The 209,360-nt window shown below is 41.7% G+C and overlaps 7 protein-coding genes and 1 long non-coding RNA gene across 15 annotated transcripts in view; 2 read left to right on the top strand and 6 right to left on the bottom strand.

Moving 5' to 3' along the window:
* Positions 1-28,155: 28,155 nt before the first annotated feature.
* sdc2 (syndecan 2) lies at positions 28,156-72,284 on the bottom strand. The gene is made up of 5 exons (XM_086193715.1): positions 71,810-72,284; positions 37,778-37,892; positions 36,737-36,906; positions 34,199-34,328; positions 28,156-30,547 (listed from the first exon to the last, which is right to left on the bottom strand). Exons 1-5 carry the CDS (start codon positions 71,867-71,869, stop codon positions 30,384-30,386), a joined length of 639 nt encoding a protein of 212 aa, XP_086049841.1. The 5' UTR covers positions 71,870-72,284; the 3' UTR covers positions 28,156-30,383.
* Positions 72,285-76,667: 4,383 nt separating this feature from the next.
* Positions 76,668-84,601, bottom strand: ppp1r36 (protein phosphatase 1 regulatory subunit 36). Of its 6 annotated transcripts, none has more exons than XM_086193664.1 (12): positions 84,483-84,601; positions 84,266-84,395; positions 84,105-84,174; positions 83,823-83,959; positions 83,209-83,278; positions 83,032-83,130; positions 82,703-82,852; positions 81,819-81,861; positions 79,969-80,171; positions 78,899-78,982; positions 78,414-78,614; positions 76,668-77,161 (listed from the first exon to the last, which is right to left on the bottom strand). In XM_086193664.1, exons 2-12 carry the CDS (start codon positions 84,294-84,296, stop codon positions 77,050-77,052), a joined length of 1,200 nt encoding a protein of 399 aa, XP_086049790.1. In that variant the 5' UTR covers positions 84,297-84,395; positions 84,483-84,601; the 3' UTR covers positions 76,668-77,049. The 6 variants fall into 6 exon arrangements, with proteins under 6 accessions (XP_086049790.1, XP_086049786.1, XP_086049788.1 ...); XM_086193660.1 differs by having other exon boundaries at positions 84,105-84,188; XM_086193662.1 differs by having other exon boundaries at positions 84,105-84,210.
* Positions 83,888-87,674, top strand: LOC147240774 (uncharacterized). Its single transcript, XR_015111272.1, has 3 exons — positions 83,888-84,203; positions 85,936-86,322; positions 87,356-87,674. It is a non-coding gene; the product is annotated as an uncharacterized LOC147240774 (long non-coding RNA).
* On the bottom strand, positions 84,864-88,927 carry LOC147240775 (putative thiopurine S-methyltransferase). Its single transcript, XM_086193666.1, has 9 exons — positions 88,905-88,927; positions 87,365-87,494; positions 86,919-87,011; positions 86,278-86,410; positions 86,077-86,129; positions 85,920-85,994; positions 85,757-85,842; positions 85,512-85,556; positions 84,864-85,403 (listed from the first exon to the last, which is right to left on the bottom strand). The coding sequence occupies exons 2-9, from the start codon at positions 87,460-87,462 to the stop codon at positions 85,285-85,287; spliced, it is 702 nt and encodes a 233-aa protein (XP_086049792.1). The 5' UTR covers positions 87,463-87,494; positions 88,905-88,927; the 3' UTR covers positions 84,864-85,284.
* Positions 88,928-90,904: 1,977 nt separating this feature from the next.
* On the top strand, positions 90,905-166,984 carry ext1c (exostoses (multiple) 1c). Of its 2 annotated transcripts, none has more exons than XM_086192856.1 (12): positions 90,905-91,190; positions 101,141-102,572; positions 153,679-153,772; positions 156,549-156,656; positions 159,339-159,458; positions 162,023-162,155; positions 162,986-163,104; positions 163,243-163,338; positions 163,782-163,868; positions 164,009-164,169; positions 166,034-166,205; positions 166,280-166,984. In XM_086192856.1, the coding sequence occupies exons 2-12, from the start codon at positions 101,626-101,628 to the stop codon at positions 166,463-166,465; spliced, it is 2,223 nt and encodes a 740-aa protein (XP_086048982.1). In that variant the 5' UTR covers positions 90,905-91,190; positions 101,141-101,625; the 3' UTR covers positions 166,466-166,984. The 2 variants fall into 2 exon arrangements, with proteins under 2 accessions (XP_086048982.1, XP_086048983.1); XM_086192857.1 differs by lacking the exon at positions 90,905-91,190 and adding an exon at positions 91,873-92,126.
* An 832-nt stretch (positions 166,985-167,816) lies between these two features.
* Positions 167,817-174,575, bottom strand: LOC147240777 (mediator of RNA polymerase II transcription subunit 30). Its single transcript, XM_086194031.1, has 5 exons — positions 171,902-174,575; positions 171,296-171,522; positions 169,985-170,143; positions 169,680-169,769; positions 167,817-168,816 (listed from the first exon to the last, which is right to left on the bottom strand). Exons 2-5 carry the CDS (start codon positions 171,518-171,520, stop codon positions 168,721-168,723), a joined length of 570 nt encoding a protein of 189 aa, XP_086050157.1. The 5' UTR covers positions 171,521-171,522; positions 171,902-174,575; the 3' UTR covers positions 167,817-168,720.
* A 10,659-nt stretch (positions 174,576-185,234) lies between these two features.
* Positions 185,235-190,526, bottom strand: anxa14 (annexin A14). The gene is made up of 13 exons (XM_086194030.1): positions 190,416-190,526; positions 190,200-190,239; positions 189,676-189,772; positions 189,409-189,497; positions 188,632-188,745; positions 188,395-188,485; positions 188,217-188,296; positions 187,984-188,022; positions 187,536-187,626; positions 187,359-187,454; positions 187,226-187,281; positions 186,138-186,245; positions 185,235-186,020 (listed from the first exon to the last, which is right to left on the bottom strand). Exons 2-13 carry the CDS (start codon positions 190,224-190,226, stop codon positions 185,961-185,963), a joined length of 948 nt encoding a protein of 315 aa, XP_086050156.1. The 5' UTR covers positions 190,227-190,239; positions 190,416-190,526; the 3' UTR covers positions 185,235-185,960.
* A 123-nt stretch (positions 190,527-190,649) lies between these two features.
* crybg2 (crystallin beta-gamma domain containing 2) overlaps positions 190,650-209,360 on the bottom strand; it is a 47,674-nt gene continuing 28,963 nt past the window's right edge. For both annotated transcript variants that reach the window (XM_086194024.1, XM_086194025.1), the window contains exons 6-25: positions 209,092-209,360; positions 208,144-208,842; positions 202,140-202,187; positions 200,062-200,180; positions 198,541-198,805; positions 197,193-197,332; positions 196,968-197,094; positions 196,847-196,882; positions 196,626-196,765; positions 196,301-196,427; positions 195,677-195,834; positions 195,464-195,590; positions 195,346-195,378; positions 195,024-195,136; positions 194,728-194,857; positions 194,499-194,638; positions 193,937-194,060; positions 193,659-193,817; positions 193,415-193,574; positions 190,650-192,867 (exon numbers count right to left, since the gene is read on the bottom strand). The exon at positions 209,092-209,360 is cut by the window's right edge and continues 815 nt beyond it. In XM_086194024.1, coding sequence (XP_086050150.1) covers positions 192,779-192,867; positions 193,415-193,574; positions 193,659-193,817; positions 193,937-194,060; positions 194,499-194,638; positions 194,728-194,857; positions 195,024-195,136; positions 195,346-195,378; positions 195,464-195,590; positions 195,677-195,834; positions 196,301-196,427; positions 196,626-196,765; positions 196,847-196,882; positions 196,968-197,094; positions 197,193-197,332; positions 198,541-198,805; positions 200,062-200,180; positions 202,140-202,187; positions 208,144-208,842; positions 209,092-209,360 — 3,203 coding nt within the window. In that variant the 3' untranslated portion in view covers positions 190,650-192,778. The remainder of the gene's footprint in view (positions 192,868-193,414; positions 193,575-193,658; positions 193,818-193,936; positions 194,061-194,498; positions 194,639-194,727; positions 194,858-195,023; positions 195,137-195,345; positions 195,379-195,463; positions 195,591-195,676; positions 195,835-196,300; positions 196,428-196,625; positions 196,766-196,846; positions 196,883-196,967; positions 197,095-197,192; positions 197,333-198,540; positions 198,806-200,061; positions 200,181-202,139; positions 202,188-208,143; positions 208,843-209,091) is intronic.

Consider the following 209,360-nt stretch of genomic DNA (forward strand, 5'->3'; position numbering starts at 1 on the left):
GAATCACCTGATAGATGATGGATACGTGATAGATGGATCCATGAATCCATGAATGAACCGATAGATGATGGATACATGGATGGATGGATACATGAATTCATGAATGAACCGATAGATGATGGATACGTGATAGATGGATACATGAATTCATGAATGAACTGATAGATGATGGATACATGGATGGATGGATACATGAATTCATGAATGAACTGATAGATGATGGATACGTGATAGATGGATACATGAATTCATGAATGAACTGATAGATGATGGATACATGGATGGATGGATACATGAATTCATGAATGAACTGATAGATGATGGATATGTGATAGATGGATCCATGAATTCATGAATGAACTGATAGATGATGGATACGTGATAGATGGATCCATGAATTCATGAATGAACTGATAGATGATGGATACGTGATAGATGGATCCATGAATTGATGAATGAACTGATAGATGATGGATACATGGATGGATGGATACATGAATTCATGAATCAACTGATAGATGATGGATACATGGATGGATGGATACATGAATCCATGAATGAACTGATAGATGATGGATACATGGATGGATGGATACATGAATCCATGAATGAACTGATAGATGATGGATACATGGATGGATGGATACATGAATTCATGAATCACCTGATAGATGATGGATACGTGATAGATGGATCCATGAATCCATGAATGAACCGATAGATGATGGATACATGGATGGATGGATCCATGAATTCATGAATGAACCGATAGATGATGGATACGTGATAGATGGATACATGAATTCATGAATGAACTGATAGATGATGGATACATGGATGGATGGATACATGAATTCATGAATGAACTGATAGATGATGGATACGTGATAGATGGATACATGAATTCATGAATGAACTGATAGATGATGGATACATGGATGGATGGATACATGAATTCATGAATGAACTGATAGATGATGGATATGTGATAGATGGATCCATGAATTCATGAATGAACTGATAGATGATGGATACGTGATAGATGGATCCATGAATTCATGAATGAACTGATAGATGATGGATACGTGATAGATGGATCCATGAATTCATGAATGAACTGATAGATGATGGATACATGGATGGATACATGAATTGATGAATGAACTGATAGATGACGGATACATGGATGGATGGATCCATGAATTGATGAATGAACTGATAGATGATGGATACATGGATGATGGGTGGAAGATTAGTAAAGAATGGATTCTTCTGCCTTTCCATTTGTGTTAAATAGCTTCAGTGTTTTGGGGCCCATAGTTTGTTTTCTCCCATTTTCCAAGCTTCACATCCACACCATCAGGTCAAATGTCAGGATTTCAACTTTTCCGAAGCAATAAATCTGGAACAACATATCATCCATTGTAGCGTCCAGCTGAAGAACAGAATTTAAAACATCATCATGTAATTCATAGTGAAGTTGATTAATATTCCTTTTAGCTCAATTCTTTATTCTTTATCCAGCTTTTTAACTGCGAAATGGCTTCTTCCGACAGGCAGATGCTGCCGCTGGCAAACAACTCGGATGAAGCCAAAAGAGAGGGAACTAAAAATAATTCTGTTGTGGGCCAGAAAAGCTAAACAACCAGCCGATATAGACAATAAAAGCTCTGCAGAGTATTAAATCAGCTCTTGGCTCATCACTGCAAGCAACACCTTTCACATCCAGGTATTCATGTGATCCATCATTAATATGAGAATATCAGTGCTGCTCCAAGGACAATATTCTTCATCTGATTAAAAGAACAGTGAACAGGGAGTCAGGTCAACTAGCAAAAATGGACCATCTTTACTGATTCCCGCAGTTTGAACAAACAAAAGTGAAATATTAAAGCCCAGACCTCCATTTGCAACTAACACATGAAATTATGTTCTTTGTCTATTGTCACGCCCCAGTGGGTCGTGCTGCTGTTGCCCTCTTGAGTGTGGCCTTCCACCCGGGCACTAGGTGTCCCTATCTGTTTTTTTTGTCCTTAGGTGCAGGATTGAGGCTGTCGTCTGTCTCTCTTTTTCTGCGTGCTGGTTCCGTTGTGGGCAGCGTGATCGACAGACCAGATGCCGGCAGAGGCATCCTTTTGATGATTTTGAAACATTATCTTTGCTTTGTATATTTATTATATTTTTGACAATAAATTAGTATATTTTTCTACCGGAATCCTCTCGTGTGTTTCCCAACCAGGTCATAGTATTGAGCCAAACTGTGACACGATCAAGAAAATCCCACAAAGAAACTCTGATGACCTCTGTTCTGTTCTGCTTACCGTGTTTTACATGCAGCGCCTCACTTCGCATGTCTAGTTATTCTAAAACCGCACTAGGAGGAATTTAGCATCCATATGTAAAGTCCCTGTTAGATTCAAAAGTATTGGTATTCTTGACCTCTTTATTAATGCTTCAAGTGCTATGAAAGACTCACCGAAGACTCCATCTTCAACATCTCTGAGCCCCCCCTCAATTTACCTGCTGCCAAATTCCTCTTCTGGGAAGATGAATATTTTAGTCTATATATTCACTTCATTTTGGTGGATAGTACTTCCACAGGTCCCCTCAAATTGCTGATCGAGCCCAAGTGTCTTCCGTTAAGCTACAGAATTGAGAAGTTTGTGATTGACAAACCTCAGATGGTGTAGATTAAAAACCTGCTGGAACCCGGAACCTTCTTGCCGTGAGGTGACAGTTCTAACCTCTGCACCACCGTGCCACTCAAAGGACCGATCCAATCCGATAAATGCATCACCGGGCAGCACTGCCCTACCGCCAGTATATCCACCCCAGGAGGGGCAGGTCCATGGAAGATCAGATCCCCAAACCATCCCCAATCACACCGTGTTTCAGAAGCTATTTAGTTTTTTTTATTTTCAGCACATCATCTATTTGAGTTCATGAGCATCTGCATACTTGATTACCAAATACAGAAAATACATTCAAATGTGAAAAAATACTGTTTTATTTAAGCTTGCAAATAAAACTTCAAACTAAATGTACACATACCCAGATACCCCCCCCCCCCCCCCCAGAGAACCACAGCATCTACTTGATCGTGTCCCTGCTTTTATGTGGTACATCAAAAACGATTAAAAACTGGCACTAATTTTCAAGCCAGGCCTCTGTAGAACTCTGTATGACTTCCTGTTTATGCTATGACCTCACACTCACCGGATTTTGTATGGCTCCTAAGATCACACATCATGTAAACATCTTTCTTATCCCTATTTAACATTTAAAATCTTTTTTTAATTTTACATATACAGTAGGATTATAATCGCCTTTCTTCTAGCTTATAGCAAATGAATTAAAAATACATTGTTGATCTATTACTGCTTCCTGCAGTTGTCACAGTTGTTGGCATCTCATTTCACTGCTGTGGTATAATGATGCATCTGACAAATAAATCTCTTGAATGCGATGCCCTGGAGGCAGAGGTTAACAGCAGGGTGATAACAGGGTGGTGGTTTATCAAGAGTTGAGGGAGAACAGAAGTGGTGAGGGTGAGGAGGAAACGCATAAGATAGCGGAGGCGTGAGGAGGAGGTGAGGGAGCGTGTGGTGATAACAGCGGTGGTGGTAATGTGGGAGTGGGCCCATCCTGCTGGCCCCCACACTGATACTGATAGAAAAGAAAGAAAACAAAAACGCATGGCAGAGAGAAATTTGACAATTGCTGTTCTTGAGTCAGCTTAATTAAATTCTCTCCCTCCACTGTGGTGGAGTCTGTTAAGTCATTTGCAGCATCGCGATCATAAAAGTAGCTCCGCAGGTGCTCAGAAAGTTTACCATTTGCATTTAATGAAGTCCTACGAGGCGGCACGGTGTTGCAGTGGTCGGCACTGTGGCCTCACAACAAGAAGGTTCTGGGTTCGAGCCCCGGCTCCAGCACAGGATCTCTCTGTGTGAGTCTCCATGTTCTCCCTGTTCCTGCGTGGGTTCTCTCTGGTACTCCAGCTTCCTCCCACAGTCCAAAGACATCAAGAGGGGACGAGGCTGATTGATACTCTAAATTGACTGTAGGTGTGACTGTGAGTGTGAACGGTTGTCTGTCTCTATGTGTTGGTCCTGGGATGGACTGGTGACCCGTCCAGGGTGAACCTCGCCCGACATGATTTTAAATGTTTTTGGATGGAATTCCTACAAGCTGTAATATTAAAGTCCAACTGAAATCTTTTAACTTTTAATTTCTTAAATACTTTATTAAGAAACAGTCAGGGTTTGGTACCAGCAGCTGGACTTCTGTTTGGCAGTGAACAAACACACAACATGATTAGCTGGATCTGTTTGTGCAGTCATGATGTATAAAACACGTTTTAAGATACAAAGCTAAGGATAAAAACACAAATTTATAGACCATATCTTAAAGCAAACTTAAAGTATGGAATTAAGATAACAAGACCATTTTTTCCCTCCTCTAAGAAGTACAAATATATCTTTGTGAAGATGTGTAACGTGAAGATTGTCTTGCTTTTATTTCATTGAACTCAGAAGATGAACAGAATGACTTCTCCACTCTTAAGTAGCGCCATCTGGTGGTGAAGATATTAGCAATGTGACAACTTGTCCATGTGACAAGACATCCCGGTGTCCCCTTCTGTACACTCATAGCTATCTATCGATAGACCAGATATGCTGGCACCTGCAGCACATAGATCTGTAACGGTTCTGATGATCTGGAAAAGGTGCACTGCCATTGGCTGCGCCGACGCTGCGACTTCTACTCTGATGTCTGGTATGAATGTACTGTAGAGTTAAGAGCTCAGCAGGCTGCTAGACATACAAAAACCATGTTGTGGTACTTTGGGTTCTGATGAGAAGGGACAGTTGTGTGTCACGATACGGTCCATTATAAATGATGCTGAGTGGCTCCTCCTGTTGTTGCTCTTTACTTTCCAGTTAAGGTGGAGAGTGCTCATCCCTCTGAGTCATGATATGGAGGGTTAGTGTGGCTCTGAAGCACTACTGCAAGACTCGCGGATGAACCTCCATTGCTCTCATCATCAGTCCGCAGGTTCACTCTGACATGAGTGGCGCTAAATCATCGATGCGGTTCCAAAGATTTAACTGTCATTTTTGGAAATGGCTAAGGAGCTTGGAAAGACAGATTCAATTCACTGTGACATAACTGACATAACACCCTTCAGCACTGGGAATTAAGAAGCGACGTCATGGTGAATAAGAGCTAAAAACTCTCTGAAACTCACAGCTTCAACCTCTGATATCCTACAATTTGTGGTCAGTCGACCTTTTTGGAAGAGGATATGACAAATCTCAGTGTAAACCACCAAGCAGCTGAGCCTCCATCCTATAATAAGTAACTTATTTTGTCCAGTTGCTATGGACACAGATGACACTGAAGTAGATGGGGGTAATGGTAGCGGACAGAAAGAGCTGGATGTGAGTCTGTACTTGTGGATAAAGAGCAGCTTCTGTCTGATGAAACCTGGCTAGCCTGGACGTAACCCACTCTGACTGTGTCAGTGAAACATGGTGACAGGCTGATAATTAGATAAACATCTACAACAAAGTGCAGGACGGATGATTTTGGGGTAGTCATAATATTAGTTCATGCTCCTGGTTTTGAGAATTCTTCGCATCGGTTCAATGTTCGGATTATAGCTAAAGTCTGTTACAAGTGGGAGGTGAAACACACAATCTCTCAATCTCTCTCTTGCCGTGCTTAAATCCAGTGTTCATTTTCACAGTATCAATTTAATCGATTCTTTATCATTTAAAACTATTTTTAATCGGTATGTGTCATTTGGAAGGCCAATTTGCAGGGCACAGATCGGTGCAGATGAATCCCAGGAATAGAAATCGATTCATCGATCTATAGATGAATCATTACGCTCCTATAGTTGACACATTTCAACATGAGGTCAATGCACAAGGTTTGTTGGGAACTAAGAGTCTGATTACGATCTATAAAAAAAGAATGACACTTAATTTGGTTTGGTAATGAACACATCTGCTTTTTAGCCCCCTCCTGTGCATGCAGCACATGAACTATGAACTCATCAAAAACCGGTGGAAGCTGAGGTGATGGGAGTGAGTTTACATTAAGTTTCCTATGGTGTATTGGGGTTTTTTGTCAATTGTTGTTTGTTTTACGACGTTTGTGAACATGTGAAGTGACGTTGATGCAGCGAAACCACAATGAGAGTCTTTGTGCTCGACTCCATTGTGCTGAAATCTGGACTAATGTGAACGTAAACCGGGATGCTGGTGTTTCCGCGGCCCTGTGAGTGTGTCACATGGTGAGCACAGTTGTTCCATTTACACACTGCGGCCTCAACGGAGGATTAGCTGTACAATAACAGACCCTGTGTTACACACACAAACACAGGAACCTATACAGACATACGCACGTCCTGTACTCCAACATCAAGTGTTACCACCTGTTAAAGATCATTCCCAGTCACCCTCCTGTTATACATTTTCTCCTATTTTTCTTCTGCTCTTCTTTCTCTCCACATGACAGAAAACGAACAGTCACCTTGAGCGCTGACTCGTTCCTCGACTGCTCCCACTATGACTGCGATGTCAACTCTGACCTCCAGACTGCACAGCTACCGTTAGCCTAACCGCAGCAGCTTGCACGCTGCAGCATACGAGGCATACGCCGACAATTGGATAACATCCCCCAGCTGTCATGTTGCTTTCACCTTTGCAGCTGCCAAGCCACATCGTGTACATTACGTGTTGTGTACAGAGCCGCGTGAAGTATTGTGTTTGTGCATGTTTAAAAATATTCATCTGTGTGTGTGTGTGTGTGTGTGTGTGTGTGTGCATGTGTGTGTTCTGTGTCATCTTTTCAGCCTTTATGCCACAGCTATCCAAAGCAGTTGCCTTTGACTCCTGTGGTCAAGGAAGGCATGTGCTTGCAGATCATTTACAGCTCACACACACATAAATACATGCTGACCACACACACACACACACACACACACACACACACACACACACACACACACACTGACGATTAGAAAGAGAAGAAATAGAAAAGAGAGGAGCAGATTGGGTGCAAGAGAGGGGAACAGGGGACGCTAAGCCATGCCGCTCTGCTCTTTAAGGCATGTGGAAATGAATATGAGTCTGCCACGTAATCAGCTTATCCCAGGACCCTGCTCGGTGCCTCGCTTACGCAACGCTCACACCATCTGAGAGACTTTCATTTAGTTTTCATTTAGCTGGCTGAGAGACTGATATACCACATTCACTGCCGGCTCACCACAGCTGGGCTCAGCCACATACATCCTGCTTTAATCACGCCTGCTGCTCTATAACCCTGTGTGTGTGTGTGTGTGTGTGTGTGTGTGGCTGGGTGGGTGGGTGGGTGGAATTGAGGCAGACAAGGGGTTATGAGAGGTTGAGTGTGTGTGTGTGCATGTGTGCGTAAATATTTTGCTTGTTTATTTAAGTGTGTGCTTGCATTGAGCGAGTTTAGAAAGGTGCATGCGTCAAATCCCGCTCAGCCCATCTGTCCGTCATCTGTTACAGACGACACGTTTAAGAAGTCAAAGAATCAGTCGTGTCCTTGCTCCTGCTGCTTCTGCAATCACAATCACAGCCTCTTCAAGTAAGAGGTATCAGTGGGCCCCCTTTTCCCCCATTGTTCCATGTCTTTCACACACCATCTTGATTTTTTAGCGCCTGTAATCTAAATTTAGAATATCTTAAAAGGAGGTGGTAACATGGTCGCACTCAAAAAAAAAACAGAGTCAGTGTGAGATCCCTCGTGGCCTTAATGCTAAACTCATAGACTTTCACATAGCAGCTTTTGAAAAAAGCCCCCCCCCCAAAAAAACATGAAACGCAGAGACATCTCAAGACCCCCCAAGTCAACATTCAGACTGAAAAAAAGCAGTTTCATCAAGATCCCAAAAAACAATCCAGCAAAAAACCCTCAGCAAATTTAAAACCTGGCTGACTGTGTTTGAGGAGTAAATCAAGGCGCTGCCAGGTTTTATGGGCATGTTGGCGTGGTTGATCCTGTCAGGAAGTAGGTGTGAGTGATGCTCAATACATAGTGTTCTTTGTGACTTTGCTGCGCTCGTGTGCATTCGACATAGAACACACAGCTGTCACTGATGTTCTGTTGGCTTTGATCCCTGTTTGTCACAGAACCAAAATTTAAATTTGAAACAGATTTTCGACTAAAATCGAATGTTTCTGACCTTAAATTGATTTCTGTTGTCCACTCGGAGCGCGTTTCATCTACCCTACGTCTCCTTTCAGTGACACTGAGCTACACTTCTTCAGAAATGATGAGCACAAATCCTACATAATTTCTTACATTGAAATGACCTTTATTCTGATGCTGATGTCAAACTTCAGTAATGTGGTGAGACAAAGCTCAAAAGTTGACGGCATGAAAGTAAAAAAGACATTTTCGACGTTTTTCCTGGACGAAAAATCCTCATTTTTTTCCCTTTTCTTTTGGTTAAGCCAATTGGCTGAAGGAGCTCGACTGTCAGGGCAAAGGGTTCCGCCCTCTCATAGTCGTTGTAGAAAGGAGGGACGATCCAGGTGCAACTTTCTCTCTCACGGCTAAGACTTCATGAGTGTTGTGCATCTTCACATCACTCCTCACATCTGTCCTCATTGCAAAGTGTCCCCCATGTGACACAATGTGAGTGTGTGTGTGTGTGTGTGTGTGTGTGTGTGTGTGTTTCCATTATTGTATCCCATCCTTCCAAACAGTCATAAATACCAGCAATTCTCAATTACACACTTGATTTCTTCTCGATAACCAGATATGAAAGCAGAACTGATCTTATACAGATAAATCACATTAACTGGTGCACATCCTCCAGCACAAACCATTATCACACTTCCTTCCTGTGATTGCAGCTCTAGCATTCACTGTAAGTGACGTATTGCAGAGTTTATAAAGCTTTCCCTGGGAGAGTAATTACGCTGCGTATGCACATCACATCTACTGATGTGAAACGCAAATGAAAAGAGGAATCAATCTGAGTGGAATCTCCCTTGTAAAACTCCAAACTCATCTCTGCTCCACATGGAATGGTATGTTGATTGGGTGTAATACAAAACCTGAGAGCTTTATTAGGGTCTGTCGGGTGTGCAGACTAGACGAGGAGTGTTTTCAAGTGATGGTGCACCCACGTCTCTTGTCTGGAGGAGAGACAAAGGAGGCTTTCTGCTCCCTGGACAGTTTATCCACTCTGGTAACAATAGAAGCACACACTCCTTGTCTGTGTATATGTTGAGGCCTGTCTCTCAGCAGTGGGTTTCACCACAGCTGGTTGAAATGCACAAGGTGGGGTAGATGCTAGAATTTCTTTTTTTCTGTTTTTTTCTGTTTTTTTTTTTTAAGAAAAAGGAAAATGCATAACAGGTATGTCTACCGAGGAAGGAAGAAGAGAGAGAAGTTAAATTATGCACTCCATCGTTTACAGAGGCCTTTGTCTCATGCTAACGTGCAGCGAGTGCGACGGTTTGTTGCCAGATTGGGGGTCAAAGTTCAGGAGGATCTTTGAAAGCAAACAGGCTGGTGGTTGGTGTTTGCTTGAAGAGATCAAAGTATTTCTTCCATATTTGTTCCAAAATCAGGAGAAAGTCATGGGAGGAAATGTGCATAAATCTTCTGATTGTTAATCCCCCTCAAAAATGTGTCGCCAAAAAAAAGGGGCTATACAGCCGTTAATTATTAAGTTACATAATTACATTTATTTAAAAATCAGTCCCAGATTTTAAAAATTCAAACATGAATAGGATCACTCACTAAATATCCTGGAGGTATTTACGATGTACAAGCAAGCGCTCTGGCTCCAGCTCCGTGCTCGTCCCCGTGTGTTCTCCAGCTTCGTTGTTGCATGTTTTTTGCAGTTTCTTGGCGTTGTCTCCCTCGTCCAAAAGCACGCCTTCAAAATAAAATCAGTACCAACTCATTAACGCCAAACACATTAAGACACACTAAAATCATGCAAATAAAATATTCATGATAAGTAGAATGGTACAAGATAGGGCAAAATGCCGAATACACAGTTTTCCAACGGCATTTTTTCTTTTGTTTTTAAAAAAATGTGAATCTCCAAGCCGAGACACTTTGTGGTTTTGTTTTTTGTTTTGTTTTTTGATGGCACATCAGGTTTTACTGCCTTGGGGATGAGGAACCGTTATTAGCAGCAGGTGGCAGATGCCGCCCCTCCTTATCAACAAGGTTTATGGAGCGCCGCTGTAGTGCAGAAACCACCTGCGTTATGTGCAGTGTGAGATGAGATAAGTGTTGCTCACTGAATATTAATTATTAACTGAAAAATTATTTTGCGAGCTTATCTGTACCGTATTTAAACACCAAATTTCACCCCCAGATTCCTGAGAGTTGTCAAAAATAAGTCTGAAACAAGTATTTTCCACTGGAAGCTGCTCGGTTATCACTGATTCATTCTCACTTGTTTTGAGAGTGTAGGATTTTAGGATAATCGATGACCAAAATAAAGGATTTTTATCCTTTTTTTCATTGTGGTGTCGTGAAACCATCAAAACCTGTCAATGATGCAGAAAATGCAAAAAAAAAAAAAGGAAATGAATAAAATGAGAGTTGAGGGTGAAGAAGAACAAAAAGAAACGAGCGTGTAAACATCACAAAGTTTTACGACCGCCATTTACCTGCCACACGGAAACTAAATGGTCGTGTGGCCATTTCATACAACGGTGTAAAAGGCTAATTTGGTGCTAATAGACCACTGTCTGGTTTTATAAGCATTTACATGCAACCGCTAGAACTTAACAAGGGAGTGCTTTTTTTTTTTTTCCTCTAAGTGGCACTACATGAAATGTTATTTTCTCGAAGAAGGATGTAGTTAGATGGGTGTGAGGGCGGTGGGGAGAGGAGATGGGATTTTATGCAACATCTCAGGCTGGAGATCCATACATCCATGCATTTTCTACAGCTTATCCTGTTAAGGGTCATGGGGGGAGGGGGGGGGGGGCTGGAGCCTATCCCAGCAGTCTTCAGGCAAGAGGCGGGTTTCACCCTAGATGGGTCACCTGTCCATCACAGGGCCAACACAACTTCAAGAAATTACTTCAGATTTGGCTCAAATGTCCACTGGGACGCTTGGATGAACTGAATGGGTTTTGATGCTCAAAGGTCAAAGTCCTGCTCGCTGTCGTATTCACAGCGACGTTACGTTTCAGAAACGTCTTGACAGAACTCCATAAACTTTAGCTGGGACTGGAGGATGAACTGAAAGGACTGTGTTGGTCAGAGGTAAAAGTCACTGTCACCTTATAAATGCAACATCTCAGGAACGCCTTGAGGAAATTTCTCCATCTGCCACAAACGTCCCCCGGGACTCTCGGATGCACTGGAAAGATTTTGAAGGTTCAAGGTCACTGTGCCTACGACAACAACAACGATGCAGGTAGAGGCACTTTTCAGTAGAAAGCAATGACATAAATCAGTTGAACAGCGTTGCAGTGTTATTGCACTCCCCGATGTTTTAAAACTGCTGGCGATAAAACAACTTTGCAGATCTCCAAATTATGAATCATACTGGGATTATCTCGCCCTGAAAACTGCTGCTGCTGGGGGGATTGTGGGGAACCAGTCTGGCACCTTTCTATATTAATAACCAACATGCTATCATAACGAGAGATTTTTTTAATTTACTGGGGAGCAATTAAATAAATAATATTATGATGCGCTGCATTACAGAATTCCGTGTGTCTATTATGTGTTCTAGGCTGCAGATTAATTAAGAGGCCAACGTTAGCACTTCAACACCCTTGTAGTGGCGATCGACTTGTCATCATTGTACAGATTCATGTCATGAGTGTCAGACACTGAGGCAGGCAGGGGGGAAGAGACAAAGAGGCAGGCAGAGCATTAGAGGATTATCTGATGTTCCTGCAAAATGAAAGAAAAAAATATCGTCATATTTTCACGGAAGTGGAGGAATAAAAGATTATTCACATTCCACCACCCACACTACAAATGTGATTTGCGGTTACTGCTAGCTTTGGGTAATAAGAGAACTGGGGAAGCAGCGAAACTCATTATCATAAATAGAGAAGAACCTGAGAACACCGAAACGTACCACTTAAGTATGTGATCGCGAACATATCTGAATAAGTAGCAATAGAGATGCCGCAAGCACGTTGGTGGTCTTTATGAAATGTGTCAGGGCTCACGAAAGCCGCTGCTCGTCAAAGTAATCGTTGCACTAAAGTACCAATATTCTCCAATAAGAAATCCTAAGATCATCAACCACCTCAGTCTTGCACCAAGTGTGTGTATTTATTTTTCATGATGTTTTGGTGGTGAAAAGTGCGTGACAAAGCAACAAGTCAAAGCAGCAACCGCTGTGAGTGCATGTGTGCGTGCGCGCCTCCTCATGAAGTCCCTTCATTTGCTTGCACGTCATCTCCTTTTCTTTCTCGATTTGTCTCTCAACTGGAACCCATTTCCTCAAAGAATCCTCCTGAGATTAAAATTATCATAAAATCCATCTCTACAAATCGTCTTAAGTGCATTGATGGAAGGATGTTCTTGGAGGGAGCTCAGCTTTTGAAGCAGGAGAGTCACAAATGACACGTTTCACTGAAATTGTTCTTGGTCAAGTCTGTACTTCATTTACAGTTGTTGTTTTTTTCTGTCGCCGGGATTTATGCTCACGTCCATCTCCAGATGCTTGTCTAGATTTGGTAAAATACTGAAAAAAAAAAAAAAAAACTTAAGTTCTTAAATATAATTTAAATATAATTGTTTCTATGAAAAATTGCAAATCACAATTTGCCTTAAGGGGCTTTACAATATTTGCGAAGGTACAACAGCTTCTGTCCTCGGACCCTTGATGCAGCCGGTATATTTATATCATTATATTTAGATATGTTTACGTCGAGCAGCTTCAGACGTGTGCGCCTGGCCCTGGCCGCCTCGCTGTCACAGCTACGGGAACATATTAGACTCTTTAACTCCCCTGTTTTCATCCAACAGCTGGTCACTGGACAGATTAAGATTTTACACACAACAAAACCACATGATCCAGTTATATAAGATATAATATATCGTGCCATGTATTAGATTAAACCATGTGACAGTATATACAGTAGACAAAATTAGCTCCATCTTAAAGCTACAGTGCGGACCATGACATCGTAGGCTCTCCTTTAGGCTACTCTGCAGTACCGATTTCACCGGGTTACAGTTTGACACTGTTCAAATTTGATCCACTTATGAATATAATTTTTGGGAAGTGATGTGCCGCTGGCCTGAGCCGACTCAACGGTTATCGTTTTTGCCTGTAAAATTGTGTTTCAATTCGTGTGGACTTCACGCAACGCTCTCGCAACGTTACTGGCTGGCCTTTCAGGAAAGGATGCCTTAGCTTAGACGATATGTCAGGAAGTCTTTGAGAGCCACAAGATTCAATTATTTATCCATATTTAAGTTAGCGGGTGGTATGGCTTGGAACCGAAGGGTCGCGGGTTTGATCCTCACTTCCCCCTGTGACCGTGTCAAAATGTCCTTGAGCAAGATACGGAACCCCTAATTGCTCCTGATGGCCCTGTGACAGACTGGTGACCCATCCAGGGTGAACCCCCGCCTCTCACCCAATGACAGCTGGGATAGGCTCCACCCCCCTGCAACCTTTAACAGATAAGCGATATAAAAAATGGATGGATGGGTTTAAGTTAGCAGACGGCGAATTGGAGGTTATCATCTCTGCTCATGTAGCATGCAGGAATGTTGCCTGGTACATTGATGACCTGGCTGTCATGGCAGCTACTTGAATGTAAAGAGATGTTCATTTATATGAAAATAAAATGGGCTACAGCTTTGAAATTGCGTTAAAATAAAACAAAATCAAAGACTTGAATAGTTGTGTTATGCCTGTTTTTCTGAGAGATTTTGAATGCAGGATTTTTAGCTTTGTGATATTTGCTGAGCACAGGAACCATCGCTGCTCCAACATGATAGCAACTTGGATTAGGAAGGAAACGGAAAACTGTCAACCCCTGAAAGCATGTCAGTACCGAAAAGGACTAATTATTGACAAAATATACATAATTTATACTTAATGGTAACATCCAGTGAGTGGTTCATTGACCTCACCTCCGAAGAAGTCGTCAGTCTTTTATTTCATCATAAAACCTTGTGACATGCAGATCACCGCTGCTCCAAACAGAAGACAGCATCTCTGCTTGACGGACAAATCTAACACCTTACCGGACTTCATGTGAGGCCGTACAAGAAAAAGAAAAAAACACTTCTCCATTGTGAATTCTTTTTTCTCACCCAGTAACTCCTGCACATTGGCTTTACCGTGCGCCCTGCAGGTCCGGGCATGTCAGGAGTGCATGTGTGAGGCAGGTAAGTATGTTGTGTGGTTCTCTCTTTCATGTGTGCCATCAGTGTGGGCCATAGTTCCTCTGACAGCTACGTCAGTACCCTCATCCTGGCTGCCGGGTGAGAAAATAAACAAAAAGTGGTTCAATCACTCACCCTTTTGTGTGAAGCGTTGGAGAAATGGTGTTTTTTTTTTTTTCTTTGTACGTTTGTCCAATCGCTTACGTACATTTCCCCGAATGGCTGATCAAAGCAGCTGTTGCACTGGAAATTTGAAAAATACCAAAAAGAACTCTCTTCAATTCACCAACTTTGGTTTCTTTCTTTTTTTTCCAATAGCCTCCATTTTATATATGATCTTAAGACTCCAGATCGGTTCCAGACACGAGCACGAATTTAGACGGGGAATAATATGAATATCTTTCACCCGTATGTAGTTTGCTATATTTAAGAAACGCATAAAGTTGTCCTTCACTTTCTTGTATAGGGAAACCTTTTGCTCCCAATGTTATTTGAGCACACATCCAGCTGATCTGGAGTCAGACACTCTCCCCTTGCACAACAAAATGTGTGTTGTAATTGCGTTTTCTTGTTCAAAAGTCTCTTTTTCATGTGAACCAAGGATTCCAAATCAGTACCAGACATTTGTTCTCGACGGTAAATCTGTAACACATTTCTTTTTTATCACTTTTGCTATTTTGTATGAATATTTACTCAAACAAATATTGGTTTTCATGATCGTTAAACTGCATGTTTCCCTCCCCTAATTCAATTTTATTTCGAGATATAGACGAAGAACTATTTACCCTGATGGGGTTTTGAACACGCAACCTTCTGATCTGGAGTCAGATGCATTACCGAATATTTTAATAGTTTCCATTGCAAAAGACCTTGGGACTAAAAAATCAGTACCAGATGTTCGTACGAGACGGAAAACCTAGGAAGCACCATTTTTAATGCATTTGATCTTCTCCTACAGAATATTTTGTATGAATATTTCAGGTGTCCCTTGATTACATAAAAGGACTCCGTGGTGCAATGGCAGCACGTCTGACTCCAGATCAGAAGGTTGTGTGTTAAATCACATCAGGGTCAACAGGTTTAATTCCTTTTTTATTTAACCTGTTGATTGAAGAGAACCTATTCAGATCTTGTCTATTTGATATTAACTGTGGGGTGGAGGGATTATCGACTGTCAAAACTCACAGTGACTAAATATCTGTGATGGGACAAAGCAATGAATTAGTACTTTTCCCATCCAGCTGATTATCTAAGTATGTTACCATCCATTCGCAGGCACAGGGAGACTCCACACCGAGGGACCCGTGCTGGAGCTCGAACCCGGAACCTTCTCGCTGTGAGGCGACAGTGCTAACCACTGAACCACCGTGCCCCCCCCCCCCCAACAATGTTACATATTATTTCAATGAGATTACATAGAAAAACATGTATTTATTAAAATCACTATTTCTTATTCATACAAATCTATATATCTGTAGAAGGCTGATCAATATTTAATAAAGACTATTAGTTTTCTCTTATTTCATATTTAAACCCCTCTTCTTCTTTAAGTCTCCAAAGGGACTGAACCCTGCCAAACCATGGAGGTAGAATAAATATTTCAAAGCACACAAAGTTAAAACCTCACCGGAAGACGTATTCACACCAACTTGAATATGGACACATGCTGAACAGCTCACTTGATAGATACATCATTCAAGATGCTCCAGCCCTAAAAATATGACCCAGTGAATCATTTATGGGTTAACAATCAAAGTAGTTCTTGCAGGCAGGCAAGAGGCAGCGCGGTGAAGAAGACTCAGCTGAGAAAAAGAAACGATTTTCTTTTTACTTCAGCCGACCTGAAACTGTTACAGCATGTTTTTGCAGCGCGTGCAGTGTTTTAGGTATCTATTGACCTGATGTTTCATGCTGAGACATTTGAAGGTAGCGTTTATATGCTTCCAAATAAAACCTCAAGATGGTGTCGGAGCTTTCATGAATTGCTCTTTTTTTCTTTTTCTTTTTTCTTGAGCTATGAGAAACCTGTCAATAGTTTGATCTGACAATATATCCAGCTGCTTTCTTTAGCCGTATCTGACTTCAGAAGAAATCTATCTTCTTTACTGAATTTACCAGCAAGATACGGATTCTTTTTGATTAAGATGTCCTCCAAAACAGTGAAAGAAAAGGGCACGTAGTGGTTTGTGACTCAGTGTGCAGGGAGATGAAGATAGAGCGAGAGACATAGAGAGAGAGAGAGAGAGAAGAGAAAAGGGTGAGCGCAGCATGCTCAAACAGGCAGAAGCAGTGAGGTGAGCACGAACCATAGCGCTGTACTAATGTTTTCTTTCAAGCCATTAATCTCTCGCTGGCCGCACGGCAAAAACAGGGCCTGGATGAGAAGGCGGCTGTAATCACACAGACTAAGCTTGCCAGTAGCTGACTGACCATCCCGGGCCTCCTGTCGAAATCCAGGGCTGAATTCACGCATGCCATCCTCGGCCTCAGTGAACACAGCCGCACATGACTGCATGGAGAAAGCATGAAAACGAGACAATATAGTCAGATGAAGAACAAAACTATCTCCTCCAAAGATTGATTGCGAGTGTAACTGTAGTTACATTAGCGCTTCAAATGTGAATTAGACATCAGCATATATCTCAACAACACATGTAATGCGTTCACGGCCAAAAACATTGAATAAACTGATCTCTTAAAGCTATAATGGGTCATTTCTGTCGCCATCCTGTGGTAGGGAGAGTTATTACAGAGGCGGTGATGTCTGACTGCTGTAGCTTACTCCAGCATTACTGCTGCACTGTAAAACATTGGCTAAATGGATTTTAGCGCTACACGGCACCCACGAAATGAGTGGTTTCACTGTCAGAATGTGATCAGTTGGTCTGATAACAAGTGGAATGTCTTGCAGAATCACACCACTAAATACTTTATCAACATTCAAGTTAGCAGAGCGCTAACTGGAAGTAGCTGTCTCGGCCAAGATGAGTCCAGCCATGATGTGTAATGTGAACATAGTGATGGACGAAGGAATCTTTGAAAATTTGGAGCAGCTCCACGACCACATTCGCTTTGTTTTCTTCTATTTTTTGACTGTAGATTTATTTTTCTTTTCTCCTTAAATGTTCCTCAGTATCTGAAATGACCAACTCGCCACAGAACCGTCTCAGTTTGTGCTCCCTCTCCATCCCGCTCATGTTATAATGGACCCGATGTATTTCAGACCAACACCAGGGCGTTCTTAGCCCATAGAGCACGTGCAGCATGTATCAGTCTGGTAATGTGACAAAAGCCAATGCAAGTGATGAATTGTGATGAATTACTAAATGACTGAATATGCAGAGATGGATGGAAGCCAGTTGCCTTGAAGCCAATGTACCAAATCTCTTTTAAATAGTGATAAAGTGCGTGTTTACCTTACACTCAGAACAGAACTACTACTATCTGTAACTTCACTCCCCATCACTTCAAATGCAGAGTGTACTTCTGATAAAACACGGCTTTAAAAGATCGCCACAAGCAGGAGCCACAGACGAGTTACGGCAAGAGAGCGCAACAGCATAGAATAGATCAATTAGCTGGGGGAGGGGTAAATGGCACCGCAAAAAAGAAAGCAAGAGAAGAGGATGACCTGCAGGAATATGGGGAGGAAGAGGAAGAGCGTAGGAGGTTTGGACTGATGGGTGGACGGCGGTGAAATCGCCCACGGAGCCTCTTTGTTGAGATAACTGAGTAGTATCAGTGCCGGGGGGTGACGGGAGGGAATCACTATCTCTTCCTGAATGCTGGGGGCATGCTCACATGTTTGTGAACGTCTGTCTTTGATACTCATATATGCCACTCAGCAACTACACACACACACACACACACACACACACACACACACACATATTTCTTCCTCCCATGCTGCCTTGTCGTCATGGACTTCAAAGTCCTAAAGCTAACTGGGAATGGGACCACCACGGTTAGTTAAGTAGAGACATGATCCATGTCCTGATCATAGTGGCGGTGGGGGGGCTGAGGAGGAGAGAGAGAGAGACAGAGGGAGAGGAGGTGAAGATCTCACATGGGACTGACAGACAAAGGAGAGGAAATCAAGAGGGAGATATGAAAACGTGGAGGGGAGAGGATCGACAGCATGCCGTTGGAGGGACGTTGTTCCCTTTTGAAGAGGACACTGCAAACTTCAAAGGCTCTTCTTTAAAGCCTTGCCTGGAGACCGGAGCCCTCCATCCTCATCCTCCTCATCCTTCTTTTCTTCTGTCTCCCACACTCTCTCTTTCTCCCTCTTACTTTCTCAACCCCCATTCATCCATTAGAACAGCAGGTAGAGGAACGAGACAAAAGGAACGAAAAGCCAGTCAAATTGGCTGTGTCTTTTCTTAGAATCCCTCTTCTTTTGTTGTTGCTCGAGCTCAATTAGAAGCTCGCGGCTCCAACGGTTTCAGAGTCAGAGATGTTAGAAAAGGTGTACACAGGCCTGAGTGAAGAATCAGAACAGAAACAGAGGAGAATGTGTCTCTGTGTTTGAAGCCTGCCGTGGCAGGGAGACATCGCTCACATTATTTATCTGCTGTCACATGGAAAGGAAGTGTTCCCAAAAAGTCAATCTCAGGATTTAGGAAATGTGAAATTTATGAATTTGTTTGATGTAAAATGTCATCCAAAATATGTCCCCGTTACATTCTTTAAAGGGGACATATTAGGAAAACCTTACTTCTCAGCGCTGCAGTACTTTGTGTGGGGATCTGGGGCATCTAGAAATCCCTCTAATAACAGTTTGTTTTTGGCCGCTTCCCTCAGAAAGCAGGAGATTCAGCGAGCCATTCTTTCGGCGGCCTTTGCTACTTCACAATTTGTGCTTTTGTGAACAATAGAAGTCTGAGCGCGCTGGCAGGGCTGGCGGTTAATTTGTTCCTTAAAGAGGAATCATCTGTTAAAAGCTGCAAATGAGGGAAATTTACATATAAAAAAAGCGGCCTCTAATGAAGGAAATTACTTTACCAGTCAAGGAGACCTAAAGTTTGTGGTCTTTATCTACCTTCACGCAAAGAAAAAAGAGGTTGAATTTCTCCAAATTTTGTGGCGCGATCTAGCATGAGCCAATGAAGAACCATTACATTTAGGAGAAGATCTGTTAATGCAGTGAAAAAAGTTGTTCTGGGTTGTTGTGTGTGTGTGTTTTGTTTTTATTGGGTTTGCCTAAGTATTTGTCTTCAGCCATTTAGCATGAGCTAACGCTAGCGACTGGTTTTCTCCAGTGTTATTGGTGTGCTTGGTGCATCATCCATAATATCAAAGTTTGTACTTTGTTGCATGCATGCAACATAAAATTTCTCTTAGCATCACTGTTGAATAACAAGTGAGTTCAAATGAGAGAGCAGATGTAGGGGCTAGCAGTGTTAGCATGTTGTGCAAAAGAGCTTAATATCTCTCCAGCAGTGCAAGCGTGTATTTAATTCTAGAGGCAAGGGGGAAAAGAAGAGAAAATTACAGGTAGTTTGTGAAAAATAGTACAATTTGAGTGTAAGAGTTGCTTTTACTCCACTACTCCAGCTGAGCGGGACGCCGGAGGTGGAGAGAGTTTGGCATCTTTCACAACCTGGTGTGAATCAGCCCACTCTTGTTGGCTCACACAGAACCAGAGAGCCGCAGCCAGGGTTCTGGCATCGAGCTTACAGTTTTACTTCCAGGGTTCAGTTTTCTTTTTTTTTCCTGCTCTCTTGACGTTGAACAACTCGAGAGTACCGCATCCTTCAGGCCCGGTAGCTCCATAGGTTTGGTACAGCTTTTAAACCGTGGGGAGGACTGGACATCGTTAATGGCCATGAGGGAGCCTGGGGTGTTAATGATCCCTTCACTCTGTCCACATTAAAAACTTCCTTGCTGCTAAGAGCTGGTTTGCAGTGTGCAGATGCATGGCTGCATCCATCAGCGGCAGATTAATATGACAGGAGTCCTCTGGAGCCCAGCTGCTACCAGCTAACACACCTGATAGAACTAACATGGTATCTGATGTAGCTTTTCAATCCAGACTGGACTTCAAAGACGCTTCCTCTTCCTTGCTTCTGGTTTTAACATCCAGCAACGATGATTTATTTTGAGATCTCAAGCTTTCATCAGACTACAGTGCAATGATTATGAGAACAAAGACAGCAGGGCGATGTCAGGTATTCTAAGAGGCCTGCCAGGGTTCAGCGGCTGAAAAGCCTCTCTGATGAATATATAATCATACTGTATAAAAAAATGAAAAGACTTTGTGACTTTACTGAGTCTTTTTATTGAGTGGAGTTGACAAATGTATGTGTTTTATTGCAAAAAATGATCCAGGCTCAACTTTCCTCCCCAGCCTTGATGTGTTTTTTTGGGATAGTACATCTGTATCTGGAATCAATTCCTAATCTCTACCCTGCATGTGTTCTTCCACACAGCAGAATTCTCAATATAGTGAAAAGTTCATACACATGGATGCAGCTGGTCCTATAGAGCCTTAACTCTACTAAAACCATAATTCAAACCAGCATCGAATAAGTATTCCAGTCCCAGAGTAGTGAGCGTTCCTGAGAGGCCTGAGCACAAATCCATATGACTTTTCCTCCCCGTGGTTTCAGATCTAATTAATACAGAATGGTTCTAAACGTTCCCATTACACGTAGCCCAATCAAAAACTAAACTTCCATTTTCCCTCAATGGACCTCCAATGAGCAGGCGGCATTTAAATGAAATGGTGGTAATATCATGTTGCAGGCAATAGCGAGAGAAGATGAGAAGTCTGACAAGGAGAAGTGTGAGTGTGTGTTGGCGTGTGTTCATGGGAGGGCGCTAAGGGAATGAAATTATTTTCCAATCCTATCAAGGGAAAGCAAGGTGGCACATTGGCATTCATTATCAGTCCACGTTTAATCAAGAAACTCTGTGATTAAGTGGAGAACCAAGCAGCTTGTCTTTTCTCTAAATTGAGTTTGTCCTGTGTGTGTGTGTGTGTGTGTGTGTGTGTGGGGGGGGGGGGGGTCCTGAATTGTACCAATCAAAGTTTTGCAACATGCAATTTAACCCCCCTCTAGCATGTTTTTTTTTTTTCCATCTTTGGTGTCTGAGAACACATTCTCCACAATACCTGCTGGGATGTCAGTCAGTTGAGGAACTTCTGTACTCCAGGCTGAAAAGATGAGATTTCTGAACGAACTGGTCGGAAAATATTGCTCAAATCTCTCTGACTGATGAATCCGACGGAACTTTGGGAAAACCCCTGACTTTCACATGGAGTGAAGTTTACAAAATGGTTCGGAAGAGTTTGCCGTCTTTCTTAGACGAAGCATCGCAATACTTTCAACAAGATTTCCGTCTGGCGCCCCCATGAGGGTTTTAGTTTTTAGAAGTTCTGACCACGGGATGGGTTGCCATCACATTTTGCACCAACTTCCTTGCCAGTATAATCTACATTATTGCTTTGATGTCTCAAAGATGGTCTGCACATTGGACATGATATTGCGTTCAATTTTCAATTTTATTGTTTTCGTCTCAATAATTTTCTTATACCAGTACATAAATGTACAATTATATATGTGCAAATATGTGTGTATATATATGTGTGTGTGTACACATATATAGAAATACATATACATATATCTACAAATACATATATAGATACATACCTGTAGCTACATAGATACAGTGTTTTTTCTTCGTTGTCTTCTTTTACTCAAGTATCTGTTCTTCTACTCTTCTTCTACTCTAGCGTGTTGAGGCATCGATGTTTTCGTCAGCATCATGGCTCCAGGTCCCAGCAGTTAGCAGCTCTAAGAGTTGTGGCATTCCTCGCACATGCAGGCGTGAAGAACTGGGATAACATGCAGCAAATCTCAACCGGGAGGCAGAGATGGAGGGTGATGGAACCGCCGGACCTTTGCCCGCTACCATGGACATCTGCCATTTGACCAACCCAATGTCTGCCCACTCAGTCCAGTCCCCGGTACCTTGACCCCCCCGCAGGCCAGCTGAGCCTGCAGCACAATGTGATTAGTTAGTATCAGTAGAGATGACCGTCACTGAAGTGTTCTGGGACCTCCTGGTAAAACAGGTGGAGTGTTTTTGCAGTAAGTGACACAGACAGATAGATAGACAGACAGACACACACACACACACACACACACACAGTGTATGTGTGTGTACGTACAGCATTATTCATGATGTAACATGAAACTTTATCACTGTGTAGCACTTTATACTTTAAGGAAGCCTTTTTTTTTACTCTGTTTTACCCGATGCAATCAGCAACTTTTATTCCTTTTATTGTATTTTTTATACTGTTTCTTTATTTACTGTTTTTCTTGGGAGACATTGCAACGTAATTTCGTTCTGTGTGCACTTTGCGTATCCGAAGACAATCTGAATCTGGGATTTTCTATTGCATCTCAGATTCAGGCCAGTCCTCAGACAACAGGAACAAAAAGTCGGATTTGCTCATCATACTAAGAACATTTTTTGGTTTAAATACGAATGTTTTGTTTATTTCTAGGGAGAGGTCATCCCCTTTATGGGGGGGGGGGGCGCACTTGTTCACAACTGTGGACAACAATGAAGTTTGCCTTGATAGATTAATCATGACAGTCTCATTATTATAGGGGGGATTTCAGGTTGTAGGTTAATCAAATAGTCAAAAAAAATTATCACACTTTTGCGATTCAATTGGTAGGGAATGATGCAATGAATAAGCTCAGACAGATCTAGAAACCAGGGGTGGCGTGGCTCAGAGGTAGAGTGGCCGTCTAGCAAGCAAAGGGTCGCTGGTTCAATCCTCACTTCCCCTGGTGACCGTGTCCTTGAGCAAGATACTGAACCCCTAACGACTCCTGAAGGCCCTGCGACGGACTGGTGACCCTTCCAGGGTGAGCCCCGCCTCTCTCCTAATGTCAGCTGGGATAGGCTCCACCCCCCCTTGTGACCCTTAAAATGGATGTTGTTGTTAATTTTGTTGTAGATTTTTGAAGATGTTTTTCAGAAATTTGGGAAAAATTGTAGAAATTATTGCAAACGCGCATATTAGGGCATATTTGTACAATTGAAAAAACATGATGCATTTAGAGTGGCGCAAAAAAGAAAGACAAACTATGGTCCTAGTGACAAAACGTAGCATTTTACTATGACTTACAAGTACTTTTTCTTTTACCATTTGCTTATTACCTCCTTAAGGTAAATTAAAAATTATATTTATTGTCAGGTTTCATGTATGGAGCAGTGTAAAAAACAGGTCCAAAATGTTTCAGAGTTCATCACCATGTATCCAGTATTGGAATGAAACATAGAAACCCTTTGTAGAGAGAGACTGGAGCAGATGGTTCTTAGTGATGTCTGCTGCCATAACGTTTCTCCTCCCCAGAATACCACGATCAACGATTATGTTCTTCCTCCATCTCGATCGGTTTCTCTTTACACAGCTAATGACTCCAAAATCCCCAGCCAACGTACGGCCTGGCCCTGCTGGTTGTTCATGCTCGGAGGAACTGTCCAGAATCCCCCAGAGTATCATCCAAGATAAGCAACATTTTGCATAATTAGCTCACGCTTCCCTGCCAAATGTAAAAAGCATCATTAAGCTTTAGAACCTCGTGAACTAAATTACTGATATTATACCTGACTCATGAAAAGGCTTTTAGAAAAGTGGAACGATAATAAAGGAGACAGAAAGGCCACATAAGACAAGACAATACAATACTGGGAACAAATTCAATTTCAGTTGGACATGATTTACTTCTTTCTAACCTCTGATCCCAAGTCAGCTGAGCTCACCTCCTCCACAGGAATGAATTACACCGGTTTCAAGGCTTTTTAAGCTCATGAAAAACTATGAAATATGGCTTTTCTCCTCTGTCCTCCTTCACCTTGAAAGAACACGCTAACATTTTGAGAAATAAAGCTTATTTATCATTTTTATTGCCAGAAAAAAAGCAGATAGACACCCTCCTTTCTCCTGACCCCCACTGCATGGCTGACCGCTAGTTAGCATAGCTACAATGAACACTAGCAGCATTGCAGCTGTTTAAAGTCATCAAATATACTTTAATTTTTGCTTCCTTGTTGCTAAGCTAACTGCAGGGACTACATATGATAGAAGTTTCTGTGTTCCTTTAAACTTTAGACACCAACTTGACACCGGCTAAAGATAGTTAGTTTGATTCACACTGAGCAACACTGAGAGCTGTGACGTGCGTTTCTTTGCTGAGGACAGAAAAGCACATACGTCATTGAGCATGTTTACATGGCTCCTTATTGATTTCATCTTCTCCAATCCCACTTCACTTTTATTTGCTGTCCCATCTATTCTGGGTAGGATTTTCCACATTGAGATGACCTATAAGGCTTTTATCCATATAGCATTCATGCTATCACCTCATGCTAACCTCCCTCCATGACATGCATGATCTCTTTTAGGATCTGAAGTTCCATGTGGCTGCTAGTTGGCGCTGAAGCCGGAGAAAATGACAAATATAAAGCTGAGGTCGGATCTTGGACAACGTCTTCAGCTTCATCATACCATAATTGGGGTTTGGACCGGTGCGTTGTCCTGACGCACCTTTGTGTCTGCTCTCTCTGCTTGAACACTTTGTTTGGGTCAGTGCGGCGCTATGTGTCCACCCTAGTCTGGCCCGAGCTTAAGCTCCAGTCGTGAGCTCTTATGAGGCCTGACAGCTTGTTTACCTTGGATGCCATTTCCTTGACGTTTCTGCATGGTTTGGCGTTGACTACCAGATGATGGCCAGCAGCTTTACTGAATTAACTCAGCTGCTACAAAGAGAGAGGAGGAAAAGACGAGGCCGAGGAGGAAAAGAAACAGGGGACAGGGAATATTACAAAGTAATATACATGTACACATGTTGACTTTTAATTCCCCCCCTCCTGACACATGGCGTTTCCTTTTGGTAACCTTGACAAAGAGGATAAAATTCTGGTTGCACTTTGGCAGAAACTGCAGGCTCAGAGTGCAAACATGCAGCACAGAGGGGAGCAGACAGATTGGGAAATGTTAGGTGCTACAGCAGCTCCAGTATAAATGATGTTTCCTATTGGCTCCCTGCTCCACCACCCCCCTATATGGAACCCACCCCGGTGTACAGACTGCCGCTGGGCAAATATCACATACCATATTTGAACATAGTGACCCGATTCCTTAGAAAAGACTAGAAAGGGGAGTATTCACTTAAAACAACAAATCAGGACCCCTCCAGGTTAGATACGGGAGAAGACTAAACGCATGTGAGCTTAGTCATCTTGACATATGCGCGCGCGCGCACACACACAAACACACACACACACACACACACACACACACACACACACACACACACTCTTGAGTAGGTGAATGCATGTTCAAGTCCTTGTCAAAGAGGGTGTTTGCAGATTTTTCAGAGCTGCGGTGTAAACAGATTTGTTACATCAGGATCAATCAGTGCGCCGAATGTTTATTCTTTCACAATGTGTGCTCACCTTTGTACCAGGACCTGACCTTAACTTTCCTCTGCAGTTTTTTTTTTTTAATTACCCAACTGTGAAGAGCAGATCACAAAACACAAAACAGGCTTGTTCTCATTTATTCTTCAAATGTTTACCCAAGTATTGCACTTCAATTCATATACAACCCTACGTGAGCGTGAAGCCAGGGGCACTTGAGGCATCGGGATGTTGGCAGCCATTTTACCACTGATTAAATTTGATGTTTTTAGTAAAATGACAGGACTTTTTTACATATTTGTGTAATTTAAATGATCTTGCTCAAGTGTGCTTAAACCCAACCAGACATTAAAGCTACTGAATAGTAAGAAGTTCACATAACACGTATTAGGCTAAATCTGTCTGCATTCTGTTTGAGGTTGTCACTGCAGGCGGGGGAAGGGTGGTGGTGGTGGTGGTGGGGGGGGGGGCTGCACATGCTCCTGTTTCTGGGCATTTGTTGAATATGAATTTAAAACTGGTTGTTTAAGTTTTAATGAGATATGGCGCAAATATTTCATGAGAATCCATTGCATAAAATCATCAGCCAGTATGAGGCAATTATCCCCCCCAAAAAAATCTGGATCAGAAGAAGAAAGTTTGACATTATTGGAAATCTGCTTATACGAATTCTTGCCAGGTCTCAGAGAAGAGAGGCCCCTCCATCTCAAGCGTGTGACCGCAGGCGTTCAACCAGCCCATGTAACCTGCTGCTGGCTCCCGCCTCCTTTTTACCTCACTGACAGGAAGCTAAGAAAATGAATATTCCCCGGAATATTTTGTACTGTTCCTTAACTGAACCAGGATAATGCGCCTCCCCGCCTCGCTCTCTTTATTCATCGTTAAATGTATTTGTGTAATGATTAAAAAGTGAAAAGGGGACATGTTACACTTTTTCCTTAATGAGCAGCGCAGCAACCTGAGAGAGGGATAACTGCCTATGTGTTTTATGTGATAAATAAACACACCACTTAATGAGAATAAACCTGCTGCCCCCCCCCCCTCCACACACACACACACACACACACACACACCCTTGAGGGTTTAGTCAGAGTTTATGGCAGCCTCCCTCGTTTCTCATTCCATTAACAGCACAGCTCAAGATGTTCAACCCAGTGCGAGATTAATCCCCACCGTTACTTTAATCTCCTTCAGTAACAGGGTGAGATGAGGGCACTAAAATGATACGCAGGAGCACATAACCACTTAAAGAGTACTCATAATCCCCTTTGACTTTAAGTAATGGGCAGAGAGGGGAGTATTAATGCTATGTTTTACTTCTCTACTTTATACTGAGAGACAAAGTTCACTTTTGTTCCCCTGAGGATAGTTCTGTGGGAATATGTTGGTTTAGGATGATTCTTCATAAAATTAGCACATTGTCGGAAACTTAAAAAAAAAAAAAAGATTTATTTTTGCCAACGTTAACGAGGCATAAAGCGAGGCGCTTATGAATCACAGGGGGAAAAACATGTGTTTTTTGAAATGTAAAATTCAAGTAGCTTTAATTCCAGCGGGACAGGCACAGTTGCTGACAGTACACTGTGGTGCTCATTTTCTTTTTGAACAGAGTCGAAGAAGAAGAATAGCACTGCAAGTATTTGTGCTAAGCTAAAGTATGCTAAACGTAGATATTGTTGTGTTGCTTATCTATTCCATTTCTGAAAAACAACCATAAATATTCTTCTGTTGGCTCAATATTTAATTCGGAGTATTGATGGCCTCATATACTGGGCATTATTGGATATCTGATTTGCAATTAGAGAAACCCAGATTATTAGGGAGTCAACTGTGGCAGATTTGTCAGCCAAACATTATTCTGCAAACTCTCCACCATATTAATGAATGATACGCTACAGGGAACAGAAATGCAATCTTGCAACCCATCTGCGATCATCTGATGACAATTTTGCTCTTTTCTGTTGATATGCATTCCTATTTTAGTTGCGAAACCGTCATATTTCAACTCCTACTTTAGGTTTTAGGTTGCTAAGCGGACCATAAACAACAAATGGCAAGTGGGAGAGGAAATTTTTGCACTGGAAAGAACTGCAACCTTGACAGATTACCTCCACATATCATGCATAAATTACCGGCTCCCAAAAATCACCTTTTGAAAAACGTCCAACTATCTGTTTGGCTAACTTCCAGTCTTTATGCTAAGCTAAGCTAATCACACTCTGACTCCTGCTCAGGAATGAATGCTTCAGAGAAGAATTTCAACAAGAAACCTAAGATGAACACTAAGTGTTTTGTGGTACAACAAAATGCCAGGCGCAGTTGGATATTAGGCCACAATGTTTATTCAGTAGTGTTGTTTCAACTTATAGGTACAATACTGTCAGCTTTTGTAAGACTAAAAAGTTACCATTACAGTCATCCATGCACACAGAATGCCAGTCAAGTCGTTTACGCCCCTGCTTCGTGTACACACCTGCCACATGCTTGCTTTAAGCACGTTCAATTCCAAATGGTAGGCACTTTGAAGGTTTAAAACATTTGTGAATATACATTTATATATATTTATATATCTTTTCATATACTAATAAGCAATTGGACTCAAAAGGTCAGGTCTCTAATAAAGAGAGAGAGAGAGAGACACAATAACTAAAAAAAAGAGTGAAAGGAGAAAGAGGAAACAACATGATGTGGCCTTGGTGGTGGTGGTGGTGGTGGTGGTGGGGGGGGGGGGGGGTTCGAAAGGATAGAAATACTGTGAGTCTTTGGGTTTTTCCATGTAGTTCAGTACCTTAGGTCCTAGGACAAGAGAGAACAGCAGAGATGGGGAGAGGAGGTGGACGACTAAAGGATCGGATTGAAAGAAGAGGAATGGAGGCAGAGGGATGGACAGCCACATGAGGGTGGTGGTGGATGATGTGACCGCATCTATTGAATCTACTTCACATTACTGTACAGCTGGAAAAAAAAAGGCAACTTCAAAACCTGCCAAGACAGAACATGTCTCTTTAGAGCAAGTTAATGGAGACATAAAAATAAGAAGGTGGGGACTTCTTGTTTTCATGTGACAGTAACTTCTGTTTTCAATTGACGTGGCCGCCTCGTGGCCCTTCACTCACTTCGATTTGGGTGTACAGAAGGACCCGCGCGGGTTTTAACGACCACATTTCTCAACAGGCAGCAAGCTAAACTTTTGAAATGGCTCTGACCACTTATATTTTTGTATTTTATGAACTTTTTTTTTCTGTGCAGACTTCTTTATCAGCAGACGATCATGCTAGGTTTACAGGGAGGTTCTGGAGTTGTTCACTGCGGAGCTGCGCTGCTCGGTGTGTGGCCTCGCGCGTTCGTGTCCGAGCAGTAGCAGGCCTTCACTGAGCAGATCTTTGGGCCTAAAGCATCAACACCAGGACAATAACAGCAGGCTTCATACCGCAGTGGAAGAGCAGGCCATTGACAGCTGAACTGGCCGCGCTCCAATCTGACTAAAAAGAAGGTGGGAGTGGAGGCCAGGGGAAGGAGTTTCGAGGGTGGCGAGGGTGCTAGCTTAGTGTGGGTGCAGTCAGTAAGCTTGAGGGAGGTGGCTATGAAGAAAAGACGTCACCCCAAATCTATAAACACTCCACACAGGCTGCACGACAGCAGTGCGAAGCACAAGCAGTGGATGTGAAGGAGAAATACTGGAGCAGAAAGATTTATGATTCTTTTCAAGCCCTGACACTTTTTTTTTCTCTTTTCTTTTTTTTCAAACTCCTTTAAAAACCAATTCCTGGGTATGAAATTAAAATGCTGTCAAAGAAAAAAAAGGCTACACAGAGAATAAAACAAATAAACAAGACATAATGAAATGCTCACATTTGACTTAAAAAAAAAAAACTCATGTGAGAGCAAAAAAAAATAAAAAAAATAAAATAAACATTGTAACCTGAAGGGAGAACATTTACATTGACCGTTAACAGCGTTAATATGAAGATCAAAGAGCTTCATCAAAAACTACAAAGGCAATTTTTTTAACATCAGAGAAAAGATAAATTAATGTAATACACCTTTAGAGATCAACATCAGACATGCTAAGACGAAATAAAAAGAAAAAAAATGAAAGAAGGATTGATACAGAATAATTATATTCAATTATTTCCACTTTTAAATTTTTTTCTTTACAAATAAAGGTACTGCTACAATTAAAAGTAGTCAGCGACTAAAAACAAGCTCCTTTGACAGAAGACGGACGCGACCTCGCCTTTACAGATCCTGTTTTTGATGTTAATTTTTTTCAGCCTTTTCAAATAATACACAAAATGTTTAAATACACTGAGATTTGCCATAAAATGAGAAATGCTTGGTTTTCATTTTTTTTAAAAAAGAAAGAAAGAAAAGGACTTAATTACAATGCTCTATGCAAAAGCTTTCTTTTTATGCTATTTTTCCTTAAATCAACCTTGTAACATTTTGTTGTTTCTTGTCGTGTTTGAACAGGTTTGCTGTTGCCGTGGACTGCCTTTCTCACAGTCCTTCGCTATTTGTCAATCTTGTTACAAGAGGGCGGAGCTTTATGCATAAAACTCCTTGGTTGGGGCCTTCTGATAGGCCGCTCCGGAAGGTTTCCTCTCACCCAGGTCGTAGCTTCCCTCATCCTTCTTCCTCATGCGGTAAACCAAGAGGAGGATGAGGAAGATGGCAAACAGGAAGCCGATGACCCCGCCTGCAATAACAGCTGGGACAGACAGACAAAGTTAGCCTTCAATGCTAGAAAGAGAAATCAATGTACTTTCTGTGTCCTCAATGGACCTGCCTCCCCCAGAACTCAGCAGCCTCTCTCGCTCTCAACACTTTGCCTAGAACAATTACAGCATATGCAGTATTTGTTCTGCAACTGCCACTGTTATTAATTCCACAGAAACTAGAGACAACCATCGCTGCAGTGACTTAATGACAGCAGGAGGATCATAGTCCGTCTCAACAGAACCAATCCGGTGTGTCCTGATTTGAAATGCTAGTGTTCCATTAAGGGAATATTAAAGCTCCGATCCTTTGATTGGAGAACAGAGCCTCAGCTGTCCCAAGTGAGGATGAATCAACACGGTCTGTATTCCAATCAGACATCACCGCTGCTGACTGGAGCCTTCGGAGGAGGAAAGCTGCCGGCACTGGCTCCGAGCTCAACAGTTGAGACAAACAAGAGACAAAGATAAGCCATTAACACCGTCCACCCCCAGCATGGCGGGAACTCAATCCTGCTCCTGAACGGCCGCCACAGACCGACATGGAGCTAAAAAAACCATCAAAAACTCCTTCATGTCGGAGGCTTTTTCAGGTTAGATGAGGGTGAACAGCCTGAGTTGTGTGTCAGGATAGTTTTGGTAAGAAGTCGTGTTTTTGTTCAGGGTCTGATGGTGATATCACATATCGATCGTTAATAGTAGGATCAGGTATCTGAGGCCAATCTCTCTCGACTCTTGCTGGTATGAATTTTTGAGGCTAAATCTTTCTAGATAAATATTGATATTGTATTTGATGTAGTTTCATACTGGAATGTAATTTAACCAGCAACAACAGAGAGTAGAGTTAGCTCCTCCCTATTATAATGCCAGCAGTTACAGTTCACATCCATAGTCCGTCCGACTATATTCTTGCTATCCAGTACTTGTGTTATGGAATACAACTTCAAATGTTGGGACTTGTGAATATAAAACCATGTGACATGTAATTATTAGCCAGTGAATCCTTGTTCTCTGGAGCCTCTGTGACCTTCAGTGTTGCACTGGACCTGAAACACTTGGATTACTGCACCTCCTTTGTTTCAATCTGACAATGTTTTACTGGAGAAACTGTAACTAATCAACAAGCATTGAGAAAATGGTACAAATGTACCACTACACTAAGAAATAGGACAAAGTAGTTCCACTAGATTTGTGTTGACTTGTTGTTCTCTGGGGCACTTTAGAAAAGCACCTCTCTGTATTTGGGGGAGTCATGAGGGAGATTGTTCACAGGGTCCTGTTTTCGTGGGCTGAGTCGTACCACCTATGACTGGTAAGCGGATCTTTGTGCGTATAATCGGTGGAATGCCTCTTTATACATAATCCTGTTACTTGGACAAGATTGCTTTCAGGCAACACTCCAGACCACAGCTTAGTTTAACGTGAGGCTGGATGTATCATGGAGGACCATAATACACAAGACTTCACACTCAGATTGACCTGATAAACCCAGAAACAGGTTCAACTGTCTTTAAAAGGCCATGTTGCAAACCAACAGTGATGCAATATCAAGGGAAGTCTGAATTAAATCCACAAAGACTCTATTAAGACATTCACCCCCCCCCCCCCCCCCCTCCAGCTTTGACCCTCACTCTCTGCTCTAATTCTCACCACATGGGCTTATTTCACTCTCCTCCCAATTACGCCTGCATGAGGTTCTTTATAGCTTCCTAATCGGTTTCGTGTCCGTTTTGGTGCTACAAGCTGCCCTCTGTTCCAGATGTTGACTGGCCACACCGCCCCGTGGGTAAAGAACTTGGCACATGCCCAGCTGTTGAGCTCCAAGAAGCAACAGAACGGCTCACGAACGCATGGAAACGAGATAGTGGGGTGGTATTTTTATAGATGTCACGCTAGAGATGAGGAGTTTATAATCTGGAAGAAGGGTGGAAAGGATGAGGAGCAGAGGAAGAAGGGAGATCTTTGAAGACTGAGTCTAGATTTACAAGGACAACACTCCTTTGCTCATATAAACAATTCTAAAGATGAAACGTGTCTATCAATAGGAGCGAGATGAGAGGGCGAGTTGTCGACGGGAGGCTGTCCTCATTTGTCCTTGTTGAAGTTGCTTTTGCAAACTGCCAACGCCAGGTGGATATCACAACAAAGTGAAAGTGAGACGCCAATCAATGTTCTCCTCAAACATGCAGGGGGAGAGAGGCACTGCATCAGAGAACAGCGTTATTCATGTATTCAAAGAGAGCAACAGACACTCGAAACCCCCACAACGGCGTGAACTCCACAAGGTCCCACAGAGGAAAACAGACCGGGTTTATTGAAAGCAATTATTTTGAGAAATGGATCAGGTGGGAGACATGAGGGAAAATATTACCGAGATGCCCACAACCTAATAGTCTACAAGAAATATGTTGGCATGTGACTTTGACAACAACCAAAAACAAATATCAACTTTAATCGATTTTGATCTGCGTGAATGATTTAAGATGCACTTCAAACTGAGGGATGAAGTTCAATACGAAAAGTTATCATCGAAGAAACTTTCTGTGTAATTAGACCTCTAAAAACGAAAAAGAAAAAAATCAATCATTAAGCAGACAAAAAGTCAAAAACCATTAAAATTTCATTTATAAAGTGATTAAAGCCTTTATCACTGCAGCTTCTGTGAATGTTGTGGCGTTGCCATGCATGACGTGCTCTCAGCAGACGCCTAGTCGTCGTCCACTTTTGCATTCGCTGCTCTTAATAAAGCAGTCTCTAGTGTGTGATTTGGTGCATTACATCACTGGAACAGCGTCTATTCATAATGGGTGATGTGGTGTTCTGTGGTATTAAAACTGGCCAGCAAACCATTCATATTTGGGGATATTCCCAGTGTGAGAACAACCCTAAAGTGTGATTTCTTTTTATGAATGGATTGTTACAGTACGAGGCAGCATTAGCGCTGAACTGCTCCTCACTGTCCGGTATCATGGATGAATAGAGCTGTGTTTCTGTGGGGAGAAATAAACTTGTCAACAAAGGTTTGGCTCGTATTTTCTAACCCTACCACCAGATTAATTCATTGGCAGAGTGGAAAATTGCTTTCTAAATAACACATCACCATGTAGTCTAAATTAAAAAAATTTAATTTGAAGTCTGTCACATATTTATGGCTGGAGCGCACCCAGTCACAGCCCCCTCTTCCAATCTCCCGGTCTCTTGAATTCAAGTTCATAAGAGGTGCCATTAAGAGTTGTTTAGATTATTATCAAGAGTTAGCACATGCACAATCCAAGCCAAGCTCCGCTGATTAACCAAGTCTGTAAAATATCCAAACTGATGAATTGGTTGACCTGAATTTTGAAGGATTAATTTAATCATATTCACATTCTTGACAAGAGTTTGACGGAAAGACTGATATCACTCTCAAGTGTGTGCAGTATCTGAAGCTCCAGCCAATAGTTGGTTAGCTTAGCACAAAGACTCCTCTGTCTCAGGATAAGCAAATCTGAAGGACCTGAAAAGCTCACTAATTTTCTTACAGCTCTGTTTCACAGATCTGAGACCTGCCGCTTCTGAGGCAAGTGCATACTGTATATTTTTACACATGGAAATTCTTTTTTTTTTAACAAAACACATCTGTTGCTGTTCATGAAGATCCATACCTGCCAACACCTCTGTCCTCTGAAAGAGGTTTTCAGTGTGGACCTCGACGGCCTCCCCGGGAGAACCGGGGGCACTGGTCGTGCTCGTCATCTGGTTCCTCTGCATGTCCTCTGTAACTGGCACTGATGCCTGGATTGGAAAAGACAGAGGGAAGACGAGGCAAAAGGGGGAGAAAAAGAGTTTGAGGTTTCTTTATTGACAGAAAGAAGCTGTATTTTAAATTCAATCTTCTCTTTCTGTGTGTTTGGCTGAGTTTGGCTACAATCATTTCCAGCACGACCCCCAAATTCCTCCTGGATATGATCATGACTGAATACTGAGGGGAAAGGGAAGATTTCACTGATTCACTTCCCAGTGGCTTAATTATAGACTAGGAGTCTAGTCAAAAGGGACCAAAATGGAACTTGTCCAGTGAAACCTATGGCCAGAGAAATAAAATGGAATGAATCCAGATTGCCAAACGAGATTAGCGCAAACATCGAGTGAAGAGAGCGATGGAAACCGAGGCAGAGACCCCAATCGTTTGTTGGGACACTAAAGAAAAGAAGCATCTGTAAGGACTCCAGACCCGCAGGTCCCGTGTTTTTCCAGTAACACTAGAGGAGGGCGCGGTAGAGCCAGTGCAATGGGCTAAAGGAGGAAGGCAAGAGAAAAATAAATGGAACAGGAGCAGCAGGTAGGCCAGGCTTAGAGGGTTGAGACCTTAACGACTAATCCAAAACAGATGTAGTACCCAGTACAGTGCAGTAACAGTGCCGCACTGCGAGATCTAGGATGGTTCCAGAATATGTGATTATGTGCCAGAGAGATGTAATCCTCCATAATTTGCAATTGAGCAAAAAATATTGAGAACTGACGTGAGCATGCGATTTTTATCCTGAGAGCAGCCTCAGTGCTCCCAGTATTACAGAGGATTTAATGACATACTGGGTCAGCTAAAGATATGCTGGGGTAATGTGTCGCTCCCTGTTGAGTCAGGATGCTTCCAGATGACTTTAGGTTGCACGGTGTCTTGATGCACTTTGATTAAGCCATGTGACGAGGTTCTACTTTCAACCTAAAAGTTCATTTAAAAGCAGTTCCCTTGCTTTATTTTTACTAATTGCTTAAAACGGAGCAAATACATCAGCATAAATCAGCGTCAGGGCTCAGACATACAGCAACTTTTCATCTGATTCATTTGTTTTATCAGTCTGACTGTATATTACAACATTCCTTCAGGTTATATTTCAGTAGATCAGAACCCAGAAAAATATCAAAACACAGCATCCACTTACAAATACACAAGAATCTTCAATCGTGCCTGTCTAAATCCATATAAATCCCTCCATATGACAGGAGCTTATCTTACATTCTTCAATTAAAACCTGTTATTTGTATCTATTGGCTTCACATCTTTTGCAATTACGAAGCGCAACAACGTGTGCGGGCGGGGGAATAATGATGCTGTGTTGCTACTCGGCCTAGATGATTGGTCTTATTGTGTTGACGATGCGTTTGTCTTCTGATGTTTCTAGAGATATGATTTTAACCTTTGTTCACAGTATACGACGCCACACTTGTTACTTGTCCTGGTGCCACCTTTCTACACAACATCTCTTTGTGACTCGGCTGAGTTAAGGTGGGAAGGGTTATACAAGGTAGTTCAAGTTTATGGTAGAGTCGTAAAATGAAAAAAGAATGAAGCTAATTGTTGACAGATAGGTCTTAGAAAACAAAGACTCTCTTGTTTGAGTGTTTAATTGTTCTGTGATAAAACACAAGCTGGAAATGAATATTGAATTATATGGCAGCAGAGAGCTCGAGGGTTTGTTCTCCAGAGTATCTAAGCTTATGGAGAGACTCCCTGTTATTGGCCATATTCTAAATAAGACAATTTGACAATTGAGATTTCATGAGGTGCTTTTGGAATATTCTGTTTATTACCACTTAGATGCAACAGGGCAAAGTCGGTCGAATAACTGTAGAAATGCGCATGTTACATCTCTACATTCTACATCGGAGCCGCTGTCATTTTGAGAGTTTCTTTTCAAATAATGGTGAATAGTGAGCTTCAAGCTGCGTTTGGTACACTCACTGAGAGCTGGAACAAGTGTTGTTCAACAGTCTGACTGCCAAATATGTCACAAATGCTGTGAAAACTCCAGCATGACATCACAGTCGCTTCAACGCTACTGAGATCGGAGTACTGCATCTCTTTATGTGATTATTGATAACTGCAACTATGATCTCACTCAGTTTAAAGTGGTGAAAAAAAGGTGTTTACATGGCAGCATCTTATTGAGAATATCATTTTAATAAGGTTAATATCTGAATGTAATTGTACCAAAGAATCAGCCTGAAATGTGTTATTGCTTCATTCTTAATAGGGTGTGTTTTCCCAAGATTTATGTGGGTGGAATTTTATGTCAAGGTAGGTAAACCTCCATAAAACAACATATATAAAAAAAAAAAGACCCTAAATTGGAGTCCCATATCATATTTAAATCATTGCACTATTTTTGTTGTTGTTGTTGCTTTACTTTGGTTATTCTTACCTCTGTTCTGAATGATTTCCTTGATGTACTGTCACTGGCCTTTTCTCTGACCGTGGCTGTCTCCACCCTGGGAGTGAAATCTTTGGTGGAGTCCTGGGTTGGTTCTGCTTTTGGCGCGAAATAAACCGTACTGACAGTTACCGTTTCCTCCACCACCTCTTCACCTCCACCTGGGAGAAAGAGAAGGATGGGAAAACATCTTTTCATTAAAGAACGGTGAGTTAAAATGTCTGAAAATATTTTCCTCCTACAGCCAAGCAGTCGGTTTTATTCAATTCCATACGCTATTGATTTGAAATTAAACGGATTAAAAGTCTGAATCTCCTTGATACTACAGAGCAGCAAAGTAAGTTACTGGAAGTGCTTTTGATCACAGTCCTGTCTCCTTTAACTTACATGAACTTTCACTGCAGTTATACAACTCTCTCAGTTACCTTTCACCAACAAATGAACATTGTGAAAGTGCTTTGAGCAAGTAGAGCAGAGGAGCTGATGTGAAATTTGCACACTTGCTAACAGCAGTCTGAGTAACCAGGCAATCTCAGTTCATATCGAGAGAGAGAGAGAGAGAGAGAGAGAGAGAGAGAGAGAGAGAGAGAGAGAGAGAGAGAGAGAGAGAGAAAACAAGCAATGTCTCAACTTTAGTCTGCTGATGGAAAAGGAAAACTTTGCCAACTTTGAACTAGTTTAAAATATGAGTAACAAATGAACAATGTTTAACTTCCCTTCCCATGATGCCTGCAATCAGGCTACCCACTCACTGAATAGCAAATGTGGACAGCAAATCTGCACTGTTGAGCTGACCTGGGAGCAGTCCTCAGAAAGTAACACGTCCTGTGCATTGACTTTATTGCAGGTTTTCCACTTCTTGAGCAAAAGCACCTTTGCTGGCTTTTCTCTGGTCATGTAGCGTCTATTTTGAATATATTTTTCTCTCTATTGCATCAGCAGACCAGTGAAACATTTCTTTAAGTCTGGCTAGAACTTCAGATAACCACTTGATGATCTTGCCTGTGCATCTTCAGGCGCGCTGTTTCTTACCTGAGCCGGACCCTGAGTTAAAGTCGTCGTCATCCTCAGGGTAGTAACCTCCTGAGCCTGTGTCATCCAGGTACAAGTCATCAGCCTGAGAGGGAGCCTTGGCTGCTTCTGCTATCTGCAAAATGAAACAATAATCAGCCACTGAAGAGTCATTTTTGCTTTGATTACAAATCTGTTTATGTAAAGACTTTGTTTCTGCAACTCAACTCATCAACAAAGTTGAAACCTTGACTATTTCCTGAGAGCCCACACTCACTAAATCAGAAAATCTGTAAGTTTTTATTGAGGCTTTTAAATCATCAATCGTTTTTTGCTTTGAGAGCAACGATTGAGTGAGAAGCTATTTATTGAAGTGCCAAACATTAAATCCTCTTGGGTAGTGATTCAATATCATGAGTTGATTCTTAATTGTACAAATCTCAGCTTATTTACCATTCTGATATCTCAGAGAGCACAAAGTGCAATCTTAATAAGTCTAAATAACAATCCATCTGTTGTGTAAGCGAGGGTGAAGACCAAGAGTACAACGCACATACAAATGTTTGTAATTTGCTGAGCTTTTCAAGAATACTAGTGAAGCCAAAAAGCGTTTTACCTTCCAACTGTCATATTGCCATTTATATTCAATAAATTAAAAAAAAAAATCCCATAACATATTTTGCTGCAGTTTTACATCTTTATCTAGTCAGGGAACTATTTAAGTCATTAAGATACCATGTCAGTGAACCATGAATGACTGCACAAATCCATCTGGGAATTGTTGAGAAAGTTCACTGAATAATTGAAAGCTTTGACCTGCCAGAGGTGCTACATGAAAAGTCGTGGGTTGAGTCATTAGAACTGCTCCTCAGGCTACAGCGATTTTACCCCTCGAATCATGGCAGTCGTGCTAGCTGATAACACTTGTCCCTGTTGTAGGACTCAAATGTCCCATGTCCCACAGCATCATTGTCTGGACAACTGGCCTGAGCGGTGGGAATGTTTGTGTTCCAGCTTAATGGAGTGATTGGCTGAAAAGAGCTCCTTTAACAGAGCCGGTTTGTTTAAGCTCCTTCTCACATTGTGTTTAAATTGAGATTTCAACAAAAAAATAAGATAAGAAAATGGAGTTTTAACTCTTGATGATTTGCTGGACATTTAAATATGACTACTGTTCCAAGTGTGCAGATCATGCATGTAAATATTTATGTGTGCTGTTGAGTGTGTGTGACCGGAATAGCTATAAACGCATCCATGGCAACATCTATTCAACTCTAATTCACCAATCTGTGGTCGGCTGTGCTGCCCCTTCCCTGTACCGATAGTTCTGCTTTAGAAAAAGAGAGTACAAAAGAAAGACCCCACAATATATCATCCCAGTGTGTGTGTGTGTGTGTGTGTGTGTGTATGTGTGTGTGTGTGTGTGTGTGTGTGTGGCAACCATTAAGCTGCTTGCTACAGTTCCAGGTCTGCTTCGAGGATGTTGCACTGATAAACCTCAGGCTGAATGAAGTTGGATTAGAGGAAACAATCAATTGGCCTGACAGGAAGACCAATAAGGAGTTCTTTTGTTAAAAGCAGAGAACAGTCATGCTGTGAGACCGAAGATGAGAGATGAGAAATTGTCCCGCATTAACTCTCATTTGACACATCCTGAGAGCAAAGATAGGTACATCTCAGGATTAGTGTCCTTAAAGATTATTCTGTCAATTGTGGCTATGACTAAGAATGATAGAAAGCAATTTCTGACTCCTAAAATAATCTTCAAATCGCTTGTTTTGCTCCACCAACAGTTCATAACACAAAGACAGACTTTTCATCTCCTTAAAGACTCTGGAACTAAGATATATTTTGTATTTTTGCTTGATAAATGTTAATGATGCACTAATTATCCAAATTCTTTCAGATTTATTGTCTCGGGAGTGACAACAGATGCAGTAAAACAGTAAGATCAGGGCGAGAAGATAGAGAAATGTCTTTCTGGGACACCACTGCTGCATTTTAGCTTCCCAATTACAATCAGTGTAGTGTGATTTTGCTCAGTAGTGCTTTCAAGCCATTGTGTGTGCATATGTGTTATTTGTGTAGAGGCATGAAAGAGAGGCTTGGCACTCTCCATAACAATGAAACAGGGAGTACACACAGCTAACAGCAGTGTGAAAAGAGAAGAAAAAAAAGAGATGAAACAGAACAATGCACATCTCCATTTCTCCTCTCTCAACCGGCTCTGACTTCTGGAAGAAAGGCCTTTCACCACTGAGCCGGTTGATCAAAGGGAGAATTTGTTCAAAGCAACTTTATCTTAACCTTTTCGTGCCTTCTTCTCCTCCAAACACACACACGCACACACACACACACACACACACTGCAACAGCCTGGTAAACCAAGTCAGCCATCCATGTGGTCCACAGGTATTAATTCATTAGCAATATGAGCACAATAGACCAAAAAGAAGGAAGGCTACAGTTCAAATGGTGACAAAGAGCACTAATGAGATCAAGGCCACACACACACACACACACACACACACACACACACACACACACACACACACACACACACACACGAACCTCACTGATTCACTAGTCATACATCGACGTACACACAAAGTGAGCAATTTAGCATTAACCTGACACCACACACATACATGTTAACATCTGAGCAAACACCATATATTTAGATTCTAATTATATAATCGCATCCAATTACAATGCAAACGCTTCCCCTGACTTGATGAATAAATTGATGCCCAAGAGAGAGGCGGATTTTAGTTGGATCTCTATATTTTATTTTTTCAACTAAGTGAGTGATGCGGGGATTGGCCACGGGTCATGTGATGTCACATGAAGCAAATCTTTTTGAAATCTCAAGATTGTCCGACTAAAGGAAGCTGAAGCAGGTTTGAAACACCGAGGCCATCCAAATGTGATGTCATTACTACTACATGCCACGCCTCTTTATCTAACTGACAGACAGTCACAGGTCTAACAGTGGCATGTAAATTTAGCTTATAAATATTAAGTGTGTTTCGTGATCAGGTGTCTCCTCAGGTCAGATGTCTTTCCATGGCCAACTTTGCATTTTGTGTGCCAAATATTGCGGAGTGTGTAGCCTGCAGCTTTTGAAAAGTGAACTCACACTAAGTTCACATTGGGTACTAGGTCACATGGTCTTGCCCTCTCGCTTGGTCTCTAATGTTTACTGAACTCTCTCACCTAGATATGCTGTCAGGTAGAGAAATCTGGCCCATGATTTGGTCATGAATCAGGTGTAGGATAGTACCAGTACTTAGACTAAGCTTCAGCCATAATCTTTTGAGGCATGATATACAATAGTTTTCTGCTCATAGTAGAATTTAAAACATTTAAAATGTGAAAAACACATTCAAGTCCAGCTTTAGTGGTCACAAATGAGTCATATTTTGACTTTTAAAAACTAGAACAACCAACATTACTCATATTACTATCGGATTTAATCAGTCAAAATCAAACTCCTCTGATAAGCACATGTTTTTCCAGTATTGAAGGCGAATCTTGACAAGAAAAACCTTGTATAACACAGGAGGCCATCACTTCCATGCTGGCATGTAAATTTATCCTGAGCTCACCAAGCCTACAAGCAGTCATGGACATTAAAGATGAAAATATGTGTGGTAGTGATAACAAAGAATGCTAAATCCAACCAAGAGGTAAACTGCACAGGTACACAAGTGCAGGGAGGCTGTTTATTTCAGGCTTGCAGGTAAAGTAAAGTCCTGTTATCATGTTTGCACAGTTTGGACATTTTGAATACAGAGACTGGACTCAACAAATTGAGACGAAAAAGTTGTGTTCGACTTTGATAAACTTTGCTGACTTTATCTTACATACAGGGAACATGTGAGCTTGCAACTTTACTCAATATAAACTGGATAAAGTCGACATTCTCTATCTTACACTCTCTCTCACATGCACACGCACGCACGCACGCACGCACACACACACACACACACACACACACACACACACACACACACACACACACACACACACACACACACGTGTACCAAGTCACAGCAGCATCCCAGATAAACTTTGCTTTCTTTATCAATCAAATGACATTTACAGGTAGTCTCCTCCTTTCAGGTCTTATCACAGACTGTGAGCTGGACCAGCCATCAGTCTCCAGACAAGTACAGCAGACTTGACACAAAAATGCAGTCAGCTGATGGATGTAGCCTGAAATGGAACACCGTCTCAAGCCGTCAGAGCAGTTACATGGAGAAACTTGTAGTGTTGGTGTAGTCAGTAAAGTCATGGCATGGATCTTGTAGTTTGATGTACAATTTAACAACTTTGTTCTAATTTTTTTTTGTCTATGAGTGTCAGAAAAAGATCCGTACAGTAATTGGGAACTTGAGAGCTATTATTATAGTACATTTTGTACAAGGATGACAATAATGGATGATTTCTCCACTGAGGGACAAATAAAGGTTTATCTTCTCTTTTCTAAAAATCTTAATGATCAGTATTGAAATCTTTAGATGAAGGCCATTTTTACATTAACTACCAGTTTAAACATTGGCAAGCTTTCCATGTTGATGACAACTGTATTGCATGGTTGAAACATCAATATGTACACTCATTAAGGTAATATACAGTGTATTATAATGATGATTATTGCTTTAGTTTTGTGGTTTACAAAAAGAAATCATGGTGGATCTCCTCTATGCCTGTAGACAAATGAGGGAAACAAGTATAAAAGCAGAAAGCTGCCAATATGTTTTCTAAATATTGCATCCAGCCTATTTAATTGAATCATTAGTGAAACATGCTGGAGCAAGTAGAAAAGTCTACTGTAAAAATAATTTGCTCAGGAAAACAGTATCCTCCGCATTGATTCTATGAACTGCACACATCAAAGACACGCTGGGTCTCTCTCAGTCACTCTCCACTCATCCGGCTTTGACGAGTGTCACTCAGAGCTGGAGCCACACACCCTGTTGTGGGCTAAAAAAAAAAAAAAAGAGAGAGAGAACCTCTTTCAGAGAGAAGAGGCCTGGGAGCGCTGTAGCAGAGGGAGGAGGAGGAGACCGGCATCAATGCTACTGAGGAACAGTTACCGTGCACTACAACATACAAAGAGGCACATTCTCAAAGCAGCATGATGCTTTTGTGTGCAGGAAAATACAAAGGCAGCCAAGGCTCACACATTTAATGACAGATACAGAAGTGTAACTTGCTCATACACAAATACTCATGTCTCTCTGTTGCAACACACCTGAACACAAAGGCAGCCCAACACAACAGAGGATTAAATGACTTTCCCTACAAGGTAATTTTCCACAATTACATTCATGAATCCATTACTGAGTAAAATGCTTACTATGGACGTTTTGACAGAAGAAATTGATGATCCTCCTATCAAATGCAAATTTGCATTGATAGGAGATAGAACTCCTCTGAACTGTTGCTGCTATGACCAGTACGCTCTGTACTAGTGGCTAATTTGAGCCTGGTTCTGAAAAATTTAAACACTATTGCTATTTCACCGATATTCCGGGTTACGTTCTTGTGACATGTACTCTTGAATTATTGTTTTAGTTTTCACTGCCACACTGTAAGTACATATACTTGCTCTTCGCATCAAAACTAGCACTGTGCATTTAACTGAATGGCAGCAGTGAAGTCTGTGAAATTACTGAATGAATTCCTGCAACTATATAAGAAGAAAATGGATGGATGGGTGGATGGGGTTGAGAAATGCACATTATCTTCTTGATAACCACAAAAGTATGGTACCATTTATGATACGAGTTGGTGGTTATGTTGCAATACTGATTTTTTCAACAAATCGTGCAACACTGCTCAAAAACACTTCAAGAGTACAACGCACGGGGGGTGGTGGTGGGGGGGCGTAACTGGTTGGGCCTTGTGACTTCCCACACTCAAGCACACACAAGGACGCATATTTGGACACCGTAACAAGCAGAGACCACATAGTCTGACCGACCTTTCAGACAGTTAAGAGAGAGAAGGTTCAACATGGCGACAGCAAGCTGCTATAACGAGCTGGTAGCTACTGATGTGTATTAGATATGTAAAAGCTGCTGTTACTAGCATCTGACAAGCCAGCACCCACACTGCCTCTCTGTGTTGCCTCTGTGTTTTTGACCTGTAAAACCAGGCAAAGATCAGTCAAAACAAAGATGACGGATTGACAGATAAGAGGCAGCAAAGGAGGGATAGAGAGGGGAGAGATAAAAGAGAGTGGGGGTGGACAAATGGGGAAGAGGATGAGAAAAGAGTGGAGGAGGGGAGGGGAAGTCACCCATTGCTGCAGACAATCCTGTAGCCTGGAGGTTGCTATGTTAAAAGCCTTGAAAAATCACCATGTCCATGCCTAGTGGTGCTTGAACACAGGCTGTGTATGTGCTTACAGTGTGTGAGTGTGTTGTATTGCTCCCTTCTTTCTATAAAAGAGAGAGAGAGAGAGTGTGTGTGTGTGTGTGTGTGTGTGTGTGTGTGTGTGTGTGTGTGTGTGTGTGTGTGTGTGTGTGTATGTGTGTGTGAGGGGATACATCGAGGGGAGGAATGGAGTCATCTGAGCTCCTGACTTTCTGTTGACGCACTGCTCTCACTTCTAACACAACAAATATTAGCTCAACTCCAAGTTTGGCCAGGGGAAATAGCGTTCCTCAAAGGAGTGCACATACACACACACACACACACACACACACACACACACACACACACACACACACACACACACACACACACACACACACACACACACACATCTGCGTGTCTGTGACGGCACCCAAGGGACACATATGTGCCAACACAGACACACACACACCCTTATCCAGTTCTCACATCTCTAAGGCCTGAGATGAATACACAGACACATCAAAATACTGACTTAAGAGGGAAGAAAAAATGGAAAACAAGAGCAAGGGGGCAGGCAGACAGATCGTAATTCTGATCCTCCTTTATCAGTCTGCTGCTCTTTGTGAGTTTCAACTATTTCTTAAAGTCTACTTTAGAACTGCAGGACACTCGCCTGGACAGAAAACAAAAGAGAGCAACAACATCCCTCTCTGCTTTCCAAACATAAGCCGTGTTTCCATGAACTGCACATTTTGAAGTATTGCATTAGGAAAAGGTTCATGGAAATGATGGAATCTGGAAAAAAAATACTCTCCCTCAGTTGAAATAAAACATTGTATCTGGCCCAAGCTAGAGTTTTCTTTTGCCAACTTTCAGAAAATGTGGTTAAAATCTGTACACACATTTGACTGAAAGCATGACAATGACACTTGAACAAAATTGTGGTAATTTCGGGTAAATTCACTTACATTAGCAGTTTTACTCACAAACACGCCTCCTACTTTTATACTTAATCAAAAATACTCACCTACATCACATCAGTGGTTGAGACTGAGTGCATTATCACACCACGGAATGTGAGGACATTCAGTACGTGTCCATAGTTTTAGAAATTGAAGGGTTGCTGGGTGAAGAGGAGATACACTTTACACTTTATTAACTTGAAAAAGTGTCTGTTTTTCTTAAATAGCCTTTGAATTTATGACACCGGTCACCACGTGGCACTGGTTAACATGTTTTGGTATGTGATGAGAAAGATAAACTGGGATTAAGTCTGCCATGGGGGGGGGGGGCCAGTTCAAAAAATTTGAAACCCACTTTTAACTGAAGGTAGTCACAAACCTGAACTTGTGCCAAAAGGAGAGTCAGCATGGTGGGACAGAGTCACACTGGATGCTGACTGTTGGGTTACTCACCAGGCACACCCAACATTACACCAGCTTCATTTGATTCAGTGTAAACAAGCAAAGCAGCATAATGACGGGTCCTCTTAACACCAGCATTGCAGAATCTCCGTGTCAAATGGAACAGAAGTCAATAGTAGCTGTGAGAAGGGGAGGGAAGGTGTGTCTGCATGCAAGGGAGAGGGAGAGGCCGAAAAAATGTGCTAATCCCTAATTAACAAAGTAAAGGTGGCAGATTGGCCTGCTGGCTTTCATTGTATTTGTTCTACTTGGCCGGTTGCAGATCCGTACGAGGGACAATACATCACCACAGTCTGGCAGCCAGCAACTGAGGTCTAGCCTGCTCCGCTATGCTGTCAACAAAACAAACCCCTCCAAACTAGACTTTATCACTGGGCAACAGAGTAGATGAGAAGCTCAGAAACCGCTGAAAAGAATCTTGAGGGGACGGGGGGGGACGGGACAGAAACGTCAACTGCTGGACGCCTGTTTGATTGTTTGAAGTTCAAAAGGGAAGTTGCCTCATCAATACAATTTAGAGGAAACCAATCAACAACACAATTGGACTTTTGATTTTAATGTTAATCTAAAAAAAGAGGGAGAAAAGGGTGAAGGAGGGAAAAAGGAAACACGATTTCCTAGTTAACAAAACAAAAGTGCTCCAATCGATCTTCCTTTTGCTGCTCACGGCTGTTTAGTGTCTTTACAATGATGACCACATTTGGAGGTGGAAAAAATAAGTACCAGAAACTGTTGATGATATCAGCGGTAACAGCCTCGATGCTCATTCTCATGTCCAAATCGTGAAAGCCTCGTTAGTAATTTGATTGTGGTCACGTTTTTCACACAATGTAATATATATGCTAAATAATTTTTTACCGTGATCGAAGCATTCTTGGAAAGTGTAAACAGTTAAAGTAATGTTTGTATGACTTGGGAATTATCCAACATGTGATACAGCAATTTCTTTTTAATGTTACTCCAGGAATAATTCAACATTCACATTCACATTCGTCTACTTCTTCTTGCAGATGTAAATATGAACGATACAAACATCAACTAAGTCTCTTCCATCTTGGTTTAAACCTTCTGCCAGGATCAACAACTCAACAGTTGCATGTTTATGTTTCAAGCCACCAAATGTTGCCAGAAATAATTCACATAAGTTTATTTTATGCTAGTTTTCTGATGTTTTCACAGTTTCAAATAGCCTTTGGTAAGAACTTCAAACCTTTACTGGAAGTGTGTTTTTAGCTGCAGAGCTGTGAAGTGACATGTATGTTTAGAGCATGCATGCTAATGACGGCCTGCGGACAAACCCTACACTACGTAGACTCAAGTGATTATTTTGTTCCAGCTCTGATCTGTACTTCTCAGAAACAAGTATGGCTGACATTTCAGATTGAAAGTCATCAGGACAAAAAAAATGTTTATTGTGTGGGTGAAGAGAGAGCAGGAAGTCAAGAAAAGAGCCTCCTGGATGTCTGGAGAAGTGGTCAGTCGGGTGACAGAAGAGTCGGTGGCTGTAAAAGCAACACGCTGGCTTCCCCATCGAGACAGCTGCTGCATTCATGGAAGAACAGCTGGACCTGTGATGGTGTTTGTTAATAAGGACTGAAAACACGTGACAGAGGAAGTTTGCCACATACAAACATTTAATTAATTGGTCCCTCAAACACCTGTTGGTGAGAAAGATAGAATAAAGGTCTTGGTGAGTCATGTCTGGGGGTGGTGAGCATTGTCTAGAAATGTACATAGACAGGAGGAGGCAGTACCATCCACCTACAGGGCTGCAGCAGAGGATACTGTAACTCTGACAGGGCACAAAAGGTTAGTGTGTGTTTGAGTGTGTGTCTGTTGGCCTTTGTGCTCTTTGAACCCACTCTAACTTTTATTGGCCTCCAGGGGATCATAATAAGGAACTAATTGATAGTCTTTGAGCTGCGAGCCGGGGAAAGGAGGAGTTCCTGCAGGAAGTCAACACAAATCAAACTCTCTCCGAGCCCTTAAGGTCTGGAGCTACTCCAGCTGAATTGTGGTGAGTAGGAGAGCTGAGAGTGTGTGTATGTAGATGTGTGTGTGTGTGTGTGTGTGTGTGTGTGTGTGTTGGGGGGGGCAAAAGAGAGTGAGAGTGAGGTAAAGAGAGCAATGTGTCTGGAGTCAGATGGAGCTCAACTCAAGATATGAGGAATGATAGAACTTTTACATGTAAACCTTTAAGAAACTTCAAGATCAGAACTATAGGTTTAAAAACACACACACACACACACACACACAAACACACACACACACACACCATGAAAGACTCACATACCTGATATTTTAGATATATTCATTTCAAAGACTATACTGTAAAGATGCCCTGGAGGCAGCTCCACCCCCCCTTTTCTTTTTTCTCCTAAAGGATTAGATCATATTGCCTCTGTATTTGAAAGCCCCCCCACAAAACAATCTGAACACAAGTTGAGCATGTGGGTGCGTTCAGCTCAGATTCATATCGTCTCCTATTCCAAAACAAACTGCCGTCTGACACAGAGAGGCATACGCCACATTCCACAGTGCTTAAGCCCCTTCATAAGGGGGTTGTTGGGATCAGGAGGGGTTTCCAAACCAAACTTTCAGGGGTTTTCTCAGCACCTATAGCTAAAGGTGGGCCGCAGTAAGGGAGGTGAACGTTCTAGGGAGGGATATTCTTTGGTTTTCTTGGTGTCTCATTAAAAGACCCCAAACAACAATTGCTTGAGCCTACTTAAATTTATTCCTGAAGACTCTTTATTCCACTGTGCTCGAACCATTGTTGTCCAGAGGGATTAAAAACACACCAGTGAGCCTCGCCGTTTGTGCTGGTTGACATGTTTTTTCAATAAACACAAGTACTGCAGTGTATTTTGAGTTAATCCCAAATGAACCGTCCTGCTGCCATTAATACTCAGACAGTAGGCAGCATGTAGAGGTTTTAGTATATTTCAAAATAAAATTTTCAATATATATCAATATAGTTCGATTTGGTAAAATAATGTTAGATAACTTGTTTCTCCTCCACAACCCTGCCAGTGTTCCTCCAATCTCTGCCCAACCCTGCTCCCGCTTTCCCTCTGCAAACAAACCAGCTCCCAAGTTCCTTTACATATCAACTGGGGATTTACATATAAAGCAGGATGAAATGGGCCTGAAGCAGGAAATGGGATGTCACAGAGCAACAGAATGACACACTGTTGTTTTGGACTGCCATAAATCACAAGCTCTCTGCAATATTTTAACTTAATTGTTAATATGTTCCCAAACATCCATCAGATACACTGACTGCACGACTGGCATCTCTTTGGAATCTTCTTTCATTTCCTGTTAAAGTCCAGTCAAATAATAACTTGTGTTTTAAGCCGAATTTGCCGACTCCTTTGGAAAATATTTATGTCTACTTGTTTGAATGTCCTTGGTTTCACACTGAACAGGCAGCATTCAATCAGTAGGTGTGAGCTTCACTGGGACCTGAATAATTACATTCTTTTTGATGAATTTAAGCTATAAAAAGTTCATGAAATGAGTTGCAAACTTCTGTGATTATTGCCTAACACAAAAGGAGAGAGGAATGTTAAATTCTGATGTGAGAATGCAAGTGAAGAAAAACAACAACAAAAACAAAACCCCAAACAACCCAGCACAGTATTTTTAACAGAATGAAACCAGCCTATATACAGAGCATTAGCACGACTTGATATTCCCATAAAGAGTAAGTAAACGATCTAAGACTGCAGGACCTGTCTGCTGAATGGACACGTCAGCCTACTAGCTCAACCCTGCTGGGTACATCCACTATTTTGACTTTCTGATTTATGTGACAGATGAGCTACATCCAACATGCACAACTGAGGACGGTCTGTTAACGTAGTGCCACCTTGATAGACATTTTTCTATTATTTTTTTAGAAATGTCTATAACTTTGGGATCATGAAATTTGTTTTAAACATTGCCCTTTTAGGCTAAAACTGTAAATAACTTTGTGAACTCTAACTTTAATCGGCCACCTATTTCTGTGAACAAATGAATTTGGTCAATTTATAACAAAATATCTACGAGTATTAAGCCAAACTAAGCCGGTCAACAGGGTAACAGTACTTGCTAAACATTATCATGTTGTTTTTTTGTAGGCCTCCGGGAGAGCAGCAAGTCAAAGTCCAGCTTGACAACTCAGACTAAATCCATATAGGATGTGAATGGGCCGTCAGAGATAACAGGGGATTTATTTGTTATTTTCTAACAAATGTGAGTGAAAACAGAGCTGGTGTAGGGCTGACTGAGCCATTTAAGATGTATATGGTTCTAATGTGTACCGTGTAAACAGCACACGTGGGTAGAATTATAACTCTGCCAACCGTAACGTGGTGCTTTTGAAGGCGGTACCACACGTTCCACTGTTTTTCCTCCCTTTAGACCCACAGACACAACATGGAGTGGCTATGATTTCCTCCCTCACTATATTGCTTCCCAACAGGAAGGGAGTCAATTTCACGGTTTCCAAGTAAAGCAGACGTGCTGAGAGACGACTGAGGGGAGGAACAATGGTGCTCGCCTTGCTCTCACCTCCACCTGTCCAGCTGGTTGTGTTTTTATTCTAGAAGCTAACACGGAAAATTCAAGGCGTCACAGACAAATCCAAAAACGAGGGGAATATTCTGATCTCACATCCTGCGACACACTATTTATTTTATCTAAAATCCTGAAACATTTCAACACACTAATTAAACACTGCCTGATGCTGTCAAACGGCCCTCTGGAGGGTGCAATCAGATTTAATGTAAACTTAATATAAGCCTCCACCCTGTGAAATCTCTGCCTCAGCCACTGCCAGGACTCATAAAGAAGGGAACAATGAGGAGCTCATGTGGCTCAACCATGGCCCTATTAAGAGAATACCTCAGTGCTGTGGTATCCAGCCTCATGGACCATGACTGGCTTTCTTTCTGTATTCTGCACATGAAGGAGCTCTGCGAATTCCCAGGCCCAGCAAGCTGCTCCCTTTGCAGAGTCCTCACCCGCTTCTCCTCCCTCCTGTACGCCTCCCTGCTTTCCTGCTCACCGATTGGGAATTGGGGAAATTCCTCAGCTCCGTTAAACGGCTTCTGATACACACGGGAAAGCCTAGATTCTTTGTCAGCTGCGAAACTCTAGACACTGGGAAATGGGCTTCACCTTCCAGTCATTTCTAGTTCTGGGGAGGGGGTGGGGGGGCAGAAAGATTTGCTGCAGTGAAGCGTCTTTCTTCCCTCCAGACAGGGAAGAAATATGAAGCTTAGGAGAAAAGCTGGAGCTGAGCAATGTAGTGATGAGCAAACAGAGGAAGAGAGATTTAAGTGTGTTATAGAAAACAGGTTTCAAATATTCTGTATCTCAAAAGAGTCCAATAATCCAAAGGTGCAGAATGAGAAAAACCTGGGGTCTCTCCATATAGCTGGAAGTGATAGCACAGCCCTTATCATGAATAGCACATAGCGCAGGATCAAACCACTCACAGGAACTCAAAATGGAGTCATGTAGACACAGATGTGAGCAGCTGTATGACTAAGAGAGAGGGCTTGTTTAACAAGCGTTGATAAATGGAGAGGAGGTTCAAAACACAGTTCAACCCTCTGCTGCACCGACTCAGCTGACCACTTGTAGGTGGTCAAAGATGTGTTTTAATCTGAAAGTCACTCTAATTTAAACAGTTTGCTTCCTCTTAATAAAGACAGTCTGGGTCTTATTTTCTTATATTACATATTTACAAGATTTTCAGGCTTTTATCTGGTATTTTCCACATCACATTGGTGAGACTAAAGACCTTAATAGTACATATTTAATCTCCTATTTTTTTTTAAGTCCATTATGAATTGATAACCTTTGCTGAAAACACCACAATTTCCTAAAGGCCAAGTTTTGCCCCGTTCAACAAGCTCAACATAGGATAAAATCCATTGAAATTATAAATAACTGGGTAATGAGTGTCATTCGTGCTTTTAAAAAAAATGGCAATTAACATCAGTTATTATTATGACTGGGCATTTATTCATAGAAATGTAGCTCAAACAAGATTAATAGTAATCAAGATAATGCTGCTGGGGCTGGGCAGTTCACTGAAAAACGTATCAGCACCATCATTTAGAAACTCTCACTTCCTCATTATGGTTAATTTGGTTCCTATTTTCCCTTAATAGTTTTATATAGTAGACCTTATCAGAGAACAATGCAATCCTTAAATTGATTAATAAATTACTGCCATTGAAATTGACCCACTCATGATATAACTAATTGTTTTAGCTCCAGTGTTCCAGGAAAATAACTTTTTTAATTGGACATTGAAGGCCTTGAAGGTAACCTATGAATGTGTGACCGTCCTTCAAAGTATTTTACAAAACTGAGATGTTAGGGGAAAAAAGAAGAAAAATGCACTCTAACAAAAAAAAGAGGACATTTGAAAGCCCTAGGTAAAAGTAATTACAGCTGACAAAAAAAAAAAAAGGCACACACACAAACACACTCGGTGCCAGAATTCGATATTCATCATCAGTTCTTTCCTTAAACTAATAGCCACTGCTGGCTGTCATGGCACCTTTTAGCTGGACTAAACAGCCCTCCTCCTCCCTCTCTCTCTCTCTCTCTCTCTCTCTCTCTCTCTCGTATCCAACCCAATCATGGCTCCAAATGAGTAAGCCTGCAGTACCCACTTAACCTAGGGAGAACATTAGCATTATGACAAAAGCTTCCTCTCACAAAAGATCTGGGTGACCCTCCTCCATCCCCTCTCTTGATATAACATGAAACTAATCAGCCATGTGGCCCTTTATCACTGGAACATTCTCATCTGTCCTTTGCTCTCAAAACAGCCCATTTTCACACCTTCACCTGCAGCATCACATTAACACTCACTTAGCCTAATTTTTAGCCCAAGGGTGCATTTCATGTGAGGCTTTCGTCTATGCAAGAAAAGGAAATTAATAACCGAGCTGCTAGAACGGACCTAGCAGGTTCTCTTGCAAAAATAACTGCAGCATACAGATGATCAGATCCCTGCTGGACAGCACACAAGATGACACCCAGACCACATCTGTAGGTGGTATGGGCCCCTTATGGCCACATTCTTTTAACAATGAAAGCGTGAATGCATCAAACTAGCCAGAGGTTTTAGTATACGTCATGCAAACAGGCCAAAAAACCAAGCCGTTATAATGCTCTTTAACACCACGACCGGAACTGTTGGAATTCAGTTGACTTTAGCTCAGCCAAAGCATAGTTTTGTTGGTGTAAATGTCAGGTCTTGGTTAGCTTCAAGTGGCATTCTCAGAATTAACAATACGCAAGATGATCATGTTAATATTATTTCATGATGTTTCAAAAATCCTGCCTGTATTATTTTTGTTTCATCATCACTGCCTCCCTCCAAAGCTTTTGGTCTTCACGAAAGAAACAACGCAAGGTGTGAACCAACGTACTTAGATCATACAGGGTCCGAATGATCCTCCGTCGCTGCCAGCACAAGTTCTCATCTTTCAGGCCTGCTATGTAATACTTGGCTCATTGGACAGGAATGTGTGCGTATATATCCGCCTCTATTTAAATGCATATGCGACTGTGTTATCTATCTTTCAGCGCCAACAGGCTTCCTGCTCCCCTGATGAAGGCATATGGGGTTTACTTGACTAGCATGTGGCCCAGAACTGAAGCTCTGCTGTGTTCAGCTGCTGTCAGCAGCCGACAAGACAGACAGACTCTCCTGGTTTAAAAGCTGAGAAGGAGGAATATTTACAGAGGGTGCCAAGACCATCTGTAGGGGAGTGCAAGAGAGGAACAGGTCTCTCTTTATCTCCCATCCACGGAGAGAGCGGCTAAAAGGACAGAGTTGAATGAATGGAAAATCTTTTGGCAATTATTTACGAAAAATGGACACTCATGGTCTTAATTGTAGTGTACTGCTGAAACATCAAGCCATGTTCTTATATTGATCACGTTCAACAAGGTTTACAGATTCATCTTGCAAAAATGTCCAATACCATTCTGCTTTTTTGTCAGCAAACACTTTTAAGAAAGGCTCTGGGATGTCAATACCCTTTATTGAATAAACAATAAAGTTGTCAAAAGATAATCAAGATTGCTTATTAAGTAAAAGGCAAAACCATACAATAAGATTTCAGGATAACATAAAGAGGATAAGATCTCCAGGGATCCTGACACATAAAAACACAGTAAATGCTCACTCATCAGATTTGACAGGCTTCCAGTCTTATACTAGGATGTTGTTTTTCACTGAACAGAATGATAAGTATCCACTGAAGTAGGTGTGAAGGAAGTAAATAGCATGGCGTTCTTTGTAACTAGATTTATGTTTCCTACCGACGAGGAAGTCTCTTATTAGACCCACCAGATGCTCGTCCAACAGGACTGAGCTCCGGTGTCCTCTGACCCTTTTTGGTGACACTTAGTTGGTGTCAAGTGCTACATTTCTTGGCATTTGACTCTGAAACTCAACCACTTCCTCTTAACTTCAGGAAATGTTCAGATCATATAGCTGGAACTGTTCACTACTACAACTGGAACCTTCTACCAAAATAGAAATTTAATGGTCATGCCAGTTCTATGAACACCAAATAATTTAATGTGGCCTCAGCCACTAAAAAAAAAAAAAGGAAAAAAAAAATCTGTAATTTCACACATTGTAGTTTCCTTTCTTGTAACATCTGATTTTCTCACCCACACAAAGCTGAATTACGCTGTTATCCTTATATATAGAGATGTACGAAAAAGACCTGCAGTTTTACTCACCAATTCTAATAAACTGTAGGACATAAAGGGACTGGACTTCTGTAGGTCTGCAACTAAAGTTCAGTGTGATTTATGGAAGGAAAGCTGCACAAAGGTGAGCCTGCGTAAGTTTTTATAAATAAGAATATCACATGGAGTGACAGATTAGATTTTATTTGCATTACAAAACACATTCCTAAATAAATATAGCCACGATTATTCAAAGACACAACAGAGTTCAAAAGCTTGGGATGGCTTCCAGCTGAGATCTACCGTGCTGTTTGTTATATAAATCTCTGCCGTGCATACACACACCTGTGCTACAGGCAACACATATATCGTGCTTTACATACATAAACTCACACAGACACACACACACACACACACACACACATAAACACACGGACTGTATCATGTATATGTGCACAGCTATAGTGAAGTGTGGGCAAATGATCATGAACACATATGCCATTAGACTTTGTTGTTCTAGCCTGTGCGATGACCTGTCTTCATACAGTAAATTGCCGTCTCTCAAGTATCTACACATGAACACACACACACACACACAGGAGGTCTTCCATCAGGTAGCTGTTGTGTTCGTCACTGCTCTGGAAAAAGATGAATGCAGTCTTTCAAGCTTGCTATATCACCCATTTTTGTACTAACACAGGTGCTGCTGCTGGACGGGTCAATTGAAATTCATATTTGTGTTCACACATGCAACTATACCAGAAGAATATGTGTGTGTGCAGTCATCACTGCATACTAAAGATTATATACGGTGTTTAAAAGTGTTACAATCACCTGAGAGCTGCATGGAGGTAGAGGCAGAGCCCTCCGATCAAACAAAGCACATACTGGAATGCGCTTTGTTTGAACTCCATCTCTATAATAAGGCTTTATGCACATGTGTGCTTTTGTTCCAGGAAGCCTTTGAACTCTATGGTCTTGCACTGTTCCAAGTATTGCCAAATGCTCCTCAAGTAAATTACCTGCTTAAAACCTCACCATTCGCAGCTCTCGTTGTATTTCTTTGTTCAATTAAACAGTAAAAATGAACGTCACACATTTTGTCCCCAGTTTCTTATTGGTGCCCTGGCATGCACATAATGTCTAACATAAAAAGAGAGAGTGTGCTGAGTGCTTTGGCCTCAGTGCCCTTAATCTTTGAAACAAAGGCATGCACATAGTTTCTGGCTCTAGAATGTCATTAATCACTGAACATGCGCACCAGACCTGGATTTAGCTTATCGACTTGATTAATAGGGTCAATTGACTTTAAACACAATCAAACAACAGAGCACATAAAAAAAACATACCTTCAAAATTAGAGGGGCTGAAGATGGAATTTTACAATTTACACCTGTGATGAACATTTTTTAATTATAAGACTGTCAGGGGATTTTGCTATAAGTGGCTTCTACAATTCTCCAGCGTGCTCAGCGTCACAAAACACTTCTGTCACACCTCCCACAGTCTGGTTCTCTCTGTCACTTTGTCAGTGGAAGGGCATGGTTTCCATCAACCATGCCTTTTAAAAGCGTGTGTGTTTTGCTGGTGTTATAAAAATCCCCAGGGCAAAGCGTGTGCGATCGCATGTCTGCATCATTTGTGCACACATACTGTATGTGTATGTATTTGCCTGTGTGCGTTTGCTTGACGAATGAACTTGCTGACCAGTTAAATATAGTCCAGCCCCCCCTTCCAATCTCAGCAACAAGGAGGTTTCTCCAACTGTTGTGTTTTCAAAATAAGGAGCGAAATAAAACCCTGAGCTTTTCGTTGCCACGTCATTAACACCATGACATGAAAGCTCTCTTGAGAATTGCGGGGGGTCAAAGTTTGCACTATGTCTTCCTCACTACATAAAACACCACAAATAGAGAAGATGGATGCCGGGGGGATGAAATGTGGGAGACTCACTGGGATCTCGAGCTAAGATCAAATTCCTCTGGTTTTTCTTAGTAAACCCCAAAATATCTTGGCTTATCTGTTTATCACACAAGTTTATACTCACTATTCTCATGTCCGTAAATGCACATGTCCATTAATGTGCTTATCAAACTGAAGAAAAACTGATGAAGAGCCATATTTTCCCATCAAGGACACCTTACTCTCACTGCTGCCAGCTCTGACAAATAGGCCTTTATCACCTGAGATGAAAGCCAAGGGGGTAGAGCGAAAGAGAAGCAGATGGGGCAATGGCATGCGAGGAGAGGGAGGAGGGAGGAGAATGATTTTACCGCTTTGTTGGCTGATCTGGTTCAATCCTTGTGGTGCAGCAATTGAATTCCCATCCAAGCCTTTGCTTAAGAGGATTTGGACTCAGGGGAGTAGCAAGGCCACGAGACTACAGTGTGAGCGAAGCTAACCCGTGATAGGGGAGATGGATGAGAAAGGCATGGGTGCAAAAAGAAAATGACAAGGAGGATTGGGAAATTGCAGAAAATGGACTGTTGCAACAACAACAAAAAAAGCAAAGGTCAGCTCTCATTCTGGGTAAACATGTTTTTGCCGTGCAGAAGCATAATGTGTTGGCTATCTAAAGACAGGAAGGAGGCAAAATTGGAGAGAAAGATAAATGAAAGAAGCCACACTCACACACACACACACACACACACACACACACACACACACACACACACACACACATCATAACTGTCAGAAAAGAGTGGGTTCATGAAAGAGAGGGAACAGTGACAATTTAGGGAAGAGATAACGAGAGGGAATGAGTCATAGAAAGGGTGAGATGACAGGAGAGGAGCGGCAGGTGGTGATCTCTGATCCCATTACCCAGAGCTAATCCTGACCACCAGTGAGCATGTTTGTACGTGTGTGTGTGTGTCTGCGTGTCTGTGTGTACTGTTGGCACGACAGAAACTGAAGCATCAGGTCAGTCAGTCACTCTGTTGGAGGAAACACGAAGGACGAATAAAGTGAGATGTGTCAAATTGTCACTTTACTACTGGGCTTGCGGTTAATTCTACATATTCCCTTTTTAAAATAAATCAAAAAGAGGTAATCTATTATTACTACATTTATCTTTGCATATGTGTTAAAAATTGTAGCTCTGCATACAAGTGCTTTTTAATGTCTTGATTAAATGTCTGAGACATGCTTGAAGCACTAACACCCTCTAGCTGGTGCGGAATTCAGAGGCCGTCCTGAAATAACAGCCATGCAGATTTCATCAGGCAGACTCTTTGGAGAGTTTTGAAGTCAGAACTGGAGCACTAAAAACCTTCATGTATTTTGAAAATAGGTAGAGGTGAAGAGTTCCCACATTATAAGCATCTCTTATGGGTGAGATGGAAACCACTGCAGAGGAACGTGGCTCTCCAGCGTGACAGGAACCAATGTGGGCTAAGCATTACTCATGTAATTGCACATTAATGACGCTGTCTAATTATGGGTGCATGAGCAGAGCAGGATCCAGCCTCAGTGTGGGGTCCACTACCACCACACGGGTCTCTGGACTGCGTTAATATCAACATTCAAAACACCGATTAAGTGTTTCTTTTGAAGCTTTCATATATAATTTTCATAGAAAATACGGCAAATTCTTATAGGATTAGCTCAGTAAAGCTGTTACTTCATAACTGACTGAGTTTTCCTCTTAAATCCTGCTTGTCGTGATAGAACTCAGCATGAAGATGCACCTTCTGATGTGTTCTTTTGAAGAAGGCCTTCAGAGAGGCCAGCAAACAGCCACTGACCACATGTCCAATGTCCCGCAGTACCTGTGTGGATTATCAGAGTTGGCGAGTCGCCTGAGGTTCAGATGGCACACACTAGATATTAACCTGCTGCGGATAAAGCGCACATCAGGCCCTATCATCTTAACAGTTGAAACTAAATTGAATGTGGCGTTCTTACTGCAGCTAAAGGTCTGTTGGTTTAATGGTGTCAGAGTAAACAGCTTTGAGTTACGAAAGACCCACAAATTGTATCTATTGCGAGGACACTAAAGCAATACAACTCCAACAATTGACCTTGCAGTAGTTATTGTTGTGTTTGTAATTGTAGTTTCCTTTTGTGCAAAAACATTTTACATCTTAATGTGAACTAAAATTATGTTTTGGATGGAGAATACAGACGGATCAAGGGATCAAGCACCAAACAAAGAGGAAACTGTTGTAATTGTCTCACTTTATGAGTGGTCCTTGACAGAACGCTGCGGCGCCATACGCTCTGTTCTGCTGCTTGTTGAATCAACCAGCTCCACAACAAAGAGAAAAATGCTTCCATGTTCTACATATGCGAGCCAGCTGCTTTATGTGAGATGCATTTGCCTCTTATCAACCAAACAACAGAGAGCCCACAAGTAAGCTCACAAATATGAGTAAACAACTCACATCATTCTGGATGATATCCTCCAGGGAAGGTTACATCTTTCTATCCAGCTCTGATTAACACCCAAAAACTCTTCTGTGGATTGTCTGCTTTTAATATAAGCTCACACATCCTTCATAATACTGTAGGATGAGTTTCACATCCTTTATTCTGTAACAAAGCCATATTGTCTGGTGTGTTTTGGAAATGAGGTTAATTCTTATTCGCGTTCTATTCCATGAAGTGAATTCAGCTCAGCAACATTGTCAATCTTTAATGACACTGCAGAGAAATAAGCTGGAATTGAAGAGAGAGCCAATTTAGCCAAACAGAAAATATACAAATCAACAAACACATATTAGCGAGAGCCCAATCTTGAGTTGGATGCAGGGACTGAGATCCCTAACAAAACTCCTGTAGCTAAAAATGGCTTTTAATATGTCTGCCAAACCTCTGCTCCCAAGTTTGCTACATGGCCTTTTCCAATTCTTTCCCTCTGCTGTAATTCTGCAAGAATGTGCGGTTTAAGAAGAAGGCAGACTGGCTTTCCTGAAAGGTCCTGAAACAACACAACATACTCGCCGACTGGCGCTCCACCCAGTGCTCCAGGTTTTACTTTACCACCGCTTTGTAGAGGCGATGTAAGGAACAAAAGATATGTTAAAAGACAGAATTTACATGAGGCCTGGGCAATTTATCCAATTTTCAATTACAATTTTGGCTTCTTATGATAATCAAAAGAAGATGATCAGGATGAAATGATTGTTCTGGAAGGAACAACATGCCAAAAGTCAATGACTAATCATGACCTCAGCAAAATCATCTTGATATTATTTTGCTCTCACGGAAGCCAAAGATGAGGCTCTGGATGATGTACAGAGTGTGAATATAGAAACTTTGAAGACTGAGCTCTCAAGCAAAAACAGACAGGGATACACTGTGAACACTGATGGGGGTGCAGAAGTTGTGGTGGTACATCCCACACTAAAGAGTAGCCACGACCAAAACCCACCCTGCAACAGATGTCTGCAGCGTTTGCACTGTAGGTCCTACAAAACCTGTCATAAAAGCATCTTGTGGTCACATAGCGGAGTGTAACCACTCTAAATAAAAGCAGATGATAGCAGAGAACAATCATTTTCAAAAGGGCATCTGCAATAGAGCTGTGAATGTGTAGTGCAGGGTTGAGCCTGTGGCCATCTTCCCTGGATGGTTTCGAATTGATCTGGTTACAGGAGCATGCTCAGTCTTGCGTTATTCAATGGTGTAATGCACACATTATCAAGAACACAGCAATTGATTAGCAGCCAGGGTCAACAAAACACCTTCCAGCAAACAAAGAAGATGATTTAAAAGATTCAGCGTGAGATTTACGGGCAAGAAAGTAGGAAAGATTTGCTTTAAACAGCTAAACTACGGGAATATTTTGCCCTTTTCACTCTGTAAAAGCGGCATGCTGCTATGTAATCCAACACCAACTAGAAAAAAGAACCTGAAAAGTAGAAGTCAATTAAAAAAGCAAGTAGCAGCTCTTGCCACATGACCAAATTAAGCACTATGACTTAATAACCTTCAGTCAGAAGATGTAGGACAGGCCTCTATTCACACTGACGTGATGATCAACACTTTAAATACTGCACAAAAGAGACTTCCAGCAACTTATTATTCAACATTCACAATGTTGCGGAAAAGACAGAATGAAGTAGAAGCTCTAACTAGCGCAGCAGAGGCTGAGAGGTTGATTGCAACAGCTACACTAATGTTACACATCACGGACGGGCCTGATGTATTTCAGCCATTTTGGAGAAGAGCCTGTTTAATGTTTTGTCCACTGTCTTGTTCAGTTTATTTTATTGTAAAATGACAGTGTGCACTTATACATTAATTATTTGCAAAAAATAAAACGATGGGTGCACCAGATTTAGAATATAGCTGATTTCCCTCTGTAGTCCATATAAAATAAACAGAAATACAAAATGACACAATACAAAGTACACAATACAAATGTCACATCTTGAATTGATGACTGAAATTTAATCAAAGTTTCTCAAATCTCCAAGCTGAGATATTCTCCTGTCAAACTTATTTTAAATCTGTTGAGTAGTTCTCTACATGATTAACACACTGATTTTAACGCATTAAATCAGTAGTTTCTCTTATAAATGTGGGTGTAAATTGAGACAGCAAACACCCCCACGTATTCTACTGTCACATAATTCCTCGTTTACAGCAAATCTAATGCTGACAATAAGAAAACGAAAGAACCAAAATAGAGCGACTAGCCGACTACAACTTCAGAAGCCTTTCAAATCCTGCGAGTGTGAGGCTGATTGGACCAAAAGGCTCCTTGATGATCTAATTCATGAATCAGAAGGGCTCCATTTAAAAGCCAGGACAGCCTCATCCAACAGAGTCTGGAGGATAATGGTCATGTAGCCACTCTGCTCAGCCACCCTATCACTTGATTAAACAAATGATTATTATCAAAGTAATCAAGCTTTGCACACTGCCAGCTTGCCTCCAATATATCATGAAAACCGGTTTTACCATCCCATGGAAATGATACAGATTATGATGGAGGGAGTGACCTTGGCTGGTGTCACTGTGAATAGTGCTTATTTTAAGGGGAGTGTAAGTAAGACACACAGAGAGCCAGTGAAAAATGGTGAATGAGTCATTGAAGATGAGGGAAAAGGATGTGTGTCCTTAAGGTTTAACTTTTAATTAAGGTATTAAACTCTGAATTTACATTCTTGAAAACTTTGCAAGGGAAATCCTGTGACCTTGAACTCAGTCAAATGTAAAAGCAAATATCCAGTCACTGAATCAGAGGGTCAAGCATGTGGTGTATCTGAATGCGGACATGAGACATTCAGACTAGCAGCAGCCTCTATTTGTTTAGAGACCATTCCCTGAAATTTTCCACTCATCAAGAGGGCCGTGTGGTCCAACCCAAAAGAGCACTTGCAATGAGCGTGTTAGCAGTATTTGCATTTAGCATCAAAATGGATCCCATCTGACACGGTTTCTCCGGTCTAAAGCCTCTCTGGGCTGAATAATAAACCCAATCCTTCGCTGTAATGGAGGACTGGAGTTACTCTGCTGAAAGGGTTTACAGTCAGCACACAGATGGCTGTTAACAGAATGCATTAGTAAAGATTAACTCTGCTGGTAAAATCACCACATTAGTGCCTCTGATCATGTTAACAACCATGGCAGAGAGACAGTGGGTGGTATGATAGGGCTTCCGATCTGACCTGAAGCTGCAAGCTTAATTGCGTATGTCAAGTTTACTTGCAATAATGACCATTTGAGAAAATCTGCAGTCTAAAAATGTCGTGTCATGTAAAATAGTCAGTGGCGTTAAAAAGAAAATAAGGATACCAACTGTGCAACAAAGTATTAATATTTGTTTAACTTATGAAGAGTTCTATTCTGCTGGTAATCATAGACCTTAATATAGAGTATGTTATATAGCATACATATACCTGTACAATATACATATATCTTATAACAACTAAACTGCCAAGAATCGGATCTGCGTTATTATATTCACAATACTGACTGGCATACTTCCTTTACAAGTGAACACAATCATCATGGTTTCCCTTTGATCGCTCTATCACATTAATCTGGTCTGGAACCCTGGACAAAAAATATTCTCAGATTTAAATCCGAGAGACTAAATCACATCAAATGAGGGTCCATGACAAATACACACGCAAACATGCATGGTTTTACTTAACTGTCCTTTCTGCAGAAGAGGAGTTTAAAACATCTGTAGAAAAAAAAAATGTCTCCACAATTAATTTATCTGTAAAAAGATGCTAAATCCAAAACCACTATGAGTGATTGTTGAAATAATGATTGATGCACTCAGAAATCTCACCTCTCAAGTATTTATTTTTTTTTTTTTCTATTTTGGTGCTCACCACTGTGAGCTCATTCAGTGTTTGGAGTCAAGGTCTGGATTGCTTTGCTTATGCTGTCCCAGTTTAGACTTTCTCACAGATGTCGGTTTCAACAGGAACATCTGGGTACAGATCTGGTATCATACTTCCTTCAAATCAAAACAAAGAAATGAAACAAAGTCAGCAGTGAAAAATGAAGCGTTTGTTTTTTGCCAAAAATATGCAATATTGTAAACAGATGCATATTTTTTCACTGACGTACAGGTTAGGTGATCATAAGGAAGTTATTAAAACCTGAAGCATTCAACCCACATGGAGGAGATCCTATTAGCTGGGGTTTGCTTTTTTTGTGAGGGGGATCAATTACAACAGAAGAAAAGACACTCCAATAATGAATATTCATGAGCATTCAGAGCATTTAAACTCACTGCCTTTCACTAAAATGAGATGAGTTTACACATCAGCATGCACTCAGAAGAAAACGTGTTATGTGCTTTGTGGGGAGTTCAATGAATTCCCCCTCCAGCTCATCAGCTTGGCCAAATACTCGGGAACCTCAGATTTCTCATGAAAACAGCTCCAAATTAAGAGACTGCATGGAGTATAATTTGCAGTTGGTGATACACCCCGCATAAAACCCCTGATTTACATGCTCGAGCTCATTCTGTGCTGTTTTGATGCAAGACGGGGAGGAATAATGGAAACACCAGACATTTGAAGTACGGTTTTCGTCTTGGAGGGACGCCAGTGCAGATATCAATTTGGCGCCTTTTAGAGACGATAAAACATGCCCATAAATATGAGTGAGCACAGATGTGTTAAATGTGCCGTGCCATTTTCCACTGCAATCATGGGAGTTAGGTGGAAAAAAAAAAAATCCCCGCTGATGTCATAGCTGCAAATATCCACCATTTTTTGGTCAGTCTACAGATGGAAGACATTTGGTCCTCAGATCATTGTCTATTCAGAAGGACGAAGGCGACAGAGACAGTTTCACAAGCAGCATTTGATTTCACTTCATTCTTTTGAAAAAGCAGATCTAGAAAACCTGACCTGACCACAACTTGAGCTCATGACATTATTAAAGTCCAACTGTTTACCACAGTTGGAGCTGATCTGTCTGTCAAGAGTTTCTGTTTTACAGTTCAATGCAGCGACCCAAATTTTACGTGCTTTGACATTTCTGAACACTAAAGCACTGCAATAAGGCTTTTATCTGTGTGTGTTCTGGAAACACTGAATTGGCCTTCTAATAGTAAAGAGAACCCTGTTTCCTATGGGTTTGAAGTTCTCAGCACTTGATCTGTTCAGAAGTAAAAGAGTCCAGCAAAAGTTTAGGGATGCAAATTGAGAACGGGCACCAGTTATGAGCCTGTTACAAATTGTACAATTCATCAAAAAAAAAAAAAAAAAAAAAAAACAATCCTTCGAACTGATGCTTTAAAATCATCATCGGCAGCGTCTTCCGCTGATCCAGTTGGTCCGGGTCACGCAGGGCAGCAGCCTCAGCAAGGAAGCCCAGACTGTCCTCTCCCCAGCCTCTTCCATCAGCTCTTCCGGGGGAATCCCGAGGTGTTCCCAGGCCAGCCGAGAGATATAATGCCTCCAGCATGTCCTGGGTCAGCCCCAAGGCCTCCTCCTGGTTGGAAATGCCTGGAAGACCTCCTGAGGGAGGCGTCCAGGAGGCAGCCTCACCAGATGCTCAAACCACCTCAACTGACTCCTCTCAACATGGAGGAGCAGCAGCTCTACTCTGAGCCCCTCCCAAATGACCGAGCTTGTCACCCTATCTCTAAGGGAGAGCCCAGCCACCCCGCGGAGGAAACTCATTTCGGCCACTTGTATTCGCGATCTTCTGTTCTTTCGGTCATTACCCAGAGCTCATGACCATAGTTGAGGGTTGGAACATAGATTGACCGGTAAATCAAGAGCTTCTCCTTTTGGCTAAGCTCCCTCTTTACCACAACAGACCGGTTTAGCACCCGCATCACTGCAGATGCCACCCCAATCAGCCTGTCAATCTCCCGCTCCATTCTGCCCTCAATCGTGAATAAGATCCCAAGATACTAAGCTCCTCCACCTGAGGCAGGAGCTCTGCCACCGCGGACTTGTTTCACTGCATTGGCGACTTCTGTCCCGGAGATTGGACGGCCCGTGCTTTAAAATGTCATATTCAATGGATGGCAACACCGGCCTTATGTTCAAAATTCTCAAATCATGGGCTTAAATTTCAGAAGTGTGATATAATAACATCAACAGGCACTGAGGCAACAGCCAACTAGACTCAGGTCTAGATAGAGACCATCAGGTCTATATCCTAACAAGAAAAAAGGTGTATGTATTGTGATTCATTTCAACATGCTCACATTTATTACTAAAAAAACTGACTGAACTTAAGTAAAAAGGGTTATTTCCATGATTGGCCTTTTTCTTGGATGTATTTTTATTCATTCTAAAATACAAACCGCAAGCTCTCAATTCATTGATTTTGATCCGATTAATCTGACAGCGGCTAAATAAACCTAATGAGAGAAGTTTGATGCATGTCCTATACGCTTGATTGAATTAGGAAAAATGTAGCTGCATAAAAATGTTTCCCAGTGAAACAGACTATTACCAAAGCCAATAATGGCACTCAGGTTTACCACATGGTTCTGCCCCTGTACCCCCCGCAAAGTTAGACACTTTTCTCACCTCACACAGCAAAGCCCCAGACTGGTGCTAGCTTGAGAAAACCTGAACACCAAAAGGGAGACAGGGTTCACACTACCCCCCAACCCCTTCTCTTCCACCATGCAAGCCTCCCTACCCCAACTTCAGGCAGGCAGCCGGCAGTAAAATAAGAAAGAAAGGAAGAAAACACACATCCTGACAGAGGGGTTTCCCCGTTTCTCTTTGTCACCACCACAAACCCCTTCGCCACCATCCTGCCAAGGAAGTTTCCATTTGAGCTAATTAAATAGAAGGAGAAAAAAAACAGAGGAAGAAAAAGGGTGGGAAAGGAGGAGAGGACTGATGAGTAATGTTCCAGGTCTACTGTGTTTAAATAGGATCTTCCTAAATGCAATATGCACAAGCAGTCTGATAGGCGGCATGGTGGCTGTGGCCCAACATGCTGCTGCTGCCACATCTCCCTAATGTGTTCTCCTTGTGTCTGTGATGACGGCGTAGATTAAACACATGGCTATTAAAATGCACGTAGCCTCAGAGGCATAAAAAAAGCACCCATGTAGCAGTAAATTCCCACAAACACACGCAAAGTCAACACAGTTTGCCTGTTTGTGAGTCTTCACTAGTATGCAGGAGTCACTGCCAAAGTAAGAGCCTCTTCCAACTTGTAAACAAGGCAGAGAGGAGGGGAGGAGAGTGGGCGAAGGAAACAGCTCCTTTCAAGCAAGCACACATACGTCCTGCAGATGTTAGTGAATTCAATGCAAGCACTCATATCTTAAGTGCAGGGAAAGGACAAAATGGGGTACATCCTGTGTATAACAAAAATACTTTCCCTTCATTTCTTCCAGCTGCGTGCGACGGAGTATAATGCCACTGTGCTCAGCCTAAAGCTGGTGCTGCACTCTTCAACATAAATGTGTAAGTGAGCACTGATGCCTTGCACACGTGCAGAGTAGATCAGCATATGACAGGAAGTACTGTGCTGTGCACAGACACTATAGATCTAATCATAATGGCGACACACTGTCCATGCAAGAACAACAGGGGCAGCTTTGTCATGTTAGCTTCTCATCAAAGTCGCTGTTCATTTTCATTTATGAGCACATGCACCATTGCTGTTAGCACTGTGTTGTGCCGACAAACACGTGCAGGCACAAGAAATCAGGATACATGGATGTTTACACAGACCCTCTGATGCCCAAATTTATGTCATGGAGACCCATATGGGTATAGAAAGCATAACAGAGGCTTAAATCTGGGCTGTTTACAAAGGAATATTGGATGTCTGTTAAATGCACAGAGATGGAATGGTGGGACAAAGCAATCAGCTGGGCAGCCTGAGTGTCAAAAAGGACGGTCAGACTTGGGCTTGGGTGGTATGACGGTATCATGGCATATCAAGGTATTGAAGAATCCTGATGGAATTATTTACAATATGTCACTTACACAGATCCGCCTTTTCTATAAAACTGATATACACTGGTGTGTAGCAGGCACCACTACAGGGCGGGCACGTGCTATGTGAGCTACTGGTGTGACTGGGACGAAGGCAGCTCAGCGGTGCTAGCTAGCGGCTCTGGGACCGCAACAACAGGAGGACTTAAAAAAAAAGAAGAAAAAAAAAGAAATTTGACTGCCCCTTTCTGGGACAATGTGGGATTTAATCCGGACGATAAAGGTGAGCCAGCCAACACAGAGGACGCCGTGTGCACTATTTGCGTTTTGTTGTGGCTTAAGAAGTACGAGATGGCTCTGCCATAATATGCCTATGACGCTGTTTACCTCCATCCTCCGTCTGTTCAGCGGAAATTTCAACTAGCAGCAAATCAGACGCGTCATGTTTCGCCCGCCTGGTTTATAAACCTGCTCAAATTCTGTAGATATGACAGCTGTAGCTCTGATTCTGTGTTTAGCATTTGTGGCTGCGTTCTTGCCTTGTCTGTCTGTTTTGGCGATAAAGAGTGCGCATGGTGTTTCTTTTTGAAAATTGACCTGATCAACCATGCTGTTCATTTACTGTTTACCGCTGTAAAATGTTAGGGGGGTAGCATGGTAAGGAAAAATGATCTTAACAGCCAAACAGCTTCCTCTAGTCACTGATGCTGGTGTGTTTGCACATTTACACTGCGCACCATTGCATCATAATGGTGGGCAGATGGATGAAAGGCACTTCTCTCTCCTCTCTCCTCCTATTTCAGACATTGAGCAGAAGGACTGTCACAACTGAGATGAACACGTTAACAAACAACACTATTCAACTCCGAGCTATATCAATTAGTGCATCCAACAAACAAAGTTGGTTATATCAATATAGCCAGTAGATGACAAAAAATAAACATTCATTCCATTGACAATGTAAAATGCTGCTGAAGTTCTGCACCTCCAATACATCAATACATACAATACATATATGCTGTAATATGGCACAGCCCTGACAGTGGTTTCATTTTCTAATGGTGGTACTGTGAAATATCTGTGCAAAAGTGGCTTAAGATACTGTGTTCATGGCCCAAAGCATCTACCTCCAGCTGGGAAAGAGATGCTCAGGGCCAGAAGAGGTCATCACAAGTAAAGGGACCATGTGTACAAAACTGTGTTTATCTAGTTGTGTGTGCACATGCAGAGAGACAAAACCGGAGTTCATGCGTGGACACAGAAGGAAAAGGGGAGGGGAGGGGAGTGGTTGCTGGGTCCAGCAGGCCCTACCTCTTGCCTTTTGTAGAGTTCATTAGCGATTGCATAAGGCTTGGCAGACAGGGCCCGACTGAATACACCCCCTAAGGGATCGGACACTAGCAAGGAGGCAGGTTGCTCTGCAGAGTCTGAGACGCAGTGTTCCCACATGTGTCATTGGCAGATTTATGAGAAGAAGAGGGGAGGAAAAAAAAAAGCAGAAAGACAGCAGCAGCAGCAGCTTTTTCACAGTCAGACAAAACACAAGCAGATGCACGGAGGGGGGGCAGCTGAGTTTCCAGTTTGAGGAGTTCTAGGTTAATGCAAAATAAAAGAGCATCATTAAATATACAGCAGAAGAAGCTGCTCTCACAGCAGCATATGAATTCTGCTGCTATGCATGTCCTTTAATTTCTATTCTCCGATACCTTTATTTAACTCAACTTTTATTATCGATTTGGTCATTTTGAATCCTTGCACTATATCCCTTCCTGTCTTCTCCGTTTCTGTTTCTCCCTCCTGATCAAAAGATGATGGCGATGAAGGGTCTAAGGATTTTGTCTACCCACTACTGAGAGGCATTTTATTTATTCATCATGAAGTACATTGGAAATGAAGTGCTTAAGACGAACCATATTGCTTTTAGTGCCAGAGAACAAAGAGAAAATGTCAATGTACACACCTACCCAGGCTGTGAAAGACAAGTTCGTTGCAGGAAATGAGTGAAGCATTTTATTCAGATTATTGCAGGGATGACAGAAAGATGAAAGGAATATTTGAAACAGCTGCGGAAAATAACATCTTATTAATCGACGCAAATGTAAAGTGGTTTTTTTTTTTTAGTGCGTGTAAGAGTGGCTGTGTGTAGGTGCTGTTGTGTTTTTGAGAGAGAATTGCCCAGTAAATGCAGTAGTCAGCTTGAGTTGAGCTGAAGGTCAGCATGTGCCTCTCTCCCGTTCATTTCACTGCCACCAAATCAGCCGATACAAAACCAGCACTGAAGCCAGAGAGAAAATGAAACCTGAATTCAGCTGCGAGCGCCTCTAATACACCCATCACAAAGAAGCCCCCCCACCTCCCACACACACTTTGAGAAGTCATCAAAGGCATCAAGTTGAAGTTCCGTATTGGATGTCTTGGCCTTTTTACCCTTGAAATAACATCAAGCAAGGATTTGCTGAGGCTTAGCACATCTTTTCTTTATGGCAATTTGAAGGTATTTTAGTAGTTTATCATAGCGATGTGACCTCACTTGCCCTTTTGAGAAAAGGCTGAGGTCAATCTAATGAAAAAGAGAGCGAGATATGAAATGTTCCTTGAGCAGACTCTTAAACCCCTTGAACTTTTGAATCCTTTGGCCCCCCCCCCCCCATTTTGCCTTCACTTCCCCGCCCACTCCTGCTGCATTCCGGTTTTCCTCAAACTTCCTTGTCATGCCAGGTCCTCATAGGGCTGATTCATGTCCAGCATCAAGAGTGTGAGACCCCCCCACCCCCCCACACACACACCCACACAAGCACTAAATTGCAGACGTAAAGCGAGGTGAATAGCGCCCGTGCTTCCAACCAAAACATGACTAAAAATTACAGAGGACATCTGATTAGTGGCTTGCACCAAAAACATAGCTGGGCAGACTGGCTGGCTAGCTTCAATCAGCCAAAATCATCCTTCACTCCTTCGAAAAAGGTCTTAGAAACATACGTGGAAAACCTCAGAAAACAACTGGAGAGAATAGACCATTAGAGTTCCACATGTTGACCTCATCTGATGAACACTCTGTAAACAGCACGTTCTTTCAGCCTTGTGCAGGAACTTCACGTGCCGTTATTACCACTGACGATTTACTTGCTAAGTAAGCTGGTAAGTCGCCAAACACAAAAATAGGCTACATTATGCTGCCAGAAGCCATTGGCATTGATGCGCATGCCTGTGAAGAAGAAGAGGAGTCGACTATTGGCTAAAAAAAGAGACAGGTTCTTAATGATTACCTTCAGATAGAGAAAGTTATAACTGTTGTTAAGTACCAGCAAGTACTGGGTGTGTTGTATGAGGTCTGAAGACAAAGTTTGGGAATATCCAAGAAGACGCTGGCAGCCGAAACGGATGGGCAGTCACATGACTTAAACATTAGCTACATCAAAGCAAAATCACGACAGAGTTTTGATACGTTGTGCGGATTCAATCTTTTTCTAACTACGTCTAGCAAGCATATAAACTTTCAAGAGTTTTTTTTTTTTTTTTTGCCCTCTTGCGATACATGGAAATTTGCTGACGGAAAAAAACGACGACTGAAAAGCAAAAGCGGGAGAAGGAAATGCGTCTCATTTTATATCTTCTTATTGGGTTGTGGGTGAAAAAGAAAATGTCTGGCTTGGTGATGAATAATTAGTTTCCAAAGCCATAAGCTGTGAGGAGAATTGAGTTTTATCTAAAAGCTTTCAAAAGTGTCTCTGCGATGTGACGTGAAGGGGGTAATTAAAACACAGACGGATGCGCCTACAGCAGGTTATCAACCACTTGTCGACACCAGCGCCAATATTGGTAATCAATGTCATGCAGCCTTCTGGGGACAAAGATAAAGGGAGGCAGATATTGATCAGGTTCAAGTGTGTGTTTGTGTGTGCGTGAGATTTCTCTGTTAAATCATTCAGATAGCCGAGCAATCCTGCTGTGTTCATCTCATGGATTAGCTCTAAAACATAAGGTCGATTCTGTGAATTTGAGAGAACATTAGGACAATTATATCATCCAATACAGGCCTGTAGCAAATCTGAGAGACTTGTGGACGTCGGTGGAAAATTGTTAAGGCTGGTGTTAACATATTCACGAAAGCTGCATGTGCTCAAGTAAGAGTACACCCACATTAATATCCAGTTAAATTAAGAATTAAACAGCAGCGTACGGATCTGCAGTCTGGTGTAAGAACACAAAACTCCGGGGTGACCTCCTCTGATGCGAAGAGCCATTAAAACAACAGTGTGTGAATCAGCTAATTGGAGCAAAGACTGTAACAGAGGAGGAGGCACTGCGCCAAGAGACAAGTCACAACCCACTGAGACAAAAACAGGAGGGGACAGCACTGACAGGGCCTGCACATGAAAGTGCCAAAATCTGTCATCACAACAAGCCGGCTAATTTGCAGGGTGAGGAGGAATTGTCACTAACTTCAACCTGAAAATCTGGAGGATCAGAAACAACAGGGATGACATGCAAAATAGATGAAATAAAGGCTTTAATGTTTATGTACATGTGTGAGAGAGGGAGAGGGAGAAATTTTAAGTGAAGTTGGGACATTGATCCTCTGAACTAAAATGTCAGTGTTCGATAGTCTGCACGAGCTGGGGAAAACATTTTTTTTTTTCTGTTAAGAAAACCAGAAAGCTCCAAAAAAAAATGTCATTTTATTGATAATCCCAGTTTGTATGAACCTTTAAAACAACATTTTGAGGGGAACTGCACCATAGAGCTGCGGTGGAGAGGCTCTCATTCCTGCCATGTACTTCATAAGATACCTTTAAACTGCTCTGATATTCTCAATAAACTGGACGGATCTGAGCATCAAATGACAGCAAGAATAAGCATGAGCCACACTGCCATTGGAGTTAATGCTCCTAGGACTGCACTGGAAACACTTTCCAGCCTGTATTTGGATTTAAAAGAGAATAATTCAAGCGTAAGAAGCAACAATGGGCCTCTCTGCTTAGCTGGAGATTCAATACACAAACTTCAAATCAGTTTATTCCGTCAGATTGTGTTTTTTTTTAGCATGGAAATGAGGAGAAAACCCTCATCAATTAACATCTAATCAGGTTTTTTTCTCTCTCTCAAACAAACACAAGATAAAGCCGTGGACCCAAGTTCTCCCCCACAGCCACAGCCAGCAGCCCCCCCTCGTTTCAAGTTGCTGCTCAGAGAACTCACCCTCTCCCCGGATAGGTAGACGGTCAGCCAGAGCGTCAAAATGACCCAAACGTTCCTCATTATTCCGCTTTGTGAGTGAAATGTGGCGAAGGAAATGTCAAAGCTTCGTCCCTCGTCTTCTTCTTCTTCTCTCCCTCACGCTTTCCTTACACGCTGCGCTCCAACTCCTGCCGCTTCTGTCTCTCGTGGGATCCCACCGGATACGTGTTGCGTTTTTTGGTTATTCCTCCCCCCGGTCTCACCACGCACTTCTTGCTTTTCTTTCTCTTCTTTTCTTTCTCTCTGTCTTTCTTTCCTTTTAATTAAATTTGATCAACGACAAAACAAAACAAGAAAATGATTGCGCGTACGAGCGAGGATTAATTGCAACGTCTCCCTCTCTCTCTCTCTCTCTCACTCGCGCGCGCCTCGTTGAGTTAAATCCGCACGAGACACCTATAGCTCGACCGCTCACTCACAACCACACACGCTCGCTCGCGCGCTCCCGTCTCTCTCTCTCTCTCTCTCTCTCTCTCTCTCTCTCTCTCTCTCTCGGACAAAAAAAAAAAAAAAATACTGACGCTCCGGTGAGTGCTTGCGCTGTTTTCGGGCCATGTCACCGCGAGACGTGGATGAGAAAACTGGCGTCAAAGAGGTGAAACCGTTAATAACCGCCGCGACCTCAACAACCCCGCCATAACGGCGCGATATGGATAATAAAATCGATTATTGATAAAAAGATTAGCGTTCACGCCTATCAGTTGATGGAGGCATCTATCTCCACATCTGGATAATAAACATTGCATTTATCACCGCATTTAAGGACGATAAACTCTTTAATAATTTCATAAACACATTTTATGACGAATATTTAAGTTATTCGGGTGCTGCTGCAAACACACAACAATGCGAGAGGGGTAGGTTCTTGATAGGACCCCTCAGCTCCGTCCCATGGAGCATTCATGGGCAAAGTCTCCCCCTGCTGGTACATATCGAACGCCCACCCATCATAATACGGCGTATACATGAAAATGATGTGCTTTAAAACGTCTCTCTGCCTGTAATCTTGTAGAGTTAAGGTCGTGCCCACCACCTGAAGTGTAGGTATGTCCCAGCACCTTTCAATTATGAAGTCAGAACATTTCATCCCGACTGTAATCTCTAATTTGAAAGTCTGTTTTTTTTGTGTGTGTGGAAGATTCCAACTCTGTTGTTTAATTTACGTTAAGCCACTTGACCTCTTTCTGTAAAGGTTTTCTTGCATGAAGGTCCAGCGCAGACACGCTGCAAATAGAAAATTATATCGCAAATTAGACGGAGTGCAGGAATCCTTACTGTTACTTTTTCATCCCTCTGCTACGCACCTCTCTCATCTAATAGATGGTTGAAGAATTCCTTTGTTCTACATCTTCTTCTTCAACCATCACAGTTGGCTAGAAGTCGATTCACCAGATGCTGAAAGTTCTTGAGTCTACAATGAACTAAAATTAAAAACTAAAATTGTAAGGTCACATTTCTGATGTTAAAGAAAACACCACTGGCTTGAGACTTGATATTCGTGCTCTCGTGCGTCCACACACTCCGGTCCCTGCAAAAACCTGGTTTAATGAAGCTTTTAGACTCACATTTCTAAAAAAAAAAATAAAAAAAAATCCATAAACTTTTTGTTTATTTCTAAAATGAAGTCTGGAAACTTCTGAAAATTTAATCAAAGCTTTTTAAAGTATAAACTTTTATGAATTCCGAATGCAAATGTCTGTTTTAAAGTGCATTTTTTAGTAACCCCACGGAAAAGACCATCATGAAACAACAATGTACGTTAAAATATGCATAACTCCTGTACTTTCTGTCAGGTAATTTTACAATTGTTCTAATAATAACTGTGATTTTTTTTTTTTTTAAATGGCTCACTGACAGAAAGCTCGGCACAAACGCAGTCAAATCTCACAATAGTGGAAGAGAGCCTTTTGAAAAGCACCAATTATACCCAATAATAGTCTGTCCTTTTTGCACAGTAAGCCCTGCAATTCTCCTGATGACAGGCATTGCCAAACTAACATTTTGGGCACCATCACGGCCACATACGTAGAGAGGAATGTGAAGTATCTTCAAAAAAAGATACAGTCAGTACAGATCAAGGACTTAACATATCTAGCACAGAGGTTGATTGTCATCCCGCCATGCAACACCAGTGATAATTATATTCATAATAATTTGGCTGGAACACGAGTACAATTCCCTGGTACAGGTGTCGGTAAAATAGAACCGTACATCAGGTTCTTGTTAAAAGTTTCCCTGACACGTTGACAAACTTTTAACAAAGCGAGCCAAATTCTTTTTACTCTTTTGCTAAGTCGCTGCTGGATGAAAATGTGTCATTTGGACAAAGAGAAACTTCTGCAGGGAAACGTTAATCTATCTGGGGACTGATTAACACACTTATTTGCATGTCTGAAGTCTAAAAAAAAACAAACACCAAAATAATTGCAGCCTTTTTTTTTTTTTTACATACAAATGTAACAACTTCAGCTTGACTTGTCCTTCATTTAACTGTGATTTTCAGAGCAAAGACGGGGTATTATCAATTGAAATTAATGCTGAGTGACTGGTTACATTCCTCCCAGCTCACAAACCCACCATACAGTTATTGGGATGAAATCGACTAGTGACATGAATGAAAGCCCAATTAATTTAAACTCAAAGTCAATACAAGATGAAGTTTCCACCCCTAAAGGAGAAAATCCAAACCCCCAGTTAAACCATAACTTCATGATTCTGTTTATTAAAGTTCTGCTGATTAGTGAGCTTTACAGATGCTACCTGCTGTTTTACAATGATTCAGGTCGAGCTAAGCTAACCAACTGCTAGCTTTAGCGCCATATTTTCCATATAAATCTTATTTTTTTCAACTCTTAATTCCATCCATCCATCGTCGTCTTCCGCTTATTCCTACACATTAAGGGTCGTGGGGGGGCTGGAGCCTATCCCAGCATCTACAGGCGAGAGGCAGGGTTCACCCTGGACAGGTCGCCAGTCCATTGCAGGGCCGACATAGAGAGACGAACAACCATTCACACTCACATTCATACCTACGGTCAATTTAGAGAATCAATCAGCCTCGTCCCCTCTTGATGTCTTTGGACTGTGGGAGGAAGCTGGAGTACCAGAGAGAACCCACGCAGACACGGGGAGAACATGCAAACTCCACACAGAAAGATCCCACGCCCGAGTCGGGACTCAAACCCGGAACCCTCTTGCTGTGAGGCCACAGTGCTGACCACTGCACCACCGTGCAGCCCCTCTTAATTCAAAGCATAAGTAAAAAACGGGGATGTTCTCATCTAACGATCAGGGAGAGCAAATAGACAGACTTCCCAACACACGGAGGTGTCTCTTTAAGGCCATATTACAATAAAAAGGAGGGTCCAACCTTCACAATGTTTTCCATCGCTCTTTTATTCACTGTTAGTTCTTTCTTTTCTTTCTTCTTTTTTTGGGGGGGGGCCTTTAGCCATAACAAGTTGATAACCAGAACCTCCAGCTGGGTTGTTTGGTCGGGGGGGGGGGGGGGGGGCTCCTTTATGGGACATGTTCCCAAAATGAATACAAATACTAAGGTACTACAATTGTTTAAATATTCATAAAAAAGTATTTCATTTGGCAAAGAGTATGTTGAAACACATGGGGGAGTAGCAAAGTAAGATTCTGGGGCTTTCTGCCATTCTATTTTAAAGTATCACCCACAACATTCTCAAACTAGAAATACCGCACTGCAGTTATACAACTCCATGATGCTTGTTTGTACGTGTGGCAGCGATCTTGAACTTTGACCACCCAAAATCTTACTTGGCTCCTCCAAATTTGTTAAAATTCCCGATGTTGCGATATAGAGAATGAGAGAGAATCAGGTGACAGTGACCTCTGACCACCAAAAATCTCTTCGGTTCATCCTCAAGTCCCAGTGGAAGTTGGTGCAGAATTTCAGGAAACTGAAGAACACATTATCAATTTGTGATGACCTCAAGTAGAAGCTCATAGGAAAGACTAGAGTGAGAAAAAGAGCTGGACCATGCTCCCGGCCTATTCCGTGCTATTAATATCACAAATGCACTTTTCTGACTGTTTGGTCACACCAGGCGTACAGAGCCGTCAACTGATACGGCAGGCTTCACTCATGGCTGTGGAGCAACGGAGGGGCAAGATGAGGGGACAGAGGGAAACTGAACGTATCCATTCAAGGACGAAACAGAGTAACAGGTGCCATTTGACCAGTCCAGTTCTTTGTGTCCCCATCGAACTGGTCTTTTTCAATGGAGATGTCAGCCCTGTGCCACCCAGGATCACACTCAACGGACTGATAAGAGTGTCAAAGAGTGTTCATTTAAACCAAGAGCATGCAAACTTTTTGAATTTAAAATCTTTGGCCCCCAACCCCCCACCTAATACTTCCCAGCCTTCATCCTTCTCTTCCTCGGAGGGCTTAACTCTACTCCTGGTGTCCCAGATTACACAGCCAATTAGGGCGAAGGCAAAGCCCCTTCTGCTACCAAGGCTGGCAAGAGAGTGGTGTGTGTGTGTGTGTGTGTGTGTGTGTGTGTGTGTGTGTGTGTGTGTGTGTGTTTGGCAACGGTTCATCTCTTTGTCAGCTTGGTGTGAGGCGGCACAAGGACACTGAATCACTCAGGGGTCCCGAGGGCCTTCAATGACCAAAATAAAAAATGGTGACCATTGATCGGGATGACAAACAAACTCTGTGTGTGTGAGAGTGTGTGTGTGTGTGTGTGTGTGTCTATAATTTGATTTCCAGAATACATACTCGAGAGTGTGAATTATGCATGCTGCTTTATAGAGAGTGGAGACCTTCAAAGTTGTTGTGGATTTGAGTATATTTTATTCAACAGCACCACCAGGTGGCAAATAAAAGACTGATTTAAATTCAGGAGCAAATTCCGACAAATATGATGTCAGTCCAGAGGTGCTCCTCTGAAAAGGAGGCAGGTGCACGCGCGCGCACGCGCACACACACACACAGAATGAAGACTCAGCTGCTACAGCTGAGGAATTCATTGATAAATCTATTAACATGCAATGTCAATGTTCTGCCAACTTCAAAGAAAATTCAAGACTTTCTGACACTTTCCCACACACCCACATCCAACCATTGCAGCATCTGAGGTCACAGATGAAATAGTGACCGCAGGGCTGTGGAGGACGAATCGCCACCTTTAACACAGATACCAGAATGATCCTGGCTGTTATTATTAGCAATCATTCTCTGGTTCATCGTCCTCGTCTCGGTTGGTTTTCTGCTCTCCGCGGGGTCTCAGGGTACTGAAGCTGAACTGCTTCAATGGTTTGCCCAGAATCCCAAAGCTGATTAAACAGAAACAAAAAAGTAAAAAAAACAAAAAAGCAAGAATTTTTGTTTTGTTTTTCCACAGCCCCAGTGTTTTGTTTCAGTGTTACCTTAATACAAGTGCACTCAGAGAACACATACCTCCACCAGGGGCTACATGGATATGAACGTACTATCATCTAAATCCAATCATAAATGTTCCCCCCAACCAGTTTAAATAGATCTTCAAACCATCAGATCAGCAAACCAAAATACTATCAAGATGATTTCAGGACACAAACAAGAGGGAAGGTATAAGCTTGTAGGTTTGCAAATAGAAGTTACATTTTGTTGTGGTGAAAAGTATAGTAAAGCTCTTCTTTCAATCATTTGACATGGACTCACTACCACGAACAGCTACATCCTGATGATGGCCAACAACAGTCATCAGGACCCAGATTGCCACCTAAGATACAGATAACTTGTTTCTCATACAACTGCACATCTTTGTACCACTTTGATTTTTTTATCAGGATATCTCCATTAGTTTTTAAGATATCATGCTAACGTCATACACACATACACAGAGAGGTGACCGTTATGCCTGCCTTCACACTGAAAATGATAAAGATACAACAAAACAACTAAAAACACGATGTACTAGTATATGAAAATTTGATTGATTGATCAGCTGGTTAGATGGTCATTAATATTCCCATCACATATAAAATGACAGGTTACACTATATACTAAAGCTCGGTAAGATTACAGAGGAATGAACAGGAAAAAGCCTGCAAGGTACCCCAGACCATCATGGCTGACAAATGGAAATGTGAAAAAGGTCTGAATCACATGACTTGCTGTCGAGAGATGGGGGTCGCTGGAATATCGGACCCCCTGAGAAGGAATACCTCTACAGTATGTGCATGTTTATTCTTTTGTTTTTCAAGCTACTGTAGATTTTTCAGGCTTTCATTATCTCAAACCAATAAAACCATAGGGAGCCAGTTGTGGCAATCAATCACTGCCACACTGAGGACATGCTATGTGGCCAGCAGAATAAAAACTCAGGAGTTGGTGGGAGCAGCTGGTAAAAAGGTCATAGAAATAGTAATACATCCAGTCATACATTTTTCTCAAGATTTAGATGGCACAACTAAAAAAATGTTTGTGTATTGGTTTTGAATTCTTGCAATGTATCTCTAACATCATTGTACATGAGGAAATTTAGCGAATGACAGTAACGCCAAGATAAATCACATCCTCCTTGTGTGTAGTGTTTGACTCCACCTGATTGTGGCCAGCTGCTGTTTCAGCTCCTCTGTCAAGGCCTCGCTGTCACAGCGGTCGGGCTGCACCAGGCTCAACCTCCTGGCCGGGCTGCTGAGGAACAGATGGGGGGACTGATGTTTGGGCGAGGGCAGCAGAGACAGCAACAGTGGGGAACACTGATTAACTATACTGCTCAGGGCTGGATGCCTCTGGAACACTCTGGGCAAAGAGTCGAATAAAAGAGAAGGGGGGTGAATTTATTGCACATAAAAACATAGAAGGATTCTTACTATTCTCCTAATCTAAGCAAATATTGTGACGCTAAGGACCAGTCTATATTGTAGCTCATCCACTAGCAGACAACAGCTGTGTAAGCACTTTGAAAAAGAGACATTCCTCTCAGTCTGCATGTACTTGTGGTGAAAATGTAAACAAGCATCCTGAACTAATTAATCAGGAATCAACTCTCATGATGCATTTGCTATTTCAGTGCAAATACAAAAATTAGATCTACTCTTTTCCTACTGTCCGTATGACAGCTGGAAGTGGTGCTGAAGCTCGTCCAGATCGTCTTGTGTACATTCACCCTGAGGAGGAGAGCAAGCTTTATGCCCAGCTTTTGATTGTTCGGTCTCAACCTGACAGCGGGAAGGAGCTCTGGGCCCCTGACAGCTTACACAGCTGTCAATCTGGTGTCAGACACAGCAGAGCAACATAAAACAGGCTGTCAGACATTCCCCACTATCACACCAAAATAGGATTCTAGTCTACATCAGTCATATTTCACAAAGAAGTCTCATATGACAGCCATCAAATTTTACGGCCATGGCTATTAAGTTGTTTACTGCATAATATACCAAACCAGGGTCAGACTGGTTAAACATACAGATAGTTAGAGAAAATAAAATATTAATTTTTAAAAAAAAAACTTCATTAATAATTCTGAATTAAGTGCCACTGAATGAGATGTTAAGGGTTTTAGTCCGTCCCATCAGAATTCTTCATGAGCAGAAATTCTGACAGGTGAGCCAACACACAGTAATAGTACAGAGCAAAATCAGAACTCAGACAAATATACTTGTTGTGCATGATATTATCATATTGTGAACATTTTAATCAACTTCCAAAAAAAGTAAAAACCCTGTTGAATAAGATGTAGAGTGAATTCCTATGGTTGAATTCCTGGTGTTTCTACAGTGCATTAAAGTCTCTGTGTAAGGTAGTATTGTAGCAGGATCCTGAGGAACAGGGTCTTCATCAACTGAGTGCTTGTTTACAAATTTTGATTATGCATAATTCTGCCAACACACATACAAACACGCACAGACACCATCAACTTAAGTGAATTCTTGAATGCTGCTTTTGACCCCCGTCCCCTCTGAATAGCTAATTATAGGATGAAACATGCTAAAAATCAGAATTTCACAGAGGACAGAACACACAAATTGTAGTGTAGCTGAAGAGCCAATTCATATCCTGACATGAACATTTCAAAATACCATGATGTAATTATGAATTACTGTCTATTTTATACATCTGAGTGAAAGTACAGCATACATCTAGCGCAGCCTACCGTTGCTTTAACATGCCATTACAGTGTGTCTTCTCTGGGTCAACCGCTTCTGTCTTCACTGAATCGTGATCATCACTCCTCTTCCTCACCGCCATGTTGAAGGTGTCAGAGTACAAAAGTCGTCCCACTTCTTCCTGGATGTCCATCATGTCATTCCTGCCAAATGTCACCCAGGCTACGTAGCAGAGGAAGCTGTACAAGCACTGGAGAAACGGGGGTGAGGGTTATTCAGACATGAGAGAAAATGGTGAGTGCAAAGAGTAGAAGGATAGTTTTGGGATATATATGCTCTATCCCGTCAGCCCCAGAACCAGACAAGAAGATGCTGGCCCAAGTTTGGAGGTGCTGTGTCAAATCACTGTGCCCAGTCAGGCAAGCAGTTCCTACTATGTGTCTGACTATAAAATTATAATTCTAAATTGTTATTCATAATGAGCGGTACCCAGAACCCAAGTTATATTAATGCAAGCAAAGACTGTTTTGGAGAAAAATGTCAGACTTTCAATGGTGCTATGCTTATCCTTCCCACCCGCTACCATTCACTGTGCTAAACTAACTAGCAGCCAACTGGTCTCTATGGGTCTCCGCTTCCTAATGCACGCACAGAGGAGAGAACGGATAATCCATCACCATGTTTGGCTCTTGGGAGGATATAAAATAACTGTTCCAAAGAGTTGCCGTGTTCCTTGGCGGAGAAGTGTGAGAGGTCAACTTTCTTTAAATTCTTTGATAGCCAGACATTCATACATTTTCACGTTTTAACTCAATCAACATTTAACAGAAATTCTACTTCATGACAAAAGGTGCAGGCAGATGTTTACTCCTCTGTGTTTTTAAAAGGTCACAACAGCTATTTTTGTCCGACAAAAGGTCACATACAGACCAAGCAATGCACTGCTGCCGCCCCCCCACCTGCCTAAATACTGGCGAGAGCCTGTCAAAGCAAAGCACCTATGCTAAGTCAACATCTCGCACCAACTAATTCATTAAGGCCTCCAGGCCAAAGCAGCTCTCACTATCCTTCTGTTCTGCTCATGTTTGTATTCACAGATGGTGAATTGGCCTGAACTCAGACCAACTGAAGGCTCCATTTTGTGTGCAGCTTTTGCAAAAAGAAGAAAATGCATTTCAGGTCAGTTTAGAGTGAGGTAGCTAAAGGATTTTTATTATTATTTTCAACGTACCCATTACTTTTCAAGCTGCTAAGAGCAGGAGGGTATAATTTCCTCACCTTCTGAATTCCTCAAGTACATATTGCAGACTATTTTCGTGTAACGACAAGTACAAACAGCACTCTGACAGTTGTTATATTTCTGACCTTAAATTATTAATCCTCACAGGCTCCCTCGCAATTAAAAGCAATATTTCAGTGATTCATGTTTAGTCTTAAATTGCATCCCAAGAAAACTCTGAATTATGAATGAAACCACATCGCATTGATGTGTGATCATAAAATCAGCTTCACCAAACCATTTTTAAATTATTCATATCCATCATCAGTGCACTAATTAACCGTTCATACCTCACACCATTCGCCTCTGGGTCCTAATCTGTGCCAACATAACACAAACTTAGTGACTGCAATTGATTGCCCAGAGATTCTTCATTTGTTGGGTTACTGTTGTCATGCTTCACACTGATTGGCACAGCCGTTTTAGAAACCCAGTGATGGTGAGAATGTAGTTATCAATCATCTCTGATCAATTTTTTTGAACTTTCCACTACTGCACGTAAACCTGCATACGTAGCAGAGTTCATGCATCCGTGGCATATTATTTTGTGCTGGTGACTGCACATTTAAATTAAAGCTCCACTTACATTCAGGGAAATTGGCTCTGATATAAACCTACCGCATGGAGCAGCCATTCAGTCATATTCTTTGACTTCTTGCCCCTGCAAAAATACAGAAGAGCTGTGAATGTGGAAAACTGCAATTGGTTGACATCCACTTGAGGATGACACTATCATTTAGAGAAGTTATTTCGGTTTTTGGTGCAGGACCATTGAGTTGCATGATTATATTTTGAGCAGATACATGTTCTTCAACAGTATCTCATAGGAATGCACCATAATATATTGGGCTGTAATAGATAAAGGCAGATTTAAATCAGCCCAGTTTTGTTCAAGTTTCTTCTTCTTTGCTCATCATCTGTTGTTTATGAAGAGGAAACAGTGTCGTAAATACATCATTTATGGGCTTTTCCAATTTTACAACACCCAAAATTCATCATAAAAAACTTGTTTTTAAACAGATGATATTGACATCGGTAAACAAAGGCCCAATCTGCTGTAAAAATATCAGCATAACAACAAAGATCCAATGTGCACGGACCTTATCTTGCCATTTAGAAATAAGAACGTCTGCAAATTAAAGCCTCAAATTGGTTGGTCTTTCAATCCGTTCATGAATTAATTGTTGTAAGCTACCTGTCAGGTGTCAAGATCATTTAACCATGAAGAATACCTAAGGTGGTAGCTGCTGAGATCAAATTTGGGGAAGTGATTCCAAAATGTCCAAAATTATGTATCCAAATATCATCTCTAATTATGATTCCTCACAGAATAATCAGTCAGCTAAATCGTTTTCTGTTATTTCCGATGAGCCTTGTGGGATTAGTGTTTATCAGACTATCAGAGTTATCCAAACAGTGTTTGAGCGGCTATGACAAGCCTGGAGAATAATGTGTGAAAATGCCCACCGCCTGTTTGATAAACTTCATGAACAAATCCTCACTTGTGATGCGCTGTGTGATGAAGTTGTGTACGCTGCGCTGCATCCAGGTCCATAATCAGACCAAAGTAGCAAACAGCCAGCTGCTTCTGGGCCATCTCCTTCTTGGCAAGAGTCTTTGCCATCAACTGGTGCTCTGTGTTGATCTCTAGACTGGCAGATTGGTGAAGGAAGAAAGGATGGAGGAGGAGGAAGAAAAAGAGATGAGGAGAGACAGACATAGAATCCTTAGACACCATTTGATAACAAAAGGGGAATGAATTACTGCAATGATTAGGAGAACAAAATAGCTGTATGATGGTAAAATACTCTCTTACTCTTTGTATACTTACACCATTAAAGGTTTAGGTTTGTTCTCCAAGGACTTGTGTTCAAAGTAACAAGACAAATAAAGAAGATGGGCAGTCAAGACGTGATCCAGCTCTTTACTCCTGGATAGAGACAGCGAAGTAGTGCTGGGATCTTTTTATGCATGTGTATTCAAAAAATGTGTGTAATTTATTCCTTACTTCAGTAGAGCCATGAAGCAGAGAGGAATGGGAAGTGAATAATTCTCCTGTAGTAAGCTGACAGCCACTCCTGGAACATGGAGTGACTTGTGAGAATCGGATTGAAGGTCATTTAGAACGCAAAGGTTTAAGGGAGAAATAAATTGTTTAGCTAAATGCTATTAATGCTGCCCAAAGAGTAGTGTATTGATTAATGTCATATTTGGGTTAAACAACATTAATATTTGCACGTCATCTACAGTATACATGCAGATACTGGTCTTTTTTATGAATCTATTTTTACTTTGATAATATTGACATTGGTAAATATCAGCTATCAGCAAAAATCTGTTGTAAAATCTGCAAAAAAAAAAATAAAAATCCAAAATTATACATCCTCATTCATTTTTTTAAACTCAGAACAAAAATACAACCATTTTTAAATTTGGTAACAAAATTAGAATAGAAGCCCATAAGTCAAATCACGAGATTGGAGTCCAGTGTAGTCCCTGCAGCAATGGAGTAATCATCCTGAACAATCACACATCAAACATCGCTGCTGTATTTTAGGGGAGAAGAAAGCTTAAGTTCTGCATTATTATTGTTGTAAATTACAAAAACGTATTAACGCCTACGTTTGACGTCATCAAGGGTGACGTGGTCCCCCTGCCTCTTCATCAACGAGGACCTGTAGTCACGCAGCTGAGCAGCGGTCAGGCTCTTTCTGATGTTCTGGTGCCCTCTATGGTTCAATGTGCAGACCTCAGCCAGCCTGGGGGCACAACAATTAACACGAATACTAGTATCATATATGGCTAAACGCCTTAGTATCACTTTTGTTTTGTCACAAATGTAATAATAATAATAAGTTATTGGTTAATAATGACACTTATTTAGGTTTGTTGAGCAAGGCCTACCATTCTGATCTCTGTTGAAGATCATTTAACTGGCCGTCTGTTTGCCTTCTTTTCTTCAGAACACCTTCGTCTGCTGGAGTGCAACTGTTAAGAAGACAGGTGCGGGCTTTCATGTCGTTTAATTATATTATATCAAATAGGAAGTTAAGACTGTTACTCACCTGACAAAATCCACCGTTTGGGATTCATCATTCCACACCCAGCGGCCTGCAGGGGGAACGCACATCTGCGAGTCCATCGACGTCGTCTGTTAGGCCTCAAAATGTTCGGTGACCTTTAACTGTTTAAACGCTAGAGAGTTAAAAACGCCGGTGAATGTGTGACGGTTTGAAACATTTGCTGTTATGTCAAGCTTCAAAACCTTCTTAAAAAACTTACTTTTCTTGTTTTTTTCCGCGATACTTTGATACTTCTGTTAAATTTTCTGACATTTAGCCCCTTCTTCTCCCTCTTTGCTAATGTTAGCCGTAGCTAGGCAACACCCAATGGAAAAGAGGCTGCTCCCCCACCCTCTGATGACGCTCTATAGCTTGACGTGCATGAAATGTTTTTATCCATCTGTTTTTCAGTGATAAAAACTTCTTTCCAGTTCCAATAACATGTATTTGACAGACATTTTTTTGAGTATATGTAAAGATTTTAAACAGATATTACACTGCTTGGAGAAGGGGAATGATACTAATAATATCAGACCGTGATAAAATAAATGATAGGTATACGCTGTTAAACATAATCCCACACAAAAACAACCTTCTCACAGAAGTTTATTTGGGAAAGAAAATGCTTCTCTCAGTCAAAACTGCAAAATTCAGTTTAAATTGTCTTGAATGTCTGCATTTAATAGCCTCAGTATTCCACATAGTAGAAATACTTCTCCCTGTTGTCTGTACTTACAAAAAAAAATGTATAAATAAAATGTACCCAGTAGTTGCTTGGAATACGAACAATAGTTTGCACAACCAAGCCAACATTTCAGCTGTAGTCAAACATTTTGTGAAACATTTATTTCATCACATTCAAAACTTCGCATGACAGAATTCTTGGAGAGTCAATTTATTTCTATGTGCTTTCATTTTTCTTCAAACATATCCGTGTCAAACATATTTAAATTGGTTCCATTCTTTTAATTAAATGTAAACAACCAGCTGCTCTAAGTTTGTATAAATGTACACGCTGGTATTTATCTGCTCTTTAGAGTGATGAGGTGTACAGTTTCAATCAGGGAGTCGATGCCCCAGGCTCGGTGCCTATCAGTTATGACCTCCTTCGACTGCAGCAGCTCGATATCGCAGCTTTGCCCTGACGAAGGAAAACACAAAGTGAACAACTGAAAACTAATCACAGATCCGCAAAGAATATAGTTCATGAGTGTGCAAACACAGAAACACATTTATATTTAACACTCACCAAACAACCCATGTACTTGCTCATTGGGAACAAAAAATGGAGGACCTGTGGGGAACATACAGTCACCAATATTTCAATAATTTCACAATAACACCAAAGACATCCTGGTCGTCATTTCTGACTTTCAAGTGTAACTTTATTTTACTGAGATTAAGATTAAATTCAACAGTCGCGTATGTTATTTGTGAAGTGAGACTACCAACGCAGTGTTTTGAGTGTTTATCAAACACAATGTGGATTTTTACCTTTATAATGTTCAGGATTGTACAGCAAGGTGTCCAAAAGATACCTGCAGTCGTTGGCCATGAGAGAAATCATGAGAGCAGCGTACCTGTATTTAGGAGAGAGAACAGCCATTAAATCTTTTCTGATATACAAAATCTACCAAAAGGTTAAAACTCATCTTACTTTTCTCTGTCTTTAGGGTTGATGGCCACTAGAGATCCCCGGTCCCAAATCGCCTCAAACTTGCCCTCGACTGAACTGTAAAATGGGAAAATATCATTTAATGTTGACTGGTTTGAAGAACTTCTATACATCAGTATATGAACGCAAGTGAACCCACCTGGAAACGCTGTACAGGTCACAGTTATACAGAGAGATACTTTTCTCAGTGCTCTGTGGAAGAAAGAGAGCATGAGTGAAGGACTTTACTACTTCAATGTTGTAAAAGCTTCGCTTTGTTTTTTTGTTTTTGCATGATTTTAATAGTTTGACTTTTTAAACAAATATAAGGAAGTCACAATGATGCCTGCTGTACACCCACCTTGTAAACCTTCGCTCCAGGTACAGCCGGGACCGCCTCCGCACGGTAGGCCATGTTGTTCTCCTCAAAGAACTGTCGAATGGCCTTTTCAGCGATCTCCACTCCAACGACTGAGTGACCCATGTCTGCAAGCCTGAGACACACGTGCATGGCAGGAAGAATGACCCAGAACGTGTTTTAAAATATGGGGTTTTGATCGGAATCAACGCTTTCACTGCGGGAATGTTGGAATTAGGTGATGATACTGATGTCAGCTGATTTGATGCATCGAGCAGATATCGGAATGATGTTGCCGATCCACTGACAGATACCGGTTCTGTTCCACCGCTTAGCATGAAAACTGTCACACACACACACTAAATCAAATTCTCCAGAATAACTTTAAATTGAAAGCATTTGATTTGTGCTATTTTTGTTGTTTTTACACCGGTGAAATGATGTAACCTTTAACAGGTGCCAACAAAACAATGTTTATGATATCTAGGAAAAAAAGACATGCTCATCAGTGTTGGCGGATGCGTATTAGACATAAAGAAATGTACCAGAATCTGCTCGGAAATGAAAGAAAAATACACGTAGGGCATCTTGTTACTCCTCCAAACTGTCTGCCCAACAGTTTTTGACAGGTGAGGTTTTCATACCATTTCATATCGACAGCTTTCCCACAGAGAGGGAAGAAGAAGCGAACTTTTGTCCGTCCAGCCACAACTTTGTCGATGTATTCATCCAGCATCCTGTAAAAAAAACAAAAACACTATTTACAACATATATCACCTAATACTCATGCTTATTTATTTGAACAGACATAAATCCCTTTAATTATGTACTCTTTTAGCTTTTTTTGTTGTTAATCTTCAGTAAATTCTTTAGTTTTCTCTCTGCACGGCCATCTCCTCTCAACTGGCTATCAAACTTCCCACAATGAAACTTTGCCGGTTTGCCGATTCTTGTTTCTCTACTTTTAAGAGGAATCCGACCGAGAGACACAGATTTACAACAAGCACGCAGAAATCGTAATCATCGCGTAGCCTGATGTGGATTAAACCTCATCGCCGTGGTTGTCTGTGTTTACTGGCAGGTTGTTTACTGGTGTACGTGGGGATGATGGAAGCCGATCCGGTCCTCTTGCCAGCGTTGCTCCCATTCATCCAGAGCCATGATCCGATCGGCCTGCGCCTCCAACATGCTGCTTCTCTTCTCCTCCCCCTGGCCTGAAACTACAAGAAAATCCCAAAGAATTAGAAAGAATATACTAATTTATACTCATGATACACATTATTGCCAATGACACATGAGGAACAGCTGCACAGTGAATGCGTGTGGGAAAACAACAATGTAAAGCACTTGGCAATAAAAAAAGAACAGTAAATATTGGTCCTTTGTGAGATATCTGACAGCTGTGTGGACCCATGGAACAACAACAGGCTTCTTTGGTTGTTAAAACGTGGCCTTCTCCGTTTGACTCTACAGCTAACAATTAGCTACAGCCAGAAAAACCTGAGTTGAGGTTAAAAGTCATCAAGTCCCAAGTATAATGAGTAATCTAAGACACAGTATAAAACTGGACAGTCCAGACTCCTCAGCTTGTTCTCATCAATGAATAACTGGTTTGGTACTTTTACAGGCGGCATCGAGTTTCTTTGCAACTACAAATGACCATATTTGACAAAGAGGGTGGAGCTAGAAATGATTGAGGGATGGGCAACCCGGCTTCCCTGCAAGCTTGCAGGTAACAAGGTTAGCCTCCATAAATCACTATTCATTTTAACAGTGCTCGTCTAAGCTAATGGCATACATGTCCACAAAAGGCAAATAAACTGGTATTTTTGCAGATGTAATGAGTGTTTAAGCTGCCATCAAAATGCTGTCACTGTAGTTGTGTGTGACAGGAAGCTTTACCCTAAAGCACTTATTTCAGGTTTCTATCGTCACCCAGCAGCGGTAGAGGTATTTCTGCTCAACTACTGTACCTAAGTGCAATGTTGAGATGTCTGTTCTTTACTTGATATACAACTTTATATATATTAGGGAACTCTGTACCGCTTACTACACTACATTACGAAGGTTATATCGTACTTTTACTCGACTACGTTTATCTAAACCCATCAGTTACTAGTTACAGGGGACAGAAAGACTTTCCATAGAACTTTTCAAATGTCTCGGAAATTTAAATAAAGTGTCGCGATATTTTGTTTTGTCAACTGTGTACAAAATAAGTATTGTGGAAACTTTTAATGCATATAGACAACGGTAAATACTATTACCTATTTACAAAATACCGGCAAGTCGGATATCTGGATCTTGATCGATCACAAAATACAAATTAAATCGTCATGTCAAGTTTTTGGATTTCCTGGTGAAGCTTTGAAGACACCATCAGTCTTCCATTCGGACTTGGTAGTTCAGCCTCAAAGTCTTCGTGAGTCTATGTGGGAAACACAGCCTGAACTCACGCAGATGTGTTCGATTTTAATGTCAGGTTTTAATAAGAAATCATACAAGATGCCGTATCATGACGGGAGCCATGGGAAAGGGCAATGGAGCGCGCGGACAAACCGAGCTAAATCCGCGTTTAAGTGACAGGAACCTGGACCACAAACATGCAGAATCTCTCTTTATCATCTTACCTGGGTTGAGAGTTACACAACTGCTCTCAGTGACCGCAGATGTGTTCAACTGACTGTTTTAAAAACAGCAGCGTGCACGGAGAAACGCGTGAGCGACATGAGGGATAAAATGCCCCGAGTTGAGTCTGTCAGGGAGTTTGCGCTTTCAGTTGGATCTCCAGGACGAACAGAAGCGAAAGTGGCATTACATTACGGGAAGCTTGGCCTGACCAGCTAAATTCCGAGATTAAAACAAAATCAGTGAAGGGTTTACTTCTGGTTTGGGAGGAGCCTGGTGATGCGTTCAGGAACGTGGGAATATACGGGATCAACACAAGTCACCTTTGAGGGCGCTAATAAATGAGATGCCACACACACACACACACACACACACACACACACACACACACACACACACACACACACACACGCACACACAAACGCTAAAACAGCAAGAGCTTAAAATTTTGTTTCCCTAAATGGTTCAGGAATAAAACTGAGCTGTGACTAAGAAGCTACAGCTGCTAGACATTTGGTGAAAATTCCCCTTGAACATGAAAATGTAGTTAAAGCAAAGTGTTGTTATGAGGCTTTTTAAGAAAAAAAAAGATGAGAATTTATTCTTAAAGACGTTAAGAGGTCAATTTTTTTGGTTTCACACCGAGTCAAAATAAAAATGTTGCTATCTGCAGTAGCTTTATAGACTCAAGTTTGGATGTAAAAAAATAGAAGGCAGGTATGTCACGTCCCTTGGATTTCATATTTAAGCAGATTATTTAGGTTTAGTGGGCCATTTTGTACACTCACACAACAAAACTAAGACAAAACTTTGGGCAGAATCATTCAAGTTTAGCAAACTAGAATTTAATTAAACTCAAAGTAGATCTTGTCTACCTCTGCCAAACACACACAAGTCCTGGTAGAGGTTTCAATGATAGCCCATCTGATAGTGTGGATGAGAGCGGTCTGACCCAGCACCCTGCACCCTGCACCCTGCTCTCTGCACCCAGCACCCTTCAAGCTAGTTGCTAGTGACAGACAGCATTAGCAAACAACTGTCCAGATAACGCAGGACATCATCATTCCTCTACAACTGTGTCTCTGCTCATCTGTCAAACCCAGCAAAGTGCATCATCATCTTCATCATCTTCATCATCATCATCATCATCATCATCATCATCATCAGTACTGGATCTTTCAACCACATTTATCCCTCAGCAGGATTTTCTAACTCTGCATTATTGTTTGGTGAAAGCAGCCAGTGAGTGGAGCCTGCAGTGCTGAGTCTGAACATTGTTTCTAACGAGCCTAATTTGCCTTTGATTGCTTCTTAATGGACTCTGTTTTTTTCTTCCTGCAGCATCATGTTGCAACCACATTCAGACTGTGACAGCTGTCACTAATCCTCAGAAGAAAAGCTCCTACTCAGTGATTAGTCTCGCCTGCCCAGCCTGCCTCAGGAGGCTCAGATGAGATCGGATAGTCCGGAACCAGGCAACATGAAGGCAGAGAGAAACTGTGGGTAATCAATTTAAACACGAGGGGGCGCAAGAGTCTCAGAAACACAGTGGATATCCAGTTGGCTCCCTGTCAGCTCTGTTCACGTTTCCCATCATAAATAAAGACACGGGCAAGGCTATATCATTGAAATACTACTTCTGCAGTGGGCTTTTTCACTACATTTTCTCCAGTTCAGCACAATTTTTTAAATCTTTATAATAAGTAATTTTCCCTCCCTTTTAATTCCAATGACGTGAGGATGTTTCTAAAAAAAGAGCATAAAAATATAGTCTTATAATTCAAATTAGAGTAGGCTGGCCATGCATTAAACTACATATTTTCACACTTTTATTGGCCTGTAACACGGAACATTTCTCATTCAAAATGAACGAATCAAATCGCGTATGTAAAATATCTCCATAATCTGCAGATTTATGAGTATGAACATCATTTCAGCAGACTGCATGAACAGCCACTTTAGCAGATGTCGCCCTCCGCCACGACGGTTACCTTCCCTAATGCGTAATTCGGTGTTTCCAAAGCGCTCCAGTTGCGCATCCAGATGTGTGTTTTTCTTTACGCTACGACGAAGACGTCGAGGACTCCCTGAGCCAATCACCACCGCCCGGGGGCGGGTCGTGCGTGGACTGTTGTGGATATGGAAAAATGGACAATTTAACACGCATATTCATCATTCATATCCAGACGGGGAGATCTACGCTTGTACACTGAATTGATTCGCAAATGCCCGGCCGTGGCGTGAAGAGGAAAATTACCAGAGAGGGGACGAGCCTGGTTCGCCACCCGGTAAGGGCAAGCTCTCTGTCGGGGAGAAGTCGGAGCGCAGGAGGAGGTGGTGGTGGTGGTGGTGGTGGGGGGTGCATCGTACTGGCTGATTTCTGTTGCCTATGTTTAGAGGCTGTGTTCGTTCTAGCTGCATCTCAGCAATAATATATAAGTCTGGTTCTTGCGTCTGCTGAGACTGAGATTACATCCTCTCCTGTCATACAGGAAGCCCACATATGGGTCGCCTTCTCCTCTCTAAAGGCTCATTTTCATACTCCATATTCATTGTTCGCTGCTTCATGGCAGTGCGCTGCACGGCTGCTATGATAACACCAGGATTAGATCTTTGTAAAGTACCTCTTCCCCTCCTACCACCATGTCCCGTGTGTATTGTTCGCGTGGCTCTCAACTGCGCACCTTTGTCACTCACGCCGCTCAGATGTTGCCAGGTGTTGGAAGCCCTCACCGTGAGACGTTTCAGCCATAACGCGCGTGTGAACGTGAAACCTAGCGATATTTAGTTTACACGAACTCAGCTGGTCACCGGGTTATCATCAGACTAGCGGGTGTTTCTTTTTGTTTGTTTTAAGGACAGTAAAGCTGGTGGAGCAGCGGAGTGATGATGATGTGTGGTCCAGAGATGTTGGAGGACACACACCAGAGAGAGGGAGAGAGAGAGAGAGAGAGAGAGAGAGAGAGAGAGAGAGAGAGAGAGAGACGGCACGCTCCGCCTGGAGATTATGATTAGAGACGTGACCGGACGATTCCGGCCAGGTAACTTAATCATATTATAGGAAGTGTAAAGAGGGAACAGTGAGGAAGACAACTTTAGAGCCTCGGACGAGGTGTAGCATCGCTGCTGGTGTCGCTCCGGTGCGTCCTAATCTGAAGCCTCCAGCAGCAGAGCTGAACCTGCAGCAGCCACCTGCACCGGAACTCTGATTTATTCTCTCACAGGTAGGCTGAGTAAGTGGCGCTTTTTTGTGTGTGTGTGTTTGGATGAGTTTATGTAACACAATAATGAACTATTGTGAATTTACTGTTGATCTAAGATTTCTTGACTCTTGACATTTTTTATTCTATTTTATTTTTTTGGACGATGATCTGCTTCTCCCACTGGACAGATGGGCTGTGGGCTGCACATCACTTTGCCACCATCCAAGAATGTTAACTAGATGTCACGTTGCCACTTCTGTCATGCTGACAAAAGAACATGAGCATTTTGAAATGAGTGTTGTCTCATTACAGTCTGCTTTTCAGAGTGAGAGCTGAAAATATTGCAGACAGGTACTAGCAAGGCACTGTATGGAGCCCTGGAGTGGCCCCAGAGAGAATCTATTCATTTATTTATTTTGCTGTTGACATAATTAAAAACAAAAACACGAGGCCATGAGATATTACTTGTTCAAACATTGAGGAACAAGTTATATCTCATGGTCTTGGAGTATTTTTTTCTTTATGCTCTCAAAGCAGATTTCTCTATGACCGCTCAAAAACACCTGACACAATGACCTCGCCTCAAAATACACGCCGGCATTGAGTTTACCCTGAATAAATTAAGTTAAAAAGTAATAATAATAATAACGAGTGTGCCGAGCAAACATATCAGGGTCTTTGCCCCGGAGGGACTCCGGGCTCAGGCCCTAATAATGACAACACCGTAAATAGAAATATCACTCTTCCTGAAGGCTTCCTCCAGAGCCGTCTCTAGTTTCACTGTAAAAACAACAAGTTTGTTTGACAGAGTGGAGATTTAACCCGTAAAAAGCCGTGTTGGGTCACTGCACTGAGGGTCGCAGGGATGGCAGCATAACTAGCATCTTGTATGTATCGTGATGGTAGAAATTGACTAATCTGAAGCAGGGGGGAAAAAAGGTTTTAATTGTCTTGTAATGTCCTTAATCTGTGCAGGATATATAGCTCTTCACCTGATATAACACACACACACATACACACACACACACATTTGGAGCACACCCCTTCCTCTTTATCTCAGGGTCAGATCATATTTCTTCTCTGTGCTGTCAAGGTCAAATTGTTTATAGGCCCATCTAATCTGAGACAGGAATGCTTCCGGGGGGTCGAAACTGCTGAGATAAAATGAGTTGCAGGTAAGATGCAGTGCGAGTGGAACCAGTTAATAAGGGAGATGGATTTCACAACACGCTCCTTGTGCTGTGTGTTGTCAGGTGCACAGCCAGGCACCTGAGCTGCCTCACTGGCGCTTTACCGCTCTGCACGCTGCTCAGAACTGTGTGTCAGTGCGAAGCTATTATCTTTGTCTTTGTGCGACTGAGCCCCAGCTCCAGGTTTTCTGGTCCTATTTTCTTAGGACTGTAAACAACATTGCCAAATTCAGAGATTGAACCTCCTCGTAATTGTTCCAACCCATCTTGTTCATTCTGTTAATTAGCCCTTGTGGCGTTTGAGCTGAAACATATTGCTGGGACATAATTAATCAACCCGGCTTGTAATTATGCTGGTTTGGGATTGTGTGAGCGGTTGGGGGGGGGGGGGGGGGTCGCGGGGCGTGCAGCTCGAGGTAAACATCTTATTAACTGTGTCAGGGACCCCACGTGGAAGTATGGTTTTATTAAGGTGGAGTCCAATCTGTTGCCTCATAAAAGAATCAGCGCTGGTTCGAGTTTATGGTTTGGATGGTAAATTTAATGGAAATATACTCCAGTAGCTGTGTGTGCTGGTTATTATTATTCTCTGTATAATAACAGGTAATTCATTCTACGGACAAGCCAAAATGCATCTGCTCGCTTATATTTGCATTTGGCGTGTGGGTGGGTGAAGAGCACCTCAGTCTAAAAGGGCAACCCGTAGGTGAGGACAGAAAATAGAACACACATGCCTTTATGTTGTAAGCCTTTAATGCAGGTCTGCCAGGGCAGACAGGCTATTTCTTCATTGCAGAAGGCTTTTCTTTGTTCTATCGATCGACGCGACCACAGACACGCAGACAAACCTGCAAGGCAACACTTAAGTTTCTTATCTTTCGTGCAATCAGAATCACTGACATTACACAAGCATTCATAAATGTAGAGGAAGTGAGGGTGTGCAATATGCAGATTCCTGGCTGCTTTATCAATTCAAGACAGTAAAACATCCAGATGAAAACCAACAATTAAAAGAGACTGTGTGACTGTGCTTTGAGCTGCAAGCTGCCCCTGCAGTTACCACTGCGTGCTTACACTCCAGTGGCAAATTTGAAGAACGCAGCGCCACCTACAGGAGAAACTGTAACAACTGCACTCTCATCCGTGCGACTTTGCTGACTTGGGATATTGTATTTAAGGAGCATGTACGGAAGTTAAAACCGGTAATCCCTCCAAACCGAAGCCATGCCTCAATGTACGGTGGACATTGTCATACTCTCAGAACATGTTAAATGTGAACACGAGAATTGTAGAAAGGTATTATAATACAGTACAGTACTGGAAGGGACAACAGCGCCCCCTGTGAGTAGAATTGCACCAGATGCTGGCACGTGTTTTGTGTGACTTTATGTGCATTACCTGATTTGATTTCAATCCATTAAAAAAGTAAAGAGTTATGCCTTATGAGGTGTTTTAGGCCAGGCCTTCAAAACTTCGGTAACCACTTACCAACAAATGGTGACTGACACCATAAAACCAACACAAACTTTTGCTTGGACTATTCCAAATATGGTTTGCACTAAGTTTAGTGAATATTAGATGAAATATGCACTAACAGCAACAAAAATGCGTTCACGAAGAAATCCAAATCGCCCTGAAAAAGTACATCAGTCTGTTGGGCATCAATCAAGTAACACACTGACTAAATATTGTCATGATAAAGCTCAAGGTTCATGAGTTATTAGCTAAAATGTAACATGGTGGTGCTGTTGTTACAACTGTCCATGAAATTTGAACCTAAAACGCTTGGAATGTTGTAAGATATGAATGTTTAAATAGTCCTCCCCCAAAGAATTTCCTTTCTACAGTTTAATCACTTAAAAATTCATGTAAAATGACTGAAAATCAGCACCAAAGGACTCCTCTCTGAACCCAGTGTCTAGATGTACATACAGTATTGCTGTGTTGCTTTGAAAGGTGCGAAAATAATTACCTGCGGAAATTTCCTGGAAGCTATGGTCACGTCATGTGACGAAGAATAACGTGTGCAGCTTCTCGCAGTTACACAACAATATGAGAACACGGCGGATTCCAAAAAAAAACAGAAAAGAGAAAAAAAAGTCACAAGATCAAACCAAGGGATCATGAGATGTTCAAAACAGTAAGAAAGAAAAAAAAAATTTGTAATGAAATTGAGTGAGAAAAATAATGGCCGCTATTCAATGACAACCTTTACAGCGGGGTCAGAAGTGTACAAATTTTGGAACCACTGCAATTACTCAAAGGGCACAGTATAGCTCTCCTCTGGTCCCCGGTCACGCTGTCACATCCCCAAGGCCAGTAATGACAGAGTCCAACATTTAATTTTAGCTCAGTGCAGCCACTCACCTCGCCACAAAATTTGTGTTTTCCACAGAATACTTCATTTCACTGAACTAATATGTCGCCAGCTTTCAGCCAGTAAAAACACAATGCCAGATGTGTGTTTTAGTGTACTTTAGACACATATTCTGCCACACACACACAAAAAAAAAAAAAAAAAAAAAAGCTAGTGAAAAGCCTGCTGCCACTTAACATGGGCATGAATCATGGTATTTATACAGTGCAACCACCCAGGATTTGTGTTCGTGTATTAGGTAGGCTTTCATCACACAGCCAGAGTGTATTTTTACCTGCAAACCATATTGTTTGTAAGAGAATGGATGTCAAATAATAGCAGGCTTTGGGGCCATCCAGTATCACATTTCCACCTGCTCTGTGTCGCCTGCTTCTCTTATGACTTCAACATCCAGAGAGTGACTGTAATGGAGTGTTAACAATGCATCGGAAAAGCAAATCTGCCCCTCAAAGGCCTTTAAAGAAATATCCTATTTGGTGGAAGAAAAAGACAAACGGACAAAACACTGAATTCACCTCACCATGGCTGAGTTCCGTTTCAAAGCAGTCCTTGTCTAATAAAGTCTGTACCGCTGTTGAATATGCTTCTATGTAAACACAAATCAAGGAGGACAGATGGGACCCCGTATCCCTGAATAGTGTATTTTTGTGGGAAACCACAGCAGGTAGACAGTCGAGGGAAGCCCTCCACGTCCTCAGAGAGAAAGCGATAGAAGGTGATAAGTACAGGGATCGGATCCAGCTGCCACCTTCGAAATATCGATCATGGAGTCCTTGTTGTTTTCTCTTTCATGCTACTTTAATTTCCTTTAAGCAACACCTTTTATCCTGGTTTCCCTTTGAATATTGACTTCTATGTGCCCTCCAGATCTGACTTTACCCAGCAGGGTTCTAAATTCAATTATGGCAAGTATTTTCAATAAGAGATCTAGCAAATGAGATGGGTGAACAAGCAGGATACTACATTCTCTGCTTCTTTGTCCAAGTCACTATTAGCCTGTCCCTCCTTTATGATAGTAGTTTTCAATGTATCGTTGTTTTTTGCATCCTAGCATAGCATAACATTATAACAACTTGAATTGCTTGATCAGTGCACCCGAAATGAACTCACTAGAAGTTCCATTGCATTCAAGGAGAGCAATGATCAAAGAACAGTTGGCCTTGATGCATCTCTTCCTCCTCATGTTGGGGATTCAATATTTTTGCCCTGCCTTTCTCCTCACCCCTCCTCCCCCGCCTACTTTTGAAGATGAAACAGGAATAATTGAAAAATGGAAACCACACAGTATTGTATTGTTTCTGAATGAAGGAATGTCCCAACAGGAAATGCAAGTGCCCAAAAACACGGCACAGATTTATGCTCAAGAGACAGACACCATCTTGTGGCCATGGCAATTATGATATTTTGGCTGGTAATTTCCTGCTGTGACCGTCCCCTGACCTTAACCATGTGGGTGTTATTGTAACCATGTAGAATATCTCCAACGTACTCAAAATACAAACTAACAGTAATAGTTGTGGTCCGCCAACCGCTATCCTGTCTTGTCACTGCTGCTGCATTGCATTGTGGGATACCAGTGTCCAGTTGTTGCAGACTCTAACGTTAGCCCAGAAGCAGTATATACAATAGTTGCATTCTAAGATTTAGGAAGTACTAGAGGGAAAAAAAGAAAAAATAGTACATTATTTTAGCATATTAATTAGCATCCATTTTGGATGCTGCTACTGACTGTCATGAAAGTACTTTAACCCAAAATCATGATTATTGGGAGTGGTTTTTTTTTTTTCTCACATCATCAAAAGTGTATTTTTTAACAGTGATTTCTGAGTGTTCTGGAAAATTCAGATAATTAATGGCGTCACGCTATCCTGTACTGTTAGCAGCATCAAATGTGTCCCTCTGAAGTGCACTGGCAAATGCGTTCCTTTAATTTGGAGAACTTGTTTGAAGACATAAACGAGCAAGTGTTCAGTTTCAGGGGTCTGCATCCTGCCCTCACCTTTCCTTGAACCCTCTCCTTCCACCTTCAGGCCTCGCTTTCACCCAACCATAATGATCCATCATCCACCCGTGACAGATGGACTTCTCTCACCACTTACTGTAAAGCCATACTGTATACTGTGTGTGTGTGTGTGTGTGTGTGTGTGTGTGTGTGTGTGTGTGTGTGTGTGTGTGTGTGAGTGCATCTATATAATACAAGGATGTTGTCCCAGTCCAGGCATGCCTGTGACTAGCTTACACTTGGTAATGACCAAGAGTATGGATTTTGATGTTGCTGGTAACGCTGTAGTTCTCTTCATATTATTCTTCATTGCCTCAGAATGTTACCCTCATTTTGTAGATGTAAAAAGATTTAAAATTAAAGCTCTGAGCTGCTATTGATGGGTTAAATTGAGTAAATGATCCTAAGTGGGGGGGATTTAAAACTCCAATTGTGAAAAGCAAAGAAATCAATGTATATGTCTTTAGAGAACTGCAAGACAAGAGGGACTGAAGGGATGTGAAGTGGAATTATATCAGATAAGACAATGGAATACATTTCTTTGTCCATCATCATTTCTATCATCGTAATTGTACCCTCCATCACTTTTCTATTACACCTTCCGGCAATCACTATCAATTATTCCCACAACCACAAATCGTGAGGGCAGAGCTCGCACACATCCCTCACTGGAGTGTATCGTGAAGGAGATTGAGGTCTAATAGTGTGCGTTGGTGGCAGAGGATATAAAGCATGAAAAAAATAGAGAAAGGAAAATCAATGCCTTAACTAAAGGAGCAAGTGAATTATTGATGAGGAGAATGTAATGGGATCCCAAGTGTCTATTTCTGCCCAACTTGGACTGCAGCTACGCTTGTAGCAATGGAAGTAGTGACAAGGAAGACCCCCCCCCCCCTTAAAAAAAAAACAACACACACAAGAAAAAACACTTCCAGTTCTGTGCAATGTGGTGAGCTGACACACCTGCAGTCAGAATGCATTTCCACAAAGACTCGTGAGCTCAGATGATGCATCATGCTGGAGCCACATTCAATATTACCTTTAATGGAAGCAAAGGAACTAAAGACTTTTTCTATCGGGGTTAAATGGGTCCAATTGATGCAACAACTTCTCTACCTTAGCAAGCGCAGGCTGCCATGCACGTTACCCACTGGAACAATTCAGGGTTTAATGTCTTGCTCAAGGACACTTCATCTGGAAAGAAAGGGAACTGAACTACCAACTGCCTGATTACCTGTAAGCCAGTCCTACAGGAGGCCATGCTGTTTGACTTGTTAGTTAGCTGTTACATCAACTAAGGAAGGTTGTACAGGTTGAGTGTATGTCTGTATGATGTGGTGGGGGCACTGGGCGTGGTCCCACCTCTTCCAAAGTGAACCGAAACCATTAATGTGACTAATGACTGTAATGCAAACATCACTACCTGTTTCCAATACACTAAGAAACATGATGTACTAATATTTTTTGTTGCTGTACATTATGTGAAGACACCACAGTGACATTTTTGTAAATCAGCAGGTGTACTTCCTGAAACCAGCTTGGACATGTCTTGATGACTCTCATCAAATGTGAAGTTCTGAAAAGATCTGATCATGTGGCGTCCAATTACTGTAGTTTCCTTCTCGATTGCAAAATAACCAAATTTGCCGTCTCACTATGGTAATATGGATCGATTAAAAAGTCACAGCCTCCTCAGTAACTCAACACCAGTGTCCTAAAATGGTTCTAACCAAATGTACCAGGAGTAAATCAAAGTGTTAAGCTAATGTACCCCAAACTTTAATAGGTTCTCCCTTGGTTCCACCGTGTTTGGTGGATCACAGGCTCATAGTTTTTGCACAATCAAGCTGAAAGAGGAACATCTGCGAAATTATGCTGTGTTTTGACAACCGATCAATGGATAAATCTTGAGCAAGTCTTAACTTTCACATCTTAAGTGAGTTCAAAGTTAACGTGGTTAGTATTGTCCCTGCTGATAAAGCTAGTCAGGTAGTGGTAAGGCTCAGGTCAAGCATGTCACATATCAAGTCGTACAAAACTCGCAGGAGATTTGCTTGCACTGGAACAGGAATCACCCAGTAAAACATGGCTAACACAGCTAACATTAAAAAAAAAAGTCAAGTCTTCGCTTGTAAGTCTCAGGTGAATGCCAAAGTCAAGTCTTTAATCTGTGTCAGTCTTAAATCTCTGCCTTTGCCATACAATTAATTTCTAGAGCTGCTGCTCCTTCACAGACAGGCTAACGATAATGTAAAGCAGATGGATTTTTACAAAGTCAACACACAATCTTCCATTTATCCTTGTTTTCTCTTGTAAGAAATGTCTCGGATTTTTAAAAAGTACACAAAGTACATATTTTATGCATACAAACAACCTGCCTCTTATCCCAGATGTAATAGCAGTGGAATTGATGGGTTAAAATATCATAACTTCGTATTCTAATACCAGCAGCGTACAAGCAAGCTGTGGCCGTTGAGAGAATTCAGACGGTGCATTGTTTACCCACATCGCCGGTGTGTTGTTTGTATTATTGCAAGCGGAGACGACCGGCATCACTTCTGCTTGGCTGGAGAAGAGGCAGAAATGAGGAATGTGAATGAAAGGTAGAGAGCGCAGGCAGGTGAGACCTGAAAGCTTCCTTTGTGTGGCTGCTGGCAGTAAGAACACTGCCCTTCACTGTGAAGTGTTCTCACACACACACACACACACACACACACACACACACACACACACACACACACACACACATATACTGTACTAGTTGTGGAGTTACGGGGGGATGTTTGGCAAAAATATGAGGCTGAAATCTGTTGCCAGTTTGTGAATGTAACAGAAAAATCCTTCTCTCAATCTCTCCAAGGTGAACGGACGTTTCAGAGCAATAAAGTGCCTCTGTTTTCCTTTTTCTCCCCCCCAAAAAATCTCCATTTCAGCCACTAAACCCTCTCATTTTCCTCTGCACGCCACCTCAACCAGCTCAGGAGCTTTAAGATCTGATAATATCTAGTCTCATCTGTTATTCCCAAAACACTATTCTAGAAGTCAGTACACATCACAGCACAAATGAGAGTGCGGATATCCAGCCACATGATTCTTTTTTTGTTTTTCCCGTAGGAAAACGTAGAAGCCAGGGTGGGAAAGATATAGAAAGACTTCATGAAGAGATGGTTTTGATTTGAGGCTAATCAGGGCTGGATGCCTTTTTGAGAGCTGTACTTTTCTGAATCTCCTCTTCGTGGGCTGGAGATGAGGAGGAATCTTGACAGTTTATAATCCTCAAACTGCCTTTGAAACATTGCCCAGTTATGCTTCTGTATTGCAGTGTGTTTTCTGTGTATTGGGTCTGATGTTGCTTTCAGATTAGACGTGTCAGACCAAAATGAAGAGTTAGGTTAAGGCTTCTGTTGGGTTGTGAGGAGTGGCGACTCTCGCTGATCTGTATTCTTGTTTGTTTACTTCTATCTAGGAGGAGCCTTGCAGACAGCAGTTGCGCCAGGCACCATGAGGCAGTTGCGCCAGGCATCATGAGCTTGGCCAGAGAGAGCGAAGAAATCACCCCTCATCACTCTCAACCCGGCTGGCCAGTGGAAGAAATGCACACAGCAACAGCAGAAGCAGTGCATGCCACAGCAGAGACCGGCTAGCATCTGAGCGAACCGCGGAGAGCAAATGGAGAAGGCAGAAAGAGGCTGAGAGAGGAGAGACAGAAAAACTCAGATTGCATCATTCTAAATGGCAAAGTGGACCGGGCCACACTCAGAGGCAGTGATGTCCTTGTTAGCGCATTGTCCTCCGTTAGAAGCTCCTTGTTAGAAGTTATAAGTCAGACCTCCACCCCCGGTGAGGCCACAGAGCTGAGGGGCAGAGGAGAAGGAAAGCAGAGGACTAAAGAAAGAGAGAGAGAGAGACAGACAGACAGAACAGGAAAAAAGGAGACTGTGACGGGCCCCCATGCAGGCGCGTAAGAAGTATGTTCTGCTGGGCTTGTGTGCGTGCTGCTGGCTGGTCCTCTTTTACTGGGGTGGAGGAGTCCAGCTACGTCTGGTCCGGCTGCTGACGCGCCAGCGGGGCGAGGTGGTACGTACCTGGCCCAACTGGACTGATCGGGCCTTCCTACCCCGCTATGCCCATTTGGACGAGCTCCAGACAGACCCGGGGATGCCTGAGTCACCCCGCCAGCGCCGACAAGCATGGTCGGCTATTTATAAGGACAGCCATTGCCGCATGGATACTTGTTTTGACTTCTCTCGGTGCAGACGGAGAGGAAGGGATGGGTTCAGGGTGTATATATATCCGTCTGAGAAAAATGATCGCGTGTCAGAAAGCTACAGGAAGATCCTGACATCTATAGGTGAATCACGCTACTACACATCAGACCCCCGCGAAGCATGTCTCTTTGTGCTAGGGATAGACACCTTGGATCGGGACCAGCTATCAGGACAGTTTGTACCCAACGTGGACGAACGTATACGGGGTTACCCGTTGTGGAACGATGGGCGTAATCACCTGATCTTCAACCTGTATTCAGGCACATGGCCCAACTACACAGAGGACCTGGGTTTCAATATCGGCCAGGCCATTTTAGCAAAAGCCAGCCTCAATACAGAACATTTCAGACCTGGCTTTGACATCTCCATCCCACTGTTCTCGAAGGATCACCCCCAGAAGGGTGGAGACAGAGGTTGGCTCGTGAGGAACACAATCCCGCCACGAAGGAAGTACCTGCTGATGTTCAAAGGGAAGCGTTATCTGACAGGCATCGGCTCAGACACCAGAAACGCACTCCATCACATCCATAATGGGAAGGACATTGTATCGTTGACGACATGCCGCCATGGGAAGGACTGGGAGAAACACAAAGACGCCAGATGTGACCATGACAACCTGGAATACGAGAGGTAAGACGAGGGTCCAAATATTCCATTAGCAAGTTGTTTGACTATATATCTGAACTTGTCGTGCTATTTTGTTGTTTTTTTTTATGCCTCTGTTCTTTTACAAGCTAAGTCAACTTGAGCTTTATGTGTCCCAGCGGTTATTTTTGTCTCCAACAATTTTATTGTCTGGATTTATGGTATTTGACAGTTGCTTTTCAGATCAAACATTTTAAAAACTCTTGAAATGTAGATTCAGATCCCCTTTTTACAGCTTTATCCTTTTATGATCACTATTAAAAGTACAGTTTAACCATGGTTGCAATGTGATCAGCTTGCACTAATTATCCTTGATGTTATCTTAGTAAGAAATCTGACTTGAATCTCTGCCCTTAAAAAAATTAGACTGAAGACATTTACAAAGGTTTTCCTGTTGTTAGATATGTTGGGGATTACTTGTTGGAGGGTGTGTGTGTGGGTGGAATTGAGAGAAGACAAATGAGATTCCAGCAACATCTGCAATAGCGAGAGTAATGATTTATTATTAAACCACTTAATTTCAGTTACGTGACCAGGCTTAGAGCACAATTTGTAAAAAGATATAATCTGTATATCCTGTCTTTTTCAGCCCCTTTGCCGCACAGACATTTTCAGTATGAGAGTGGTTTTCAGGAGAGTGAAAGCCATTGTTGAGTTAATAATGAAAAGCTTTAGGAAACACACCCATCTGGCTAATACATGTTGCAGCAGAAGCTTAAAAACGTCTCAGGCTCTGAGTGCTTTTCTCCTACTGCTCTATTACAGCTCAAATGCATGTACTCAAAATACACAATAGAACATTTATGGGAATTCTGGGAATTCACTTTAACTGTTGAGTCTCAAGACTATTGGCCTTGTTTGTCTGGTGTTTCATTTTTACTCGTGATATAATTCTGCGCATCACTGTCTGAGCTGATGAACTTAACTCAAAAGACAACAAATATCAGTACTTTTTTTTTATTTGTCCAGGTTGATGTGATCATTTTTCGGTAGAAAGTTGGTGGGGAAGTACACTAAATTTCTTCCAATATAAGAAATGATTTATTTGCTGTGATTCCAGTCGTACATTTCTGTATTTACAGTGTTAATAGAGAGCCGCACCAACGTGAAAAGCTTAAATCTTTCTTGTTTGTTTAATCAACAGCCACTCGAAATGTACAGCTATCGTGTAATTTACACATTCTTCATTTTCCATTTGTTTTGTGGTTCTGTCTTGAACTGACGTCCCACAATATATGTATATATATATATAACAACTCCAGACTATGTTCATGGATTTTTGTGGCTATTATGCAACCCTGGATCTGATTATAGCCTACTGGTGTTGTGTAAACATCATTAGCTTCTATTATTATAAACAATTGTAATTATATAGATAGACGAACAGTACCACCCTATAACACAGCCCCTCTGTGTCTCTGCTAACTTGGACTATGCAGTAAAACCCTGTGAAGCTGAAGTGCTGACAGAGCTCCTCATTATAGCGTCTGGGCCTGTTCGTTCATAGACAGATAACGAGAGAGCCGCCTAGTCTGATGGTGCAGAACATTTATGGATGGGAGAAGATGGATTTCAGTGAAAGACAGAATGATGATAATTAGTACGAGGAGTTAAAAGCATATACCCGTATTCCCTGTTCAAGTTTTAAAGGAGTTTATGGCTATTAGGGTAATAGTGCATTCATGCAGCAGGCAGCATGGTCGCCACCAGGACATCTAATCTTTGTTTGCTGTCTGAATACAGAAAAGTTGCAAACAACCTCACCGCCCACATGAATGAAATGAACTGAAGCAATAAAATAATACAGTATGGTAACGTTATTTAACTAGCCAGAAAGCTAACATGACATGAGCAGCACTCATCTTCTAACGTCATTGTTGCCCTATCATCAGTCTTGCTTCTAAAAGCTCTAAAAAAAAAAACTTCTATTTTCCTGGGATTTTCCAACCTAGACAACACTTGTTTGGCCCAAATGTGGCCCACATCAGAGCCAGAAGTGCCAAAAGTGGCCCAGATGAGGCCTAAATGCGACCGCTATCTGAAAAGTTTTCAATGAACGTTCATAGTATTATCATAAGATTGGGATTTGGGTCGTGCATGAGCTCCGTTTCTCGCGGGTGACTACACGTTACAGAACAAGTCAGAGTACCATCGAAATGATTCCGAAGCTACGTAAATGTAAGGTACTTGCATAATCTTATGTGAAATTTCCTTCAAAATCATTAAGAAATTCTAACTACACTGCCAAGCTTTATATTTATGGGCTTGTTTTGACATATGGGCCCGAGTGATTTGTGTCTACTGCTGCATGTCGTTTTCATGTAATAAACAAATAAACGCTCGTTAGAAACTATACAATATGACTTTTGAAATATCATTTACCCCGCGATCAGTCTTTCAGGGCAGTGGTTACGGTCCAAGCACACTCCCATCTTCGGCTTGTTTACATTGGGGCTGGGCTGCAAACGGATTCAACCGCTCAACGTCGTATGAATGAGCTCATTTATTCCACACAGCCCCACTACTCCTACTACGACACCCGGGTGGGCAGGGTGTGTGTGTGTGTGTGTTTGTGTGTGGGATGGGGCTGAAGGGGGATGATATTTTTTTGGTATACTCAGAGGGTGTGGATGGGAGAGGCAGCTGTCGTTTGAGTGAAGGAAAAAAAGAAAAACTAAAAAATGCTGGATGATTTTCCTTTTCTCCCTTTTGTTTGAAGTGTGTTTCTGTGGAAATTGAGGGAGAAAGAGTGTGAGAGAGAGAGAGGTGTGAAGGAGGGATGTGGGTAAAGAGTAAGGGAGGGGGAGTTGGTGGATCCGTTTTTTTGCATCCTTTGAATTTCCCTTTGAGGAGAGAAGATGGGGATTTCTGAAGAGCTGACAACTGCGGAGACGGCAGAATCAAAAATCAATGAAAAACAGGAAAAAAGAGAGAAAATAAATAAACTACAAGGTTTCTGTTTGGACTGAGCAGTGACACACCCTTACACCACCTGTCTGTTCTTTCTGCTTTTCACTCTTATCTACACTTAACACTAGTGTCTTAGTGTGAGTGAGACTGTCCGTTATACATGCATGAGCTTGTATATGCGTGTGTGTGTGTGTGTGTGTGTGTGTGTGACAATGAGGCTCTTAGAAGGTGGCACCAGGTTAATGAGCGCATGCATCTGGTACACCAGCAGATTAACCCTGAGGGACCGGGACAAGATAACAAACGGACAAAGAGGAGGAGGAGGGGTAGGAAGGGGAAGTAGAGGACAGGGGGATGGGGAACTCAGTCGGATAGATCAATAGACGTCATGACATCATTTTCCTACACAAATAAGAACCTTTGTAGATGAAAGAGAAGATAAAAAAGGCTGTAAAGTGAGTACCTCAAAGGGTGACAGAATAATTTTTTTTAATGTTTTTCCAATGACAGTTTTTAAAACTTAATATTAAATCGCCTTTTTTTTAAAAATAAAATGTCGACAAAAAACGGATGTTGTTTTATTGAGTTAGGTGAAATTCATTAGGGCCGGCTTCAGCTAGACAACACAAGTGTGGGAAAAAATGCAGCCCGCTTATTCGTCTCAATGAGGCTACTGTGTCAACGCAGCAGGGATTCTGACACAGAGGGCAGTGAGAAACAAAAAACAAGGTTTCCTGGCAAAATAGTTTAACCTGGTAGATGATAAGTCCATGTAATCCAGTAAAGCATTGTGTTGGTAAATCGATGAAATGCAAGCACACATTCCTGATATATTCAGGTGTTTTTGCTCCTACTATCAGCTCTGTCACTCAAACTGAACTCCTGGGGTTGTATTTTATTGCCTCACTGGTGCCTGAAGCGTCATACTGGTATAGGTTGGCATCACTCACACCTCAGTCCCACATATTTAGTGTGTACCTATCTTAAAATATATGAAGAAAACCCCTGCAAGTGGAGAGAAATGCCCACTGATCACTGCAGAGGTAGCAAAAGCTTATTTGTTAGCTCACTCGTAGCGTTTCAGCTTGTTTCTTGCTAGCACATTATCAGTCTGTCAGGAATCTGTAGCAATGTTCTTTTTAAATGTATTTGATGTAAATACCGTCCAAAAATTAACAAAGGGGACCAGAGTGACTTCACAGCCTCTAAACGTATCTGAGGAGACGTGAATGCCAAATACAGCGTTAAAGGTGTAAGATCTATCAGATCTGAATTGAGTGCTTCGTATTTCACACTCCACATCAACAGGGGGCAGCACATACCTGAAAGCTGGGGTGTCCAGCAAAGAAATGCTAGGTTTATCATGAGCTGAGGGTGAAACTCAACACTGAACAATTTGTAGGTCTGTCATTTCTACTGGTTTTGTGCATTTAATTCTTGCCAAAAGAACTTAAATGCATGATTCCATGCATTGTAATGCTACTCTTGAGTAACATAATGGCATTGTGTGACACGTAGCTATGGACCATACCAAACGTGCTATGTGTAGCACTTACAAGTCTTTAAGTTTAGTGTTAAATGTAAAAAGCTTCATTATTACTGAAGTTTTGTGGATTATATTGAGTTTTAAACCAGCAGAAATGGTGTAAGGATTGGTCTAACAGCACTGCTCGAACAAGTGTTCAATCTGACACCCCCCTATTCTCCATGTGGACACACTCCTCGTGTAATGAAAAGATAACGACATCTACATGTTTTTTTGAAATTTCATTTAAAAAAAGAAAAAAAAGATTAATTTCAAACACCTTTGTCCCCTGCTTTCTATTAACATATTTTTTTCTCCTTTAAGTACAGAATGATTGGTAAATGGTACCCAGAAATCCCATTAATTTCTGCCACGGGGAAAAAGAAATCTCAATAAAAAGAGAGAGGGCCTGGAAATGTGTGTGTGTGCCTGGATTATAGATGATTGGAGAGAAAACAGTAAAAAAGAGACAAGTTAGAGGTAGGACACTGTGGTACCCAAGGCAATAAGAGCAAGACAGAAAAGGAAGAAAAGGAGAATGTCATGTGAAAAAGATATAACGAAAAATGGGAAATAGACTGAGGGTTACCTCAAGCAACTTGAGGGAAAAGGCGAGAACGAGACAGGGCAGGGAGGAGGGTGACAAAGTGGTAGAGAAAGACATGGAGAGAGGGAATTGGAAGAGAGGGGGAAGGAGAAGCTGTGCTGCAGCCTAATGGCCTAGTTTTCCTCACTTTAGAGATTCCTCTAAGACAGGGAGGAGGAACGTGCATGGTACAGTGAATATAAATGAGCAGGAGTGTGAAAAACAGAAGGGGGGAAGGAAGAAAGGCTGTTAAGGAGTTACAAAAAGTACCACAGAAAAGTTTGGACCATCGAAGGGGCATCTAAAAGTGTGAAGGGCAGAGACAAACAGATAGGAGAGAGAAGTTAAAGTGTCATGGAGGATGTGTAAGAACTCAACTGTTGCGTTGAAGTAGCGGTTTTACAACCAATGACCCTCTTTGAAGGACGTCAAGGATAAAGGGAGAAGGACCGAACAATCAGATTTAAGAACCTGACTTAGGGTGCACCCATATTTTGCCCAGTTGCACAGTACTGTTTGGAAGCATGATTGTACTATACACAAGCGGTCCTAAAGGTACCAAGTTAGCGCCCGTTAGCAAAGGCTCACATTACGCAATGGGGCCTCTGCTCCTCAATGACCGTCCAGAATTGGACCAAAAAAACGGTTAAACTACACGGGTTCAAGGTTTATTTCATTGGCAGCATCATACCACTGTCTGTCATGCAACTGCACTGCACCTTTTCCAACTGTGCCAGCGCCAAGAAAGCGTACCATGCCTGGGTGTGGAACGACGCAATCACACTTCGGGGCAAAACGGTGCTTGGACGTGGTATGGATCGACCAGTCGGAGTAGCGCCATAGCTCAGGAAGGATAAACCATACTAATCAGACAAAACCGAAGTGAAAGCAAGAGGAATGTTTTAATAGTATATCATCTATGCTAAAAGAAAGAAGAGCAGACTTTAGAAATGCTCTCATGCGTGTAATGTCAACAGGATATGTGCAAAGGTTTTTGTGCTGAATTCAGTTGTATGAGTGTGTCTGGATCTGTAAATGTTATATGAGAATGTGTGCAATTTGAGATTTTGGCAAACCAAATAAGAAACGCAGCGGCCCACTGTAATTAAGGTCTGTGAAATTGTACCTCGGATGGATGATGTGGTCTCAGTGTGTGTATGTGTGTGTGGTTTGCGCGGCCCGTCTCTGCTGTCTCTGTTTAGAATACTTGGAAATGAGAGGCAGCCTTGTGATTCTCCGGCGTTTGAACGCTCCATCCTCTCATCCTCTTTTTTTTGTACTCTCCAGCTCATGTCTTCCTATCCCCCTCATCAGGCTTCCTCGAGTGAAGTCTGGTCATAAGTGTACAACAGTGCCGAAAAAGATTATTATCGGAGCTCAAAAATGTAATGTGTCACATTAGCACGGTATCAGACGACACTGCTTAATTTGACACGCGTCACTCCAACGCACATCCAATTGCTGCTCTCCGGTTTTCTTTGACTCTACGAAACCTTCCAGCTTTTAGCAGATCGTACCGATTTCACAACTTGCGACTTCATTGTCTGGTTCTGTCTCACGACTTTCAGTTGTGATGTTTGCCGCCGTATCGGGCAGCTGTTCTCAACCGCAATAACTGCATCTCTGTCAACTGTAATCTGTAGTCTGTAATCTCTTTTGCCAAAGTTTATTGTTTTATTACATTTTGGACCACGTTTGGTTATTTTTGTGTGTTTGTTCTCTTTTTCATTTAAAAAAAAAAACCCGAACAAAACAGAAATGGTCTTTTTTGGTTTTCCCTGAAGAAGAGAAATGGACAAAAGCTGTTTTTCACTGTTTGTTGACATTTTGAAAAACAAAAAAGGAAAATTCAACAAATTATAAAAAAAAATGATCAATTTTTGTCTTTTTTTTTTGGCGAATTTGCAACTTGTGGTTCGTCCATGTATTTTATCAAATTAAAAATATTGAGTCACATTAATTTCAGGTCACATTTTGGAGCATAAAAAAACAACAAAAACAGCCAATCCAAAAATAAATAATCTTTTTTTTTTCTCTCTATTCTTTCTTTTATGATGTAGACCACCTGGAGTTACACCTGATGCGTAACTTGTGGTATACGAACTGGATGCAAAATTGGTAATCATAACATTTGGCCACGAACATTGGCGAAAGATGAGACCTGACACGCAGACTCGCACAGGGACGGATGAATACACACACACTTAAAAACATCCTTAGCTTGTTTTATGTGAGTGAACAAGAAAATTAGAAGAAGAAAATAGTGTTGGCTAAAATTTGTTGTATATATTTCATCAGAACATTGGTTTGAACCACAAAATCACTGGGGATGGTTATCTACACTAAAGTGAACACACAAGCCGGGGACGCTTCGGGGCTGATTTGCTCCACACATTCCAGTTTTTCAATCTTGATCTCAAATATGAAATCAACACGGACACTTTACCTCTCGTCCAAAAGCCGTGTTTACAAGGTCGCATTTGACTTCGCTGGCATATCAACTGGCTCAGTGTTGGCCGAGGTTCATGACCCCCCCCCCCCCCCTTCTACTGCGCCTCCCCAAAATGCTAAATCTGAAAGGCGGGAGGAAAAAAAAAAAGAAGCTTTCATTCCGTATTGAAAAACAGGAGATGTCTTATTCTTGGTTAGAGACAAGCCAGTCACAAACTGCTTGTCATTTCTCATTAAATGCTCGAGGTTCGTTCTACATCCCCGCAGTGTTCTCTAACGCTGTTGAGAACTCCCACTTCCTAAATGCTGCTATTTCAGTTAGAGTTTCATGTCAGTCTGGCTCCTCCACTCTCAAAATAGGTTGTAATACATCTTTCAAGTCTTAGGGCATTAAATATGACAAATGCTTGTTGTTTACAAATTACTGGCAAAAGCAGTGATATCGGAGCCAAAACCGCGACATGTGACAATCTCTATGGCTTTGTGTTACGCCACATCTTGAAAAAGTAGTTTTTTTTTCATGGAGAGAGGAGAGAACGTTTGAAAATGTAAAATAATGTGTCTGGCAGACATGTCTGCTACATCCAGGCTGGGAAGTCTTAAAAGTAATCCCTGCATTAAAAACAAATGCATGTACGACAGAGAAAATATAATTGCCGTGATAGACATAATGCTGTGTGGGCGCGTGCATACATGCATAAGTAGGGATTGTGAGGCTTACAACCCCTCTCACATAACTTTACTCCCAGCGCCTTGTCCTCCACGCTCACCTTGTTTCTTACAGTAACAGTCGACAGCAAGTCTCCGACCGTCTCTCTGAGTTCCACTATGTATATTTTATGAGCAGTCCCTGCTTCTCCATGAGAGTGAACTTTTTTCTTTCTTTTTGACAGTGCAGCTGTGTCTGTAGTGTAACACACAGTTATCTCGCACGCCATTGTGTTGGCTGTATGCACATGAACGCACATAAGCGCACCCACAACACTGACAAATTGTTCACTCTTTTCCAATCTATGCATTCCTTCTCCCCATCCCCCAACTGCTCACGCATGCTCTGATGATCCGGACAGCTTAAGGGAGGTACACTCGAGTCCCCAGTGTCATCGACCTTCCATCTACTCCGACCATGACAGTCAGTGAATTAGGAGTCTTTTCAGCGTCAAATTTATCTCAGTAAATGTAACTGTTGTTCGATTTTTTTTTTTTTATTCCTCAAATTCTGAAACATTGTTCTCCGTTTGAGTTGACGTTATTAAAAACGCATGAAGGAACTCAACACAGCGTCACAGTATGTGACAGTGTAATTGCGGGGTGGCACAACCCACAACCAGGCTACTGCGTAAGAATACATTTTGTCTACGGTGCAGGTCATATGATTGAGCGACAGCGACCACCTACAGCTTCGGGATTAAAGTGGCCAATATCCAACATGCTCCGTAAACTGCTGTCCCTCAACTGAAGAACTAACCATCTTGATGTGCAGTCCCAGCCCGAGGTCGCCTGGTTTCCCTTTCATATTGACGGATAGACTACTGCCACCTGCTGGTATGGAGAATGACTTCCTCTTAAACAGGCACAGAACGAACACACGCACCAGTGTAGACAGTGGCTGCTCATGAATCTATTTGTGTGCTGTGTGGACATAAGCTAAAAGATACGACACACCTTTATTTGCCAGAATCAAACTCAGCATCTTTATGAATGAAATTCACTTCAGTTCAGTTGCTCTTCCATCTCTGAGCTCTGAAAGTGATGGTGAAGCTGCACAGGAAATAATCCCCCCACCGATTATCATTGATGCTGCCACTAATTGTGACTAACAAAACGTGTGCAGCTGTTGCTTTATCAGCTTTGTTGTCTCTTGAAACCTGTACAGGATTTGGCAGGAGTGGGCGGTTCCAGTCCATCAGGTGCCTATCGTGTTTCTACAGGAAGGCCGTTGGGCCCTGGGGCTTCTTACTCGTGTAGATGTCCTCTAAGTGGGTGCCCATTCAGGGCCCTAATCGGGCCCTTTATCAAACCAGGCTAACGCCACGGCGATCATAGCAGGAAAAGCCTCCAGCAACCTTGCTTGTTTTTGTCTGGGCCAACTGGAGCGGGAAGGCTTTGACAATGACAATACAGTTGGGAGAGACAGAGAAAAGAGAGGGATGAAGAGTGACAGTTCTCATTCCTTATGCAGTTAAGGAACTTGAACTCAGAGGCCTGCTTTACACTTGTTTACCAGATTTGATAGCATCCATTTGACCTCTAATCCCACAACCACATGCACTCAAGAGATTGATGACATCTCTGCCTCTCTCTCTTTTTCTGGTTTTCCATGGAATGTCACATATCTTTAATTTACTTTTAAAAACAAGCTTGTAAGATATCCTAAACGAGCCAGATTTTGTCGCAATAGGCTGTCCCAAACACATCCTACAGCTTTTGTTTTTTTCCCCTCCCCTCAGCATGTCCTCACAGGACTCCTAAATTGCCTAAGATACGGGCTGTAAGTTGAAGCCAGAAAATATCGTGTAGCGTAAGTTTGCAATAAGATGAAACAGCTTTTAAATGACAGCTTTTTCTCCCTTCTTTTTCTCCCTCCTTCACTCTTTGATGTCGAATGAAGCCCTCCGATTGTCTCGTCTTGAGATAAATGACTGATACGTGCCGTCGCGATAATCCCGACCACTGGAGGGTTCAAAGGACTCACTAATATGTGCTGCGCTATCAGCATTAAAATGATCTATGTATCCTGGTTTTAATAACACACTAGGGTATTGGGGTTAAACTGGGATTTAGATGAGGGTGCATCTTAGCTATCTCTGTATTTTTTAGTACAAACTATTTCATAACCCTCTGTTTGTACCTCTTAATTGTTTCGCTCGAGTTATTTGGGTTATTTGTAACACAAATTGCATGAATTTGAGAGCCAGTGAGACAAATAGCTCACGTTTCTGTATCACAGCAGAAACTTTTTATAGTTCCGACAATACAAAGGTTTGTTTTTTTTTCCCACGTACAATAGGAAGAAGTGAAAGCAGTACTATTTTCTTTGTGCAAAATTGTGCTCCCTAACTATCTTGATGAAAGTGAGTATGATGTCTATCCTCTTCAGAAAACCTCGCTCCTAACACTCCAGATACCCACCGGATTTCTCTCCATGAATTGACACATCTGTGTGTCTTCTCAGCTCGTAGTGTGCTCCTTGAAAAGCTGTGAAACGACAGCTCACAAACGCACACGGCTGCTTCCTCACTCACGCCTCACCGAATACTTCAGGACCTCTTCATTGTCGCTGTTTGAAATGAAATAAGCAGCCTATAACAGTTTTTTTTTTTTTTTTTTTTTCCCCCATCTGAGACTTTCTTAGAACTTGACCTGACTTTCATGCTATTATCTGAGCGGTACCATTTGAACTTCTTATGGGAGTATTAAAGGAGTACATGGGGTACTTGTTCAGTGAATTAATGCAGCAGGGAAAGGGCATCTGTTCTAGCAGTCTGTGCATAAGTGGAACACCGACTTCCCTCAACCTCTTGACTTGTGCGGTGTCAGGGAGCATCTGTAACAGGACGTGCTGCTGTGTAGCCAACACCGCCTTGTTCGGCACAGTTTGATGAAAGAGCGGAAACCCCGGCCTGAAGTAAGCATTACTTTTGATCATATCGGAATTATGCACACTGCTCTCTTGAACTTAAACTTTAGTTTACGACAGATGAAAAAAAATAGTCACGCTTTCTGTGAATTCTGTCAGATTTTGGAGCGATGTGATCTCCTCTGTCAAGCTGTTACAATTTAGTCTTCTACCCATAGGGCTGGTTGATATGGACGACTGTGAGGTCTTCCACAAAATATGAACATAACGACATTTTTGGAGTAATACTCAAGCAGTTTACATTCATCTATTTTTTTATTTTATTTGAACCCAAATGAGTTACTGCCTAAACCTTACATGACCTCAACTGCAACATTATCAGAACGATCTCACTATTTATTTTTTTTCATTTTCAGCTGGAATAAAAAGAAATCTCCACGATTCGTTTCGAAATCTCACTCGCTCGTGTTGCCAGACGTCCACGTCAGATCATGAACCAAAATTTTGCAGAAGTTTACAGAAGAAATTGTATTTCATGAAAGTATCGTGACTCTTCGCACATTTCAAAGTTAAACAGTTAGGCAATCCTTGATGAAGTGGATAATATAAAAAAAAAAGAGGAACTTTCTTCTGCTACAGGAAATAAAGAACGTGCAAAGATCATGAATAACTCATGAGTTCTTGTGTTGAACTCTTGTTTTAATGATAGCCGCACTGGGACCGCTCTGTACCTCTCGTGTCTCTTTCTTCATCACCTTTGATGAATGAGAAGCAACTTGTGAAAGAGGAAAGTAAAACTTCCCCCTAGTTGCTCTCTGAATCTCTCCTCTCAGAAACTGCACCATAGACATAAAGCGCTACAAGCCTGAGCTGATGGTGCTTGATGCATGGACGTGCGCGCATCCTTGTCGGATGGCCTACTGAACATTCACCTACAGCAAACTACTAAGCAACCGTCCTCCAAAATGTGCCGACTTTGCTCGATCTGATATGACAAATGGACTTTGTGTTGTTGCTCAAACTAAAGGTTTCCCGTCTAGATTAAAAACCCCGAGCTCCTTCACACTACAGCGACTCATTTCAGTCCTCATTTCCTTTATATTATACACGCCATTTAACATATTAAGTCCAAAGCCAGCAAATGTGCTGTCCCAAGCTCTATAGCTATCATGTATGTTGAGATATTTTGTAGTAGACAATCTGGAAAGTGAGGTATCCTCTGGGACCATGAAAGTCTTTACAAACTTTCATTTCATCCATTTGGAATCAAATAATATTGCCATCCCCGGAAGCATGCTGCTAGCGCGCCTTAAAAAATTCATCTAAATTGAAAGTGTGTTTCTACCGTGCCTCACACTCCACAACCTTACTTGGAGTCATTCATTTTTAGCCTCATGCCGCAACTTGTTTATAGCATCACTACTATTAGCTCGGTGTTGGCATCTACTCTCGCGACCTCCAACAGTCCGCTAGTGGCATTCAGTGTCTGCTTCCAACCTTTCACCCAATACCGAGTACCACATTACACACATACCCTCACTTGTCCTCACACACACTCTCTGTCCATGTCTTTTCTGCCACAGCGCTTTCATTCACTTGATCGCCCTCTAAACATAAGATGCATGCACACGCCCATGCTCATGTTTCTGTGCCCAGCCGGTAGCGCCCTGCACACCCAACCCTGTCTCCAGCTGTCCCCTCGGTTATCACTCACCAGAGCGCTACGTCTTCCCTCCCCTCTCTTAGCATGAAATTAGCTTTCCTTCTTTTCTTTTTTTCTCCTTCTCTTTGTTGTCTTTATTTTTACACTCATTTCTGTTTTATATGGCTTCAGAAAAGTTATTTTTTTCCGTTTTCTTATGCATGCCCATTCCCTCCATCCGCCACCCTGCCCGTAAGGATGTTATGTGATCATAGTGTGTGAACCATCCCGGCTATATCTGCCTCAAAAAGTAGATTATACAATACGTGCCCTATCCACTTTTCTTTCCTCTTCATTTCCTCCCTTTTATTTCCTGTCCTCAAATCCTGGCATTGCTGGAGGAATAACAGGGACCCAGTAGCAGAGGCAAACCACCATTCCGAAAATACAATCCATCACAAAAAGAACAGTTTTGGAACTGAACGAGACAATGTGCAGAAGTTATTGTGAAAATATTCTTCAAGGAAACTGTGCCCAGTAACTGGATGATATGGTATTATTACCATCACATAGAGACAGACAACCATTCACACTCACAGCCACGCCTACAGTCAATTTAGAGTATCAATCAGCCTCGTCCTCTCGATGTCTTTGGACTGAGGGAGGAAGCTGGAGTACCACAGAGAACCCACACAGGAAAAGGGAGAACATGGAGACTCCACACAGAAAGATCCCGTGCTGGAGCCGGGACTCGAACCCTGAACCCTCTTGCTGTGAGGCCACAGTGCTGACCACTGCACCACCATGCCACCCTCAACAACCATTCATCCATGTTAAAATTGGCGTGTGCTTTGCTGGTGCCTCGAGGGAGCGCAAAGCCAAATTCTGGTCTAAGGGAGTCTGACATGACAGTGAGAAGGTCTGGGATGACAGTGAGAATGTCTGAGATGACATGTTGATGTTGTCTGTTCGTTTGGTATATTCTCTGAAATGTTGTGGAGTAGAAGTACAAAGCAGAAGCTACACAGATGCAGCAGCAGGAAGGACTTATCTTCTAATATGTTAAGTCCATTACACTCCCTTTGCCTGAACCGGCCTCTGCTCTCTTTCTGTACACATGCACGCACTTATACACTCTCTGTCACACTCCATCATGGCCGCCTAATAGGGTGTAGGTTGATGAAGCAGCCGGGCCTGCTCAGCAGACAGTGGTGGAGTGAATCTATATTCAGTTCCTGCACTTCTACCTCCTCCTCTGGAGCCTGATGAACTCAAGGGAATCCATGGAGCCAATAAATGTCTTGTGATCTATTGAAGCTCCCTCCCTGGAATGCAATCCATACTCCACAGGGCACTGACTCTGTCTGTGCAGGCTGAGCGTCTGCATGTGGTAGTTTTTTATTTGAGCGCCTTTGTGCGCCTGATGGTGAACATGAATATGAAGTTTAGTGAAGGTTTAGTGTGCACACATTAAGAGTTTTGAGTGTGTGTGTGTGTGTGTACAAGATACACTGGCGTGCATGAAAGCGAGAGAGCCACTAAGTGAAAGTGACAGAGAGAGAGATAAAAAAAGAGAGTGGGCCAGGTAATGAGTGTGTTCTTTCTCAGTGTTGCAGCTATCGGTTTACAAGAGGGGGAGTAACAACGTTAATGTCCCATAAAATCTGAAGTTTCTATGAGTGCCCTCAGTGCCATAGAGCTTTTTATGGTTAATGCAATGATGGTTAAACATGTGGTGCCTTATTGATCCCTGTAGAGGAATTGTCTTCATTCAGGGGTCAAGAACCAGTTAGCTAGAAAGCTTTTCCAGTTCATTCATGGAGAAGAATTTCAGGATAAAAGATTTGAAGTCAAAATAATAGATTAGTGCAGAAACTTCTCCTAAAACCTCAAAGTACTTTTCAGTTACTGTAGTTCAGTTGAACGTTTCAAACTCAGTGGTAGATCTGTGATTAACGCATGCACAAGATGTGTTACTGCCTTGTTCTACAGCGTCAGAGACTCTGATGAATCTCAAAGTTTGTTTGCTTGTTTTACAGTAATAAAGAGGTTGTCGTGAGCGTTAAATTTCAATGTGCTGGAACAGAACAGAAAAGGCCAAAGTTGTAGTAACGTGGGAACCGTGCGTCGTGGTGTTGTTTGTTACGTAACGTTAGCTTTGTACATTAACTATTTGAATTACCGTTAACAGAAGTGGTGTGAAGATTACGCTATGAAACAAAATCTGAGAAAGTTCCTTTGTCACAGAGATTTTTTTAAAAGAATAATCCAAAATAATAGGGTCTTCGCCTGAAGTACCTTCAGGCTCAGGCTCACTGATCCCATTTGCATCTGTGAGACTCTTAAGCCCTAATAAAACGTAAAAATCCTATTGGTTTTTGGTCAAGAAAAGTCACCGATGCTAAATTCTTGGTTGGCCTTGAGAAATTCCTTATCCCTGCCTCTCTCTTAAAGACCGAACCATTTTTGCAGTATAAAAAAAAAATTAAGTTTAATCAAAACAAATAATGTGACACACAGGCTTGACCTGATAAGACACACCAGCGCACCTTTTAAGGAATAGTTTGATCTTTTTTGTTGCATTGTGTCCTTTCAAAACTGCCTCAGTGTTCCTTCAAGTACCTGAAGTGGAAGAATTAGCATAATTTTTTTTTTTTTCGAGAATGCCATCCAACATGTCAGCCCTCAATGTCAAAGGTTTCCACTGGGGTTAGAATTTAGTGACAGCAAAACTCATGCCATGCGATTTACATTATTTTCATGTCAGTTAGTGACCCCTGATACCTTCTGGACCGAGGAATGTTTTTTTTTAACCTCTCAAGTAGCCATGCAGTGCAACATTATGGAAGGGACTTTATTCTATGTATTACCACGTCTTGGAGGCATTTCTTCATAGTGGAGTTTCCTGTGCTTGTGAGGTGAGTGACAGTGAGCACTGTTTTTATATTGTACAAGAATAAATGCATTGACAGGCCTCTTAATCTGTGAATATTAGAGGACAGGCTTTGACCACAATATGGTGTCTGAATGCAAGGTGCCAAGAGGACTGGAAAGGAGATCAGGGGAAGGAGATGAGTGGCACAAACCAGAGGGGAAAAAAATTAATCTGTGGTCCCCAGTGTGGTCCAAACCACTGTAGCCATATACTCAATTTAAAATGTCCCAGTAGAGTGTTATTAATCAGTTAACCGGTACAGAGCTGTCCAGAATACCTAGCCAAGCGACAGCATCTTGAGAGGTTGTTAGCCAGTTTGACTATTATCTGGAATCATCCTGCTGTGATCCGTCTGTTTGATTAGAGATATCATGAGCAGCGTTTGGTAGCAAGCAAAAGCGAGAACGACAGAGAGAAAGCAAGCTCGGGGCTCACACAAATTATTAGTTTACTGCCTCTCTCTCTCTCTTTTGATTCCCCCCCCCCCCCCTCGCTTTCTTACAGTAATGCTCCATTGATCTATGCTGGGAAAAGATATTGCTAATACACTAAACCCTGCTCAGCCTTTGCTCTGCCTTGGGCTGATTGCACTAGTTCATCCCTAATGTTCCTTTACTCTCTGAGCTTTTCTTCTCAGCCTCCTACGGCTCTAACCAGCATCCCAACCGGACATCTTTAACCCCTTCGGCCTGCTGCCGCTGCTGCTGAGGGGCGGCGTCTGGCTAATGGTGAGGCAGACTTGTCTCTGCAGCAAGTGGCGCTAATGATGACAAGTGAACTGAATTGGTAAAAGCCATGATTTGAAGCTTCCTGCTGTTCCTGAGTGCAACTGAAAAAAAAACTTCTATACCGGTAAAACTTCCAGAGGTGATAAAATTCAGACAAATCAAATTTAACGAAGACTCTAAAATTCAGCCTTTTTTTTTTTTTGCCTCCTCGCCTTATTCTCAGGTGCTTGATCCACTGAACCATATGAGTAATAAATATCAAATGATGTCTCGCTTCAAACCATAACACTGCTCATTAAATCATAGGATTGGAATCTTTTCAGCTGCAACAAAAAATCAGCAAATCATGAAAATGTACAGATGGAGGTTATTATTTCCAGGCTGACACCACCATCTCACAAGGAAATGGGGAAAAAAATCAAAAACGAAAGGTACAGGTACAATTAAAAAAAAAAAATGACATGGATGAAAGTATTATAATCAATGCCCACAAAATAATACCTTTTTTAACTTTTGCAGTTATTATGAAAGTATTTCCGCCTCTCGCACATAAAAATACTTCCTCACCCTCTCAGATATCTCCAGTCCCCTGCTCCCTCGCCGCAACAGAAGGATGCTCATTTCTCCTCTCATTCATCATCTGACTGTCAGGTGGAGCAACCTTTGAATCACAGTAGCCACAATTAAACCGAACCCAGCCGCGTGTGATAACACCAGGAGTTAAGGAACATGTTCCAGAGTGCATGTTTCATTACTTTTTTTTTTCTAATTAAACATAAAAGAAGCTCATCTTTAGAGCTTAAAATGGCTATAATGCACTTTTTTTGGGGGGGGGGGGGTAAACCTACAGAGTACTATCACCTGACTCTGCAGCTACCCTGAGTTTTACAGATGTGATTGTTCAGCCGTAAACTTCTGTTTTATTGGTTCTCACAGTGATATTTTTCACTACATGCAGCTGTTGCTTACAGAAACAAGAAGCACAGCTTTGCATCTGTTTGCCAATATAAAATGTGTCTGTCCAACTGATCTTTGACCCACCAAAAACCTTTTCTGTTGGTCTTTGAGTTCCAGTGGATGTTTGTGCCAAATTTGAAGAGACTCAGGCGAGGTGATATTTCGATCATGTGACCTGACCTCTGACTAATTCAGGGGTTTTAATCTTCTCATGAACCCGTATATTTAAGCTTGAAACTCATTTAATCCCTGACTGGAAAAAAAATGTAAATTCTTGTTTAAATTAAACGGGGCATAAATAGCTCAGAGCTTTTATTTTGAAATTCAACCTCAAATGCTTTGCAGAGCTCTGTAGCTTAATGGTAGGGTGGTCAATCGAACAGTGGTATTTGTTATTGATTTGACAATTTTTTTGACACGATCAGACAATTAGTGTAAAATGGGACAATTATTTTAGCCTTCGTTTTTATTATCCTGAAACACTATTTGCATATCTTGCTTATTCCTACATTAAGGGTCGCGGGGGGGCTGGAGCCTATCCCAGCATCTACAGGTGAGAGGCGGGGTTCACCCTGGACAGGTCACCAGTCCATCACAGGGCCAACACATAGAGACAGACAACCATTCACACTCACAGTCACACCTACAGTCAATTTAGAGTATCAATCAGCCTCGTCCCCTCTTGATGTCTTTGGACTGTGGGAGGAAGCTGGAGTACCAGAGAGAACCCACACAGGAACAGGGAGAACATGGAGACTCCACACAGAAAGATCCCGTGCTGGAGCCGGGGCTCGAACCTGGAACCTTCTTGCTGTGAGGCCACAGTGGTGACCACTGCACCACCGTGCTGCCTATTCAGCATCCTGATTTAATGTTTTTTTTCTTGGCCTTTATCCCCATTTTTCTCCTTGTACATTTATTATAGCCAACTGACCCCCAACAAGGTGTCCTGGTCCAGTCAGAGAATCGGGATTTTCAAATTAATCTAGAAGAATCCCATCCCTTGTTCAGCTGACTAATAACCTTTAATTGGACAGAATTTAGACCAGATGGAACAAGTTTCAAAACAAATTTATGGTCACGACCTTGCAGGTGAACCTTTGACTCACCTGTGCTTTTGATGTGATTTCCATGAGCTGTTTCATGTTATTTAAAGAGCTATTTACATGTCATTCAAAAGAAGAAAGTTCTCTTTGATGGAGCTATCAAAAGGAAAAGCTGCTGTGTTTATAGCCGGACTGTTTCTTTCCTCTTTGCCGTGTGTGGCTGAATGTCGAGGTCACCGAAAAAAGAAAGGGAAAAAAAAGATAAAACCAGTGTTTACGTCCTCACTGAGGTATTAAAAATGTCCCATGCAAATCTCTTTTCTCCGTCATGTTTTGTCCTCTTCCCTTTCATTCGACCTTCTCATCTCTCTTCCTTCTTTCTTGGCTTTTCCTCTCATTCTCTTTTTAATTTTTTTTGTGCATCCTCCTGCACCTGAAAATGTAAATGAACACGACTTCTAATATGCTCATAACGAGCTAGGTGTCAATCACCATTTTGTTTTCATTACATGTTCCTTATCTAGTCTCTCCAGATGTGCATGAGGGATGAAACTAGGGAGTCAGGATGTATTTGTTCTGCTTTTGGCTACAGTCGACTTTCTTCCAGTGAGCTCTCCCCAGGGGCTGCAGTAGTTTCGGCTCTTGTTTTCCAACCAAACAAAACTCTGATTGGGCTGCTCCCCGCATGCCACTCAACTCGTCTGCCTTAATTAACCACTAATCTCTCAGCTGTCAGCTTCTGAGGCGGGAGCTGGAGCGACTTCAATCTTCCGTTCTTCTCTGTACTTTTATCCCCCCTCCCACCCCTACCCCAACCCCCACCCATGAGAGCTGCAGGGTCCCTTTAGAGAATCACCAAGCAAGCCCACACTGTTCAAACCAGACAACGCCGCACGGCCCCGACATCAAATACCCAGCGTCATTCCGCTTCGACAGCCAGCAGACGTCAGCCACCCACAGGAAATTGAAAGCTGGGCTGGAGAGAGTGACAAGGCACTGTAATTTCTCCGCTAACATGTTTAAAAAAAAAAATAGGGGGGGGGGGGCAGGACAAGCCAGCCCTGCCAGGAAGGAGTGGCTGATGGACAGCTGGGAGGAATGTAATGAATTTCTCACAGATGGAAGGAGGAAGAAGAAGGGGTAGGGGGTGGGGTGGGGCAATACTGATGGCGGCGATTGTGTCGCTAATAGAGTCGTCAGAGCGAGTCTTTCTTTACCGTCTCCCTCAGGTGAAGGGTGTTTAGTCTACGGGTCACCTGAAATCTGTGTGTACGAAAGGTGCGACTCTATCAATCAGAAGCTTTATTTGACCCAGAGGGTGAAAGAGTGTGTTGCATCGAGGTAAAAAACACACAAAGCTATTGTTTTAATGTAGCTCACCCAGCGATGCCACATTGACCATAATAATAGAAGAGCATGGGTGCAGCTTAACCAAATTCAAATCTGTTTTCCTTGGGATGGCTTATCTATAACGCTCGAAGGCTCTGTCTCTAGGGACCCTCCATTCTTCTTCGCACAACTGAGTGCATATGAGGGCCTCCTTGGAGAACATGGTTGGGAAATGTCTTCCGTTATATCCCCATATTCAAACAATTATTGTTTCTCGACCTTCTCTCTGATGAGTGTCCACGCCTCAAGGCTCGCTTCAGTGTTGCGCTTCAAAGCTACACACAAAATAATAATGTCTTTGCCAATCTCAACTTAACCCCATTCAGAGTTCTGCATTTAAAATTGTCAAGTTTCAGTTACGGTCATAACCCAGGCTTTAAAAAAAAAAAAAAACAAACAGGGAGAAATGTACAGTCTGTTCCAGATGTTAGTCCTGCACTTAAACCAAATATTTGCTCACATGGAGGGTTTCAAACTGATTGTGGTGTTCTTGGAACAGGCAGCTTACAAATCAAACCACAGACTAGCGGTCATCAGCAGTGGGACCGATTTAGGAGGTCAAACCAGGACTAAAACATTCCTGTAACTTTTATTTACTGTATACACCAGTATTTGTGGCTTTATACTTTGTTTCCAACACAAACTTTTATCTTCAGCAGGAGTTCACTCCATACTGCCTTTTTAAAAAAAAAAAATTGGTAGGCTTTTTCTATGTCCATTTCGTCACCGACTGTAGCATGCGTAACACGTCTTTAGCTCTGGGGCTTTGCACTAGCAATGTGCTGAAATGTTGTTTTTTTTGTTTTTTTTTTGCATATGTGTTTGATATGCCCTTTTATCTATTCTTATACATTACTTCTGAACCTCTATGAGCCCACTAGGCATGTTCACAGTGTTAACTCCAATATGTTGCTCTAATTAGATGCAATATTTTTGCTTTGAATCTCCTCAGTGGGGAGCAGTACTGGGAGTTTTGTGATGCATCATGTGAGGGAACTCTTGCTGCACATCTTGTTGTTTAATTACTGGATATGAGACCCCTGAGCAGTGATTACCCCCCCCCCCCCCCAAAAAAAAGAAAAAAAAACACAATTGTAGCCAACAACAGAAAAACTAAATTAACTCAACAGGAATTAAAGCAAAGCTATACTTAAAATCTAAGACCAAACACATAGAGACTAGATAGATAGATGATAGATAGATAGATGATAGATAGATAGATAGATAGATAGATAGATAGATAGATAGATAGATAGATAGATAGATAGATAGATAGATAGATAGACAGATAGATAGATAGATAGAGAGATGATAGATAGACAGATAGATAGATAGATAGATGATAGATAGTTGCTAGATAGACAGATAGATAGATAGATAGATAGTCAGATAGATAGATAGCTAGATAGACAGATAGATAGTCAGATAGATAGATAGACAGATAGATAGATAGATAGATAGATAGATAGATAGATAGATAGATAGATAGATAGATAGATAGTCAGATAGATAGATAGATAGACAGATAGATAGTCAGATAGATAGACAGATAGATAGATAGATAGATAGATAGATAGACAGATAGATAGATAGATAGTCAGATAGATAGATAGATAGATAGATAGATAGATAGATGATAGCTAGATAGACAGATAGATAGATAGTCAGATAGATAGATAGATAGATAGTCAGATAGATAGATAGATAGTCAGATAGATAGATAGATAGATGATAGATAGATAGATAGTCAGATAGATAGATAGATAGACAGATAGATAGATAGTCAGATAGATAGATAGATCGATAGATAGTCAGATAGATGATAGATAGATAGATAGTCAGATAGATAGATAGATAGATAGTCAGATAGATAGATAGATAGTCAGATAGATAGATAGATAGATAGACTGATAGATAGATAGATAGATAGTCAGATAGATAGATAGATAGTCAGATAGATAGATAGATAGATAGATAGATAGATAGATAGATAGATAGATAGATAGATAGATAGTCAGATAGATAGATAGAAGACTTCATATAATAACTGGACAGTAGCCATCTTGTGGCCACAGTAATTATAACCAAAATTCCAGGTGGAGGGAGCAATGGATGGATAGCTAGAATATTAAAAAAGGAGCTGCAGCACATGAGCCTCATGCTCAGAGAGACTGAGCAGAGAAAGTTGTTTTGACGGAGGCTGCTGTTTAATGCCATTTCAGGGTCGATGAAAATTTGACAACTGTCTGTTGCAGCATACAGAACAGTGTGCTCAGATGCACACAGCAATAATATTTGAAATATCATTTATAAAAGATATAAAGCATCTAACGGCAACAAGTAATGGCATCATGGAGTTTCCATTAACACCTCCACTTACTTCCTCCTTCCTTGCTTCCTTCATTTCTCAACTGCAGCGTCTCCATTTCCCACCTCCTCCCTTCATACGCCTCTCCTCCTCCGTCTGGATAGACTATTATCTGAGATGGCTGCTGGCTCATCTGTGGCTCAATTAGGCATAAACAAACATTTGGACATGTCCCTCCTGAGCCCCTCCTCTGTTGCTCCTTCCTTTTCTTCCATTTTTCTTCGAAAAACAAGCACACACACACACACACACACACACACACACACACACACACACACACAAGTGCTTGTCTGAGCTCAAGATAAATAGAGCTGTATAGAAATATAGGAGGAGTAATAGAGAGATGTTATCAGAAGAAAAAGCATTTTTGACCATCAGGAGCGCATTTCTACATTTTGCTTTCTGTAGACAAAACAATGCCTTGTGTCTCTAGAAGCTGCATACTTAGGATAAATGCAGACAACAGAGCTAAATTGTTAAATTGATAGCTCTGCGTAGTGTTCAGTATTAACACGATGTAACGGAAAATGAAGGTCCACCATTAAACACAAAAAAAGAAGAAAATGGAGAACATGCTTATTGTTGCAGCGTCACGCGTAGCTGACGTTAAGAACTAAAAATGAACTTGAAATACATTCGAAACAAATTCTGTCTCATGTTTGACCACTGCACGTCTTACGTGGGGTGCTGTTGCTACACTAACTCATGCTAACAAGGCACCTCACTGGTCCCCCAGCTGTCTATGAGCGCCACTGACAATCCCCTCTAACGAATAACGGCTTATGTTGTCGAATCATGTTGAGGTTTTAGCGAGCTACGATGTTTCTGCATTGAAACACAAGATGTTGTGGGATATGTGAGGCTCTGCTAGCGGGGACAGCTAGCATACACAGAGAGCTGACATATTTATTGCAGACAACAGTCCTATATTTCCAAATCAACTGGAATTTCACTGTGGCTTTCATTGTACTCTTACTTGTTTTATTTAAGGTTTTTCGAAAATTGTAAGAGCCAATTCCCCTGTATTTGTACTTAGTTGATGGCTGCACCTTTCTTTTTTTTGTTTACCACTGTTCCTGAAGCAGCACTTCTGTCGAGTTGCTCTGAATTTATTCCTTTTTCTTTCATAAAGAGATTCCAGGGAAATAAATCATCCAGGGAAATACCTGTCAGGCAATGAAAAGTACATTTTTGGCTAACTCTGGCCTTTTTTGCTTACTAGACAAGTGACTGAAAAGAAGATGGATACCTCTTCCTTGTATCCGGATATGTAAAATGTCAAGTTTTCTTTTCTGTGAATAAAATTCAACCACATTAATGATTTTGTTACATTTAGACAGGCGAGCTGTTTCAAGCTCTTTGTGTCAAGCACTTCACCAGCTGTTGCTTTATATTTACCACGTTGGACTTTGAACAGGATTTCACCGAGGGAAGGGACGCTGACCTGCTGCAACTCCGTATCCGCTTTGAGATAAAACTTTGTCCTACTTCCCTCGACAAACCACGCCTGACTTTATTACTTTGAAAGTATTTATGAGTCTTTGCAGATAAAACTCTATCAAGTCTCTTCTTTATCCTCCCATCTCCGTATTCTTCAATATTATATACAGATTCTCATGGCTAACCTCCTCTGTTCCAAGTGAAGATGTAAATCTTCACAAAGACATTCTTTAAGAAGATATCTGTTAGGATCGAAGTTTTTAAACAGCTCGGTTCTTTGGGTTACAAGACACTTCCTTCAACAGAATTAAACTATGAGTTTGTTGGATCATTGTACATTCTGTGTGAGCAGAATTAAAAGGATGTGGTAGGAAGAAAAATGTTATAATACAACTTTTTTCCCCCAAAATCCACTTGCATTCCTAAATACTACTGAAGGAAAATATGTCTTTTTGGTAACTTAGGGTGAACCATTTTTTTTTTTATATATATATCCAGCAAGCGTGGAGGACACACATAGAAAGCTCCCTAGAAAAAACACTTTGGAGAAGGTGTGTGTGTGTGTGTGTGTGTGTGTGTGTGTGTGTGTGCGTGCGTGTGTGTGTGTGCGTGCATGTATGTTCAGATACAACCTGCAGGATGTTCCCTTTGATCCAGAAAAGACGTGACAAGTTGGAGTGAGACCGATGAGGTCAGGGGAGTTAGACGGTGGACTAAACTGCTTTGTTTAAGTTTCATCGGAGACAGTTTATGCAGAACCGTTGTATGTTGCCGCTATTTCAATTCTTTCACAGCAGTGAAATGGGCCTGAGACCCTGAGTCACTAGGTTTGTTTCTAAGTGTGTGTGTGTGTGTGTGTGTGTGTGTGTGTGTTTGTGTTTGTCAGAGCTTATGCTGATTTACATGCTGTTTCTGTATTTATTTATGTGTGTTTTGATCAATATAAGCGTGTGTGGGGGTGGGGGAGGGTTTATGTATGTGAATGCACAAAAACATACTCCCAAGACTTCTCTCCCTTAGAGGTACATTAGGTGATTGTGTCACAGCAGGAAGAATCTCTCTCTCTCTCTCTCTCTCACTCTCTCACACTCGCCCTCTCTCACTCTCAGCTCCATGTCTAATTAACTTCACGCCTCATTTTGTGTGTGTTGGTGTAATGCATGTGTGTGGGCTTCGCTTTGCACTGTGACTTTTGCTAAAAATGTGAGTGAAATATTTATAAATGAATGTGAAATATTTAAGGAAAGGCTAAAATATTGGCCAGGTATTGCTACAGAAGGTGAGAGGAACAGGAGTCACAGGAACAGGAGCGAGCGAGTGTGATGGGTGACAAGAGCATTGGAGAGCGAGAGAGAGAGAGAGAGAGAATAGAGAGCGAGAGAGGGGAGAAAAAATGGGGGAGGTCGTGATTTTGGTGTGATGTTGTTGTGAATATCAAAGTGAGTGTGCCAAGAATAGCTGATGAAAGCTTTGTCACTGCGTGTGAGAGAGTGAGAGAGAGAGTGAGAGGAGTGTGGGAGTGTGTGACAGAGAGAAAGTGGGTGAGAGAGAATTCATATCTTTATGAAGTTAGTTAAAAATAAGTCCCACCCATTACCAGGCGACTGTAGAGAAACTAATGAGATTTAAGACTATTTCAGAACAATTTCAATTACGTCTAAAAAGGCAGAAAGGTTCGAAGCTCAAGCTCTGTTGCTAGTCATACTATTGCTCGCGAGGTGTTCTCCCATAAGTTCCCCAGGGGAACATTGGTCCTGTGGTGAATAATATATATATATATATATATATACACACACAGTATATCAGTGACAGTGTGTGTGTGTGTGTATGAGTGTGTGTGGAGGATTGTTTGAGAGTGTGAGACAGGTCATGTCACCTGAGGAGCAGATAAACAGGCAAAAAAATACAATAAGAGGGTGTTAATTTGCTAATTGTTGTGTGTTCAGTAGTGGGAGGTCTTTCAATAGAGGGATCACACTGAGCAGGATTACGTCCCCTGTATTACGTACTGTATTGACAACCACACACGTGCGTGCGCACACACAACCACACACAAGGGTTGCATATCACCAACAGCAAACTCATAGTGGTTCAATGGTTGAGCGTCACGCTGTCAGTTGTGTACTCACTCATTAATCACACGCCTGTTATAAATTCACAGAGTATCTACAACCTTGTTCCTGCAACACAACACCACAGTGGGGAATACACACTGTCTGTTCTTCCAGATAAGACACAAGCATGGACACACACAGAGCAAAGGCAGACAGCTACATGGAGCACACACACACACACACACTCATAGACAAAAGCGGACAAATGTATGATTAATACGATTGCATACACAAGTAGCTACAAAGATGTATTCTCTCATGTACATTCATGTAGAAGAACAAAGACTTACAGACACAGATGCTGGATGTTATGTAATATGACGTGCACTAATAGAGTGGAGAAGACACACAAGAGACACATTAAAGCGTGACATAAAAAAACAGTAACGGATGCACACTGATGCACACAGTTTAACTTATTCTCCTTTTTGGTGACATATAAACAGAAAATGTTTATTCCCCTGAACCACATCTCTCTTGCGATTCAGTCACTTTTAACTTGATATCATAATGGTGCCATTGCAGCTGTAAAGCCACTCACAATTCTAGATGGATGTCATTTAGCGTTTCTCCATTAAAATAACTGTAAAATAATGTCAGTAAACCTACTTTTTTCCTGCGTTCATGTCCACCCACAGCGCTTCGATAGCATGTTTTTATAAAGATATCAAAAGGAGGTTTCATCATAATTAGCAAGGCAGCAATACAACAAAATATTTTTACATAAAGCAACATTAACATTATCTGCAACAGCCAGCCAGTCAGCTAACACACACACACACACACACACACACACACACACACACACACACCTCAGATTAGATTTCCCTCTTATCTAACACACAAAAATGATCACACACCTGGTCTTATACAAATTAGCTTACTGGAAAAGCAAACAAACATTAGCCAGAAAAAAATGCACTGCCAACGTCAGCTTGCACGCTAGCCGGCTAATTAGCTTCTGAGATGCAGAACATTAAACAGCATAAACACACCTGCAAATGTCAGTTTGATCAGTTAAAATGTCACAAGTGGTACTTGTTTATCAAGTAATTGCCTTTCGAGATTGTGAGCAATTTTTCTCCCTCTGTACGACTGCTTGTTGAAACCAAAATTAAAAAAACAAACAAAAAAAACGCTAGCTACACACATGTCACAGAAAGCTAATGGAGACCACAAATGTTAAGTCTTTGCCACTGAATGAGCTGAGAGGGAAAAACAAGATGTGTTTTAGTTTGGTAGCTTTTAGCTCTAAACAAAGTTTAGTTGGGCATTGAGTAATCAGCTGGATAAAGATAAACGTTACAGCTGTTGCGTTCAGTATCGCCATGACATGAAGTTCCTGTCAGAAAGCATGTGGCTATGTGTATGTCTATGTATATTCATACAACACAACATGTATTCAACGCAGATGTATAAATCAGGATTTCCCTTCTGTACCATTGCTGACAATACTGTCTGTCCATGACTTGTAAACTATTGCACAAACTTTCTCAGAACAGGCTGGGTTCTAGCCTGGCTGCTGCCGTCAATCATACTGTCTCCAACCTCGGAGTATCACTGATATTCCCTGATATTCCTTCAAAGACCCGTTCCCTTCCTTTTTATGTCAATATATCAGTGTTAGAAAGCACCCGTGACATTGGGTAAGAACCTGCCTCCAACCAGCTTCATCATATCACAATTTTTTTTCCAAGTTGAAGTGACTGTGAGCACTCACCATCCGCTCTGCGCCATTTTAGTGCAAAATGACATGATTGATGCCTGAGGAGTGGCGGTAGTTGTCAGGGAGTTCCATTCAATCACCTGCTGTCAATGATGTAGGGTCAGCTAATCTCAAAATAAAAAGGCAAGCTTTAGAATATCTGATTTACTGATTAAATGAATGAAATCTGCTGACTTCACGGTAATAACAGGCTATCAGTTCTTCTTTCTGGGTCAAAAGAATCAATGGCCGTGGTTAAAAGCTAAATGAACACACAATTGTTCGTCAGAGCCCCCTCTTACAACACATTCTTATTCCCACTTTGTCAAACACATCAGACTTGTCAGTGGCCCAATGCTTGAAACTCTCTGACACCAGAACTGCGTCACCTTCCGGAACAAAAGAAATCCATCTTCAATTTTTCAACATGTCAATGACAATTCTAGTAGTGTTCAAAATGGACCCTGTTTTTTCACGTCAACATGATCTACATGGGGGTCAACATTCGGTTGTAGTTTCATATCGGACAGTTGTCTGTGCTAATTGGCCCTGATCATGACTGGCATCCCTCCTTGACAAAAAACAAGCATTTAGAGGAAGGACTTTGACATGGAAATTCACTCTATGTCCCTACATTGTGAAGTCGCTTAGCTTATAGCATCTCGCTCAGCATTGGGACGACTTAGCTAATTTTGGGCCCTTTCTATTGTTTCAAGGGAAACATATATAAAAGAGTAGGATCAGTTCAAATCTTTAAAGATTTACGCACTACAAACACGTGGTTAAGAAAACATTGCTTGAGTTTAAGTAAAATTGTCCTTTAGGATAAAGGACACTCCTGTTTGTGTTTACGATACCCGAATGATGTCTTGTGTCCATAGGTGGCTTTGTAAACGAAAGTGAGACAACAGGAAGTGCTTTCATTTGCAACTTCTGATGTCTGATGTGTGCAAAACCCTGTTTGTTTGTATTTTCCACAAGTACATTTTTGCAGCAGATATGGAGAGCTAACAGGCTGTAAGTTAGCTAACGGCTATACCCATCAAATCAGTTGTGTAGTTAAGTTGTTTTTCCTAAATAAAAGATTAGTTTAGATATAACACATGGCGATACTGAATACTATTGTTATTGTGCTGAAGTGGTTAGCCTACAGGCTATAAATTAGCACTTAGTTTGAAGTTAAATTTGTGTAATCTCGCACAATTTTATTGCACATCAATGGACTTTCACTATCTATAAAAAAAAAAAAATTATCTTAATAAATATTATCGTTATTGTCATTTTTCTGCCATTGGTTGACCATAGCTAATCCCGGCTAATCACGTGGTGTTTCTATGCATCTGTAAAGAAATGCACTTCCTTTCTTGAACATTAGGGGACATAATCTGTCTTTTATACCAAATTACGGACACCAGGCCATGAATGCTAAATATGCGTCACAATTGTTTTTAATTGCTCTGCTCATTCTAAATATTCTAATCGTGCAAACAGTTTCTAACAAACCTAAGTTATTAAAGTAGAAGCTGATTGGCAAGAAATCAACTGCTGTCTGGTGGACAGCTGGCACACACAATGGACAGCAGCTGTAGGACAGGTTCTTCGTTACTAAAAGGGCCTGTGGTGCCGCTAAACTTAAAATGCACCCTGAGACAAAAGAGTGTTAACATTAAAAGAGTCATTACATTCATTAAAATGCTGATGGTTCACAGCCGTAAAATGAGCGCTTATCCCTGTAAAATGATCCCAAATGCTGTAATAGAATCAGCCCAACAGCTCTCCACTGATTGCATGATGAAGCCTTTGAAAGCAGAGCTCTTTTGTTTTTTGGGTTTGTTTTTTCTTTTGTATTTTCAAATTGAGGCAGCATTGTCAGAGATCAGGAGAATAATATGACATGGGTTAATCTCCTTTCAGAATGGATTTTTCCTGTAGAAATTATGTAGAGCTGGTGTTGTTGTTGTTTGTTGTTGTGCTGGTTTACCAGCAACCAACCAGCCTGCAAGCAGGTCGTCTCAATGGAATGTTCTGGAGAGGCTCTGGAGCGAGGCCAGTCCCTCCACACTGCTCCCACTGTCTCCACGTTTCGCTGCACAAGCTGAGGATGGCATGGCCAATAAGCATGCCTTAGAGTGTGTGTGTGTGTGTGTGTGTGTGTGTGTGTGTGTGTGTGTGTCTGTGTGTGTGTGTGTGTGTGTTTGTTAAGTATCCATGCTGATTTTACCATGGTGCTTTCAAAACTAGGAGTCAAAATATGTTTGCTTAAAGTGTGCGTGCTTGTCTCTCTATGCACTTTACGTGTGCAACAAAATCTCTGGTCATTTTATAAATTTGCACACCTCAAATGTTGCCATGCCACTGTTTTTGTTTATGAGCATTATTTACTTTACAAGGGATATTCAATTTGATTTTTGCTTGTAGCAGTGATCCCCAACCTGAGGTCTGTGGTCCCACAGAGAGTACGGTGGCGATTTAAGTCATAAAATTCCAAAGTTACAATTGACAACATATTTCTAAAACAAGAGAAAAGGACACAAGTTAAAGTAATTGTTGGTACTATTAGCAGTATATCTGATGGACTATCGAAGGATTAAGAGTCAGCCAAGGTAAATTTAAGTCTTAGCAATTAATTTCATAAGACTTTTAACAAATATTAGTTGGTATTTCTGCGTTTACATTGTAGATGGACTAAGGTCGGATAATATTGGCTATTACCGCTTTAAGTTTTATCGCTTCTCAACTTGTGTCGAATAAAAAAAACGTGACAGGGCATGATGATGCTGAAGAAATCAGGATAGAAATCCAAGTTGGAAGTAGTAGTAATTCCGATCCTGAAGACTGCTGTGAAACTCCTCCGCCTTTCAGCGAGTGAATGACTTGAGTTTCACTTCAGTTTCATTGTTTTAACTGCCTCAGGACAATGACCCGGACGTTCCACGGGTACAGAGAAGCTAAATGGTTATTTTCGTCATGGTTGATGATAGAAGGAGGAGATGTAGTCGTAAATGCACTTTTTAAAGTTTGCTCTTGATGAAAAGGTTGGTGAATGTTGCTTTAACAATTGTTTGTCTTCATTTATATCGGTTATATCCCATTGTGCATATCCGGTCTTGATACCACAGGCTATTAGCACAGCTTTGTAATTAATGGCCTTGTCTGATTAGTAGTACAACTAATTTGTGGATTGAGAAGGAAGGTGTTTATTGGAGTTAACACAAGCTGAGTGTTGTGTTTTGCAGTCTGCCTGACCCTGCCTGAGCTTGCAGGAGCACAGATCTAACGTTCTGAATGAGGAGAGGCCTTGAGTTCAGGTGGAAATGATGGCCTGCTGATTCAAAGCACATAATGCGACTCTTTTTTTTTTCTCCCCTCTAAAGCCATCTCTTGTGTTGGACCCGCTGACAAATATCATTTTATTTTGTAGCCACAGCTTATCCATGCCAGGAATGAGCTGTAAATCCTCCATTGAGATGAGACAGAAATATGGAGACGCATACTTGACAGGCAGAAAAGGCCCCCCGAGGCGTTTTGAATATATTGTGTTGAGGCTGTAAATGTGCATCTTAGCAACAACAACAACAAAAATTGTTCAACTCTTCAAGGTGACACTTTATGAAACGCTTTTCCGATGGCGTTACAGTATGTCAGAGTTTATATGCGGCCCGCTGCTGCACTTTCTGGAAGTGATGAGAGGAACAGGAATGCATGTCACTGCTATTCTCAGAGGTCTGAAGGTGGAAACGAGAGCATATGGCTGTGATAGCACCAGGCTCAGTGAACGTCCGGGGGACTGACCTTTTCCTCTCCTGAACAAGCCAACATGCTCGTACAAAACTTCAAAGGTAAAGTGATTATGATATTGTACCTGGGAGCTGCTACAAGTGTGTCTCATGAAAAAGTAATGTCCTCTTGTGGCCTGTTGAAAGGAGGATTCTTGGGTTGACTTTACATCATTCCTGTGATCGTGGATCATTCATTGAATCGCAGGTTTTGAAGTATTTCATTCAGTCCCATGACAAAGGACCCTGGAGCAAAGGGGCAGGAGGTGAGCGGAACTTGAAAGTGATGTTACGGGAAAGTTTAAACACACGGGTGTGGACAGATTTGAGGCCGTATGAAAACTGTGCAGCATCAGTGGTGGTAAAAAACCTAATTCAACTAGAGGAACCACATTGTTACTGTGAAATTGACCTTCGACGACCAGACGTCCATCCTTGAGTCCCAGTGGGCTTTTGAGCCAATTTTTTTTCCAAAGAAAATTCTTCAAGACATTCATGGGATATCATATTAGCAGGAGTGGGACTGATATTGTGCAGATGTTAGTTAACAGTTATCTTGCCTTGGACCACCAACATCTTTTTTAGTTCATCCTTAGGTTCCAGTGGTCATTTGAACTGAATTTGAAGAAATTCCCTCAAGGCATTCCTGAGATATCACATTAAAAGGAATAGGACATGTTGACTTCGGCCTACGGCTGTTGGCAGCACAGAATTGTAACGTTATTACAAATAACCGATTTTACCCATAATTGTTAGAAAAGATAGTCTTTACATTTTAAATAAAGTAAATCTGCTCTAAAAGCGTCAGAGATGCACGAGGTTGTGAATCCCACATATCTTTAGTTTGGGGGTTTAAAAGTTGGGGAGCCTCTGGTTTAGGGGATGTTGTACTTTTAATTTTTCTGTCATTCCAGCCTTCCTCTCTCTTCTCTGTTCACTGTCATAACCACAACGTTATCATACTTTGACATATTGGCAAATACACAAATATTTGCTTGCTTGCTGGAGTCAAATGAAGAGCCTTTAAAAACCATTTCCCAAGTCTCTGAAGCTGGAACAAGTAACTGCTTAGCTTAGCAGTAAGGCTGGACCTGGCACATCTGAGGGGAACTAATTACTGCTGTTTGTTTAATATTTGCAAAAATGACAAGTGTTCAAGACTGTTTCATGTCAAGCACATTAACCAGAAAACAAACAGACCACCATGGAAGTCTCAGAGAGATTAAGTCCATCCTATAGCTGCTGTAAATCCTGAACAGCTATTTATACCGTCAGACAGAGCCAGGCTGCTTCTTTCCTCCTGTTTTTATGCAATAAGCATATCTCGCTCCTGGCTCCAGTCTCCTATCTCGCAAAGTGAAATGAGGGTTTTATCAGTCTCTTCATCTAACTCTTGGCCTAAAGCGTGAAAGAGAATTTCCCAAAAATGTTGAAGTCGTCCTTTAAAATACCTTTTTGTTGTTAGAATCTGCTTCAATGGAAATGATACTTTTAAAGGCTACAGGCTACTTTCAAGGAATCGATCACACCGGAGTGAAGATGAGATAATCATCACAACACTCTCACACAAACGCAGGGAATACAGATGACACGAATACATATTGGGGAGAAATTCTGCACCAAAACTCTCTAAAATATTACATATTCCATAAATGCCTTCTGGAGAAATGTGTGTCTGTGCATGTGTGCGGCAACTGTTGATGTATGGTTGGGTCATTCCAAAACAAGTGAGGTCACACAGTTGGACTGTGTGTCCAGCTCTATTGAGGTCATATGCTTCATAGTTACTGCAGTGTGTGTGTGTGTGTGTGTGTGTGTGTGTGTGTGTGTGTGTGTGTGTGTGTGTCTGTGTGTGTGGTCAGGCTGTTTTCAGCTGGTGAGTGTGTGCTCTGTTGTGATCTAGATAAGCTGGCGACGCCGTGAGAGTCAGTAGTCGATTGTGTTTGTGCCTGGCTGCCGTAAAACTGTCTGAGTGGGCATAAATGCATTAGACACACACGCCACAACACACACACACACACACACACACACACACACACACACACACACTGACATGACCTCTTGTGTCTGCCATTTATCTAAGCAATCTGTGTTTACGCCGGTGTCACATATCATGTAGTCTGTCTCGCTCACATGTACACACGAACACACACTAACACACACGCGCGCACACACACACACACACACACACAGATCCCAATGCTCGTTGACCCCTTCCTTCCTGTGCGTGTCTAAAGTTCACAAAGACAAACATGCATGAAGATAAATACAAGAAAAAGGGCATCACCTGAGGTACTACATTTACTGACAAGACACTTCAGTGGTTTCCAACCACTGGTCCGGGCCCTCACAAGGTCAGAAGTTAACTCAGAGGGGACATGTGATGATTGACATTCCCAAGAACGCATAAACGCTTGCAGACTGTAGAAAACGAAGTACAGCTTGGATTTTTTGGAACAGAACTGGTCTTGTTATTCCTCCGTTGCCTAAGTCAAGTCAAATTTGATCTCCAGAGCCTAAAATCAGGATTCGATTCAAGGAGCTTTACTATCTGTTCAAGGTTGGACGCCCTCTGTCTTTTCCTGTCTGATTTGAATGAATCCAATATAACATTGGTGAGAAAAGTTTGAACTCACTTTCTAAATGATAAAATGTAAAACTAGTAAAGCCAAGACAGTGCCGCATAACCCCCCCCCCCCCCCAAAAAAAACTGACTTGGTATCAGGAAACAGCTATCAGCGATGTATGAATCCAACACACACGCACACACACACACCTGTTAACGTGTGTCCACAGTCACAGTATGAGGGAGTGAAAAGCCTGCTGATCAGAAATCTCCTGACCTCACTCTGATCTGGTCCTTAAAGGCCGTGGCCTGGAGACCTCATGTAATCACCCCTCAACCTGCTGGCTGGACCTGGAAACACACGCAAGTGTACACTCATGAACTCCTTGGACTTACTCCGTGTCCATTTGTGTTTGCCGCTAGAGTGGAAATCAAGAAATCAGTTTGTTTGGACTTTATGATCAATAATCAACATTCGGCGACGTGAAGCAACACGGGATCGTGCAAAGAAAGCGAGGATTATTCCTCTAAAGTGTAACTCTGCAGTATTTGTGGCCTGAATAGAAACCCTTGGGAGTTTCTTTGGGAGATGTTGCTGCTGTCCTTAGAGCATGAAGAATGAGCGTTTGAAATATAAACTGCTAGAACGCTGCAAGGCCGGAGCTACAAATGCAGTTCCACACAAAAGAGCACACACTCGCCTCACACTGCGGTTCTTATGCAGATTACATTTAAGGATTTTATCAACATGTAATGCAACTGTTATGCTATAATCTGTGAGTTCTTAACATACACACACGCACGCACACACGCCATCACTCACCACAACAGGACATGCAGATAGAACACACACACACGCACAGATATGCAGATGCACCAATCTCCTCGCCCACACGACGTAGGTCTGTTCATGTTCAGCTCCCCAGGGTGGTGTCAGGGCCCTGACTGATGAAAACACAGGAGCGGTGGCAGTGTCAACGCCATAAAACAAAGGCTGCAGTGTAGATGAGCTGCCAGCCGTACCTCCAGTGATGGATTTCACCGCCAGCACATTTGCGTCTGAACACAAACCATTTAGTCTCTCTATATAGCGCTCTTTCTTCTTCCCTTCTGTGCTTGCAACTACCGTCTTCTCCCCCACTTCCTCCTGCACCACACATTTGTTTTTTTGCTCCTGTTGCAGCGACGTGATTTTTTTTGCTATATGCCCCATCTTTTTGTTGCAATTCTCTCTGCCCTTCAGCCATCTTCAGAGTTGAATGACTCCGTGTTTATGACCCCTAGAAAGGAACACATCTGTTCTCCGCCCGCCTCACGCTGTCTATTCCACTGTTGTTGGTATTCTCGCTTCTTCTTCTGCTCCACTTGTCTGCACACGTCTGCAGCGAGCCGGCCTCAGACTGTCTTTTGTCCATTCAATATCCTTCACAGGTGAAAGGGTCACAGCTAGCTCTGATATCCTCTAAGCCCTCTCTAAAGTAAGGGCAGTGTGTGTCTAGCTAATATCTTCCACAGGTGGAGACTGTCAGGCAAAGAATAGTTGGATTGGTGCTTTGTTTCAACTCTCTTTCATATGATGCTGTATTATCCATCTTAGCTGGGGAAGGTCATTTAAAGTTTCTGGAAAAGTTAGATTGTCGTTCACCTGCGTGCACCTCAGTCGAACTGATTGTTTAATAACATATATAGACAAATGTGTGTGTGTGTGTGTGTGTGTGTGTGTGTGTGTGTCAGGCATGACTCACTAGTTTCCCAGTGTCACTGGATACAAATTCAGCTAACTGAAATATGCAAAAAAAAAACTAAACCGTGTGACTATTAATAGCAGATGAAATATAACAGAGGCAGATTACGTTAACACCAGGGAGTCTCAGTAGGGAAATGTCCTCAACGATATTTAGTAGTCCCGCTCAACAACAAATAACACCCCCCCCCCCCACACACACACACACACACACACAAACAGACAAACACACCAACAACAATCTGGGTTAATATCATGCAATTACAGTGCATACATTTCATTTTGGTGGTTTGGAGCCTGATGATCAGGAGAGTGAATATAAAAGAGATTTGAATTGAGGTTTCCGTCATTTTCATATGGAATATCTTTTCAGTTGTCTTTGACATTTATAAATCTGATTAAACAGTGCTGGTTATTGTTTGACCTGAAACTGTTAAATTATTTATTGGGTCATGTTGGAAACACAGATGTTGACTTATTTTCAGCGTATAATACAGCTAATGTGTTAGCAAACAATGAGGTATTTATGTCTGAGATGGGAAACAAGCACAGAATTTATTTGGAGATTTGGAGTCTTCTTCTCTCTCAACCCCTCACCAACACACACACACACACACACACACACACACACACACACACACACACACACACACACACACATCTCAAAGCAGACGTGTTGTTTTCACAACAGTAAAGAACATCACAATGGCATCACCTCTGTCCTTCCATTAACATTTCAACTTGAACCTCTTGGTGTACTTTCTATGCTATTAGCCTGTTATTAGCTAGTTGCTAACCCTGTTTACATTTGATGGAGATGCAGCAGAACCAGAGCAGAGCTGTTAGAATTACAATTCCCTGAAGAGCTGACAAACATCACCTGAGCCAAACTTCTGCAGAAGAACAATCAGAAGTTTGATCAATCCAGGTAGAGGAGTCCATCCCTCTTATTTGACCCTGGAAGTTTATGATAAATGGCCAGCCTTTATGAATTACGGCTCTGTTTGGAGATGGTTCCATAAAACAAGCAGCAGTCCGCTTGCTTTATGTGTCATCGTAAAAAGCCTAAGGTCAGCGCTGTTTGAAGTCTGAAAACGAGATTCGCTGTGTGTTTTTTTTTTGCAGGGTGGCGGTTAATCTCTTGTGACATAATGTTCATTGTGGTCGAAAATGAGTGGGACTGGTGTTTCACCTCTCGTCTTGGAAGCCTTTTTGTTTTGGCTTCTCATGAAGCACTTGTGGTCCGAGCCTAGTCATGGCTTGTATGTTCACAGATTTGAGGCTTTGTGAACACATCAAAGGAAGGTTTTATATGTATGACAAATGGCCACAGACACACGCACGCACACACACACACACACACACACACACACACACACACACACACACACACACACACACACACACACAACAGTGATCCTATAGTCCCTGCAAACTTTTTCACATCTTTGACCTCAAACAGCACTGCCACATGACAGCCATACCTATAGTAGCCCCACCTGTGTATGCTGCTATTAGTACAGCTGCTTGTTTATGTGCGGCAGGGTTAAAATAGCTTTACTGACATTGTGTTAGTACTCAGTACTCCAAGGTAGCCCTATTTGATGCAGTGTTTGTTGTTGTCTGTTTGGCTTAAATGCCATAGGTGGTCCTGAGTGTTTGTGTTGTTAATAGACTGCCTAGCACGCTGCCAGTTGGCTTGTCTCATCAGTTTAACCGAAATCTGGCAGGCAGGCAAGAAAAAAAACAAAACAAAACAAAGCTAAATGTGTTTGCTCTTTTCAGTGCTTTAATTATTAAATGTACACACACTTTTCAGCTCTCACATTTGGCCCGTTTAATAAAATTGATGCAATATATTGCAATGTTGTTCTCATGATACTGTACTGATATTCTTGTGAAGTATTTTATCGCACCGTATCATATTATATCGCGTCATCATATCATGACACAATTACTTACTGGCTGATGTATCACAATGTGTATCCTGTAGTCAGTTGCAGCACCCTAACACTAACACGTACACATATGTGCTCACAAATGCAGTATTTTGCACTATCCAGTTGAGTTTTCAACCTTTTTTTTTGTTGCATGCAGCAACACAGAAATCATGAGGGAGAGAAAACTGTCATTGATGTGTAAATTCACTATAAATAATTCCTCTCTCGTCTCACCCAGAAGACCGTCCTGATGCATGTTCACTGCTTCTGCTCTCAGCTTAGCTCTGGTTCCCTCCCTCCTGTATATCCTTCCTTCCTTACATCATTACTTATGAAGCACCATAATGAAAGACTCTCATTTCCAGTGTTTTATATGACCCTCCATCATCCTTCCTCCCGTCCCTCACTTTGAGATGGACATATCGCATAAAGTGTCCAGCTTTAATGGAAAATGAAAGCGAGGTTGTGGCCTGTGCACCCACGCAGTGAGAAAAAACAAAAAAACAAAACAGTGGAAGTGGAAGTCGACGCCTTGCTCGGCTCTATATTCATAGGCAGAAAACCTGATTTCAGATCAGTCACGCTAGACTAGCAGCAGACACCTACTGCAGGGGAGAGGCGGGCAGGCAAACAGACAAGAGAGCTTTTTCTAGCTTCTCTCTGTCTGTTTTAGTGCAAGCTGTGTTTTAGTTTCGTACCCTATTTTGCTGCCTCTGTCTCTCTGGGCTTTACAAAGCTCTTGATCATTTCAGATCAGAGTCCAGCCAATCAACACTATAATTAAAAATATATATATATGACATCACCTTAATAGTTAGACTCTTTTAATAGTTCCATTTTAGTTTTAGAAAATTTAAAATGTTTCCTTTGGCGGTTTCTTTTCTTAAAATTTCTCATTTCTTCTCGTGGATTACTTCAGGGCACCATGAAATGGAAAAGTATAAATAAGCAGAGGTTTTTTGTTTTGGGTTTTTTTTTTTTTTCAAATTTTTTCCGCTGGTGAACTTTTAACATGATGCACTACAAATATTTCAAACTTGTTACAAACTTTCATGGTTTGCTCAGTCGACTGTGCCATTTCAGTCTGAACCAAAGTGGTGAACCAAGCCATCGACGCCGCCCCTCGAAGCTGCACTGCTAGTGGAAACATTAGTGTAAAAATACTCAAAAGACATCCTGTTACTGAAGCGTCCATGAACTAAAAATACATCTGACATTTATTTTGATACAGGGCCCAAGATGAAGTAATAATGCAGGACTTGCCTAAGATTTTGGAGCAATCACATGACATGAAACATTATTTGATGTTCTGCAGCGTCCTGAGGCGGTGTCCTGCTCTGACCCAATGATAAATCACCCATTCTTGTCGATAAGAGCACATACTGGTTTTTTTCTCAGTGTATCACCATGAGACTGTTCCATGGCCGTTGGGGCAAACATCAAGATGCTATTCACCGTCTTGATCCTCGACTTTGAGTTTAACCTTTACGCCGCCTCTTTTACATCAAACCCAAGTCTGTCCACTATCCTCAGCTGGCTTCTTTTCTCTGCCCTCCCCTCTCCTTCCACTTTTCTTCACTTCTCTCAGCGACTATGTTGAGGTCTCTTTTTCCGTCCCTCTCTGTTCCTCGTCTCGCCACACAAGGGGCAAGTGGGCTTCTGTCTGGCTTCATGGACGACCGCTGGGCTTTTAGTCTAATGGAAAGACAGCCGTCGTCCCATTTCTTTCTCTCACTATGCAAGTAAAGAAAACAACACTCCATGATGACGTTTGTCACACAGTCCCTGTAGCTACTACTGACTAGTGTACTAATACGTGCATTCATAGTGATAAACCCAAATTCACAACTTTAATCTGCAGTCTTTATTCCACTTTCAGGGGCTTTTGCAGAAAACCTGCAGATTTTTTTGCTGCTTTTTATCATATTGTTTTGTAGCCAACCATGAAAAAATAAAAAATAAATACAGCTACATTAAATAGATTTAGTGAAAAGCACTTTGATAAGCCAAGCCGGAACTACTTAGAATACAGTATTTAATGTAGCTGTAATCTGCATAATACCACAATTTTGTTATTAAATGGATGTGGGACATATTTGAGGTTGAATATAAAAAAGGCGGGGGGGGGGGTTCGTCAGTTTGAAATATCAGCGGATTTAAGCATGCTTTATTTTAATGGGAAAATGGTTCAGCCTCCCTTCTACAATTTATTTTTTTGTCTTTTTTTGGGTAAGAAGAAACGCAACCATGTCTTGCTTTCATTTAATGTGATAATTGAGGACAGAAAGTATTTGTTTGCATTTACACGTGTGTGTGTGTGTGTGTGTGTGTGTGTGTGTGTGTGTGTGTTGAGGTATAAGTAACAGTGTTAAGGGATCAACTGCTGGTGGGGTCATATCTGTTCAGATTAGAGAGCTTAGCGCTGCCGTCCCAGTGTAATTAACGAGAGACGGAGGGAAAGAAGCAGATAAAGACAAAGAGGCCAAGAAGAGAGTAAGTGCACATGGAGAGTGGTATTAAAAGAAACACACTCGGTGGAGGAAGGATTGTGTGTAATAACAGGGCGCCCGGTGGCCAGTGTATTTGTGTACATGATGAGCGTGTGTGCGGTGCAGCCAGAACCAACAACAGATACGATATGAAAGGGTTCATGTGGTTTGTAAAGCAGGGTTCAGGTTCTCTACTGCATGACAGGAATGGACTGTTAGAACAGCCTTACATGGATCACAGAGATCTGCACACAGGCACGTACACACACAAACACACACACACACACACACACACCATTTAAACCAGTTTAGATGTTTGACACAATATTGTTTCGGCTCAGAACTAACCTGATACGATACAGGTTTTAACTCCTGGAATCCTCTGGAAAATGAGCCCCACTCTACGGCACATATTTCTAAAAGACCAGTGATTGGGTAGTGAGTAATAGTGCAGTACAGTAGAGTAGTAGTGCAGTATGTTGGAGTGGTAGTGCAATATAGTGCAGTAGTAATGCAGTAAATTGAGTAGTAGTGCAGTTTATTGGTGTATTAGTGCAGTTTAGTGGTTTATCAGTGCGATTTAGTGGTATATTAATGTAGTATAGTGGACTAGTAGTGCAGTATAGTGGACAAGTAGTGCAGTTTAGTGGTTTATCAGTGCGATTTAGTGGTATATTAATGCAGTATAGTGGACTAGTAGTGCAGTATAGTGGACAAGTAGTGCAGTTTAGTGGTTTATCAGTGCGATTTAGTGGTATATTAATGCAGTTTCGTGGACTAGTAGTGCAGTATAGTGGACAAGTAGTGCAGTTGAGTGGTTTATCAGTGCGATTTAGTGGTATATTAATGCAGTATAGTGGACTAGTAGTGCAGTATAGTGGACAAGTAGTGCAGTTTAGTGGTTTATCAGTGCGATTTAGTGGTATATTAATGCAGTATAGTGGACTAGTAGTGCAGTATAGTGGACAAGTAGTGCAGTATAGTGGACTAGTAGTGCAGTTTAGTGGTTTATCAGTGCGATTTAGTGGTATATTAATGCAGTATAGTGGACTAGTAGTGCAGTATTGTGGTGTATCAGTGCAGCATAGTGGACGAGTAGTGCAGTATAGTGGTGTATCAGTGCAGTACAGTGGCGTATTAGTGCAGTATAGTGGTGTATCAGTGCAGTATAGTGGTGTATCAGTGCAGTATAGTGGTGTATCAGTGCAGTACAGTGGCGTATTAGTGCAGTATAGTGGTGTATCAGTGCAGTATAGTGGTGTATCAGTGCAGTATAGTGGTGTATCAGTGCAGTATAGTCGTGTATCAGTGCAGTATAGTCGTGTATCAGTGCAGTACTGCTCATAGCGCTTCTCTTTGCTGCTGTGTAACTGATGTCTCAGTCGCATCTACGCTAACCTCCTCAGAAGCCACCATTGCTGTTTTGAATCAACGTTGCTTTTCACCGTCACCCCCGCCCAGACATGCCCAGATCTCCTGAGAGCTCACAGAATGGTTAAAACCGCAGTGTCCCAGGTCAGCTGGGGACTCCTCAGAACAAAAGTAGTTATACTTTAAAGAATATTACATTAGTTTGACAAATATGATCATTCCATTTAAAAAGCTGACTTTTTCCATTTTGCAAAACTGGTCTGAGAAAAAAGTTTGTTCAAGATAAGCTTATTTGCTGTAATAATGGGAATATTTTCAGTTTTAAGGTAATATGCTGTCAAGAGAAAGTGTCCTGTTAAACTTAGAATGTCATATGGAGAAAAAAAAACACAGCTTTTTTTCATGCACTTTTCCTTTCAAGTTCATGAAAAAAACAGGCCGTTAGTCCCCCCCCCCCCCCCCCCCCCCGTCACAGTGCTACATTTCTTTCTCCCTCTTCACTCTTTCATCATCTGGTGACACCCAGCAATCAATCTCAACTGTCCCTCCTGGGTTCTGGTGTTCTAAGCGATCTAAATGCGGGACCCTCTCGTTGGCAAACATTTCAAGTTTGCACTGGAGGATGAGCGGAGACTCCGGCTGCAGGTGCGAGTTGTGTGATCCTGGTGCCGTTTGTGCTGCGAGGGATTTTCTGGTAAATTAGCATTAATTTAAAAGGTGAGAATGTGAGTTGATGCCAGTGTTAATGACACTTAATGCTGCAGCAGACAGCTGATGTAACGTAATCCTGTCTGTTCTTTCGTACTACGGTTATTTACATGCTTTTATTTTAATTTTTTTTGCATAAAAAATGCCTTTTAATCTCATTAATAGACACTTATTTCATTAACAAGTATATAAAATATGTAAAATGTGCCTTTATTCACGCCTTCTTTCAATTTTCAACCAAAAAAACAAACCCTCTGATTCCTTTAACAAAGGGGTTTTGTCATTCAAGGAGGAGGCAGCGATTCATTAAACGTACTTTGTATAGGAAAAACAATTGTTTCTACATTTATTTGAGGGGGAAAAAAAGAATATCGCTCCTTTTTAGCCAAACACCTCAGCAGTAATGACTCTTTGGAACGGAGGAAGACAAAGCCGAGTGGCAGGAAATCCATTAGTGAGTCTGCAGCAGGAGAGTGAAGAGACAGAGGAGTGATGGTTTCTGATAACGCGAGCTCAGCCACGCTGAAGGTGTCTAACATAAGGAGGAGGTCACTGGACTTTAAAGCGTTTGAGTCTGTCTCAACGCTCCCCTTCAGATTATTATTGTCAGACTATATTCTCCTATCCTAAAACAAACAAACCCACTGAAGCGGAGTGTAAAATGTAAAAAAATAATAATAATAACGAGCAACCGCAAGGAAGCGTTGGCGGCTATGAAGAACCAGATATTTCGACTCGTGCTCAGCAGGAGGCAGACAGCGGAATGTTTCAAGAGTCTCAAATGTCAGGCCTGCGTTTACAGCTCGCTGGGTAGCTGATGTGAAAATTTGAAGGGAAAAAAAAATCCAAAACTAAAGTTAAATGTATTCAATAGGTTGCAATTAGTGAAGTAGTTAACTGACATCAATCTGAAGGAATTTTATGAACTGAATAACATGCTAACTGCTAATTATGCTCATGAGGAAAACAGACAATTACCCTCACACCTCTCCTCCATGGAAGTCACACAACTGAGAGCATATGTTGAGGTGCGATGTTTGGTTACACTTCCATCAAAAATGGAAAAATAGACTTGACCAAAAAAAAAAAAAATTCAAGTTGCAAAGCTTTTCTTTGATACAATGGTGTGATACTGGCAACTTTTCTTTTTTTTAATTCTTTTTTTTTGGGGGGGGGGGCTGCCTCTGTGAGTAAATCAGCTCAACAGTTTTGTTAAGATATTTTTTCCTTCCATTTATCAGCTTACAGTTAAAGTTCTAAAAGGCGTCAAGGATTTGTCACATCCCTTTTCAACACGCGTGCTGTGAACCGAGCAAGTCGTGTGGAAGTGTTCGCCATCAATAGCAATGGCAAGAAATGAGAATTAGACAAATCATCCATCCAGCCGTTTTCTATACCGCTTATCTGTTAAGGGTCACGGGGGGGCCTGAAGCCTATTCCAGCCGACACTGGGTGAGAGGCGGGGTTCACCCTGGACAGGTCACCAGTCCGTCACACGGCCATCAGGAGCAATTAGGGGCTCAGTATCTCGCTCAAGGACACTTGGACATGGTCACTGGGGGAAGTGAGGATCGAACCAACGACCCTTCACTTGCTACACGTTGCCACTCTACCTCCGAGCCATGCTGCCTTGACAAATCATTACAACAGACACAAAGTAAAGATTCAAACCAGACAGAGATTTAATATTGGGACTATTATGCTATATGTATCATGTTAATATGATATAGTTTGCATCTGATAAAACACAAAAAAATATAATAATAATCCAAAACTGCTGATCAGAAATTGACGTTTATATCTGTATTTGCTGAATTGTCTCTGCTCATGTGCTTTCTGTCTGTGACGCACATAGAAAAATGGCTCTTAATGTCCTCAAGTGATCGAAACCAAACAAAAAAGCATCTGATTAATGAAATAAAAGTTTAGTGTGCTCATCAGCATTTTTTTGGTTCCTCGGTTTCTCTCTGAGAAATGACATAATTTTGCAAACAGAAATTTCATAACCGGTCTAGTGAACATCATCACCTCACTGTTTAATCCATCTGTCACATAACAATCAATCAAAAACTTGACTATGAACATTCGGGGTGGCGCACGGCGATATGGAATGGGTCGACGAGTGTTACTGGTAGTGCAGATACTGCTAACGTGTATGGAGTTTGTAGAGAGGAGGAGACGGAGTGGTATGAACAAGGAGGCTTATCTGTCCATCTGCCGTAAAGACGGGCCGTGCATGTGTGTGTGTGTGTGTGTGGGAAGCGGGGTGCATGTAAACAGCTGCAAGGATAGGCTTTATAACATCTGGATACACCTCGTCTTTGTCTTTGAGATTAAAGAGATGATGAAGGAGGGATGTTGGGCCTGAGAAGGAGATTAGCAGTGTTGAGACATCAGTGTAACTTCAGGAGGGACAAACCCTCGTCTCCCTCTTCCTCTCTGTTTGTCAAAATGTAAGTGGATACCAGAAGACCTCATTTCTCCACACAATGAAACCTGAACCACCTATTTAGCTTTGTGCCCTTCCCTTTGTTTCTGTTCCTGGCACCCCCCCCCCCCCCCCCATCTTCAAACCTTCTAATCTGTGTAATTTGTTGTTCTCATCTCTCACTTGTGTCACGCTCTATATTTGGGTACCATCCATCCATCCATTTTCTACTGCTCATCCTGTTAAGGGTCACGGGGGGGGGGGGGGGTCTATCCAGGGTTCACCCTGGACGGGTCACCAGTCCATCACAGGGTATTTGGGTACCATCGGTGCTATTTGATGACATGTTTCAGAGTAGGTTGAAGCCCAGTGCCTGACCCATTGCCTGCAGACAGTGCTGAAGTTCTGTGACTTTTTCTACCCCCCCCCCAAACACACACTCATGCACACACACACCCCAGAGGCTAAAGCAGCTGGCTATGTATATTTCTCTCCCTCTCTCCCTTCCCTTCATCCAACCCCCCCACCCCCCACCCCTTTTTATCATCTGCTCTAAAACAATCTAGAACAACACTGATGTGAATCTGTTGGACGGTGGTGGTGGTGGGGGGATGGGGTTATATTCAATTCAGGGGCTGCAATCAATATGAGACAAGATATGCCCGTTATACACAATTACATTTCTATTAACAACACAAAAAAAGCAACTACGATTTGGTTTCACAATTTGTTCCCCAGCTCTGAAAAAACATGACAATTAAATCATCATCAGGAAACGAGGAAGCCAATCGCTCTCCTTTTAAAAAGAATAAAGAAATGGTGAAGCGAGGGAGACGGTGTCTCGAAATAAGGTGGGATTGAATTGGAAGATTGCAATATGAATCAATATTCGACAATATGAGGATGTGCTATAATACTGTGTTTTTAGCCGTTTTCACAATGCAAGAAATAAGTAGCAACCATGTTTTAACCCTGTATAAGGGGAGACTTTTTGTAAAGTGGCACCAAATGAAATATCATTACATTTTGCTCACGGAAATTATGTATTTGTACTTGGGTCATTTTTCATCCTCCATAGTTTTCCGTGAATAATAAGAAAATAACCAAACTGTGTCCACCACTAAAAGATCCTAACTGACTCCCTATTTTCTGGTTTCCGCAGTGACGGCTTGTAATTCGAAAACACATCGAGATGACATGAAACACCGTTGCTTATTTTTGTGGTGGTTTCACTGGTTCCTATGAGCTAGGGTGTTAGCACGTTAGCAGCTGCAGCCTGGTTCATCCGTCGCCGTTCTTTTATATTTAGAAAGTAAAATCTTGCCTCACCATCATTATATTCTAAAAACAATTCATTAAATATAGGAGAAAATAGGAGACGCTGAGGCGTGTGACATCATCGTCAGCACCCCCCCCCCTCCACACTATTCAAAGCAAACACTTAGTCACACACTGCTGAGTTTGTAAAACAAGTTCTGTGTGCTTCTCAGTTAGTTTGTTTGAATACAAACAACCGTGTTAGTGTTTTAATAGTCTTGACTGTCGAGAGCAAGTATTTTTACAACCTCTCAGCAGTTGTTGGGGATCAAACTTGCAAACAGATCATCACCAGAAAGAAATTATTTATGTTTTTTTGCAAGCAATGTGTTGCAAGAAGTTTTTCTGTGCAGGGAGAACTAATCCCGTTTTAACAAAACCCATTCATGAATATTGAAGTCAGGATTGCAGGAGAAGGAGGGAAGGACGGAAGTGGTGATGGAAGAAGCCGTCACTATGACGTTACCCGTTGAAACGAGTAAATGATACTTATTTATTTGTTCGCTCTGTGGCTGAAGACATCAGACAATTCAGCGTCGTCCTGCATTATTGGATTACCCTTCACAAGGATGGAATGACAGCGTCTTGTTGCTGAGGCCTATTACCCGTCACAAGTGCCAGTGTGTGCGTGCGTGTGCATGTGTGCGTGCACGCTGATATTAACCAAGTCAGTGGCTTCTGTCATTCAGGTCTTGTTGTGCTCGATGAGGTGCACATGACTATGAAAAGTATCGACGGTGGCCTGTTAGTGCGGTGGCAGCTAATCCATAAACTTGGTCAGCCACATACACTTAAGGAACTCACACACACACGCACACACACACCCACCCACCCCCACACACACACACACACACACACACACACACACACACACACACACACCACACACACACACAAACTGAAACACATTGGCTGTCTATTGACTCCTGACCTTTACAGGAAGCAACATGGAGATCAACTGAACCAGAAGCCACTGTCAATCACGGACTATCTACCCCCCCCCCCCACCATCACTGCTCGCCTCCTCGAGTCGATTTTTATTTATTAATCAGTTTTTAGTGCATGTGTGTGATGGAGAGCAGCAGAGGACGACAAATCCATCAGCATCTAACATACAAAATTGAAAAAATATGTATACACCCACACACACACACACACATCGGCTTAGATCTGTGTGAGTGTGCATCCTGGCTACACAATCAACTTCTCTTATCCTTGTAGAATGGCTCATTAGTAGCTGTTTAATATTTAAATAAGTGTGAGGACGGTGATGAGTAGAATATAAACATACCTACAATTATACGTGCAATCAAGAGTATGTGATTTGCCTACAACACCTAGCATCACGACATTAGCGGTTCGGGAGCAGAGTCAAGCGGTTGCCATTAATGCTGGATGATGTGAGTGTGGAACAACCAGCTGTGGCTATAAATATTTCTGAGGCTGCAGTGGGTGGGGATGACGGGTGAGGGGTGGTTGGGGGGTCTGGCTCCACCTAAGATTGGGCTCTACTGTGGCTGGTTTTGGATGTGATGGTGAGTAGCTGGCTACTGTTACATCCCATAAAATATTTACATGAGAGCAAGAAGAAGCAGAAGACTTAGGCCTTTAAACCAAAACAAAAAAAATGATCTACTTTGATTATTAATTATGGATCGTAGCGTTCTGACATCGTTTCAAAAGCAAAATGCAAAGATGTTTATATACTGTGTATATATATATACATATATATATATATATATATACAGTATATATAAACATCTTTGCATATATATATATGTATATCATGCACTCGAATAAATGGTAACTGACAGCTGATAAATGATGAGTGTAATCGTCGTCTGCAGCATCTCCAGGTTATATATAATTATTTGCATGTTTACATCATCCATGCATTTTTTTTTACTCTTGTAATCAATCTGAGGTCATCAACATCCACTCACACATCTGAGTTCATCCATTTGGAAGCTTCTACATATATAGTAATCATGTCAGCTGACGTCCAGCACACAAAGCATTTACTTACTTGAACCCTTGATCCATACATGTAACATACACACACACACACTAGCTCTCCCACTCTAATATGCAACGAGCCTTTGCTTATACATTCCTACACGTCATCATGTACTCTTGAATACAATCTCCACAGGAGCAGGGACCTTTTTTAAAAAAATATATTTTCTAAAAGGTTCTTTATGTGACAAAGATCCTGCAGCTTTATGGAACCAAGAGGGCGGTTGGAGTAGTGTTCCTTAAAACATCCTTATGTGGTTATGTCCCTCAGGTCAGAATTCCCAACAGGAAGATTTAATTTATTTCATGGTTTTATCTCATGACATTGCTGCTGCCGGAGTCATGAAGGGGATCATATGAGATAAATTAATTTTTAAGAGGAGTTTTTCAGCTTCCTCAGTTTTATTAACATATTGATGATTTATTTGGTGGGATATCAGGGAACATTCAGAATGGTATTATAGGATGTTCCCTCAAGGTTTTTACACATCACATTCCTGAACATTTTTACAGGTGGTGAGGAGTTCTTTAAGAGGATGTTATTGGGTTAAAGATCAGGGAACATTTAAAAGTGTTCCAGGAACATTTAGGGGAACAACAGTAGGTTTTGGCTGTCAATTTATGTCACATTTAAATGGTCAAATAAAACAGTTGCTCCGACTGTAATGCTTTGCCAGAGTTTTGTCCTCCAAAGTACTTTTCCTTCCTCCCTTCATGTACATTTGTTTTTTTGTGCCAGAAACTTCTACCTCCTGGGAAAAAAATCCGTTGAAAGTCTGTAGACTATCTGGGTTCATGCACATTTAGAACTGAAAAAGTAAGAGAGAACATGGAGACACACACACACACAAACACACACACACACACACAAGGTTTAAGATGACATTTGGGTTACCTTAATGATAAAGAAACCTGTGCATATGTGCCTGTGGAATAAAAAACACAACACACGAACGAAGCTGAGCAGAAAATGAGAGGCAGCCTGCTCGTTTGTTGTTGGAAACAAAGTGCTGGTACATGATTTACTTGTTCTTTGCATTCATCTGCTCATTAAAGAGCAGGAGCTGGCAGAATGGCCAGCCAGAATTCTGGATTTACAGTCAGAATCGCTCGCAGACTCGCTGAACGCTGCATTCTCAAACACACAGAAAACACACCAGCAGGCCAGGAGAGATAAGTGGGTCACACTCACCAGCTTGGTCTTGCTTCATTTGCAACACCAAGTGGTGCTGCAGTCGTTAGGTGCAATGCATGGAAACGCACACTCACGCAGGAAAATGGCATGCGATCAGTTTATTCTCTACATATGTTGAAATATTCATGTGACTATCAAAAATATCTTCTTTGTTTTGGTTTGAAAGCAACACAAAGTCACAGCTATCGTCGTAAAGTAACAGGAGTTATACATCCCCACGCACACAATCTACACATTAATTTACTCATGTATAGATTAAATGCATGTGTTTATCGTAATCCTACATCAGAAGGAGATTTCGTCTCATAATCCCTCAGAAATATATTGTATAAATCTCTTTAACTGCCTTGAGGGATATTTTTGTTTGGAGATTCATATCAAATGTACATCGACGCTTCACGCTGGGGATTTATGACTCTGCAGATGTGCACAGATCCATCACACACGCACACGCACGCATGCACTCACACACAAACACACACACACACATAAGTGATGATAGCAGAGCTCTATCAACAGGTGGGAGTGTGGACTGAGGCAGGACCGTAGCTAACACCAAACAAGGTTGCCTTTCAGTGAACTGATGCGAGTGTTTGCTGAGTGTGATTTCAGACACACACACACACAAATACACATACGCACACATGAAATGAAACGACGCAGCAACCAAGAAGATTAACGGCGTGCATATTTCGCACTGACCTGACCAATAAACAAGCTGAATGCATGGAAATTAGGAGGAAGGAGAGAACGTGAAGATGAGGAAAAACAGAGAGCAGGGCGGAGCAGTGAGAGGATGAGGAGCAACAGAGTGAAGGCTTTCAGAAGAGTTTCCTCTGTTCGCTCTTTATCGTAAGACCGCGATGCCATGTTTCCGTTCCTCTACCCAACCAGCGCAGGAAAGCATTGATGCTGAGGTTTCCATTTGGCTTCTTTTACATAGCAGGAGTATGAAATACGAGTACGTAGTGATGGAACTCACTGACAATTTCTTACTTGGCGCAAGTTCAAGCCATCTTGTCTATGGCACAAATCAATAGAGAAGAGCGATGAAGGCTTATTCACTCATGAGCTGGGTGATGGATATATTTTCCAACATGCAGTAGCTATCTGTAGCGGTGCCAACATGTCTGTGGAGGGAAATAAGCAATGATTTATGACTCCACATAATCGCAGCCATTAGAACTAAATAACAGAACGGAGAAGCCACAAAATTCCTTGTTTATTTTATGTGTGACAGATGTTAAATATCACGTATCAAAAAAGAAGGCTGTCGCCACACTAGTAGCAATTTTTACTGAGCGCTGTTTATGTTGTTTGAGATGATGTCATCAATCACTTTTCCGCTGTAACGATCAATGGGAAGATGAAAGTTCTTTAATGATCATTGGCTTGTTTGTTTTTCAAGCTCAGTTTGATTCCTTTTCACTCTTAAGTCTAAGAAATTGCCCAAAATGTTGTTACAAACACTGTAGTTACTGTATCCTAGCAAATATGTGCTATTACTGCTTGATCAGGTGGTGCCAATTTAACCCATAAATCATTTTGTGGGTTTCAGAGAAAAAAAACAAATCATCTAAAAATATGTTGAATTATGTTTGTACAAACAATTTTACATAAATTAAAAAATATAATCTAAGTAATTCATGGTGAGTTCTGGAAAATGCATAGACATTAAATGATCGTCTAAACTCTAAACATTTCTGGATGTTGTAATGAATAATGGAAAAGTTCCTTAAAACAAACAACTGTAATGTTAATATTTCAATATGCGATCCAGATTACATTAAATCTGGTCTGCCATCTAAACCCTTCCAAACTGGAGTCCCATCCAACTCTTTTCATTAACTTCAAATAGATTATTTGATTAAAATGAATTAAAATATTTTGGGTCGTTACGAACTTGAATTAATGGAACTTGAAAGTAGAAAAAGCTGAGAACCCTTGAAAAAACAAATGAAATATGAATACATTTCTGGAACGGATAGCAGCATAGCTTAAAAGCAGACGTTCATTCAGGGAGTGAATACCTCCACACATCAAATTTATGAATATAGTTTGTTTTTTTCATGAACAGTAACGTCATAATCCACGAAACTTATATATCATTGATATGATATAAGTATGAAGTAAATGAACGTAGTATTTGTCTCTGTCTCTGCTAGGTTTGACTACCAGGAGCTGCTCCACAACTCCACCTTTTGTTTGGTGCCTCGGGGGAGACGTCTGGGCTCCTTCCGCTTCCTGGAGTCCCTGCAGGTAAATAAATGCCGCAAGCCATGTCCTCCACCACCATTATTCAGGGAGTCATTAGCCGCATTATCTCGCTGCGCATCTGCATTTCTGAACAATAAGCTGTACAAGAGTCGCATCCTGCAATATCCTATACGCTGTATAAAATGCCGTACTGTGCGCGCTTCAGTCATTCACTTCCACATAAAAATACTGAACCAGATATAGTAGCTAAACACCAACCGGCGAAGTCAAATTATGGTCTTTATGAAACCCTGTTGTTGTTCCAGCATTTATCCTGCCAGAAGAATTTCTCCACATAGACGATCTCTACCTAACATTTGCCAACGCAGCTCTCAGGAATAAATCAACAGCAGCCTTTGTTTCCACGGAGAAGAAAAAAAAAATTGTTAAATGACCAAATTACTACTTTTATTTTTCTTTACAGGAAAAAATCCAGTTACTCTGAGATCCAGCTAATATACAGTCGAGTCAACACTGAAGTGCACGGGATGCAGAATGTTAACGTTCCTGAGCTGTGGTTTATGTAGTTGTTTGGTTATTGACACTTTAATGGTCACATCTGTGAATGTTTTCCCCAGACTGTTGTGTTGTATTGTGTGTGTGTGTGTGTGTGTGTGTGTGTGTGTGTGTGTGTGTGTGTGTGTGTGTGTGTTGAGTACAAATCTGGCCGGAAAGTTTTATTTGCTATTTGCTTAGGCCTTTTAAACTGAAATGGGTCCATTAACAGGCATGCTGACATATGCACGCATGCACACACACACACGCGCGGGGACACACACACACATGCGGGGGGACACACACACATGCGCGGACACACACACGCGCGGACACACACACACACACACACACACACACACACACACACACACACACACACACACACACACACACACACACACACCCTGGTATTGTTCATTTTGAGTCCAAAAAAAAACAAAAAACGAAACAATGAAGAAACCGCAGGCAGTGGAGCGAGAGAGGCGTTTAAATCAGTGGGTTTGCTGTTAGTTCTCCATCTGCCACCCAAGTTGACGGTCTCACACCAGAGCAGGAAGCAGTGGCGGCTGTTTTTAGATTTCGCTACTGAACTCACTGGCTGCTATGTTGTTTTCGGTGAGTGTATGTGTGTGTGTGTGTGTGTGTTTGTGGTCCGGAAGCATCCATAGGAGCCTCCATCGCTGATGTCAGCTGAATGGAGATACACACACACACACACACACACACACACACACACACACACTTGGCTTGGCAGTCGTCATGGTCCTTTTCTCCTCCGGTCTTGCTTCTTTGTCCTCTCTTTCCCTCTTGTTCTCTCTCTCTCTCTCTCTCTCTTTTCCATTCAAGCTACTTTTAAAAGATTTTTCGCTCGTGTATTTCATTTTAGTGCCAGGCAGGCCCACAAAAGAACTGGCAATTACCAGTGTGGTAAGAAACTTTCTGCCAGCTTTCCAATATAAACACATTTGCACACTCCCCCACATACGCTCGGAGCCTCCCCTTCTTCATCTCCCAAAGCAAACAAACTAAAAACAACTACACAGCATATATTCTTTCATATAACCCACCCGTCAGACGGAGAAGGGTGTGTGTGTGGGGGGGTCGGGTGGTGGGGGGTGGGCGCAGTTGTGAGTGTTGAAACTCACCCTCCCAGTACTCCGGGGGGACTTAAACAAGCCTCAGGCTGCAATTCAAATTTAGAGACCTTGGATTATCACTCTGGTGGGCTTCACGCAACCTTGCTGTAACCTGGGGCTGCCTCCGACACACACACACACACACACACACACACACACACACACACACACACACACACACACACTTACCCATCTTCCCATTTGCTCAAGTGTCCTTCAGCAGGTCTATTCTCAGATGAAATTCAGGAGGGTGGGAGACCTAGTGGGCCAGATAGAGAGAGAGAGACAGAGAGAGAGAGACAGAAAGAGAGAGACAGAGAAAAGAAAGAGAGACTGTTTGATCTCCACTCTTTTGGCTGCTGTTGCTGTTTTTGGTGGGTTTAATTAGAAAATAAATAAATGAACACTGAGACCTATCATCACTTCAGACCACAGTGAGTAAAGAAGAGTGAGAGCGAGAGAGAGAGAGAGAGAGCGAGAGAGAGCGAGAAAGAGGGGAAGATGGGATGAGAGTGCAGTGGAGAGAAATGAAAACAGACTACAGAGGGAGAAACCCTCACAGGGGGGGAGACCAAAGGAGGGCTGGGGAAAGCAGAAAAAAAGTGCAACAACATCAAAAAAAAAAAAATTGTCAGCGAGCGAGGGGATGAGGCAACATCAAAAAATCAGCTTCAATACAGAACGAGGTATCAACTAGTTCCTACTCCTCTCATCCCTTCATCTCTCTCTCTCTCTTCTTCCTTCACTTACTTCCTTCCTTGCATAGTGGCCGCATCTAATTAGAACACCAGCGCTGTCAACCTTGTCCACCACATTTGTGTTCAAACCTGCAGGGCTTCCTGCAAAACATAACAGTTATTACTCATTCCAGCCACTCGAAAGGGGTCACGCACAGTCAGCAGCACGTAAACAAACACGTAGCAGGCAGCTGGTGGTGAACTCGTACAGATTGTGTCCATGCAGCTGTGGTATGTCATGATGTTTATTGTTGGGAGCCAGAGAAGCTGAACTGGAAGGAACCCAGCCTGCTCGTCACAGCTTAACTGATGTACATGAAATTTTGCAGTAGATGTATCACTTTCACTCTCTCTCTCTATTCTGTTTTGTGTGTGTGTGTGTGTGTGTGTGTGTGTGCATTCATTCAGGCGGCGTGTATCCCTGTTTTGCTGAGTAACGGTTGGGAGCTGCCATTTTCTGATGTCATACAGTGGAACCAGGCGGTCATTGAAGGAGATGAGAGATTACTGTTGCAGGTAACACACAGAAATGGATGTACACAGCAAATACACACACACTCTCTCTCTCTTCCTCTGAAATGTCATGTAACATGGTGGCAGGTGGACCCAGATAGCAAAGCTCGGGGGCAGCTACTGAGGCTTCACTTTGTCACACAGACGTCCACCACATAGTTATTTATCATTGCCTTTGATGTGTTGACATGTAAGGATGTAAAAAGTGTCACATTTTCAAAACTGTCACCCATAGACTGGTTTAGAAAGCAAGCCTACTAACGTGACGCTCTATTAGTGGTTGTATTAAAGCTGCAACGGACATTTATACCCCCCAGTCAGTGAGTGTTTCTCTCACTCTTGCAGCACTTATCTATTCTACTGGTTACCAGGTTAACAAAACTAACCACAAATGGTCCGAGTTGGAATAGCAGTAATAAGACCGATAATTTAGTGGGTCTAGCTCGTAACTATACATTTCCTGATGCTGTCACAAACTAACAATAACACTCGTCAGAGGCTAAAGTTGCGGGTTGGGCGATTGCTATTGTTAGTTAGCGAACATCAGCTCAGCTGTCCATCAGAAAAGTGGTGACATTGGCTTGGCTTTTCAGACCCTTCTGGTTTTTCAGCCTAGACCACCGTAGAAATGCTGAACCAATATTAACCCCCCCGTCTTGCTCCTTTGTTTGTCCGACAGTATTTGAGATGGATGAAAGAATGAATCCTTACGTTTCTCAGCCATTTCTCTGGTTAATCAAACACCGGTCCATGACGACACGCAGAAAACACCTGATATTGACATGTTCGTGCTGTTGACCCAGAGATCTTTTGAGGTTTTGCAGGCCATCCCACTGTAATATAAAATGAAAATTTCAGAACTGATTGATAATTATTTCAACACTATAACAAAAAACATTTTAGGAAAATTCTGACTTTCATTCTTCAGTTTTATAAAAGTTCTATGGATATTTGTTGTTAAAAATGCTTAATATTTTTGTCCTTTGCACCTTTAACTTAACTGTCAGTTCACGAACTGAAAACACATTGAACAGAGCTAATCCAACTAACAAGGGCATGAATACCTCAAGGGGCAGGCATGAATGTGGTAAACACGATCCAGTATGAAGGGATAAAATACAGTACTGGACTGATGAAAAGTAAAGAAGTTGACTGGGTGGGAGGCTGGACAGGTGAGGACCAGACGCAGGTGATCGCAGTCGTAAAAGGAAGCAAAACCAATAAAAACCAAAAGAGGGAAGTGATTTTTAAAATAAAACAGGAAGTGACTATGAAAGGGTTCAAGCAAACAAACCCAGGAATATGAAACCAAAAACGTATTAAACAGGAATTATGTAAAGATGAAAGGTGAAGTCCAAAACAGTAAAAAAAATAAATAAAAAGGGACTGTACTCGATCAATTTTTAGTGATGAGTTAATTTGAATTTCAAATGATCAAATGATTTATAAAGTTACCAATGCAAAGACCTGCATTCAGGTTTTAACAAACGAGTGGAAAAACCCAAGATGTACAAATGACACTTATCATAAAAGAAATATTCATAGTTTTGATCATTTGAGAAAGTTACTGCTTTTTAACATTTTTTTATCCTTTTTTTTACCATCATTTTTTATCTGCATTGATAATGACAATTCAGTATATATAATAATAATAATATAATTCAAATAAAGACAGAATATCAATAATAATAATTCCTAGATTTTTGTTTTCCTTTAAAGACAAAAATAAAAAAGCTAGAACAAATTTTCTGTGAAGCGGCTTGTGTTTTCCATTCTATTCCTCTTTCCATCAGTGCTGAGAATAGAGGCTTTAACTCGGATTGAATGTAATCATAATCACTGGGAAACATCCACCATGCAGAGCCACAAAGCGGGCATTACCTGCTGTATCAAATGGCGTGGCTGCATGTTGGGGCGCTTTGTGATGAACCATAGCGCTCTTAATCCAGCTCTGCGGCTTGCTCATCCTCGCTGTGTGCTCTCTCTCTCACACACACACACACACACACACACACACACACACACACACAAAGCCGACTCACACTTGGCTACAACCTGTATCTCTCTCCCGAAAACACAAATTACACTGCATTGATCCGCTTTGATCTCCACCAAATTGACGACATGAATTAGAATTCGGCTAATGAAGAGAAACAGAAGCGTTCAGAATTGAAAGATGTGCAAAACTCTCACAAGGAAGGGTAACACACACACACACACACACACGACTATTTACTGTCTGATCAGAGAGATGAGACACCTGTCCTTCATGGAGGAAAGAAGCGACAAAGGGAACGGCAGGAGGAAGGCGACATGTATGGGAGCAGCTCCTCTTATACGTGTGTGTGCTGAGGGGTTGAAAGAGTATGAAAAAAAAACGGCAGCCTCTCAGCTTTTTTTTCTCTCCACTGGCACTCATTAGAAAACGTGTGAAGACTAAAGGGTTTAATAGAGTCAACTGCTCACACTTTTTCTCCATCAAACATGGCTGTGCTCCTCTTTTGATTAAGCCGCTGAGCTTAACTCTCTGTGATTAAATCAATCTTGCCGAATCCCTCCAAGCCCCCCACTTTAGTCCTCATCAATTACGTTCTAATTGTCAGAGCAACTGACCACAACTGTTATGCTTTCATTCGTTTCATTTGGCAACATCTTTGTTTTTTTTTTCTTCTTGCTCTTCTTCAGGTGCCATCCACAGTGAGAGCGATAGGAAATGAGAGAGTCCTGGCTCTCAGACAGAGGACCCAGATGTTGTGGGAAGCCTACTTTTCCTCTGTGGACAAGATCGTCCTCACCACACTGGAGGTCAGCCAAGAGGCTGGGTCACACCGGGAAGGGTCACAGTTAGCTAAATATTTGGCCGGTGATTTGCATCACATGCTAGCCAGCTGCTAGCAGTAGTTAGCTGCTTTTCCACAACATGGCCAGCTCATTAAAAAAATAAAAAATATGCAGCTGCTATAGTAGTGTGGCTATGTGTTGCACAACGATGACACAATGGAGCAGGAATGACTCGGACCAAACACAGGAGCCTGCACTGTTGTCAAAATGTTGGCATGAGCTCATTTAGAAACTGAACAGAGGTGATCAGGCACCACCACTATGCACATTTCTCATCATGATCTTTTGCTAACAGTCAGTTAGCGCGGTCATTATCACCGCTTGGTAGTATGCTTTTGTGGAGTATCTAGTTCTCCATCAGACAGAGGCTAGCTAACAGCCAGCAATATGGGGCGCCGTCCTCTTAAAAGGCAGCATATGGTCACCACTGACAGAGGAACATGAGAACAGCATTAGATTGTTCTTCTTTTTTTTTTTTCATTTCAACCTCAAGCCCTACCAGGCCTAATAATGGCAGAAGAGAAAAGACTTGTTAATCTGACCCAGTTGATGATTCAAACACCAAATTAAATTACACATTACATAAATGCAGGGCTGCACGGTGGTGCAGTGGTCAGCACTGTGGCCTCACAGCAAGAAGGTTCCGGGTTCGAGTCCCGGCTCGGCCACGGGATCTTTCTGTGTCTGCGTGGGTTCTCTCCGGGTACTCCGGCTTCCTCCCACCATCCAAAAACATGCACTTGGGGACGAGGCTGATTGATACTCTAAATTGACAGTAGGTGTGACTGTGAGTGTGAATGGTTGTTCGTCTCTCTATGTTGGCCCTGCGATGTACTGGCGACCTGTCCAGGGTGAACCCCGCCTCTCGCCCGTTGACGCTGGGATAGGCTCCAGCCCCCCCGCGACCCTTAATGTGTAGGAATAAGCGGAAGACGACGATGGATGGATTACATAAATGCAAATGCAGATTAACCAAAAAGAATAGCTAGAGTTGTCGGAAGTTTAGCCGGTCCTCCTGTTTTTCTCTGCAAACTCTTTATTTGCAGGGTCAAAAGTCAAAGCGTAAGTCCTAAAATCTTGCCTGTTGAGTCTTACAGAAACTTCTGAAGGCAAGAGCTCTAATTGATGCCAATTTATTGAAGAAAACGGAATGTGGAGCCAAAAAAAAAAAAAAAAAGCCCAATGTGCCTGTCAATTCAGTGGAGTAGAACTTGCTCTCACAAATGAATTCACTGATCCTCGCGACTCCTCTCTCTGAATTCTGATACTCAGAAATCAATACAGTCAAATCCTCACTTGAACTTTGGCCCACGGTGGCGTCAAATTCCTCTGTGATGCTAATTCATATCTGATTTTAACTTCAATACTCAGATTTTCTGCTACATTTTCAACGACGACAAAAATCCTTTCCAGAGAAAATAATCTACTCCGGCTGTAAACACAGGCTTGCCGTTGAACACACAGCCTTAGTTGCTACATCTCTTTGGGTTGTAGCCTGCGCATCATCTGTTTCTACATATTGAATCAAAAACTACCCCTCTGTCAGTACGATTATGGGGTTTTGGAGCCTGACCTGTGCTCTACATTCCTACTCTCGGTTTAGTGTAACACTCGATGTATAGGGAACAGTTTCAAAGAAGTCCACATCCGATTCGCCTGAGGTCTCTTATGTTTGCAAATATTAGTCCCAGCCTGCCAGATTCTCTCTCACGACACTCTTTGACTGCAAGTTTCTTTTTCCATAATAATTTTTTTAATCGTAAAATCAAAGACAAGTACTAGCTTTGATTTTTTTTCCTTTATATCTGATTTAGCTGTACAATATGCAGGCGAAAGAGATTCTTTCCACAGATGTTCACAGCTTTCACTCTTGCCCACACTATCTATGTCTCCGTTTTTGAACAAGATGATGAAGAGAAAAGTACTTGGATGGTATTTGCTCCAGCTATAAGATAGTTTGCCATTCTTGAAAAGAAACATGCAAAACAAAAAAAAATAACAATAATCAGCCACAAAAAAAATTGTGGGGGAACAAGAAATTCAAGCTCACTGAAGAAATCCCAGAGTTAAGTAGTAACACTCTGATGTTTATAAAGGCAGGTCTGGCAGCTTCTGTGAGTGTGTGTGTTTGTGTGTTGCTGGGGATTTCAGCTGCTGGAGATGATAAAGAAAAGGTTCTGGAGGTTGGTGATAAGCTGCTTATATACATACAGCAAGCAGAGGGGAACCTCTCCCCATGGGAGACAGCTGTTCAGTCAGCCTGAGGTCAGCGAGGCAGAGGGCTTCTCACTGGAGGCCAGTGCTGCAGCTCTGTGGACACCCCCTGCTGGTGTAAATAGGTAGTACATCAGATTGTAGCGCTCTTATATGTAAATACAAATGCATCACAGCTCAAATTGCTTTATATTAAGCTTCAAGACTCTCATCCTCCAGCTTAGAGGGGAAACATGGGAAGGCTTGTACTAGATAAACACAACGTGCTCTTTCTACTCTTCACACGAAAATTCACCCCTTTCTTCTCTCTCCAGATCATTAAGGACCGGGTGTTTTCTCACATATCGAGGAACAAGTACATGTGGAACACCCTGCCAGGAGGTCTGCTAGTGCTGCCTGAATACTCCACTCACCTTGCACATTTCCCTTTCTACTACCTGGGGTTAGGTAAGTACACCCTTCATTTAAATCTGGTAGCACAGAAGGCAAATCTTGATTGTAATCAAATTGCTGTGCCAGAGCTGCAGAGGTAGACATGTAATCATCTCTACTTCAGCCAATTAAAGCCAAGGGTTTATACTCATTTTGAAATTCTTTTTTTTTTTTCTTTTAAAACTACATCCACAGATTGTTCATTCAAATTGTTTTGGTAGAAAACTGAAAGCTAGTTTGTGGCAAGTTGTGCCTGACTGTAACTTACCACTGGGCTGTGATTAGGCATGATTATACACACTGCACTGATTGCAGAATTTTTTTAAGTAATAATTTTATTATATTACCCAATAAGTGTATTTTGCCATTCAAGAACAAGTTAAAAGATGTCTGGCTCCAAGACAGAGACTGGTATCTGATTAAGATTTTACTAGCGGCTTCCAAGAAAGCCATCGCAAGGAAAAGGTACGAAGAAGACCCCCCTACTTGGAGGAGCTGGATGGAGATCATTGATGAGATACACGTTACGGAGAGACTCACACATATTATAAAACCGCAACAATCATTATGCGAAAGCAGATGGGAAAAATGGACTGTCTACAAAAAAACAGCATAAAGATTGAAAGTAATTTCACTGACACTATGTTCTATATGTATTGTGTTGTTTAAATGAGAAAATCAATAAAATATGTTAAAAAAAAAAGATGTCTGGCTCTTTCTGCATTCTGGAGTCAGAAAGACATAAAGGAGGAGGGAAAGAAGTCTGTGGGCTCAGGACGTCCTGCTGTTTTTACTTGTATAAAAACACACATAGTAAGGTGTCCCTTGTCACTCATGTCCTTCAGGGGTTAGTCCAAGTCAGGAGTTCACCGCCGTCATCCATGCTGTCTCACCGCTGGTCTCCCAGTCTCAGCCAATCATGAAGCTTCTTCAGGTGGTCTCCAAGTCAAAGTACTGCTCACAGGTACCCATGTAACATAGTTTAAAATGTGAAGCTTTAGTCACAAGCTGATCTTTTGATTTGCCTGAGACACTTCATTGAACCCCGGCAGATATTCTTGATCACTCTAAAGTTTTCACCTGTGATTCATGGTTCTTGCAGATCATCATTATCTGGAACAGCGAGAAGCCACCACCCAATCGGAGCAAATGGCCTCCCATGCCTGTTCCCCTCACTGTGACAGACGGCAGGAGGAAGGTGAGGACCGCCGCCGCCTCCACTCTCGCCTCCCACTCTGGCCTGCTGTGATGTCTGAGTGACAGCTTGACAAACTGTCAGTCTGTTTACGTGCCTCTTCTCTCCTTCTATGCATGTCTCTCTTTCTCGGGCGCTCTGCTTTGATGTCTCATATCTTCCCTCCCATCCATCCGACATGTCCAATGATCTGTGTGGTTACTTTTATAAATGTCACTCATTTTAAGTGTTTCCTTTCCATTTTACTTACATGGCATGTTTTGCCTCTTAAGGCAAAAAAAAAAAAAATTTAAAAATTAAAAACCTATAGATCCGGTCGTCTCAGTCACCATCGACTGTAACATGATCATCTCTGAGTCACTCTCATAATCTCTCAAAGCACACGCCAAATAACATCTAGCCTGCAGTATCAGAACTACCATTTACTGCAGTATCTCTCTTTTCAGACCACCAGTCGCTTCCTACCTCATGTTGCCATAGAGACAGAAGCAGTGCTGAGTCTGGATGAGGATACAGTCCTGTTGACCAGTGAGGTGTGTGTGTGTGTGTGTGTGTGTGTGTGTCGTGGTGCTGCACAGTTTAAAAAGTTTACAACTGTAGAGCTGCAAAGTTATGTTTTAAATCAATATTTCCAAAAAAGAGGTAAAAGGATCCAAGTGTTCCATCTCTGCAGGTGAATTTCGCCTTTTTGGTGTGGCGGAACTTCCCAGAGAGGATTGTGGGATATCCTCCTAGGAGCCACTTCTGGGATCCTTTGAAGCGCTCCTGGGGATACACCTCCAAATGGACCAATGAGTACTCCATCGTCCTGACTGGAGCTGCCTTCTACCACAGGTACATCAACACACTACACTTGCTGTGATCGTTTCCGCGGACGGCGCAACCTCCCAGAGATCTTTGCAGCTTTACAACAGATGGCTGAGGCTCATGGAAAAGTCTTAAGTTTTGCAAGTGTTTAGTCATAAAGCAAAGTATAGGAATATTAAAATTTAAATTGATGGTTGCGCCAGAGGTTATCACAATTTATCCTGTAGGGGGATGTGAATGTCTGTACTAAATTTCATGGCAATAAATCCAGGAGATATTTCATTTCGAACCATAAATGTGAATCTCATTTCTTTATGAAAGTCGTATATTCTCTGGCCACCGTGGATGTCAGTAAAAATAACTCGTAGTTTTTAAGAATTTTTCTATCAGGTCGAAAGTGGTATCAAGCTCAGAGATTTACTGAAATAAAAAACTGTTTAGAGCAAGCGTGCTCTGGAATAATCTATATTTTTTTTGTGTGATTACAGGAAATACATCATATATTTAAATATGACTCTGCAGAATCAACATTATGCAACTGAGATCAAAGCAGATAACTCCATGAATGGCCACTGTACTACAGGGCCGCTTTGCAAACTATTATATAGATACGAGATTTCATTCGCCAGAATCAGCCAGAAAAACACAAGTTGTTAATTTTAGTTCCCCAGCACAAGTAAAACAAGACTGTACGAGGTGTGAATGTAAAGTGAATCAACTAGCGTGCCAGTTTATGTTTAAAGAAGAAAGTGGAGAACATATGAATTGTACCACAGGGATTTAGTTTGTGGTGCTCTATAAATATCGAATCCCACTGGTGGTGAAATGGTTAACTTGTCCCAGATACATATCATCAGCATACATTCGATGGTTTCTGTTTATGTCTGTAAGTCGTCTTCCAGCGTTACAGGTGCTTTGATTCATGATAAATCATATAGATACCTAATTTTTCATGTATCAAATTATACATTTAGCTCATATTCTAATTATCGCACAAGGGGTTAAGAGTGTGAGTAGAAGTGTTGGCAAATGTGACTTAAATATTCCGTCAGACATCTTGATTTTTTCCCTCCCTCTTTGTAATACAATAATTTCTCCTCTTTAAAATTCATCACACAAGGACGCCGAGTGTTGATTTAATTGGACTCTTGCACATACATCAGCGGCACCTGTGGGAATTCAGATGAACCTGTGATCCCTGTCAATTACAGAGAGTGATTTATGATCACAAGAGCTGATCCAATGCCACATTCATAACTGCAGTGCCAGACTGTGTTTGACTGTGGAGGGGAACATAATGAATACAAATATCCAGGCATCTCAACAACTGGATGGATCGCTGGAACGTTTCTACAGAGACATTTGTTTTTCTTCTCACATCAACAGGTCAAGATATTTGCCAACTCACAGATGGTGAGGAAATTTAGCAGGAATATAAGTGATTAATATAGGTTATTGTACCAGGAACTTTTGGAGGTAATCTGGATCAAATGGAAAATCCTGGATCCTGAAGACAATGCGTGAACAGATTTTGATGTTAATGTTCTGTTTCCACGTAGTCTTCCTTGGTGGAAGAACACAGTGTGTGTGCTTGCATCAGCAGCAGCAGGTGACTTTACCTGTTACGTGTTTTATTAAGTGCAAAAATAAGACCGTTTCCCCCCTAAGAGGTGCAATTATCTGCCAGTGGAAGAGGTAAGATTTCTTGAAATATGATGCAGTGTAAAAATCAAGTTCCTACAGCATAATAAAAAAAATGCTACTTGTCACGAGAGCTTGTGAAGGAATTAGATAAATATACTTAGACTTTGAAAAAGTAAATGTGGTGCTAAAGGTTGCAGATTGTTTATATTTCAGTAGCAATACACACATTTGTATATTTTCATCTTAGGTACTACCACTACCTGTTTTCCCACTACCTGCCCCAGTCTTTGAGAACTCTAGTGGATCGTACCGCCAATTGTGAGGACATCCTGATGAACTTCCTGGTCTCTGCTGTCACCCACCTGCCACCCATCAAGGTAGCTCAAAGGAAGCAATACAAAGAGCTGCCCAGCCCGCAGGTACCCAGCCGCTTCCTTCGTGTTTTTGAATGTCAACACCAGGGTAGTGAGTAATATTTGACCCCTCTTCTCAGGGTACCAAGAGCGTTCCCTGGGCCAACCCGGAGCACTTCAACCAGCGTCAGGAGTGTGTCAACACCTTTGCCAACTGGTTTGGCTACATGCCTCTGGTCCACTCTCAGTTCCGTTTGGATCCCGTACTCTTCAAAGATCAAGTGTCAGTCCTCCGCAAGAAGTACAAAGACCTCGAGAGGGCGTGATCCTGCTAAACTGGACAGTTTGTTCTTGTGGCCTTTTGGACAGAAATGGACCAATCAGAGTTGAACAAGGACAGGAAATGTTGAAAGGACTCAACTGAAACTGTGACAAAAATGATCAGACAGACCCTGGTGGACTGTTCTGGACAACATAAATATAACTATGAAGAGAGCAGCAGGGCCTAAAAGGTTTGGAAATGATTCTCCCACCTCCTAGAATCCAGGAAGGCAATGAAATTTAGGGGCCTTGAGAGGGTTCTCATAGGGTCTCTCATCTAGGAAGGACAATCTATATCAGAGCACTGAGGAAGGAACACACGGAACGCCTCTGATGCGAGTGCTGTTGCTGTGATAACGACAAAGTAATGCCCCCCCTCCCCGCCCGCCAAGGGACTAGGTATTGGTGCCATGTACTCTGGCTTTCAACGTGTGTCTCGGCATTACTGTGCACAGGGACAGTTGCCAAGGAAACAGACAATTGCACATCCAAAAGCTAACTGTAAAACCAATAAAAGAATTTGTAAATGCAAACTGTGGCGTGGTGTTTGATCAGTCACTCCCTTTTCAGTGCTTCCAATACAATATCATTCTTTTCACCCAACTCTCTGCAAAATGACAAGCGAGATGGTTTTTAATACCCTCAAGTGGGTCAAATTTTCTTTTGTATCAACTGGTGAACTACAGCGTTTAGTTCTGAATCACACTAAACCCCATTTCTACACCTTTTCTTTTGTCAATTCAAGCACATTTAAAGCATTTTCAAGCTTGTCAAGCTCCAACAAATCCCAGCATGAGCTGTTCCTAAAGGTCTTTGTGTCTTCATGCACTATTTTGGAGGAAATTTCGACCATTGTTGAGCAGTCAATAATGACTCCATTTTGCGCTTAATCTGTGGAATAAATTATCTCAAGCCAAAGAAGTGTTGCAACAATATGAGACACCATTGTGCATGATAATCAACATCATATACGTACTTCCATCCTGACAGGCCAAGTACTCAGGGCTTTCAACGGCCACCGGCTATAACCTCAATATTTACAAGAGATTTTTGACAAAGAAAACACAACACACTCAATCTCCCCCCAGATGGAGACCAACATGGGTCTATGGAGGGTTAAAATCAACCCACAATAAAATGAATGAATAAAATGTGTCACCAACCCAGAGATTTAATATCAAATAATACAAGCTGAAATGCAGCTGAAACCTTATTTTCTAACCATCTATTAGGTAGGAAATTGTTGAATATCCTGTTGGGCTGATTCCTTCAATTAAGTAACGATTCATATTATAAAACTGCAGCGATCGAAAGTGCTTTCAAATCGTTTCTAACAGGTTTTAGAGACTCTGAGATTCAAGGTCATTATGTAGTCACTGTCTGCAGCATCTGAGTGGATCTACAGTGAAGATTTATATTTCACCCCCCCAAAAATGTATACATTCACGTTATTTTGAGTTAAAAAAACACAACTTTATTTTGTACAAAACAAAATCAAAAAACACCCTGACTAGTCTCCAACGATTTACAAAATCAAATTCACCGGCAAGCAATTCTTAAACCCCTCGGGGTAAACAAACAGGTGTGTTGTTGAGGACTCAGGAAGACTAATTAAGCACATGCGCTAACACACACACACATAAACAAAACACCTGAGATGTGTAGCTGCCAAAGGGTCTAATTGGAATTCAAGAACCCACAGTTTTTCACACAACTGATAATAAGGGCAGTAGTTTCTGCCGTAAATGCAGACGTCAGATCAGCTGTCAGGAAGAATTAGCTGCAGGGAACTGAGGAGTGTCTGGTGTGGAGCCAGCACCTGCGGGCTAAACACCGGGGAAACCACCGTGCTTTAACTCTGCTTTTGTTTGAACCAGAGGCAATACATCTTTCTACTCATTATCTAAGTAGTGAGACGACAGGAGTCCTTACCCTATTTGAATAAACATGAGGCGATAAAATAGCAGTTGGAAGAAACTAAATTTGTTTTCAGCTGCCTTGGTTTAAAGGAAAAAAGCCTGCTACAGTGTCAAAGGTGCTGTTGTCAGAGTGACACAAAGATTGGCTTAAAAGTTTTATCCTATAGTAATCCTCCAGTAACGACTTCAAAACAGCAAATTGTTTTGAGTGAATTTCAATTATCAAGTGCCAACAAATAAAGGCTGAGTTGAAGGTTGTGTCTTATATTCAAGGTCCAACAGAAAGTCCTTTATTTCACCTGGCTTCCGCTACTCTGCAGTCCATCATTCTCTTCCCAAGGTCATTTCCTGAGTGTCAACATGGCATTGACATCCCACAGCAGGTTCCTCATCTGATCCATCAGAACCTTCATCTCCTGGTTCTTCTGACGGACTTTCTGCAAATGGAGCGGAAGACAGATGACATCCATTTGTTGCACTTATGTGAGAACACAGGCCGTGGCGTTTAGCATTCAGGGCAGGAAGAAGTGGACTTCCTTTAAGCAGTGCACTGTTTACTCAAGATTCAGACTCGACCTTTATGGGCTCAAACTTCTCTATGACAGCACAGAAACATTTTGGCTTGGAAGACAAAGGTGATATTGGCGTAAAAACACACACAATGTTCTCAGTTATATTTGTTTCTCTGCTAGACAACAGGGCTAAAACGTTGCCCATTTCTTGCGCCTGTTCAAGACTTGTAAAATTTTGATTTTGTAACTGCAGTTTCTTCTGACAAAAGCCCCTTTATTAAACCGGTGGAAAATGTTTTATATCAGCCCAACCCTTATGCAAATGTCAGAGAGTCTCTGCATCTCAGCACCAGGAGGCCAATTTAGCGGTGTCACTGCCTCCTAGAGGAATTAAAGGGGAGCTATTATGCTCTTCCTTCATTTCCATCATATACGCTCAATTGCCAAATTAGTAGGTAATCCTCCCTCCATGAAGACGGGAGGATTAAATAGGACTTAAAGGGACGAAACAAAAAGTGTTTCAGACAGAGGATGAACTGAGGGGGCCGCATAAAGGGCCAGTGTAACATAAATAAGGATTTTAGTTGATCTGTGAATCATGCAAAGCTTCTGTAGCAGAAATATGAAGCTGGATATGATAAACACATTACATTTCAAAGAGGATTTTTTTTCTTTTTATCAAAAACCCATTTGGAAGCCAACTTTAGTATTTATAATTTGGAAGTGACAGCATGTCACATCGGTAATTTACCTTGATGCATTGTTAACATATTTTCAAAGGAACACACCTCTAGAACCTCTTGCCTCTCCTGGTTGACAGCGGGACTGCAAGGCTCCACTCTGACACAAGACAGTTCCTCTCCAACATACGGTACAAGCTGAAAACACAGGACACACTCACTCTCATTCTGTTGCTCCACAATCCCCAGCTGTTTATAAATGATGACGACCCTGGAAAATACTATGGTGAGGATGGCTGAACAGTTTCAATGTGCATGTCCATTCTCATTTGTGCTCAAAAGAACAGAAAGAGTAAAAGTCCATTTTCAACAAGTCCCCTTCTTCACCAGTGTTTAACTGACAAGTTGCTGACCTCTGCTGGACCCTCCTGCAGGTCAGCCGTCATCTCCACGCAGCGCTCGTAAAGCAGCCGAAGCTTTCGGAAGAGCAGAGCGAGCTGCCGAAGGTGTTCCTGGAGCTTCCCAAAACGGTCCTGGTACATTGCCTGACTTTGGGTCACACCGTTCGGAAGCTACATCCACAGATATAGAGAGTCATCTGTCAGTTTAAGTGGCGTTCATATTTTTACTTCAGATGGTGGTGGAACATATAAGCAGACTTTGTTAGACAATTAAGTAGCATCTACAAAATGATGGGTCACACATGATGCTACAAGCTACGCTATGAGAGCTGAGTACAGGAAAGACAATAGCTCTGTGTAATGGGAAAGGAGGGAATCAGAGATACACTGAGGAAGAGTGAATGTCAATTAGAGACGGATCAGGTGGAAAAGGATTGATGAATAAGACAAGATGCAGCCTCACAGAGGGCGGAGGATGTTTGCCTCATAAAACAAGAGACAGTACAGAACAGAACATCGCCAAGTGCACTGACACTCTGAAAAAAGGAACCAAAAATGCACTAAAACATATATAGATTACAGCTTCTCATTTTAGATGACTTGGCAGCTTTGCAAGACATGAAAAAGACTATTTATACTGTAAAACCCCCATTAGTCATGTACTGCACAATACACACAGGCACATACATCACTTTTTTCAACGTAATGCAGTTCAGTGCAACAGCTTAAACCGTTGCTATACCAACCAACATCTCTCTGATTCACTGCCATGAAGATCGGAGAGAGCTTCACAACAAATATGCATGACTGTAGGAGGGCATTATGTGTGACAAAAAAGATACAGATACTGTTCAGGATGATTTCCAATATGTATATTCAGAAGTGTATGAAATGTGACGCAGAATCAACAGTAAACCACTTCAACAACTACAAAAATCTTCAGGTGCTGCAATAGATTAAGTTTAAAGCCACAATAAAATTGAAGTGAAGACCAATTTCAGAGTTTCAGAGAGAAACACAGCATGAGAATCCTATTCCCTCATTCGACTTGTTTGATTAGAGCTTTATCGTTCACAATTTAGGGTGAAGACATACACCTGAATGTTGTCTGGGTTCCTGCTGTTCCTAGTGCAAGTATCAGGGTTGGAGGAGTGGTGAAGATGAGACGTCATTCCCATTATGCAGAGTTTCAAACACTTCTGGTCTCGTTTTCGCACGAATTATTTCAAAACCCACATGACTTCATGGGAATTAGCAGGAACCATGCATTTTCTCTACATGATAAACCGTTATCAATAGCACAAACGACCTTCTGTTTACTACCTGCGTGGCTCGGGTGATTTGAAAGATCTCCATTGTGCGGGTGACAATGTCCTGGACGGTCTCCTGTCCAATGCGACACAGGAACACTGGAGAGATCTCTCTCAGGGCTCCCTGCGGGGGCATGGGCTGCTGACCCGGGGCTGGAGCAGCACCTGTGGGCAGGTGGGGCTGCGGCTGAGGGGGCATCCCTGCCATCCCTGGTTTCTGAGGTAAGGAGGCTGCCATCACTTCAAGAGTGTGAGCCAGAAAGAGTTCAAAAAAGGTTATATACAGATAAAAGGGGTTTGGAACACAGTGCCCTAAAGTAAACAATGTGACCAATACAACGTTGTATGTAAGTTCTAAATGACTATATAATTCGTTTCATAAACGGCAGGAGAGCATGACACATTCTCTTAAGTTCAAAAGAATCAGTTACGTAAAATTAAAAAATGGTACGTTCGCTTCAACCGAGCATTTCCACAAAGAACCCGCTTTTTACTGATCATGTGGGCGAAGCTAACCTCGGATGCTAAACGTACGAGCCTAACAATACGCTGGCATGCAGAGGCAGCTAAACGTCTCAGCTAGCTAACTAGTTGGCGTCGAAAACGGAAAACTACTCACCGAAGTTTACGACGTATTGTGGCTGGAGGCAGTACAAATATTCCCGGGGAGTAACCTTTTCTCACTAATTATTTCAAATAAGTCATTATTATACAGGTCTCAGAAAGCTCGGCGCGTTACTGTTTTCATTGCGTCACTTCCTGTGAGTGACAGCTCTATTCCCCGCCACTAGATGGAGACAAACGATCTTGATTTCACACTGACCTCAGATCCTGAATTGAAGTCAAACTCATTTGAACGACTTCTACTTTAACTTTTACGCATACATGAGTTTTTACGGTAAAATGAAAGTCTTAACTGTAGAATGCAGAACGACCTGTCTGTGCATTTTGTTATCTTATTACATTATAACCCCACTGTAAATGTGAGAATTGCACTGTGGTTCATTGAGATAGTTTATTTTCATTTCTGTGAGTATTTATTTTAAACTTGTGTATATTTGCCATCATATGAACATTTGATGGAGTACAAATTGTACTGTATACGGCTCTGAAATGTCATGTGGCAAAAGTCTGCACTCCCTGTCACACCCACCCTTTGAGTGAATATGTAGATGGTCACATTCAGTAACCCTCTCAATATAGTAATGATACCAAGGAATCCAAAGATTATGTTCACCCTCAGGATTTTTTTTAAAGAGTGTGACAGAGATGCAACAAATATGTATCCATTCCAAGAAAAAACTCCCGCTTTTCGGTCTTTATGACTTCTTTTCGTTCACAGTTTCTGCTGCTGTAACAGTGCCAGTTTCCCCACTGTGGAACGAATAAAAGCTTTATCTTGTCTTAACCTGATGATGATGATGGTGATGACGATTTGAGAGCCGTCAACTCTGAGAGAACATAATCAGAGCAGCAATGCACACGACCTGTGGAGGTCAATGATTGCACATGCAAACATCGTGACGCACGCGTACTTTTACTTTTGATTCTTATTTAAGGTCAGTAACAAAGTATACTTTCACTTGCACAGAATTTCAAATGGAAGCATTCGCTGTTACCAGAGTACCATTTTTTCCGAGATATTTCCACTGCTACTTCAATAAAGAATGAATGCACTGATTCCTCCTCTGTCTTTCACATCTATAAGTGTTTGACTGTCATATATGGATGTAATAATTGTATTACATCATTGTAAACCGTACTCGCTGCACGAGTAAACTGTAGGTTCTTTTACTCATTCTTGTCTCAGTATAATTGAAGAAAAAAAAAAGAATACAATGACAGAAAAGATCATGTGATTATCAGAGTAACACTGAGTTCCCCTGAAATAAAAGAAAGTATAAATATTTTGTCATGTAATAGATTTTACTGGAATAATTAGTTTGATAAATGCTGTGCAAAAATGCGATCATATACTTTGACCTATTCAAGAACCAAGCGAGAGGAATCTTTTAATAGAACTTAACCGCCTGGAAAGCTTCCATTAGGTCAATCAAGCCCTTTTGCAGCACACATTGTGCGGTGGAATGAACGTCACATGCGTGGTAATTGATTTCTTTGCAGCTCAGCCGGAACAATGGGATCCGGCAATGGCGAGTCATTACCCCGCGTTCTCTATTTGTTAAATTAGCGACTCTCGCAGCGGTTTACACAAGATCAAAAGCTGAGCCCACCGTGACGCAGCTTCAAGGAACTAATTTTTGTTTTTCGTGCACTTACGGTCAGTTTAACTGATAACCTTGACAAAAACAGGGAGTCAGGGCACCAGTTCTTATCCCTGTTATCTATCTATCAGTGAAAATGTCACCATATTCGTTGATATGATTATCTAACCAGGACGGCATATTTCATTCACAGGAGGGCAAACAAACCATAAAAATGAGTGTATTCTGATTTTATGAATGCACAAAGAAATAATCTTTTTTAAGGATATTTAAGATCTGGGGTTAAATGGTTAAATGGCATTTTTCATTTGAGCTACAGCATTAAACACTTGGCTCGTACTTCAAATGGCTTTTCTTTCTTTTTTTTAGCGCCATCACTTGGATTCATCCAGTTTTAGTTTCATACCACGGAATAAAAATCCCTATCAAACTCAAAAATAGCTCCACCGTAATGAATTTCGACAGAATCTTTCTTCAGATTGTGATTCCCTGAGCTTGCACCGCGTGCCTCTTTCAGCAGTTTTTCATTGTTTGGTTTCAGTCGAGGTGAGTTCCTTTCTGAGCATCAAATAAATGTTTGTCACAAACTTGACTAAGGAAGCATTCAAGAAAAACTGTTTATTCAATTATTTATCCAGGAAGGTGCGGAGGTGTGCAGCATCGGCGGTGTACTTTTGTGAAACAGTACAAATGTGGAGTGTCACCATAATTGTAAGCTCCTTTGTCACTCTGTAATTTCATTCTATCATTTTTATGGCTGACTTCCTTCAACATAGCCCACCAACTGATCTATAAAGCACTTCAGAGCAAGACAGATGGATTGAATAGATCGATGTTTGAATGAACTGATTGTTTTGCTGCATAGCCTGATGAGCTGCGTGGGAGAGTTTTATTTTGTATCTTGTAATGAGTACCAGTTTGAAGGTTAGAATGGACTCAGTCAATGCAGGCTATAATTAGGATGTCCTTGCTGACATGAAAAGTCTGGATTTTCCCCGGCAAGCGGAGGTGCTGTTGTGCTTCCCTCTTCAGAGTCAGCGTGCTACGAGGAGGACAGACTGTCTCCAGACTGGACCTGCTCTACCAACTGACCTTGGTCACTGAGCTGCTGGAAAAAAGAGGAGATGACAATTTCTCTCTCCGCACTGAGGGAGGTTGCATGACAGCTACACATTCAAAAAGCAACCGTTTTTTTTCACCGCCACAAGAGATGCTGTCAGTGTGAACGGAGAGGAGAATAGGAGATAAAAGGCAAACTTGATGGTGGCACAAAAAAAAAAAGAGGAAAAAAATAACTTTATCTATATAATCAGTTTTGGGTGCAAGTCTGAAAGGTGGTGCAGCAGAGCGTTTGTGTCTGTGAATTACATCCTCGTGTGGCGATGTGCAGACTTCAGGTGATTGGTGACAGCACCTTAAAGCGTGCGACTTGAAGGATCTTCGCCACGTTTTGCCTTATAGGTCAACTGGATCCAGTTTGTCTGAACACAAGTTTGACAAGTGGTCACACTCTACTCTCGCCATACATCTGGATGTCACTGATGTCAAGACCTGTAGTCCTTTAGCACGTATCATTTTGGCAATGGGGACAATAGTGGATTCCTTGCACTGGTTGGGGGACCCAGCCAGAATCAAGAAGGTGCTGCATTAATTTTTGATTCCTTCATTTTGTACTGTTGAAAAAAACAACAACAACAACAACAACAATTTCTGCTAGACCAGACATATTTTCATGTAGTTTGTGACCCAATTCTAGGTCAAATTATTTGAATTGAATTACTCAGCATGGGCAAAATATACTATCAGGTTGATGTAGCGCTTCAAGAAGTTTTAACGTTTAGTTATTGAACTTCAGGCACTGGAATATCTGAAAGCCTTTAAAAGGCATTCCACCAGGAAATACGCTGCTTAGTGATAATAAAGCTGATAAAGCTCTAATAGGGTTTGGCTTTGCTTCAGAGCTGCCAAAACAACTTGATTCTGTTTCCTTCTGTCCTTGATGTTGAAAGGTGATGAGAGTAAACGGAGACAACAGCCATTTTACTGCAACCTTAAGCATTCGTGTGCTCATTAGTTAGAAAACGTATTCAGTGAGGTCTCGCTGGATGTGGACTTGAAAGTAGGGAAATGCGGACAACCATAAAGTGAAAAAAAAAATACCAGGTTATATTTTATTGACCGTGGCCTCTCTTCTCTCTCTTTTTTAAAATGACTTACAATTCATTCCACACAAAGCTGAATATTCTTCAACCTTGTGAGATGATAAAGTGGAGCCAGAAATATTGAAGCTTACGTATTTGTTTTGCAAGTGAAATTAGAGAGAGCGAGAGAGAGAGAAAATATATCCAAATCGAATTATTTACTTTCAAGAAGAAACAAGATAGCCCATCAAAAAAAATGTGTTTTATGCTACAAGATGTCACATCAGTGCTTTTCACTGCAGAAAGTGCTAGTATTCCAATTTTAGCTCAGGTGTACAAACGTAATATCAAAAAGCACAATGGCACATACCTTTGTGCTTAAGCCAGTTATTCTCCCTCAAAAATGTACACTTTGAATAATTTTATGTTATTAAAGTATCAGTGGAAGCCTTTGCTGATTGGTGTCTTTGGTTACATTCCATTTTTAAGTGGCTTATCTTATCATCCATTTTCAGCAGTTTACTTTGTTTTTTTAAATGAGGCTTTCTTGTGAGGGAACAGAACAGAGAGTTAGTTTTCATTTTTCCACAAGAATTTATTGTATAAACACTAACGCACACAATATCTGAACAGGGAATTAATATGCTAAAGGACAGAGAGATGTAAGAGTATTTAAAAAGACCGTCTCAAACATTTGGTTGTGCAAATGTAGCTAAGCTGTTCAGAAGCATTCCTCGTGGTTTCTTGATCTTCATTTATTTTTCAGTCTTAAATTCAGGTTCCCAGAGAGTTTAAAGTCAGAGTTTGCATTGCATATTTATTGTATGTATTTATTGATGTTTTTTTGCCGTGGAAATTTCGGGTATCTCAAACTTTTCTAGAGCAACGTTAGCGAACGTTAGCATTGCTATCTTGTTCTCCTAGTCCTGAGGGGAACATCAAGATGTGTGGTTTCAGAATTTCAACTTCATTGTGGGGGGAAAAGTTGTAATATTATAGCCTATGTAAGTCAACAGGAATATGTGCTCTGGATGTTGCTATCCAGGGAATTCAAGCAATAGTTTCATTGTTACTATCATAGAAATTTGAAAACCATGTGAACAAGAAATTTCACTTGGTTGTCTCATCTGTATCTTAAAGAATGCAAAAGTGTCTTGCATTGTGTCGCCTTGCTAATCTGTGTTTTCCCAAACATTTTCATTTTTCATCAATCAAAGTGGAGAGGTGCCTGATATTACCATTAACGTGTAATCTGAGTTTTACTCATATTTTGCGTAATTACAGCTTCAGAAACATAAAGTTGTATAGGTTACGTAGCGTACCCAACCTTGAACTGCGTGAGACTGACTTAGCAGCAAAAGCCTTTCCTCTCCCTCCAAATATCTGATTAACATATCAGACACATACTTATCTACTTTTTGTTGGCTTAAACACAGTTAGCTGTATTGGAAGTGGTCCTGAATAAATTTGTGTGTGTGTGTGTGTCTTTCCAGTCTCCCTGATTACTATCATATATTGTGCAGTGCTGGCAGGTATAAAGGGACCAGGGGAAAGTTGAGGTCGGCCATTTAAGACCTTGGAACAGCAGATGATCAAGATGGAGAAAGAGGCTTGTCCTCTGTATCTGGTTGAACGTTTATATCCATAGTAAAACTTTAGCCAGTTTAACTTTTAAGCCTATCTGATGAATGACAAGCTGATCTCCTGTATCTGTATTCTTCAACTCAAAGCCCATATGTGCTGAGGTGATTTTAATGTCAAATCAGTCATAGGTAAATTAAACATTTTACATATACAGGATCACCACGTCAAAGCAAATTGGAAAACACAAATAGATTTGTTTTGTTAGATTTCCCTCATTATTACTGATACAAAAGATGAAACTGCTTTTCATCAAATGGATCTTGTGTAACTTTACACTCGTTTTCGGGATGAATTTATTTAATAGTTTTTTAATACTTTGACAAAGAAAACAAAATAAACATAAAAAGTTTCTAAATCTTGAATGAAGGGAGCAGAAAGAGAAATAAAATCTTATTTTCTCTGTCCCTTTATGTTTGGTTGGTGTTGCAGGCATATTGAATTATTGATTTTTTTTTAACTAACTATTTAATACAGGACATGTTTGCGCTATGACGTTGAGAATGTTAAATAATCTTTATTAGGTCTGTTTTGTCTTGAGCTCGCTATAGTGTGCGTGTCCCATCGGTTGGTATACCTCTGTGAAACGAACAAAATATCTGACCTAATTTAATTTGTCACAAATCCTTTCTTTGGCTGGATTGAGCTCCTCTTTAATACTAAACATGAGCACGCGACAAAGAACAGCACTGAACTCCAACAAGGGGTGAGAGCTGCAGATATAGGCAATCAATTGTAAAACACGCAGGCTGCAGGGCTGAGATTAACTCCAGCAGCCTCTGCATTATGCAAAACGCAGTTTAATGTCTCCATGGCTCATGTAGTCAGCTGAAGCAGCAGGTGCGTGACCTTTGCATGCTGTAGCCTCGACATGATTTGTCTCCGGGACAGAGAAACGCGACACTGAGGCAGGCTTTATCGGGCGTAGACCGCCTGTATAATGCTGGCAGGAAATATAAAATAAAATGACGACGAGCTACAAGGAGCGATAAAGGAGTGGAAAGAGATTTCTATCAGTAAAGACAAATTTATCCCAGCAAGTCCTCTAACTCAGCAGGCTTATGTAGGTCATTTGTCCTGATGAAAAACAGTTGAGGCTGAAGCCTGAACTGGGGAATTAAAGTCTGGGGTTTTTGACAGAAATCAAGTGATCCGTTGACCCGTGGGTCACCCCCACCTTCTTCTCCTTGTTATGTATTGACGTCATGTCACTGTCTTTCTTCTGGTCATAATTATATTTATACCAAGATGTTGTCGAGCACTTGTATTCACGTAATATCTGGTCAGGTGTCTTGAGAGATATTCCATCTTATCTGGTGTTATAATTGAATTGGTTTTAAAGCGATACTTCACCCAGAAACATTCTTTCGCTCAGAAGTTTGTTTTTCCCTTTAAGTGCTCATAAATAGGAATCTGTAGCCAAACAGGATGTTTGCCCCCTCCTGCGTTTCTTCCTTGTGTCTCTAGAATGCAGAGAGAGCCAGCTACATATATTAAGCTTGAAGTTAATGGTGACCATCTTGGCCAACTATAAAACAGGAAAAATGACTAAAGCTAAAAGCAGTCTTTTTTATAGCCCACCAAGTTTGGTTCTCATTCTCTGGGGAACCAAATCACTCAGGGCCAGCCCCTCCTGAGTGCTTGTTCTCTGTTGCACTGCAACAAAAGTATCGTAGCTGCAATATTTTTCTTCTGTTTTTAGCTCAAATCAAAGTTTTTTTGGGTGGACTACTGATCAGATCAGTTTGGTAGAGTTGGTAAAGGGATGGTTTTGGTTCAAGTCACAAAGAAGTGATGCAGTGCTGAAAAAAAAACATCTTTGTTTGCTCACGACACTTGTTTGTGAGTACTTGAAAGGCAAAACACACCATTTTAGTGCAGTATCACTTTCATGTACTTAATTACTTAATTTCAAGATACTTCCATTCTTTGTTTTTGTGTTTTTTTAATGGGGCTTGACTGTTAAACCAAAGGACTGTTTGATGCGTTCTACGTTAATTTTCAATCCGTGAATAATTGTATGTGATTGCTTTAGAGGTGAAATGTTTGATTTTAGAATTTAAAATTACATTTTCGGACTTACAGTAGATGGTCTTTTCCACTTTTAACCATGATTGGTATAAAAACCTTCAACATAGATGGATTCTCTTTGAATAAAATGATTCATAAAATTCCACTCAAGCAAATTTATTGTTACTTTAACAAAAAAGATATTTTCATGTGAGAAAATGGTTGAAAGCCGGATGTAGACGATTCAATTTAATCCGCTTTAACCTTGAGTTCATAGAAACAGATAGAAATAGGAGCATGCCATTTGCATCTGATTTTAATATTAAAATGACACAATTTTTACACAGAAAAATCAGAGTTTTAAAATCACGTTCAGATGCTGCAAAAAAAACATATTTCATGAGTTGTTGTTTTTTTTGTCCCTTATGTAGTTGTGTCATATGTGACAAGACATTATCTGTGACTGTAAGGATTACTGATGACACCATAGATTGAGAATAAATTTAAGAAAATATTGGTTTATTTCATCAAGGAGAACTGACGTACGACGGCGAATCAAAACTTCGTCACATTTATGACGGCTGGTGAAGGGTTCTCCTCCGTTTAATTTTTTTTAAAAGTGGCTTCTTTGCTTTTGTCTTCTGTTCATATCCTCTGAAATGTGATCTGATTCAACTAGAATTACGTTTGAATTTTGAAATTTATTTCGACTACAAATAAAAGTTTCGAAATGTATGTATTTAATAGCAGCACTTATGCCGTGAGTGACGCTCCAAAGACAGGGAACGTCTTCTTGGCAGAGTAAAGTTTTGCATTTGTGATCTCGGTCAGGGCGGAGACGGAGTCCTGGCTTCCTGGCATGAGAGAGGTGTCGGGTGAATAATCTGAATGACTTATAAGAAGCTTTCTGCTGGACTCACACACATTTTACATTTAAGACTATAAGAGATAGGTTAGACGAGTTAGTGACCCTCCTGAAGGGAACCGTGAAGGGAAAGAGCTCAGTCTGGTTCCTACACTCTGTCTGCGGGAGGAACGCATCGTCCGATATGAACCATCTCCTCCTGGGGCTTTTTTCACTAGCACTGCTGGAAAAGGTAAAACTCCCCTACACCTGATGTGATTTCTAAGGTGGAGAGATACATTAACCCAAAAAAACCCAGATATAAAAGGGTTATCTTAGGATTCTATATGTATGATGCTACAATACTTAATAAACCAATGAATTAGGCCGTGAGACTCGTTTCACAATATTAAACCCAGGTGTACAGGCTCGTGCTCTCCTCCATCATCTCAAAGACCGGTGCGTAGGGAAAAGAAAGTCCGGAGATTAAATAGAAGAGGAAATCTCAAACATGGTCCTAAAACCTTCGGTAAACTTAACCTGAGCCTGATGCATCAGGAGATATTCAATATTAAACCCAAAACAATGGTGGTGATGACGATGTTGATGATGTCATGTTTGGAAAACAAATGCAAAAAGTCACTGTGTTTCCTATAAAGGTTGAATTGATGGAACAGCTGCAATGACCAAACTGAACCGGAGCAAACTCATCTTTAAAAATAACATGTAGACCAGAAAATGAAGGACAACAGCAACTTTTTTTTTTTTACTTCTTCTTACACCCTTTCAAATATTTGGAGTGGTTGTTTCCGCCAAGTCTTTTTCCACACTTTTTTTCAACTTAGGCATTCTATATATTTGATTTGTTTTGGTTTATTTCTCATGAATAATTCTGTAAAATTAAATAATTGATTGAATGTTGTGTCATGACAAAGATTCTGTTACTTTGTTTTGTTGTTGTTGTTCCTCTCATTTCTTTATCCAGACGGCACAGACTACAGCATCAACTGTAACCATGGCGATGAATACCACCACCAATGAAACCCAGCCGTTGGGTAACAGCAGCACTGACAGCAACAGTTCTGGTTCTGGTTCTGGTGGTGCCATGTTGACTGCAACAGCAACGGCTTGGCATTTCCCGGACGGTGCGGGTGGTTCCCAGCTAACGGGCAGAGGGAACCATCCGTCCATCTCTGTCATCCTGCTGCTGCTGGGAACGCTTGTCTCATCATCACTCTGGTCATGAGCGCCCTCTAGAGGCTCACAAACTACAATACAGCTTCACGCAGTGCAAACCAGAAGTGGTTTAAGGAATATTGGTGAATTTCAATTCAAAATCGTGATTTATAACATTAAACAATTTAAATATAAGAGACTCTAACAGAGATCTGTTGTATGATTGTGACAGGAAGAGAACAAATTTGAAAAAAAGTTTGCATTTTGAGTAAATTCTGTTAGCTGCTGTTTATCTCAAAATAGAAAATCCCTCACACGTGTTGAACTTTGTGTACTTTACAAGCTGTAATTTAGTCCAACCAATATTTATTGTTTATTATGAGACACATCACCAAGTGGCCTAGGAGTTGTGCTGACAACTCTGGTGGAGGTTTGTCTGTTTGCTGGAAAATACAATCTAGTATGATTTTAAGACTCTCAAACTGATGCTGAATTGGAACTGATGATGTCATCGATGCTTGAGTGCCCCCTTGTTTGCATGTGTGTATCTGCTCTATGTACCGTTGCTATGTTAAAACTACAACGCTGAATAAACAAATTTCAACGACCATAACAAGTACATTTTTATTACAAGTATGTCATATTTTGAGTACAAATGCTAGCGTCTCATCTGCTTTACCTGTTTTTAACTCTTTCTATGCTGAATTCTAATTTTTAAACAAAATGTTTTATTCGAGAGAGAGGGATTTGTGCTTCCCACTGCGAGCAACACAGAAGCTCATTTTCATCATGATCCAGCAGCAGTCATGATCATTAATAATCTAAATATTATGGGCTTATTCAAATGTTTCCTTATCAGGTACCATGACTAATTTAAATGCTGGTTGTAAAATCGAAAGGAACAAAGCAGCCTTCAAGGAAGAGAAGACACGAGAGAAAAGATGGGGGGAAATGCGAGAATAGATGAGTCAGCGAGTCATAGTAGGGGGTGGCACCAAAAGGACACTCCCCGGGGGCGCTCCGTTTCGTAAATGTGCGGAATGTTGCCATTTGCCTTGTAAATGCACAGACAATGTCAATAAAATAGAATCGAATAAATCGCAAAACGACAACTGCACATCTATAATCTATTATCCGACAATGATAAAACGAGGTCAGATCTGGTCTAAAAGCACAAGAAGTCCCAAAAACAAGGCTGATAAATCCTTCAAAGTAAATTAGGAAATCACTGAATTATCTTCCTCAAAGATTAGATTAACCTCTCTGCTGATAAACTTAGTATGCTTTTTTAAAATCAAATGCCGAAGCAGAATTACAGCAAAAACCGTTGTTGAGTTCATTTAGTTCATTTTAGTTTGAAGTTTAGATAAGTTGAGTTTAGTTTTGTTTTTGTTTCTTTCATTTTCAAAATCAACCAACGTTCCCCGCCACCAGAACACCAACCGTGACATTCAAGGTCCTTTATTTTTTTGTCTTGGAATTCATTCTTCAGTGTGACCTTTATCCAGCGACACAGTACAACTACAAGGAAATACCCTTGAAACCCCTGTGTTTATCAGTTTGTCAATAATACACGGATTGCTTTAATTTTATTTCTATTTTCATCCGATGAATAATCAGCCCCCTCATATGGAACAGTACTGCACAGTACTGCACAGTACCAGTACTGCACGGATGCTTTACATAAAACTATGTCAGAACAGGAAGATTTGAATGAAAGCCTGTCATATAAGTTAAAAATCAACTTGGCTGTACCATCCAAAGGAGGAAGTGGAATATTTTTCTATAATTATTAGCTCCGTAGGAAATATCTTGAAAGATATTGCGCAATAAAAAGCTGCTAAACTGAAAATGTGACTAAAGTTCACTAAAAAAGATTTGAGATGTTGGATGGAAAGATTGTCATGTCACTATGCGACTCTTTCCTCAGAAGTCATAATAATGCCATAAACACTACAGAGAATCCATGGTGATTGGCTGCAGTGATTTTTTTTTTTTTTTGGGAACATGGACACACACACGCGCGCGCGCGCGCACACACACACACACACACACACACACACACACACACACAAACACACACACACACACACACCTCCCAAAACTTCCTGGAGCACAATTTAAGTTGTAAAATGACACCTGCCCCTCAGAACACCTGATACTTGTGTATAAAACACAGAACGCAACAGCTTCCCCTCAGTATCAGCGAGCCCTTGGATGTAGAGCGGCAACAGTAGCAGCACCAAAACAGAGATCAACCTTTGTGTCCGGATCGTTTCACCTCTGGAGTAACAGTATTCTCAGCATCATGAAGATTTTCTCTCTGGGATTTTGCACGTTTGTGGCTCTACTGGCGCAGGTGAAATTCAACCCTTGTTGTTCTAACAGATCAAATACAAACAATTATCTGGCTTTTGTATTATTCGTAATGTTTGCAGTTCATGTGATTTAACCAGCTAATCGTCACCTACAAGTGTCAGTCAATCAGTCTGCTCTGTTCATTGCAAAGGCTCAATGGGTTTTCGGCTAATTTGATATTTATTGTAGCTATCCACTTTATTGATGGTGTAATCATGGTATTGAAATGCTTCTTCCTACTACTACAAGTCAAACTGCTGGTAACAGTATGTCAGCCAAATCTGGATACACAGAGCCAGGATTCATGACTTTAATGTTCACAGGTTTGGGAACCGTGTTCCAGCCGAGAAAGGTCCCAGGGGTGTAACGACGGACATTAACATAAGTGCTGTGAGGGACACAGTAATTTCACAGCAGCTAAAGCGATGTATTCTTTTTATTCCTCTTCAGACTCAAGAAACTACCCTTACAGCATCCAGCAAACCTCCAGCTGTAACCAGTGATGAGCCTGTTACTTCCTGGAACAGAACAACCGCCCCCACAACGACTCGAGCCACCGATTCTGGTGAAACTACTCTCAAATCTTCACTCACCATGACCACCATGCATGAACCATTGAACACAACCAGCACAGAGGAACCAAGGAAGACCACAACCACGGTTACGCCAACGACCACAACCACAGCTACACCAATGACCACAACCCTCCCTATAGGAATGACAACAACCACCCCTACAACAACCCCCCCTATACCAACGACCACAACCACAGCTATACCAATGACAACAACCCCCCCTATGCCAATGACCTCAACCACTCCTACACCAACGACCACAACGCGCCCTTCACCGACCACAACCACCACCAAACCAACAACCACAACCCCAACAACCACTAAACCAACGACCACAACCACAACCCCAACAACCACTAAACCAACGACCACAACCACTAAACCAACGACCACAACCACTAAACCAACGACCACAACCACAACAACCACTAAACCAACGACCACAACCACAACAACCACTAAACCAACGACCACAACCACTAAACCAACGACCACAACCACAACAACCACTAAACCAACGACCACAACCACTAAACCAACGACCACAACCACAACAACCACTAAACCAACAACCACAACCACAAAGCCAACAACCACAACCACCCGTAAAACAACGACCAGAACCACCCATTCCAATGGATGCTCAGGACTCCAAAATTCCCTGCTGTTTTCCATAATTCCACTGTTGGTTTATTCACTCTGCCCCTGATCAGTCTGTCAGGGTCGGGTATTATGGGGCGTTATATGGTATTATAGGGTATTAAAGGATCTGATAGGGTATCATAGGGTATTCATGCAGTCAATATGCCAATGAATAGACACCATTTTATCATGTATTAGCTCTGCATGGCATCAAAAGTATGTGCTTGTCAAGTGATGTACATTGTGTGTGTGTGTGTGTGTGTGTGTGTGTGTGTGTGTGTGTGAACTGCCGCATCTTCCAGTGTCAATGTTTTTTTTTGAGGTTGTGTGGCCCTCACGCTCTTGCAGATGATTTCTGGCGCTCTGCAAAGATTATATATTTAATATTTGAACAATCATTTCTAATGAAAGTATGTCTATTTGTCCATTTTCTATACCGCTTATCTGTGAATGGTCGTGGGGGGGCTGGAGCCGATCCCAGATGATTTCGTGCGAGAGGCGGGGTTCACCCTGGACAGATCCCCAGTCCGTTGCAGGGAATGAAAGAATGTGTTACATCTAAAATATGCTACAATTTTGGACGTAAACACTTTATTGATTAAAATATTAACATCTAAAGAAAGAGTTACAGTATTTTAAAAAGAAAGATAATGACTAGTAATATTACTCAATTGGATTCCTGTTAACAAATACAACTGTAAGATACAGTAGAGTCTTAGTAAAACATGTTTCGATGGTTTAAAAACTTCTTGATTTGCAATGTACTCAGTGACAAAATAAAAATTCTATTTCAAATATAGAGATGGTGCAGTTGTTTTACTTCTGTTCATACACTTTTTTTTAAAAAAAAAGAAAAGATTACAGATATAAAAATCGGAATAAACGGTAAGTTGTGCTACATTTTTTCGCATGTAGAACCAGTGACAAGCAGCAAGAGGCGTGCAATGAAATTAAATATCATGGAATATAAGAAGGCAGCAAAAGATCATTTTTGGAAGTTTATTTTCAAACTGCCACCTATGATGTCGTATGGGAATAAAAAAAATGGAGCTCTTCCAAATGCTGTTTAATCTTCAGATCGACAGATGGCCAGCAGAGCCTGCAGATGATCGCCCTTGAATTGTTTCTGCGGGGAAGTTTATTCACATGTGAGAAAATTGTTTCTTTCACATCCCTTGACAAAAATAGAAGTATTTGAAGTTATGGATACCATGTTCCGCAGTAAAGTACATTCAGTACCCACCTGTAGAGCCGTGTAGAGAGACGTGCCGGTTAATGTCTTGTAGGCAGCCCGGATGCAGAGCAGATCTTCCTCGCTGTGAGACACCATTATGCCCTGCACTACTGGTGTCTGTGAGAGTGAATCAGCAGTTATAAATCTTCAGTGCAGCCATGACTACACTAAATACTTCCTATTTATTCCTATTCCATGTTTTTTTTGGGAGTGCTCAGAGGTGCAGCCGTTCTGGCAGGCAGTGACTGGGACCATTTCCCAGCTGGTGAATAACGGCGTCCCCCTGCAAGCCAAACCTGGTATCCTGGGCGTACACCCTAAAAATTTTGCTGTAAATTCTAAACAGTCAGTATTGATTGATTTTAGGCTCCTCCAAGCTAGAGGATCGATTGCTTTTTATCTGTAAAAATATGCAAGTGCCCTGAGTAAAAATATGGTTGAAGGAAATTGCAACATACCTTACATTGGAAAGACTTACATGCATAGTTTGAGGGAAAAGAAAACAGTTTCTAAAAGTTTGGAAACCTTTTTTGGAATATTTGGAAGATGAGAATGTTACAGTCACTTCAACATCGGCACTGCTGCTTTTTCTGTTATTGATTTATTTTTATTCACTTCTGTAACCACTGTATTATTTGAATCATTATTTTTTCTTTTTTGTATTGTCGTGTATTCCACTAATGCATTGTTTACTGTCGCTTTGGTCATTGTTATTTGTAAGTTTCCTTTATGTAAAAACTCAATAAAATATTGTTTAAAAAAATACTTCTGAGGCCCCATTGAAACATCAAGAAATCTAGAATGTTCTGTAACTGACATGAGACAAAGTATTTCCCTATAATATCATGGCAATTGCAAAAGTTGAGAAGAAAACCGAATATCAAAACCTTCTGTTCATGCATCGTAACTATCTCGGCAGCCCACTTGCAGTACCACTATAGCCCACCAGAAGGCAGTCACTTTAAGTTTGCATTTGAACAAGTTCTCGTCACCTCCCAGAAGTATCACTATAGTCCACCAGGGGGCACACACACACACACACACACACACACACACACACACACACACACACTGAATGAGACTGATGAGAGTCTTACCTTCATGGTGGTCAGTCTTTTGGCGAGGTACATTTCAGGGTTTTCAATACACTGCACTGTTATGACACAAATAGTGAAATGTCAGCGACGAATCGACCTGGACAGCACATGCCAGGTCTGTACCCATGTTTACCTAAAACCGTCAAACCCAGTCGAACGTCTCCTGAGAATCGTTTCTCCAGAGTTTGAAGCACCATCTGACCGTTCTTCAGCTCCAGTCCCATCAACACTGTCCATCAAACCAGAGCCATTTAACACCACTGAAAATCTTCTCACTTAAACAAACAGGAAAGAAAACGACACGCCTCACCTTTGTTAAGATGATCTGAGTCTCTAGCAGTGAGGATGTCAATCCACAGGCCTGCATCAGCTTTTTTCCCATTTAAAGACGCAGAGAGAGACTGAAGAATGAAAAGAAGGATTTTTCACAGATGAGTTGAAGCATGTTTACTGAACAACGCTGCGAGGCGGCTTTCTTCTTCTTTGAAACGAACATATATGAGCCAAGGTGATGCGCCTGATTTCTGAATTGTATCCAACTCAGCTTCATATTGTCAATGTGGAATGGTGGTAAGTGAGTCATGGTAAGTATCTTTCATGCAATAAAGGCATCAAATTAGTCCAAAAAAATAATCTTTAAAATGACAGACACGATTGTGTCACGTCAACACGAGCATTTATTCATGTGTTAGATGTGTCAGAGCTGCTCCATGTACTCAACAAGGTCACACACCAAAGGAGCAGTTGAAGAGAAATACCTCAATGTCTGTCTGGACGCCGCTGGCCACAGTTTCTTTCTATTTGAAGAGAAATGAATGACAATGAATATTTATGGTCATATAATCTCACAGATTAGACCAAAAAAGAAGTCTTGATTTTGTTCATGTATCCTTTGGCGCTTCTCTGCTATTTCTAAAATAACGTTGCTGTTGTTTTCTAGGTCCTGTGGTTATTAGTTTTTCGGAGTAAAAGAAATGAATGTTCCCGTTACATTTAGTAGAGCTACGACAAGCTTAGCGAAGTCTCCGCTGGTTTCTCCTTTCAGGTCCTTTTCCAGGTCTTTTTTATACACTGAAACAAGACAAATATCAGGATATGGAAGATTATGGACAACAATCAAACTCTGAATTGTTTTTTTTCATAAACATTAGAGGGTTTTAGTCACTTACTTTGGTTATAGACAGCACTGATTTCTTGAAGCTGCTTGTCAGATCTTGTGCAGAGAATCTCGAGGAGCGTTTCCTCATCGGTTCCTATACCCTGCACGCACCACACACACACACACACACACACACACACACACACACACACACACACACACACACACACACACACACACACACACACACACCCTGTTCATATCCTGGGATATGACATATATATAAAAACAGTAGAAACACACACACCGCCATGGCCCTCTGCAGGCGGACAGCCTCATACTGCACAGGCGGCATCAGCAGATCCAGCAGAAGAGTCTCCAGGTCTCCAGACAGAGCTTTCTTGATGGCAGCGACCAGGTCCTGGGACGACACAGAGCCACACTAAACACACGTACCTCTGAGTGTAACATTTACGCAGCAGCGTCACAGGAAATGTAAGGTTCATTCACTCGCAGGGAAGAAATCTGAGGTGTTACTGCAGCAATAAAACAGCAGAAGGAGAGCATTTAAATAAACAGACATGCAAAATAAAGTTTAGGAAATGTGCAGACATTGGGATATGACGAGTACAAAACTGAAAACCATGTCAGAGTTTGGTAGTGGAGTCGAACCAAAGTATACATTTAATAATAATCAAACACTGGAAAAAAAAAGCTTGGAAATACTGAAAAAACGAATAATACGCTTGTGATACAAATTTGTTAACCATAAAACCAACAATGAACAATAAAAGCCTGTAATTTTTCCTTTTTCTGTTTATTTCAACTTGTACACCAAGAAAATAAAACGACCCCGTAAAAGTCCCAACTTCTTTTAGTTTATACAGCTCTCCTCCCTCTCCAAACAAAGGCGCGTTCAAACTCTGCTGAAATATTATTTGATCAGCAAATACACACGAGCAAACATCGCATCAGTCGACCGTCTTCTCGACATTCACAACATGACTTCATCCTTCATGCTGTTTCTGAACATTTTACTGGTTCAGTCCCATGAAAGCAGCGTTTGGACCACGAGCTGATTTACCTTTTGTGTTACATCCTCAAAAGTTTTGGCGATCACCTGCCTCTGACTGTTGTTCCGGTTGGTCAGGATTCCCACCAGGGTCACCACATCTGAACACAGTGTTTGAGGTTGAAATTGAATATGACACACTTAAAATAACAACTCAAAAAAGGTATTCTTTTAAAGAACGTTCTCTCAAAGGATCATTTGTTCCAAAGTGCATTAAAAGGGGCGGAGAATGTAAAATGTCTCGTATCGTATCAGCTGCACTCGTGCGAGCGGCTTTACCTTTCTTCTCCAGAGCAGCTTGGATCTCCACAGCATCTTTGTCAGGGTGGAAGTTGGAGAAGGGTCTCACTGTTCCAAGGGTACCCCAACTCATCAACTGTACCACAGACATGATGAGACCAAAACAAAAACAAAAAAAAACCCACAAGGTTAAACACAGTTACAGCCCAGAGGTAAGAACAAGACGGGATGAAGGCGTCGGCAAAAGACAAACAGTTTTTCTTGTGCTTGAAATTAAAGACTGCAGTGACAAGCAAGCGCGCGTGTGCGTGTGCGTGTGTGTACGTGTGTGTGTGCCATCACCAAGTATTTCAAGGAACAGTTATGTTGATACATTCCGAATTAAAGTGACTTTCTTTAATCTACAGAGGAATTCACGCGCAACACCAGAGGAAGTATCAGAGACAGGAGGGGGTAGCGTAGGAGTAGGAGTAGTAGATAGTGACTGAGGACGATCCTATCATCTTAAAATGGGGCGACTAAGTAGGTCAGAAAGAAAAACAGGAGGGGTATCAATGACTTACATGAGACTTGAAGTATTCAGGATCCATGGCTTTGTTTGACCTGGATCAAGAGAGACGAGACTCATCAACAGTCTGACAGTATGAACGTGACTCGCGATGAACTGTAAGGTCAGTTCAAGTGTTTTGTAAAAAACAACAAAATAAAACAACAGCTTTAAGAGTCTAAAACTGATGGAAAATAAAAGCTTGATATTCTAAGAGTGCTTCTTTTCCTACCTGTGGTGGAATGTTGCTGTTGGAAGCAGACGAGGTAGTGGACTGTTCCTTGTCTTTTTTTTTTTTTTTTTTTTTTACAACCTCCTTTAATCACCCATGTATCTCTGTCCCACCCACCTAAGGCCACACCCATAGCGGTATCACCCTGCTAGACGCCAACATCCAACCAATCAGACGGCAGCCCCTTGACACCTTTGTTAGCGCATTTAGAATTGCTATGGTAACCTGCCTGGAAAATACTTACATTCCTGACAAAGGAGGAATCCAGACTTTCAGGTTTGTGTACAGGTTGACCTTTGACCTTTAACGACAACAGGCTGATATAACAGAAAAATAAATGGGAATTGGATTTGTTCTAAGCTTAAGAATGTGTAAGAATGAGACTTCATTCTGCAAGGAGGAGCTTAACATCTGGTTAAAACACTCACCACTACCATCATCATCATCAAGTGAGGTGCAAATTGGTTTCAGGGTAAAACCGATCTTTTGTCAGCTTTCAACTTGAGAAGGTGAAATGGAAATGCTGTCATGCAAGGTAACAAAAAGGGGCTTTCCAGCTCTCAGACTTGTTTTTTTGTTGGTTTGCCCTTGACAATGATCTGATACTCCCCAGAGACCAAGAGAGGAAAACAAGAGACAATTTTCAGTTTCAAATTTATCACATAGAAATTTCAGGTCATATCATTAAAAACAACAACAACAACAAAAAAAAGAGAAAAAAACAAAGACGCTTGATAACAAAACCTAGAATGAAGGTTTACAGTTTTTGTAGTATTAACGTGCCCGGACCCGTGTACTTCCTGGTGGCTACCTGCTTCTGTACACCTGCAGAAGACACATGACACCTGTGTGGTTAATATCAACAAAGCCGCTTCATGGCCAACTTAGCGAGTATCAACCTGTGAGCTCAACGCCATTTAATGTTCTGAGTAGGTCTGAGCCCACGTTTTTTTATACTACATAAATGCAAAACAATAACCCTTCGAGGATACTTAACCTGGCGGTTGGTTTTGTGTATACAGGAGAAAAAAAGACAAAAGTACGAAGAACTATGAAAGAGACGAAGCCTCTATAAATATTTGAAAGACACGCTTAATTTTATAATGGTTCTAAATATTAAGGGGCTTATTAGAAAGTCCAGAAGTATTCAATTCTATCTTAAAACAAAGGAATGGAGGAGTTTTGCGAATCAACTTGAAGTCCTCCTGTTGCCTCCGTCAAACGAGCGCAGTCTCATCGTACGGGATGTGGTGCAGACTCTAACACAAGTCCTTACACTGACAATGAATATGGCCAGAAGTGGTAGGGGCTTTTTTTTTTTTCCCCCACCCCAGAACATCATAATGTCACACTGACCTTTTGGATACCAAAGGTCATCTCTTCATCATTTCATGCTGTTAGACATTTGTGTGACATTTGGTCAGTTATGAGTGTGTTTGACCCCAAAATCTCTTCAGTTCCTTCCCGAGCCCACAGTGGACGTTGGCGCTGAAGTTGAAGAAATTCTCGCGTTGGTGAAAATGAACATGAGGTTTTTTTTGTTGTTTTTCTGCCTTTGATGGTGTTTATTTTTTTATTCAGCATTTAAAACCACTCCCTTTTACATAAAGCTGAGTATCAAACAATAACAGTTTGTATAAGTAACATGTATTTGTAACTCACTGATTATTAATAATTAAACAAAACGGAACTTGACTGTGATGCGCACACACACACACACACACTAAGGTACAGTAAATTGCATACCATGAACGTGGAAAACTGCAAGATTTCCAGCAAAAGTCAACGAAACAAACAAATAAGCAAACAAAAAACACCAAAAAAAGAGTAAAAATACCTTAAAAAGCAAACGTATATGTATATATATATATATATATATATATATTTTTTTTTTTTTTTTTTGCATTCTCCACATTCTTTGGCTTCATTAGTCCAGTGTCTAATTTTTAACATTGAATAGCACTTGGTGTTCAACTCCAGGAAAATGATGGCGTTGGTCTAGAATCATCAGTTTGTGCCCTTGTAAACAAAGTTATGAAAGCATCAACAAACAAACAAACAAACAAACAAACAAACAAACAAACAGTGCATCTATGGTCAGAGAATTGGCATGAGCCTGGACTCATGCAAACGGGGGTGGGGGGGTCAGATTTGAATAGTCAAACGAGTAATAAAAGCAGATAAAGGGACAGACATGGAGGAGGTCAAACAACACTCTTAACCTCCAGATACATGGGGGGGGGGGCTCCTTTCATATGATCCCACTCTTAGCCCATCGCTGAAGAGACTTCCTTTACTTATCAGAAGGTGAGTTCTGAATGCGATGCACTGCTTACAAGAATATTCACTGGTGTTTTTGCTGGTTACAGCAGCTCTACCTCCCACTGTTGGCTTGGCCTCTCGTCACTCTCTGGCATGATCACCACCTGGTCTTTGTCATAGGTTTTGCCACCTGGAAGATTTTTTTTTTTTTTTTTTTTTAAAGGAAGAAGGAAAAAAAGGGCAAAAAATCATTATTTTGAGGAACAGAGCAAAGAAAAACAACTTCTTGAGTCTTTTTCTGCAGAACAGTGAGACAGAGATCTAAATATCTCAAATAAGCTCTGAAAATGAGTTCCACATGGATACTTCACCCTCGGAAGTTGTCTTTCAAGGGCAGGTTCCCTTTAAGGTTTTCAGCTCCCCAAAGCAGCTCTTTGATAGAATCTATACTTACAATACACAACTAACTCTACTTTGTGGGAGCTTTGACTCTAAGACTCTAAAAAAAAAAATCCACCGGGGGGAATTTGATGATTTTAACCATTTCAGGAGCAAAGCTCTTAGTGACTGTAACTAACCTTGTTTATCTTTTGAATTCTGAAATTGTATAAATATTGATTTCTATATGGCTTCTGACAGCATGGTCACAATGACAGGATTAAAAAAACAAAAGGAGATATCTTGTATCGTACCCTGGATGTCTGAGTCGCAAGTGCAGAGGAAGTCATGTAGTTTACCTTTGACGTCGAGAACCATGCCAGGGAAAGTGAGGTTGGTGATCAGTCCTTTCATCTGGGCTGTCCAGGTCTGGATAGGCTGGCGGGTCTCAGCCCATAAAACCACTTTAGCTCCTGGCTCCACGTTGGTCATCACCTGGAGGCTCATGGTGGGGGCCAGCTGAAAATAGGTCATCAGAAGGTAATCATGCTGTGAATTCATTTCAAAGATACCAGCAGAGCAATAAAAGTCTCTTCTCCTCACCTTGCTCTTGATGAATCCGTCCTGATAGAACCAGACGTCACTCATGGGTTCTGCTTCTGCCGTCACCACCACCCGTCCCGACTTCAGCTCCTCCACTCCACCCTGCACCGACATGAAGTGACCTCGCTCTTTGTTCTTGATGCGGAAAAAGTGACGCTTCTGCACGAGGCAAGAAAAAGACAAAATATTGGGGGTGAGAAAGTCAAATCCCCTGTTTAAGTTGGACAAATATTACCGCTGACATAAATCACGCAGCGCCATTTACGAGGAAAGCACACCTGTCTGACTGGATACATGGAACCAATGGTTTGTATTGAGCTAAACTTTGGCCAGTTGGTGATTTCGATTGGTTCCAGGAGGAACTGGCGCCCCCTAAAGTTGCTGTGTTCACATATCACCCAACTGTAAAAGACAGAGAACATTAGAAGCATATCTCATACACACGAGCAGCGTTGCCCTAAAGCCTTATGTTGCTTCATCATCCATTTACCTCTCCATGGAGCCACAATAATCTGGATGCATACATTTAAGAATATGAATAAAACTATACTTTAAATTCACTTGGAAAATGTTGACTGAGCTAATAAAGACGCATTTTCATTTCCGACCTAAAAAGTTATTTTGTATCCAGTGAAGTCGACGCCCCCCCCCCCCCCCCCCAAACAAGGAATATCAGAACATATCTGCTTTTCAGTTTATGTTGAAATTTGATGGTTAAATAAAAAAAGACATTACATTTTTGTAGATGCTGCAGTAGAAATGTCTTTGAATGAGTTCCAATCAACATTTTCTGATGCTGGGACGAGGCAAGGACAACCATACACACAGAAACACACTGACCAGCCACTGTTGACTCGGAGAGAGAGAATGTGGTTGTTGAAACCCTCGTCCACTATGTTGGGAATCTCTAGGTCTGTGGTGATCTCCCTCCCCTCCAGACACTCCAAACCAAAGAGAGAGATGGAGGGAACTGAGAATGTCTACGCAGGAAGAGAGATCCAGCTTCAAAGACACGCAAACAAGAGCATAAAGAGCATTTTTCTGTGTGTATCATCTCCGTATGTCGCACCAATGGCACGGCCTTGACAGAGCGGATGGGGGTGCTGGGAGGGCAGCCCATGCTGGTTAGGTCGGGGTAGTCGCCTTCTGATAAGACAAACAAGTTCCCGGAGTGCTCTTTGTTCTCGTACAGAACCCAGCTGAAACACAGAATGCATTGCTCGTTTTTAAACAGCTGAATCAGCATTAACTATCAAATATTAACCTTTTAACTCTCTCTTATCTTGACGTTCTTCTCATGGGATCACAGGCATGAATATGAGTTGTTCATCGCTTGTTATCTGTTGCTTCTTTATGGTTTCTCACCTTCCTCCGGACACTCGGCAAGACTTGGTCAGTAACTTTTCTGTCACTGCTTCCTGGTTGTGGTCAAAGATGTGACCTTCGCCCTGGAAGTCTGGCTCAGGATACAATATTAGCTGAAAAACCGGGACAGAAACAACAGCGAGTGAGAAATCAGATTAACACGCTGATGTTTTTATCATTATGATACTATTACAGACATTAAAGTACAGCAAATACTGCAAAAATACCACTAAAGCAATGTTGCTTTGTCCTTGAGAAGGATCTCGTAGTCGTTTCTTCCATCTGCCCTCTGAAAGAAATGAGAGGTGCGCATGTGACTCACCTCATTCCTGGTCCTTATGCTGTCACTTGGAGCCTAAAAGCAAATACACAACAATATCATACACCATAAACATTCAGATCGCATCTATATTTTTGAGTATCATCTCAATGGTTCTCACCAGAAGAATGGGCTGCACTGAGCAGATGCGATTATCCTGAGAGCCCCAGTCAGCGCAGTTATTGTAGAAGCCTTTCTCCAGGATGTACTGGTTCCCAGAGAAGTCCACATGGGAGTAGGCGACCCAACTGGGGAGAGGCAGACAGTTCTTGTGTTATTTTATATCTTGAACATCACGTAACAAGAGGTGCAAATTGAGGAGGAATCAACTTACGCTCCACTCAGCACTTGGATGGAACGGGTGGATGTTTTATACCCGAAGAGCTCAACATCAGGGATGGCTTCCGTCACCTCGAAGGAGTTCTCCTCCTGCATGCCACTGTCCTGCTCCTCCGACTGTTCAAACATCACCATCAACGGGTCCGTCAGGTCCTACAGAGGAGCAGACCATTACTCTCTGTTTGCTCCGGGGAGACTTTCATCTCATGCGGAGAAAAGGACAATCCAAAGGTTAAGAAGCAGATGGGTTGAAGTTGTGGTTGAAATACAACTTTTCATTTGTATCTTGATACTCATTCAGATGTTCAGGGATGAATATATCAGTCCTGTCTTGCTGTTTTGGTCAATTTAATACGCAGATCTAATGTGGAGTGGAGAGGAAGTCACTTTTTACATTAGTGAAGAGTGCAATGATTTATGATGTAAAGCAGCACGAGCAAGAAGTTGCAAACATCTAAGTATTTTTAATTTATCAACCTCCGCTGATAACAGTTTTTCTTTCTCACCAAATATTTCATCCACACGCTTGCAGACACACCTTTGCCCTTAGAGGACTTAATTATTACTCTCCCTCTAATTAAGAAATACGAGCTGGTATTAAATATTCCACCCTACTTACTGCACGTATCAACCTGACAGAGCGCAGCTCTGAGTTGCAGCCTCCCCACACCCTCCAGTCATGGTAGTCTCCCTCCTCCAGCAGGTACTGGTGGCCTCTGAACCCCTCCTTCTCATAGCCCACCCAGCTAGACAGACAGAGATACAAGGGGTTCACAAGCGTCTTCATCATCACTCAGAATCACAACTAGACAGCGATCTGATTAATCTAGAATTGGGTGGATTCTTTCTTAGCCCCATTCTACACCTCTTCACCAACTTTGGTGAAAATAGACCTGATTGTGTTTGCTTCGTGTTTTGCAGAGAAACATGAACTCAGTACTCACATTCCTCCAAGTATTTTGAGGGAGCCCACGCTGTACATGAAGGCCGTCTGCTGCCTGTCTATCCGTGTCATGAAATCTCTCATGTTAGCGCATATAGTCCTGGATTTTCCCGTGAAGTACGGCTTGTCGTAGATCACCATCTGGTAAACGGAGAGTGTGTCATTCCTATCACTGCTGTTCCAGTCTCAATAAAAGTGGGAGCGTTGCTTTGATGTTCTTACCTTTGGTTCACTCAGAATTTCCACTCTGGGTTCACCCTGTCATCCAACACCAACACAATCAGCGGATAAACTTTAAATACAGACTTAGATTCTGTCAAGAATATAAAAGAAGGGTACTTACTACTTTGAGTGGATGCAGTGAACCCACATATGGGTGTTCTACTCCCCATGCAGCAGGATTGGAGTACCCCCCCACCTCCAAGACACGTGGTACGCCCTCAAAGAAGGGCTGTGCGTATACCAGCCACCTGTGTCGGAGGGCGGACAATTACAATAAGGTTTTTACTCTAAGGTACTGTCCGTCATACAGCAGTAATGTCCTCCATTTTCCCAGTATTTCACTCACAGCCCAGCGTTGATGATGATGGAGTTAGCCTTGATGGGGAAGCCAAAAATCCTGGCATCCTCCGATGTATCTCTGAATATGACCTTCTTGCCCTCGGCGTTCTCCTCTGGGAACAGACTGATTTCTGGGACACTGTAGTCCTGGAGGAGGACGGAAAGCATCCAATAATGACCACTGCAGTCCGAGGGAACTGACAAAACACACGTAGGAGCAGTAAAACGGTACCACAGACAATAGTATCGTCTTTTAACGGGGCAGTGCATCAGATTTAGAGTGGCAGAAATGAGATATAACAATTATAAATACATTCTGATGAATGCATAATCACCTTAAAATAAACCTGAGGACTGAAGTGTTCCCTACATACACATCGCAGGCTCATTCTAGGCTAAAACCATCAACATGCAGCTCCACCAGAGCAGATTAGGTTTGTAAGCTAAATGTCAAAATGGCTCTGCTGAATAACGTTGTATTGTAAGCATTCCATTATCCATTAATGTCACCGATGTTTCCCAGGAAATGACTCACGTTACATGACAATAACACACAGATTCTCCAATATTCTTCTTCGCCAGTGAAATAGGTGGTTGAGAGAAGGTTGCAATCTGAGCCTCCACCACTAGATGCCACTAGATCCTACAAAATGGCATTTTAAGAGGATCTCATATCATTTGAAATTCAAAAACTAAAAGATTTGAGGCTTCAACATGCTAGATTATTATTTCATACTGCATTTGACACACAGAAAGACTACAGCTGCAACATCTAATTATATGACAGAAAATTAACCAACGTCTATTTTGATAATTCATCACTTTTCTATTTTTTCTAGCAAACATGTGAAACATTTCCAACTCCAGACTGTAGAATCTACATTTTGGCTGATATCTTTTTCTTTCTTTCTTTGTTTGAGCTCATTTATGAAAGAAAATGCAGAGTCTTTGATTTTGGACAGTTATAATGACTGGGCTCTGGTATCTGGGCTCTGCAGACATTTTCTCGACATTTGACGGACTAAATAAACATAAGCTATGATAAAGATAATTATTAGGTGCAGTCTACCCTCCCTCCCAAACAAAGGAAATGTTTGATTTTGTTGTATCATTTCTTTTTGATTTATCACTCTCGAAGATCTGAAATTGTGTTAGAATCAGAACAACAGGTGCTCTTTCCTACCTTTGACACTAGATGGTGCTACTAAACTAAAGAGCAATCACCGAGGAGCTGTGGTTCAATCCATCTGTGAGGATTATTCCAGTTTTAGCATCAGATAGCACAGCAACCAGCTGCTGAACTCTCTTAATTTTTTAAATAAACCAAGACGGGAGACTTTTTTTCCTTCTCTTACCCTGACAGCTCTTCGAATAGATCCAATGATGAACCTTCTGGCTGGTCTTGTCTCCGTCTGCCCTTCACTTGTCTCTCCATTCTTTTCACCACTCTGCTCTTCACTGTTGTTCTCATCAGCCTCCTTCGGTCCATTCGGCTGCGGCTGCGGCTGCGTCTGTGGCTCCTCTTCCTCTGGAGGACTGAAGGGGTAGCCGAGCTCGATGTCACCCTCATCCAGAGCAATCCTCTCCCCTTTGAAGTCGGGTTTCTCATATAGCACCCATCTAGAGAGGAGATAGGGACCATTAAAAGGTTGTAGGGTGCGTCGTTGTTGTTCACTTCTACATGTCAGAGCTTCATTGCAGAAGCTAGCTCTTATTACAGGTCAGTGGCTGACATAAATGTTCCTCCAGCGTGTTGGCGTTGCCTCTACTGATGCTAGAATGATCTCATTGTACTAAAGTGTTCGCTGGTGGTGGGACTGCAAGCTGGGTTACGGCAGGTTCACTTTGCAGGCTACACTCATAAAACATTCCACTTCTAAGTGGAAGTGTGTGTTTAAGCTTGCGTGTGGGTGTGTTAACTACTGAAGGTATTTGCTTGTTTTGAAACAACACCAGCAGAGAGGCTTTCGTTGGAAAAGACACGGTTGATATTTCTAGAAAAACAAGGAGCATTGGTGACATCCCATCTAGCTTTGCCTTGTTAGTGATGGAGGTTATAAAGGCCTTACGGCTTTATTGTGCGTATGGCCCGACATCTGCAAGTAAGTAATCTTCCCAGAATAAAAAAATAGAGACATTTCTAGTTTTGAGGCCAGTACTGGTGCAGGATTGCTAATCCCACTGCTAGTGCTTAATGCCCTTTTTTACCTTCATACTGGTTTAAATTCAGTTTGGATTGTAGGGCACATGCATTTAACTTCAGGTAGTCAGTAAACTAAATCAGGAAAACTATTTTTTCAATACTGAGATCACAACTTACGTCACCTAAAAGCCGTTTATGTCACACTTCCTTAGTCTAGTTTAAAAATTACTTTTGGAACAGTTTTCTCTCCTATCAAGTCAGCAGTCACATTCAGAAGTCTCAGGGGCAAATGGACTAACAAGTTAGCACCAGTTTGAACTTTAATTAAACTACAGTGAGGGCCTGAAACCATGGCAAGGTGAATAAAAACAGATCACACATGACTAAAGGTGAATGTCAAATAACTCGCCATAATTCCTGCATACGGATTAATGGAGGGGTCGAAGGAAAAGTGGATATTTTGCGAGGAACATGGATGTAGGTGTATGTAGGTTATTAGTTGGGATCTATTTCCTAAAATAACCAGTGAATTATGAGTCTCACCCTCAACTCATACTGCAGGGGGCCTTTCTTGTTTCTTGCAAAAAGCAGTCGACAGCCCAACCTCCTCCAAATATGCTACCTCCTACTGTTTCGGAGCGTGAAACGTACAAATCGCACCTTTACGGGAGTGTTTCGGTTAACATATCTGTGTAAATACAGGGGGTAAGGTTTATGCACTTCAACTGCTCACCCTCCTCTGACCACTCTGATGGAGATGATCTCCTGCAGCTCCCAGGACATGGCATCAACAACATCACTGCGCACCTCGATCCTCCGGCCGCACATCCCGGGACGGTCAAAAATATACATCTACATCAAAGGTGGACAGATGGTAGATTCACTGTTTGCTTCATTTCATCAAACTGGGGGTACAAGGAGGAGTCATGCAGCTCAGAAAGCCTCGGCAAGCACAAACATTTCATGAAAGAAATGTACTTACAGTTTTTACACACACACACACACACACACACACACACACACAAAATTCTGCTCCTCTCAGCTCACAGCTGTGCAACAAAAGCCTTCTTGATTTTCTAAAAATGATTACCAACAAAAACAGACAGCAGACAGACAGATACAAACTCAGTAGTTAACCCTGGTACGGCGAGTCAAGTCAGTTTTGATCACACAGTTCATGAACTCAGACAGTGACAACGATAGCATGGCAGATCAGGTCAAATTACGGTCATCTTACAGAATTATTGCAGGCAAGAGCTCAGTGTGTGCTGCGGAAAATCCTTTACATAGCTTTGTGAAATTAAGATTGAGGTTGATTGCCTTTAAATTTTGTTTCCAAGGATAGATTTTTTTAATATCTTCCCAATCCTTCATGGTGTTAATTTTGTGACACCGCGTTGGGTCACTTCCTGAATTATATCATTATTGTTGCACCACGACAAAATTAAAATAAGCACATCTGATTTCTGGCCTTAATCAACTTATTCACACGATTTAAGTTCTATTGTCATCTAAAGCCACCCCCAACTTATCAGTTCACCGACCTCCTTGGCGTTAGGAATTAAATCAGTCTGCATTTGAGAACACTGTCTTCTAGGAGTTGCATCTGAGTACACTAACTTGTTGAAAAGGTCACGGTTCAGGCATGTTTCGTCCATTCAGGAATGAGGCCCTGCAGCATGGAAAATTACTGGTAAGATGAACCTGAATGTCAATTCCACCGCTGGTAATCAGAATCCTTCCTTGGACAACACTGGTTAGAAAATGTATGTTCTTCACCTGCGTGCAGGAGCAGGCCTGGCCTTTTCAAGATTAAATCACATCAATCATCGCTTGAAATTTCAGAAGACGCTTTCGTAGCTGTTTGATTATTTGGTGAGGAGCACGTTGTTTCACCAGACGCAGCGTGACTGAAAATATGTTGAGCTATCAGTTCTATAAGGACGATGATGATATATGATACTGAGAACATGTGGACGTTGTTATGTTCCTGTGAATGAATAAGTAATAGATAACATGACCACAGTTGGTCACTGCACTGAAGGTTTGTTATGTCTAATGTAGCTATCACTGACATTACCAAGTCTGCAGAACCACAACCTGAGCACACAGTCTTCAGCTGCTGGTAAAGCTCTAAAAGTCCAAGCAGAAGCACTTTTTGGGTATGGCCAATTACTCCAATCCTTTCAACATTGCATGTTTAGGGAACAAAGTCTGGTGCACTATAAATCAGTCATTGTGTGTTTGGGGCATAATATGACGTAGAGTTGGTGTGTCTGCGGGAAAATTTAAGGGTTTTCTGTTGAGAGAACAATCTGTCTCTGATTATTCAGCCTAAAAATATTCAAGAAGCTGAATGTTTGACTATTCCTACTCAGGAGATTCCTCTGTACCCACGCTTCCTCCGTCCTGTCACAGTTATACGATTCTAGCGGCACGTGGGGATGTTAATGCACACGTGAAAAAGTTTACAAGCAGTCTTCGTTACGGCCCAGTAAAGAAATCACCTAACTCCAGACATCAAAGAAGTTTTGAGGTGAAGCAGACGGGGCAACTGAGTGGTTCAGACACCGGCCATTTACGTAAGACAGAGAGCAGTGTGTTGTGTGTTGTGTGTCAGCTGTCAGCGTGACACAAAGAAGCACCTGTTTATTTAGTTGGTGTTGCTGTAAATTCCAGCTGTAATGAGTGCTCAGCTCCAGGTTGAGGTTGGGCGTATCAGTGACAGCAGCTCTGAGTGTGAGCCCGGATTTTCAGCAGCACACAGATGAAGGCTACCAGCTAACACAAGTGTTTAACCTGCAGACTCACCTTTCCGGGGCGAGGATTGAGCTTCCCGTGTTCTTTCTCTTTAGTGAGCTACAAAGAAAAAAGAAAAAAAAGACAGAATTATATTTCTATGTTGAAGATCTAGTAGCTAGCGTGTGCAATTTCTTGTTTTCTTCACAACTGATTTACTGAACCGCAATCTAGATAAAGAAAAAGGCTGCAATAAATCCTCCCTGAAGAGTTTTCTTCTGAATCATGCTCATTCAAATGTTTTGCAGCTGATGTCGAACAACAGGGTGTGTGTATTTGATTGATTTTATGTATAGGATTTAGGGTTGAGTGTATATCACCCTGTCCGACAGGTTCTGGGGCGCCAGGGAGGAGAAGCAGAGGAAGAAGACATTTTTTTTTCTGATAGGACAAGCATGTTTTTGACAGATGGGTATTTATACCTGTTCAACCTGATGCTCTAGGGTGCTATCACCACCATAATGACAGTGTGCCCTCACCTAGACTTTCCTCTGAAGCTACGCTGTCCAACGCACTCAACAACCCATGAATGAAGTCATTGTTTGGACTTACAGACGACATTCCCCATCTTATAATCTCAGCTGATAGGTACATGGAATATTTTGGATGTTTCGGATGTGTGATGTGGAATGTGGAATGTGGTTGAAGAATGGTGAATCGCAAAGATGCCTGATGTGCAATAGTGTGTGTGTGTGTGTATTTGGTATCGGGTATCACTTAGCCTCTACACTGTGAGAGCTCAGTAGGAAACAGGTTATCATCTGGGTCGAGTTACTAACTAACGAGGAGCTGCTACTGAGGCCATTATTTTGACTCTACTCATCAATAACAGTTCCTATCCTAATCTAATGTAAACAGGCATTCATAAGTAAGATATACTCTGAGAAAAATAACCACACTCAGGTCAAAAACAGCTAAACATGTAGCACTCAGAGGCATTCGGCCTCTTTAATTGCAACAGGAAACCTCTTTAGTGAAACAGAGCTGAGATGTTGAATGACCCCCCGGTGCCTTTTCAGCTCTGACCTAGTAAATAAAAGAGAGGGACTCATTAGTGTCTGCATATATTTTCCCACTGCAAAGCCTAATTAAAATAGTAAGACCTCCCTTGGTACATACCTCATTCAGTGTTCTGGTATTTTGTACATTTAAGCTGTTTTCACATTAAAAAAAAGTGTTGCGTTTTATTTGGGGTAAAGCAGTTGAAATGACCTCAGGCAAAGAAAATTAAACTAAAAAGCACTCCAGCCACTGCCAGTGGGAGGCACACTGACAAAAGCAAGATCCCGTCATTGGGCTGGAGCAGCATTTAGCATCTACTGTGCAACGTGATGCAGGCCGTCTCAGAAGTTCATCACTTTCTCGCAATATTACCTATCTCTCTGCCAAATTTATACAAAATCCGTTTATTGATTAGTTTTATACCTTGCTGAAAAGAAAAAAGAAAATGAAACAAGTTGTGATAAAAAAAATCCCTGTTCTTCCCCTTTATTCAGATCTTCTCTAAAAACTGTTCTTCCGTGCCCTCTCCTCCCACCATAACTTACTTCAGGAGTTTTTGCACAATCCTGCTCCCAACACTGAAAACATTACCTCCTTCGCAGAGTTAATGAAGCTTCCACTGGCTAAAGCTAACTAATTAGCGAGGATAATCCTACAAAACTTCTAAAAACAGCTTTTGTTTACTCATCTTAAGCTAATTTCTCACAAGCCAAGTACTCGTGGTCAGTCATGACTGAGCAGCGTGTCTAGACCCTCTTTGTCTGGGTGTCCGTCCCCTCCGTCTGCTCATGGAAACACGAACAGGGGTCATGGTTTCTACTGAACAATGCCCTGGTACGCAGGGTTTCGTGGAGCCATGTCCTATACATACCATCGTTGTTGCTAAGCAGAAAAACCTGATCCAGACGCTGACAGATGATGAGACAATAACAGAAGAGTACTGACAGGAGTATTGGCACCTGTCCTGCGACACTCCGGTGAGTTACAGCATCTCTCAGAGGCGACAGACCCAATATGGATGTAATGTCTTGAAAATGTAAAATTATTATAGTAAAAGACATTACTATGTATTAATTATAAAAGGTAATATCATAGGTCATATTTAACGAGTACTACGGAGTCAGGAGCTCTTTATTGCCTACGAGTTGCTTAGTTTAAGCAAAATAAGCTGACGATGCAGTAAACAAAACTTGAGTCTTGATCATCTTGTCTTGAAAAAAACTTTCCACTGAGATGCCAGTTGTTAAGAGAGTCTGTCTTGTATTATGTGTGAAAGTTTTGGGTTTTGGGTTTTTTTTTGGACTCATTTAGACAAAAATACTAAACAAGACTTTTTTTTGCAGTCCATAATACTATCACATTCATTTCTAAACAATACTGGGATTGCATTACAGGACCTTATCTACAAATCTATTTCTAGGCTTCTGTGGGTTGTCAACATTTTTTTTTAAAGAGAAACTACTGAGCCAAACACATTATTCGTGCACACTTGAGGAGAATCAGATAAAAATTGTTTTCTTGCCATTTTGTATTTACGAGATCATAGTTTTTTTTGTGTGTTGTTTTTTTTTTTTTAAACCTGACATTCCTTGGTGCAAGGGCTGCACGGTGGTGCAGTGGTCAGCACTGTGGCCTCACAGCAAGAAGGTTGCGGGTTCGAGTCCCGGCTCGGGCACGGGATCTTTCTGTGTGGAGTTTGCATGTTCTCCATGTTCCTGCGTGGGTTCTCTCTGGTACTCCAGCTTCCTCCCTCAGTCCAAAGACATGCAATTGGGGACGAGGCTGATTGATACTCTAAATTGACCGTAGGTGTGAATGTGAGTGTGAATGGTTGTCTGTCTCTCTATGTGTTGGCCCTGCGATGTACTGGCGACCTGTCCAGGGTGAACCCCGCCTCTCGCCCGTTGACGCTGGGATAGGCTCCACCCCCCCCGCGACCCTTAATGTGTAGGAATAAGCGGAAGATGACGATGGATGGATTCCCTGGTGCATAAATGCCATTCAGAGCTCAGGTGAGGCCTTACCTTCGCTTACAGGCGATGACTGGACAGCAATGGGAATATTTGGTTAATTACTCTCCTAGATTGTTTGCGTATTTGACTGATGATGAAAACTTGCTCGAGCTAATTTTATCACCAGGAGTCAGTGAAATCAGCAGTTTGGCAGCTTCGTCTTTAACCTGCTAAAACTTGCACCGCTAGGTGAAACATTTGATTTCCATGTCCCCGAGTAAGGAGAACACTGCTGTCTTGTCTAAGCTTTATTTTTTTTCCTAAAAAGGAAATACATTAATTGATGTGTTTCTATATATGAGAGTCACTCCTTACATTCACCAGTGCTAAAAAAAACCTTCTGACAAGACTAAAACCTTCATCAGTATCTGACATGCATTAAGCTGCTCTTCCAACTCTGCTGCTGTCCCTCCCGGCAGCACCTGCTATCCTGTGATATTCATTACCGACGATGGAATGTGTGCACTCAAAACACGCTGGATATAAATGTATATCTCTGACAAAGATCTAAATCTCCAAAAAGGGGACAGATAATCGCTTCGTCAGTCACCCCTGGCAAGTATTCCTTCAGATTTCTTCCTGTCAAATCATTTTCATCACATATTACACAAACAAGCGTCGGAAAAACACAAAAGACAAGGAGTGGCTGAGTCTCCGCAGGAACAGACAGATAGTTGTACTGGGTGGGGAGCCCAGAGGAGACTCGTGAGGAAAAACAGAGGTAGAGAAAGTGTGCTCATGGTTTACATGCAGCATGTAATCCTCTTAATGCTTTGACTAATAGAGATATCCATTGACACAACAAAGAGAGGGTTTTAGTCTTTTTCTAGTGTTGGGAAGTTGGTATTGTTATTTTTTCCAAACCAAACGTAATCCATTCATTTTCCATTTTTCATGTTGACAGAAAGGAAGCAGGATAAAGCCGTAAATACATCCTTGTTAGCGCCCACCTCATGAATGGACATAGTACTAAAGGTTTGAGGTACAGATACATATCTACTCCTTTTTGTGCTGTTTTACTTTATCTTAATTTGCTGTATATATAGATCAGACATCAGTGTGTCAAGATTTTATGTTATATAGCCCTATATTTGCGTTATAAAACACTTTGAAAAAGCTAATATGCTTTGGAGGTTTACCATGAAGGTCCCAGCCAAACTAAACAAACTACCATGAGGCTAGCTTCCTGTTACCAGCTGCCTTTCTGTGCTTCCTCGGTGTTGTACGCTGTCGACTGACCTGGAGTTCAATTCCTGCCTGAAAAATGACAACAGATTCGTGGACCTCCAGTCGGCCAAGCCTATCATCTGTGGTTAGAAACACTCGGGTAATATGAGCCGTGCTCCTGCTACTTCACGTCTCAGGGGCAGGTTTAGCAGGGCCAAACAACCTGTGCAAACATTAGTATTAAAATGACAGGACATGCCGTAGAGTGATAGTGAGACTTGTTACACCTCTAGAATACACTCTAATGTTTGCATGCACAGTGTACAATGCTCTAATCCCACTATGTTCAGTTATTCATGGAAAGTAAAATGATCATTCAAAACTGCATATTGTCGAGCCTCCGGTTCCCTCAACTAAAAGTCATCGGGTCTTTTGAATGGGGTTTTGGTTAAACGCCTGATAAAACGTCTGTGGTTTTCAAAAGAGCTCGATATTTTCATGCTTTGGTTAACAGCATAGAATCTGCCAGTAAACACCAGAGAATACAGAGGATGTTGAGGACATCACCTTGAACACGCAGAGGAAGAAAGAAGCCCTGTGCTAGTTGTGGTGACGTTGAAGTCATACATCTGTGGTAGCATAACGCAGCCAATGGACTGCTAGGATAAAGATAGACAGCGGTGTTCATCTGTTAAGATCATCACGCTGAACACAACATGTAAGTATCACAGAGCTTATTCTTCTGCAATAATCCGAATTTCAATGTAAAAATCGCACTGGTTTTACATGGAGGGAAACCACAGTGATGCTCAAGTCTGTGTTTGACCTGGTCATCCCTGCAGCTTTCTACTGCAGACAAACATCATTAATGGGGTCTGTTCTGAGGTTTCCTGACTTGATCTAACTCTATTAAGGAGGAATTAAAGGAAAACTGAGAGGGACGCCTGTGATCCAGACTTTGTTTGTGTTGAGATACAGGCAGCAGAGTGAGAATGTGTGTGTGTGTGTGTGTGTGTGTGTGTGTGTGTGCATGCGCATCAGAGTTTGTGCAAGTGAGAAGATGCTGGCTTTCCTACCAGCAAAAAAACAGTTTAAGACATGTCCTGCTCATTTAAAATCACTTGAATGCTTGCGTGTAAGAACTAGTTAATTCATGTGTGACAAGTCTGGATACACACCCTTTTCTGTGAGATTTTATGATGCTACGTGGTTAAGAGTATGTACAATACCTGAAAGGTACATGATGTGACCACAAATGAACATTTGCCCACTACTGATGTAGCCCCTGAAATCTGGAGCTGTACATACACAATGAGTCTATGTACAACAACTAAAGCTACACAAAAGGGTTATTACTGCTCCTTTCCATCACAAATGACATATGAAGTCATCTCTCTGGTCTACTGTAGGCTGCTCTGAGTGAGGCTACATACCAAAACAGTACAAATGATGATATGTACTCAATGCAGCTCAATCCAGATGGGTTAATACAGTTTTGGCAACCATTTCAAGCGTTTCTGTACACCAAACAATATGGAAGGCCTGTATAAACAATGCTCATGGTGTCATACTTGTCTTGTGAAATGAAGCAAACAGCTTCTGGGTTGTTGTTTTTTTCTCACTATGCAGCTTCACCTCAGTGTGCAGAAACATGCATTATTCATACACTGTGTCTGCTCTGAGCTTAGGCCTTCTCCTTCATAAATTAGTTCTACACTGTTCACCAGAGACGTGGTAACATATGAATCCCTACATTCTAATTTTCATATCATGTCAGCTAAAGGTTGTATTTCTGTCTCCTGATCAATGATGTGCAGTTGAATGAAAATACTCACATAGGCATCAGGGAAGGCTCGGTATTTGGCAATTGGATTCCTCTCAGGTTCAGGTTTTTGGATCTGGGACCCGCCAGAGAAGTTGCTAAACAGTGAGGTCTTTTCAGTGCCCTCATGACTGAAGTTCCTTTGCAGAAGGGGAGCACCCAGAGCACCAGTACCTACACCCATCCCTGGTGTCTGGCCAAACAAACACAAGGGGGAATCTGTGGTGGTCAGCGGTCTGTTGAAGTCTAAAGTGGGGCTTGGTAGAGAGAGGCTGGAGGATGGAGAGCTAAAGCTTAGCGGTTGAAACCGATTTGTAATTGTGCTGGGGTCTTCAGCTCCAGCCAAGGAGGAAGGAAAAGGGAAGGCTAAATGTTCAAAGCGGGAGCCAATTGAGTCCGTGCGAGTGCTGACATCACCGAGCTCCTTACGGTCATTGGAAAGTCCAGTTTCTGGTAGGGAGCCAGTACGGAAGAGCGTACGATGGGGCTTTCCATTTTCCTGTGCCTGGTCGAGGGATGGTGACCTGTAACTTCCAAAGATGACACTGTTGTCCAGACGAGAGCCTGTGCTGGACGACGGAAGTCCCGGTATTCCATTAAGCACTGGGGATTTTAATTCCTCAGGGGAAGAGTCTGAGGTTCTTTTCATTACAATACTGCTGGCAGTAGATGCTCGGAGGGGCAAAGTCAGGCCTCTCGTTGTCTGCTCCTGCTGGAGATGGAACATTAAAAAATAAGTTCACTCACTCGAGGCATTTAGTTGGTTTAAAACCATCAAACATGAACATAATTGTGTTTTTTCGTTCTCACAGCATTGCTATGCAAAATTTTTAAAAAACAACAACAACAAAAAACCCAGCATTTCGGTACGTCACAGAGGAAAGTAATTAAAAAAGTGTTTTAGCAGTGTAGAACAATAAAACGTTCACAGTCAGACTTAAGGGTAAAGAATGTTCTGTACCTGCTGGCCCTGCTTCATCAACTCCAGCGGGGAACGTGTGTCTCTGTTAGTGTTTCTCTTCAGCCCGAGGTCAGGGGGCAGCGTGTAAAGTCCGTTGAGCGGCTCAGCAGGGGTTCCTATTGCTGCCATCTTTGTAGTGATGGGAGAAGCAGGGGTCTCAGACATGGCAGGACTGAAAGCATCCTCAACAATAGGCGGCAAAGAGGACATGAGGACTTGAGGAGGCCCACGCTGGATCACGCCCCTTGGCCTCAGTGAAGGTCCCATGT

Source organism: Aulostomus chinensis, chromosome 22 (assembly GCF_037954235.1).
Source record: "Aulostomus chinensis isolate RoL2024-O1b breed Wild chromosome 22, RoL_Achi_v1.0, whole genome shotgun sequence".
In the NCBI taxonomy this organism is placed as follows: domain Eukaryota; kingdom Metazoa; phylum Chordata; class Actinopteri; order Syngnathiformes; family Aulostomidae; genus Aulostomus; species Aulostomus chinensis.

Coding starts and splice junctions, on each gene's coding strand:
- sdc2 (XM_086193715.1), bottom strand. CDS start 71,869: ATGAGGAACGTTTGGGTCATTTTGACGCTCTGGCTGACCGTCTACCTA. Junction 36,907..37,777: donor TAACTCAGGGTCCGGCTCAG/GTAAGAAACAGC, acceptor TCTTTCTCCCAG/GTGGAGGTGAAGAGGTGGTG. Junction 30,548..34,198: donor GAGGACAGAGGTGTTGGCAG/GTATGGATCTTC, acceptor TGTCTGTCCCAG/CTGTTATTGCAGGCGGGGTC.
- ppp1r36 (XM_086193660.1), bottom strand. CDS start 84,342: ATGGACTCGCAGATGTGCGTTCCCCCTGCAGGCCGCTGGGTGTGGAAT. Junction 81,862..82,702: donor CATCACACAGCGCATCACAA/GTGAGGATTTGT, acceptor GTATTTTTGCAG/GGGCAAGAAGTCAAAGAATA. Junction 78,983..79,968: donor AATGGCATGTTAAAGCAACG/GTAGGCTGCGCT, acceptor TCTCCTCCTCAG/GGTGAATGTACACAAGACGA.
- LOC147240775 (XM_086193666.1), bottom strand. CDS start 87,462: ATGTTGGAGGCGCAGGCCGATCGGATCATGGCTCTGGATGAATGGGAG. Junction 85,995..86,076: donor GACCTGTACAGCGTTTCCAG/GTGGGTTCACTT, acceptor CCCATTTTACAG/TTCAGTCGAGGGCAAGTTTG. Junction 85,557..85,756: donor CAATCCTGAACATTATAAAG/GTAAAAATCCAC, acceptor TGTTCCCCACAG/GTCCTCCATTTTTTGTTCCC.
- ext1c (XM_086192856.1), top strand. CDS start 101,626: ATGCAGGCGCGTAAGAAGTATGTTCTGCTGGGCTTGTGTGCGTGCTGC. Junction 163,105..163,242: donor AGTCAAAGTACTGCTCACAG/GTACCCATGTAA, acceptor TGGTTCTTGCAG/ATCATCATTATCTGGAACAG. Junction 166,206..166,279: donor AAGAGCTGCCCAGCCCGCAG/GTACCCAGCCGC, acceptor CCCTCTTCTCAG/GGTACCAAGAGCGTTCCCTG.
- LOC147240777 (XM_086194031.1), bottom strand. CDS start 171,520: ATGGCAGCCTCCTTACCTCAGAAACCAGGGATGGCAGGGATGCCCCCT. Junction 170,144..171,295: donor AAATCACCCGAGCCACGCAG/GTAGTAAACAGA, acceptor CTGTGGATGTAG/CTTCCGAACGGTGTGACCCA. Junction 169,770..169,984: donor TGCAGGAGGGTCCAGCAGAG/GTCAGCAACTTG, acceptor CTGTGTTTTCAG/CTTGTACCGTATGTTGGAGA.
- anxa14 (XM_086194030.1), bottom strand. CDS start 190,226: ATGGATCCTGAATACTTCAAGTCTCAT. Junction 189,498..189,675: donor AGCTGCTCTGGAGAAGAAAG/GTAAAGCCGCTC, acceptor CACTGTGTTCAG/ATGTGGTGACCCTGGTGGGA. Junction 187,282..187,358: donor ACTGGGTTTGACGGTTTTAG/GTAAACATGGGT, acceptor GTGTCATAACAG/TGCAGTGTATTGAAAACCCT.